The 261,673-nt window shown below is 41.3% G+C and overlaps 1 protein-coding gene across 2 annotated transcripts; it reads right to left on the minus strand.

Annotated features, from left to right (window-relative positions):
* Window positions 1-8,802: 8,802 nt before the first annotated feature.
* Window positions 8,803-220,420, minus strand: LOC140465933 (parathyroid hormone/parathyroid hormone-related peptide receptor-like). 2 transcript variants are annotated; one of them, XM_072561914.1, is made up of 14 exons: window positions 220,160-220,420; window positions 219,427-219,568; window positions 191,067-191,172; window positions 182,404-182,514; window positions 181,275-181,396; window positions 178,494-178,588; window positions 166,922-167,105; window positions 156,412-156,565; window positions 147,189-147,249; window positions 142,798-142,864; window positions 142,331-142,425; window positions 133,680-133,821; window positions 20,874-20,915; window positions 8,803-10,673 (listed from the first exon to the last, which is right to left on the minus strand). In XM_072561914.1, exons 2-14 carry the CDS (start codon window positions 219,499-219,501, stop codon window positions 10,305-10,307), a joined length of 1,623 nt encoding a protein of 540 aa, XP_072418015.1. In that variant the 5' UTR covers window positions 219,502-219,568; window positions 220,160-220,420; the 3' UTR covers window positions 8,803-10,304. The 2 variants fall into 2 exon arrangements, with proteins under 2 accessions (XP_072418015.1, XP_072418016.1); XM_072561915.1 differs by lacking the exon at window positions 220,160-220,420 and adding an exon at window positions 219,791-219,886.
* Between the last annotated feature and the right edge of the window lie 41,253 nt (window positions 220,421-261,673).

The raw sequence follows: 261,673 nt of genomic DNA on the forward strand, positions 1-261,673 counted from the left end.
TAAGTCTGTTTTAGAGTCAGAGTTTTACAGCACAGAAAGAGGCCCTTTGACCCATAATGGCCATCAAGCACCTATCTACCATAGTCCTCCTTTCTAGCACTTGAGAGCTAGCCTTCTTTGCTATGGCATTTCAAGGGCTCATCTAAATAATTCTTTAATGTTGTGATTGTTCCCACGTCTACCATCCTTTTAAAGTTGTGTGCTCCAGTTACCCATCACCCCCTGGATGAATAAATCTTCCCTCTAAACCTCCTGGTTCTGACCTTAAATCTATGGACCTGGTTTTGACGTCTTTAATACAGTATAGGGAAATCTTTCTTCCTAATTACCCTATATGTGCCCTTCATAACTTTGTACCCCTTAATCAGGTTCCCTCCTCAGTCTTCTCTATCTAAGAAAAATAACTCCACCCTTAGTTTCTCTTCATAGCTGAATTGCTGCAGCCTAGGCAACATCCAAGTGAATCTCCTCTATACCAGGATAATGGTGCAATACATTAGATTGGTTGGATTTGGATCAATAATCCTTCTTGAACTTTCTGCATGTTGTCTCAAAACATGTCCTAGATACACATGATGAATTGGCTACGGAAAATAAAGAATTGAATAAGTATTCGTAAGAGGAAATTGTATTGGAGAAATTAATGGGGCTGAAAATTGATAATTCCCCAGGACTTAATGCTGTTCATGCCAGAGTTTTGAAGGAGATAGCTACAGAGATAGTCAATATATTAGCAATTATCTTCCAAAATTCTATTGATCCTAGAAGATTCCAATGGACGGAAATGAAGCAAATGTCACCCTATTATTTAAGAAGGAAATGAAAGAGAAAATAGAGAAATACAGACCTGTTAGCCCTACACCAGTAGTAGGAAATTGCTGGAATCTAATGTAAACATTGAAGTTTTCAAATCCAAAGAACAATACAGTACAGTAACAGGCCCTTTGGCCCTCCAATGTGATTTCTTCACAACAGAATTGCCATGCCATACTCAAAATGTTAAACTCTGTTCTTCTCTCCACGGATGCTGCCAGACATGCAGAGTTTCTCCAGCATTTTGTGTTTGTTTTAAGTTCCATCATCTGCATTATTTTGCTTTTACTTGGATAATATTGATTAGATTTGTGAACAGGAAAACATGTTTGGTGAACTTCTTGGAATGTTTTGAAGATGTTACAAACAGTTGATAAAAGAAATTTAATGCATGTAGTATTTATGTAGCATCTCTGTAGTGTTAGAAGGATTTAGATAAAGCCCTCACCCACTGCCAGAAGAGACTGGTGAGAAAGATTAAAGCCCATGGGATGGGAGCTATGACTGGCATGGCTAACAGACAGTGTTGGAATAAATGAGTCATTCTTGTGTCAGCAAGTTATGACTAGTGGGTGACCAAAAGGATCTGTGTTTGGGCTGTAGCTGATTATAATACATGTCAATAATTTGGAGATTGGGAAAAAATGTAATATCTCCAAACTTGCAAATGATTCAAAGCTAAGAGGGAATGTATGTTGTCAGGAAGATGCTTCAAGAGGATTTGGACAGGTTTCGTGAATGGGCAAGAACTTAACAGATGGAATATAATGTGGAAAAACATGAGGTTATCCACTTTGGTAGGAGGAATGTGCAGTATATTTCTTAGATGGTAACTTTCTTGGAAAGTGCAGATATACCAAGGGACTCTTGTGTCCTTCTCAAGTCACTGAAGACTAACATGCAGGTGCAGTAAACTGTTAGGAAGACAAATGGGATATTAGCATTTATCACATAAAGAGGTGAGTACAGGAACTTTGAAGTCTTGCGTCAATTGTAAAGGAGTTAGGTTAGACTGCACCTGGAAAACTGTGTGAAGTTTTGGTCTCCTTATCTCAGGAAATATATTACTGCTCCAGAGGGAGTGTAACAAAGGTTCACCAGATTTATTCCTGGGTGACAGGATTCTCCAATGAAGAAAGATTGGGCAAACTGCCTGTATTTTCTTGACCTTCAAAGAATGAGTTGTGATCTCACTGAAATGTATATAATATCTAATGGAATAGACAGGGAAGATGTAGGTAAGATGTTTCCTTGGATGAGTATTCTAGAACCAGGGAGCACAATGTTAAAAACAAGGGGATGCCACTTAGGACTGAGATAAGAAGAAACATTTAGCTCAGAGGTTAGTGAGTTCTTTATTACAGAGGACTGTGGAAGCTTTGAGTATTTTTGAGATAGATTGATTTCTGATTATCTGTGATGTACAGGGTTATGGGGGCGGGGTGAGGAAAAGGCACTGAAGTATCTGGTCAGCCAAGATCAAACTGAGTTGTGGGGGTAAGCTCAGTGTGCTGAATGGCCTCGCCTTAATCCTGTGTTCCTAATTCATCCCCCTCTAAACCTTTCACATTTTGTTAATCCTTGTTACTACTGGTGTATTATTGCATTATTACCCTAGTGTTTTTACATTTCTCTGAAATTTGTTTTTCTATCTCTCCCTGACTGTTTGGGGATCTATTGTACACTCCTCCTTTGTATTTTTATGGCCTACCCATATTGAGGAATCTTCTATGATGTCCAGCCTTACTGCAGTAATTAACTGCTTCATCAATACTGCGATATCACTTCCTCTTTTACATCCCCACCTCCCCATCATACATAAAGAATCTATATTTGTGAATATCAAACTATCAGTCCTGTCCATCCGTCAGCCATGTCTCTGTAATAACAATGATATCACATCTCCATGCATCACTCAACAACCTCAACTCATCTGCCTTGTCAAAGACGAGTACAGCACATGACCAGGCCCTTCACTAACACACGGCGACTTTCCAAACTAAAAACCTCATGCCTCTACACAGTCCATATCCTTCTATTCTCTGTCTATTCATGGATTTATCAAGACACCTCTTAACCTTTCCTGTTGTCTCTGCTTCTATTACCTCCTCTGGTAAGTGATAGAAGCAGAGACAATATCGATAATATCTCATACACTGCAGGCTAGGATGCCCTGAGGCCTGACACATTGGTGAGACTAAGCAGATGCTACAATAACGGATGAGTGGACACCGTGCAACAATCACCAGACATGGGTGTTCACTCCCAGTCAGGGAACACTTCAGCGCTCAGGGATATTCAGCCTCGGATCTTCGGGTGACCATCCTCCAAGTGGACATTTGGATAAACAACAATGCTAAGTGGCCAAGCAAGTTTGGTGCCCGTGGGGATGACCTCAACCGAGACTTTGGGTTCGTGTCACAGGACAGGTCCTAACCCACTACACGATACACTCCCTCTCTCTCTCTCTTTCACACATACACACACACTCTTACATACTCTCACACTCACGCAGATCCTCTCTCAGACACACACTCTGTCTCATACACATGCACACACCCTCTCACAGGATTATACCCCATCACACCCACACAGTCACTTCCAAGCTTGCACACATGCAAACACAAACTCTCTCTCATGCACTCACACTCACATGCACATACTCACTCTTTTTCTCTCTCTCTCTTATGCACACGCACACACATACAAGTCTATGAGGTGAATTTGTACTTGCATATACATTTTATTTTGCTCAAAGAATACCCAATCTGCAAGCAGTCAATCCATATAATATTTTGTAAATTCCACTTTGGAAGTAGAGCCAGTCTGACTCCAGACAGGGACACAGACAGACTCTGACCTCACATCTTTAATGCATTGTCTGAGCTGAGATGTCTTCTTTTGTTATAAAATCTATCTCAAGAAGGTGATTAAAAGAAGTTCTGGGATTTACATACTTATGAACCGAAACCTGCAACCCATTCTAAAAGATGAAAGACTTAAAAACAATCCAGATTTGTTCAATATATCATTTCAGTGGCATGACACTGTAATCTTTTGCTGTAAATTCTGTGTCTTATGATCTTATACTCCACAACCATCTGATGAAGGAGCAGTGTCTGAAAGCTAGTGCTTCCAAACAAACCTGTTGGACTATAAACTGGTGTTGTGTGATTTTTATCTTTGTCCACCCCAGTCCAACACCAGCTCCTCCACATCTTGGCACCTCTGGTAGTACATTCCAGGCACTTAGCACCTTCTGTGTAAAAAACCTTGCCTCTCACATCTTTAAACTTACCCCCTTTTACCTTAAATCTATATCCCTAAGTTATTGACATTTCTACCCTAGGAAAAAAACTCTGACTATCCGTTCTATGCATCCCATAATGTTGTAAACCTCTATCAGAAAACAGGCGCAACCAACAGAGTCTTTGCATTAAAATAAACCCATCAAATCTCGCTGTGCTTGCTTTTGCCTTAACTTGACTACATATACTCTGTCTTCCAGACACACTTGATATTTCTCTCATATTTGACTGTGCTGCATCACCGGCCTATTGTACCTCCATTCTGAATCCCATTCCTTGCCAAATTAACTTAAAACTATATCAGCAGCACTTGCAAACACATCCCCCAGCAAGGATGTTGGTCATAGTTCAGTTCAGGAACAACCCGTCAGACTTGGACAGAACTGGGAGAAAGTGAGGATTGCAAATGCTGGAGATCAGAGTCGAGAGTGTGGTGCTGGGAAAGCACAGCAGGTCAGGCAGCATCCGAGGAGCAGGAAAATTGACGTTTCGAGTATAGGCACATTGCTGATGAAGAGTTTATGCTCGAAACATCGGTTCTCCTGCTCCTTGGACAGAACTAGACCCAGTTATCCAGGAATTTCATGGTTTCACTCCTGCACCAACTCTTTATCTTATCTTTCATCTGTTCCACCTGCCTGTTCCTGTACACACTAGCATGTAGAACCGGAGTAGTCCCGAGATTACAACATTTCAGGTTTTACTTTTTAATCTACTACCTAGCTGTCTTAATTGTTGTTGAAAGAACTCATCCCACTTTCTACCAATGTGAAACGTAATATCTGTTTGCACTCCCCTTCAGAATACACTTCAATCGCTCAGTGATACTCTTTACCCTGGCACCAGGGAGGCAACTGGCATCCTGGAGCCGCATATGTGACTGCAGAAGTGCCGTTTGATATGCTTCACTATTGACTCTCCTTTCACTATTGCTCTTTTTCCTGTCCCCATGTGTAGCTCCAACTGCACTTCTCAGAGGAACATCCTGGAAATGGTACTGAAGACTTGTAGTTCAGAACTTGTCACTACCCTAGCCAAGCTCTTCCAGTACAGCTACAACATTAGCACCTACCCAATAATGTGGATATTTGGTATGTCCTGTCCATAAAAAGCAGGACAAATCCACTGCAGCCAATTACCGCCCCATCAGTCTACTCTTGATAATCAGTAAAGTGATGGAAGGTGTCATCAACAGAGCTTTCAAACAGCACCTGCTCAGCAATAACCTGCTCAGTGACCCCAGTTTGGGTTCTGCCAGGGCCACTCAGCTCCTGACCTCATTACAGCCTTGGTTCAAACATGGACAGGAGAGCTGCATTCCAGGGGGGAGGGGAGAGTGACAGCCATTGACACCAAAACCACTTCAATTGAGCCTGAGCAAAACTGGAATCAGTGAGTATTAGGAGCAAACTCTCTGTTGGTTGGGGTCAGACCTGGCACAAAGGAAGATAATTGTGGTTGTTTGAGTCACTCATCTCAGTTCCAAGGCATCTCTGCAGTGACTCCCGTGCCCAACCATCTTCAGCTGTTCCAGCAACGACCTTCCCTGCGTCATAAGATCAGAAGTTCATTGATAATTGCAGTACTCAGGATCTTTCATGACTCCTTACACATTGAATTTGTCTGTGTCCAAATGCAGCAAGAGCTGGACACCATCCTTGAGCTTAGGCTGTTAATTGGCAAGTCATATTCATATCAGGATATAACCATCTTGAGTGGGAGAGAATCATTTCATGGTGTTACCATCAGTGAATCTCCCACTCTCAACACCCTGGAGGTTATCACTGACTAGAAAATGAAGTGGGCTCTCGATAAAACAGCAATGACTACAAGAGCATGTCAGCGGCTAAAAGTCCTGCAGCAAATAACTCACTTCCTGACTCCCCAAAGCCTGTCCACCACCTACAAGGCACAAGTCAGAAATGTGATGGAATACTCTCCCTTGCATGAATGAATGCAGCCTGAACAACACTCAAAACAACATCCGGAAAAAAGCAGCCTGCTTTATTGGCATCACATCCACAAATTCCAATCCCTCCACCACTGACATTCAAAAGCAGCAGTGCGTACTCTCCACAAGATGCACTGCAGAAATTCAGTTAATCTCCTTAGCACCTTCCAAACCCATGACACCACCACCTCCAAGGTCCCCTCCAAGCCATTCCCCTGACTTAAATATAATTGGAGGCAGTTCAATGGGTTTGGTTTATGAGAAAAAATCAGACTCGTCGGTTCATTTCCCCTGGAGTTTAGAAAAGCTATGGGCAATTCGACTGAAGTTTACAGTATCCTGAATAGTCTTGTTAAGGTGAACATGGAAAGGATAGTGGGGCACCCTTTCAAGATAGAAATGAAGGCAATTTATTTTTCTCTCAGAGGCTCTGTATTTGGAACCCTATGCCTCAGAAAGTGGTAGAGGCAGAGCCATTGAATATTTAAAATGTGGGTAGATAGATAGTTTCTTGTTAGGCAGGCAATCAGTTTTTATCAGGGATGTATGGGAATAAGAAATTCTAAACACGCAGATCAGCTGTGATTTTACTGAATGGTGAAGTAGACTTGAAGGGCCGAAGGGGATACTTCTGCTCCTAATTCAAATGCTCATAAACGTTTGTAAATCTATCACATTCCTTCAATGTTTTTGGGTCAAATTCCTGAAGCCCTCTCCTAACGGAATCCGCCCACCACACAGGAACTGCAGCAGTTCAAGAAGGTAGCCAGTTCTGAGCAAGGGTCACCAGATCTGAAATATTAACTCTGATTTCTCCGCACAGATGCTGCCAGACCTGCTGAGCTTTTCCAGCAACTTCTGCTTTGTTCCTGATTGACAGCATCCGCAGTTCTTTCAGTTTTTACTACTTTCTCAAAGGCAACTAGGGACAGGCAATAAGTGCTGACACAGCCATTGCTGCACGGGCTGAATATTTAAAGCAAGCTCCTGCTTTTGCTCTTATATCAGACATATTCCCTTATCCACTGGGGAGGTGTCAGAGACTGAACACAGCTGTACAATAGACAAGCTTCACTCAGGAATAGGCTTCCCAATTTCTATTCAGACTGGTGATAGTGAAACACAACACGCAGAGTAAGAGTCCATCTCCCCTATGGCTTCTCCCCATTCCCCATTCTGCTCTCCCATATGCAGTATAGCCCCCATCTCTCCCACTCCATTGCTTAGTGTTAACATTTCTGAGTTGAGTTCATCTGGGTTCCTGGCCCATGACTGAGGCAGCATCACTATACATTGCTGTAATAATTCATCACCCTTGGGAGTGTGGGGTCACTATTCATAAACATTGGTGCTGTTAATTATCACAGATTCTGCAGGTTCACATGGTTACAGCTAACACTTCACTTCCATTTGCTGAAAACAGAAATTTCATTTTAGGGAAATTAGTTTAATGATTGGGGTCTTCACCTTCCAATCCATCAAGTTGTAATCTATTAGAGTCTGACCCACTCTGTGAATCAGTCCTTTATTGAGGACAGGAATTGTCTTGTGAGAAATATTTTGTTGTCATGACACATCGATGCTTGGGAATCGCGATCCTCTTTCTTACTCCCATGTAGGCATTCTACATCAGTAGACTGGACCTTGAAGTAACAGTCATAGACTTATACAGCTCAGAAACAGACCTGTCAGTCCAATCCATCCATGCCAACAGGATATCCTAAACTAATCTAGTCCCATTTGCCAGCATTTGCTCCATATCCTCTGAACCCTTCTTCTTCATACACCCACCCAGATGCCTTTTAAATGTTGTAATTGTACGAGTCTCCACCACTTCCTCTGGCAGCTCATTCCATACATGTACCACCCTCAGTGGAAAAGTTGAAAAAGTTGCCCCTTAGGTCTCTTTTATATCTTTCCCCTCTCACCTTAAACTTATGACCCCTTGTTCTGGACTCCACTACAGTAGGGAAAAAGATCTTGTCTATTCACCCAACCCATGCCCCTCATGTTTTTATAAACCTCTATGAGGTCACCCCTCAGCCTCCAAGAATCCAGGGAATCAACCCCCAGCCTTCAGCCTCTCCCTATAGCTCAACTCCTCCAGTCTAGACAACATCTTTGTAAATCTTTTCTGAACCCTTTTAAGTTTCACAACATCTTTCCTATAGCAGGGAGACCAGAATTGAACACAGTATTCTAAAAATGGCCTCACCAATGTCGTGTACAGCCACAAGGTGACATTCCAATTCCCATACTCAATGCACGGACCAATGAAGCCAAGTATATCAAACACCTTCTTCACTACCCTGTCCACCTGCGATGCCACTTTCAAGGAACTATGCGCCTGCACCACTACCCCCTTTTTTGGTAACACTTTCCAGGGTTGTATTGTCTAACTCATGCCCTGGTTTGCAATATCTCACATGTATTTAAATTGTTGGATGGTTATCCTGATCAGAGTGGGGAGCTGGCTGTGTTGGAGTATCTGACTGGAGGAGATTTGCACCTCTCCTATCTGATATGAAGTTATTTCAGAGATATGAATCTGCAATACTGAGAGGCTGGAACTGGCAGAAAACTGTACCAATGGGTTAAAATGCAGAGATTTTCCACTGTCACAGTTCTCCTGATCTGTGATCCTTAAAGCAAATGTAGCATCACACATTTATTCCACAAATTAATACAGGCAATAGGCACAATATACATGATTTGCCGAGATACCAACTCTGAATGGGGCACAGGTCCTCATACACTTAGTCTCACAGGGGTATGGGTCCCTCACACACTGACTCTCACTGGAGTACAGCTCCCACACACACTATTTCTCACTAAGGTATTGGTTATTAGGTGTCAGATATACACTAAAGCGACGTAATTAGTGAGTCAATGTTGGTTGGATATTGTGCTTCTGAATCTATTCCAATGTGTCCTTCACCTCATTTCCACACAACCAGATTAGCTGCAGGAACCTTTGGCTCAGTCAGAGATTCAGGTCCAAATCTTAGCTTCACACAGAGGAAACCTACACATTCTGCTCTCTGTGGTCAGACCAAGCTGATACATTCCTGAGATCTTTTATTTGTGTCACTTTATTTGCTCAGGACAAAAATACTGTAAGAAATTCTCATCTTTGAATGGGTGAATTCATTTTAGGAATTTTTTTATTCATGAAGACTCTGAGTAGGATCAAGTCTGTTGCTTGACCACCATCTAACAATATTTGTTTTGTATACTTTCCCGTTGATGTAACTCAGAATCTGCAATTGTCAAAACAAGTTACCCTTAAATTTCAAGTGCAGTGACTGACTGGAAGAGGTTACATTCAGCAATGTCAGGAACTCTGCGGTTACGTTCATTTCTCATCCTGTCTCCTGTAGGTTATAACGAAAGCACTGACTGCCCTCAACAAAGTGACCATTCTTCAAACATAGATCAGATTATGAATGTTGCCAAACAATTGTAAAATGAGTGAGGTTCTAGCTGTGTATTCACTCAATATTGTCTGTGGAAGAAGCAATGAGTGAGGGTTTATCAGTGATCAGCAATGAGCAGTTAAGCACTATTTATAATAACATGCAGTCTTTGCTCAGCTGCAGGAACATTACTTGGCCATGTAACTGCATTCAGCTGATGATTATCTAACAGGGCCGTTACACTGCAGTCTCTCTGTCAAGGGTAACAGTTTGCTTCATCAGCAGAATTGCTGGTGTCAGAATTAGCACCCAATTGTGAGATCAAACTGCAGGAGCTGACATCAAGATGTTTAACAAAATGCAAAACAAAGTCGGGTCTGTCACCTCATTGTGGCTGCAATAGTTGTCAGAATCATGTACAAGTGTTACTCTCTCAAGGTTTCCTGTTACACGCAGTCAACATATGGCAAAGTTTCAAACAGGAAGCTAACTGTGATGACCCCCAATCTCGGGTTAGCATTAGGGCAGTTGACATATTAATGTTGACACTATATTGACAGGAGTGTCGTTTTCCCCTGAATTAATTTCTACAGTCAATTAAATAGTCACCCATTCCCCATGTACATCCAAACTTGTATGGAGCAAAAACCACAAACATTCATGAGATACACTGACTCCAGGCTGTGAATCTTTGTGAGTCCCTCCTTCATACTCACTTCACCTTAAACATTACTCAGTAGCACTGTTTAGCTCAAATGCAACATTATTGTTTAATCAATAAAGGAATGTTTCAAGCTATAGCACCATCTAAGCTTTTCATAACACTGTTTCCCATTGATTGTGGAGAGGGGTCTTCAGTTTCTGCTGTTCCTCATTTGCAAAATGGTCCTTGCTTTCTCCCTTCCTCATGGTGCTATGCAGGGTTGGAGAAGGCAGTGAGCTTTCTGACTGAGATGTACTTGTGATGCAGCCAGGCAGCTTGGAGAGTGAGGGTGGCTGTGGTACAGAGTGCCTGGTGTTTGTGTGCAGGGTAGACACTCCTCTGGTAGCCAGGCTGTTGCTGATACTATTGGTAACGTGAGAGGTCACTGCTCCATAAAGGCAGCTGCTGCCAGTTCTCATCTTCTGATTAAAGTTCAGAGCGAGATTCCTCCTGAACCAGGATTTCTTTATTTCTGCCTGGACCTGGTGAGTACAGAGCACAGAATAAAGCAGCTACAGCGCACAGAATACAACATAGAGTTACAAGGCATGGTGTGAAACATACAGTTACAGAGCTCAGAATAAAACACAGCACATAACCGAATACATGTTGAGGGGAACACGATGTTGCTGCAATGTTGTAGTTAAGATTAAGAGGCCACTGAATTGCAACTCCTTAGAGTGCAATCCGTTTTCTCTGTAGCAAACCCTCTTGACTCCAAAGCAGAACATCATGGGTTCAGGTCCAGTCATGGTCACTGCATTTAGTTAGAAATTGAATTGAGTGCTTCTTGGCTTCAGATGACCAGTGCCATATGAGGGCCTCACTGCAGGAATGCAGCTGGGGAGTTTGAATAAAGACAGAATACAAGCTACAATGTGCACCATGAATGTGTGTAAAATAGTGTCAGCAGTGGAGTTGAGATTGAGAGTTGAAGAGCTGTAATAGGAGGGAAGCTAAGAGTCAGGACAGAAATCACAGGTTCACTGCTGCTCCAGGCCCATGCCCTCAGCCCCAATTGCAGCCCCAACCTGAGCTCAGTGTCCCTGCACCCAGTCCTGAGCACTGTGGGCCCCTAGAATACTGTGACCTGGTTATTGGGCCTTGGTGTGCCCCCTGTTCTGAACTGAGCACAGCAATTAAAAGTGAAATGCAGGACTGTTCAAAACTCTTAAAAGTCACTGCAAGCTACTGACAAGGATAAATGAGTAAGAAGCAAGCTGCAGGTGAATCACTGGGAGACTCCTGTCAAAGTGAGTGACATCATGAAACAGAACTACCTGCAATAGCAAAAATACGAGATTATGACACATTTCCTGAATAAGTCCAAGCAATGTGGAGAGGCAGCTCAGACAACGCAGTGTGTGTGACAGTGAGGACCAAAGTAGCAAATATCCACAGAAAAATGAACAGGAAGATCAAGGCCAAGGAACAAGTTGCTAATATTATGAAGAGAAACACAGAAAAACTAAGACACACATCCATTGCATGAAGCATAGTGTTTTATCTATGAGAAGCTTAACCACTTTTCGAAGTGTTTAGCTCAGAAGAAAATATATACACCTCTAAAATCTATTGAAATTATTGCAATGGAGAGTTGGATGATGGTTCTGACAAATTGAGTGTGGGTACAAGATAGATACTGGACACGGTGGCACAGTGGTTAGCACTGCTGCCTCACAGCACCAGAGACCCAGGTTCAAGTCCTGCCTCAGGCGACTCTGTGTGGAGTTTGCATATTCTCCCCGTGTCTGCGTGGGATTCCTCCAGGTACTCCGGTTTCCTCCCACAATCCAAAAATGTGCAGGTTAGGTGAATTGGCCATGCTAAATTGCGCGTAGTGTTAGGTGAAGGGGTAAAATGTAGGGGAATGGGTCTAGGTAGGTTGTGCTTCGGCTAGTCGGTGTGGACTTGTTTGGCCGAAGGGCCTGTTTCCACACTGTACGTAATCTAATTCAACTGACATCTTAGAGCAGGTTGGTAACGTAAAGTCTCATAATTATTCTGACAAAGACAGTGGAAGGAGAGAATAAAACAATATAAAATGCAAGGTGGACACTGATCCTTCCACCGAGCTTCACAGATCCACGTGCAGTAATACCAGGAGATGATATGAAAGGCTGTGATTTCTGAACAAAAAGATTTTCCCTCACATTTTGCTAACGGTTTTGCGTCCTCCATATTCCAAATAAATATGTCTGTACTTTGGGGGTCTGAACAGTTCTTGGGAAAATCGAAACAAAAACTTAATCTCCATAGGACTGTCTCTCTTTCAAGAGAAATGACTCATGATGGTTTAGGCTGAGGGTCACTTGTGTCAGGTGAAAGGAGAGGTTGAGGGCAGTCCTTCATGGTAACCTTGGCCTGTGCAGGAATCTAACTCATGTTGTTGGCATCACTCTGAATCACAAGGCAACTTAGCTAACCAACCCCCTTGGGAAAATATTTGCACAGAAAGAGGAGGGCATTCAATTTCTTGATCCTGTTCAACAATTCAACTCTATAACAGTTGGCCTGTAGAAATTCAGAGTTATGGAAAGATTACAGCAGAGAAAAATGCTGTACTAGTGAAGAAAAATGTATGAGCCATCCATTCTATTCCCACCTTCCAGTGCCATGGTCCATAGCCTTGGAAGTTAGAATAATTGGATGCAGATCCAGACAGATACCTTTTAAATGACTTGAGCTATGAGGGTAGAAACAAGGATCAGGAAGAGAACATATTGCCCCTTGAGCCTGCTCCACCATCCAATAGGATCATGGCTAATAGAACCACATTCCTGTCTGCCTCTGTTCACAGTTCACCCCTTGCTTACCAAGAATCTTCAAAAAATTCAAAGACTGCTTTCAGCCATGCAGAAGAATTCATACAGTGTATTTGGAACAGTTTCTGAAAATAACGTTGTGGATCCAAACAGGGATCAGACTATTTTGATAATGGATTTGATGATGTGTAATGAAGCAAGTTTGAAAAAAATAATCTGAGTAAAATATCCCCGAAGGCACATTGACTGTTACTTGGGAGAATTTAGCATTCCGTTTGTGGAGGAGGAACTTGGGTTGGAAAAAAAATTGTACTGAACTTATGTAAGGGTAATTATAAAGGAATGAGGGTACAGCTGGCTGGAGTGAACTGGGACAGGGGTTCAGCAGCAAAGACAGTCAAGGCACGATGACAGGCAGGAGGCTGGTTTGCATTCCAGTCTTTTTGTCTCTATCCAGGGAACACTGACAGACATGGCTCAGAGCAAAGATATATCCCAGTGAGAAAGGAGAATTCTAGAAAAGGGATAACCCAACCGTGATTTACCAGGGATATTAAGGACAAGGCAGTCTTGATCAGACAAACCAGGGCAGGGCTTGCACATTTAAAGGTAGGGCCCTGAGGAGTTTTGTCAAACAGAGAGACCTTGGGGCGTAAGTTAATTGTTCCTTGAAAGTGGCATCATAGGTAGAAAGAAGGCATTTGGCATGTTTTCCTTCATTGATCAGAGCATTAAGAACAGGAGTTGAGACATCATGTTCTAGCTGGAGATGACAATGGTAAGGCCACTTTTGGAGTACTCCGTGCAATTCTGATTGCCCTTCAGTTGAAAGGACATTATTAAATTGGAAAGAGTGTAAAAATGAATTATAAGCATGTTACTGAGACTGGAAGGTTTGGATTATAGGGAGGGGCTGGGTAGATTAGGAATTCTTTTCCCCAGGAATGTAGGAGGCTGAGGGGTGACATTTAAAAGACACTTGGACAATGAAAGGAAAGGTTTAGAGGAATATGGGCCAAATGCAAGCAAATGGGACTAGAATAATTTAGGAAACCTGGTTGGCATGGACAAGTTGGGCCTCAGGCCTGTTTCTGTGCTGTACATCCCTATGACTCTAACTCAAAGGTACACTTGAGTCTCTGTGACAGGAGGGTGCTCAGCCTGAGAGAACTCAGGGCCGACTGTAGTGGCAAAGACTGGAGATTGGAATCCCAGAGAATAGGCACCAGGCAAAGCCACACATCTCAGCAGGAGCAAAGTGAGAGCTCAGATGAGTGTCCCAGACACTCCACCAGAGATTAGCAGTGTTCCACATGCCACATGGATTGATAAACAGTCAAACAAACAAGTGCAGGAATGCAAAGGAAACCTGATACCAAAGTCACAAAATGACAAGATTGGCTTGTCAGATACAGTGAACACTAACAGAAAGATGTGTCTAAGGCAACAGAGGGAGCTGGCAGAGGTAGCTGGGAAGATTTTGAAAACAACCCAGAGAGCACATCACTCCAACCAGCAGTCCTTGACATGTTAACAACTGCATGTGCACCATCACACAAAATCCACACATTTTAAAAGTCATGTGTACCATGTGTGTAAAGAGAGTGACAAAAGAGGGACTTATTAGAATAATATAAAACAATGAACTGCAGATGGTGGAAATCTGAAACAAAAACAGAAGTTGCTGGAGAAACTCAACAGGTCTGGCAGCATCTGCGCAGAGAAAGCAAAGTTAAAAATCTTAGTTTTATCCCCCACACACCCACTTCAATGAATTTTGGGCATGACATGAGGTTGAACTCTTCTGTTGCCTTTGTCTCCATGCCCATTTCTTTGGACAAGAGTCCTGTTTCATCTTCACCTGCCACCAACACTCTCCTTCCACCTGGACCCTTCCCTTTGGCCTTTTAGCTGCACTTGACCTGTTCATCAAGAACTGTCGATATGACATCAATTGCCCTAATGTCTCTGACTCCCTTCCCATTCTAATCTATCTCCCTGTGAACTTACTGCACTCCATGCTCTCTGATCCTGACTGTGTAAATAAGCTGACAAAGGTGGTGCTGTTGCTGTTGCTGTTGCTGTCTGGCATCAGGGCGGCACGGTGGCACAGTGGTTAGCACTGCTGGCTCACAGCGCCAGAGACCCAGGTTCAATTCCCGCCTCAGCCGACTGACTGTGTGGAGTTTGCACATTCTCCCTGTGTCTGCGTGCTCCAGTTTCCTCCCACAGTCCAAAGATGTGCAGGTCAGGTGAATTGGCCATGCTAAATTGCCCGTAGTGTTAGGTAAGGGGTAAATGTAGGGGTATGGGTGGGTTGCACTTTGGTGGGTCGGTGTGGACTTGTTGGGCCGAAGGGCCTGTTTCCACACTGTAATGTAATCTAATCTAACGTCGACAATGTGGAAGCTGAGATACATCCTCCTATCTCTCCTTGGACCTTGACCCCATCATTGAACATCAGGCTAATGTGTCCACAATGGTCACTAATTTCATCTTCTCTGGGAAGTTATTAACCTCCCAGCTCATAGCCTCCTAACCCCATACAGCCCCACCCAGCCTGCTTCTACCTCCTCCCTAAAAATCACAAACAGGATTGCCTGGGCAGACCCATTGTTTCTGCCTGATCCTGTTCCACAGAATTCAGCTCATCCTCCATCACCCTACATTGATTTATTCTCCTTTGTCCAGTCTCTTCCCACTTAAACCGTGATTCTTCTGATGCTTTACATCAGTTTCAAGATTTCCTGTCCACAGACACCAGCTGCATCCTCTTCATCATGAACCCACAAATCTTTACACATCCATCCCCATCAGGTTGGTCTCAGGGCTCTCTGTTTCTTCCTGGGAAAGGCCTGAACTGTCCCCATGTGTCACCACCCTGCTCTGCCTGGCTGAGTTTGTCCTTACTTTGAACAACTTTTCTTAACTCCTCCCACTTTCTTCAGATCAAACTGGGAACCCGCTTAGGACCCAGTTTCTCCTGTCTGTTTGTGAGGTACGTGGAACATTCCTTGTTCCAGTCCTATTCCAGTCCCCTCCCACAACTCTTTCCCTGGTACATCAATTATATCATTCATGCTGCTTCCCTCTTTCATCTGGAATTGGACAAATTTCTTAATTTCACTTCCAATTTTCACCCTGCGCTTACCTTCATCTGGTCTATCTGACTCCTCCCTCCCCTTCCTTGACATCTCTGTTTCCATTTCTGGGGATAAAATGACCACTAATATCCATTTAAAACCCACTGACTCCCAAAGTTACCTTGACTATAAATCCTCACACCCTGCTTCATGTAAAGAGTCCATTCTGTTCTCCTAGTTTCTCTGTCTACATCACATTTGTTCTGAAGATGTCAACTTCAAAAAGGGGGTCTTTGAAATGTCCACCTTTTTACTCAATCAAGGATTCCCCATCACCATGATTTTCAGAGGCCCCAGCTATCTCTGACCCAACTCCAGCACTTCAGCTTTCACTCCTTCTCCTCCCTCCCACAAGTACAAGAGGATGTCCCTTATCCTCACCTGACCATCCAACCAGCATCCGCATACAAAGGATCACCAGCTGCCATTTCTGACATTTCCAGTGGGATGGCACCACCAGACACATGTTCTCCCTTGTCAGCCTTCCATTGGGACTGTTTCCTCTGGGACACCTTGGTCCACTCTTCTTCCACTCCCAACATCTCCCCACACCGCATCAGTACCAATTGCAGAAGGTGCAACACCTGCCTACTTACTTCCTCCCTCCTCACTATACAAGGCTCCAGACATACCCTTCCAGGTGAAACACTGATTTACCTGCACTTCACTCATCTAGTCTACAAATCTATTCAATCTAGTCATTACTCACAATGTGGTCTCCTCTACACTGGGGAGATGAAATGCAGACTGGGTGATGTTTTGAGGAAAGTTTATGTTCTGTCAGCAAAAAAGCTTCCTGTTGCCTGCCACTTCAACATATCTCCGTGTTTCCTGGCCAATGTCTCTGTCCCAAGGCTTGCTGTAGTGCTCCAGCAAAGCTCAGTGCAAGCTGGAAGAACAGCATCTCACTTTCCACTTGGGGACCCTGCAGCCATCAGGACTCAGTACGGAGTTCAATAATTTTAGATCCTGAACACGTTCTCCCATGTACTGTACCCACCCCCACAGCCATGACTTTCAGCACAGCCACCCTATTTTCACCTACTTGTTTCTCCTTCCCTGCCTTACTATTTCCCATTCCTTTATCTGCTTACCTTTCTTCCTCCACTCTGGGCTCCATTTCCATCTATCCCCTCACTCGTTTTCACCCTGCACCCTCCTGTCATCAGCATAAATACCACCCCTTCCTAGCTTGTATTAATTCTGAAGAAAGGTCACCACACTCAAAATGTTAACTCTGTTTTCTCTTCCCAGATGCTGCCTGACCTGCAGAGTTTCTCCAGCAATGTTTAGTTATGTTTCTCATTAGAATAACAAGCAGTTCTGCAATGCATGGGAAAGGTTATTTGCAAAGTGAGTAACTCACAGTGTAAGTGCAATATGTGTAAATTCCTTTTTATCTGTGTTTTTTTTAAGATGAAAAGGGGATGTTTGGATGGAAATGTAACATTGTACAAATGTGCTCCATGCATGACATAGTCATGTGGCCAACGCCATGAAGAGCACTCACTACAGGCAATCACCTCACAGGAAGCTCCAGCAGAAGCAGAAAGCACACAGTATAGCTCAGGAACACAGAGATCCATGTCCCAGACAGACTGCCCCAGACTCACTGTCCCATTCTTTGAGTCATGGAGATCTGTAGCACAGAAAAAGGGCAGTTGACCCTTGGCTTCCATATTGGTCCCAAACAATCACCTAATTATTCCAATCTCATTTTCCAGCCCGTGGCCTTGCATGCCTTGGCATTGTATGTTGCATATCTAAATATAAATGTTATGAGGATTTCTGTCGTTGCCACTCTTAAAGGTGATGAGTTCCAGATTCCCATCACATCTTCCTGCCCCTTACCTTAAAACTATGTCCCCAGGCATTGACCCTTCCTCCATCAAGGGGAAAGAACATAAGAACCAGGAGCAGGAGTAGGCCATCCAGCCCTTTGAGCCTGCTGCGCTACTCAATAAGATCATGGCTGATTTTCTTGTAGCGTCAGCTCCACTTACCTGTATTTTCACCTTATCCCTTAATTCCTTTATGTTTCAAAAATTATCTCCCTTAGTCTTAAAAGTGATTACTAAGGTAGCGTCAACTACCTCCCTGGGCAAGGAATTCCATAGATTCACAACCCTCTGGGTGAAGAGGTTCCTACTCAATTCTGTCCTAAACCTGCTTCCTCTAATCTTGAAGCTGTGCCCTCTTGTCCTAGTTTCACCTGCCAGTAGAAATATCCTCTCTAGTTCTATTGTATTGATTCCCTTCATAATTTTATATGTTTCTATAAGATCCTCCCCTCATCAATCTGAAATCCATTGAATATAATTGGAGTCTATTCAGTCCCTCTTCAAAAGCCAATCCCCTCAACTGTGGAATCAACCTAGTGAACCTCTTCTGTACCCCCTGTAGTGCTTCCTCAAGGAAAGAGACCAAATCTGCACACAGTATTCCAGGTGTGGCCTCACCAGCACCTTGTGCAGCTGTAACATAACCTCTCTGCTTTTAAACTCAACTCCTTTAGCAATGAAGGACAAATTTCCATTTGTTTTCCTAATTACTTGTTGTACCTGCAGACCGACCTTCACAAGGACATGCTGCAATCTTTTACTGTTCACGGCATATTCCTTTTTACTGCTGCTCCTACCAAAACGTATGACTTCACATCTATTAACACTGTATTCCATCTGCCAGACCTTTGCCCAGTCACTAAGTGTATCTATGTCCCTTTGCAAAGTTTCACTGTCCTCTGCACACTTTGCTCTGCCACTCATCTTAGTGTCATTGGCAAATTTTGACACTGCACACGTGGTCTCCAACTCCAAATCATCCTTATAAATTGGAAATAATTGTGGTTTGAACACCGATCCCTGAGGCACACCACTAGTCACTGATTGCCAGCCAGAATAGCACTGATTTATCCCCACTCTTTGCTTCCTGTCAGTCAACCAATCCTCTATCCACACTAATACTCTACCCCTAAAACCATGCATCCTTATCTTATGCAGCAGCCTCATGTGTTGCACCCTGTCAAAGGTTTCTTCAGGTCTACCCTACCTATTTCCCTCATAATTTCATACATCTCAATCATGTCCCTACAATGTTTAGAATGAGGTCAGCCAGGTGGATCTCACAGAACATGAGTTCCATGATTGCGCAGTTAATCTGATCCAATCAGGGAGTCCTGGCTGATAGATATAAACAGGAGTGTCAGGGGTTCTGCTCACTCTAAGAGCCGGCTCTGTGCTAGCTGGATCAGTGTCATGTATTATGTAAATAAAGGGTGACTTGGTGATGGGAAACGGGCTTTTGTGGAGTTATTTTAGTCCCCTCTCAATCTCCTCTGCTCCAAGGAAGACAACGCCAGCCTGTCCAATCTCTCAAACTGAAACTCTCCAGTCCAGGCAACATCCTGATAAATCTCCTACGTACCCTCTCTAGTGCTATCACATCCCTTCTATAATGTGGATTATACACTTCCATCATAACCTGCCTGCTCTTAAACTCTATGCATCAGCTAATAATGGCAAACTTCCCTTATGCCTTATTAACCATTTTATCCATCTGCTCTGACACCTTAAGGCGCCAGTGTACATGCACACCATGATCCCTTTGATTCTCAGTGTCCTATTGTTCATCATGTATTCCCTTACTTGTTTATTCAGATTGAATTCCATTTGCTACTAATCAGCTCATTTGACCAGCCATCTTCCTCAATTATTTACCAAAATGTTTTGTATCATCTGTGAAACTACTGATCAACCATCCTCCATTGAAGTCTAAATCATTTATAACAATAACAAACAGCCAGGGTACCAACAGTGACCCCTATGGGACCCCACTGGACGCAGACTTCCAGTCTAAGAAGCTCATCTCAATCATCACTGCCTGCTTGCTGCCATTCAGCCAGTTGTGAATCCAATTTACCAAAAGGTTACCCTTGCTATCAGGCTCCCAGGCAGGACCTTATCAAAAGCCTTGCTGAAACATTGCCTTCATCTACACATACTTTCCCAGACAGCTCTGACCCAGAGACAATGCTTGAATATTCTGAGCAATTGGCCTCTGCAGCCACACTTTCCCTGTAATGGTTGGAATTCTGATTTGTCATTCGGTAATGTTTCATTGATGTGAACCCACTGTTTGCAAGCATTGAAGTTATGAAAGTCTTTCTTGCAGTGGGCTGGTGGAGCTGGGTCATTAAGTATGTTCAACAAGGAGATAGACAAGTTTTTAATCAAGGAATTAAAGGAAATCAAGGGTTATAGGGAAATGGCAGGAAAGTGGAATTGTGGTATACCAGATCAGCCATAATCACATGGACTAGTGGAGCAGACACTGTGGGCTGAAAGGCCTTCCTTTGCTCGTGTGTCCTCTGGTCTTATCGTCTTAACAGGGTTTGTTACAGATTTGTGTTCTGTGTCACAAATCAACAAATGGTCACAACACATTGGTTGAATTATAGAAAATTCTGGAAGTACACAACAAGACATCTAATATTTGCACAGAAAAACAGCAGATTCCTGTTTCAGGAATAGACCAAACATAAGAATATACAGGATAAGGTTAAACTGGAATGTCCTGCACGTTAGTACTGGACAGGACAGGAAAATGTCAGGAATAAAATCAGATAGAATTTGGTATGCAGCTACATAAAGGCAAGTAGATAAAAGTTTTTTTCCTCAAAGGGATGGATTTTTAACCAGTGTCCGAATCAACATCGAAATATTGATGTCACGCTTCTGATTTGCAGTTTTCTTTACCTGAAACTTCAATGACTCACCTCCCCATTGCAGAAACAGTAAATAAAAGCAACAAAAAAGCCCTGTTTGGGGAAAAAAAAACAAAATCATTATCAAAATCATCAAATAACACTGAAGAACATTCAGCCCACTGAATCAATACTAACTCTTTCAAAGAGTAAACCAGTTGCTCCCTCCAACCCCACCCACCCCCACCCCACCCCACTTCCCCACCCCCCCCCCACTTCCCCACCCCCCCCCCACTTCTCCCCCCCGCCCCAACACCGTTCTATTCCAGTGCCCTTGCATGTTGTTCTGCTGTAAGTAAGTTTCCAATTCTGCCTCGGGAGTTAAGATTGAACATATATCCACCATCCTATCTGACAGTGTACTCTACATCTTTACCACTCATTGTACAAAATCATTTCTCTTCAAGCCAGAACAAATACCAACATGGTTCTTCTGCCAATCACCTTGAAAGTGTGCCTTAGTAATTGACCCTTCAAATCATTGGAAGCTGTTTCTCACAATTTACTTTCTCTAAACCCTTCATGATTTGAATCCCTCAATCAGATCTGTTTTTTCATTTTCTTTGTTCTAAAGTAAACAATCCCAATCCTCTACTGTTACTGCACAAACTCCTCATCCCTGGAACCATTTCAGTAAATATCAGCTGCACTTCTCTCCAAAGACATCACATCCTTACTGAAGTGTGGTGCCCAGGCTGGACACCATACTCCAGTTAGAGATGAAACCATTTTTCTATAAAATATAGAAAATAGATGCAAGAGTAGGCCATTTGGCTCTTCAAGTCTGCACCACCATTCAATACGATCATGGCTGACCATGCAATTTCAGTATCCCACTCCCACTTTCTCTCCGTATCCCTTTAGCCAGGAGGCCAGAATGTGGCCCTGCACCAGCAAGTGCCATGTCCAGCTCCCTCTTGATGTATCTAATGAACTGGCCCCAACAGCTTCCTGTGGGAGAGAATTCCACAGGTTCACAAATCTCTGAGTGAAGAAATTCTTCCTCATCTCAGTCCTGAATGGCTTACCCCTTATTCTTAGACTGTGACACCTAGTTCTGGACGTCCCCAACATTGATTAAGTCCAACTTCCTGATTTTGTGTTTGCCTCTATTTTTAAGTCCAGAAACCTGTACAGTTTATTCACTGCTTTGTAACCAATCCTGTCAATTTTAAAGATTTGCTTACAGCTGTCTCCCTATTTATCTTGCTTTGTAATTGCTCATTCTTTCAACTAAAATGTATCACCAAATGTCCCTGTCGTGCATTGAATTCCTTGTACCATGTTTGCACCAATTTCCATTCCCTCAGCCTGTCTCTGTGAAGCCTTTCACTATTTTCTTCCTAGCTTTTATCCAATTGGGGCGGCACGGTGGCACGGTGGTTAGCACTGCTGCCTCACAGCGCCAGAGACCCGGGTTCAATTCCCGACTCAGGCGACTGACTGTGTGGAGTTTGCACATTCTCCCCGTGTCTGCGTGGGTTTCCTCCGGGTGCTCCGGTTTCCTCCCACAGTCCACGTCAGGTGAATTGGCCATGCTAAATTGCCCGTAGTGTTAGGTAAAGGGGTAAAATGTACGGGAATGGGTGGGTTACGCTTCGGCGGGTTGGTGTGGACTTGTTGGGCCGAAGGGCCTGTTTCCACACTGTAAGCAATCTAATCTCGTAATCTAATCTAATCTCAATTCTAAGTTTCACACCACCTGCAAATTTCAGAATTGTGCCTTTTCTGTGCCTTCCCATATGTTTCTGTGTGAGTATCCTTATTCGCTCACCTTCCCCATTTTGCCATGGTGGGGTGGATGGATTTGTCAAATGAATGGCAGATTCCTTTCAGCTGTACAGACTCTCCCTCTATGATATGCCCAAGTACAAAACAGGGGAAAGAAAGTGTGAAATGGAAGTGATGGTCTGGCAGCTTTCAGCTTCTTTTTGTTGCCTTTGTTTGGGCTCCCATTGTTGTTGAAATTTGTAATTCCCACCATGCTCCCTCACACCATACACCCCCACAGCTTCCAACCCAGCCCTACATACAAAAGCACCTTCCCGACCCAATTGACCGGCAATATCCTGGTCTAATCTAATGCGGAGCCTGACTTCACCTTAAGAGAAATGTTGGAATGGTACTAGAAACAAAGGGAATGCTGGAGAAACTCTGCAGGTCTGGAAACATCTGTGGAGAAAGAAACCGAATTAACTGGACGTAGGTTTGTTCTCTGAACTGGAAGGTTTATTTTCAGTCGTTTCATCATCAAACTAGTTACATCTTCAGTCAGCCTCTGGATCAAACACTGCTGGTCTTTCCTGCTTTCTATTTATGTGTTTGGGTTTCCTTGGGTTGGTGACTTCATTTCCTGTAAATGACATGTTGATGGATTTGTGGGCCACCAAAGAAATCCCACCAACACACTAAAACAGCAGCTAATGAACTTGAAAGATCCTATACAGACAACAAGCAAAGCTAATGTTCGGGGCGGCATGGTGACACAATGGCCTCACAGCAACAGAGACCCGGGTTCAATTCCCACCTCAGGCGAGTGACTGTGTGGAGTTTGCACATTCTCCCCGTGTCTGCGTGGGTTTCCTCCGGGTGCTCCGGTTTCCTCCCACAGTCCAAAGATGTGCAGGTCAGGTGAATTGGCCATGCTAAATTGCCCATAGTGTTAGGCGTAGGGGGATGGGTCAGGGTGGATTGCACTTCGGTGGGTCGGTGTGGACTTGTTGGGCCTTAGGGCCTGTTTCCACACTGTAAGCAATCTAATCTAATTTACAAAATACCGTGCAAGAACTGTAACAAACACTATTTTGGACAGACAGGCAGAAAACTAGCCACCAGGATACATGAACATCATCTAGCCACAAAACGACATGACCCTCTCTCATTAGTATCTTTACATACAGATTAGGAAGGACACCACTTTGACTGGGACCACACATCCATCCTAGGACAAGCCAAACACAGACACGCACGAGAATTCCTAGAAGCATGACATTCCAACCGGAACTCTATCAACAAACACATTGACTTGGATCCCATCTACCACCCCCTGAGAAAAAGAACAGAAAACTACATCACCATAGGAAATGACATCACCACAGGAAATGACATCCAAACATATAAATAGAAAGCAGGAAACATCCGGAGGCTCACTGAAGATGTTACCTAGTGTGGTGAGGAAACGTCTGAAAATGAACCTTCCAGATCAGCGAGCAAACCTATCTCCAGAACCTCAACCTGAGCTACAAATCTTCTCAAAATTCGCAAACAGAATTAACGTTTCAAGTCCAGTATGACTACTTCAGAACAACTGTTCTAATATTCCTGAACTAGTAATGCAGAGGGCTGGTCTAATAATCTGAGTTCAAATCCCACCAAGACAATTATGGGATTTAAATTCTGTCAACTAAATAAATCCAGGATAAAAATCTAGTATCAATAATGCTGACCAGGTAACCACCAGATTGTTGTTAAAATCCACCTGGCTTACTCATGCCCTTTAGGGAAGGGACACTGGCTGTCCTTGCTCAGTCTGATCTACTTGTGACTTCAGCAATGACGTTGACTGCTTTTCAAATTGCTGTTCTCAGTTGCTTCAAAATAGCTGTCAAAATCTTTAAGTGTAAAACATAATGGACCACCTGGCACCAGATTAAGCGCTGGATTTGGGAATGACAAAGAGCACGATCTTTCCAGTCAACCCCAGCTGCATTCTCCTTAATAACATTGGGGGGCTAATGCCAAAACCGGAGGAACTGCCGGACAGACTGGTCATGCAATAGTCTGATACAGTCACACACATATTCAGACTCCTTCATCATCACTATCCCTGGGTATGCTCTGTCCCACTGGCAGGACCGGTCCAGTACAGTGGGGTACAGTCAGGTGGTGGTTGCTCTGGGAGTCTTCAACATTGAGACCGTACCCCATGGAGTGTTATGGCAGCAAGTCAGATATGGGCAAGGAAATATCCTGCTGATTTCAACCTAATAGCCCCCTCAGCTGATGAATCAGTACTCCTCCACGTTGAACAACACTTGGAGGAAGCACAGAGGATGGCAAGGGCACAGAATGTACACTTGGTGAGAGACTTCAATGTCCACCACCAAAAGAAGCTCAACAGCAGCACGGTGGCACAGTGGTTAGCACTGCTGCCTTACAGCGCCAGAGACCCGGTTCAATTCCCGCCTCAGGCGACTGACTGTGTGGAGTTTGCACGTTCTCCTCGTGTCTGCGTGGGTTTCCTCCGGTTTCCTCCCACAGTCCAAAGATGTGTAGGCCAGGTGAATTGGCCATACTAAATTTCCCGTAGTGTTAGGTAAAGGGCAAATGTAGGGGTATGGGTGGGTTGCGCTTCGGCGGGTCGGTGTGGACTTGCTGGGCCGAAGGGCCTGTTTCCACACTGAAACGTAATCTCACCTAATATAATCTAATCCAATCTAATGTAAGCAGCACTACTGATCAAGCTGAGCCAGTCCTAAAGGTGCTAGACTGGATCTGCAGGTGGCGGTGAGGGAACCAACAAGAGGGAAAAACATACTTGACTTCATCCTTACTAATCTGCAGGCTGCAGATGTAACTGTCCATGGTAAGAGAGATCACCACTTCTGGAAACAATGTCCTGCTTTCACATTGAGAATACGCTGTATTGTGTTGTGTGGCACTATCACTGCAGTAAATGGGACAGAGTTGGAACAGATCTAGCAACTCAAGATTGGGCACCCATGAGGCACTGTGGACCATTAGCAGTGGCAGAAATGTACTCCAACACAATCTGTAACATTATGGCCCAGCATATCCCCCACTCAACCTTTACCATCAAGGCAGGGGGGGGGGGGGTGTGGATTAGATTAGATTTAGATTCCCTACAGTGTGGAAACAGGCCCTTCAGCCCAATAAGTCCAGACCGACCCTCCGAAGAGCAACCCACTGAGACCTATTTCCCCTACATTTACCCCGACTAATGCATCTAACACTACGGGCAATTGAGCAAGGCCAATTCACCTGACCTGCACGTCTTTGGATTTTTGGATTGCAGGAGGAAACCGGAGCACCCGGAGGAAACCCCACGCAGACACGAGGAAAACGTGCAAACTCCACACAGACAGGCAGGAATCGAACTCAGGACCCTGGTGCTATGAGGCAGCAGTGCTAACCACTGAGCCCATATGCTGGTTCAATGGAGAGTGCAGGAGGGCATGCCAGGAGCAGCACCAGGCATCCCTAAAAATGAAGTGTCAACCTGGTGAAACTATAACACCTTGCAAGTCAAACAACATTCAATAAGCAGGAGTAAGCCAGCTCTCCTACACCCAATGAATCAGATCCAAACAACTGACAGAAGAGGCTTTGTGAATATTTCCAACCCTAATGATACGGGAATCGAAAAAGTGTGGTACTGAAAAAAAGCACAGCAGGTCAGGCAGCATCTGAGGAGCAAGAGAGCTGACATTTTGGGCTTAACGCTTCATCAGAATTCATGAAGGGTCCTGTCCAGCGCCACACTGTATCGACCTTAACCCCTCCAACATCTGCGGTCCTCACTATCTCCTAATGATAGGGGAGTCTAGCACATTATTTGATACAAAAAATTAATACAAGGTTATGTTGTCCTTGTTTTTATTTTCAAAAGGGGTTGTAAATGACAGAGGTTCCAAAATGTCTGGACCTATCTACTTGAGAAAGCTTCTAAGTTTGTTTTTAAAACTTGTACAATGAAACTTGTACATTTGTATACTTGTACATTTAAGAGGCAAGAGTAGAGTAGGGACAGGAATGTCTGTTCCAGGTTACAGAATTTAGATGTCTCAGTAAGAACAGGGAAGGTGATAAAAGAGGGGGAGATGTGGCATTGTTAGTCAAGCACAGTATCACAATAGTAGAAAGGAAGTTTGACAAGGACCCATATAATGAGGCTGTACTGGCTGAGGTTAGAAACAGGAAAGGAGTGTCACCCTGTTGGGAGTTTTCTTTCCTCTGAAAAGTTCCAAAGATGTGGAGGAAAGGATTGCAAAGATGATTCTGGACAGGAATGAAAGTAACAGGATAGTTGTTATGGGGGACTTCAACTTCCCAAATATTGACTGGGAATATTATAGTTCAAGTACTTTAGATGGGTCAGTTTTTGTCCAATGTGTGCAGAAAGGTTTCCTGACACAGTATGTAGACAGGCCAACAAGGGGCAAGGCCACACTGGATTTGGTACTGGGTAATGAAACTGGCCAGGTGTTGGGTTTGGAGGTAGGTGAGCACTTTGGTAATAGTGATCACAATTCGGTTACATTTACTTTAGCGATAAAAAGGGATAAGTATACACCGCAGGCCAAGAGTTATAGATGGAGGAAAGGTAATTACGAGGCAATTAGGCAAGATTTAGGATGCATAGGAAGGGGAAGGAAACTGCAGGGGATGGGCACAATTGAAATGTGGAGCTTGTTCAAGGAACAGCTACTGCATGTCCTTGATAAGTATGTACCTGTCAAGCAGGAAGGAAGTGATTGAGTGAGGGAACTATGGTTTACTAAAGAAGTTAAATCTCTTCTCAAGAGGAAGAAGGTGTCTTATGCAAAGATGGGATGTGAAGGCTCAGTTAGGGTGCTTGAGAGTTACAAGTTAGCCAGGAAAGACCTAAAGAGAGAGCTAAGAAGAGCCAAGGGGGGACAAGAGAATTCGTTGGCAGGTAGGATCAAGGAAAACCCTGAAGCTTTCTACAGGTATATCAGGAATAAAAGGATGACTAGAGTAAAATTAGGGCCAGTCAAGAACAGTAGTGGGAAGTTGTGCTTGGAGTCTGAGGAGATAGGGGAGGTGCTAAGTGAATATTTTTCATCAATCTTTACACAGGAAAAAGACAATGTTGTCAAGGAGAATACTGAGATACAGGGTATTAGACTAGACAGGATTGAGTTTCATAAGGAGAAGGTGTTAGCAATTCTGCAAAGTGTGAAAATAGATAAGTCCCCTGAGCCAGATGGGATTTATCGTAGGAATCTCTGGGAAGCTAGGGAGGAGATTGCAGAACCGTTGTCTTTGATGTTTATATCATCATTATCTACAGGAATACTGCCAGAAGACTGGAAGGTAGCAAATGTTGTCAAGAAGGTAAGTAGAGACAACCCTGGGTAATTATAGAGCAGTGAGCCTTACTTCATTTGTGGAAAGGATTAGAAGAGATAGGATTTATAATCATCTTGAAAGGAAAAATTTGATTAGGGATAGTCAATACGGTTTTGTGAAGGGTAAGTCATGCCTCTCAAGCCTTATTGAGTTCTTCAAGAAGGTGCCCAAACAGGTGGATGAGAGTAAAGAGGTTGATGTGGTGTATATGGATTTCAAAAAGGCAGTTGATCCATTTCCCAACTGTAGGCTATTGCAGATAATACGGAGGCAAAGGATTGAGGGTGATTTAGCGGTTTGAATCAGAAATTGGCTGGCTGGAAGAAGATAGAGGGTGCAGGTTGATGGGAAATATTCATCCTGGAGTTCAGTTACTAGTGATATACTGCAAGGATCTGTTTTGGGGCCACTGTTGTTTGTCATTTTTATACATGACCTAGATGAGGGTGTAGAAGGATGGTTAGTAAATATGCAGATGACACTAAGGTTGGTAGAATTATGGACAGTGCAGAAGGATGTTGTGGATTAGACAGGGACATGGATAAACTGCAGACCTGGGCTGAGAGGTGGCAAATGGAGTTTAATATGGAAAAGTGTGAGATGATTTGGAAGGAGTAACAGGAATACAGAGTACTGGGCTAATGGTAGGTTTCTTGGTAGTGTAGATGAGCAGAGAAATCTCGGTGTCCAGGTACATAGATCCCTCAAAGTAGCCACCAAGGTTGATAGTGTTGTTAAGAAACATATGGGGTATTAGCTTTTATTGGTAGACAGATTGAGTTTTGGAGCCATGAGGCCATGTTGCAGCTGGTGTGGCTGCACTTGGAGTATTGCATACAGTTCTGGTGGCTGCATTATAGGAAGGATGTGGAAACATTGGAAAGGGTGCAAAGGAGATTTACCAGGATGTTGCCGAGAGGGAAGGTCTTATGAAGAAAGGCTAAAGGATGTGAGGCTGCTTTCATTGGAGAGAAGGGTGAGAGGTGACTTAATAAGGACATATAAGATGATTAGAGGATTATATAGGGTGGACAGTCTGAAGCTTTACCTTGGATGGTGATGGCTACCATGAGGGGATATAGCTTTAAGTTGAGGGGTGATAGATATAGGACAGATGTCAGAGGTAGACTCTTTACTCGGAGTAGTAAGGGCATTGAATACACTGCCTGCAACAGTAATAGACTCGCCAATGTTAAGGGCATTTAAATGGTCATTGGATAAGCTTATGGATGATAATGGAATAATGTCGATCTGATGGGCTTTAGATTGGTTCCACAGGTTGGCACAACATTGAGGGCCAAAGGGCCTGTACTGCACTGTAGTGTTCTATGTTTTATGAAAGGGGAGTGGTCAGTTGACTGGGTTTTCCAATAGGTTAAGTTATTGTAAATTTGGTTCTTTTTCACTCGTGTTTCATTCAGTAGTCTGTAAATAAATTCTGGTTAGTTTAAAACTGTGGTTGGGCCAGCTGCATCTCTCCTGGAATATCCACTTTACACCTGCTTAAAACAACTAGAAATGTTAGGGTCTGGGCTACCTTCTTGAAATGCTTTGAGGGGGTCTGGCCCGGTCCATAACAATACAGAGCTGACAACAGGCTTGTGAGCAAAGTTAGAGCTCATGAAATAAAGAGGATACTCACAACATGGATACAAAAGTGACCAAGAGACTGGAAACAGTAATAGTTATTGCAAGTTTCTCAGGCTGGGGGAAGACTTGTTCCCTGGAGTCAGTGGTGAGAAACTGGCTCTTTCTAATAGATGTTGACGACCTTGTTCAGGGAACACAATTTCAGTGAATGCATAGCCTATGAAATTTGGCAGCTTTGTGAACTGTGAGGAGGACAGTGTAGACCTTCAAAAAGACACAGACAGATTGGCAAGATGGGCGACAGATGACATATGAAGCTCAATGCACAGAAGATTCATTTTGACAGGAACAGCATGGACGGCCAAAAGAAAGGGCATACAATTTTAAAGGAGACATAAAGAGGCTAAGAAATAGATGGGTCATTAGCACATTGGCAGGCTGTGGTTAGTCAGGTACCACAAGGAGCAGTACTTGGACTCCAGTTGATCACAATTTCTATCAATGATTTGGAGGTGGCAACCAAATATAATATTTCTAGATTTGCAGATGATACAAAGCTAAGTGGGAGTGTGGGTTGCGAGGAAGATGAAAGCATCTTCAAAAGGACTTGGACAGGTTTACTGACTGGGCAGGAACATGGCAGATAGTATGTGGAAAATTGTGAGGTTATCCACTTTGGTGGGATGAACAGATGTGCAGAGCACTGTAATAAATTGTAAGAGTTTGTAATATCTAGATATACAAATGGACCTGGATGCCTTTGTCAATAAGTCATTGGAGGCTAACATTCAGGTGCAGCAAGCAGTTAGGAAGGTTAATGGAACATTAGCTTTATCACAAGAGGATATGAGTACAGTAGTGAAGTCATGCTTCAATTGTATAGGAGCTTCATTCGACTGCATCTGGAGTACTGTGCGAGTTTTGTCTCCTTATCTCAGGTAAGATATAATTGCCATTGAGGGAGTGTAATAAACGTTCACCAGAGTTGATCCTAGGGTGGCAAGAGTGTCCTATGAAGAGATATTGGGTAAGCTGAACCTGTGTTCTCTACAGCTTCAAAGGATGAGAGATGATCTCATTGAAATTTACAAAATGCTGAAAGGGATAGACAGAGTAGATGCAGGTAAGATGTTTCCTTTGTTCAAATAAGGTGCCACTTATGTCTGAAATGAGAAAAATGAGAAAAAAAAAGCAAAAAAAAAAGCATGGAAACAGTCCCATACGGTCCAACCAGTCCCCACCAACCATGTTCCCCAACTAAACTAGTCCCACCTGCCTGCACTTGGCTCATACCCTTCTAAACATACTCATGAACTTACCCGAATGTCTTTTAGACGTTGTAACTGTACCCATATCCATCACTTTCTCTGGTAGTTTATTCCACACATGAAACACACTCTATGTAAAAAAGTTGCCCCTCATATTCTTTCTAAATCTTTCTCCTCTCACCTTAAAAATATGCCCCCTGGTTTTGAACTCCCCCACCCGAGGGAAAAGATCCCGGTCATTTACCTTATCTGTAGCCCTCATGAATTTATAAACCTTTATAAACCTCAACCTCCTATGCTCCAGTAAAAAATGTCCCAATCTTTCCAGTCTATTTTTATATCTCAAACCCTCCATTCCTGGCAACATCTTGGTAAATCTTTTCTGACCCCTCTCCGGGTTAATAATATCCTTTCAGTAACGGTGACCAGAACTGGATGCAGTACTCCAGAAGAGGCCTTACCAATGTCCTGTACAACCTTAACATCTCATCCCAACTCCTACAACTGAAAGGTCTGAGCAATGAAGAAAAGCATGCTAAGCACCTTCTCAACAACACTGTCTACCTGTAATGGGGTAATGGGATGGATACAAGACAATGAAGTGTTTGATCAGCAGTGATCATATTGACTAGTGAACAGGCTCAACTGTCTGATTAGCCGACTCCTGTTCTGATGTTCTGATGAAATGTAGGAGAGAGGAACTAAGTCATTAAAGGTGATAGGATAGTTTGAGAGGATTGTTAATAAAGTAATCAATATCCTGGGATTTATTAATAGGTGCTTAGACTACAGGAACGAAGTGGTGATGTTGAAATTGAACAAGATACTTGTTAAAACTTCAGCGAGAGTACTATGTCCAATTCTGGGCACCACCCTTTAGGAAGGATGAGAAGGCAATACGAAAGAGTACAGAAGATTCATGAATATGGCTCCAGGGTGAAGAATTTCAGTTTTGATAATCAATTGCGGAAGTTAGAACTGGTTTCATTGGAAAAGACACAGTTCTGTGGAAATTTAACACAGGTGGTCAAAATCTTAACGTCACTGGCAGAAGTAAATAGGGAGATCTAATTCCCATTGGTGAAAGACCTGAGAAGCAGATAAGCAATTATTTAAGGTAATTGGCAAAAGAGACAGCAATGACATGAGGAAGTGGTTAAGATCCAGAATGCCATCCCAGAAAGTGTGGTGGAGGCAGGGTCAATCAAGACATTCAGAAATGGATTAAACTGATAACTGTACAGTGTTACAGAGGGAAGGGAATTAGACTGATATCTGTACAGTGTTACAGAGAGAAGGGAATTAGACTGTTATCTGTACAGTCTTATAGAGAGAAGGGAATTAGATTGTTATCTGTACAGTGTTACAGAGAGAAGGGAATTGGACTGATATATGTACAGTATTAGAGAAGGGAATTGGACTGTTATCTGTACAGTATTAGAGAAAGGAATTAGACTGATATCTGTACAGTGTTACAGAGAGAAGGGAATTAGACTGTTATCTGTACAGTATTAGAGAAGGGAATCAGACTGATATCTGTACAGTGTTACAGAGAGAAGGGAATTAGACTGATATATGTACAGTATTAGAGAAGGGAATTAGACTGATATCTGTACAGTGTTACAGAGAGAAGGGAATTAGACTGATATCTGTACAGTGTTACAGAGAGAAGGGAATTAGACTGTTATCTGTACAGTGTTACAGAGAGAAGGGAATTAGACTGATATATGTACTGTGTTACAGAGAGAAGGGAATTAGACTGTTATCTGTACAGTATGAGAGAAGGGAATTAGATATCTGTACAGTGTTACAGAGAGAAGGGAATTAGACTGATATCTGTACAGTGTTACAGAGAGAAGGGAATTCGACTGATATCTGTACAGTGTTACAGAGAGAAGGGAATTCGACTGATATCAGTACAGTGTTACAGAGACAAAGGAATTAGACTGATATCTGTACAGTGTTACAGAGAGAAGGGAATTAGACTGTATTCAGTACAGTGTTACAGAGAGAAGGGAATTCGACTGATATATGTACAGTGTTACAGAGAGAAGGGAATTCGACTGATATCTGTACAGTGTTACAGAGAGAAGGGAATTAGACTGATATCTGTACAGTGTTACAGAGAGAAGGGAATTAGACTGATATCTGTACAGTGTTACAGAGAGAAGGGAATTAGACTGATACATGTACAGTGTTACAGAGAGAAGGGAATTAGACTGATTATGGTCATTAAAGCGGGCATTGGACAAGCATATGGAGGTTATTGGGCTAGTGTAGGTTAGGTAGGCTTCGGTCGGCGCCACATCGAGGGCCGAAGGGCCTGTACTGCGCTGTATTTTTTCAATATTCTACCTGTACGGCGTTACAGAGAGAAGGGAATTAGACTGATATCTGTACAGCGTTACAGAGAGAAGGGAATTACACTGATATCTGTACAGTGTTACAGAGAGAAGGGAATTAGACTGTTATCTGTGCAGTGTTACAGAGAGAAGGGAATTAGACTGTTATCTGTGCAGTATTAGAGAAGGGAATTAGACTGATATCAGTACAGTGTTACAGAGAGAAGGGAATTAGACTGATATCAGTACAGTGTTACAGAGAGAAGGGAATAAGACTGATATCTGTACAGTGTTACAGAGAGAAGGGAATTAGACTGATATCTGTTCAGTGTTACAGAGAGAAGGGAATGAGACTGTTATCTGTACAGTGTTACAGAGAGAAGGGAATTAGACTGATATCTGTTCAGTGTTACAGAGAGAAGGGAATTAGACTGATATCTGTACAGTGTTACAGAAGGAAGGGAATTCGACTGATGTCTGTACAGTGTTACAGAGAGAAAGGAATTTGACTGATATATGTACAATGTTACAGAGAAAAGGGAATTAGACTGATGTCTGTACAGTGTTACAGAGAGAAGGGAATTAGACTGATGTCTGTACAGTGTTACAGAAGGAAGGGAATTCGACTGATGTCTGTACAGTGTTACAGAGAGAAAGGAATTTGACTGATATATGTACAATGTTACAGAGAAAAGGGAATTAGACTGATGTCTGTACAGTGTTACAGAGAGAAGGGAATTAGACTGATATATGTACAATGTTACAGAGAGAAGGGAATTAGACTGTTATCTGTACAGTATTAGAGAAGGGAATTAGACTGATATCAGTACAGTGTTACAGATAGAAGGGAATTAGACTGATATATGTACAGTATTACAAAGAGAAGGGAATTCGACTGATATATGTACAATGTTACAGAGAGAAGGGAATTAGACTGTTATCTGTACAGTATTAGAGAAGGGAATTAGACTGATATCAGTACAGTGTTACAGATAGAAGGGAATTAGACTGATATCTGTACAGTGTTACAAAGAGAAGGGAATTCGACTGATATATGTACAATGTTACAGAGAGAAGGGAATTAGACTGTTATCTGTACAGTGTTACAGAGGGAAGGGAATTAGACTGATGTCTGTACAGTATTAGAGAAGGGAATTAGACTGATATCTGTACAGTGTTACAGAGAGAAGGGAATTAGACTGATGTCTGTACAGTGTTACAGAAAGAAGGGAATTAGACTGATATATGTACAATGTTACAGAGAGAAGGGAATTAGACTGTTATCTGTACAGTATTAGAGAAGGGACTTAGACTGATATATGTACAATGTTACAGAGAGAAGGGAATTAGACTGTTATCTGTACAGCATTAGAGAAGGGAATTAGACTGATATCTGTACAGTATTAGAGAAGGGAATTAGACGGATATCAGTACAGTGTTACAGAGAGAAGGGAATTAGACTGATATATGGACAGTGTTACAGAGAGAAGGGAATTAGACTGTTATCTGTACAGTATTAGAGAAGGGAATTAGATATCTGTACAGTGTTACAGAGTGAAGGGAATTAGACTGATATCAGTACAGTGTTACAGAGAGAAGGGAATTCGACTGATATCAGTACAGTGTTACAGAGACAAGGGAATTAGACTGATATCTGTACAGTGTTACAGAGAGAAGGGAATTAGACTGATATCTGTACAGCGTTACAGAGAGAAGGGAATTAGGCAGATATCAGTACAGTGTAACAGAGATAAGGGAATTCGACTGATATTTGTACAGTATTAGAGAAGGCAATTAGACTGATATATGTACAGTATTACAGAGAGAAGGGAATTCGACTGATATATGTACAATGTTACAGAGAGAAGGGAATTAGACTGATATCTGTACAGTGTTACAGAGAGAAGGGAATTAGACTGATATATGTACAGTATTACAGAGAGAAGGGAATTAAACAGTTATCTGTACAGTGTTACAGAGAGAAGGGAATTAGACTGATATCTGTACAGTGTTACAGAGAGAAGGGAATTAGACTGATATCAGTACAGTGTTACAGAAAGAAGGGAATTCGACTGATATATGTACAGTGTTACAGAGAGAAGGGAATTAGACTGATATCTATACAGTGTTACAGAGAGAAGGGAATTAGACTGATATATGTACAGTGTTACAGAGAGAAGGGAATTAGAGTGTTATCTGTAAAGTATTAGAGAAGGGAATTAGACTGATATCTGTACAGTGTTACAGAGAGAAGGGAATTAGACTGATGTCTGTACAGCATTAGAGAAGGGAATTAGACTGATATCTGTACAGTATTAGAGAAGGGAATTAGACGGATATCAGTACAGTGTTACAGGAAGAAGGGAATTAGACTGATATATGTACAGTGTTACAGAGAGAAGGGAATTAGACTGTTATCTGTACAGTATTAGAGAAGGGAATTAGATATCTGTACAGTGTTACAGAGTGAAGGGAATTAGACTGATATCAGTACAGTGTTACAAAGAGAAGGGAATTCGACTGACATCAGTACAGTGTTACAGAGACGAGGGAATTAGACTGATATCTGTACAGTGTTACAGAGAGAAGGGAATTCGACTGATATCAGTACAGTGTTACAGAGAGATGGGAATTAGACTGATATATGTACAGTATTACAGAGAGAAGGGAATTTGACTGATATATGTACAATGTTACAGAGAGAAGGGAATTAGACTGATATCTGTACAGTGTTACAGAGAGAAGGGAATTAGACTGATATATGTACAGTATTACAGAGAGAAGGGAATTAAACAGTTATCTGTACAGTGTTACCGAGAGAAGGGAATTAGACTGATATCTGTACAGTGTTACAGAGAGAAGGGAATTCGACTGATGTCTGTACAGTGTTACAGAAAGAAGGGAATTCGACTGATACATGTACAGTGTTACAGAGAGAAGGGAATTAGACTGATGTCTGTACAGTGTTACAGAGAGAAGGGAATTAGACTGATATATGTACAGTGTTACAGAGAGAAGGGAATCAGACTGTTATGTGTACAGTATTAGAGAAGGGAATTAGACTGATATCTGTACAGTGTCACAGAGAGAAGGGAATTAGACTGATGTTTGTACAGTGTTACAGAGAGAAGGGAATTCGACTGATATATGTACAATGTTACAGAGAGAAGGGAATTAGACTGTTATCTGTACAGTATTAGAGAAGGGAATTCGACTGATAAATGTACAATGTTACACAGAGAAGGGAATTAGACTGTTATCTGTACAGCATTAGAGAAGGGAATTAGACTGATATCTGTACAGTATTAGAGAAGGGAATTAGACGGATATCAGTACAGTGTTACAGAGAGAAGGGAATTAGACTGATATATGTACAGTGTTACAGAGAGAAGGGAATTAGACTGTTATCTGTACAGTGTTACAGAGAGAAGGGAATTAGACTGATATTTGTACAGTGTTACAGAGAGAAGGGAATTCGACTGATATTTGTACAGTATTAGAGAAGGGAATTAGACTGATATCTGTACAGTGTTACAGAGAGAAGGGAATTAGACTAATATATGTACAGTGTTACAGAGAGAAGGGAATTAGACTGTTATCTGTACAGTATTAGAGAAGGGACTTAGACTGATATATGTACAATGTTACAGAGAGAAGGGAATTAGACTGTTATCTGTACAGCATTAGAGAAGGGAATTAGACTGATATCTGTACAGTATTAGAGAAGGGAATTAGACGGATATCAGTACAGTGTTACAGAGAGAAGGGAATTAGACTGATATATTTACAGTATTAGAGAGAGAAGGGAATTTGACTGATATATGTACAATGTTACAGAGAGAAGGGAATTAGACTGATATCTGTACAGTGTTACAGAGAGAAGGGAATTAGACTGATATATGTACAGTATTACAGAGAGAAGGGAATTAAACAGTTATCTGTACAGTGTTACAGAGAGAAGGGAATTAGACTGATATCTGTACAGTGTTACAGAGAGAAGGGAATTCGACTGATGTCTGTACAGTGTTACAGAAAGAAGGGAATTCGACTGATATATGTACAGTGTTACAGAGAGAAGGGAATTAGACTGATGTCTGTACAGTGTTACAGAAAGAAGGGAATTAGACTGATATATGTACAGTGTTACAGAGAGAAGGGAATCAGACTGTTATCTGTACAGTATTAGAGAAGGGAATTAGACTGATATCTGTACAGTGTTACAGAGAGAAGGGAATTAGACTGATGTTTGTACAGTGTTACAGAGAGAAGGGAATTCGACTGATATATGTACAATGTTACAGAGAGAAGGGAATTAGACTGTTATCTGTACAGTATTAGAGAAGGGAATTAGACTGATATATGTACAATGTTACACAGAGAAGGGAATTAGACTGTTATCTGTACAGCATTAGAGAAGGGAATTAGACTGATATCTGTACAGTATTAGAGAAGGGAATTAGACGGATATCAGTACAGTGTTACAGAGAGAAGGGAATTAGACTGATATATGGACAGTGTTACAGAGAGAAGGGAATTAGACTGTTATCTGTACAGTATTAGAGAAGGGAATTAGATATCTGTACAGTGTTACAGAGTGAAGGGAATTAGACTGATATCAGTACAGTGTTACAGAGAGAAGGGAATTCGACTGATATCAGTACAGTGTTACAGAGATAAGGGAATTAGACTGATATCTGTACAGTGTTACAGAGAGAAGGGAATTAGACTGATATCTGTACAGCGTTACAGAGAGAAGGGAATTAGGCAGATATCAGTACAGTGTTACAGAGAGAAGGGAATTCGACTGATATTTGTACAGTATTAGAGAAGGGAATTAGACTGATATATGTACAGAATTACAGAGAGAAGGGAATTAGACTGATATATGTACAATGTTACAGAGAGAAGGGAATTAGACTGATATCTGTGCAGTGTTGCTGAGAGAAGGGAATTAGACTGATATATGTACAGTATTACAGACAGAAGGGAATTAAACAGTTATCTGTACAGTGTTACAGAGAGAAGGGAATTAGACTGATATCTGTACAGTGTTACAGAGAGAAGGGAATTAGACTGATGTCTGTACAGTGTTACAGAAAGAAGGGAATTAGACTGATATATGTACAGTGTTACAGAGAGAAGGGAATTAGACTGATGTCTGTACAGTGTTACAGAGAGAAGGGAATTAGACTGATATATGTACAGTGTTACAGAGAGAAGGGAATTAGACTGTTATCTGTACAGTATTAGAGAAGGGAATTAGACTGATATCTGTACAGCGTTACAGAGAGAAGGGAATTAGACTGATGTCTGTACAGCATTAGAGAAGGGAATTAGACTGATATCTGTACAGTATTAGAGAAGTGAATTAGATATCTGTACAGTGTTACAGAGTGAAGGGAATTAGACTGATATCAGTACAGTGTTACAGAGAGAAGGGAATTCGACTGATATCAGTACAGTGTTACAGAGACAAGGGAATTAGACTGATATCTGTACATTGTTACAGAGAGAAGGGAATTCGACTGATATATGTACAGTGTTACAGAGAGAAGGGAATTAGACTGATATATGTACAGTATTAGAGAAGGGAATTAGACTTATATATGTACAATGTTACAGAGAGAAGGGAATTAGACTGTTATCTGTACAGTATTAGAGAAGGGAATTAGACTTATATGTGTACAGTATTAGAGAAGGGAATTAGACGGATATCAGTACAGTGTTACAGAGAGAAGGGAATTAGACTGTTATCTGTACAGTATTAGAGAAGGGAATTAGATATCTGTACAGTGTTACAGAGTGAAGGGAATTAGACTGATATCAGTACAGTGTTACAGAGAGAAGGGAATTCGACTGATATCAGTACAGTGGTACAGAGACAAGGGAATTAGACTGATATCTGTACAGTGTTACAGAGAGAAGGGAATTCGACTGATATATGTACAGTGTTACAGAGAGAAGGGAATTAGACTGTTATCTGTACAGTATTAGAGAAGGGAATTAGACTGATATATGTACAATGTTACAGCGAGAAGGGAATTAGACTGTTATCTGTACAGTATTAGAGAAGGGAATTAAACTGATATCTGTACAGTATTAGAGAAGGGAATTAGATATCTGTTCAGTATTACAGAGTGAAGGGAATTAGACTGATATCAGTACAGTGTTACAGAGAGAAGGGAATTTGACTGAAATATGTACAGTGTTGCAGAGAGAAGGGAATTAGACTGATATCTGTACAGTATTACAGAGAGAAGTGAATTAGACTGATATCTGTACAGTGTTACAGAGAGAAGGGAATTAGACTGATACCTGTACAGTGTTACAGAGGGAAGGGAATTTGACTGATATATGTACAGTGTTACAGAGAGAAGGGAATTAGACTGAGATCTGTACAGTGTTGCAGAGAGAAGGGAATTAGACTGAGATCTGTACATTATTAGAGAAGGGAATTAGACTGATATCTGTACAGTGTTGCAGAGAGAAGGGAATTAGACTGATATCAGTACAGTGTTACAGAGAGAAGGGAATTAGACTGAGATCTGTACAGTGTTACAGAGAGAAGGGAATTAGACTGATATCAGTACAGTGTTACAGAGACAAGGGAATTCGACTGATATATGTACAGTGTTACAGAGAGAAGGGAATTAGACGGATATCTGTACAGCGTTACAGAGAGAAGGGAATTAGGCAGATATCAGTACAGTGTTACAGAGAGAAGGGAATTCGACTGATATTTGTACAGTATTAGAGAAGGGAATTAGACTGATATATGTACAGTATTACAGAGAGAAGGGAATTAAACAGTTATCTGTACCGTGTTACAGAGAGAAGGGAATTAGACTGATATCTGTACAGTGTTACAGAGAGAAGGGAATTCGACTGATATATGTACAGTGTTACAGAGAGAAGGGAATTAGACTGATGTCTGTACAGTGTTACAGAGAGAAGGGAATTAGACTGATGTCTGTACAGTGTTACAGAGAGAAGGGAATTCGACTGATATATGTACAATGTTACAGAGATAAGGGAATTAGACTGTTCCCTGTACAGTATTACAGAAGGGAATTAGACTGATATATGTACAATGTTACAGAGAGAAGGGAATTAGACTGTTATCTGTACAGCATTAGAGAAGGGAATTAGACTGATGTCTGTACAGTATTAGAGAAGGGAATTAGACGGATATCAGTACAGTGTTACAGAGAGAAGGGAATTAGACTGATATATGTACAGTGTTACAGAGAGAAGGGAATTATTATGAGATCTGTACAGTGTTGCAGAGAGAAGGGAATTAGACTGAGATCTGTACAGTATTAGAGAAGGGAATTAGACTGATATCTGTACAGTGTTGCAGAGAGAAGGGAATTAGACTGATATCAGTACAGTGTTACAGAGAGAAGGGAATTAGACTGAGATCTGTACAGTGTTACAGAGAGAAGGGAATTAGACTGATATCAGTACAGTGTTACAGAGACAAGGGAATTCAACTGATATTTGTACAGTATTAGAGAAGGGAATTAGACTGATATCTGTACAGTGTTACAGAGAGAAGGGAATTAGACTGATATCTGTACAGTGTTACAGAGAGAAGGGAATTCGACTGATATTTGTACAGTATTAGAGAAGGGAATTAGACTGATATCTGTACAGTGTTACAGAGAGAAGGGAATTAGACTGATATCAGTCCAGTGTTACAGAGAGAAGGGAATTAGGCAGATATCAGTACAGTGTTACAGAGAGAAGGGAATTAGACTGATATCTGTACACTGTTACAGAGAGAAGGGAATTAGACTGATATATGTACAGTATTAAAGAGAGAAGGGAATTAAACAGTTATCTGTACAGTGTTACAGAGAGAAGGGAATTGGACTGATATCTGTACAGTGTTACAGAGAGAAGGGAATTAGACTGATGTCTGTACAGTGTTACAGAAAGAAGGGAATTCGACTGATATATGTACAGTGTTACAGAGAGAAGGGAATTAGACTGATGTGTGTACAGTGTTACAGAGAGAAGGGAATTCGACTGATATATGTACAATGTTACAGAGAGAAGGGAATTAGACTGTTCTCTGTACAGTATTAGAGAAGGGAATTAGACTGATATATGTACAATGTTACAGAGAGAAGGGAATTAGACTGTTATCTGTACAGCATTAGAGAAGGGAATTAGACTGATATCTGTACAGTATTAGAGAAGGGAATTAGACGGATATCAGTACAGTGTTACAGAGAGAAGGGAATTAGACTGATATATGTACAGTGTTACAGAGAGAAGGGAATTAGACTGAGATCTGCACAGTGTTGCAGAGAGAAGGGAATTAGACTGAGATCTGTACAGTATTAGAGAAGGGAATTAGACTGATATCTGTACAGTGTTGCAGAGAGAAGGGAATTAGACTGATATCAGTACAGTGTTACAGAGAGAAGGGAATTAGACTGATATCTGTACAGTGTTACAGAGAGAAGGGAATTAGACTGTTATCTGTACAGTATTAGAGAAGGGAATTAGATATCTGTACAGTGTTACAGAGAGAAGGGAATTAGACTGATATCTGTACAGTGTTACAGAGAGAAGGGAATTAAACTGATATCTGTACAGCATTAGACAAGGGAATTAGACTGATATCTGTACAGTATTAGAGAAGGGAATTAGACGGATATCAGTACAGTGTTACAGAGAGAAGGGAATTAGACTGATATCTGTACAGTGTTACAGAGAGAAGGGAATTAGACTGTTATCTGTACAGTATTAGAGAAGGGAATTAGATATCTGTACAGTGTTACAGAGTGAAGGGAATTAGACTGATATCAGTACAGTGTTACAGAGAGAAGGGAATTCGACTGATATCAGTACAGTGTTACAGAGACAAGGGAATTAGACTGATATCTGTACAGTGTTACAGAGAGAAGGGAATTAGACTGATATATGTACAGTATTACAGAGAGAAGGGAATTAAACAGTTATCTGTACAGTGTTACAGAGAGAAGGGAATTAGACTGATATCTGTACAGTGTTACAGAGAGAAGGGAATTAGACTGATATCAGTACAGTGTTACAGAAAGAAGGGAATTCGACTGATATATGTACAGTGTTACAGAGAGAAGGGAATTAGACTGATATCTATACAGTGTTACAGAGAGAAGGGAATTAGACTGATATATGTACAGTGTTACAGAGAGAAGGGAATTAGAGTGTTATCTGTAAAGTATTAGAGAAGGGAATTAGACTGATATCTATACAGTGTTACAGAGAGAAGGGAATTAGACTGATGTCTGTACAGCATTAGAGAAGGGAATTAGACTGATATCTGTACAGTATTAGAGAAGGGAATTAGACGGATATCAGTACAGTGTTACAGGAAGAAGGGAATTAGACTGATATATGTACAGTGTTACAGAGAGAAGGGAATTAGACTGTTATCTGTACAGTATTAGAGAAGGGAATTAGATATCTGTACAGTGTTACAGAGTGAAGGGAATTAGACTGATATCAGTACAGTGTTACAAAGAGAAGGGAATTCGACTGACATCAGTACAGTGTTACAGAGACGAGGGAATTAGACTGATATCTGTACAGTGTTACAGGGAGAAGGGAATTCGACTGATATCAGTACAGTGTTACAGAGAGATGGGAATTAGACTGACATATGTACAGTATTACAGAGAGAAGGGAATTTGACTGATATATGTACAATGTTACAGAGAGAAGGGAATTAGACTGATATCTGTACAGTGTTACAGAGAGAAGGGAATTAGACTGATATATGTACAGTATTACAGAGAGAAGGGAATTAAACAGTTATCTGTACAGTGTTACCGAGAGAAGGGAATTAGACTGATATCTGTACAGTGTTACAGAGAGAAGGGAATTCGACTGATGTCTGTACAGTGTTACAGAAAGAAGGGAATTCGACTGATATATGTACAGTGTTACAGAGAGAAGGGAATCAGACTGTTATGTGTACAGTATTAGAGAAGGGAATTAGACTGATATCTGTACAGTGTCACAGAGAGAAGGGAATTAGACTGATGATTGTACAGTGTTACAGAGAGAAGGGAATTCGACTGATATATGTACAATGTTACAGAGAGAAGGGAATTAGACTGTTATCTGTACAGTATTAGAGAAGGGAATTCGACTGATAAATGTACAATGTTACACAGAGAAGGGAATTAGACTGTTATCTGTACAGCATTAGAGAAGGGAATTAGACTGATATCTGTACAGTATTAGAGAAGGGAATTAGACGGATATCAGTACAGTGTTACAGAGAGAAGGGAATTAGACTGATATATGTACAGTGTTACAGAGAGAAGGGAATTAGACTGTTATCTGTACAGTGTTACAGAGAGAAGGGAATTAGACTGATATTTGTACAGTGTTACAGAGAGAAGGGAATTCGACTGATATTTGTACAGTATTAGAGAAGGGAATTAGACTGATATCTGTACAGTGTTACAGAGAGAAGGGAATTAGACTGATATATGTACAGTGTTACAGAGAGAAGGGAATTAGACTGTTATCTGTACAGTATTAGAGAAGGGACTTAGACTGATATATGTACAATGTTACAGAGAGAAGGGAATTAGACTGTTATCTGTACAGCATTAGAGAAGGGAATTAGACTGATATCTGTACAGTATTAGAGAAGGGAATTAGACGGATATCAGTACAGTGTTACAGAGAGAAGGGAATTAGACTGATATATGTACAGTATTAGAGAGAGAAGGGAATTTGACTGATATATGTACAATGTTACAGAGAGAAGGGAATTAGACTGATATCTGTACAGTGTTACAGAGAGAAGGGAATTAGACTGATATATGTACAGTATTACAGAGAGAAGGGAATTAAACAGTTATCTGTACAGTGTTACAGAGAGAAGGGAATTAGACTGATATCTGTACAGTGTTACAGAGAGAAGGGAATTCGACTGATGTCTGTACAGTGTTACAGAAAGAAGGGAATTCGACTGATATATGTACAGTGTTACAGAGAGAAGGGAATTAGACTGATGTCTGTACAGTGTTACAGAAAGAAGGGAATTAGACTGATATATGTACAGTGTTACAGAGAGAAGGGAATCAGACTGTTATCTGTACAGTATTAGAGAAGGGAATTAGACTGATATCTGTACAGTGTTACAGAGAGAAGGGAATTAGACTGATGTTTGTACAGTGTTACAGAGAGAAGGGAATTCGACTGATATATGTACAATGTTACAGAGAGAAGGGAATTAGACTGTTATCTGTACAGTATTAGAGAAGGGAATTAGACTGATATATGTACAATGTTACAGAGAGAAGGGAATTAGATTGTTATCTGTACAGCATTAGAGAAGGGAATTAGACTGATATCTGTACAGTATTAGAGAAGGGAATTAGACGGATATCAGTACAGTGTTACAGAGAGAAGGGAATTAGACTGATATATGGACAGTGTTACAGAGAGAAGGGAATTAGACTGTTATCTGTACAGTATTAGAGAAGGGAATTAGATATCTGTACAGTGTTACAGAGTGAAGGGAATTAGACTGATATCAGTACAGTGTTACAGAGAGAAGGGAATTCGACTGATATCAGTACAGTGTTACAGAGATAAGGGAATTAGACTGATATCTGTACAGTGTTACAGAGAGAAGGGAATTAGACTGATATCTGTACAGCGTTACAGAGAGAAGGGAATTAGGCAGATATCAGTACAGTGTTACAGAGAGAAGGGAATTCGACTGATATTTGTACAGTATTAGAGAAGGGAATTAGACTGATATATGTACAGAATTACAGAGAGAAGGGAATTAGACTGATATATGTACAATGTTACAGAGAGAAGGGAATTAGACTGATATCTGTGCAGTGTTGCTGAGAGAAGGGAATTAGACTGATATATGTACAGTATTACAGACAGAAGGGAATTAAACAGTTATCTGTACAGTGTTACAGAGAGAAGGGAATTAGACTGATATCTGTACAGTGTTACAGAGAGAAGGGAATTAGACTGATGTCTGTACAGTGTTACAGAAAGAAGGGAATTAGACTGATATCAGTACAGTGTTACAGAGAGAAGGGAATTAGACTGATGTCTGTACAGTGTTACAGAGAGAAGGGAATTAGACTGATATATGTACAGTGTTACAGAGAGAAGGGAATTAGACTGTTATCTGTACAGTATTAGAGAAGGGAATTAGACTGATATCTGTACAGTGTTACAGAGAGAAGGGAATTAGACTGATGTCTGTACAGCATTAGAGAAGGGAATTAGACTGATATCTGTACAGTATTAGAGAAGTGAATTAGATATCTGTACAGTGTTACAGAGTGAAGGGAATTAGACTGATATCAGTACAGTGTTACAGAGAGAAGGGAATTCGACTGATATCAGTACAGTGTTACAGAGACAAGGGAATTAGACTGATATCTGTACATTGTTACAGAGAGAAGGGAATTCGACTGATATATGTACAGTGTTACAGAGAGAAGGGAATTAGACTGATATATGTACAGTATTAGAGAAGGGAATTAGACTTATATATGTACAATGTTACAGAGAGAAGGGAATTAGACTGTTATCTGTACAGTATTAGAGAAGGGAATTAGACTTATATGTGTACAGTATTAGAGAAGGGAATTAGACGGATATCAGTACAGTGTTACAGAGAGAAGGGAATTAGACTGTTATCTGTACAGTATTAGAGAAGGGAATTAGATATCTGTACAGTGTTACAGAGTGAAGGGAATTAGACTGATATCAGTACAGTGTTACAGAGAGAAGGGAATTCGACTGATATCAGTACAGTGGTACAGAGACAAGGGAATTAGACTGATATCTGTACAGTGTTACAGAGAGAAGGGAATTCGACTGATATATGTACAGTGTTACAGAGAGAAGGGAATTAGACTGTTATCTGTACAGTATTAGAGAAGGGAATTAGACTGATATATGTACAATGTTACAGCGAGAAGGGAATTAGACTGTTATCTGTACAGTATTAGAGAAGGGAATTAAACTGATATCTGTACAGTATTAGAGAAGGGAATTAGATATCTGTTCAGTATTACAGAGTGAAGGGAATTAGACTGATATCAGTACAGTGTTACAGAGAGAAGGGAATTTGACTGAAATATGTACAGTGTTGCAGAGAGAAGGGAATTAGACTGATATCTGTACAGTATTACAGAGAGAAGTGAATTAGACTGATATCTGTACAGTGTTACAGAGAGAAGGGAATTAGACTGATACCTGTACAGTGTTACAGAGGGAAGGGAATTTGACTGATATATGTACAGTGTTACAGAGAGAAGGGAATTAGACTGAGATCTGTACAGTGTTGCAGAGAGAAGGGAATTAGACTGAGATCTGTACAGTATTAGAGAAGGGAATTAGACTGATATCTGTACAGTGTTGCAGAGAGAAGGGAATTAGACTGATATCAGTACAGTGTTACAGAGAGAAGGGAATTAGACTGAGATCTGTACAGTGTTACAGAGAGAAGGGAATTAGACTGATATCAGTACAGTGTTACAGAGACAAGGGAATTCGACTGATATATGTACAGTGTTACAGAGAGAAGGGAATTAGACGGATATCTGTACAGCGTTACAGAGAGAAGGGAATTAGGCAGATATCAGTACAGTGTTACAGAGAGAAGGGAATTCGACTGATATTTGTACAGTATTAGAGAAGGGAATTAGACTGATATATGTACAGTATTACAGAGAGAAGGGAATTAAACAGTTATCTGTACCGTGTTACAGAGAGAAGGGAATTAGACTGATATCTATACAGTGTTACAGAGAGAAGGGAATTCGACTGATATATGTACAGTGTTACAGAGAGAAGGGAATTAGACTGATGTCTGTACAGTGTTACAGAGAGAAGGGAATTAGACTGATGTCTGTACAGTGTTACAGAGAGAAGGGAATTCGACTGATATATGTACAATGTTACAGAGATAAGGGAATTAGACTGTTCCCTGTACAGTATTACAGAAGGGAATTAGACTGATATATGTACAATGTTACAGAGAGAAGGGAATTAGACTGTTATCTGTACAGCATTAGAGAAGGGAATTAGACTGATGTCTGTACAGTATGAGAGAAGGGAATTAGACGGATATCAGTACAGTGTTACAGAGAGAAGGGAATTAGACTGATACATGTACAGTGTTACAGAGAGAAGGGAATTATTATGAGATCTGTACAGTGTTGCAGAGAGAAGGGAATTAGACTGAGATCTGTACAGTATTAGAGAAGGGAATTAGACTGATATCTGTACAGTGTTGCAGAGAGAAGGGAATTAGACTGATATCAGTACAGTGTTACAGAGAGAAGGGAATTAGACTGAGATCTGTACAGTGTTACAGAGAGAAGGGAATTAGACTGATATCAGTACAGTGTTACAGAGACAAGGGAATTCAACTGATATTTGTACAGTATTAGAGAAGGGAATTAGACTGATATCTGTACAGTGTTACAGAGAGAAGGGAATTAGACTGATATCTGTACAGTGTTACAGAGAGAAGGGAATTCGACTGATATTTGTACAGTATTAGAGAAGGGAATTAGACTGATATCTGTACAGTGTTACAGAGAGAAGGGAATTAGACTGATATCAGTCCAGTGTTACAGAGAGAAGGGAATTAGGCAGATATCAGTACAGTGTTACAGAGAGAAGGGAATTAGACTGATATCTGTACACTGTTACAGAGAGATGGGAATTAGACTGATATATGTACAGTATTAAAGAGAGAAGGGAATTAAACAGTTATCTGTACAGTGTTACAGAGAGAAGGGAATTGGACTGATATCTGTACAGTGTTACTGAGAGAAGGGAATTAGACTGATGTCTGTACAGTGTTACAGAAAGAAGGGAATTCGACTGATATATGTACAGTGTTACAGAGAGAAAGGAATTAGACTGATGTCTGTACAGTGTTACAGAGAGAAGGGAATTCGACTGATATATGTACAATGTTACAGAGAGAAGGGAATTAGACTGTTCTCTGTACAGTATTAGAGAAGGGAATTAGACTGATATATGTACAATGTTACAGAGAGAAGGGAATTAGACTTATCTGTACAGCATTAGAGAAGGGAATTAGACTGATATCTGTACAGTATTAGAGAAGGGAATTAGACGGATATCAGTACAGTGTTACAGAGAGAAGGGAATTAGACTGATATATGTACAGTGTTACAGAGAGAAGGGAATTAGACTGAGATCTGTACAGTGTTGCAGAGAGAAGGGAATTAGACTGAGATCTGTACAGTATTAGAGAAGGGAATTAGACTGATATCTGTACAGTGTTGCAGAGAGAAGGGAATTAGACTGATATCAGTACAGTGTTACAGAGAGAAGGGAATTAGACTGAGATCTGTACAGTGTTACAGAGAGAAGGGAATTAGACTGATATCAGTACAGTGTTACAGAGACAAGGGAATTAGACTGATATCTGTACAGTGTTACAGAGAGAAGGGAATTAGACTGATATCTGTACAGCGTTACAGAGAGAAGGGAATTAGGCAGATATCAGTACAGTGTTACAGAGAGAAGGGAATTCGACTGATATTTGTACAGTATTAGAGAAGGGAATTAGACTGATATCTGTACAGTGTTACAGAGAGAAGGGAATTAGACTGATATCTGTACAGTGTTACAGAGAGAAGGGAATTCGACTGATATTTGTACAGTATTAGAGAAGGGAATTAGACTGATATCTGTACAGTGTTACAGAGAGAAGGGAATTAGACTGATATCAGTCCAGTGTTACAGAGAGAACGGAATTAGGCAGATATCAGTACAGTGTTACAGAGACAAGGGAATTACACTGTTATCTGTACAGAATTAGAGAAGGGAATTAGACTGATATATGTACAATGTTACAGAGAGAAGGGAATTAGACTGTTATCTGTACAGCATTAGAGAAGGGAATTAGACTGATATCTGTACAGTATTAGAGAAGGGAATTAGACGGATATCAGTACAGTGTTACAGAGAGAAGGGAATTAGACTGATATATGTACAGTGTTACAGAGAGAAGGGAATTAGATTGTTATCTGTACAGTATTAGAGAAGAGAATTAGATATCTGTACAGTGTTACTGAGTGAAGGGAATTAGACTGATATCAGTACAGTGTTACAGAGAGAAGGGAATTAGACTGATATCTGTACAGTGTTACAGAGAGAAGGGAATTAGACTGATACCTGTACAGCGTTACAGAGAGAAGGGAATTAGGCAGATATCAGTACAGTGTTATTGAGAGAAGGGAATTCGACTGATATTTGTACAGTATTAGAGAAGGGAATTAGACTGATATATTTACAGAATTACAGAGAGAAGGGAATTCGACTGATATATGTACAATGTTACAGAGAGAAGGGAATTAGACTGATATCTGTACAGTGTTGCAGAGAGAAGGGAATTAGACTGATATATGTACAGTATTACAGAGAGAAGGGAATTAAACAGTTATCTGTACAGTGTTACAGAGAGAAGGGAATTAGACTGATATCTGTACAGTGTTACAGAGAGAAGGGAATTAGACTGATGTCTGTACAGTGTTACAGAAAGAAGGGAATTAGACTGATATATGTACAGTGTTACAGAGAGAAGGGAATTAGACTGATATCTGTACAGTGTTACAGAGAGAAGGGAATTAGACTGATATATGTACAGTGTTACAGAGAGAAGGGAATTAGACTGTTATCTGTACAGTATTAGAGAAGGGAATTAGACTGATATCTGTACAGTGTTACAGAGAGAAGGGAATTAGACTGATGTCTGTACAGCATTAGAGAAGGGAATTAGACTTATATCTGTACAGTATTAGAGAAGGGAATTAGACGGATATCAGTACAGTGTTACAGAGAGAAGGGAATTAGACTGATATCTGTACAGTGTTACAGAGAGAGGGCAATTAGACTGTTATCTGTACAGTATTAGAGAAGGGAATTAGATATCTGTACAGTGTTACAGAGTGAAGGGAATTAGACTGATATCAGTACAGTGTTACAGAGAGAAGGGAATTCGACTGATATCAGTACAGTGGTACAGAGACAAGGGAATTAGACTGATATCTGTACAGTGTTACAGAGAGAAGGGAATTCGACTGATATATGTACAGTGTTACAGAGAGAAGGGAATTAGACTGTTATCTGTACAGTATTAGAGAAGGGAATTAGACTGATATATGTACAATGTTACAGAGAGAAGGGAATTAGACTGTTATCTGTACAGTATTAGAGAAGGGAATTAAACTGATATCTGTACAGTATTAGAGAAGGGAATTAGATATCTGTACAGTATTACAGAGTGAAGGGAATTAGACTGATATCAGTACAGTGTTACAGAGAGAAGGGAATTTGACTGAAATATGTACAGTGTTGCAGAGAGAAGGGAATTAGACTGATATCTGTACAGTATTACAGAGAGAAGTGAATTAGACTGATATCTGTACAGTGTTACAGAGAGAAGGGAATTATACTGATACCTGTACAGTGTTACAGAGGGAAGGGAATTTGACTGATATATGTACAGTGTTACAGAGAGAAGGGAATTAGACTGAGATCTGTACAGTGTTGCAGAGAGAAGGGAATTAGACTGAGATCTGTACAGTATTAGAGAAGGGAATTAGACTGATATCTGTACAGTGTTGCAGAGAGAAGGGAATTAGACTGATATCAGTACAGTGTTACAGAGAGAAGGGAATTAGACTGAGATCTGTACAGTGTTACAGAGAGAAGGGAATTAGACTGATATCAGTACAGTGTTACAGAGACAAGGGAATTCGACTGATATATGTACAGTGTTACAGAGAGAAGGGAATTAGACGGATATCTGTACAGCGTTACAGAGAGAAGGGAATTAGGCAGATATCAGTACAGTGTTACAGAGAGAAGGGAATTCGACTGATATTTGTACAGTATTAGAGAAGGGAATTAGACTGATATATGTACAGTATTACAGAGAGAAGGGAATTAAACAGTTATCTGTACAGTGTTACAGAGAGAAGGGAATTAGACTGATATCTGTACAGTGTTACAGAGAGAAGGGAATTCGACTGATATATGTGCAGTGTTACAGAGAGAAGGGAATTAGACTGATGTCTGTACAGTGTTACAGAGAGAAGGGAATTAGACTGATGTCTGTACAGTGTTACAGAGAGAAGGGAATTCGACTGATATATGTACAATGTTACAGAGATAAGGGAATTAGACTGTTCCCTGTACAGTATTACAGAAGGGAATTAGACTGATATATGTACAATGTTACAGAGAGAAGGGAATTAGACTGTTATCTGTACAGCATTAGAGAAGGGAATTAGACTGATATCTGTACAGTATGAGAGAAGGGAATTAGACGGATATCAGTACAGTGTTACAGAGAGAAGGGAATTAGACTGATATATGTACAGTGTTACAGAGAGAAGGGAATTAGGCAGATATCAGTACAGTGTTATTGAGAGAAGGGAATTCGACTGATATTTGTACAGTATTAGAGAAGGGAATTAGACTGATATATTTACAGAATTACAGAGAGAAGGGAATTCGACTGATATATGTACAATGTTACAGAGAGAAGGGAATTAGACTGATATCTGTACAGTGTTGCAGAGAGAAGGGAATTAGACTGATATATGTACAGTATTACAGAGAGAAGGGAATTAAACAGTTATCTGTACAGTGTTACAGAGAGAAGGGAATTAGACTGATATCTGTACAGTGTTACAGAGAGAAGGGAATTAGACTGATGTCTGTACAGTGTTACAGAAAGAAGGGAATTAGACTGATATATGTACAGTGTTACAGAGAGAAGGGAATTAGACTGATATCTGTACAGTGTTACAGAGAGAAGGGAATTAGACTGATATATGTACAGTGTTACAGAGAGAAGGGAATTAGACTGTTATCTGTACAGTATTAGAGAAGGGAATTAGACTGATATCTGTACAGTGTTACAGAGAGAAGGGAATTAGACTGATGTCTGTACAGCATTGGAGAAGGGAATTAGACTGATATCTGTACAGTATTAGAGAAGGGAATTAGACGGATATCAGTACAGTGTTACAGAGAGAAGGGAATTAGACTGATATCTGTACAGTGCTACAGAGAGAGGGCAATTAGACTGTTATCTGTACAGTATTAGAGAAGGGAATTAGATATCTGTACAGTGTTACAGAGTGAAGGGAATTAGACTGATATCAGTACAGTGTTACAGAGAGAAGGGAATTCGACTGATATCAGTACAGTGGTACAGAGACAAGGGAATTAGACTGATATCTGTACAGTGTTACAGAGAGAAGGGAATTCGACTGATATATGTACAGTGTTACAGAGAGAAGGGAATTAGACTGTTATCTGTACAGTATTAGAGAAGGGAATTAGACTGATATATGTACAATGTTACAGAGAGAAGGGAAATAGACTGTTATCTGTACAGTATTAGAGAAGGGAATTAAACTGATATCTGTACAGTATTAGAGAAGGGAATTAGATATCTGTACAGTATTACAGAGTGAAGGGAATTAGACTGATATCAGTACAGTGTTACAGAGAGAAGGGAATTTGACTGAAATATGTACAGTGTTGCAGAGAGAAGGGAATTAGACTGATATCTGTACAGTATTACAGAGAGAAGTGAATTAGACTGATATCTGTACAGTGTTACAGAGAGAAGGGAATTAGACTGATACCTGTACAGTGTTACAGAGGGAAGGGAATTTGACTGATATATGTACAGTGTTACAGAGAGAAGGGAATTAGACTGAGATCTGTACAGTGTTGCAGAGAGAAGGGAATTAGACTGAGATCTGTACAGTATTAGAGAAGGGAATTAGACTGATATCTGTACAGTGTTGCAGAGAGAAGGGAATTAGACTGATATCAGTACAGTGTTACAGAGAGAAGGGAATTAGACTGAGATCTGTACAGTGTTACAGAGAGAAGGGAATTAGACTGATATCAGTACAGTGTTACAGAGACAAGGGAATTCGACTGATATATGTACAGTGTTACAGAGAGAAGGGAATTAGACGGATATCTGTACAGCGTTACAGAGAGAAGGGAATTAGGCAGATATCAGTACAGTGTTACAGAGAGAAGGGAATTCGACTGATATTTGTACAGTATTAGAGAAGGGAATTAGACTGATATATGTACAGTATTACAGAGAGAAGGGAATTTAACAGTTATCTGTACAGTGTTACAGAGAGAAGGGAATTAGACTGATATCTGTACAGTGTTACAGAGAGAAGGGAATTCGACTGATATATGTACAGTGTTACAGAGAGAAGGGAATTAGACTGATGTCTGTACAGTGTTACAGAGAGAAGGGAATTAGACTGATGTCTGTACAGTGTTACAGAGAGAAGGGAATTCGACTGATATATGTACAATGTTACAGAGATAAGGGAATTAGACTGTTCCCTGTACAGTATTACAGAAGGGAATTAGACTGATATATGTACAATGTTACAGAGAGAAGGGAATTAGACTGTTATCTGTACAGCATTAGAGAAGGGAATTAGACTGATATCTGTACAGTATTAGAGAAGGGAATTAGACGGATATCAGTACAGTGTTACAGAGAGAAGGGAATTAGACTGATATATGTACAGTGTTACAGAGAGAAGGGAATTATTATGAGATCTGTACAGTGTTGCAGAGAGAAGGGAATTAGACTGAGATCTGTACAGTATTAGAGAAGGGAATTAGACTGATATCTGTACAGTGTTGCAGAGAGAAGGGAATTAGACTGATATCAGTACAGTGTTACAGAGAGAAGGGAATTAGACTGAGATCTGTACAGTGTTACAGAGAGAAGGGAATTAGACTGATATCAGTACAGTGTTACAGAGACAAGGGAATTCAACTGATATTTGTACAGTATTAGAGAAGGGAATTAGACTGATATCTGTACAGTGTTACAGAGAGAAGGGAATTAGACTGATATCAGTCCAGTGTTACAGAGAGAAGGGAATTAGGCAGATATCAGTACAGTGTTACAGAGAGAAGGGAATTAGACTGATATCTGTACACTGTTACAGAGAGAAGGGAATTAGAATGATATATGTACAGTATTAAAGAGAGAAGGGAATTAAACAGTTATCTGTACAGTGTTACAGAGAGAAGGGAATTGGACTGATATCTGTACAGTGTTACAGAGAGAAGGGAATTAGACTGATGTCTGTACAGTGTTACAGAAAGAAGGGAATTCGACTGATATATGTACAGTGTTACAGAGAGAAGGGAATTAGACTGATGTCTGTACAGTGTTACAGAGAGAAGGGAATTCGACTGATATATGTACAATGTTACAGAGAGAAGGGAATTAGACTGTTCTCTGTACAGTATTAGAGAAGGGAATTAGACTGATATATGTACAATGTTACAGAGAGAAGGGAATTAGACTGTTATCTGTACAGCATTAGAGAAGGGAATTAGACTGATATCTGTACAGTATTAGAGAAGGGAATTAGACGGATATCAGTACAGTGTTACAGAGAGAAGGGAATTAGACTGATATATGTACAGTGTTACAGAGAGAAGGGAATTAGACTGAGATCTGTACAGTGTTGCAGAGAGAAGGGAATTAGACTGAGATCTGTACAGTATTAGAGAAGTGAATTAGACTGATATCTGTACAGTGTTGCAGAGAGAAGGGAATTAGACTGATATCAGTACAGTGTTACAGAGAGAAGGGAATTAGACTGAGATCTGTACAGTGTTACAGAGAGAAGGGAATTAGACTGATATCAGTACAGTGTTACAGAGACAAGGGAATTAGACTGATATCTGTACAGCGTTACAGAGAGAAGGGAATTAGGCAGATATCAGTACAGTGTTACAGAGAGAAGGGAATTCGACTGATATTTGTACAGTATTAGAGAAGGGAATTAGACTGATATCTGTACAGTGTTACAGAGAGAAGGGAATTAGACTGATATCTGTACAGTGTAACAGAGAGAAGGGAATTCGACTGATATTTGTACAGTATTAGAGAACGGAATTAGGCAGATATCAGTACAGTGTTACAGAGAGAAGGGAATTACACTGTTATCTGTACAGTATTAGAGAAGGGAATTAGACTGATATGTACAATGTTACAGAGAGAAGGGAATTAGACTGTTATCTGTACAGCATTAGAGAAGGGAATTAGACTGATATCTGTACAGTATTAGAGAAGGGAATTAGACGGATATCAGTACAGTGTTACAGAGAGAAGGGAATTAGACTGATATATGTACAGTGTTACAGAGAGAAGGGAATTAGATTGTTATCTGTACAGTATTAGAGAAGAGAATTAGATATCTGTACACTGTTACAGAGTGAAGGGAATTACACTGATATCAGTACAGTGTTACAGAGAGAAGGGAATTAGACTGATATCTGTACAGCGTTACAGAGAGAAGGGAAGTGGGCAGATATCAGTACAGTGTTATTGAGAGAAGGGAATTCGACTGATATTTGTACAGTATTAGAGAAGGGAATTAGACTGATATATTTACAGAATTACAGAGAGAAGGGAATTCGACTGATATATGTACAATGTTACAGAGAGAAGGGAATTAGACTGATATCTGTACAGTGTTGCAGAGAGAAGGGAATTAGACTGATATATGTACAGTATTACAGAGAGAAGGGAATTAAACAGTTATCTGTACAGTGTTACAGAGAGAAGGGAATTAGACTGATATCTGTACAGTGTTACAGAGAGAAGGGAATTAGACTGATGTCTGTACAGTGTTACAGAAAGAAGGGAATTAGACTGATATATGTACAGTGTTACAGAGAGAAGGGAATTAGACTGATATCTGTACAGTGTTACAGAGAGAAGGGAATTAGACTGATATATGTACAGTGTTACAGAGAGAAGGGAATTAGACTGTTATCTGTACAGTATTAGAGAAGGGAATTAGACTGATATCTGTACAGTGTTACAGAGAGAAGGGAATTAGACTGATGTCTGTACAGCATTAGAGAAGGGAATTAGACTGATATCTGTACAGTATTAGAGAAGGGAATTAGACGGATATCAGTACAGTGTTACAGAGAGAAGGGAATTAGACTGATATCTGTACAGTGTTACAGAGAGAGGGCAATTAGACTGTTATCTGTACAGTATTAGAGAAGGGAATTAGATATCTGTACAGTGTTACAGAGTGAAGGGAATTAGACTGATATCAGTACAGTGTTACAGAGAGAAGGGAATTCGACTGATATCAGTACAGTGTTACAGAGACAAGGGAATTAGACTGATATCTGTACAGTGTTACAGAGAGAAGGGAATTAGACTGATATCTGTACTGCGTTACAGAGAGAAGGGAATTAGACTGATATCTGTACAGCATTACAGAGAGAAGGGAATTCGACTGATATTTGTACAGTATTAGAGAAGGGAATTAGACTGATATATTTACAGAATTACAGAGAGAAGGGAATTCGACTGATATATGTACAATGTTACAGAGAGAAGGGAATTAGACTGATATCTGTACAGTGTTGCAGAGAGAAGGGAATTAGACTGATATATGTACAGTATTACAGAGAGAAGGGAATTAAACAGTTATCTGTACAGTGTTACAGAGAGAAGGGAATTAGACTGATATCTGTACAGTGTTACAGAGAGAAGGGAATTAGACTGATGTCTGTACAGTGTTACAGAAAGAAGGGAATTAGACTGATATATGTACAGTGTTACAGAGAGAAGGGAATTAGACTGATATCTGTACAGTGTTACAGAGAGAAGGGAATTAGACTGATATATGTACAGTGTTACAGAGAGAAGGGAATTAGACTGTTATCTGTACAGTATTAGAGAAGGGAATTAGACTGATATCTGTACAGTGTTACAGAGAGAAGGGAATTAGACTGATGTCTGTACAGCATTAGAGAAGGGAATTAGACTGATATCTGTACAGTATTAGAGAAGGGAATTAGACGGATATCAGTACAGTGTTACAGAGAGAAGGGAATTAGACTGATATCTGTACAGTGTTACAGAGAGAGGGCAATTAGACTGTTATCTGTACAGTATTAGAGAAGGGAATTAGATATCTGTACAGTGTTACAGAGTGAAGGGAATTAGACTGATATCAGTACAGTGTTACAGAGAGAAGGGAATTCGACTGATATCAGTACAGTGTTACAGAGACAAGGGAATTAGACTGATATCTGTACAGTGTTACAGAGAGAAGGGAATTAGACTGATATATGTACAGTGTTACAGAGAGAAGGGAATTAGACTGTTATCTGTACAGTATTAGGGAAGGGAATTAGACTGATATATGTACAATGTTACAGAGAGAAGGGAATTAGACTGTTATCTGTACAGTATTAGAGAAGGGAATTAGACTGATATCTGTACAGTTTTAGAGAAGGGAATTAGACGGATATCAGTACAGTGTTACAGAGAGAAGGGAATTAGACTGATATATGTACAGTGTTACAGAGAGAAGGGAATTAGACTGTTATCTGTACAGTATTAGAGAAGGGAATTAGATATCTGTACAGTGTTACAGAGTGAAGGGAATTAGACTGATATCAGTACAGTGTTACAGAGAGAAGGGAATTCGACTGATATCAGTACAGTGTTACAGAGATTTGAAATTAACTGATATCTGTATAGTGTTACAGAGAGAAGGGAATTCGACTGATATATGTACAGTGTTACAGAGAGAAGGGAATTAGACTGTTATCTGTACAGTAGTAGAGAAGGGAATTAAACTGATATCTGTACAGTATTAGAGAAGGGAATTAGATATCTGTACAGTGTGACAGAGTGAAGGGAATGAGACTGATATCAGTACAGTGTTACAGAGAGAAGGGAATTTGACTGAAATATGTACAGTGTTGCAGAGAGAAGGGAATTAGACTGATATCTGTACAGTGTTACAGAGAGAAGGAAATTAGACTGATATCTGTACAGTGTTACAGAGAGAAGGGAATTAGACTGATACCTGTACAGTGTTACAGAGGGAAGGGAATTTGACTGATATATGTACAGTGTTACAGAGAGAAGGGAATTAGACTGAGATCTGTACAGTGTTGCAGAGACAAGGGAATTAGACTGAGATCTGTACAGTATTAGAGAAGGGAATTAGACTGATATATGTGCAGTGTTGCAGAGAGAAGGGAATTAGAGTGATATCAGTACAGTGTTACAGAGAGAAGGGAATTAGACTGAGATCTGAACAGTGTTACAGAGAGAAGGGAATTAGACTGATATCAGTACAGTGTTACAGAGACAAGGGAATTAGACTGATATCTGTACAGTGTTACAGAGAGAAGGGAATTAGACTGATATCTGTACAGCGTTACAGAGAGAAGGGAATTAGGCAGATATCTGTACAGTGTTACAGAGAGAAGGGAATTCGACTGATATTTGTACAGTATTAGAGAAGGGAATTAGACTGATATATGTACAGTGTTACAGAGAGAAGGGAATTTGACTGATATCTTTACAGTGTTACAGAGAGAAGGGAATTAGACTGATACCTGTACAGTGTTACAGAGGGAAGGGAATTTGACTGATATATGTACAGTGTTACAGAGAGAAGGGAATTAGACTGAGATCTGTACAGTGTTGCAGAGAGAAGGGAATTAGACTGAGATCTGTACAGTATAAGAGAAGGGAATTAGACTGATATCTGTACAGTGTTGCAGAGAGAAGGGAATTAGACTGATATCAGTACAGTGTTACAGAGAGAAGGGAATTAGACTGAGATCTGTACAGTGTTACAGAGAGAAGGGAATTAGACTGATATCAGTACAGTGTTACAGAGACAAGGGAATTAGACTGATATCTGCACAGTGTTACAGAGAGAAGGGAATTAGACTGACATCAGTACAGTGTTACACATAGAAGGGAATTAGACTGATGTCTGTACAGTGTTACAGAGAGAAGGGAATTAGACTGATGTCTGTACAGTGTTACAGAGAGAAGGGAATTCGACTGATATATGTACAATGTTACAGAGAAAAGGGAATTAGACTGTTATCTGTACAGTATTGGAGAAGGGAATTAGACTGATATATGTACAATGTTACAGAGAGAAGGGAATTAGACTGTTATCTGTATAGCATTAGAGAAGGGAATTAGACTGATATCTGTACAGTATTAGAGAAGGGAATTAGACGGATATCAGTACAGTGTTACAGAGAGAAGGGAATTAGACTGATATATGTACAGTGTTACAGAGAGAAGGGAATTATTATGAGATCTGTACAGTGTTGCAGATAGAAGGGAATTAGACTGAGATCTGTACAGTGTTGCAGAGAGAAGGGAATTAGACTGAGATCTGTACAGTATTAGAGAAGGGAATTAGACTGATATCTGTACAGTGTTGCAGAGAGAAGGGAATTAGACTGATATCAGTACAGTGTTACAGAGAGAAGGGAATTAGACTGAGATCTGTACAGTGTTACAGAGAGAAGGGAATTAGACTGAGATCTGTACAGTGTTGCAGAGAGAAGGGAATTAGACTGAGATCTGTACAGTATTAGAGAAGGGAATTAGACTGATATCTGTACAGTGTTGCAGAGAGAAGGGAATTAGACTGATATCAGTACAGTGTTACAGAGAGAAGGGAATTAGACTGAGATCTGTACAGTGTTACAGAGAGAAGGGAATTAGACTGATATCAGTACAGTGTTACAGAGAGAAGGGAATTAGACTGAGATCTGTACAGTGTTACAGAGAGAAGGGAATTAGACTGATATCAGTACAGTGTTACAGAGACAAGGGAATTAGACTGATATCTGTACAGTGTTACAGAGAGAAGGGAATTAGACTGATATCTGTACTGCGTTACAGAGAGAAGGGAATTAGGCAGATATCAGTACAGTGTTACAGAGAGAAGGGAATTCGACTGATATTTGTACAGTATTAGAGAAGGGAATTAGACTGATATCTGTACAGTGTTACAGAGAGAAGGGAATTAGACTGATATTTGTACAGTGTTACAGAGAGAAGGGAATTCGACTGATATTTGTACAGTATTAGAGAAGGGAATTAGACTGATATCTGTACAGTGTTACAGAGAGAAGGGAATTAGACTGATATATGTACAGTGTTACAGAGAGAAGGGAATTAGACTGTTATCTGTACAGCATTAGAGAAGGGAATTAGACTGATATCTGTACAGTATTAGAGAAGGGAATTAGACGGATATTAGTACAGTGTTACAGAGAGAAGGGAATTAGACTGATATATGTACAGTGTTACAGAGAGAAGGGAATTAGACTGTTATCTGTACAGTATTAGAGAAGGGAATTAGATATCTGTACAGTGTTACAGAGTGAAGGGAATTAGACTGATATCAGTACAGTGTTACAGAGAGAAGGGAATTCGACTGATATCAGTACAGTGTTACAGAGACAAGGGAATTAGACTGATATCTGTACAGTGTTACAGAGAGAAGGGAATTAGACTGATATCTGTACTGCGTTACAGAGAGAAGGGAATTAGGCAGATATCAGTACAGTGTTACAGAGAGAAGGGAATTCGACTGATATTTGTACAGTATTAGAGAAGGGAATTAGACTGATATATTTACAGAATTACAGAGAGAAGGGAATTCGACTGATATATGTACAATGTTACAGAGAGAAGGGAATTAGACTGATATCTGTACAGTGTTGCAGAGAGAAGGGAATTAGACTGATATATGTACAGTATTACAGAGAGAAGGGAATTAAACAGTTATCTGTACAGTGTTACAGAGAGAAGGGAATTAGACTGATATCTGTACAGTGTTACAGAGAGAAGGGAATTAGACTGATGTCTGTACAGTGTTACAGAAAGAAGGGAATTAGACTGATATATGTACAGTGTTACAGAGAGAAGGGAATTAGACTGATATCTGTACAGTGTTACAGAGAGAAGGGAATTAGACTGATATATGTACAGTGTTACAGAGAGAAGGGAATTAGACTGTTATCTGTACAGTATTAGAGAAGGGAATTAGACTGATATCTGTACAGTGTTACAGAGAGAAGGGAATTAGACTGATGTCTGTACAGCATTAGAGAAGGGAATTAGACTGATATCTGTACAGTATTAGAGAAGGGAATTAGACGGATATCAGTACAGTGTTACAGAGAGAAGGGAATTAGACTGATATCTGTACAGTGTTACAGAGAGAGGGCAATTAGACTGTTATCTGTACAGTATTAGAGAAGGGAATTAGATATCTGTACAGTGTTACAGAGTGAAGGGAATTAGACTGATATCAGTACAGTGTTACAGAGAGAAGGGAATTCGACTGATATCAGTACAGTGTTACAGAGACAAGGGAATTAGACTGATATCTGTACAGTGTTACAGAGAGAAGGGAATTAGACTGATATATGTACAGTGTTACAGAGAGAAGGGAATTAGACTGATGTTTGTACAGTGTTACAGAGAGAAGGGAATTCGACTGATATATGTACAATGTTACAGAGAGAAGGGAATTAGACTGTTATCTGTACAGTATTAGAGAAGGGAATTAGACTGATATATGTACAATGTTACACAGAGAAGGGAATTAGACTGTTATCTGTACAGCATTAGAGAAGGGAATTAGACTGATATCTGTACAGTATTAGAGAAGGGAATTAGACGGATATCAGTACAGTGTTACAGAGAGAAGGGAATTAGACTGATATATGTACAGTGTTACAGAGAGAAGGGAATTAGACTGTTATCTGTACAGTATTAGAGAAGGGAATTAGATATCTGTACAGTGTTACAGAGTGAAGGGAATTAGACTGATATCAGTACAGTGTTACAGAGAGAAGGGAATTCGACTGATATCAGTACAGTGTTACAGAGATAAGGGAATTAGACTGATATCTGTACAGTGTTACAGAGAGAAGGGAATTAGACTGATATCTGTACAGCGTTACAGAGAGAAGGGAATTAGGCAGATATCAGTACAGTGTTACAGAGAGAAGGGAATTCGACTGATATTTGTACAGTATTAGAGAAGGGAATTAGACTGATATATGTACAGAATTACAGAGAGAAGGGAATTAGACTGATATATGTACAATGTTACAGAGAGAAGGGAATTAGACTGATATCTGTGCAGTGTTGCTGAGAGAAGGGAATTAGACTGATATATGTACAGTATTACAGACAGAAGGGAATTAAACAGTTATCTGTACAGTGTTACAGAGAGAAGGGAATTAGACTGATATCTGTACAGTGTTACAGAGAGAAGGGAATTAGACTGATGTCTGTACAGTGTTACAGAAAGAAGGGAATTAGACTGATATCAGTACAGTGTTACAGAGAGAAGGGAATTAGACTGATGTCTGTACAGTGTTACAGAGAGAAGGGAATTAGACTGATATATGTACAGTGTTACAGAGAGAAGGGAATTAGACTGTTATCTGTACAGTATTAGAGAAGGGAATTAGACTGATATCTGTACAGTGTTACAGAGAGAAGGGAATTAGACTGATGTCTGTACAGCATTAGAGAAGGGAATTAGACTGATATCTGTACAGTATTAGAGAAGTGAATTAGATATCTGTACAGTGTTACAGAGTGAAGGGAATTAGACTGATATCAGTACAGTGTTACAGAGAGAAGGGAATTCGACTGATATCAGTACAGTGTTACAGAGACAAGGGAATTAGACTGATATCTGTACATTGTTACAGAGAGAAGGGAATTCGACTGATATATGTACAGTGTTACAGAGAGAAGGGAATTAGACTGATATATGTACAGTATTAGAGAAGGGAATTAGACTTATATATGTACAATGTTACAGAGAGAAGGGAATTAGACTGTTATCTGTACAGTATTAGAGAAGGGAATTAGACTTATATGTGTACAGTATTAGAGAAGGGAATTAGACGGATATCAGTACAGTGTTACAGAGAGAAGGGAATTAGACTGTTATCTGTACAGTATTAGAGAAGGGAATTAGATATCTGTACAGTGTTACAGAGTGAAGGGAATTAGACTGATATCAGTACAGTGTTACAGAGAGAAGGGAATTCGACTGATATCAGTACAGTGGTACAGAGACAAGGGAATTAGACTGATATCTGTACAGTGTTACAGAGAGAAGGGAATTCGACTGATATATGTACAGTGTTACAGAGAGAAGGGAATTAGACTGTTATCTGTACAGTATTAGAGAAGGGAATTAGACTGATATATGTACAATGTTACAGCGAGAAGGGAATTAGACTGTTATCTGTACAGTATTAGAGAAGGGAATTAAACTGATATCTGTACAGTATTAGAGAAGGGAATTAGATATCTGTTCAGTATTACAGAGTGAAGGGAATTAGACTGATATCAGTACAGTGTTACAGAGAGAAGGGAATTTGACTGAAATATGTACAGTGTTGCAGAGAGAAGGGAATTAGACTGATATCTGTACAGTATTACAGAGAGAAGTGAATTAGACTGATATCTGTACAGTGTTACAGAGAGAAGGGAATTAGACTGATACCTGTACAGTGTTACAGAGGGAAGGGAATTTGACTGATATATGTACAGTGTTACAGAGAGAAGGGAATTAGACTGAGATCTGTACAGTGTTGCAGAGAGAAGGGAATTAGACTGAGATCTGTACAGTATTAGAGAAGGGAATTAGACTGATATCTGTACAGTGTTGCAGAGAGAAGGGAATTAGACTGATATCAGTACAGTGTTACAGAGAGAAGGGAATTAGACTGAGATCTGTACAGTGTTACAGAGAGAAGGGAATTAGACTGATATCAGTACAGTGTTACAGAGACAAGGGAATTCGACTGATATATGTACAGTGTTACAGAGAGAAGGGAATTAGACGGATATCTGTACAGCGTTACAGAGAGAAGGGAATTAGGCAGATATCAGTACAGTGTTACAGAGAGAAGGGAATTCGACTGATATTTGTACAGTATTAGAGAAGGGAATTAGACTGATATATGTACAGTATTACAGAGAGAAGGGAATTAAACAGTTATCTGTACCGTGTTACAGAGAGAAGGGAATTAGACTGATATCTATACAGTGTTACAGAGAGAAGGGAATTCGACTGATATATGTACAGTGTTACAGAGAGAAGGGAATTAGACTGATATTTGTACAGTGTTACAGAGAGAAGGGAATTAGACTGATGTCTGTACAGTGTTACAGAGAGAAGGGAATTCGACTGATATATGTACAATGTTACAGAGATAAGGGAATTAGACTGTTCCCTGTACAGTATTACAGAAGGGAATTAGACTGATATATGTACAATGTTACAGAGAGAAGGGAATTAGACTGTTATCTGTACAGCATTAGAGAAGGGAATTAGACTGATGTCTGTACAGTATGAGAGAAGGGAATTAGACGGATATCAGTACAGTGTTACAGAGAGAAGGGAATTAGACTGATACATGTACAGTGTTACAGAGAGAAGGGAATTATTATGAGATCTGTACAGTGTTGCAGAGAGAAGGGAATTAGACTGAGATCTGTACAGTATTAGAGAAGGGAATTAGACTGATATCTGTACAGTGTTGCAGAGAGAAGGGAATTAGACTGATATCAGTACAGTGTTACAGAGAGAAGGGAATTAGACTGAGATCTGTACAGTGTTACAGAGAGAAGGGAATTAGACTGATATCAGTACAGTGTTACAGAGACAAGGGAATTCAACTGATATTTGTACAGTATTAGAGAAGGGAATTAGACTGATATCTGTACAGTGTTACAGAGAGAAGGGAATTAGACTGATATCTGTACAGTGTTACAGAGAGAAGGGAATTCGACTGATATTTGTACAGTATTAGAGAAGGGAATTAGACTGATATCTGTACAGTGTTACAGAGAGAAGGGAATTAGACTGATATCAGTCCAGTGTTACAGAGAGAAGGGAATTAGGCAGATATCAGTACAGTGTTACAGAGAGAAGGGAATTAGACTGATATCTGTACACTGTTACAGAGAGATGGGAATTAGACTGATATATGTACAGTATTAAAGAGAGAAGGGAATTAAACAGTTATCTGTACAGTGTTACAGAGAGAAGGGAATTGGACTGATATCTGTACAGTGTTACTGAGAGAAGGGAATTAGACTGATGTCTGTACAGTGTTACAGAAAGAAGGGAATTCGACTGATATATGTACAGTGTTACAGAGAGAAAGGAATTAGACTGATGTCTGTACAGTGTTACAGAGAGAAGGGAATTCGACTGATATATGTACAATGTTACAGAGAGAAGGGAATTAGACTGTTCTCTGTACAGTATTAGAGAAGGGAATTAGACTGATATATGTACAATGTTACAGAGAGAAGGGAATTAGACTGTTATCTGTACAGCATTAGAGAAGGGAATTAGACTGATATCTGTACAGTATTAGAGAAGGGAATTAGACGGATATCAGTACAGTGTTACAGAGAGAAGGGAATTAGACTGATATATGTACAGTGTTACAGAGAGAAGGGAATTAGACTGAGATCTGTACAGTGTTGCAGAGAGAAGGGAATTAGACTGAGATCTGTACAGTATTAGAGAAGGGAATTAGACTGATATCTGTACAGTGTTGCAGAGAGAAGGGAATTAGACTGATATCAGTACAGTGTTACAGAGAGAAGGGAATTAGACTGAGATCTGTACAGTGTTACAGAGAGAAGGGAATTAGACTGATATCAGTACAGTGTTACAGAGACAAGGGAATTAGACTGATATCTGTACAGTGTTACAGAGAGAAGGGAATTAGACTGATATCTGTACAGCGTTACAGAGAGAAGGGAATTAGGCAGATATCAGTACAGTGTTACAGAGAGAAGGGAATTCGACTGATATTTGTACAGTATTAGAGAAGGGAATTAGACTGATATCTGTACAGTGTTACAGAGAGAAGGGAATTAGACTGATATCTGTACAGTGTTACAGAGAGAAGGGAATTCGACTGATATTTGTACAGTATTAGAGAAGGGAATTAGACTGATATCTGTACAGTGTTACAGAGAGAAGGGAATTAGACTGATATCAGTCCAGTGTTACAGAGAGAACGGAATTAGGCAGATATCAGTACAGTGTTACAGAGACAAGGGAATTACACTGTTATCTGTACAGAATTAGAGAAGGGAATTAGACTGATATATGTACAATGTTACAGAGAGAAGGGAATTAGACTGTTATCTGTACAGCATTAGAGAAGGGAATTAGACTGATATCTGTACAGTATTAGAGAAGGGAATTAGACGGATATCAGTACAGTGTTACAGAGAGAAGGGAATTAGACTGATATATGTACAGTGTTACAGAGAGAAGGGAATTAGATTGTTATCTGTACAGTATTAGAGAAGAGAATTAGATATCTGTACAGTGTTACTGAGTGAAGGGAATTAGACTGATATCAGTACAGTGTTACAGAGAGAAGGGAATTAGACTGATATCTGTACAGTGTTACAGAGAGAAGGGAATTAGACTGATACCTGTACAGCGTTACAGAGAGAAGGGAATTAGGCAGATATCAGTACAGTGTTATTGAGAGAAGGGAATTCGACTGATATTTGTACAGTATTAGAGAAGGGAATTAGACTGATATATTTACAGAATTACAGAGAGAAGGGAATTCGACTGATATATGTACAATGTTACAGAGAGAAGGGAATTAGACTGATATCTGTACAGTGTTGCAGAGAGAAGGGAATTAGACTGATATATGTACAGTATTACAGAGAGAAGGGAATTAAACAGTTATCTGTACAGTGTTACAGAGAGAAGGGAATTAGACTGATATCTGTACAGTGTTACAGAGAGAAGGGAATTAGACTGATGTCTGTACAGTGTTACAGAAAGAAGGGAATTAGACTGATATATGTACAGTGTTACAGAGAGAAGGGAATTAGACTGATATCTGTACAGTGTTACAGAGAGAAGGGAATTAGACTGATATATGTACAGTGTTACAGAGAGAAGGGAATTAGACTGTTATCTGTACAGTATTAGAGAAGGGAATTAGACTGATATCTGTACAGTGTTACAGAGAGAAGGGAATTAGACTGATGTCTGTACAGCATTAGAGAAGGGAATTAGACTTATATCTGTACAGTATTAGAGAAGGGAATTAGACGGATATCAGTACAGTGTTACAGAGAGAAGGGAATTAGACTGATATCTGTACAGTGTTACAGAGAGAGGGCAATTAGACTGTTATCTGTACAGTATTAGAGAAGGGAATTAGATATCTGTACAGTGTTACAGAGTGAAGGGAATTAGACTGATATCAGTACAGTGTTACAGAGAGAAGGGAATTCGACTGATATCAGTACAGTGGTACAGAGACAAGGGAATTAGACTGATATCTGTACAGTGTTACAGAGAGAAGGGAATTCGACTGATATATGTACAGTGTTACAGAGAGAAGGGAATTAGACTGTTATCTGTACAGTATTAGAGAAGGGAATTAGACTGATATATGTACAATGTTACAGAGAGAAGGGAATTAGACTGTTATCTGTACAGTATTAGAGAAGGGAATTAAACGGATATCTGTACAGTATTAGAGAAGGGAATTAGATATCTGTACAGTATTACAGAGTGAAGGGAATTAGACTGATATCAGTACAGTGTTACAGAGAGAAGGGAATTTGACTGAAATATGTACAGTGTTGCAGAGAGAAGGGAATTAGACTGATATCTGTACAGTATTACAGAGAGAAGTGAATTAGACTGATATCTGTACAGTGTTACAGAGAGAAGGGAATTATACTGATACCTGTACAGTGTTACAGAGGGAAGGGAATTTGACTGATATATGTACAGTGTTACAGAGAGAAGGGAATTAGACTGAGATCTGTACAGTGTTGCAGAGAGAAGGGAATTAGACTGAGATCTGTACAGTATTAGAGAAGGGAATTAGACTGATATCTGTACAGTGTTGCAGAGAGAAGGGAATTAGACTGATATCAGTACAGTGTTACAGAGAGAAGGGAATTAGACTGAGATCTGTACAGTGTTACAGAGAGAAGGGAATTAGACTGATATCAGTACAGTGTTACAGAGACAAGGGAATTCGACTGATATATGTACAGTGTTACAGAGAGAAGGGAATTAGACGGATATCTGTACAGCGTTACAGAGAGAAGGGAATTAGGCAGATATCAGTACAGTGTTACAGAGAGAAGGGAATTCGACTGATATTTGTACAGTATTAGAGAAGGGAATTAGACTGATATATGTACAGTATTACAGAGAGAAGGGAATTAAACAGTTATCTGTACAGTGTTACAGAGAGAAGGGAATTAGACTGATATCTGTACAGTGTTACAGAGAGAAGGGAATTCGACTGATATATGTGCAGTGTTACAGAGAGAAGGGAATTAGACTGATGTCTGTACAGTGTTACAGAGAGAAGGGAATTAGACTGATGTCTGTACAGTGTTACAGAGAGAAGGGAATTCGACTGATATATGTACAATGTTACAGAGATAAGGGAATTAGACTGTTCCCTGTACAGTATTACAGAAGGGAATTAGACTGATATATGTACAATGTTACAGAGAGAAGGGAATTAGACTGTTATCTGTACAGCATTAGAGAAGGGAATTAGACTGATATCTGTACAGTATTAGAGAAGGGAATTAGACGGATATCAGTACAGTGTTACAGAGAGAAGGGAATTAGACTGATATATGTACAGTGTTACAGAGAGAAGGGAATTAGGCAGATATCAGTACAGTGTTATTGAGAGAAGGGAATTCGACTGATATTTGTACAGTATTAGAGAAGGGAATTAGACTGATATATTTACAGAATTACAGAGAGAAGGGAATTCGACTGATATATGTACAATGTTACAGAGAGAAGGGAATTAGACTGATATCTGTACAGTGTTGCAGAGAGAAGGGAATTAGACTGATATATGTACAGTATTACAGAGAGAAGGGAATTAAACAGTTATCTGTACAGTGTTACAGAGAGAAGGGAATTAGACTGATATCTGTACAGTGTTACAGAGAGAAGGGAATTAGACTGATGTCTGTACAGTGTTACAGAAAGAAGGGAATTAGACTGATATATGTACAGTGTTACAGAGAGAAGGGAATTAGACTGATATCTGTACAGTGTTACAGAGAGAAGGGAATTAGACTGATATATGTACAGTGTTACAGAGAGAAGGGAATTAGACTGTTATCTGTACAGTATTAGAGAAGGGAATTAGACTGATATCTGTACAGTGTTACAGAGAGAAGGGAATTAGACTGATGTCTGTACAGCATTGGAGAAGGGAATTAGACTGATATCTGTACAGTATTAGAGAAGGGAATTAGACGGATATCAGTACAGTGTTACAGAGAGAAGGGAATTAGACTGATATCTGTACAGTGCTACAGAGAGAGGGCAATTAGACTGTTATCTGTACAGTATTAGAGAAGGGAATTAGATATCTGTACAGTGTTACAGAGTGAAGGGAATTAGACTGATATCAGTACAGTGTTACAGAGAGAAGGGAATTCGACTGATATCAGTACAGTGGTACAGAGACAAGGGAATTAGACTGATATCTGTACAGTGTTACAGAGAGAAGGGAATTCGACTGATATATGTACAGTGTTACAGAGAGAAGGGAATTAGACTGTTATCTGTACAGTATTAGAGAAGGGAATTAGACTGATATATGTACAATGTTACAGAGAGAAGGGAATTAGACTGTTATCTGTACAGTATTAGAGAAGGGAATTAAACTGATATCTGTACAGTATTAGAGAAGGGAATTAGATATCTGTACAGTATTACAGAGTGAAGGGAATTAGACTGATATCAGTACAGTGTTACAGAGAGAAGGGAATTTGACTGAAATATGTACAGTGTTGCAGAGAGAAGGGAATTAGACTGATATCTGTACAGTATTACAGAGAGAAGTGAATTAGACTGATATCTGTACAGTGTTACAGAGAGAAGGGAATTAGACTGATACCTGTACAGTGTTACAGAGGGAAGGGAATTTGACTGATATATGTACAGTGTTACAGAGAGAAGGGAATTAGACTGAGATCTGTACAGTGTTGCAGAGAGAAGGGAATTAGACTGAGATCTGTACAGTATTAGAGAAGGGAATTAGACTGATATCTGTACAGTGTTGCAGAGAGAAGGGAATTAGACTGATATCAGTACAGTGTTACAGAGAGAAGGGAATTAGACTGAGATCTGTACAGTGTTACAGAGAGAAGGGAATTAGACTGATATCAGTACAGTGTTACAGAGACAAGGGAATTCGACTGATATATGTACAGTGTTACAGAGAGAAGGGAATTAGACGGATATCTGTACAGCGTTACAGAGAGAAGGGAATTAGGCAGATATCAGTACAGTGTTACAGAGAGAAGGGAATTCGACTGATATTTGTACAGTATTAGAGAAGGGAATTAGACTGATATATGTACAGTATTACAGAGAGAAGGGAATTTAACAGTTATCTGTACAGTGTTACAGAGAGAAGGGAATTCAACTGATATTTGTACTGTATTAGAGAAGGGAATTAGACTGATATCTGTACAGTGTTACAGAGAGAAGGGAATTAGACTGATATCAGTCCAGTGTTACAGAGAGAAGGGAATTAGGCAGATATCAGTACAGTGTTACAGAGAGAAGGGAATTAGACTGATATCTGTACACTGTTACAGAGAGAAGGGAATTAGACTGATATATGTACAGTATTAAAGAGAGAAGGGAATTAAACAGTTATCTGTACAGTGTTACAGAGAGAAGGGAATTGGACTGATATCTGTACAGTGTTACAGAGAGAAGGGAATTAGACTGATGTCTGTACAGTGTTACAGAAAGAAGGGAATTCGACTGATATATGTACAGTGTTACAGAGAGAAGGGAATTAGACTGATGTCTGTACAGTGTTACAGAGAGAAGGGAATTCGACTGATATATGTACAATGTTACAGAGAGAAGGGAATTAGACTGTTCTCTGTACAGTATTAGAGAAGGGAATTAGACTGATATATGTACAATGTTACAGAGAGAAGGGAATTAGACTGTTATCTGTACAGCATTAGAGAAGGGAATTAGACTGATATCTGTACAGTATTAGAGAAGGGAATTAGACGGATATCAGTACAGTGTTACAGAGAGAAGGGAATTAGACTGATATATGTACAGTGTTACAGAGAGAAGGGAATTAGACTGAGATCTGTACAGTGTTGCAGAGAGAAGGGAATTAGACTGAGATCTGTACAGTATTAGAGAAGTGAATTAGACTGATATCTGTACAGTGTTGCAGAGAGAAGGGAATTAGACTGATATCAGTACAGTGTTACAGAGAGAAGGGAATTAGACTGAGATCTGTACAGTGTTACAGAGAGAAGGGAATTAGACTGATATCAGTACAGTGTTACAGAGACAAGGGAATTAGACTGATATCTGTACAGCGTTACAGAGAGAAGGGAATTAGGCAGATATCAGTACAGTGTTACAGAGAGAAGGGAATTCGACTGATATTTGTACAGTATTAGAGAAGGGAATTAGACTGATATCTGTACAGTGTTACAGAGAGAAGGGAATTAGACTGATATCTGTACAGTGTAACAGAGAGAAGGGAATTCGACTGATATTTGTACAGTATTAGAGAACGGAATTAGGCAGATATCAGTAAAGTGTTACAGAGAGAAGGGAATTACACTGTTATCTGTACAGTATTAGAGAAGGGAATTAGACTGATATGTACAATGTTACAGAGAGAAGGGAATTAGACTGTTATCTGTACAGCATTAGAGAAGGGAATTAGACTGATATCTGTACAGTATTAGAGAAGGGAATTAGACGGATATCAGTACAGTGTTACAGAGAGAAGGGAATTAGACTGATATATGTACAGTGTTACAGAGAGAAGGGAATTAGATTGTTATCTGTACAGTATTAGAGAAGAGAATTAAATATCTGTACAGTGTTACAGAGTGAAGGGAATTACACTGATATCAGTACAGTGTTACAGAGAGAAGGGAATTAGACTGATATCTGTACAGCGTTACAGAGAGAAGGGAAGTGGGCAGATATCAGTACAGTGTTATTGAGAGAAGGGAATTCGACTGATATTTGTACAGTATTAGAGAAGGGAATTAGACTGATATATTTACAGAATTACAGAGAGAAGGGAATTCGACTGATATATGTACAATGTTACAGAGAGAAGGGAATTAGACTGATATCTGTACAGTGTTGCAGAGAGAAGGGAATTAGACTGATATATGTACAGTATTACAGAGAGAAGGGAATTAAACAGTTATCTGTACAGTGTTACAGAGAGAAGGGAATTAGACTGATATCTGTACAGTGTTACAGAGAGAAGGGAATTAGACTGATGTCTGTACAGTGTTACAGAAAGAAGGGAATTAGACTGATATATGTACAGTGTTACAGAGAGAAGGGAATTAGACTGATATCTGTACAGTGTTACAGAGAGAAGGGAATTAGACTGATATATGTACAGTGTTACAGAGAGAAGGGAATTAGACTGTTATCTGTACAGTATTAGAGAAGGGAATTAGACTGATATCTGTACAGTGTTACAGAGAGAAGGGAATTAGACTGATGTCTGTACAGCATTAGAGAAGGGAATTAGACTGATATCTGTACAGTATTAGAGAAGGGAATTAGACGGATATCAGTACAGTGTTACAGAGAGAAGGGAATTAGACTGATATCTGTACAGTGTTACAGAGAGAGGGCAATTAGACTGTTATCTGTACAGTATTAGAGAAGGGAATTAGATATCTGTACTGTGTTACAGAGTGAAGGGAATTAGACTGATATCAGTACAGTGTTACAGAGAGAAGGGAATTCGACTGATATCAGTACAGTGTTACAGAGACAAGGGAATTAGACTGATATCTGTACAGTGTTACAGAGAGAAGGGAATTAGACTGATATCTGTACTGCGTTACAGAGAGAAGGGAATTAGACTGATATCTGTACAGCATTACAGAGAGAAGGGAATTCGACTGATATTTGTACAGTATTAGAGAAGGGAATTAGACTGATATATTTACAGAATTACAGAGAGAAGGGAATTCGACTGATATATGTACAATGTTACAGAGAGAAGGGAATTAGACTGATATCTGTACAGTGTTGCAGAGAGAAGGGAATTAGACTGATATATGTACAGTATTACAGAGAGAAGGGAATTAAACAGTTATCTGTACAGTGTTACAGAGAGAAGGGAATTAGACTGATATCTGTACAGTGTTACAGAGAGAAGGGAATTAGACTGATGTCTGTACAGTGTTACAGAAAGAAGGGAATTAGACTGATATATGTACAGTGTTACAGAGAGAAGGGAATTAGACTGATATCTGTACAGTGTTACAGAGAGAAGGGAATTAGACTGATATATGTACAGTGTTACAGAGAGAAGGGAATTAGACTGTTATCTGTACAGTATTAGAGAAGGGAATTAGACTGATATCTGTACAGTGTTACAGAGAGAAGGGAATTAGACTGATGTCTGTACAGCATTAGAGAAGGGAATTAGACTGATATCTGTACAGTATTAGAGAAGGGAATTAGACGGATATCAGTACAGTGTTACAGAGAGAAGGGAATTAGACTGATATCTGTACAGTGTTACAGAGAGAGGGCAATTAGACTGTTATCTGTACAGTATTAGAGAAGGGAATTAGATATCTGTACAGTGTTACAGAGTGAAGGGAATTAGACTGATATCAGTACAGTGTTACAGAGAGAAGGGAATTCGACTGATATCAGTACAGTGTTACAGAGACAAGGGAATTAGACTGATATCTGTACAGTGTTACAGAGAGAAGGGAATTAGACTGATATATGTACAGTGTTACAGAGAGAAGGGAATTAGACTGTTATCTGTACAGTATTAGGGAAGGGAATTAGACTGATATATGTACAATGTTACAGAGAGAAGGGAATTAGACTGTTATCTGTACAGTATTAGAGAAGGGAATTAGACTGATATCTGTACAGTTTTAGAGAAGGGAATTAGACGGATATCAGTACAGTGTTACAGAGAGAAGGGAATTAGACTGATATATGTACAGTGTTACAGAGAGAAGGGAATTAGACTGTTATCTGTACAGTATTAGAGAAGGGAATTAGATATCTGTACAGTGTTACAGAGTGAAGGGAATTAGACTGATATCAGTACAGTGTTACAGAGAGAAGGGAATTCGACTGATATCAGTACAGTGTTACAGAGATTTGAAATTAACTGATATCTGTATAGTGTTACAGAGAGAAGGGAATTCGACTGATATATGTACAGTGTTACAGAGAGAAGGGAATTAGACTGTTATCTGTACAGTAGTAGAGAAGGGAATTAAACTGATATCTGTACAGTATTAGAGAAGGGAATTAGATATCTGTACAGTGTGACAGAGTGAAGGGAATGAGACTGATATCAGTACAGTGTTACAGAGAGAAGGGAATTTGACTGAAATATGTACAGTGTTGCAGAGAGAAGGGAATTAGACTGATATCTGTACAGTGTTACAGAGAGAAGGAAATTAGACTGATATCTGTACAGTGTTACAGAGAGAAGGGAATTAGACTGATACCTGTACAGTGTTACAGAGGGAAGGGAATTTGACTGATATATGTACAGTGTTACAGAGAGAAGGGAATTAGACTGAGATCTGTACAGTGTTGCAGAGACAAGGGAATTAGACTGAGATCTGTACAGTATTAGAGAAGGGAATTAGACTGATATATGTGCAGTGTTGCAGAGAGAAGGGAATTAGAGTGATATCAGTACAGTGTTACAGAGAGAAGGGAATTAGACTGAGATCTGAACAGTGTTACAGAGAGAAGGGAATTAGACTGATATCAGTACAGTGTTACAGAGACAAGGGAATTAGACTGATATCTGTACAGTGTTACAGAGAGAAGGGAATTAGACTGATATCTGTACAGCGTTACAGAGAGAAGGGAATTAGGCAGATATCTGTACAGTGTTACAGAGAGAAGGGAATTCGACTGATATTTGTACAGTATTAGAGAAGGGAATTAGACTGATATATGTACAGTGTTACAGAGAGAAGGGAATTTGACTGATATCTTTACAGTGTTACAGAGAGAAGGGAATTAGACTGATACCTGTACAGTGTTACAGAGGGAAGGGAATTTGACTGATATATGTACAGTGTTACAGAGAGAAGGGAATTAGACTGAGATCTGTACAGTGTTGCAGAGAGAAGGGAATTAGACTGAGATCTGTACAGTATAAGAGAAGGGAATTAGACTGATATCTGTACAGTGTTGCAGAGAGAAGGGAATTAGACTGATATCAGTACAGTGTTACAGAGAGAAGGGAATTAGACTGAGATCTGTACAGTGTTACAGAGAGAAGGGAATTAGACTGATATCAGTACAGTGTTACAGAGACAAGGGAATTAGACTGATATCTGCACAGTGTTACAGAGAGAAGGGAATTAGACTGACATCAGTACAGTGTTACACATAGAAGGGAATTAGACTGATGTCTGTACAGTGTTACAGAGAGAAGGGAATTAGACTGATGTCTGTACAGTGTTACAGAGAGAAGGGAATTCGACTGATATATGTACAATGTTACAGAGAGAAGGGAATTAGACTGTTATCTGTACAGTATTGGAGAAGGGAATTAGACTGATATATGTACAATGTTACAGAGAGAAGGGAATTAGACTGTTATCTGTATAGCATTAGAGAAGGGAATTAGACTGATATCTGTACAGTATTAGAGAAGGGAATTAGACGGATATCAGTACAGTGTTACAGAGAGAAGGGAATTAGACTGATATATGTACAGTGTTACAGAGAGAAGGGAATTATTATGAGATCTGTACAGTGTTGCAGATAGAAGGGAATTAGACTGAGATCTGTACAGTGTTGCAGAGAGAAGGGAATTAGACTGAGATCTGTACAGTATTAGAGAAGGGAATTAGACTGATATCTGTACAGTGTTGCAGAGAGAAGGGAATTAGACTGATATCAGTACAGTGTTACAGAGAGAAGGGAATTAGACTGAGATCTGTACAGTGTTACAGAGAGAAGGGAATTAGACTGAGATCTGTACAGTGTTGCAGAGAGAAGGGAATTAGACTGAGATCTGTACAGTATTAGAGAAGGGAATTAGACTGATATCTGTACAGTGTTGCAGAGAGAAGGGAATTAGACTGATATCAGTACAGTGTTACAGAGAGAAGGGAATTAGACTGAGATCTGTACAGTGTTACAGAGAGAAGGGAATTAGACTGATATCAGTACAGTGTTACAGAGAGAAGGGAATTAGACTGAGATCTGTACAGTGTTACAGAGAGAAGGGAATTAGACTGATATCAGTACAGTGTTACAGAGACAAGGGAATTAGACTGATATCTGTACAGTGTTACAGAGAGAAGGGAATTAGACTGATATCTGTACTGCGTTACAGAGAGAAGGGAATTAGGCAGATATCAGTACAGTGTTACAGAGAGAAGGGAATTCGACTGATATTTGTACAGTATTAGAGAAGGGAATTAGACTGATATCTGTACAGTGTTACAGAGAGAAGGGAATTAGACTGATATTTGTACAGTGTTACAGAGAGAAGGGAATTCGACTGATATTTGTACAGTATTAGAGAAGGGAATTAGACTGATATCTGTACAGTGTTACAGAGAGAAGGGAATTAGACTGATATATGTACAGTGTTACAGAGAGAAGGGAATTAGACTGTTATCTGTACAGCATTAGAGAAGGGAATTAGACTGATATCTGTACAGTATTAGAGAAGGGAATTAGACGGATATTAGTACAGTGTTACAGAGAGAAGGGAATTAGACTGATATATGTACAGTGTTACAGAGAGAAGGGAATTAGACTGTTATCTGTACAGTATTAGAGAAGGGAATTAGATATCTGTACAGTGTTACAGAGTGAAGGGAATTAGACTGATATCAGTACAGTGTTACAGAGAGAAGGGAATTCGACTGATATCAGTACAGTGTTACAGAGACAAGGGAATTAGACTGATATCTGTACAGTGTTACAGAGAGAAGGGAATTAGACTGATATCTGTACTGCGTTACAGAGAGAAGGGAATTAGGCAGATATCAGTACAGTGTTACAGAGAGAAGGGAATTCGACTGATATTTGTACAGTATTAGAGAAGGGAATTAGACTGATATATTTACAGAATTACAGAGAGAAGGGAATTCGACTGATATATGTACAATGTTACAGAGAGAAGGGAATTAGACTGATATCTGTACAGTGTTGCAGAGAGAAGGGAATTAGACTGATATATGTACAGTATTACAGAGAGAAGGGAATTAAACAGTTATCTGTACAGTGTTACAGAGAGAAGGGAATTAGACTGATATCTGTACAGTGTTACAGAGAGAAGGGAATTAGACTGATGTCTGTACAGTGTTACAGAAAGAAGGGAATTAGACTGATATATGTACAGTGTTACAGAGAGAAGGGAATTAGACTGATATCTGTACAGTGTTACAGAGAGAAGGGAATTAGACTGATATATGTACAGTGTTACAGAGAGAAGGGAATTAGACTGTTATCTGTACAGTATTAGAGAAGGGAATTAGACTGATATCTGTACAGTGTTACAGAGAGAAGGGAATTAGACTGATGTCTGTACAGCATTAGAGAAGGGAATTAGACTGATATCTGTACAGTATTAGAGAAGGGAATTAGACGGATATCAGTACAGTGTTACAGAGAGAAGGGAATTAGACTGATATCTGTACAGTGTTACAGAGAGAGGGCAATTAGACTGTTATCTGTACAGTATTAGAGAAGGGAATTAGATATCTGTACAGTGTTACAGAGTGAAGGGAATTAGACTGATATCAGTACAGTGTTACAGAGAGAAGGGAATTCGACTGATATCAGTACAGTGTTACAGAGACAAGGGAATTAGACTGATATCTGTACAGTGTTACAGAGAGAAGGGAATTAGACTGATATATGTACAGTGTTAAAGAGAGAAGGGAATTAGACTGTTATCTGTACAGTATTAGGGAAGGGAATTAGACTGATATATGTACAATGTTACAGAGAGAAGGGAATTAGACTGTTATCTGTACAGTATTAGAGAAGGGAATTAGACTGATATCTGTACAGTTTTAGAGAAGGGAATTAGACGGATATCAGTACAGTGTTACAGAGAGAAGGGAATTAGACTGATATATGTACAGTGTTACAGAGAGAAGGGAATTAGACTGTTATCTGTACAGTATTAGAGAAGGGAATTAGATATCTGTACAGTGTTACAGAGTGAAGGGAATTAGACTGATATCAGTACAGTGTTACAGAGAGAAGGGAATTCGACTGATATCAGTACAGTGTTACAGAGATTTGAAATTAACTGATATCTGTATAGTGTTACAGAGAGAAGGGAATTCGACTGATATATGTACAGTGTTACAGAGAGAAGGGAATTAGACTGTTATCTGTACAGTAGTAGAGAAGGGAATTAAACTGATATCTGTACAGTATTAGAGAAGGGAATTAGATATCTGTACAGTGTGACAGAGTGAAGGGAATGAGACTGATATCAGTACAGTGTTACAGAGAGAAGGGAATTTGACTGAAATATGTACAGTGTTGCAGAGAGAAGGGAATTAGACTGATATCTGTACAGTGTTACAGAGAGAAGGAAATTAGACTGATATCTGTACAGTGTTACAGAGAGAAGGGAATTAGACTGATACCTGTACAGTGTTACAGAGGGAAGGGAATTTGACTGATATATGTACAGTGTTACAGAGAGAAGGGAATTAGACTGAGATCTGTACAGTGTTGCAGAGACAAGGGAATTAGACTGAGATCTGTACAGTATTAGAGAAGGGAATTAGACTGATATATGTGCAGTGTTGCAGAGAGAAGGGAATTAGAGTGATATCAGTACAGTGTTACAGAGAGAAGGGAATTAGACTGAGATCTGAACAGTGTTACAGAGAGAAGGGAATTAGACTGATATCAGTACAGTGTTACAGAGACAAGGGAATTAGACTGATATCTGTACAGTGTTACAGAGAGAAGGGAATTAGACTGATATCTGTACAGCGTTACAGAGAGAAGGGAATTAGGCAGATATCAGTACAGTGTTACAGAGAGAAGGGAATTCGACTGATATTTGTACAGTATTAGAGAAGGGAATTAGACTGATATAGGTACAGTGTTACAGAGAGAAGGGAATTTGACTGATATCTTTACAGTGTTACAGAGAGAAGGGAATTAGACTGATACCTGTACAGTGTTACAGAGGGAAGGGAATTTGACTGATATATGTACAGTGTTACAGAGAGAAGGGAATTAGACTGAGATCTGTACAGTGTTGCAGAGAGAAGGGAATTAGACTGAGATCTGTACAGTATTAGAGAAGGGAATTAGACTGATATCTGTACAGTGTTGCAGAGAGAAGGGAATTAGACTGATATCAGTACAGTGTTACAGAGAGAAGGGAATTAGACTGAGATCTGTACAGTGTTACAGAGAGAAGGGAATTAGACTGATATCAGTACAGTGTTACAGAGACAAGGGAATTAGACTGATATCTGCACAGTGTTACAGAGAGAAGGGAATTAGACTGATATCAGTACAGTGTTACACATAGAAGGGAATTAGACTGATGTCTGTACAGTGTTACAGAGAGAAGGGAATTAGACTGATGTCTGTACAGTGTTACAGAGAGAAGGGAATTCGACTGATATATGTACAATGTTACAGAGAGAAGGGAATTAGACTGTTATCTGTACAGTATTGGAGAAGGGAATTAGACTGATATATGTACAATGTTACAGAGAGAAGGGAATTAGACTGTTATCTGTATAGCATTAGAGAAGGGAATTAGACTGATATCTGTACAGTATTAGAGAAGGGAATTAGACGGATATCAGTACAGTGTTACAGAGAGAAGGGAATTAGACTGATATATGGACAGTGTTACAGAGAGAAGGGAATTATTATGAGATCTGTACAGTGTTGCAGATAGAAGGGAATTAGACTGAGATCTGTACAGTATTAGAGAAGGGAATTAGACTGATATCTGTACAGTGTTGCAGAGAGAAGGGAATTAGACTGATATCAGTACAGTGTTACAGAGAGAAGGGAATTAGACTGAGATCTGTACAGTGTTACAGAGAGAAGGGAATTAGACTGATATCAGTACAGTGTTACAGAGAGAAGGGAATTAGACTGAGATCTGTACAGTGTTACAGAGAGAAGGGAATTAGACTGATATCAGTACAGTGTTACAGAGACAAGGGAATTAGACTGATATCTGTACAGTGTTACAGAGAGAAGGGAATTAGACTGATATCTGTACTGCGTTACAGAGAGAAGGGAATTAGGCAGATATCAGTACAGTGTTACAGAGAGAAGGGAATTCGACTGATATTTGTACAGTATTAGAGAAGGGAATTAGACTGATATCTGTACAGTGTTACAGAGAGAAGGGAATTAGACTGATATTTGTACAGTGTTACAGAGAGAAGGGAATTCGACTGATATTTGTACAGTATTAGAGAAGGGAATTAGACTGATATCTGTACAGTGTTACAGAGAGAAGGGAATTAGACTGATATATGTACAGTGTTACAGAGAGAAGGGAATTAGACTGTTATCTGTACAGCATTAGAGAAGGGAATTAGACTGATATCTGTACAGTATTAGAGAAGGGAATTAGACGGATATTAGTACAGTGTTACAGAGAGAAGGGAATTAGACTGATATATGTACAGTGTTACAGAGAGAAGGGAATTAGACTGTTATCTGTACAGTATTAGAGAAGGGAATTAGATATCTGTACAGTGTTACAGAGTGAAGGGAATTAGACTGATATCAGTACAGTGTTACAGAGAGAAGGGAATTCGACTGATATCAGTACAGTGTTACAGAGACAAGGGAATTAGACTGATATCTGTACAGTGTTACAGAGAGAAGGGAATTCGACTGATATATGTACAGTGTTACAGAGAGAAGGGAATTAGACTGAGATCTGTACAGTGTTGCAGAGAGAAGGGAATTAGACTGAGATCTGTACAGTATAAGAGAAGGGAATTAGACTGATATCTGTACAGTGTTGCAGAGAGAAGGGAATTAGACTGATATCAGTACAGTGTTACAGAGAGAAGGGAATTAGACTGAGATCTGTACAGTGTTACAGAGAGAAGGGAATTAGACTGATATCAGTACAGTGTTACAGAGACAAGGGAATTAGACTGATATCTGCACAGTGTTACAGAGAGAAGGGAATTAGACTGACATCAGTACAGTGTTACACATAGAAGGGAATTAGACTGATGTCTGTACAGTGTTACAGAGAGAAGGGAATTAGACTGATGTCTGTACAGTGTTACAGAGAGAAGGGAATTCGACTGATATATGTACAATGTTACAGAGAGAAGGGAATTAGACTGTTATCTGTACAGTATTGGAGAAGGGAATTAGACTGATATATGTACAATGTTACAGAGAGAAGGGAATTAGACTGTTATCTGTATAGCATTAGAGAAGGGAATTAGACTGATATCTGTACAGTATTAGAGAAGGGAATTAGACGGATATCAGTACAGTGTTACAGAGAGAAGGGAATTAGACTGATATATGTACAGTGTTACAGAGAGAAGGGAATTATTATGAGATCTGTACAGTGTTGCAGATAGAAGGGAATTAGACTGAGATCTGTACAGTGTTGCAGAGAGAAGGGAATTAGACTGAGATCTGTACAGTATTAGAGAAGGGAATTAGACTGATATCTGTACAGTGTTGCAGAGAGAAGGGAATTAGACTGATATCAGTACAGTGTTACAGAGAGAAGGGAATTAGACTGAGATCTGTACAGTGTTACAGAGAGAAGGGAATTAGACTGAGATCTGTACAGTGTTGCAGAGAGAAGGGAATTAGACTGAGATCTGTACAGTATTAGAGAAGGGAATTAGACTGATATCTGTACAGTGTTGCAGAGAGAAGGGAATTAGACTGATATCAGTACAGTGTTACAGAGAGAAGGGAATTAGACTGAGATCTGTACAGTGTTACAGAGAGAAGGGAATTAGACTGATATCAGTACAGTGTTACAGAGAGAAGGGAATTAGACTGAGATCTGTACAGTGTTACAGAGAGAAGGGAATTAGACTGATATCAGTACAGTGTTACAGAGACAAGGGAATTAGACTGATATCTGTACAGTGTTACAGAGAGAAGGGAATTAGACTGATATCTGTACTGCGTTACAGAGAGAAGGGAATTAGGCAGATATCAGTACAGTGTTACAGAGAGAAGGGAATTCGACTGATATTTGTACAGTATTAGAGAAGGGAATTAGACTGATATCTGTACAGTGTTACAGAGAGAAGGGAATTAGACTGATATTTGTACAGTGTTACAGAGAGAAGGGAATTCGACTGATATTTGTACAGTATTAGAGAAGGGAATTAGACTGATATCTGTACAGTGTTACAGAGAGAAGGGAATTAGACTGATATATGTACAGTGTTACAGAGAGAAGGGAATTAGACTGTTATCTGTACAGCATTAGAGAAGGGAATTAGACTGATATCTGTACAGTATTAGAGAAGGGAATTAGACGGATATTAGTACAGTGTTACAGAGAGAAGGGAATTAGACTGATATATGTACAGTGTTACAGAGAGAAGGGAATTAGACTGTTATCTGTACAGTATTAGAGAAGGGAATTAGATATCTGTACAGTGTTACAGAGTGAAGGGAATTAGACTGATATCAGTACAGTGTTACAGAGAGAAGGGAATTCGACTGATATCAGTACAGTGTTACAGAGACAAGGGAATTAGACTGATATCTGTACAGTGTTACAGAGAGAAGGGAATTAGACTGATATCTGTACTGCGTTACAGAGAGAAGGGAATTAGGCAGATATCAGTACAGTGTTACAGAGAGAAGGGAATTCGACTGATATTTGTACAGTATTAGAGAAGGGAATTAGACTGATATATTTACAGAATTACAGAGAGAAGGGAATTCGACTGATATATGTACAATGTTACAGAGAGAAGGGAATTAGACTGATATCTGTACAGTGTTGCAGAGAGAAGGGAATTAGACTGATATATGTACAGTATTACAGAGAGAAGGGAATTAAACAGTTATCTGTACAGTGTTACAGAGAGAAGGGAATTAGACTGATATCTGTACAGTGTTACAGAGAGAAGGGAATTAGACTGATGTCTGTACAGTGTTACAGAAAGAAGGGAATTAGACTGATATATGTACAGTGTTACAGAGAGAAGGGAATTAGACTGATATCTGTACAGTGTTACAGAGAGAAGGGAATTAGACTGATATATGTACAGTGTTACAGAGAGAAGGGAATTAGACTGTTATCTGTACAGTATTAGAGAAGGGAATTAGACTGATATCTGTACAGTGTTACAGAGAGAAGGGAATTAGACTGATGTCTGTACAGCATTAGAGAAGGGAATTAGACTGATATCTGTACAGTATTAGAGAAGGGAATTAGACGGATATCAGTACAGTGTTACAGAGAGAAGGGAATTAGACTGATATCTGTACAGTGTTACAGAGAGAGGGCAATTAGACTGTTATCTGTACAGTATTAGAGAAGGGAATTAGATATCTGTACAGTGTTACAGAGTGAAGGGAATTAGACTGATATCAGTACAGTGTTACAGAGAGAAGGGAATTCGACTGATATCAGTACAGTGTTACAGAGACAAGGGAATTAGACTGATATCTGTACAGTGTTACAGAGAGAAGGGAATTAGACTGATATATGTACAGTGTTAAAGAGAGAAGGGAATTAGACTGTTATCTGTACAGTATTAGGGAAGGGAATTAGACTGATATATGTACAATGTTACAGAGAGAAGGGAATTAGACTGTTATCTGTACAGTATTAGAGAAGGGAATTAGACTGATATCTGTACAGTTTTAGAGAAGGGAATTAGACGGATATCAGTACAGTGTTACAGAGAGAAGGGAATTAGACTGATATATGTACAGTGTTACAGAGAGAAGGGAATTAGACTGTTATCTGTACAGTATTAGAGAAGGGAATTAGATATCTGTACAGTGTTACAGAGTGAAGGGAATTAGACTGATATCAGTACAGTGTTACAGAGAGAAGGGAATTCGACTGATATCAGTACAGTGTTACAGAGATTTGAAATTAACTGATATCTGTATAGTGTTACAGAGAGAAGGGAATTCGACTGATATATGTACAGTGTTACAGAGAGAAGGGAATTAGACTGTTATCTGTACAGTAGTAGAGAAGGGAATTAAACTGATATCTGTACAGTATTAGAGAAGGGAATTAGATATCTGTACAGTGTGACAGAGTGAAGGGAATGAGACTGATATCAGTACAGTGTTACAGAGAGAAGGGAATTTGACTGAAATATGTACAGTGTTGCAGAGAGAAGGGAATTAGACTGATATCTGTACAGTGTTACAGAGAGAAGGAAATTAGACTGATATCTGTACAGTGTTACAGAGAGAAGGGAATTAGACTGATACCTGTACAGTGTTACAGAGGGAAGGGAATTTGACTGATATATGTACAGTGTTACAGAGAGAAGGGAATTAGACTGAGATCTGTACAGTGTTGCAGAGACAAGGGAATTAGACTGAGATCTGTACAGTATTAGAGAAGGGAATTAGACTGATATATGTGCAGTGTTGCAGAGAGAAGGGAATTAGAGTGATATCAGTACAGTGTTACAGAGAGAAGGGAATTAGACTGAGATCTGAACAGTGTTACAGAGAGAAGGGAATTAGACTGATATCAGTACAGTGTTACAGAGACAAGGGAATTAGACTGATATCTGTACAGTGTTACAGAGAGAAGGGAATTAGACTGATATCTGTACAGCGTTACAGAGAGAAGGGAATTAGGCAGATATCAGTACAGTGTTACAGAGAGAAGGGAATTCGACTGATATTTGTACAGTATTAGAGAAGGGAATTAGACTGATATATGTACAGTGTTACAGAGAGAAGGGAATTTGACTGATATCTTTACAGTGTTACAGAGAGAAGGGAATTAGACTGATACCTGTACAGTGTTACAGAGGGAAGGGAATTTGACTGATATATGTACAGTGTTACAGAGAGAAGGGAATTAGACTGAGATCTGTACAGTGTTGCAGAGAGAAGGGAATTAGACTGAGATCTGTACAGTATTAGAGAAGGGAATTAGACTGATATCTGTACAGTGTTGCAGAGAGAAGGGAATTAGACTGATATCAGTACAGTGTTACAGAGAGAAGGGAATTAGACTGAGATCTGTACAGTGTTACAGAGAGAAGGGAATTAGACTGATATCAGTACAGTGTTACAGAGACAAGGGAATTAGACTGATATCTGCACAGTGTTACAGAGAGAAGGGAATTAGACTGATATCAGTACAGTGTTACACATAGAAGGGAATTAGACTGATGTCTGTACAGTGTTACAGAGAGAAGGGAATTAGACTGATGTCTGTACAGTGTTACAGAGAGAAGGGAATTCGACTGATATATGTACAATGTTACAGAGAGAAGGGAATTAGACTGTTATCTGTACAGTATTGGAGAAGGGAATTAGACTGATATATGTACAATGTTACAGAGAGAAGGGAATTAGACTGTTATCTGTATAGCATTAGAGAAGGGAATTAGACTGATATCTGTACAGTATTAGAGAAGGGAATTAGACGGATATCAGTACAGTGTTACAGAGAGAAGGGAATTAGACTGATATATGGACAGTGTTACAGAGAGAAGGGAATTATTATGAGATCTGTACAGTGTTGCAGATAGAAGGGAATTAGACTGAGATCTGTACAGTATTAGAGAAGGGAATTAGACTGATATCTGTACAGTGTTGCAGAGAGAAGGGAATTAGACTGATATCAGTACAGTGTTACAGAGAGAAGGGAATTAGACTGAGATCTGTACAGTGTTACAGAGAGAAGGGAATTAGACTGATATCAGTACAGTGTTACAGAGAGAAGGGAATTAGACTGAGATCTGTACAGTGTTACAGAGAGAAGGGAATTAGACTGATATCAGTACAGTGTTACAGAGACAAGGGAATTAGACTGATATCTGTACAGTGTTACAGAGAGAAGGGAATTAGACTGATATCTGTACTGCGTTACAGAGAGAAGGGAATTAGGCAGATATCAGTACAGTGTTACAGAGAGAAGGGAATTCGACTGATATTTGTACAGTATTAGAGAAGGGAATTAGACTGATATCTGTACAGTGTTACAGAGAGAAGGGAATTAGACTGATATTTGTACAGTGTTACAGAGAGAAGGGAATTCGACTGATATTTGTACAGTATTAGAGAAGGGAATTAGACTGATATCTGTACAGTGTTACAGAGAGAAGGGAATTAGACTGATATATGCACAGTGTTACAGAGAGAAGGGAATTAGACTGTTATCTGTACAGCATTAGAGAAGGGAATTAGACTGATATCTGTACAGTATTAGAGAAGGGAATTAGACGGATATTAGTACAGTGTTACAGAGAGAAGGGAATTAGACTGATATATGTACAGTGTTACAGAGAGAAGGGAATTAGACTGTTATCTGTACAGTATTAGAGAAGGGAATTAGATATCTGTACAGTGTTACAGAGTGAAGGGAATTAGACTGATATCAGTACAGTGTTACAGAGAGAAGGGAATTCGACTGATATCAGTACAGTGTTACAGAGACAAGGGAATTAGACTGATATCTGTACAGTGTTACAGAGAGAAGGGAATTCGACTGATATTTGTACAGTATTAGAGAAGGGAATTAGACTGATATATGTACAGAATTACAGAGAGAAGGGAATTCGACTGATATATGTACAATGTTACAGAGAGAAGGGAATTAGACTGATATCTGTACAGTGTTGCAGAGAGAAGGGAATTAGACTGATATATGTACAGTATTACAGAGAGAAGGGAATTAAACAGTTATCTGTACAGTGTTACAGAGAGAAGGGAATTAGACTGATATCTGTACAGTGTTACAGAGAGAAGGGAATTAGACTGATGTCTGTACAGTGTTACAGAAAGAAGGGAATTAGACTGATATCAGTACAGTGTTACAGAGACAAGGGAATTAGACTGATATCTGTACAGTGTTACAGAGAGAAGGGAATTCGACTGATATATGTACAGTTTTACAGAGAGAAGGGAATTAGACTGTTATCTGTACAGTATTAGAGAAGGGAATTCGACTGATATTTGTACAGTATTAGAGAAGGGAATTAGACTGATATCTGTACAGTGTTACAGAGAGAAGGGAATTAGACTGATATTTGTACAGTGTTACAGAGAGAAGGGAATTCGACTGATATTTGTACAGTATTAGAGAAGGGAATTAGACTGATATCTGTACAGTGTTACAGAGAGAAGGGAATTAGACTGATATCAGTAAAGTGTTACAGAGAGAAGGGAATTAGACTGATATATGTACAGTGTTACAGAGAGAAGGGAATTAGACTGTAATCTTTACAGTATTAGAGAAGGGAATTAGACTGATATATGTACAATGTTACAGAGAGAAGGGAATGAGACTGTTATCTGTACAGCATTAGAGAAGGGAATTAGACTGATATCTGTACAGTGTTACAGAGAGAAGGGAATTAGACTGATATATGTACAGTGTTACAGAGAGAAGGGAATTAGACTGTTATCTGTACAGTATTAAAGAAGGGAATTAGATATCTGGACAGTGTTACAGAGAGAAGGGAATTAGACTGTAATCTGTACAGTATTAGAGAAGGGAATTAGACTGATATATGTACAATGTTACAGAGAGAAGGAAATTAGACTGTTATCTGTACAGCATTAGAGAAGGGAATTAGACGGATATCAGTACAGTGTTACAGAGAGAAGGGAATTAGAATGATATATGTACAGTGTTACAGAGAGAAGGGAATTAGACTGTTATCTGTACAGTATTAAAGAAGGGAATTAGATATCTGTACAGTGTTACAGAGTGAAGGGAATTAGACTGATATCAGTACAGTGTTACAGAGAGAAGGGAATTCGACTGATATCAGTACAGTGTTACAGAGACAAGGGAATTAGACTGATATCTGTACAGTGTTACAGAGAGAAGGGAATTAGACTGATACCTGTACAGCGTTACAGAGAGAAGGGAATTAGGCAGATATCAGTACAGTGTTACAGAGAGAAGGGAATTCGACTGATATTTGTACAGTATTAGAGAAGGGAATTAGACTGATATATGTACAGAATTACAGAGAGAAGGGAATTCGACTGATATATGTACAATGTTACAGAGAGAAGGGAATTAGACTGATATCTGTACAGTGTTGCAGAGAGAAGGGAATTAGACTGATATATGTACAGTATTACAGAGAGAAGGGAATTAAACAGTTATCTGTACAGTGTTACAGAGAGAAGGGAATTAGACTGATATCTGTACAGTGTTACAGAGAGAAGGGAATTAGACTGATGTCTGTACAGTGTTACAGAAAGAAGGGAATTAGACTGATATATGTACAGTGTTACAGAGAGAAGGGAATTAGACTGATATCTGTACAGTGTTACAGAGAGAAGGGAATTAGACTGATATATGTACAGTGTTACAGAGTGAAGGGAATTAGACTGATATCAGTACAGTGTTACAGAGAGAAGGGAATTCGACTGATATCAGTACAGTGTTACAGAGACAAGGGAATTAGACTGATATCTGTACAGTGTTACAGAGAGAAGGGAATTCGACTGATATATGTACAGTGTTACAGAGAGAAGGGAATTAGACTGTTATCTGTACAGTATTAGAGAAGGGAATTAGACTGATATATGTACAATGTTACAGAGAGAAGGGAATTAGACTGTTATCTGTACAGTATTAGAGAAGGGAATTAGACTGATATCTGTACAGTTTTAGAGAAGGGAATTAGACGGATATCAGTACAGTGTTACAGAGAGAAGGGAATTCGACTGATATCAGTACAGTGTTACAGAGACAAGGGATTTAGACTGTTATCTGTACAGTATTAGAGAAGGGAATTAGATATCTGTACAGTGTTACAGAGTGAAGGGAATTAGACTGATATCAGTACAGTGTTACAGAGAGAAGGGAATTCGACTGATATCAGTACAGTGTTACAGAGACAAGGGAATTAGACTGATATATGTACAGTGTTACAGAGAGAAGGGAATTAGACTGTTATCTGTACAGTAGTAGAGAAGGGAATTAGACTGATATATGTACGGTGTTACAGAGAGAAGGGAATTAGACTGTTATCTGTACAGTATTAGAGAAGGGAATTAAACTGATATCTGTACAGTATTAGAGAAGGGAATTAGATATCTGTACAGTGTGACAGAGTGAAGGGAATGAGACTGATATCAGTACAGTGTTACAGAGAGAAGGGAATTTGACTGAAATATGTACAGTGTTGCAGAGAGAAGGGAATTAGACTGATATCTGTACAGTGTTACAGAGTGAAGGAAATTAGACTGATATCTGTACAGTGTTACAGAGAGAAGGGAATTAGACTGATACCTGTACAGTGTTGCAGAGACAAGGGAATTAGACTGAGATCTGTACAGTATTAGAGAAGGGAATTAGACTGATATATGTGCAGTGTTGCAGAGAGAAGGGAATTAGAGTGATATCAGTACAGTGTTACAGAGAGAAGGGAATTAGACTGAGATCTGAACAGTGTTACAGAGAGAAGGGAATTAGACTGATATCAGTACAGTGTTACAGAGACAAGGGAATTAGACTGATATCTGTACAGTGTTACAGACAGAAGGGAATTAGACTGATATCTGTACAGCGTTACAGAGAGAAGGGAATTAGGCAGATATCAGTACAGTGTTACAGAGAGAAGGGAATTCGACTGATATTTGTACAGTATTAGAGAAGGGAATTAGACTGATATATGTACAGTGTTACAGAGAGAAGGGAATTTGACTGATATCTTTACAGTGTTACAGAGAGAAGGGAATTAGACTGATACCTGTACAGTGTTACAGAGGGAAGGGAATTTGACTGATATATGTACAGTGTTACAGAGAGAAGGGAATTAGAATGAGATCTGTACAGTGTTGCAGAGAGAAGGGAATTAGACTGAGATCTGTACAGTATTAGAGAAGGGAATTAGACTGATATCTGTACAGTGTTGCAGAGAGAAGGGAATTAGACTGATATCAGTACAGTGTTACAGAGAGAAGGGAATTAGACTGAGATCTGTACAGTGTTACAGAGAGAAGGGAATTAGACTGATATCAGTACAGTGTTACAGAGACAAGGGAATTAGACTGATATCTGCACAGTGTTACAGAGAGAAGGGAATTAGACTGATATCAGTACAGTGTTACACATAGAAGGGAATTAGACTGATGTCTGTACAGTGTTACAGAGAGAAGGGAATTAGACTGATGTCTGTACAGTGTTACAGAGAGAAGGGAATTAGACTGATGTCTGTACAGTGTTACAGAGAGAAGGGAATTCGACTGATATATGTACAATGTTACAGAGAGAAGGGTATTAGACTGTTATCTGTACAGTATTGGAGAAGGGAATTAGACTGATATATGTACAATGTTACAGAGAGAAGGGAATTAGACTGTTATCTGTACAGTATTAGAGAAGGGAATTAGACGGATACCAGTACAGTGTTACAGAGAGAAGGGAATTAGACTGATATATGTACAGTGTTACAGAGAGAAGGGAATTATTATGAGATCTGTACAGTGTTGCAGAGAGAAGGGAATTAGACTGAGATCTGTACAGTATTAGAGAAGGGAATTAGACTGATATCTGTACAGTGTTGCAGAGAGAAGGGAATTAGACTGATATCAGTACAGTGTTACAGAGAGAAGGGAATTAGACTGAGATCTGTACAGTGTTACAGAGAGAAGGGAATTAGACTGATATCAGTACAGTGTTACAGAGAGAAGGGAATTAGACTGAGATCTGTACAGTGTTACAGAGAGAAGGGAATTAGACTGATATCAGTACAGTGTTACAGAGACAAGGGAATTAGACTGATATCTGTACAGTGTTACAGAGAGAAGGGAATTAGACTGATATCTGTACTGCGTTACAGAGAGAAGGGAATTAGGCAGATATCAGTACAGTGTTACAGAGAGAAGGGAATTCGACTGATATTTGTACAGTATTAGAGAAGGGAATTATACTGATATCTGTACAGTGTTACAGAGAGAAGGGAATTAGACTGATATCTGTACAGTGTTACAGAGAGAAGGGAATTCGACTGATATTTGTACAGTATTAGAGAAGGGAATTAGACTGATGTCTGTACAGTGTTACAGAGAGAAGGGAATTAGACTGATATATGTACAGTGTTACAGAGAGAAGGGAATTAGACTGTTATCTGTACAGCATTAGAGAAGGGAATTAGACTGATATCTGTACAGTATTAGAGAAGGGAATTAGACGGATATTAGTACAGTGTTACAGAGAGAAGGGAATTAGACTGATATATGTACAGTGTTACAGAGAGAAGGGAATTAGACTGTTATCTGTACAGTCTTAGAGAAGGGAATTAGATATCTGTACAGTGTTACAGAGTGAAGGGAATTAGACTGATATCAGTACAGTGTTACAGAGAGAAGGGAATTCGACTGATATCAGTACAGTGTTACAGAGACAAGGGAATTAGACTGATATCTGTACAGTGTTACAGAGAGAAGGGAATTAGACTGATATCTGTACAGTGTTACAGAGACAAGGGAATTCAACTGATATTTGTACAGTATTAGAGAAGGGTATTAGACTGATATATGTACAGAATTACAGAGAGAAGGGAATTCGACTGATATATGTACAATGTTACAGAGAGAAGGGAATTAGACTGATATCTGTACAGTGTTGCAGAGAGAAGGGAATTAGACTGATATATGTACAGTATTACAGAGAGAAGGGAATTAAACAGTTATCTGTACAGTGTTACAGAGAGAAGGGAATTAGACTGATATCTGTACAGTGTTACAGAGAGAAGGGAATTAGACTGATGTCTGTACAGTGTTACAGAAAGAAGGGAATTAGACTGATATCAGTACAGTGTTACAGAGACAAGGGAATTAGACTGATATCTGTACAGTGTTACAGAGAGAAGGGAATTCGACTGATATATGTACAGTTTAACAGAGAGAAGGGAATTAGACTGTTATCTGTACAGTATTAGAGAAGGGAATTCGACTGATATTTGTACAGTATTAGAGAAGGGAATTAGACTGATATCTGTACAGTGTTACAGAGAGAAGGGAATTAGACTGATATTTGTACAGTGTTACAGAGAGAAGGGAATTCGACTGATATTTGTACAGTATTAGAGAAGGGAATTAGACTGATATCTGTACAGTGTTACAGAGAGAAGGGAATTAGACTGATATCAGTAAAGTGTTACAGAGAGAAGGGAATTAGACTGATATATGTACAGTGTTACAGAGAGAAGGGAATTAGACTGTAATCTGTACAGTATTAGAGAAGGGAATTAGACTGATATATGTACAATGTTACAGAGAGAAGGGAATGAGACTGTTATCTGTACAGCATTAGAGAAGGGAATTAGACTGATATCTGTACAGTGTTACAGAGAGAAGGGAATTAGACTGATATATGTACAGTGTTACAGAGAGAAGGGAATTAGACTGTTATCTGTACAGTATTAAAGAAGGGAATTAGATATCTGGACAGTGTTACAGAGAGAAGGGAATTAGACTGTAATCTGTACAGTATTAGAGAAGGGAATTAGACTGATATATGTACAATGTTACAGAGAGAAGGGAATTAGACTGTTATCTGTACAGCATTAGAGAAGGGAATTAGACGGATATCAGTACAGTGTTACAGAGAGAAGGGAATTAGACTGATATATGTACAGTGTTACAGAGAGAAGGGAATTAGACTGTTATCTGTACAGTATTAAAGAAGGGAATTAGATATCTGTACAGTGTTACAGAGTGAAGGGAATTAGACTGATATCAGTACAGTGTTACAGAGAGAAGGGAATTCGACAGATATCAGTACAGTGTTACAGAGACAAGGGAATTAGACTGATATCTGTACAGTGTTACAGAGAGAAGGGAATTAGACTGATACCTGTACAGCGTTACAGAGAGAAGGGAATTAGGCAGATATCAGTACAGTGTTACAGAGAGAAGGGAATTCGACTGATATTTGTACAGTATTAGAGAAGGGAATTAGACTGATATATGTACAGAATTACAGAGAGAAGGGAATTCGACTGATATATGTACAATGTTACAGAGAGAAGGGAATTAGACTGATATCTGTACAGTGTTGCAGAGAGAAGGGAATTAGACTGATATATGTACAGTATTACAGAGAGAAGGGAATTAAACAGTTATCTGTACAGTGTTACAGAGAGAAGGGAATTCGACTGATATCTGTACAGTGTTACAGAGAGAAGGGAATTAGACTGATGTCTGTACAGTGTTACAGAAAGAAGGGAATTAGACTGATATATGTACAGTGTTACAGAGAGAAGGGAATTAGACTGATATCTGTACAGTGTTACAGAGAGAAGGGAATTAGACTGATATATGTACAGTGTTACAGAGAGAAGGGAATTAGACTGTTATCTGTACAGTATTAGAGAAGGGAATTAGACTGATATATGTACAATGTTACAGAGAGAAGGGAATTAGACTGATATCTGTACAGTGTTGCAGAGAGAAGGGAATTAGACTGATATATGTACAGTATTACAGAGAGAAGGGAATTAAACAGTTATCTGTACAGTGTTACAGAGAGAGGGGAATTAGACTGATATCTGTACAGTGTTACAGAGAGAAGGGAATTAGACTGATGTCTGTACAGTGTTACAGAAAGAAGGGAATTAGACTGATATCAGTACAGTGTTACAGAGACAAGGGAATTAGACTGATATCTGTACAGTGTTACAGAGAGAAGGGAATTCGACTGATATATGTACAGTTTAACAGAGAGAAGGGAATTAGACTGTTATCTGTACAGTATTAGAGAAGGGAATTCGACTGATATTTGTACAGTATTAGAGAAGGGAATTAGACTGATATCTGTACAGTGTTACAGAGAGAAGGGAATTAGACTGATATTTGTACAGTGTTACAGAGAGAAGGGAATTCGACTGATATTTGTACAGTATTAGAGAAGGGAATTAGACTGATATCTGTACAGTGTTACAGAGAGAAGGGAATTAGACTGATATCAGTAAAGTGTTACAGAGAGAAGGGAATTAGACTGATATATGTACAGTGTTACAGAGAGAAGGGAATTAGACTGTAATCTGTACAGTATTAGAGAAGGGAATTAGACTGATATATGTACAATGTTACAGAGAGAAGGGAATGAGACTGTTATCTGTACAGCATTAGAGAAGGGAATTAGACTGATATCTGTACAGTGTTACAGAGAGAAGGGAATTAGACTGATATATGTACAGTGTTACAGAGAGAAGGGAATTAGACTGTTATCTGTACAGTATTAAAAAAGGGAATTAGATATCTGGACAGTGTTACAGAGAGAAGGGAATTAGACTGTAATCTGTACAGTATTAGAGAAGGGAATTAGACTGATATATGTACAATGTTACAGAGAGAAGGGAATTAGACTGTTATCTGTACAGCATTAGAGAAGGGAATTAGACGGATATCAGTACAGTGTTACAGAGAGAAGGGAATTAGACTGATATATGTACAGTGTTACAGAGAGAAGGGAATTAGACTGTTATCTGTACAGTATTAAAGAAGGGAATTAGATATCTGTACAGTGTTACAGAGTGAAGGGAATTAGACTGATATCAGTACAGTGTTACAGAGAGAAGGGAATTCGACTGATATCAGTACAGTGTTACAGAGACAAGGGAATTAGACTGATATCTGTACAGTGTTACAGAGAGAAGGGAATTAGACTGATACCTGTACAGCGTTACAGTGAGAAGGGAATTAGGCAGATATCAGTACAGTGTTACAGAGAGAAGGGAATTCGACTGATATTTGTACAGTATTAGAGAAGGGAATTAGACTGATATATGTACAGAATTACAGAGAGAAGGGAATTCGACTGATATATGTACAATGTTACAGAGAGAAGGGAATTAGACTGATATCTGTACAGTGTTGCAGAGAGAAGGGAATTAGACTGATATATGTACAGTATTACAGAGAGAAGGGAATTAAACAGTTATCTGTACAGTGTTACAGAGAGAAGGGAATTAGACTGATATCTGTACAGTGTTACAGAGAGAAGGGAATTAGACTGATGTCTGTACAGTGTTACAGAAAGAAGGGAATTAGACTGATATATGTACAGTGTTACAGAGAGAAGGGAATTAGACTGATATCTGTACAGTGTTACAGAGAGAAGGGAATTAGACTGATATATGTACAGTGTTACAGAGAGAAGGGAATTAGACTGTTATCTGTACAGTATTAGAGAAGGGAATTAGACTGATATATGTACAATGTTACAGAGAGAAGGGAATTAGACTGTTATCTGTACAGTATTAGAGAAGGGAATTAGACTGATATCTGTACAGTATTAGAGAAGGGAATTAGACGGATATCAGTACAGTGTTACAGAGAGAAGGGAATTAGACTGATATATGTACAGCGTTACAGAGAGAAGGGAATTAGGCAGATATCAGTACAGTGTTACAGAGAGAAGGGAATTCGACTGATATTTGTACAGTATTAGAGAAGGGAAGTAGACTGATATATGTACAGTGTTACAGAGAGAAGGGAATTCGACTGATATCTTTACAGTGTTACAGAGAGAAGGGAATTAGACTGATATCTGTACAGTGTTACAGAGAGAAGGGAATTCGACTGATATCAGTACAGTGTTACAGAGACAAGGGAATTAGACTGATATCTGTACAGTGTTACAGACAGAAGGGAATTAGACTGATATCTGTACAGCGTTACAGAGAGAAGGGAATTAGGCAGATATCAGTACAGTGTTACAGAGAGAAGGGAATTCGACTGATATTTGTACAGTATTAGAGAAGGGAATTAGACTGATATATGTACAGTGTTACAGAGAGAAGGGAATTCGACTGATATCTTTACAGTGTTACAGAGAGAAGGGAATTAGACTGATACCTGTACAGTGTTACAGAGGGAAGGGAATTTGACTGATATATGTACAGTGTTACAGAGAGAAGGGAATTAGACTGAGATCTGTACAGTGTTGCAGAGAGAAGGGAATTAGACTGAGATCTGTACAGTATTAGAGAAGGGAATTAGACTGATATCTGTACAGTGTTGCAGAGAGAAGGGAATTAGACTGATATCAGTACAGTGTTACAGAGAGAAGGGAATTAGACTGAGATCTGTACAGTGTTACAGAGAGAAGGGAATTAGACTGATATCAGTACAGTGTTACAGAGACAAGGGAATTAGACTGATATCTGCACAGTGTTACAGAGAGAAGGGAATTAGACTGATATCAGTACAGTGTTACACATAGAAGGGAATTAGACTGATGTCTGTACAGTGTTACAGAGAGAAGGGAATTAGACTGATGTCTGTACAGTGTTACAGAGAGAAGGGAATTAGACTGATGTCTGTACAGTGTTACAGAGAGAAGGGAATTCGACTGATATATGTACAATGTTACAGAGAGAAGGGAATTAGACTGTTATCTGTACAGTATTAGAGAAGGGAATTAGACTGATATATGTACAATGTTACAGAGAGAAGGGAATTAGACTGTTATCTGTATAGCATTAGAGAAGGGAATTAGACTGATATCTGTACAGTATTAGAGAAGGGAATTAGACGGATACCTGTACAGTGTTACAGAGGGAAGGGAATTAGACTGATATATGTACAGTGTTACAGAGAGAAGGGAATTATTATGAGATCTGTACAGTGTTGCAGAGAGAAGGGAATTAGACTGAGATCTGTACAGTATTAGAGAAGGGAATTAGACTGATATCTGTACAGTGTTGCAGAGAGAAGGGAATTAGACTGATATCAGTACAGTGTTACAGAGAGAAGGGAATTAGACTGAGATCTGTACAGTGTTGCAGAGACAAGGGAATTAGACTGATATCTGTACAGTGTTACAGAGAGAAGGGAATTAGACTGATATCTGTACTGCGTTACAGAGAGAAGGGAATTAGGCAGATATCAGTACAGTGTTACAGAGGGAAGGGAATTCGACTGATATTTGTACAGTATTAGAGAAGGGAATTAGACTGATATCTGTACAGTGTTACAGAGAGAAGGGAATTAGACTGACATATGTACAGTGTTACAGAGAGAAGGGAATTAGACTGTTATCTGTACAGTATTAGAGAAGTGAATTAGACTGATATATGTACAATGTTACAGAGAGAAGGGAATTAGACTGTTATCTGTACAGCATTCGAGAAGGGAATTAGACAGATATCTGTACAGTATTAGAGAAGGGAATTAGACGGATATTAGTACAGTGTTACAGAGAGAAGGGAATTAGACTGATATATGTACAGTGTTACAGAGAGAAGGGAATTAGACTGTTATCTGTACAGTATTAGAGAAGGGAATTAGATATCTGTACCGTGTTACAGAGTGAAGGGAATTAGACTGATATCAGTACAGTGTTACAGAGAGAAGGGAATTCGACTGATATCAGTACAGTGTTACAGAGACAAGGGAATTAGACTGATATCTGTACAGTGTTACAGAGAGAAGGGAATTAGTCTGATATCTGTACAGTGTTACAGAGAGAAGGGAATTCGACTGATATTTGTACAGTATTAGAGAAGGGAATTAGACTGATATATGTACAGAATTACAGAGAGAAGGGAATTCGACTGATATATGTACAATGTTACAGAGAGAAGGGAATTAGACTGATATCTGTACAGTGTTGCAGAGAGAAGGGAATTAGACTGATATATGTACAGTATTACAGAGAGAAGGGAATTAAACAGTTATCTGTACAGTGTTACAGAGAGAAGGGAATTAGACTGATATCTGTACAGTGTTACAGAGAGAAGGTAATTAGACTGATGTCTGTACAGTGTTACTGAAAGAAGGGAATTAGACTGATATATGTACAGTGTTACAGAGAGAAGTGAATTAGACTGATATCTGTACAGTGTTACAGAGAGAAGGGAATTAGACTGATGTCTGTACAGTGTTACAGAGAGAAGGGAATTCGACTGATATATGTACAATGTTACAGAGAGAAGGGAATTAGACTGTTATCTGTACAGGATTAGAGAAGGGAATTAGACTGATATATGTACAATGTTACAGAGAGAAGGGCATTAGACTGTTATCTGTATAGCATTAGAGAAGGGAATTAGACTGATATCTGTACAGTATTAGAGAAGGGAATTAGACGGATATCAGTACAGTGTTACAGAGAGAAGGGAATTAGACTGATATATGTACAGTGTTACAGAGAGAAGGGAATTATTATGAGATCTGTACAGTGTTGCAGAGAGAAGGGAATTAGACTGAGATCTGTACAGTATTAGAGAAGGGAATTAGACTGATATCTGTACAGTGTTGCAGAGAGAAGGGAATTAGACTGATATCAGTACAGTGTTACAGAGAGAAGGGAATTAGACTGAGATCTGTACAGTGTTACAGAGAGAAGGGAATTAGACTGATATCAGTACAGTGTTACAGAGAGAAGGGAATTAGACTGAGATCTGTACAGTGTTACAGAGAGAAGGGAATTAGACTGATATCAGTACAGTGTTACAGAGACAAGGGAATTAGACTGATATCTGTACTGCGTTACAGAGAGAAGGGAATTAGGCAGATATCAGTACAGTGTTACAGAGAGAAGGGAATTCGACTGATATTTGTACAGTATTAGAGAAGGGAATTAGACTGATATCTGTACAGTGTTACAGAGAGAAGGGAATTAGACTGATATTTGTACAGTGTTACAGAGAGAAGGGAATTCGACTGATATTTGTACAGTATTAGAGAAGGGAATGAGACTGATATCTGTACAGTGTTACAGAGAGAAGGGAATTAGACTGATATATGTACAGTGTTACAGAGAGAAGGGAATTAGACTGTTATCTGTACAGTATTAGAGAAGGGAATTAGACTGATATATGTACAATGTTACAGAGAGAAGGGAATTAGACTGTTATCTGTACAGCATTAGAGAAGGGAATTAGACTGATATCTGTACAGTATTAGAGAAGGGAATTAGACGGATATTAGTACAGTATTACAGAGAGAAGGGAATTAGACTGATATATGTACAGTGTTACAGAGAGAAGGGAATTAGATATCTGTACAGTGTTACAGAGTGAAGGGAATTAGACTGATATCAGTACAGTGTTACAGAGAGAAGGGAATTCGACTGATATCAGTGCAGTGTTACAGAGACAAGGGAATTAGACTGATATCTGTACAGTGTTACAGAGAGAAGGGAATTAGACTGATATCTGTACAGTGTTACAGAGAGAAGGGAATTCGACTGATATTTGTACAGTATTAGAGAAGGGAATTAGACTGATATATGTACAGAATTACAGAGAGAAGGGAATTCGACTGATATATGTACAATGTTACAGAGAGATGGGAATTAGACTGATATCTGTACAGTGTTGCAGAGAGAAGGGAATTAGACTGATATATGTACAGTATTACAGAGAGAAGGGAATTAAACAGTTATCTGTACAGTGTTACAGAGAGAAGGGAATTAGACTGATATCTGTACAGTGTTACAGAGAGAAGGGAATTAGACTGATGTCTGTACAGTGTTACAGAAAGAAGGGAATTAGACTGATATATGTACAGTGTTACAGAGAGAAGGGAATTAGACTGATATCTGTACAGTGTTACAGAGAGAAGGGAATTAGACTGATATATGTACAGTGTTACAGAGAGAAGGGAATTAGACTGTTATCTGTACAGTATTAGAGAAGGGAATTAGACTGATATCTGTACAGTGTTACAGAGAGAAGGGAATTAAACTGATATCTGTACAGCATTAGACAAGGGAATTAGACTGATATCTGTACAGTATTAGAGAAGGGAATTAGACGGATATCAGTACAGTGTTACAGAGAGAAGGGAATTAGACTGATATCTGTACAGTGTTACAGAGAGAAGGGAATTAGACTGTTATCTGTACAGTATTAGAGAAGGGAATTAGATATCTGTACAGTGTTACAGAGTGAAGGGAATTAGACTGATATCAGTACAGTGTTACAGAGAGAAGGGAATTCGACTGATATCAGTACAGTGTTACAGAGACAAGGGAATTAGACTGATATCTGTACAGTGTTACAGAGAGAAGGGAATTCGACTGATATATGTACAGTTTTACAGAGAGAAGGGAATTAGACTGTTATCTGTACAGTATTAGAGAAGGGAATTAGACTGATATATGTACAATGTTACAGAGAGAAGGGAATTAGACTGTTATCTGTACAGTATTAGAGAAGGGAATTAGACTGATATCTGTACAGGATTAGAGAAGGGAATTAGACGGATATCAGTACAGTGTTACAGAGAGAAGGGAATTAGACTGATATATGTACAGCGTTACAGAGAGAAGGGAATTAGGCAGATATCAGTACAGTGTTACAGAGAGAAGGGAATTCGACTGATATTTGTACAGTATTAGAGAAGGGAATTAGACTGATATATGTACAGTGTTACAGAGAGAAGGGAATTCGACTGATATCTTTACAGTGTTACAGAGAGAAGGGAATTAGACTGATATCTGAACAGTGTTACAGAGAGAAGGGAATTCGACTGATATCAGTACAGTGTTACAGAGACAAGGGAATTAGACTGATATCTGTACAGTGTTACAGACAGAAGGGAATTAGACTGATATCTGTACAGCGTTACAGAGAGAAGGGAATTAGGCAGATATCAGTACAGTGTTACAGAGAGAAGGGAATTCGACTGATATTTGTACAGTATTAGAGAAGGGAATTAGACTGAAATATGTAGAGTTTTACAGAGAGAAGGGAATTCGACTGATATCTTTACAGTGTTACAGAGAGAAGGGAATTAGACTGATACCTGTACAGTGTTACAGAGGGAAGGGAATTTGACTGATATATGTACAGTGTTACAGAGAGAAGGGAATTAGACTGAGATCTGTACAGTGTTGCAGAGAGAAGGGAATTAGACTGAGATCTGTACAGTATAAGAGAAGGGAATTAGACTGATATCTGTACAGTGTTGCAGAGAGAAGGGAATTAGACTGATATCAGTACAGTGTTACAGAGAGAAGGGAATTAGACTGAGATCTGTACAGTGTTACAGAGAGAAGGGAATTAGACTGATATCAGTACAGTGTTACAGAGAGAAGGGAATTCGACTGATATCAGTACAGTGTTACAGAGACAAGGGAATTAGACTGATATCTGTACAGTGTTACAGAGAGAAGGGAATTAGTCTGATATCTGTACAGTGTTACAGAGAGAAGGGAATTCGACTGATATTTGTACAGTATTAGAGAAGGGAATTAGACTGATATATGTACAGAATTACAGAGAGAAGGGAATTCGACTGATATATGTACAATGTTACAGAGAGAAGGGAATTAGACTGATATCTGTACAGTGTTGCAGAGAGAAGGGAATTGGACTGATATATGTACAGTATTACAGAGAGAAGGGAATTAAACAGTTATCTGTACAGTGTTACAGAGAGAAGGGAATTAGACTGATATCTGTACAGTGTTACAGAGAGAAGGTAATTAGACTGATGTCTGTACAGTGTTACTGAAAGAAGGGAATTTGACTGATATATGTACAGTGTTACAGAGAGAAGTGAATTAGACTGATATCTGTACAGTGTTACAGAGAGAAGGGATTTAGACTGATGTCTGTACAGTGTTACAGAGAGAAGGGAATTCGACTGATATATGTACAATGTTACAGAGAGAAGGGAATTAGACTGTTATCTGTACAGTATTAGAGAAGGGAATTAGACTGATATATGTACAATGTTACAGAGAGAAGGGAATTAGACTGTTATCTGTATAGCATTAGAGAAGGGAATTAGACTGATATCTGTACAGTATTAGAGAAGGGAATTAGACGGATATCAGTACAGTGTTACAGAGAGAAGGGAATTAGACTGATATATGTACAGTGTTACAGAGAGAAGGGAATTATTATGAGATCTGTACAGTGTTGCAGAGAGAAGGGAATTAGACTGAGATCTGTACAGTATTAGAGAAGGGAATTAGACTGATATCTGTACAGTGTTGCAGAGAGAAGGGAATTAGACTGATATCAGTACAGTGTTACAGAGAGAAGGGAATTAGACTGAGATCTGTACAGTGTTACAGAGAGAAGGGAATTAGACTGATATCAGTACAGTGTTACAGAGAGAAGGGAATTAGACTGAGATCTGTACAGTGTTACAGAGAGAAGGGAATTAGACTGATATCAGTACAGTGTTACAGAGACAAGGGAATTAGACTGATATCTGTACAGTGTTACAGAGAGAAGGGAATTAGACTGATATCTGTACTGCGTTACAGAGAGAAGGGAATTAGGCAGATATCAGTACAGTGTTACAGAGAGAAGGGAATTCGACTGATATTTGTACAGTATTAGAGAAGGGAATTAGACTGATATCTGTACAGTGTTACAGAGAGAAGGGAATTAGACTGATATTTGTACAGTGTTACAGAGAGAAGGGAATTCGACTGATATTTGTACAGTATTAGAGAAGGGAATTAGACTGATATCTGTACAGTGTTACAGAGAGAAGGGAATTAGACTGATATATGTACAGTGTTACAGAGAGAAGGGAATTAGACTGTTATCTGTACAGTATTAGAGAAGGGAATTAGACTGATATATGTACAATGTTACAGAGAGAAGGGAATTAGACTGTTATCTGTACAGCATTAGAGAAGGGAATTAGACTGATATCTGTACAGTATTAGAGAAGGGAATTAGACGGATATTAGTACAGTATTACAGAGAGAAGGGAATTAGACTGATATATGTACAGTGTTACAGAGAGAAGGGAATTAGATATCTGTACAGTGTTACAGAGTGAAGGGAATTAGACTGATATCAGTACAGTGTTACAGAGAGAAGGGAATTCGACTGATATCAGTACAGTGTTACAGAGACAAGGGAATTAGACTGATATCTGTACAGTGTTACAGAGAGAAGGGAATTAGACTGATATCTGTACAGTGTTACAGAGAGAAGGGAATTCGACTGATATTTGTACAGTATTAGAGAAGGGAATTAGACTGATATATGTACAGAATTACAGAGAGAAGGGAATTCGACTGATATATGTACAATGTTACAGAGAGAAGGGAATTAGACTGATATCTGTACAGTGTTGCAGAGAGAAGGGAATTAGACTGATATATGTACAGTATTACAGAGAGAAGGGAATTAAACAGTTATCTGTACAGTGTTACAGAGAGAAGGGAATTAGACTGATATCTGTACAGTGTTACAGAGAGAAGGGAATTAGACTGATGTCTGTACAGTGTTACAGAAAGAAGGGAATTAGACTGATATATGTACAGTGTTACAGAGAGAAGGGAATTAGACTGATATCTGTACAGTGTTACAGAGAGAAGGGAATTAGACTGATATATGTACAGTGTTACAGAGAGAAGGGAATTAGACTGTTATCTGTACAGTATTAGAGAAGGGAATTAGACTGATATCTGTACAGTGTTACAGAGAGAAGGGAATTAAACTGATATCTGTACAGCATTAGACAAGGGAATTAGACTGATATCTGTACAGTATTAGAGAAGGGAATTAGACGGATATCAGTACAGTGTTACAGAGAGAAGGGAATTAGACTGATATCTGTACAGTGTTACAGAGAGAAGGGAATTAGACTGTTATCTGTACAGTATTAGAGAAGGGAATTAGATATCTGTACAGTGTTACAGAGTGAAGGGAATTAGACTGATATCAGTACAGTGTTACAGAGAGAAGGGAATTCGACTGATATCAGTACAGTGTTACAGAGACAAGGGAATTAGACTGATATCTGTACAGTGTTACAGAGAGAAGGGAATTCGACTGATATATGTACAGTTTTACAGAGAGAAGGGAATTAGACTGTTATCTGTACAGTATTAGAGAAGGGAATTAGACTGATATATGTACAATGTTACAGAGAGAAGGGAATTAGACTGTTATCTGTACAGTATTAGAGAAGGGAATTAGACTGATATCTGTACAGTATTAGAGAAGGGAATTAGACGGATATCAGTACAGTGTTACAGAGAGAAGGGAATTAGACTGATATATGTACAGCGTTACAGAGAGAAGGGAATTAGGCAGATATCAGTACAGTGTTACAGAGAGAAGGGAATTCGACTGATATTTGTACAGTATTAGAGAAGGGAATTAGACTGATATAAGTACAGTGTTACAGAGAGAAGGGAATTCGACTGATATCTTTACAGTGTTACAGAGAGAAGGGAATTAGACTGATATCTGTACAGTGTTACAGAGAGAAGGGAATTCGACTGATATCAGTACAGTGTTACAGAGACAAGGGAATTAGACTGATATCTGTACAGTGTTACAGACAGAAGGGAATTAGACTGATATCTGTACAGCGTTACAGAGAGAAGGGAATTAGGCAGATATCAGTACAGTGTTACAGAGAGAAGGGAATTAGACTGATATTTGTACAGTATTAGAGAAGGGAATTAGACTGAAATATGTACAGTTTTACAGAGAGAAGGGAATTCGACTGATATCTTTACAGTGTTACAGAGAGAAGGGAATTAGACTGATACCTGTACAGTGTTACAGAGGGAAGGGAATTTGACTGATATATGTACAGTGTTACAGAGAGAAGGGAATTAGACTGAGATCTGTACAGTGTTGCAGAGAGAAGGGAATTAGACTGAGATCTGTACAGTATAAGAGAAGGGAATTAGACTGATATCTGTACAGTGTTGCAGAGAGAAGGGAATTAGACTGATATCAGTACAGTGTTACAGAGAGAAGGGAATTAGACTGAGATCTGTACAGTGTTACAGAGAGAAGGGAATTAGACTGATATCAGTACAGTGTTACAGAGACAAGGGAATTAGACTGATATCTGTACAGTGTTACAGAGAGAAGGGAATTAGACTGATATCAGTACAGTGTTACACATAGAAGGGAATTAGACTGATGTCTGTACAGTGTTACAGAGAGAAGGGAATTAGACTGATGTCTGTACAGTGTTACAGAGAGAAGGGAATTCGACTGATATATGTACAATGTTAAAGAGAGAAGGGAATTAGACTGTTATCTGTACAGGATTAGAGAAGGGAATTAGACTGATATATGTACAATGTTACAGAGAGAAGGGAATTAGACTGTTATCTGTATAGCATTAGAGAAGGGAATTAGACTGATATCTGTACAGTATTAGAGAAGGGAATTAGACGGATATCAGTACAGTGTTACAGAGAGAAGGGAATTAGACTGAGATCTGTACAGTGTTACAGAGAGAAGGGAATTATTATGAGATCTGTACAGTGTTGCAGAGAGAAGGGAATTAGACTGAGATCTGTACAGTATTAGAGAAGGGAATTAGACTGATATCTGTACTGCGTTACAGAGAGAAGGGAATTAGGCAGATATCAGTACAGTGTTACAGAGAGAAGGGAATTCGACTGATATTTGTACAGTATTAGAGAAGGGAATTAGACTGATATCTGTACAGTGTTACAGAGAGAAGGGAATTAGACTGATATTTGTACAGTGTTACAGGGAGAAGGGAATTCGACTGATATTTGTACAGTATTAGAGAAGGGAATTAGACTGATATCTGTACAGTGTTACAGAGAGAAGGGAATTAGACTGATATATGTACAGTGTTACAGAGAGAAGGGAATTAGACTGAGATCTGTACAGTATTAGAGAAGGGAATTAGACTGATATATGTACAATGTTACAGAGAGAAGGGAATTAGACTGTTATCTGTACAGCATTAGAGAAGGGAATTAGACTGATATCTGTACAGTATTAGAGAAGGGAATTAGACGGATATTAGTACAGTGTTACAGAGAGAAGGGAATTAGACTGATATATGTACAGTGTTACAGAGAGAAGGGAATTAGACTGTTATCTTTACAGTATTAGAGAAGGGAATTAGATATCTGTACACTGTTACAGAGTGAAGGGAATTAGACTGATATCAGTACAGTGTTACAGAGAGAAGGGAATTCGACTGATATCAGTACAGTGTTACAGAGACAAGGGAATTAGACTGATATCTGTACAGTGTTACAGAGAGAAGGGAATTAGACTGATATCTGTACAGTGTTACAGAGAGAAGGGAATTCGACTGATATTTGTACAATATTAGAGAAGGGAATTAGACTGATATATGTACAGAATTACAGAGAGAAGGGAATTCGACTGATATATGTACAATGTTACAGAGAGAAGGGAATTAGACTGATATCTGTACAGTGTTGAAGAGAGAAGGGAATTTGACTGATATATGTACAGTATTACAGAGAGAAGGGAATTAAACAGTTATCTGTACAGTGTTACAGAGAGAAGGGAATTAGACTGATATATGTACAGTGTTACAGAGAGAAGGGAATTAGACTGATGTCTGTACAGTGTTACAGAAAGAAGGGAATTAGACTGATATATGTACAGTGTTACAGAGAGAAGGGAATTAGACTGATATCTGTACAGTGTAACAGAGAGAAGGGAATTAGACTGATATATGTACAGTGTTACAGAGAGAAGGGAATTAGACTGTTATCTGTACAGTATTAGAGAAGGGAATTAGACTGATATCTGTACAGTGTTACAGAGAGAAGGGAATTAAACTGATATCTGTACAGCATTAGACAAGGGAATTAGACTGATATCTGTACAGTATTAGAGAAGGGAATTAGACGGATATCAGTACAGTGTTACAGAGAGAAGGGAATTAGACTGATATCTGTACAGTGTTACAGAGAGAAGGGAATTAGACTGTTATCTGTACAGTATTAGAGAAGGGAATTAGATATCTGTACAGTGTTACAGAGTGAAGGGAATTAGACTGATATCAGGACAGTGTTACAGAGAGAAGGGAATTCGACTGATATCAGTACAGTGTTACAGAGACAAGGGAATTAGACTGATATCTGTACAGTGTTACAGAGAGAAGGGAATTCGACTGATATATGTACAGTTTTACAGAGAGAAGGGAATTAGACTGTTATCTGTACAGTATTAGAGAAGGGAATTAGACTGATATATGTACAATGTTACAGAGAGAAGGGAATTAGACTGTTATCTGTACAGTATTAGAGAAGGGAATTAGACTGATATCTGTACAGTATTAGAGAAGGGAATTAGACGGATATCAGTACAGTGTTACAGAGAGAAGGGAATTAGACTGATATATGTACAGCGTTACAGAGAGAAGGGAATTAGGCAGATATCAGTACAGTGTTACAGAGAGAAGGGAATTCGACTGATATTTGTACAGTATTAGAGAAGGGAATTAGACTGATATATGTACAGTGTTACAGAGAGAAGGGAATTCGACTGATATCTTTACAGTGTTACAGAGAGAAGGGAATTAGACTGATATCTGTACAGTGTTACAGAGAGAAGGGAATTCGACTGATATCAGTACAGTGTTACAGAGACAAGGGAATTAGACTGATATCTGTACAGTGTTACAGACAGAAGGGAATTAGACTGATATCTGTACAGCGTTACAGAGAGAAGGGAATTAGGCAGATATCAGTACAGTGTTACAGAGAGAAGGGAATTCGACTGATATTTGTACAGTATTAGAGAAGGGAATTAGACTGATATATGTACAGTGTTACAGAGAGAAGGGAATTCGACTGATATCTTTACAGTGTTACAGAGAGAAGGGAATTAGACTGATACCTGTACAGTGTTACAGAGGGAAGAGAATTTGACTGATATATGTACAGTGTTACAGAGAGAAGGGAATTAGACTGAGATCTGTACAGTGTTGCAGAGAGAAGGGAATTAGACTGAGATCTGTACAGTATTAGAGAAGGGAATTAGACTGATATCTGTACAGTGTTGCAGAGAGAAGGGAATTAGACTGATATCAGTACAGTGTTACAGAGAGAAGGGAATTAGACTGAGATCTGTACAGTGTTACAGAGAGAAGGGAATTAGACTGATATCAGTACAGTGTTACAGAGACAAGGGAATTAGACTGATATCTGTACAGTGTTACAGAGAGAAGGGAATTAGACTGATATCAGTACAGTGTTACACATAGAAGGGAATTAGACTGATGTCTGTACAGTGTTACAGAGAGAAGGGAATTAGACTGATGTCTGTACAGTGTTACAGAGAGAAGGGAATTCGACTGATATATGTACAATGTTAAAGAGAGAAGGGAATTAGACTGTTATCTGTACAGTATTAGAGAAGGGAATTAGACTGATATATGTACAATGTTACAGAGAGAAGGGAATTAGACTGTTATCTGTATAGCATTAGAGAAGGGAATTAGACTGATATCTGTACAGTATTAGAGAAGGGAATTAGACGGATATCAGTACAGTGTTACAGAGAGAAGGGAATTAGACTGAGATCTGTACAGTGTTACAGAGAGAAGGGAATTATTATGAGATCTGTACAGTGTTGCAGAGAGAAGGGAATTAGACTGAGATCTGTACAGTATTAGAGAAGGGAATTAGACTGATATCTGTACAGTGTTGCAGAGAGAAGGGAATTAGACTGATATCAGTACAGTGTTACAGAGAGAAGGGAATTAGACTGAGATCTGTACAGTGTTACAGAGAGAAGGGAATTAGACTGATATCAGTACAGTGTTACAGAGACAAGGGAATTAGACTGATATCAGTACAGTGTTACAGAGAGAAGGGAATTAGACTGAGATCTGTACAGTGTTACAGAGACAAGGGAATTCGACTGATATCAGTACAGTGTTACAGAGACAAGGGAATTAGACTGATATCTGTACAGTGTTACAGAGAGAAGGGAATTAGACTGATATCTGTACAGTGTTACAGAGAGAAGGGAATTAGACTGATATATGTACAGTGTTACAGAGAGAAGGGAATTAGACTGTTATCTGTACAGTATTAGAGAAGGGAATTAGACTGATATATGTACAATGTTACAGAGAGAAGGGAATTAGACTGTTATCTGTACAGCATTAGAGAAGGGAATTAGACTGATATCTGTACAGTATTAGAGAAGGGAATTAGACGGATATTAGTACAGTGTTACAGAGAGAAGGGAATTAGACTGATATATGTACAGTGTTACAGAGAGAAGGGAATTAGACTGTTATCTGTACAGTATTAGAGAAGGGAATTAGATATCTGTACAGTGTTACAGAGTGAAGGGAATTAGACTGATATCAGTACAGTGTTACAGAGAGAAGGGAATTCGACTGATATCAGTACAGTGTTACAGAGACAAGGGAATTAGACTGATATCTGTACAGTGTTACAGAGAGAAGGGAATTAGACTGATATCTGTACAGTGTTACAGAGAGAAGGGAATTCGACTGATATTTGTACAGTATTAGAGAAGGGAATTAGACTGAAATATGTACAGAATTACAGAGAGAAGGGAATTCGACTGATATATGTACAATGTTACAGAGAGAAGGGAATTAGACTGATATCTGTACAGTGTTGCAGAGAGAAGGGAATTAGACTGATATATGTACAGTATTACAGAGAGAAGGGAATTAAACAGTTATCTGTACAGTGTTACAGAGAGAAGGGAATTAGACTGATATCTGTACAGTGTTACAGAGAGAAGGGAATTAGACTGATGTCTGTACAGTGTTACAGAAAGAAGGGAATTAGACTGATATATGTACAGTGTTACAGAGAGAAGGGAATTAGACTGATATCTGTACAGTGTTAGAGAGAGAAGGGAATTAGACTGATATATGTACAGTGTTACAGAGAGAAGGGAATTAGACTGTTATCTGTACAGTATTAGAGAAGGGAATTAGACTGATATCTGTACAGTGTTACAGAGAGAAGGGAATTAGACTGATGTCTGTACAGCATTAGAGAAGGGAATTAGACTGATATCTGTACAGTATTAGAGAAGGGAATTAGACGGATATCAGTACAGTGTTACAGAGAGAAGGGAATTAGACTGATATCTGTACAGTGTTACAGAGAGAAGTGAATTAGACTGTTCTCTGTACAGTATTAGAGAAGGGAATTAGATATCTGTACAGTGTTACAGAGTGAAGGGAATTAGACTGATATCAGTACAGTGTTACAGAGAGAAGGGAATTAGACTGATATCAGTACAGTGTTACAGAGACAAGGGAATTAGACTGATATCTGTACAGTGTTACAGAGAGAAGGGAATTCGACTGATATATGTACAGTTTTACAGAGAGAAGGGAATTAGACTGTTATCTGTACAGTATTAGAGAAGGGAATTCGACTGATATTTGTACAGTATCAGAGAAGGGAATTAGACTGATATCTGTACAGTGTTACAGAGAGAAGGGAATTAGACTGATATTTGTACAGTGTTACAGAGAGAAGGGAATTCGACTGATATTTGTACAGTATTAGAGAAGGGAATTAGACTGATATCTGTACAGTGTTACAGAGAGAAGGGAATTAGACTGATATATGTACAGTGTTACAGAGAGAAGGGAATTAGACTGTAATCTGTACAGTATTAGAGAAGGGAATTAGACTGATATATGTACAATGTTACAGAGAGAAGGGAATTAGACTGTTATCTGTACAGCATTAGAGAAGGGAATTAGACTGATATCTGTACAGTATTAGAGAAGGGAATTAGACGGATATCAGTACAGTGTTACAGAGAGAAGGGAATTAGACTGATATATGTACAGTGTTACAGAGAGAAGGGAATTAGACTGTTATCTGTACAGTATTAAAGAAGGGAATTAGACTGATATCTGTCCAGTATTAGAGAAGGGAATTAGACGGATATCAGTACAGTGTTACAGAGAGAAGGGAATTCGACTGATATCAGTACAGTGTTACAGAGACAAGGGAATTAGACTGATATCTGTACAGTGTTACAGAGAGAAGGGAATTCGACTGATATATGTACAGTTTTACAGAGAGAAGGGAATTAGACTGTTATCTGTACAGTATTAGAGAAGGGAATTAGACTGATATATGTACAATGTTACAGAGAGAAGGGAATTAGACTGTTATCTGTACAGTATTAGAGAAGGGAATTAGACTGATATCTGTACAGTATTAGAGAAGGGAATTAGACGGATATCAGTACAGTGTTACAGAGAGAAGGGAATTAGACTGATATATGTACAGCGTTACAGAGAGAAGGGAATTAGGCAGATATCAGTACAGTGTTACAGAGAGAAGGGAATTCGACTGATATTTGTACAGTATTAGAGAAGGGAATTAGACTGATATATGTACAGTGTTACAGAGAGAAGGGAATTCGACTGATATCTTTACAGTGTTACAGAGAGAAGGGAATTAGACTGATATCTGTACAGTGTTACAGAGAGAAGGGAATTCGACTGATATCAGTACAGTGTTACAGAGACAAGGGAATTAGACTGATATCTGTACAGTATTACAGACAGAAGGGAATTAGACTGATATCTGTACAGCGTTACAGAGTGAAGGGAATTAGGCAGATATCAGTACAGTGTTACAGAGAGAAGGGAATTCGACTGATATTTGTACAGTATTAGAGAAGGGAATTAGACTGATATATGTACAGTGTTACAGAGAGAAGGGAATTCGACTGATATCTTTACAGTGTTACAGAGAGAAGGGAATTAGACTGATACCTGTACAGTGTTACAGAGGGAAGGGAATTTGACTGATATATGTACAGTGTTACAGAGAGAAGGGAATTAGACTGATATCAGTACAGTGTTGCAGAGAGAAGGGAATTAGACTGATATCAGTACAGTGTTACAGAGAGAAGGGAATTAGACTGAGATCTGTACAGTGTTACAGAGAGAAGGGAATTAGACTGATATCAGTACAGTGTTACAGAGACAAGGGAATTAGACTAAAATCTGCACAGTGTTACAGAGAGAAGGGAATTAGACTGATATCAGTACAGTGTTACACATAGAAGGGAATTAGACTGATGTCTGTACAGTGTTACAGAGAGAAGGGAATTAGACTGATGTCTGTACAGTGTTACAGAGAGAAGGGAATTAGACTGATGTCTGTACAGTGTTACAGAGAGAAGGGAATTCGACTGATATATGTACAATGTTAAAGAGAGAAGGGAATTAGACTGTTATCTGTACAGTATTAGAGAAGGGAATTAGACTGATATATGTACAATGTTACAGAGAGTATGAATTAGACTGTTATCTGTATAGCATTAGAGAAGGGAATTAGACTGATATCTGTACAGTATTAGAGAAGGGAATTAGACGGATATCAGTACAGTGTTACAGAGAGAAGGGAATTAGACTGATATATGTACAGTGTTACAGAGAGAAGGGAATTATTATGAGATCTGTACAGTGTTGCAGAGAGAAGGGAATTAGACTGAGATCTGTACAGTATTAGAGAAGGGAATTAGACTGATATCTGTACAGTGTTGCAGAGAGAAGGGAATTAGACTGATATCAGTACAGTGTTACAGAGAGAAGGGAATTAGACTGAGATCTGTACAGTGTTACAGAGAGAAGGGAATTAGACTGATATCAGTACAGTGTTACAGAGACAGGGGAATTAGACTGATATCAGTACAGTGTTACAGAGAGAAGGGAATTAGACTGAGATCTGTACAGTATTAGAGAAGGGAATTAGACTGATATATGTACAATGTTACAGAGAGAAGGGAATTAGACTGTTATCTGTACAGCATTAGAGAAGGGAATTAGACTGATATCTGTACAGTATTAGAGAAGGGAATTAGTACAGTGTTACAGAGAGAAGGGAATTAGACTGATATATGTACAGTGTTACAGAGAGAAGGGAATTAGACTGTTATCTGTACAGTATTAGAGAAGGGAATTAGATATCTGTACAGTGTTACAGAGTGAAGGGAATTAGACTGATATCAGTACAGTGTTACAGAGAGAAGGGAATTCGACTGATATCAGTACAGTGTTACAGAGACAAGGGAATTAGACTGATATCTGTACAGTGTTACAGAGAGAAGGGAATTAGACTGATATCTGTACAGTGTTACAGAGAGAAGGGAATTCGACTGATATTTGTACAGTATTAGAGAAGGGAATTAGACTGATATATGTACAGAATTACAGAGAGAAGGGAATTCGACTGATATATGTACAATGTTACAGAGAGAAGGGAATTAGACTGATATCTGTACAGTGTTGCAGAGAGAAGGGAATTAGACTGATATATGTACAGTATTACAGAGAGAAGGGAATTAAACAGTTATCTGTACAGTGTTACAGAGAGAAGGGAATTAGACTGATATCTGTACAGTGTTACAGAGAGAAGGGAATTAGACTGATGTCTGTACAGTGTTACAGAAAGAAGGGAATTAGACTGATATATGTACAGTGTTACAGAGAGAAGGGAATTAGACTGATATCAGTGCAGTGTTACAGAGAGAAGGGAATTAGACTGATATATGTACAGTGTTACAGAGAGAAGGGAATTAGACTGTTATCTGTACAGTATTAGAGAAGGGAATTAGACTGATATCTGTACAGTGTTACAGAGAGAAGGGAATTAGACTGATGTCTGTACAGCATTAGAGAAGGGAATTAGACTGATATCTGTACAGTATTAGAGAAGGGAATTAGACGGATATCAGTACAGTGTTACAGAGAGAAGGGAATTAGACTGATATCTGTACAGTGTTACAGAGAGAAGTGAATTAGACTGTTCTCTGTACAGTATTAGAGAAGGGAATTAGATATCTGTACAGTGTTACAGAGTGAAGGGAATTAGACTGATATCAGTACAGTGTTACAGAGAGAAGGGAATTAGACTGATATCAGTACAGTGTTACAGAGACAAGGGAATTAGACTGATATCTGTACAGTGTTACAGAGAGAAGGGAATTCGACTGATATATGTACAGTTTTACAGAGAGAAGGGAATTAGACTGTTATCTGTACAGTAGTAGAGAAGGGAATTCGACTGATATTTGTACAGTATTAGAGAAGGGCATTAGACTGATATCTGTACAGTGTTACAGAGAGAAGGGAATTAGACTGATATTTGTACAGTGTTACAGAGAGAAGGGAATTCAACTGATATTTGTACAGTATTAGAGAAGGGAATTAGACTGATATCTGTACAGTGTTACAGAGAGAAGGGAATTAGACTGATATCAGTAAAGTGTTACAGAGAGAAGGGAATTAGACTGATATATGTACAGTGTTACAGAGAGAAGGGAATTAGACTGTAATCTGTACAGTATTAGAGAAGGGAATTAGACTGATATATGTACAATGTTACAGAGAGAAGGGAATTAGACTGTTATCTGTACAGCATTAGAGAAGGGAATTAGACTGATATCTGCACAGTATTAGAGAAGGGAATTAGACGGATATCAGTACAGTGTTACAGAGAGAAGGGAATTAGACTGATATATGTACAGTGTTACAGAGAGAAGGGAATTAGACTGTTATCTGTACAGTATTAAAGAAGGGAATTAGATATCTGTACAGTGTTACAGAGTGAAGGGAATTAGACTGATACGGTACAGTGTTACAGAGAGAAGGGAATTCAACTGATATCAGTACAGTGTTACAGAGACAAGGGAATTAGACTGATATCTGTACAGTGTTACAGAGAGAAGGGAATTAGACTGATACCTGTACAGCGTTACAGAGAGAAGGGAATTAGGCAGATATCAGTACAGTGTTACAAGAGAAGGGAATTCGACTGATATTTGTACAGTATTCGAGAAGGGAATTAGACTGATATATGTACAGAATTACAGAGAGAAGGGAATTCGACTGATATATGTACAATGTTACAGAGTGAAGGGAATTAGACTGATATCTGTACAGTGTTGCAGAGAGAAGGGAATTAGACTGATATGTGTACAGTATTACAGAGAGAAGGGAATTAAACAGTTATCTGTACAGTGTTACAGAGAGAAGGGAATTAGACTGATATCTGTACAGTGTTACAGAGAGAAGGGAATTAGACTGATGTCTGTACAGTGTTACAGAAAGAAGGGAATTAGACTGATATATGTACAGTGTTACAGAGAGAAGGGAATTAGACTGATATCTGTACAGTGTTACAGAGAGAAGGGAATTAGACTGATATATGTACAGTGTTACAGAGAGAAGGGAATTAGACTGTTATCTGTACAGTATTAGAGAAGGGAATTAGACTGATATCTGTACAGTGTTACAGAGAGAAGGGAATTAAACTGATATCTGTACAGCATTAGTCAAGGGAATTAGACTGATATCTGTACAGTATTAGAGAAGGGAATTAGACGGATATCAGTACAGTGTTACAGAGAGAAGGGAATTCGACTGATATCTGTACAGTGTTACAGAGAGAAGGGAATTAGACTGTTAACTGTACAGTATTAGAGAAGGGAATTAGATATCTGTACAGTGTTACAGAGTGAAGGGAATTAGACTGATATCAGTACAGTGTTACAGAGAGAAGGGAATTCGACTGATATCAGTACAGTGTTACAGAGACAAGGGAATTAGACTGATATCTGTACAGTGTTACAGAGAGAAGGGAATTCGACTGATATATGTACAGTTTTACAGAGAGAAGGGAATTAGACTGTTATCTGTACAGTATTAGAGAAGGGAATTAGACTGATATATGTACAATGTTACAGAGAGAAGGGAATTAGACTGTTATCTGTACAGTATTAGAGAAGGGAATTAGACTGATATCTGTACAGTATTAGAGAAGGGAATTAGACGGATATCAGTACAGTGTTACAGAGAGAAGGGAATTAGACTGATATCAGTACAGTGTTACAGAGAGAAGGGAATTCGACTGATATTTGTACAGTATTAGAGAAGGGAATTAGACTGATATATGTACAGTGTTACAGAGAGAAGGGAATTCGACTGATATCTTTACAGTGTTACAGAGAGAAGGGAATTAGACTGATATCTGTACAGTGTTACAGAGAGAAGGGAATTCGACTGATATCAGTACAGTGTTACAGAGACAAGGGAATTAGACTGATATCTGTACAGTGTTACAGACAGAAGGGAATTAGACTGATATCTGTACAGCGTTACAGAGAGAAGGGAATTAGGCAGATATCAGTACAGTGTTACAGAGAGAAGGGAATTCGACTGATATTTGTACAGTATTAGAGAAGGGAATTAGACTGATATCTGTACAGTGTTACAGAGAGAAGGGAATTAGACTGATATCAGTAAAGTGTTACAGAGAGAAGGGAATTAGACTGATATATGTACAGTGTTACAGAGAGAAGGGAATTAGACTGTAATCTGTACAGTATTAGAGAAGGGAATTAGACTGATATATGTACAATGTTACAGAGAGAAGGGAATTAGACTGTTATCTGTACAGCATTAGAGAAGGGAATTAGACTGATATCTGCACAGTATTAGAGAAGGGAATTAGACGGATATCAGTACAGTGTTACAGAGAGAAGGGAATTAGACTGATATATGTACAGTGTTACAGAGAGAAGGGAATTAGACTGTTATCTGTACAGTATTAAAGAAGGGAATTAGATATCTGTACAGTGTTACAGAGTGAAGGGAATTAGACTGATATCAGTACAGTGTTACAGAGAGAAGGGAATTCAACTGATATCAGTACAGTGTTACAGAGACAAGGGAATTAGACTGATATCTGTACAGTGTTACAGAGAGAAGGGAATTAGACTGATACCTGTACAGCGTTACAGAGAGAAGGGAATTAGGCAGATATCAGTACAGTGTTACAAGAGAAGGGAATTCGACTGATATTTGTACAGTATTAGAGAAGGGAATTAGACTGATATATGTACAGAATTACAGAGAGAAGGGAATTCGACTGATATATGTACAATGTTACAGAGTGAAGGGAATTAGACTGATATCTGTACAGTGTTGCAGAGAGAAGGGAATTAGACTGATATGTGTACAGTATTACAGAGAGAAGGGAATTAAACAGTTATCTGTACAGTGTTACAGAGAGAAGGGAATTAGACTGATATCTGTACAGTGTTACAGAGAGAAGGGAATTAGACTGATGTCTGTACAGTGTTACAGAAAGAAGGGAATTAGACTGATATATGTACAGTGTTACAGAGAGAAGGGAATTAGACTGATATCTGTACAGTTTTACAGAGAGAAGGGAATTAGACTGATATATGTACAGTGTTACAGAGAGAAGGGAATTAGACTGTTATCTGTACAGTATTAGAGAAGGGAATTAGACTGATATCTGTACAGTGTTACAGAGAGAAGGGAATTAAACTGATATCTGTACAGCATTAGTCAAGGGAATTAGACTGATATCTGTACAGTATTAGAGAAGGGAATTAGACGGATATCAGTACAGTGTTACAGAGAGAAGGGAATTCGACTGATATCTGTACAGTGTTACAGAGAGAAGGGAATTAGACTGTTAACTGTACAGTATTAGAGAAGGGAATTAGATATCTGTACAGTGTTACAGAGTGAAGGGAATTAGACTGATATCAGTACAGTGTTACAGAGAGAAGGGAATTCGACTGATATCAGTACAGTGTTACAGAGACAAGGGAATTAGACTGATATCTGTACAGTGTTACAGAGAGAAGGGAATTCGACTGATATATGTACAGTTTTACAGAGAGAAGGGAATTAGACTGTTATCTGTACAGTATTAGAGAAGGGAATTAGACTGATATATGTACAATGTTACAGAGAGAAGGGAATTAGACTGTTATCTGTACAGTATTAGAGAAGGGAATTAGACTGATATCTGTACAGTATTAGAGAAGGGAATTAGACGGATATCAGTACAGTGTTACAGAGAGAAGGGAATTAGACTGATATCAGTACAGTGTTACAGAGAGAAGGGAATTCGACTGATATTTGTACAGTATTAGAGAAGGGAATTTGACTGATATATGTACAGTGTTACAGAGAGAAGGGAATTCGACTGATATCTTTACAGTGTTACAGAGAGAAGGGAATTCGACTGATATTTGTACAGTATTAGAGAAGGGAATTAGACTGATATATGTACAGTGTTACAGAGAGAAGGGAATTCGACTGATATCTTTACAGTGTTACAGAGAGAAGGGAATTAGACTGATATCTGTACAGTGTTACAGAGAGAAGGGAATTCGACTGATATCAGTACAGTGTTACAGAGACAAGGGAATTAGACTGATATCTGTACAGTGTTACAGACAGAAGGGAATTAGACTGATATCTGTACAGCGTTACAGAGAGAAGGGAATTAGGCAGATATCAGTACAGTGTTACAGAGAGAAGGGAATTCGACTGATATTTGTACAGTATGAGAGAAGGGAATTAGACTGATATATGTACAGTGTTACAGAGAGAAGGGAATTCGACTGATATCTTTACAGTGTTACAGAGAGAAGGGAATTAGACTGATACCTGTACAGTGTTACAGAGGGAAGGGAATTTGACTGATATATGTACAGTGTTACAGAGAGAAGGGAATTAGACTGAGATCTGTACAGTGTTGCAGAGAGAAGGGAATTAGACTGAGATCTGTACAGTATTAGAGAAGGGAATTAGACTGATATCTGTACAGTGTTGCAGAGAGAAGGGAATTAGACTGATATCAGTACAGTGTTACAGAGAGAAGGGAATTAGACTGAGATCTGTACAGTGTTACAGAGAGAAGGGAATTAGACTGATATCAGTACAGTGTTACAGAGACAAGGGAATTAGACTGATATCTGCACAGTGTTACAGAGAGAAGGGAATTAGACTGATATCAGTACAGTGTTACACATAGAAGGGAATTAGACTGATGTCTGTACAGTGTTACAGAGAGAAGGGAATTAGACTGATGTCTGTACAGTGTTACAGAGAGAAGGGAATTAGACTGATGTCTGTACAGTGTTACAGAGAGAAGGGAATTCGACTGATATATGTACAATGTTAAAGAGAGAAGGCAATTAGACTGTTATCTGTACAGTATTAGAGAAGGGAATTAGACTGATATATGTACAATGTTACAGAGAGAAGGGAATTAGACTGTTATCTGTATAGCATTAGAGAAGGGAATTAGACTGATATCTGTACAGTATTAGAGAAGGGAATTAGACGGATATCAGTACAGTGTTACAGAGAGAAGGGAATTAGACTGAGATCTGTACAGTGTTACAGAGAGAAGGGAATTATTATGAGATCTGTACAGTGTTGCAGAGAGAAGGGAATTAGACTGAGATCTGTACAGTATTAGAGAAGGGAATTAGACTGATATCTGTACAGTGTTGCAGAGAGAAGGGAATTAGACTGATATCAGTACAGTGTTACAGAGAGAAGGGAATTAGACTGAGATCTGTACAGTGTTACAGAGAGAAGGGAATTAGACTGATATCAGTACAGTGTTACAGAGACAAGGGAATTAGACTGATATCAGTACAGTGTTACAGAGAGAAGGGAATTAGACTGAGATCAGTACAGTGTTACAGAGAGAAGGGAATTCGACTGATATCAGTACAGTGTTACAGAGACAAGGGAATTAGACTGATATCTGTACAGTGTTACAGAGAGAAGGGAATTCGACTGATATATGTACAGTTTTACAGAGAGAAGGGAATTAGACTGTTATCTGTACAGTATTAGAGAAGGGAATTAGACTGATATATGTACAATGTTACAGAGAGAAGGGAATTAGACTGTTATCTGTACAGTATTAGAGAAGGGAATTAGACTGATATCTGTACAGTATTAGAGAAGGGAATTAGACGGATATCAGTACAGTGTTACAGAGAGAAGGGAATTAGACTGATATCAGTACAGTGTTACAGAGAGAAGGGAATTCGACTGATATTTGTACAGTATTAGAGAAGGGAATTAGACTGATATATGTACAGTGTTACAGAGAGAAGGAAATTCGACTGATATCTTTACAGTGTTACAGAGAGAAGGGAATTAGACTGATATCTGTACAGTGTTACAGAGAGAAGGGAATTCGACTGATATCAGTACAGTGTTAGAGACAAGGGAATTAGACTGATATCTGTACAGTGTTACAGACAGAAGGGAATTAGACTGATATCTGTACAGCGTTACAGAGAGAAGGGAATTAGGCAGATATCAGTACAGTGTTACAGAGAGAAGGGAATTCGACTGATATTTGTACAGTATTAGAGAAGGGAATTAGACTGATATATGTACAGTGTTACAGAGAGAAGGGAATTCGACTGATATCTTTACAGTGTTACAGAGAGAAGGGAATTAGACTGATACCTGTACAGTGTTACAGAGGGAAGGGAATTTGACTGATATATGTACAGTGTTACAGAGAGAAGGGAATTAGACTGAGATCTGTACAGTGTTGCAGAGAGAAGGGAATTAGACTGAGATCTGTACAGTATTAGAGAAGGGAATTAGACTGATATCTGTACAGTGTTGCAGAGAGAAGGGAATTAGACTGATATCAGTACAGTGTTACAGAGAGAAGGGAATTAGACTGAGATCTGTACAGTGTTACAGAGAGAAGGGAATTAGACTGATATCAGTACAGTGTTACAGACAGAAGGGAATTAGACTGATATCTGTACAGCGTTACAGAGAGAAGGGAATTAGACTGAGATCTGTACAGTATTAGAGAAGGGAATTAGACAGATATCTGTACAGTGTTGCAGAGAGAAGGGAATTAGACTGATATCAGTACAGTGTTACAGAGAGAAGGGAATTAGACTGAGATCTGTACAGTGTTACAGAGAGAAGGGAATTAGACTGATATCAGTACAGTGTTACAGAGACAAGGGAATTAAACTAATATCTGCACAGTGTTACAGAGAGAAGGGAATTAGACTGATGTCTGTACAGTGTTACAGAGAGAAGGGAATTAGACTGATGTCTGTACAGTGTTACAGAGAGAAGGGAATTAGACTGATGTCTGTACAGTGTTACAGAGAGAAGGGAATTCGACTGATATATGTACAATGTTAAAGAGAGAAGGGAATTAGACTGTTATCTGTACAGTATTAGAGAAGGGAATTAGACTGATATATGTACAATGTTACAGAGAGAAGGGAATTAGACTGTTATCTGTATAGCATTAGAGAAGGGAATTAGACTGATATCTGTACAGTATTAGAGAAGGGAATTAGACGGATATCAGTACAGTGTTACAGAGAGAAGGGAATTAGACTGATATATGTACAGTGTTACAGAGAGAAGGGAATTATTATGAGATCTGTACAGTGTTGCAGAGAGAAGGGAATTAGACTGAGATCTGTACAGTTTTAGAGAAGGGAATTAGACTGATATCTGTATAGTGTTGCAGAGAGAAGGGAATTAGACTGATATCAGTACAGTGTTACAGAGAGAAGGGAATTAGACTGAGATCTGTACAGTGTTACAGAGAGAAGGGAATTAGACTGATATCAGTACAGTGTTACAGAGACAAGGGAATTAGACTGATATCAGTACAGTGTTACAGAGAGAAGGGAATTAGACTGAGATCTGTACAGTGTTACAGAGAGAAGGGAATTAGACTGATATCAGTACAGTGTTACAGAGACAAGGGAATTAGACTGATATCTGTACAGTGTTACAGAGAGAAGGGAATTAGACTGATATCTGTACAGTGTTACAGAGAGAAGGGAATTAGACTGATATTTGTACAGTGTTACAGAGAGAAGGGAATTCGACTGATATTTGTACAGTATTAGAGAAGGGAATTAGACTGATATCTGTACAGTGTTACAGAGAGAAGGGAATTAGACTGATATATGTACAGTGTTACAGAGAGAAGGGAATTAGACTGTTACCTGTACAGTATTCGAGAAGGGAATTAGACTGATATATGTACAATGTTACAGAGAGAAGGGAATTAGACTGTTATCTGTACAGCATTAGAGAAGGGAATTAGACTGATATCTGTACAGTATTAGAGAAGGGAATTAGACGGATATTAGTACAGTGTTACAGAGAGAAGGGAATTAGACCGATATATGTACAGTGTTCCAGAGAGAAGGGAATTAGACTGTTATCTGTACAGTATTAGAGAAGGGAATTAGATATCTGTACAGTGTTACAGAGTGAAGGGAATTAGACTGATATCAGTACAGTGTTACAGAGAGAAGGGAATTCGACTGATATCAGTACAGTGTTACAGAGACAAGGGAATTAGACTGATATCTGTACAGTGTTACAGAGAGAAGGGAATTAGACTGATATCTGTACAGTGTTACAGAGAGAAGGGAATTCGACTGATATTTGTACAGTATTAGAGAAGGGAATTAGACTGATATATGTACAGAATTACAGAGAGAAGGGAATTCGACTGATATATGTACAATGTTACAGAGAGAAGGGAATTAGACTGATATCTGTACAGTGTTGCAGAGAGAAGGGAATTAGACTGATATATGTACAGTATTACAGAGAGAAGGGAATTAAACAGTTATCTGTACAGTGTTACAGAGAGAAGGGAATTAGACTGATATCTGTACAGTGTTACAGAGAGAAGGGAATTAGACTGATGTCTGTACAGTGTTACAGAGACGAGGGAATTAGACTGATATATGTACAGTGTTACAGAGAGAAGGGAATTAGACTGATATCTGTACAGTGTTACAGAGAGAAGGGAATTAGACTGTTATCTGTACAGTATTAGAGAAGGGAATTAGACTGATATCTGTACAGTGTTACAGAGAGAAGGGAATTAGACTGATGTCTGTACAGTATTAGAGAAGGGAATTAGACTGATATCTGTACAGTATTAGAGAAGGGAATTAGACGGATATCAGTACAGTGTTACAGAGAGAAGGGAATTAGACTGATATCAGTACAGTGTTACAGAGACAAGGGAATTAGACTGATATCTGTACAGTGTTACAGAGAGAAGGGAATTCGACTGATATATGTACAGTTTTACAGAGAGAAGGGAATTAGACTGTTATCTGTACAGTATTAGAGAAGGGAATTCGACTGATATTTGTACAGTATTAGAGAAGGGAATTAGACTGATATCTGTACAGTGTTACAGAGAGAAGGGAATTAGACTGATATTTGTACAGTGTTACAGAGAGAAGGGAATTCGACTGATATTTGTACAGTATTAGAGAAGGGAATTAGACTGATATCTGTACAGTGTTACAGAGAGAAGGGAATTAGACTGATATCAGTAAAGTGTTACAGAGAGAAGGGAATTAGACTGATATATGTACAGTGTTACAGAGAGAAGGGAATTAGACTGTAATCTGTACAGTATTAGAGAAGGGAATTAGACTGATATATGTACAATGTTACAGAGAGAAGGGAATTAGACTGTTATCTGTACAGCATTAGAGAAGGGAATTAGACTGATATCTGTACAGTATTAGAGAAGTGAATTAGACGGATATCAGTACAGTGTTACAGAGAGAAGGGAATTAGACTGATATATGTACAGTGTTACATAGAGAAGGGAATTAGACTGTTATCTGTACAGTATTAAAGAAGGGAATTAGATATCTGTACAGTGTTACAGAGTGAAGGGAATTAGACTGATATCGGTACAGTGTTACAGAGAGAAGGGAATTCGACTGATATCAGTACAGTGTTACAGAGACAAGGGAATTAGACTGATATCTGTACAGTGTTACAGAGAGAAGGGAATTAGACTGATACCTGTACAGCGTTACAGAGAGAAGGGAATTAGGCAGATATCAGTACAGTGTTACAGAGAGAAGGGAATTCGACTGATATTTGTACAGTATTAGAGAAGGGAATTAGACTGATATATGTACAGAATTACAGAGAGAAGGGAATTCGACTGATATATGTACAATGTTACAGAGAGAAGGGAATTAGACTGATATCTGTACAGTGTTGCAGAGAGAAGGGAATTAGACTGATATATGTACAGTATTACAGAGAGAAGGGAATTAAACAGTTATCTGTACAGTGTTACAGAGAGAAGGGAATTAGACTGATATCTGTACAGTGTTACAGAGAGAAGGGAATTAGACTGATGTCTGTACAGTGTTACAGAAAGAAGGGAATTAGACTGATATATGTACAGTGTTACAGAGAGAAGGGAATTAGACTGATATCTGTACAGTGTTACAGAGAGAAGGGAATTAGACTGATATATGTACAGTGTTACAGAGAGAAGGGAATTAGACTGTTATCTGTACAGTATTAGAGAAGGGAATTAGACTGATATCTGTACAGTGTTACAGAGAGAAGGGAATTAAACTGATGTCTGTACAGCATTAGGCAAGGGAATTAGACTGATATCTGTACAGTATTAGAGAAGGGAATTAGACGGATATCAGTACTGTGTTACAGAGAGAAGGGAATTAGACTGATATCTGTACAGTGTTACAGAGAGAAGGGAATTAGACTGTTATCTGTACAGTATTAGAGAAGGGAATTAGATATCTGTACAGTGTTACAGAGTGAAGGGAATTAGACTGATATCAGTACAGTGTTTCAGAGAGAAGGGAATTCGACTGATATCAGTACAGTGTTACAGAGACAAGGGAATTAGACTGATATCTGTACAGTGTTACAGAGAGAAGGGAATTCGACTGATATATGTACAGTTTTACAGAGAGAAGGGAATTAGACTGTTATCTGTACAGTATTAGAGAAGGGAATTAGACTGATATATGGACAATGTTACAGAGAGAAGGGAATTAGACTGTTATCTGTACAGTATTAGAGAAGGGAATTAGACTGATATCTGTACAGTATTAGAGAAGGGAATTAGACGGATATCAGTACAGTGTTACAGAGAGAAGGGAATTAGACTGATATATGTACAGTGTTACAGAGAGAAGGGAATTAGACTGTTATCTGTACAGTATTAGAGAAGTGAATTAGATATCTGTACAGTGTTACAGAGTGAAGGGAATTAGACTGATATCAGTACAGTGTTACAGAGAGAAGGGAATTCGACTGATATCAGTACAGTGTTACAGATACAAGGGAATTAGACTGATATCTGTACAGTGTTACAGAGAGAAGGGAATTCGACTGATATATGTACAGTGTTACAGAGAGAAGGGAATTAGACTGTTATCTGTACAGTATTAGAGAAGGGAATTAGACTGATATCTGTACAGTATTAGAGAAGGGAATTAGATATCTGTACAGTGTTACAGAGTGAAGGGAATTAGACTGATATCAGTACAGTGTTACAGAGAGAAGGGAATTAGACTGATATCTGTACAGTATTACAGAGAGAAGGGAATTAGACTGATATCTGTACAGTGTTACAGAGAGAAGGGAATTAGACTGATACCTGTACAGTGTTACAGAGGGTAGGGAATTTGACTGATATATGTGCAGTGTTACAGAGAGAAGGGAAATAGACTGAGATCTGTGCAGTGATGCAGAGAGAAGGGAATTAGACTGAGATTTGTACAGTATTAGAGAAGGGAATTAGACTGATATCTGTACAGTGTTGCAGAGAGAAGGGAATTAGACTGATATCAGTACAGTGTTACAGAGAGAAGGGAATTAGAATGAGATCTGCACAGTGTTACAGAGAGAAGGGAATTAGACTGATATCTGCACAGTGTTACAGAGAGAAGGGAATTAGACTGATATCTGTACAGTGTTACAGAGAGAAGGGAATTAGACTGATATCTGTACAGCGTTACAGAGAGAAGGGAATTAGGCAGATATCAGTACAGTGTTACACATAGAAGGGAATTCGACTGATATTTGTACAGTGTTAGAGAAGGGAATTAGACTGATATCTGTACAGTGTTACAGAGAGAAGGGAATTAGACTGATATCTGTACAGTGTTACAGAGAGAAGGGAATTCGACTGATATTAGTACAGTATTAGAGAAGGGAATTAGACTGATATCTGTACAGTGTTACAGACAGAAAGGAATTAGACTGATATCTGTACAGTGTTACAGAGAGAAGGGAATTAGACTGATATCTGTACAGCGTTACAGAGAGAAGGGAATTAGATTGATATCAGTACAGTGCTTCAGAGAGAAGGGAATTAGACTGATATATGTATAGTTTTGCGGAGAGAAGGCAGGGGACTGCTAACTGTGCCTTGGAGCAAACATACCTGCATCCTATTACATATCTATCGTAGATTTACTGTAGTTCTGATGATTCTGACTCAATGAGCTGTCAAACCCCTTGTGTGCTGTATGATTCAAATCTTCTACCTTTTGGCAAAGCATCATTGTTGTTGAGTTTCATGAAGAGTTTCGTTCTGTGAGTCCTATGCCAAACTCACCTCACGAAACTCCGACCTCACCCAGGGTGCCCCTCTTGTCTCAAACCCTCCGATTCTCCCATCTGCTGCAGGAGGAGTTATTCACCAGTGTGCCGAATAGTCAATCATATACCTGTACCAGCATTCCTGGTGCCCTTGCCTTATTTAATATATTATTGTGCACCAGTCAAGCAGGGACTCGTCCAAAGGTGCCCAACAGACTCTGGAGTGCTGTTTTGCTGCATTAGAGAGTGACTGCTGGTTGATGAAACAGGCAGTCTCAGGAGATAAGTTTTAAGTAATAATTTAATTTAAGAGCTAATTTTCAATTCAAAATCTAGCCTCTTATTTAATTTATTAATTAACTGACCAGTCCTTCCTTTTCTTCCATTGGTGAGTAATTTTGGTCTTTAATGTCAAGATTAGAATGGTGCTGGAAAAGTACAGCAGCTCATCAGGAAGGGCTTTTGTCCAAAACGTCAATTTTTCCTGCTCTTCAGATGCTCCTTTTCCAGCACCACTCTAATCTTGACTCTGATCTCCAGCATCTGCAGTCCTCATTTTCGTCTAGTTGATTTTAACGTGACTGCAGATCCCCTTCCAAGGATGCCTACCTTGAAGGAGATCTCCTCCTCTCTTAATAAGGGTCTCAGTGAGTCTCTCTCTCACTGCAACCCCAAGGTCATCTCCTCTGCCCTGAAGCTCTTCAACCACATCCTGAAACAGACTCACTACTACAGCCACATCTCCTTCCTCAGTGCCTTCCTCCGAAACCAACTGATCCCACAAGGACACTGAACCACATTCAGACATTCCTGATGAAGGGCTTTTGCTCGAAACGTCGATTTTTTTCCTGCTCCTTGGATGCTGCCTGACTTGCGTTGTGTAATGGAAAATTATCCATTTACTGTCCAATTAATTATCTGTTTACTGTGAAATTTAAAGAGGATGAGTCAATTTCAAATCATTGCTGTGCTGAGCTTTGTAACTGATGAAGGTCTGCAGTTAGCTTATCTCTGTTTGAATTCTGTAAACATTCGACTCAACCTTGCGATAGACCAAATCAGCAAAAGGTGAAGAACTGTTATGTCTAGGACCAGGGGATGACAGGGATAACAACTTGAGTTTCCCCAGTCTCTGCCCTTGAGAGTGTGATAAGGAACGCTATAAGGCAGGCGTCTGTGTAATTTTTCAGTACTCATTGCATTGAGGCATCTGACTTAGTGTAATGAGTCAACCTTGCAAGATTTTTTAATAAAGACCCTTGCTTTGCTCTTGCTAATTATTGAGTCAAGTCGATTTAATTTCCACGACACTGTGCTTTTCCAGCACCACTCTAACCTTGACTCTGATCTCCAACATCTGCAGTCCTCACTTTCTCCTTCTGCTCTTTAATGCCCTTTAAAGGTCTTAGGAAATTGGGAAGGGGAATGAATGACCCGAAAGTTACAGAGCACTGAAGGTCAGAGACACAGAGTGAATCTAGCAAGGAGTAGCTGAGCAGGGCAGTGGGAAAGCTTTCAATGGAGCAGCTCAACATTACCTTCACTCCAAGAAGAGGCAAAGTTCCTGAGGTGACATCAGAATTCAAAAGTGACATGATGCATGTTGAAGCTGTTGACTGAATAAGTACATTGAGTATTTGTATTTCAATTCTTGCTTACAGTTTATAAAGTCTTTATTTTGTGGTTTATACATTATAAGGACTATGCTCTGCTTTAATGAGCTCCAGGGAAGAAGGGCCCTCAGGTAATTGGTATTATTTGATTTTAGGAACCCTTTAAAAGTTTAATTTAAAGGGATAATTCATGGCCGGAGAGTTTAAACCCGTGACATGCTCCTTCTGCTCCATGTGGGAATCTGGGAATATTTCCTGTCTCTAAGAACAAGATGTGTGCAAGAACTGTCTCCAGCTGCAGCCCCGGGAAGCCTGGGTTTTGGAGGACTGGACGGGGACACTGTGGAGCATCTGTAACGCTGAGGAAATAGCACAGATAGAGAGGTGGTCACACCACAGGCAGAAAGTAAATGGGTGATCAAGATGCAGAGTAAGAGGACTAGGCAGGCAGTACAGGAATCCTCTGTAGCTATTCCTCTAAAAGACAGATAAACCATATTGGATACTGTTGAGGGAAATGGCCTCTAGGGGTAAAAAGCAACAACCAAATTCATGGCACCACAGTTGGCTCAGCTGCATGGCAGAGGAGGCAGGGTTTGGCAATGCAATAATGATAGGGGATTCAATTGTAAGTGGAATATATTGGACATTTCTGTGGCAAAAGCAAGACTCCAAGTGGTATATTGCCTCCCTGGTGCTAGGGTCAATGATGTCTCAGAGCTGCTGTAGGACATTCTAGATGGGGTGGGTGATCCATATCAGTACCAATGACATAAGTTTAAAAAGGAATGACGTTTTAAATGCCAAATATAGGGAGTTAGGAAGGGCATTGAAAAGTAGGACATCAAAAGTAGTGATCTCAGAATTATTTCCAGTGCTACGTGCTATCAGAATAGAAGTATCAAATAAACACGTGGCTGGAAGATGGTGCAAGGGGGAGGCATTCAGATTCCTAGGTATTGGGATTTGTTCTAGGGGAAGTGGAAACAATAAAACCTGCATGGGTTACACCTACAAAGATTAAAGAGCAATACAGCACAGGGACAGTCCCGATTCCCTTTCTATTCATGTATTCATCCAGGTGCTTCTTGAATGCTGCTTTTGTGTCTGCTCCCACCACCTCCTTCGGTACACATCACCCTTTGTGTGAAAAACTTGCCCCACACATCTCTTTTAAACTTGACCCCTCTCGCACTTTAAACCTGTGTCCTCTAGTAATTGACCCCTCCAACCTAGGAAAAAGCCTCATATTTTCCACCCTATCCACGCCATTCACAATCTTATAAACTTCTACTAGGTCACTCCAAAACTTCCTGCGTTCTAGTGAAAACAGACCCTGTGTATCCAACCTTCCTTCATCACTAAAATCCCCCACACCAGGCAACATCCTGGTAAACATTTTCTGTACCCTCTCCAAAGCACCCACATCCTCCTGGAAGTGTGGTGACCAGAACTGTACGCAATATTCCAAGTGAGGCCTAACTAAAGTTCCATAAAGCTGCAGCATAACTTGTCTGTCCTTATACTCAATGCCCCTTCCATTGAAGGCAGGCATGTCGTAGGCCTTTTTTACCACTTTATCTTCCCGCGCTACCACCTTCAGTGATCTGTGGACCTGCACACCCAGATCCCTCTGCATATCAATACTCCATATCAATACTCACTGTACAATTTCCATCTGTACTTGACCTTCCAAAATGCATCACCTCACATTTGTCCGGATTAACCTCCACCTGTATATGCCTCCAACTGATCTGTATCCTGCTGTATCCTCTGACAATTCTCCTCACTATCCGCAACTGTACCAATCTTTCTGTCATCCACAAACTTACTAATCAGACCAGACACATTTTCTTCTAAATCATTCATATAAATCATGAACAGCAGAGGTCCCAGCACTGATCCCAGGGGAAAACCACTAACCACAGCCCTCCATTCCGAAAAGCATCCTTCCACCGCTACCCTCTGTCTCCTATGACTAAGCCAGTTCTGTATCCATTTTGCCATCTCACTCCTGATACCATGAGACTTCACCTTTTGTACCAGTCTGCCATGAGAGGCCTTGTCAAAGGCTTTACTGTAGTCCATGTAGACAACATCAACTGCTTTTCCCTCTATCATCTTCATCACCTCTTAAAAAAAACTTGGTCAAGTTAATGAGGCATGACCTGGGCAGGACCAGGACTGATGTCCTCAGGTAAGTATTTCCTGTGACTGGGGTGGTTTTAAACTAGAATCGCAGGAAGGTAGGAACCTAAGCAGGGTGACAAGGAAAAGAGAAATGAGGACAGCAATAAAAGAGAAAACAGTGAAATGCAAAAACAGTAGACAAGGTTATTAGGGCACAAAACAAAATGGGCAACAGCACAAAGAAAAGTTAGGACGACTAAAAATGCCAAAAAGGTAATGCATAAAGGCTTTGTATCTAAATGCATGAAGTATTTGGTAGAAGGTCTATGAACCCATGGTGCAAACCGAAGAAAATGGAAATGATTTTGTAGCCATTACGGAGACGTGGTTACAAGGAAACCAGAACTGGGAATTTAACATCAGGGATATTTAACCTTTATTGAAAGACAGGAGGGATGGAAAACGTGGTAAGGTAGCAATGTTAGTAAGAGATTAAATGAGGACAGTTGTACGAGATGATCTTGGTTTGGATGATGTACAGTCCATTCAGGTGGAGGTAAATAACAGCAAAGGAAAGCCAACGTTAGGTATAGATCCCACCCCACTACCGCCCCCGCCCCCTCCCCCCACCCCCCCACCCCCCCCCCCCCCCACCAAGATAAAAAGCCACACTGTAGGAAAGGGTATAAATCAGGACATAATAGGAGCATGTAAAATAAACAGAGCAATAATTATGGGTGACTTTAATATTCCTGTTGATTGGATCAATCAGCAATACATTTAGGGATAGTTTCCTGGAGCAATATGTCACAGAGCCAACCAGAGGTATCCCCGATCTGGTAATGAGTATAAGGAGGTATAATAAATGACTTCAAAGTCAAAATCTCCTGGGAAGTAGTGATTACATTTATGAAAGTTTATTTAAAGACTACATGAGTGTAAGGATGTTATACTTCAGTTATAAAAGCCATTGAGTCATATCTTGAATACTATATGTAGTGTTGATGTCCTTATTTAAGGAAAGATGTAAGTGAATTGGAAGTGGCTCAGAGGAGGTTTACTAGATTGATATCTGGAATGTGGAGGGTTGTCTTCGGGGGGTTGGTTGGACAGACTGGGCTTGATTTCACTGGAGTTTGGAAGATTGAGATGTGACTTGATTGAAGTGTACAAAATCCTGATTAGCCCTGCTAGGTGGATGAGGGAAGGATGTTTTCTCTGGTAGGGCAGTTTAGAACTAAGGGGAACTATTCTATAATGAGAGGCATTTTAGGACAGACAATGAAGCAATTTTTTTCTCTGTCTCAGAAAGTTATGTGACTTTGAAACTCTGTGTCTCAGAAGGTACTGGAGATGGGGGTTGTTGGATATTTTTGACAAGAGTTGGAAATATTCTGTAAAGCAGCGAAGTAATGGGTCAACACAGCTAGATAGGAATGTGCAGTTTGGAACTCAAACAGATAAGTCACCACCTTACTGAATAATGGACCACGCTTGAAGAGTCAAATAGTCTCTGTTTGCTTCTATTTTGGATGAATCTGTTCATATGGGAAATGACATTTCTGTGCTAGTAGCCTGACCTTATTGTCAAGAGTATGGTGCTGGAAAAGCACAGCAGGTCAGGCAGCATCCAAGGAGCAGGAGAGTAGGCGTTTTGGGCAAAGACCCTTCATCAGGAATGAGGCTGGGAGCCTAGGGGGTGGAGAGATAAATGGGAGGGGGGTGGGGCTGGGGGGAAGGCAGCTGAGAGTGCGATAGGTGGATGGAGTTGGGGTAAAGGTGATAGGTCAGAGGGGAGACAGGTGGGAAGGAAGATGGACAGATGGGACAGGTCAGGAGGATGGTGCTGAGCTGGAAGGCTGGAACTGGGGTAGGGTGCAGGGAGGGAAAATGAGAAACTGGTGAAATTCACATTAATGCCCTGGGGTAGGGGGGGGTCCCAAGGCAGAAGATGAGGCGTTCTTCCTCCAGGCATCAGGTGGTAAGGGAGTGGCGATGTAGGAGGCCCAGGACCTGCATGTCCTTGGCAGAGTAGGAGGGGGAGTTGACCTTTGTACACTGACCTTAAACTGAATTGAATTAGCTTTATAAATATGGCTTCAGGAGCAGGCCAGGGACTAAGAATTCTGCAGCAAATAATTCACTTCCTGACTCCCCAAAGCCAGTCCAACATCCACAAGGCATAAGTCAGGACTGTGATGTAATAAATAATGCTTGGATGGGTACAACTCCAACAGCACTCAAGAAGCTCAAAACCATCCATGAAGCAAATGGCATGATCAGCATTACATTCACTATTTCTAAGATTCATTCCCTTTGCCCCTGACATTCAGTAGCAGCAGTGCGAACCTTTACAAGTGCATTGCAAAATTCACCAGAACTCCTTACACAGAACCTCTACCATCTCAAAGGACAAGAAGATCAGACGACGGGGAACACCACCATGTGAAGTTCCTCTCTATGCCTCTCATCATCACTCGGAACTATATCGCTGTTACTTCAGTGTCACTGGGTCAAAATCCTGGAAGTCTGACCCCAAATAGCATTGTTGGTGTATGGACACCACAGGTAGCGCAGTGTTTCACAAAGGCAGCTTACTACATATTCTTCAGAGCAATTAGAGATGGACAATAAACATTGGTCTTGCAGGTGCCTCCCACATCCTGTTCATGAATACTTTTAAAAAAAAATACAGACCTCCACAGAGCCCCAATCTCCCACCTTTCTCTCCATAGCTCCATAATTCTTTTCTGTTCAGATAATGATAGAATTCTCTATTTGAAACACCAATTTTATCTGCTTAGATCAGATCCTTCAGAAAGGGAGATTATGGCTGAGGTGGTATGTCAATGGACGAATATTCTAATGGTCTGGTGATATGGGATCAAATGTCCAGTCAGCAACAAGTTACATTTAAATTAATGCATCTGGAATTGGAAACTCATCTTAATCATGAAAATTATGCAACTATTATAAATTATCATCCAGATCCATGTGGTTCACTAATGTTGTTTAGGGAAGGAATCTGCCATCCTTACCTGGTCTGGCCTACATATGACTCCAGACCCACAGCAATATGGTTGACTCTTGATTGTCCTCTGAAATAGCCCAGAAAGCCACTTGGTTGAAGGACAATTGGGTGACAGAGTTCACCTTACCAATGTCATCCACATCACATGAAAGATCCTGATCTTAGCCACTTTTTGTATGAGAGGCTTTTCCATCTTGAATTAATGCCCCCTCTGCTTTTTGGTTCTTCCACTATTGACAACAGTTTAACTCAAACTACTCTGTTCACACACCCTCATGGTTCAAGGTAGAGACAGATTAGAGTGCGAACACAGAATACAGAGCTGAAAGACCAGATGTGCCCAGAGCCTAAAACTCAGGGCTTGAATCTCAGAACTTAGTTCCCATCACCCAAAACCTGAGGCTTCTAGACTGTCCCCAAAGCCACTACTGAAGTACCTATACATTAGAGCCCCAGAACTTGAAGCCCAGAGATAGGAGAAACCAGATTGCAAACCAACATCCAGTGCCAAGGATCCTGCATTCGGCGACCTACCTGTGAGGAGTTGAAGAACATCTCATAATGCATTTGGATCTGCCAAAGGATTCCGGACACCTCAGAGTAGGGCATCGCCATGAAAATCACATAATGGACCCCAAACAACGGCATCAGTACAAGTGTGGACTTCAGCAGTTTCCTTTCAGAGAAACAAAACCAATTGAAAGACAGAGTGAGTAGCAGAATGGCAGAATGAGCTGTAGCTAACTGGAAGCTACAGCTCCAACATCAATGTACAGAGTTCACAATACAGAGTCCAAAGCCAATCACTGAACACTATTCCAACAAGTTTCTGCATGTGTCAGGGTGTGTCTATGTGTGTGTCAGGGTAGTCTCAGCTGCCCTGAAATGCAAATAATGCACTCTGTCAATCAGTACCTGGGTGAAATCTCAAGTTGCCTTCAGTTCTATGTGAACATCCTCCTGCTCTAAAAGGTACTACAACTGGTTCCATGTTTTAGGCTTAGGGCTTGGGAAACATTCAAAGAGCACTCAGGTATCATATAAGACCATCCAAAACAGAATTTCGTTCAGAAGATTTGGTGTATTATTAAAATGGGATGCCATAGAGAATGGAAAGGCTCTGGTAACACTGATTGTAAGAGAGCACATCATAGAGTCAGAGAGATGTGCATCACGGACACAGACCCTTCAGTCCAACTCATTCATGCCATCCAGGTATCCTAAATTAATCTAGTGTCACTTGCCAGCACTTAGCCCATGTCCTTCTAAACCCTTCCTATTCACATACCCATGCAGATTAGATTTGATTACTTACAGTGTGGGAACAGGCCCTTCGGCCCAACAAGTCCACACCAACCCTCCGAAGGGGAACCCACCCAGACCCATTCCCCTACATTTACCCCTTCACCCAACACGACGGGCAATTTAGCATGGCCAATTCACCTAACCTGCACATTTTTTGGGAGGAAACCGGAGCACCTGGAGGATTCCCACGCAGACACGGGGAGAATGTGCAAACTCCACACAGAGAGTTGCTGTGAGGCAGCAGTGCTAACCACTGTGCCATTGTGCCGCCCCTTTTAATGGTGTAATTGTACCAGCCTCCACCAATTCCTCTGGCAGCCTTATTCCATATATACACTACTCTTTCCATGAAAATGTTGCCCCTTAAGTTCTTTTTAAATTTTTTCCCCTCTCACCCTCTAGTTCTGGACTTGCTCCATCCAGGCAAGAGATCTTGTCTATTTACCCTATCCATGCCCCTCATGATGTTATAAACCTCTGTAAGGTCACCCCTCAGTTTCTGACCCTCCAGGGAAAACAGCCCCAGCCTATTCAGCCTCTCCCTGTAGCTCAAATCCTCCAACCCTGGCAACATCCTTGAAAATCTTTTCTGAACCCTTTCAAGTTTCACAACACCATTCCTACAAGAGGGAGACCAGAATTGCACACAATATTTCAACAGTGGCCTAACCAATGTCCTGTACAGACGCAACATGACCTCCCAACTCCTGCACTCAATGCTCTGACCAGTAAAGGAAACCATACCAAACACCTTCTTCACGACCCTGTCTACCTGAGACTCTCCTTTCAAGGAGGTCTGAACCTGCACTCCAAGGTCTCTTTGTTCAGAAGCACTCCCCAGCACCTTACCATTAAATGTATAAGTCCTGCCCTGACTTGCCTTCCCAAGATGCAGTACCTCACATCTATCTAAATTAAACTCCTCTCTGAAAACTGTTTCCTATGGAAATGTGCCTTTATGTTGACTAATCTGGATGCCAATGGACCAGAGATTTTCAAAAATCACCTTTCCAGTCTAACAAATGTATCACTCAGCTGCTCTTCGGCATGCTTCCCGTTAACTGGTGTCTCACCTGTAAGGACATCTTCAGTCCAAAACCCCTGGTGTAATAAAGCTGGTTACCAATTACCTGGTACCTCCAAATGACTCCAAACTCTCCTGACCCAGCCTATTCCTTTCACTTTATTCTCTTTTTTAATTTATCCCCAACTTCATTGACAGCCATCAGAACTTTAGATTCATCAGGACGACTGCTTCTTGTTCTGTTAAGAGGCTACCTTATAATTCTCATGTCATTGTGTAATCCATGGCTTTTGCTTTGTGAGGACTGCAGATGCTGGAGATCAGAGCTGAGAAATGTGTTGCTGGAAAAGCGCAGCAGGTCAGGCAGCATCAAAGGAGAAGGAGAATCGACGTTTTGGGCATAAGCCCTTCTTCAGGAATGAGGAGAGTGTGCCAAGCAGTCTAAGATAAAAGGTAGGGAGGAGGGACTTGGGGGAGGGGCGTTGGGAATGCGATAGGTGGAAGGGGTTAAGGTGAGGGTGATAGGCTAGAGAGGCGGTAGGGGGGGAGAGGCCGGGAAGAAGATTGCTGGTCAAGAAGTCGGTGCTGAGTCTGAGGGTTGGGACTGAGAAAGGGTGGAGGGAGGGGAAATGAGGAAACTGGTGAAGTCTGAGTTCATCCCTTGTGGTTGGAGGGTTCCTAGGCGGAAGATGAGTCGCTCTTCCTCCAGGTGTCGTGTTGCCATGGTCTGGCGATGGAGGAGGCCAAGGACCTGCATGTCCTTGGTGGAGTGGGAGGGGGAGTTGAAGTGTTCAGCCACAGGGCGGTTGGGTTGGTTGGTGCGGGTGTCCCAGAGGTGTTCTCTGAAATGTTCTGCAAGTAGGCGGCCTGTCTCCCCAATGTAGAGGAGGCCACATCAGGTGCAGCGGATGCAGTAAATGATGTGTGTGGAGGTGCAGGTGAATTTCTGATGGATATTGAAGGATCTCTTGGGGCTTTGGAGGGAAGTAAGGGGGGAGGCGTGGGCGCAAGAAAGGTGCTGGGTTCTCTACTTTTTGTCATTTACATAAATGATTTGGATGTGAGCATAAGAGGTACAGTTAGTAAGTTTGCAGATGACACCAAAATTGGAGGTGTAGTGGACAGCGAAGAGGGTTACCTCAAATTACAACAGGATCTTGATCAGATGGGCCAATGGGCTGAGAGGTGGAAGTGGAAGATGGAGTTTAATTCAGATAAACGCGAGGTGCTACATTTTGGGAAAGCAAATCTTAGCAGGACTTATACACTTAATGGTAAGGTTCTCGGGAATGTTGCTGAACAAAGAGACCTTGGAGTGCAGGTTCATAGCTCCTTGAAAGTGGAGTTGCAGGTAGATAGGATAGTGAAGAAGGTGTTTGGCATGCTTTCCTTTATTGGTCAGAGTATTGAGTACAGGAGTTGGGAGGTCATGTTGCGGCTGTACAGGACATTGGTTAGGCCACTGTTGTCTCTTATCTCAAGAGGGTTGGAATATAAAAGCAGAGATGTATGACTAAGACTTTATAAAGCTCTGGTTAGGCCCCATTTGGAGTACTGTGTCCAGTTTTGGTCCCCACACCTCAGGAAGGACATACTGGCACTGGAACATGTCCAGCGGAGATTCACACGGATGATCCCTGGAATGACAGGTCTAGCATATGAGGAACGGCTGAGGATACTGGGATTGTATTCGTTGGAGTTTAGAAGATTAAGGGGAGACTTAATAGAGACGTACAAAATAATACATGGCTTGGAAAAGGTGGATGCTAGGAAATTGTTTCTGTTAGACGAGGAGACTAGGATCCGTGGACACAGCCTTAGAATTAGAGGGGGTCATTTCAGAACAGAAATGCGGAGACATTTCTTCAGCCAGAGAGTGGTGGGCCTGTGGAATTCATTGCCACGGAGTGCAGTGGAAGCCGGGACACTAAATGTCTTCAAGGCCGAGATTGATAGATTCTTGTTGTCTAGAGGAATTAAGGGCTACGGGGAGAACGCTGGTAAGTGGAGCTGAAATGCGCATCAGCCATGATTGAATGGCGGAGTGGACTCGATGGGCCGAATAGCCTTACTTCCACTCCTATGTCTTATGGTCTTATGGTCTTATGGAATATTGTGTGCATTTCTGGTCTCCTTCCAATGGGAAAGATGTTGTGAAACTTGAAAGGGTTCAGAAAAGATTTACAAGGATGTTGCCAGGGTTGGAGGATCTGAGCTACAGGGAGTGGCTGAACAGGCTGGGGCTGTTTTCTCTGGAGTGTTGGAGGCTGAGGGGTGACCTTATTGAGGTTTACAAAATTATGAGGGGCATGGATAGGATAAATAGACAAAGTCTTTTCTCTGGGGTTGGGGAGTCCAGAACTAGAGGGCATAGGTTTAGGGTGAGGGGAAAGATGTAAAAGAGACCTAAGGGGCAATATTTTCACACAGAGGGTGGTATGAGTATGGATTGAGCTGCCAGAAGATATGGTGGAGGCTGGTACAATTGCAACATTTAAGAGGCATTTGGATGGGTATATGAATAGGAAGGGTTTGGAGGGATATGGGCTGGGTGCTGGCAGGTGGGACTAGATTGGGTTGGGATATCTGGTTGGCGTGGAGGGGTTGGACCGTAGGGTCTGTTTCCATGCTGTACATCTCTATGACTCTATGAGTCTGTCTTAGGCACAAAGCATCCTGTTTCCTTCTATCAGCTGCTCAGAGTCTGCGATTTTATAACGATTCACCATTAATCGTGAAAGATAACCTAAACAGTTTGATTTCAATCAGGGAATGACTTGAACATTTAATGGTAAGGTCCTAGGGAGTGTTGCTGAACAAAGAGACCTTGGAGTGCAGGTTCATAGCTCCTTGAAAGTGGAGTCGCAGGTAGATAGGTTAGTGAAGAAGGTGTTTGGTATGCTTTCCTTTATTGGTCAGAGTATTGAGTACAGGAGTTGGGAGGTCATGTTGTGGCTGTACAGGTAATTGGTTAGGCCATTGTTGGAATATTGTGTGTAGTTTTGGTCTCCTTCCTATCAGAAGGATGCTGTGAAACTTGGAAGGGTTCAGAAAAGATTTACAAGGATGTTGCCAGGGTTGGAGGATTTGAGCTATAGGGAAAGGCTAATAGATTGGGGCTGTTTTCTCTGGAGCATCAGAGGCTGAGGGGTGACCTTTAAAAAAAGGTTTATAACATAGACAAGGTCTTTTCCCTGGGGTTGGGGGAGTCCAGAACTGGAGGGCAGAGGTTTAGAGTGAGAGGGGAAAAGTTTAAAAGGGACTTAAGGGGCATTTTTTTCACACCAACAGTGTTGCGTGCATGGAATGAGCTGCCAGAGGAAGTGGTGGAAACTAGTACAATTGCAACATTTAACAGGTATCTGGATGGTATATGAATAGGAAGAGTTTGGAATGACATGGGCCAAGTGCTGGCAAATGGGACTACATTAACTTAGGATATCTTGTCAGCATGGACGAGTTGGACTGAACAGTCTGTTTCTGTGCTGTACATCTCTATGACACTGTGACTGTTTCTGAAACAATCCAAAGGAGCAGCAGTCACAGAACAAAAATGATGAAAGTAAAGCAAAAATACCTCCATAATCTGAACGATGCCTTCAAGGTGCAGTATATTTCAGTGAAATCTGCTTTGCTTGAAGAAGTTTGTATTCAACTAAAAGTAGATGCTACAGTGTTTTACTGATGTCCTGAAGGAACACTTATAGGCAGCACCACAATGCAAGTTGATGATACAGTGGTATTGTGGAGTTTGAAATGTATCATCTTAATAACACTAGCAGTTAGGCTTATGGGATTTTTAAATGTTTGGTTTCAGTATAAAGCAGCATTAGTCTGGAATGGCTTTAAATCAACAATCTGGTTTAGAGAGTATTACTCACATCTAGGCTAATCATTCCAGGGCCTCTCAGAAACATCATATTGTCTCTAAACAAGAAAGAGAGCAATTCTGAAGCAGCTATCATATTGTTTTATAAAAAGAACGGAGGAAGAAATTGCTCAGAGTATCTGGGGAGGAAATCTTATAAGGTAACATTTTGAACATCATATGAGGGGTAAGATTTAATTTATTTTGAAATGTAATTGTATGCATTAACTCTAATTTTCATTTAAGGAGTACTAAGGAAATCTATTAATTGAATATTAATTGCATTCAATTATATACACATGTAGGCATTCAGTTGAGCCCTTGATAATTAGCAAAGAACTAGAAGCAGTACATCTCATGAAGCCCTGGTGACTAAAATGGTGCTTTGTTGTGTTCAGAAGCATATGTTTGCAATGTGTTGGAAATAAATAAAAGTGCAATAATTGAAACGAGTTCAATCCTTCACCAAGTGGATTTCTGGGATAAATCACAAATACACCATACAAGACTTTATTTTGCTTGTCCTCAATTCTCCTGACAAGAAAGGTCTATATGCTTCTGCTTTTCTAAATTCTTGCTGTGCTGTTTGTAAACATGGAGTTTTTTGTTCAAGTACACCCATGTCTCTCTGAACATCAGCATGTCAATCTGTTTCATCTTTGAGCAACCACATTATGCTCTATATACTATATTGCCATATACTATATTCCCTATTCAGCTATCAATACCTCAGCTCAGACTTTGTTTTCTCCTATTCTCAACTTGCTTTGTGCTGTCAGTAAAGTCTGATATACTACTCTTCATCTCCACATCTAAATTATGAATATAGATTGTAAATAATTCAGTTCCCAGCACCAAACTTCTTTACTTCACAAATTACAGCCTTTCAACTAGAAATTTTGTGGGCGGCACGGTGGCACAGTGGTTAGCACTGCTGCCTCACAGCGCCAGAGACCCGGGTTCAATTCCCGCCTCAGGCGACTCTCCGTGTGGAGTTTGCACATTCTCCCTGTGTCTGCATGAGCACCCTCCGGGTGCTCTGGTTTCCTCCCACACTCCAAAGATGTGCCGGTCAGGTGAATTTGCCAAGCTAAATTTCCTGTAGTGTTAGGTAAGGGGTAGATGTAGATGTAGGGGTATGGGTGGGTTGTGCTTCGACGGGGTGGTGTGGACTTGTTGGGCCGAAGGGCCTGTTTCCACACTGTAAGTAATCTAATCTAAAAAAAAATAATCTCAGTCCTCTCTGCTTCCTGTCCATTAACCAAATCTCTAGTCACATGTCCCTAAAGTCCCCTGAGCCCTTGCCTTATACAGTAAACTTTTGTGGTATCTTACTAATGCCATACTAGTTAAGTCTTCAAAAAACTTTAACGAGCTTGTCAAACACTATCTCCCATTCATGAAACCATGCTGACTGATCATGTTATGATTTTTCCAACTCATTGCTAAGACTCCCTTAATAATAGATTCCAGAATGCTGCCAATGATTAGAAAGGCAAATGCAATGTGAGCATTCATTTTCGGAGGGCTAGAATACAAAAGCAAGGATGTACGGCTGAGGCTTTGGTCAAATCACATTTGGAATATTGTGAGCAGTTTTGGGCCCTGTCTCTAAGGAAGGATGTGCTGACATTGGAGAGGGTCTACAGGACATTTACAGGAATGATCCTGGAGATGAAGGGGTTGTCATGTGAAGAGAGGTTGAGGATTCTCAGAATGTACTTAATGCAATTTTGAATGACAGGGGAGTAGGGTTGAGGGAGAGTTCTCATTTTAACTTACAGAATATTGAGAGGCATGGATAGAGTTGACGTGGAGAAGATGTTTCAACTATTAGGAGAGACTAAGCCCCAAGGTCTTAGCCTCAGAGTGAAGGGATGACCCTTTCGAATTGATATAAAGGAGGAATTTCTTCAGCTAAAGGATGGTTAATCTCAAGGTTTATGTAAAGATTTGTAGCTTGGGTGGCAGTTGCAGTTGTTGTGGGTATGTTCACTGAGCTGGGAAGTTGGTTCGCAGATGTTTTGTCCCTTTTCTAGGTGACATCCTCAGTGCTGTGGAGCCTCCTGTACCATGTTGTATGGAATTTATTTGGTTTCATTCATGCTTCCACTTACTGTTTCCAGTTGGTTGTTGCAGGTCCCAGTATATTGGCTCTAGGTCAATGTGTTTATTGATGAAGTCTGTGGATGTATGCCATATTTCTAGGAATTCTCTGGCTGTTCGCTGTTTGACTTGTCCTACTATTGTGGTGTCGTCCCAGTTGAATTTGTGGCCCTCGTTGTCTGTATGTATAGATACTAGGGCTAGCTGGTCATAGTGTTTAGTGGGTAGTTGATGTTCATGAATGTGGATCACTAGTTGTCTGCCTGTTTGTCTGATATAGTGTTTTGTGCAGTCTCTGCATGGAATCTTGTACACCACGTTTGTCCTGCACATGATGGGTATTGGGTCTTTTGTCCTGGTGAGTTGTTGTCTGAGCGTGGTTGTCAGTTTATGTGCCACACATGAGGATGTCACCTAGACACAACAATTAGTGGGGAATCTGTGGAACTCATTGCTGAAGAAGACTTGGAGGCCAAGTAATTGAGTATTTTTAAGACAGAGTTGATTGGTAAGGGGGAATCAAGGGTTACAGGGAGATGGCAGAAAAATGGGGTTGAGAAACATTTAGCCATGATCAAATGGCAGAGCAGTCTCAATTGGCTGAGTGGCCTAATTCTGCTCCTGTATCCTGTATTTTATCACGGTCTTAACTGATGGCAGACTAACTGGCTAATTCTTTGCTTATCTCTCTCTCTCTCTCTCTTTCTCTCTCCTATCTTGAATAGCAGTGTAATGTTTGCTAACTTCCAATATACTAGAACTGTTCTTGGATATAAGGGATTGAGAAAATCATAACCATACATCGGCCATTGATACAGCTACTGCTTTTGAGACCAGAGATTTGTTAGTCTCAGAAGGTTGTTTGGATAAATATCTTCTCACCTGTATTGTTGCCGTGGGTCCAATTTTCCTGCATTTGTCTCCCATAGTTTTGATGCCAAAACTCTGACAATGTTTATGAACAGGAAGAAATTCAGCTGAAAGAAAGAACAGTTTTACTCACTCCACATCTCTGAGTTCCTCTTCCTGCCTTCTGTTGGAGACATTTCTGTACATCTTTCTCTTATTGATGGGCTGGTAGGACTCAATGTCTGTAAAATATTGGCCCATGATTTTGCGGATCCCTAAACCAGTTGGATAGGACAGAAGGCAGATGATAAAACTCTGACAAATACAGGGGCTTGATGTTTACAGAAACTTTTTAAGGAAGTTTTTCTAATTGTTGTTTTCCTGCACTATTTAAGGTGATTGGCGATTGGCTTTGGTCCTTTAATAGCAGTTGATTCACTGCACTTTGTTACCCATTACTGACCATTTGTCAGACCCCACCGACGCAGCCCCTCACTTACCACAATGGCAGTGAGAATGGGAACCTGGTAAATCCACTTCAAATTTCCAGCACTTAGATCCCAGCAGCTGAAAGAGAAAAATCAGAGAACTGTTTTTAAGTTGGTCATGGAGTCAAAACAGTCTCAGCTTCTGTCTTTTTCTTTTATTTATTGACAGGAAATGGGCAGCACTGGCTTGGCTAGCATTTCTTGCCTGTCTCTAACTGCCCAGATGCCCAAGATTTTAGGTGCATAAAGACAAGCCCAGATGAACAATTCATTGGTTGGCTTCATGCAGGTAGACTGCAGTCATTAACTTTCCTGCTTGGTGTGTGGGGGTAGGGGGGGGGTAGGTATGAAGGAAAATCTCAGCAACAGTTGGTAGCTGTGTCCTGCTGATGATGGAGCTCAGAGAAGCCCAGGAGCATGGCAAGCTCAATGAACTGTCTGCTTAGTGCAGGTAGAGAGCTAGGATTATGCTGGTGTTTCGATGCTGTGGTGCAGCCTTGTGAACCCTTTGCATACTTGGGAAAAGATATTGGGCTACTGGAAGTAGAATAGTCATTGAGGAATTCTGAATTCGAGTTTTAAAATTTTCTTTGAATTCCTTCACTCATGGGATGTGGGTGTCACTGGCTAGAACAGCATTTATTGCTCATCCTTTATTGAAAGGTTGATGCTGAGCTGCCTTTTTGAACCACAATAGTCCATTTGGTCTAGGCAGACCCACAATGCCACTAGGGAGAGCGTTCCAGAACTTTGACCAGCAACTCTGAAGGAATGGTGAAATATTTCCAAGTCAGGATGGTAAGTCACTTGGAGGGGAACTTGAAGGTGGTGATGTTCCCATCTGCCGCCCTTGTCCTTCAATATGGTAAGGGTTGTAGGTTTAGGAGATACAGTCTAGAGAGCCTCAGTGAACTTCTGCGGAACACCCTGCTACTATCACCAGGGGCAGTGGTTAGATTGCCTGGCATTGGAGATGGTTATTGCCTGGCATTTGTATGGTTTGAATGTCACTTACCACTTGTCAGCCCAAGCCTGAATATTATCCCAGTGTTGTTGCACTTGGAGTGCTTCAGTATCTGAATGGTGCTGAACATTGCACAATCATTGGTGAATATCCCACTTCTGACGTTATGATGGAGGGAAGGTCATTGATGAAGCAGGTGAAGATGGTTGGGCTGGGGACACTAGGTTGGGACACTTTCTCGCCTCATTCCTGATGAAGGGCTTATTCCCGAAACGTCAATTCTCCTGTTCTTCGGATGCTACCTGACCTGCTGTGCTTTTCCAGCACCAAACTCTTGTATATCATCTCTAGCATCTGCAGTCCCCACTTTCTCCTGGGACACTATCCTGAGGAACTCCTCAGATGTCCTGGAGCAGAGATGACTGACCTCCAACAATCACAACCATCTTCCTTTTGTGGGAGTTATGGTTCCAGCTAGTTGAGAGACATCCTGTCAGAATTTTCCAGTTTTGCTAGGCCTCCTTGATGCCACACTCAGTCAAGTGTGGCCTTCTGTCTCACTGTAGGAACTGTGACACAGCAAGATTCCAGAAACAATAATGTGGTAATGTCCAGATAATTTGTGATGAACGTTGAGGAACAAATATTGTTGAGAACACCAGGGAGACACCAAAGAGAACTCTTTCACTCATTTTGTAAGAAGCAATACTGCTGTTCCCAGCTTTACTTTAAGGACTGATATGTTTTGGGTGCCTGAACCAGTACTGGGCCCCAGTTATGCCTGCCTCTTCGTAGGCTATGTGGAACAGTCCATCTTCCGCAGCTACACTGGTACCATTCCCCACCTTTTCCTCCGCTACATTGATGACTGTATCGGCGCTACCTCGTGCTCCCACGAGGAGGTTGAACAGTTCATCCACTTTACCTTCCACCCCGACCTCAAATTTACCTGGACCGTCTCAGACTCCTCCCTCTCCTTCCTCGACCTCTCCATTTCTATCTCGGGCGACCGAATCAACATGGACATTTCCTATAAACTGACTGACTCCCACAGCTACCTAGACTACACCTCCTCCCACCCTGCCCCCTGTAAAAACGCCATCCCATATTCCCAATTCTTTCGTCTCTGCCGCATCTGCTCCCAGGAGGACCAGTTCCAATACTGAACAACCCAGCTGGCCTCCTTCTTCAAAGACCGCAATTTCCCCCCAGACGTGGTTGACGATGCCCCCCACCACATCTCCTCCACTTCCCGCTCCTCCCCCCTTGAGCCCTGCCCCTCCAATCGACACCAGGACAGAACCCCACAGGTCCTCACCTACCACCCCACCAACCTCCATATACATCATATCATCCATCGTCATTTCTGCCACCTCCAAACGGACCCCACCACCAGGGATATATTTCCCTCCCCTCCCCTATCGGTGTTCCAAAAAGGTCACTCCCTCCGTGACTCCCTCGTCAGGTCCATACCCTCCATCAACCCAACCTCCACTCCTGGCACCTTCCCCTGCAACTACAAGAAATGCAAAACTTGCGCCCACACCTCCCCCCTTACTTCCCTCCAAGGCCCCAAGGGATCCTTCCATATCTGCCACAAATTCATCTGCACCTCCACACACATCATTTACTGTATCCGCTGCACCCGATGTGGCCTCCTCTTTATTGGGGAGACAGGCCGCCTATTTGCAGAACGTTTCAGAGAACACCTCTGGGGGACACCCGGATCAACCAACCCAACCACCCCATGGCTCAACACTTCAACTCCCCCTCCCACTCCCACTCCACCAAAGACATGCAGATCCTTGGACTCCTCCATCGCCAGACCATAGCAACACGACGGCTGGAGGAAGAGCACCTCATCTTTTGCCTAGGAATCCTCCAACTACAAGGGATGAACTCAGATTTCTCCAGTTTCCTCATTTCCCCTTCCCCCACCTTGTCTCAGTCCCAACCCTCGAACTCAGAACCACCTTATTAACCTGCAATCTTCTTCCTGACCTCTCCGCCCCCACCCCCACTCTGGCCTATCACCCTCACCTTATCACCCTCACCTTAACCACCTTCCACCTATCGCATTTCAAATGCCCCTCCCCCAAGTCCCTCCTCCCTACCTTTTATCTTGGCCTGCTTGGCACACTTTCCTCATTCCTGAAGGAGGGCTCATGCCCGAAACAATTCTCCTGCTCCTTGGATGCTGCCTGACCTGCTGCGCTTTTCCAGCAACACATTTTCAGCTCTGATCGCCAGCATCTGCAGTCCTCACTTTCTCCCTGAACCAGTACAAAGTCCATTCCACTTCAACATTTTCCTAATTAGCACTGAACTAATCAGACCACGATTGGAGGTTATTTTAAATAAAGAAAGCTTGTTGTCAAGAAACATTTTAAACAAAACTGGGTTTCACTAAGGAATGGTATTAGCGGAAAGAAAAACAGCAGGTCAGTAGCATATCGGGAAAACTGTCACAAGGCAAGACGACAAATTTGAATTGGACACTAGTAAAGGAAATAGACATGAAATTTAAGGATTAATGTTTGGAAGAGGTGCTGGGTGAGGAGTGGATGAGCTGGTGTTCCTGTCGTCTTGCTTCAGTGACCACATCTCTGATTCTGAAATATCTTAAAGTAATTAAAACTGAATAGAGAATTGCTGATTTTTGATGTTATTAATGACAACCTTACATATGGTCAGGTGCCTCCTATCAATTCATATTACAATGAAAAAATTTGATTCCGAATGTGCCTTTCAAAACTTCAAGAGTTTCCAAAATGCTTTACATTCAATGGAGTCAGAGAATCACAGAATCCCTAAAGTGTGGAAACAGGCCATTTGGCCCAACAAGTCCACACCGACCCTCCAAAGAGTATCCCACCCATTCCCCTATCCTATTACCCTACATTTCCCATGACTAATCCACCTAACCTACATATCCCTGAACAATTTAACATGGTCAATTCACCTAACTTGCACATCTTTGGATTGTGGGAGGAAACTGGAGCACCCGGAGGAAACCCCCACAGTCACAGCTGCCCGAGGCTGGAGTCCTTGGTAAGGCTGAGTCACTGTGGTGCAGGAAAATCGCTGTCAATTTCCATGTGGCAATCTCTGACAAGCAACAATGTGATAACTGACTAGATTGTTTTATTGAAGTTGCCTGAGGGATGAATTTTGAACAAGACTCCAGAGAGAGATCTCTAAATTTTTGACATTGTTCTTGGGGAGCAGACTGCGACTTGGTTCACACCACCTCCTTCCGCAGTACACCCCTCTCAGCACCATTCTCGAATGTTATGTGCTCAAGTCTCTGGCATGTGATACCCCACTCCCATCCGGCTTTGGTCAGCCTCATTCTCAAATTTGCTCAAATGTTTAAACAATTCCAAATATTTCAGGAATCGCACAGAATCTCTGCTGTTGGTACCAACAATGTACATACCGTGTATCAGCTAATGATGCTCTGGTACTCCCCCATACAGTCACCACCATTGCTGGGACTCCTGCAGAAAATGCAGAAACACACACCTGAGATCTCAAATCTAACAGACCATATGTCTTCACTCATTCAATACACATTGCAACTAATAACAAATAATATGCATTTATATAGAACCTTTAAAGGACTAAAATGTCACATGGAACTTACCAAATATAATTTGGACACATAAGGAAAGAATACAGGACGTGAATTTAAACAATTGTCTTAAAAGAGGATAGTGGCATTTACGGAGGGAGTTCCAGAGAGTATGGTCCAAGCAGGTAAAGGCAGAGCCAACAAAAGCAGAATCATGACAATCATGAGGATCAAGAGCTGAAGCTTGATATATATTTTGGAGAAAAATAGGCCTGGAAGAGATTGAGAGATACGAGGCCATGGAGAGATTTGAAAACAAAGATGGGATTTTAAATCGAGACAATGTTAAAACAGGTGTCGGTTATTATAATGCAGAAAGCCAGTCAGTGAAGGTTGTGCTGGAACCAATCTTTACTCAGTCCAACATTTATTTACAGAATAAAACATGGCAAATATTCACCTCTTAACTCATCCATCAGTGAGTGTCTCTTATGCTGAAGTGAAATCCCAGTTAAGGCCCTCAAACCGCATATAATTCACAAAATAAAGGGACAAATAACACCAGTATGCATCAGTAAGCATAGGGTGACTGAGACATGGTGCTAGTCAGAGCTTGGGTATCAAACTCTTGGTTGATATCAAATTTATTGCTTCTACACATTTCATCCAAGCTGACACTAGTCAATGTCATTACAAAGCTGCTTACAAAGATTGCAAAACAGAAATAGACTATTTCCAACCAATCTCTCTCCATGATTGTCCTCTGCATGAGCAAACAGGTTATAATTGGACCATTCCTTCCAGTTCCCATCATTCACCCGTACAATCTCACCTTGGATGTTCACTCACTCACTCACACCCTGGAAATGAATTCTGAGTCCCACAACTCTTTTCACAAGGAGATTTCTTCTGTGTTTACTAAATCTCTTCTATTTAATTGTTTATTCCTGTCTCCTCACCTTGCCTATTTTAGTATCACCTCCATTTTGAACACTATTGCCCTAACTGTTTCTCCAAATCATCGATAAAGCATAGCGAATAGATATGATTCCAGAGTTGGACGCCTTATTTCTAAGTGCATTGAAAGGCTGTCCTTAACCTGCATGGTCATTAAAGCTTCCCACCCGTCTGTTTTATTTCTTGTATCCCATATGGGTTTATTTTTGTCTAATGGGTGGAGTTTGTTCCATGTGATTAAATATTATTGCATCATGTGGTTAAAATGGGCTTTGGTCATTTTTGCATCTATCAATTCACCAGAGGAATGGAACTTGACTGGACTTTAACTCTTGCCCAACATTAAAGCTAGTGTGGTCGCTGTACTTCCCACCTTTATACGTTACCATTGTTCATAGAATCCCTAAAGTGTGGAAACAGGCCCTTCGGCCCAACAAGTCACGCTAACCCTCCAAAGAGTATCCCATCCAGACCCATTCCACTACTCTATTACTCTACATTACCCTTGACTAATGCACCCAACTTACATGTCCCTGAACAATACAGGCAATTTAGTATGGCTAATTCACCTAACCTGCCCATCTTTGGATTGTGGGATGAAACCGAAGCACCTGGAGGAAACCCACACAGGCATGGGGAGAATGTGCAAACTCCACACAGACAGTCACCCAAGGCTGGAATCAAACCCAGGTCCCTGGCACTGTGAAGCTACAGAGCTAACCACTGAGCCACCATGCTACCCAAATTGTATTTAGCATTAAAATTCCACTGACAACACTGAAATAAGCAATGTAACTTTATTGAAGTCAACATGAAGTACTGCAATATGTTGTGTAGTCCGTGCATTTTCTGTCCTATTTCTGGATATTGCCTCCCCCCCCACTCTGCATGGTGATATCTGGACATTGCCTCTCCCCCCTCCCCCCCACTTTGCATGGTGATATCTGGACATTGCCTCTCCCCCCTCCCCCCCCCCCCCCCCCACCCCCACTCTGCATGGTGATATCTGGATATTGCCTGCCTCCCCCCACTCTGCATGGTGATACCTGGACAATCCCTTCCCCCCCCCCCCCCAACTCTGCATGGTGATCATCCTGGTATGTGTCAGGTGGTTAGAAAGTTAATATTATAAGACAAGCAATAATGTGTAGGTTTGTGGGTAATAGCAGAGAAATATCTGAAATGACTGCATGAATAAAGAGTACACCAGAGTATTCAGAGTAGACAAAAGGGAGAAGAAGGCTCTTCATCTGAATGCATGAAGCAGTCATAATTAAATGGATGATTTGGTAGCATGAATAGAAATAAAACGTTATACTGTAATAAAGTGGACAAAACAGAGACACGTTTGCAAAGTGAGCAAAGGCAGGAACTGAATAGTCCAGTGTGCTTGACCTTTCAGTATGATAGGAAGGAAATGGAATGAGGCGAGGCAGCTCTCCAAATGAAGGTTACTATCAGTACACATGTGAGAAATTATTGTAATTCAGAAGGTCAAGGTGTAGAATCCATTTGGGTGGAGATACAAAATAGCAAAGAAAAGAAATCATTACAGGGTGGCTGGAGTAGTTTACAAAGTCCCTAACAATACCTACAAGATAGGACACAGTATAAATCAAGAAATAATGGTGGTTTGTAAGAAACGAATTGCAACAATAATGGGAGACTTTTATTTCCATAGAAATTAGATGAATCAAGTTTCCGAAAATAACCTTAAGGATGAGTGTATTGAGATTATTCAAGACAGTTTTATTTTAGAACAACGCATTCCGCAATCAGCCAAGGAAGATGAAATTGGGTAATGAAACAGGACTAATCAATGATCTCCCAAGTCAAGGATCCCTAAGGCAAAAATGATCATAACATGATATAATTTCAGATTCAGTTTGAAAAGTAAAGCTGAAACAGAATTGCAGAATTATTACAATACAAAACGAGGCATTTTCAGGCCTTCACACACTCAACCTCTCATGCACCAATCTTAATCATGCACACACAAAAACTACATCTCACACAAAAATTGTGACACCGAAATACTCTCTCACACCTCCAAACAGTCAGACACACACATATATTTTTACACAAACACACACAGACCCACACAAATACATGTTCACACTCAAATATTCTTGCCTGAATCCATGTTAGAGAAGAATCCATCTCTCCTCTTACTCAGACACACACACACACACACACTCCTACATTCTCACATGCATTGAGAGCCACACACGCACAAATATTTGGGATGGATTATTCCATCTGGGAAGTTTAAGACCATAAGACCATAAGACATAGGAGTGGAAGTAACGCCATTTGGCCCATCGAGTCCACTCCGCCATTCAATCATGGCTGATGCGCATTTCAGCTCCACTTGCCAGCGTTCTCCCCGTAGCCCTTAATTCCTCTAGACAACAAGAACCTATCAATCTCGGCCTTGAAGACATTTAGCGTCCCGGCTTCCACTGCACTCCGTGGCAATGAATTCCACAGGCCCACCACTCTCTGGCTGAAGAAATGTCTCCGCATTTCCGTTCTGAAATGACCCCCTCTAATTCTAAGGCTGTGTCCACGGGTCCTAGTCTCCTCGCCTAACAGAAACAATTTTCTAGCATCCACCTTTTCAAAGCCATGTATTATTTTGTACGTCTCTATTAGATCTCCCCTTAATCTTCTAAACTCCAACGAATACAACCCCAGTATCCTCAGCCGTTCCTCATATGCTAGACCTGTCATTCCAGGGATCATCCGTGTGAATCTCCGCTGGACATGTTCCAGTGCCAGTATGTCCTTCCTGAGGTGTGGGGACCAAAACTGGACACAGTACTCCAAATGGGGCCTAACCAGAGCTTTATAAAGTCTTAGTAGTACATCTCTGCTTTTATATTCCAACCCTCTTGAGATAAGAGACAACATTGCATTCGCTTTCTTAATCACAGACTCAACCTGCATGTTTACCTTTAGAGAATCCTCGACTAGCACTCCCAGATCCCTTTGTGCTTTGGCTTTATTAAGTTTCTCACCATTTAGAAAGTAGTCCATTCCTATATTCTTTTTGCCAAAGTGCAAGACCTCGCACTTGCTCACGTTAAATTCCATCAGCCATTTCCTGGACCACTCTCCCAACCTGTCTAGATCCTTCTGTAGCCTCCCCACTTCCTCAGTACTACCTGCCTGTCTACCTAACTTTGTATCATCGGCAAACTTCGCTAGAATGCCCCCGGTTCCCTCATCCAAATCATTAATATATAATGCGAACAGCTGTGGCCCCAGCACCGAACCCTGCGGGACACCGCTCGTCACCGGCTGCCATTCTGAAAAAGAACCTTTTATCCCAACTCTCTGCCTTCTGTTAGATAGCCAATCCTCAATCCATCCCAGCAGCTCACCTCGAACACCATGGGCCCTCACCTTGCTCAGCAGTCTCCCGTGTGGCACCTTATCAAAGGCCTTTTGAAAGTCCAGATAGACCACATCCACTGGGTTCCCCTGGTCTAACCTACTTGTTACCTCTTCAAAAAATTCCAACAGGTTTGTCAGGCATGACCTCCCTTTACTAAATCCATGTTGACTTGTTCTAATCAGACTCTGCTCTTCCAAGAATTTAGAAACCTCATCCTTAATGATGGATTCTAGAATTTTACCAACAACCGAGGTTAAGCTGATTGGCCTATAATTTTCCATCTTTTGCCTTGATCCTTTCTTGAACAAGGGGGTTACTACAGCCATCTTCCAATTGTCTGGGACCTTTCCTGACTCCAGTGACTCTTGAAAGATCTCAACCAATGCCTCTGCTATTTCCTCAGCAACCTCTCTCAGAACTCTAGGGTGTATCCCATCGGGGCCAGGAGATTTATCAATTTTAAGACTTTTTAACTTTTCTAGCACTATCTCTTTCGTAATGGCAACCATACTCAACTCAGCCCCGTGACACCCTTTAATTTTTGGGATATTACTCCTGTCTTCCACTGTGAAAACTGACGCAAAGTACTTGTTAAGTTCTCCTGCTATTTCCTTATCTCCCATCACTAGGCTCCCTGCATCAGTTTGAAGTGGCCCAATGTCTACTTTTGCCTGTCGTTTGTTTCTTATGTACTGAAAGAAACTTTTACTATTATTTCTAATATTACTGGCTAGCCTACCTTCATATTTGATCCTCTCATTTCTTATTACACTCTTTGTTATCCTCTGTTTGCTTTTGTATCCTTCCCAATCTTCTGATTTCCCACTGTTCTTAGCCACTTTATAGGATCTCTCTTTTTCTTTAATACATTTCCTGACTTCCTTTGTCAGCCAAGGTTGTCTAATCCCTCCCCGGTTAATCTTTCTTTTCTTGGGAATGAACCTCTGTACAGTGTCCTCAATTATACCTACAAACTCCTGCCATTTTTGCTCTAGTGTCTTCCCGGTTAGCCTCTGCTTCCAGTCTATTTTAGTCAGTTCCTCTCTCATGCCCTCATAATTACCTTTATTCAACTGTAACACCATTACATCAGATTTCGCCTTCTCCCTTTCAAACTCCAGACTGAACTCTACCATATTATGGTCGCTACTTCCTAAGGGTTCCCTTACTTTAAGATCTTTTATAGAGTCTGGTTCATTGCAAAGCACTAGGTCCAGAATAGCCTGCTCTCTTGTGGGCTCCATGACTAGCTGTTCCAAAAAGCCATCCTGTAAGCATTCCATGAATTCCCTTTCTTTAGATCCACTAGCAACATTATTTACCCAGTCCACCTGCATATTGAAGTCACCCATGATCAATGTAACCTTGCCTTTCTGACATGCTGATTGCTGATGTATTTTTGTTCATTTTTAGACAGCACACAACTTGAAGCCGTGGTAGAACAATGTGGTGTTTTCTAAATTCCTGTTTTCGGGATAAAACAAGCCTGTCTTCTGGTTAAAGCTGAGAAAGATTCTGAACAAGGCCTTACATCTCCAGGTCAGGAGCTGACTGACACACCACCTTTCATATATTCCTATCCTTTTGCCTGTTTGAAATTTGGAATGTTAGACACACAGTGCTAGAAGCATTTAATTATCTTGGGGCAGTAGCTTTAAACAGCTTCTGGAATTTGCATCTTATTTAAGTGAAACTTGCACATCCTTTCTGACAGAGTTCTCCATCTCCTGCTTCTGTAAGGCAAGCTGACATTTCTAAAGTGCAGGAATGTACGAATGAAAACAGCTTTTCATTTGCATTTCCCCTATCCCGTGCTGATGGAATTCCAGAGTCTAACTGAATGTCTCTCTGTTCCTGCACTCAGTTTAACATTGTACCGTTGAGTTTATATTGTCTCTTCTCAATCTAACAGCCAAAACGCATCGGTTCACATCTCATTGTATTCTGTCTGCAGGAAGCTGAGAGATGATAGTGTACAAATATGCGATAAGTTTTAATCTGCAAAGCCAGGATGAAAGATTCAGAAGGTGTCAGTCAGCCATTTTGAGTTTGTTCATGTCAGCCATTTCATACTAGAACAGCACTGACATTGACTTTATGAATAGGGAAAGGCAAGAAAGAGTGGGGACTCAGGAGGCTGTGTATATTTGAGTGCAGCATAGATTCGACAGAATGGTAGCTGGGCAGTGAGGATTTCATGGCAAGGGAGTGAAATGACACAATCCAAGGGGTATATTCCTGAAAGTTAGAAGGATCTGAGATGACTGAAGTTATCAAGAGAATATTAGAAATTGTTGGGAGAGAGAGAAAGAGAGAGAGACAAAAGCTTCTTGCTGCATCTGTATCTAAAAATTAGGATCATTGTCTTAAAATCTAACAATAGCCTGAAACCCTTTCAGAGATTTAGTTTTGTATATATACTTAAACATATACATTTATAGTATGCAAGACATATTTATATAGAGACATAAACATGATATAGTTATGCAACAAACACGAAATATCGTTATAAATCTCATGTCTCAAACAGACCCAGGATAGGGACAGCATGGGGAGCTCTTTCAATGATGTCGCGGACAAATATTTGAAGGACAGGCATAATCTGAGCCAAGTTAAACTCCGTCTTAACTGTCTCTGTCACACACCACACCCCCTAACATATAGGTATACACAGCTGCGTCTAGATGGTCGCAAGATCATCTAGAGACACCATCTTGAACCCTCAACTGTGATGCAGCTGACACCAAAATTGGTGGTGCATTGGACAGCGAAGAAGCTTACCTCAAAGTACAATGGGACCTTGACCAGATGGGCCAATGGGCTGAGGAGTGGCAGATGAAGCTTCATTTGGGTAAATGTGAGGTGCTGCATTTTGGAAAGACAAATCAGGGCAGGACTCATACTCTGAGTAGTAAGATCTTGTGGAGTGTTGCTGAACAAAGAGACCTTGGAGTGCAGGTTCATAGTTCTTTGGAAGTGGAGTCGCAGGTACACAGGGTAATGAAAAAGGCATTTAGTACACTTGCCTTTGTTGGTCAGTGCACGGAATATAGGAGTTGGAAGGTCATGCTGCGGCTGTACAGGACATTACTTCAGCCACTTTTAGAATATTGCATTCAATTCTGGTCTCCCTCCTACCAGAAGGATGTTGTGAAACTTGAAAGGGATCAGAAAAGATTTACAAGGATGTGGCCAGGGTTGGAGGGTTTGAGCTATAGGAAAAGGTTGAATAGGCTGGGGCTGTTTTCTGTGGAGCGTCAGAGGCTGAGAGGTGACCTTATAGAGGTTTATAAAATCATGAGGTACATGGACAGGGTAAATAGGCAAGGTATTTTCTCCAGGGTGCAGAGTCCAGAACTAGAGGGTGAGAGGGAAAAGATTTAAAAGGGACCTAAGGGGCAACCTTTTCATGCAGAGGGTGGTACGTGTATGGAATGAGCTGCCAGAGCAAGTAGTGGAGGCTGGTACAATTACAATATTTAAAAGGCATCTGGATGGGTATATGAATAGGGAGGGTTTAGAGGGATATGGGCCAGTGCTGATAAATGGGACTATATTAATTTAGGATATCTGGTCGGCATTGATGAGTGGACCAAAGGGTCTGTTTCCATGCTGTACATCTCTATGACTTGGACAAAAGGACACACCATTTTGTAGCCACATCTGCTGATAGACAAAGATAAATAATGAAAGCAAGTTGTGAGGAGGATGCAAAAAGTCTATAAAGGGATATAGACAATTCAGTAAGTGGGTAAAAATTTGACAAATGGAGCATAATCTGGAAAAATGTGAAGTTATCCACTTTAGAGTGAGGAACAGAAACAATTATTTAGATGGAAAGAGATTGCAGAGTGCTGTGGTACAGAGGGATCTGGATTCGTTGTACATGATAGACAATACGTTAGTATGCAAACACAATAGTTAAAAAGAAGTCAAATAGAATGTTTATTTGAAGGGAAATATCAAAGGAGTGATATATTAGAGGTGGTTAAGTCAAAGATCCCAGGATGAAGGCACTATTCTGTAAGGGAAGGTTGAACAGTTTGGGCTTTTCACTGGAGTTTAGAAGAATGAAATAAGATTTTATTTGAAACATATAAAATTCTCAGGGGTTTAGCTGGGTAGATGCTGAAAGGATTTTCCCTGTTACCGCTCCCAAGCATTGATCCAGAACTAAGGGGTACAGGTTGAAGATGAAATTAAGGTGGAACACAAGAGGAATACCTTCTTTTGGAACTAATTAAGTTTTGGAATTCTCTAGAAAGGAGTGGAGGCTTGATCGATGAATTAATGTAAGTTTTAGGTAGTGAGGTTATCTGTAAGGAAGTGTGGGGTCATGGGATATTAGAGTCATTAGAATAGTTAGATGGTAGATTGTGACCACTGTTTTTGCAATGGGTTGAAGGGCATTTTTCTGTGCTGTAGATCTCTGTGCCTTTATGGGATAAAGGCAGGAAAATAGTGTTAAGGCCAGAATTAGATAAGCCAAGATCCTAATGAATAGTGGAATGAGTTTGATGGGCTCCTGCTCCCATCTCAGTGCTCAGTCTCAAGTGATTCGGGCTGAAGTTATCAGGAGGGGTGGTGGGCCAAAGGGGAGGGGGGTTGTGATTGGTTGAATCTGTGACACTGAAACTGCTTGATGAATTATTGAACTGAGAGATGGGCACACCAATCAACAGCATGCACACAACATCAGGCAAAGAGTACAATGGATTTGAGCATCCTTACCCCAACCGAGCAGAATTAATGCCCAGAGATATTTCTTGTCTGATAGGAAAGCCATGAAGATCAGGCTGTGCAGATAGAGGCCCTCCACCAGGATCCAGTAGTGATTAGTAGCAAGAAAGTATAGGAATATCGTCACTGCCACTTTACAACCAACCTGGAAATGTACAGCTCAGTTATCAGACCGAAACAGCGATGGGTACAATACTATGGCATGTGTGGCCCCTACATTTGTTACACAGTGTGTGCTTTTCAGGCATGGACTGGGCAGCTAACTTCTGAGTCTGGTGCCAGAAGGCAGGTGAGAAAAGTACATCATGTTGGGCCAAATAACCAGCAATCACCCAGTGCCATGCTGGAAAAAGGATCATTCCTATTGAATACAGAGATAAAGAAATTCATTCCATTTCTTTATTGCCCACTGTAAGAGGGCTTGAATCTGAGGCACTCGTCACTATAGCTACAAACATAAAAGCAGCCTTTTGGAAAGCCTGAATCTGGAGCTTTTAGGAGGGAGTTTGGACTGTGAGGAGGGGTGAGCTGGGAGGGGGTGACAGACTGTGAGGAGGGGGTGAGCTGGGAGGGGGTGACAGACTGTGAGGAGGGGGTGAGCTGGGAGGGGGTGACAGACTGTGAGGAGGGGGTGAGCTGGGAGGGGGTGACAGACTGTGAGGAGGGGGTGAGCTGGGAGGGGGTGACAGACTGTGAGGAGGGGATGGGATGTCAGGCTGGACAAGCTGCCAGCCAAAGCTCTCCTGCACCTTCCCATTTTGACAAAACCTGCGAGTCATTGGACGGATGAGATTCGGGCTGTGTTTTGGGCCATTGGCTTTGTTCCAAGGGTGCGACAGAGTGGGGGCAGGAAATTCCATCAGTCACAACAGGACAGAGAAACAGCAAGTTACAATTATTAGTAAATTCATATAATGAGGAAAGTTGGAGTGCACCTGGAGTCACAGGACAATGAGTACTGCTTTCCTTCCCTAAAGGATACCCATGAACCCATTGAGTTTTACAACAATCTGATTGCTTCAGTGTCACTCTTATCCAGATGTTACAAGCTGAATTTGAAACCATTATCTTGACATTTAGAACATAGAGTCAGAAGGAGGCCATTCAACCTGAGTCTGTGTCAACTCTCTGTCAGCACGTACTCATCTCTTCACATTCCCATACCCTGCCTCCCAACTCTGCAAATCTTTGTCCTCAGATAATCCTCTGCCTCCACGGTCTCAGGCTGTGCATTCCAGACTGTGACCCACTCACTGTTTGATGATGTTTCTCCTCAGGTCCCTGAACCTTTTCCCGATCTACTCTGCCCAGACACCTCAAGATTTTGAAAACATCTATCAAATCTCTTCAGTCTGTTCCTCTCCAAGGAAAATACTCCCAACTTCCCTAATCTATCCATCAAGTGAAGTTCCCTCTCCCTGGGAACATTTCTCTGAATATTTTGCACCTTCTTTCTAAGATGTGCTGGCCAGATTCAGATCCGATTTTCCAGGTGAGGCTGAACCATTGATCTATAAAGGTTAGTCACAACTTTATTGCTTTTGTATTCATTGCCCTTGTTAATAACACCTTGGATGTTTCACTAACTGCTCTCCGAACCTGCTCTGAAACCTTCGCTTCTTTGTGGACATAGAGGAGCTCACTTGGAGCAGCAGCAAGAGGGGAGTGGGAGTCAACCTGGAGGTAAATGGTGACAGTGGAACCTCAGGATAAAAACCTGAACAGTGAGGCACAGGTCAAGCTCAGTAAGAACAGCAGCAGGAGAGGAGCAGTGAAACTTTCACTGAATCTAGACACAGAGCTCCTGAGGTAACATTAGGGTGAAAAACATAATGCTTGAAATATTGACTCTCCTGCTCCTCAGATGCTGCCTGACCAGCTGTGCTTTTCCAGCACCACAATTTTTGATTCTAATTTCCAGCATCCGCAGTCCTCCAACTGCAACAAGGACAGAACCCCCTGGTACTCACCTTCCACCCCATGAATCTCTGGATATACTGCATCATCCTCCACCATTTTGTGCCACCTGCAAACAGACCAAACCACCAGAGATATATTTCCCTCCCCACCCCTATCTGTGTTTTGGAGAGACCATTCCCTCTGGTGACTCCCTGGTCAGGTCCACACCCCCCTACCCACCCCCAACTAACAACCCACCCTGCCCTCCCGGCACCTTCCCCTGCCACCGCAAGATGTACGCCCACACCTCCCCCCTCTCCTCCATCCAAGGCCCCAAAAGGTCCTTTCACATCTGACAGGAATTTACCTGTACTTCCGCTCACATCATCTATTGTATTCATTGCACCCGATGTCATGTCCTCTACATTGGGGAGACAGGACTTCAACTTGTGGATTCTTCCACAAAACATCTCTAAGACACCTGCACCAACCAACCCCACTAACCTGAAGATGAACACTTCAACTCCCCCTCCCACTCCACCAAGGACTCTAACCCCCAACGCCTGGAGGAAGAATGCCTCATCTTCAGTTTTGGGAACCACATGGGTTCAATGTGGATTTCACCAATTTCCCCATTTCCCCTTCCCCCACCTTATCCTAGTCCCAACCTCCTATCTCAGCAACGCCCTCTTGAACTGTCCTACCTGTCCACCTTCCTTCCCATCTATTTGCTCCACTCTCCTCTCCATTCTATCACCATCCCCCCACCTTCATTGACCTATCGCATCCCAGCTATCTTCCCACCCAACCCCCGCCCCACCCCCCTTCCATTTATCTCTGCTTAAAACATCAACTGTCCTGTTCCTCAGATGCTGCCTGACTAGCTGTGGTTTTCCAGCAGCACACTCTTCGACTCTGATCTCCAGCACCTGCAGTCCTCACTTTCTCCTAGAAGGAAGCAGCTGTCAGATACAGTCCATTAAAAGCGGGAAAGGTCCTTCAAAAGTGTAGACAGTTTAGGAGGTGACTGAGAAAGGAAATTTGGAAGGGAAACAAGGCCATGAAATATCTTTGGTTTTTAGGTTAAGGTAAAACCTCAAGGTCTTCTTTAAGTATATTAAGAGTAAGAGGATTATTGGAGAAAGAGTGGGGCCTACTAAAGGCCAAAGGGACAAAATTGTGCACGAAGCTCATGGACTGAGCGAGGTCTTAAATGAATACTTTTCACCTAAACTAACAAAGGTGAATAATATTGCATCTGGGGATGTCACTTGGGATGGTGAGTTTCTAGAACAAATTAAGATTAGTAAGGAGGTGGCATAAGATGTCTTAACAAGCATAAAGATGTATAAATCTTTGAGACCTGATGAGATGTGTCCAGGCTACTGTGGGAGGTGAGGGAGGCGATTGCTGGGACATGGGGGGGTGGGGAAGGTGATTATTTCTTCGTGGGTACAGGTGACGTGCCAGACGACTAGAGGATAGCTAATGTAGTTCCTTTGTTCAAGACGGGTGGCAAGGATAGGCCAAGTAATCACAGACCAGTTAATCTGATGTCAGTAGTAGGGAAGTTATTGGAAATAATTCTGAAGGTCAGGATAGTTGAAAGGCATGGATTGATTGGGGTAGTCAGCATGGATTTGTTAGAGGGAGATCCTGTCTGACAAATTAAATTGAAGTGTTGAAAAGGGGACTAAATATATTGAGGGTGGTGCAAGTTGATGTGGTTTACTTGGCCTTCAGTGAGGCCTTTGACAGGATTCCACATGTAAGGCTGAGTGCAAAAGGTAAGAGCCCATGGGATCCAAGGCAACTTGGCGAACTGGGTCCAAACTTGGCTTACAAACAGGAGGCAACAGGTGAAGTAGTGGCATCAGGAGAACAGGGTGTTTTCCTCTCTTTTCTTGCTTTGTGACTCGAAGCTCAACGTTGTCATCTTTTTGAACACTTTGCAGCAAGCTCCTCCCAGTCATTATTATTAATCTCGTGGGCTCTTTAAGAAGACCTTCACAATGCCTTTCAAAGGTTTTCAGGAATGTTGGTCATTTCAGAGTTGAGGAAACTGGACCTGAGCAGTTGGAGGGATATGGGGTCGGGAACAGTAATCCTGTTCTCTCAATTCTGAGTCATTAGCACAGATCTCGAAAAGCAGAAAAATAATGTGCAGGCTTATGGGGAAAAGGCAGAAGAATAGCACTAACTCTGGCCACCATCAGACCAGCCCTTTATTCCAGATATTTTATGTAGATAAATGTCAAACTTCAAAGACTGTCATGGTGAGATTTGAACCTATGTCATTCTGGGTTACTAGTCCAGTGACAATATGATATAACATGAGTAAATAGTGCTGAGCAGTGACATGAACAATTAATGACTAATTAACCGCCACTGAAAATTCCTTTCCCATTGCTTTGGTATTTCCTCAATGTGGGAATGGCCCATGCTATGTGGGAAAAGTGGTAGCTTTAGCTGCACAAGCTGGCGCGAGGCAAGGCAAGGACCTCCTTTGCTGGCTCCTGGGGCCATCAGCACACCTCCACCTTTTGGCCACACCCCACTTCAATCAGAACAACCATCCTCCACACCCAGCTTGGACTCGTCTGCACACTCCCTCCTTAAGACCCCAACTGTGTTTACCTAGGCTTTTCAGCATCAGGACTGCCTGCAGTCCCAGCAGTGGCCACCACTCCCAGTGGCACGGCTGAGTCGACAGACCTTCTGCCCATCTGATTAATGAGCACTCTTGAAGGCAGGACTTCCACCCAAGAAAGTAGCAGAGAAAGCTTCCCACGATCAGGGCTAATTTGATTGGCCTGTTGGTTGCTTGGTCTCTCCTTATATCCTTTTTTGAACAAGGATGTATTGTCTGCAATTCTCCAGTTCACTAGCAGTGTCCCTGAGGGTTGTAGGCTTATGACAAATGCATCTGTCATTTCCAGCCTGACTTGCCTCAGTACTCACTGAGATATCTCATTTGCCAATCTTTGATTCTAATATATTTGGTCTGATCTAGTCTCGCACCATTGAAATTAGCCTCTCCAATTAATTATTTTTCTTCTACATTGCTTCTTGATCTTTTGCATGACCAATCCTAACTGATATGAGACATCATTAGTGTCACCTAAATGTTCTCTTGCTGAGATGAACAATTTGATACATCTCATTCCCCATGGCAGAGCCATGAATGCTTCCTTTGTCATTGGGCCAGAAACATATTTACAGTCATGGAATCATAGAGATATACAGCACAGAAACAGACCCTTCGGTCCAACTTGTCCATGCCAACCAGATACCGAAACTAATCTAGTCCCATTTGCTAGCACTTAACCCATATCCCTCTACACCCATCCAGATACCTTTTAAATGTTATAATTGTTCCAGCCTCCACTGCTTCCTCTGGCAGCTCGTTCCATAAATGCACAACCCTCTGCGTGAAAACGCACAACCCTCTGAGGTGTCTCGTTATATCTTTCCCCTATCATCCTAAACCTATGCCCCCTAGTTCTTGACTCCCCCACTCCAGGGGAAAGACTTTCTCTATTTATCTCATTCATGTCCCTCATGATTTTATAAACCTCTATAAGGTCACCCCTCAACCTCCAATGCTCCAGGGAAAACAGCCCCAGCCTGTTCAACCTCTCCCCATAGCTCAAATCCTCCAACCCTGGCAATATCCTTGTAAATATTTTCTGAACCCTTTCAAGTTTGCTATTCTTCTGATAGGAAGAAATCAGAATTGCATGCAATATTCCGACAGTGGCCTAAACCAATGTCCTGTACATGATCTCCCAACTCCTATACTCAATACTCTGACCAATAAAGGAAAGCATACCAAACACCGCCTTCACTATCACATCTACCTGCGACTCCACTTTCAAGGAGCTATGAACCTGCACTCCAAGGTCTCTTTGTTCAGCAACACTCCCTAGGACCTTACCATTAAGTGTATAAGTTCTGCCCTGATTTGCTTTTCCAAAATGCAGTGCCTCACATTTATCTAAACTCCATCTGCCACTCCTCAGCCCATTGGCCCATCTGATCAAGATCCTGTTGTAATCTGAGATAACCTTCTTCACTGTCCACTACACCTCCAATTTTCGTGTCATCTGCAAACTTACTAACTGTACCTCTTTTGCTCACATCCAGAGCATTTATATAAATGATGAGAAGCAGTGAACCCAGCACCAATCCTTGTGGCACTCCACTGGTCACAGGCCTCCAGTCTGAAAACCAACCCTCCACCACCACCCTCTGTCTTCTACCTTTAAACCAGTTCTCTATCCAAATGGCTAGCTCTCCCTGTATTCCATGAGAACTAACCTTGTTAACCAGACTCCCATGGAGAACCTTGTTGAAGAAAATTCTGCTGATCACACTTCACAAACTCTTTTCCCTCTTTGCACTTCACATTATTACTCTCCTAATCTTTACAGAATACTCAGGGTCCCCCTTATAGTTTATTGCAATTTCCTTGCAAGCTCTTTGCAACTTCCTCTACATCTTTCCCAATAAGAACATTTCTATCCCTCAACCTATCTTATCAAAATCATTTTGCAGATGCTTTGTATCCACGTCATAACTTGGATTCTGATCTATCTTTGTAATGCCAGCAAGTAATTAGTGTTACCTGCATTATACCATGAGTGGGTGATATTAATGTGAAGGATTTAAATTAATATTGCAGGGCCGTGGGAACCAGGTGAGAATATCAGAGAGAACCACCAGAAAGTTTATTCTTTTGAATATGCTTTATAGACCACAGAACATAGAACAATACAGCGCAGAACAGGCCCTTTGGCCCTTGATGTTGTGCCGACATGTGAACTGATCTAAGCCCATCCCCCTACACTATCCCATCATCATCCATGTACCCATCCAAGGATTGTTTAAATCTCCCTAATGTAACTGAGGTAACTATATTAGCAGTTAGAGCATTCCACGCCCTTACCACTCTCTGAGTAAAGAACCTGCCTCTGACATCTGTCTTAAATCTAGCACCCCTCAATTTGCAGCTATGCCCCCTTGTACAAGCTGATGTCATCATTCTAGGAAAAAGTCTTTCACTGTCAGCCCTATCTAATTCTCTGATCATCTCGCATGTCTCTATTAAATCCACTCTTAGCCTTCTTCTTTCTAATGAGAACAGACCCAAGTGCCTCAGCCTTTCCTCATTAGACCTTCCCTCCAGACCAGGCAACATCCTGTAAATCTCCTCTGTACCTTTTCCAATGCTTCCATATCCTTCCCGAAATATGGGGACCAGAACTGTACACAATATTCCAAGTGCGGCTGCACTAGCGTTTTGTATACTTGCAGCATGATATTATGGCTTCGGATCTCAATCCCTCTACCAATAAAACCTAATACACCGTATGCCTTCTTAACAGCACTATCAACTTGGGTGGCAACTTTCAGGGATCTATGTACATGGACTCCAAGATCCCTTTGCACATCCACACCACCAAGAATCTTTCCATTGACCCGGTATTCTGCCTTCCTGTTAATCTTCCCAAAGTGAATCACCTCACATTTAGCTGCATTGAACTCCATTTGCCACCTCTCAGCCCAATTTTGCAGTCCCCCTACAACCTGCAACATTTTTCCACACTGTCCACCACTCCACTGACTTTAGTGTCATCTGCAAACTTACTAATCCATCCACCTATGTTTGCATCCAAATCATTTATAAAAATGACAAACAGTACTGGTCCCAAAACAGACCCTTGTGGCACACCACTAGTAACCGGACTCCAGGCTGAACATTTTCCATCAACCACCACTCGCTGCCTTCTTTCAGAAAGCCAGTTTCTAATCCAAACTGCTAAATCACCCTCAATTCCATGCCTCTGCATTTTCTCCATCAGCCTACCATGTGGAACCTTATCAAAGGCTTTACTGAAGTCCTTGTATACCACGTCAACTGCCCTACCCTCATCCACATGCTTGGTCATCTTCTCAAAAAATTCAATGAGGTTTGTGAGACATGACCTGCCCTTGATGAATCCATGTTGACTATCTGCAATCAAATTGTTGTTTGCTAGATGATTATAAATCTTATCTCTTATAATCCTTTCCAAAACCTTTCCGACAACAAACGTAAAGCCTACTGGTTTATAATTACCCGGGTCATCTCTACTGCCCTTCTTCAACAAGGGCACAACATTTGTAATCCTTCAATCCTCTGGTACTAAACCTGTAGATAATGACGACTCAAAGATCAAAGCCAAAGTCTCTAACACCTCCTCCTTAGCTTCCCAGAGAATTCGCGGATAAATCCCATCCATCCCAGGGGACTTGTCTAACTTCACTCCTTCTCAAATTGATAACACCTCTTCCTTACTCACCTTGATCCTTTCTACTCTAATATCTCATATCTCATACTTCTCCTCTACAATATTCTCCTTTTCCTGAGTGAAAACTGATGAGAAATGTTCATTTAGCACCTCTCTGATCTCCACACGGTCCATACACAACTTCCCACTTATGTTTTTGACTGACGCTATTCCTACCCTAATCATCCTTTTATTCCTCACATACCCATAGAAAGCTTTCCTTGATTCTACTTGCTAATGACTGCCCACATCCTCTCTTCTATCTCTTTAAATCCTTCCTAGTTGATCTGTAACTCTCCATCATCTCATCTGAACCATCTTGTCTCATCAACACATAAGCCTCCTTCTTCCGCTTAACAAGAGATGTAATTTCTGTAATAAACCACGGTTCCCTTGCCTTATCACTTCCTCCCTGCCTGACAGGGACATACCTATCAAGGACATGCAATATCTGTTACTTAAACCAGCTCCACATTTTGATTGTCCCCATCCCCTGCATTTTCTTACCCCATTCTATGCATCCTAAGTCTTGCCTAATCGCATTATAGTTGCACTTCCCCCATCGCTAACTCTTGCCCTGTGACATGTACCTATCCCTTTCCATTGCTAAACTAAACGTAACAGAATTATGGTCACTTTCTCCAAAGTACTCACCTACCACTAAATCAAACACCTGGCCTGGTTCATTACCAAGCACCAGATGCAGTGTGGCCTCCCCTCTTGTCAGCCCTTCGACATGCTAAGTCAGGAAACACAGTATGTTGAAGGGCCTCCTGCACCCATTGAACAAAAACTGGTCTATATGACCTACTAGAGTTATAGCATTTCCAGTCAATATTGGGAAAGTTAAAGACCCCATAATGATCACCCTGCTCCTTTCACTTCTACCCAGAATCGTTTTGCTAATCCTCTCCTCCACCTCTCTGGAACTCTGCGGAGGCCTATAAAAAACTCCCAGCAGTGTGACCTCTCCTCTCAGGTTTCTAACCTCAGCCCATACTACTTATCAAAAGTTTTTTCAGCCACCGTTATACTATCCTTGACTAACAAGGCTACACGTCCCCCTCTCTTACTGCCTTACCTGTTCTTAATGAAAGATCTAAACCCTGGAACTGCAACAACCATGCTTGACCCTGCTCTATCCATGTCTCTGAAATGGCCACAACATCGAAGTCCCAGGTACCTATCCACGCTGCAAGCTCACCTACCATATTTCGGATATTTCTGACATTGAAGTAGACACACTTTAAACCTGATTGCTGTCTGTCAGCATATTCCTTTGACCGTGAAATCCTATCCCTGTCCTCCCTAACTCTCAGAACACCTCAGATTCCCATCCCCTTGCTAAGCTAGTTTAAACCCCTTTATTTCTAACTCATTCTATGATTCACTGCAAGGTAATGCAACTTTTCTTTTATTATTCCCCTATTTGTATCTAGGATTTGTACCGAGGTACTTTGTACCTAAGATGGTGCCATGAGAGGCAACATTGTAAACTTTTAACTGTGCTCCCGTACTTCTCTATGTGAGTACATGTGACAATTCTATGTGCAAAGTATTGGGAGAGACAGATAGCACTAGAATCGGGAATAGCAGGTTAATTAAGGGATCATTAAAACTTTCTAAATCGGGGATACGTAGTTTGGGTCCGCCATACACTGTCTGGAATTGAGGTAGAGGCAAGTTCAGCTGAAGCAGGCAAGAGGACATTAGGGTCTGGGTTAGTGCTTTGGAGAATTATTTAAATGGAGACATGGAAAAGGAACTTTTGGGGCCAAGGCAGGAGAATGGCAGTAATGATACTCAGAGAGCTGGTCTCTTACTGCAAGTAACACTTCTGTGATTGGGTTACTTGCTGCTCCTGGTCAGGTTTTGTCACACGACAATCTTATTCAGAGATTCAGGCTTCAACTGCTGATAGTCGTTTGCATATTAAATCAATGACAGTGTTCCCCAAATTGTTGACAAGGGTCTCCTGGAGTTGGCTGCACCTGGCCACTCAATGCCCACTCCATCCCCCGGAATGACACTGTACACATCCTTTAATCCGAAGCCATTTTCCTCAAGATGAAAGCCTAAACTAACTCCCTGTGTTAATTGCTCCACAGTGGAAGCCCTCAATCATCTTTAGTAACCTAACTGACTGTGACTTCAGTAGAACAGGATGCAAAGGAATGATGTATTAATTTCAATGAATAAGAGATTCATTTGCTATTGACTTATTGCTGGATGTGTGGCAGAGTTCCGACTGTGTGTGTGACCGCACTTACAAACTGACGCTTGTCCTCATGGAGAGTGGCTACATCACCCATTAAATCTTCAACTCTGAACTCCAGCTCATCCGCTGCAGAGTCTGAATAGACCACCACATCCTTGACAAAGATGCTAATAGCTCGGCATACAAACGAAGTGAAGAGGTGCATGTGAATGTAATTTCTGGTACAATGCAGACGCCTGTGTGAAGGACAGAAGTGCCGCATAATTAAACCCAGGCCAAGGGTTTCTTACCCCCCAGAAACCCAATCAGTGAAGATTAGAACTGGATCCAATTGTTGTACACTTCAAACACAGCTACACTTTCGAGGAGTGCAGCGAATCTAGCGTTCATTGAAACTAGGTGCAGGAGTGGGACACAGAGCTCTTCAATCCTACACTGCCATTCCATATGATCACAGCTGATATTCTGTATTGCCATTCCATATGACCACAGCTGATATTCTGTACTGCCATTCCATATGACCATGGATATTCTGCCCTACCATTCCATATGACCACAGCTGATATTCTGTACTGCCATTCCATATGACCATGGATATTCTGCCCTACCATTCCATATGATCACAGCTGATATTCTGTATTGCCATTCCATATGACCACAGCTGATATTCTGTACTGCCATTCCATATGACCATGGATATTCTGCCCTACCATTCCATATGATCACAGCTGATATTCTGTATTGCCATTCCATATGACCACAGCTGATATTCTGTACTGCCATTCCATATGACCATGGATATTCTGCCCTACCATTCCATATGACCACAGCTGATATTCTGTGCTGCCATTCCATATGACCACGGCTGATGTTCTATTTCAATACATTACTCCTGCATTCGACCACCACCTCCTGACACCTTTCATATCTAAAAATGTATCTTTCTTTTTAAAACATTCAGTGACTTGACCTCCAGAGCCTCCTGTGGTTGAGAATTTCATAGGTTCACTACACTTTGAGTGAAGAAAAGTTTCCTCATATTGATCCTAAATGGTTTACCCTCTAACCTGAGACAGTGTTCCCTGTCCAATCTCCCCAATCAGGGAAAACATTCTATCTGCATCAAGTCATCCAGCCCATTTAGAATGTTATATATTTCGATCAGATCCCCTCTCAACTTTCTAAACTCCATTTAAACCAATCTCCCCTCATGGGCCAGTCCTGCCCATCCCCAGTATCATCCCCAGTGAACCTCCACTGCACTCCCTATATCCTTCCTTTGATAGGGTGACTAAAACTACATGCAATACTTCAGTTGTGATCTCACCAGGACCCTGTATAACTGCAGTGAGACATCCCTAGTTTTGAACTGAAATCCTCATGCAATGAAGGCCAACACATCATTTGCTTTCCTAATTGCTTGCTGCACCTGCCTGTCTACAATCACTGACTGGTGTGTACATCCACATTTCTAATAGAATGCCACTCATGATTCCAGGGATGGCAGAACTGGTGTAAGAGGAGAAACAATAACAGTCTAATAAGATGTAGGAGCAGAATTAGGCTATTTGGCCCATCAAGACTGCTCCACCAATGAATCATAGCCAATTATATTTGCAACCCCATTCTCCTGCCTTCTCCCAATAACATTTGATCCCTTTACGAATCAAGAATCTATCTATCTCTTAGTTTTTTATTTGTTTGTGGGATTCAGGTGTCACTGGCTAGCCAGTATTTATTGCCCATATCCAGTTGAAGGTGGTGGTGGTGAGCTTCCTTCTTGAATCACTGCAGTCCACCTCCTCTGGGTTGACCCATGATGCCTTTTAGGAAGGGAATTCCAATTAGGGAGGGAAATGCAGTCAATGATTTGTGCTCCATACTTACTATAGTAATAAATTTCACAAATTAACCACCTCCTGGCTGAGGAAATTCCTCCTCATCTCATTTACAAAGGGTCATCCCTTCATCCTGTGGCTGTGCCCCCTGGTCCTAGCCTCTCCTATTCGTGGAAATACCTTCTCCATGTCTACTCTAGCCAAGCCTCTCAGTGTTCAATTAGTTGCAAACAGATCTCCACCTATTCTTCTAAACTCCATCGAGTATAGACCCAGAGTCCTCATATAAAAAGCCCTTCATCCCTGGAATCATTCTTGTAAATCTCCTCTGGACACTGTCCAAGACCAGGTATCCTTCCTTAGATATGGGCACAAAACTGCTCACAATATTCCAAATGTTTTGATTAGAGCTTATACAGCCTCAGTACTACATATCCTCTCAAAATAAATCCTAACGTTGCATTTAGAGTCATTAGATTAGATTACTTACAGTGTGGAAACAGGCCCTTCAGCCCAACAAGTTCACACCGACCCTCCGAAGAGCAACCCATCCAGACCCATTCCCCTACATTTACCCCTTCACCTAACACTAGAGGCAATTTAGCATGGCCAACTCACCTAACCTGCACATTTTTGGACAGTGGGAGGAAACCCACGCAAACACAGGGAGAATGTCCAAACTCCACACAGACAGTTGCCCAAGGTGGGAATTGAACCCAGGTCTCTGGCGCTGTGAGGCAGCAGTGCTAACCACTGTGCCACCATGCCGCCCACAAAAAAATGTTAGCCTGAGGCTGTGAATTACTAGCCCAGTGACATTACCACTACACCAATGCCTCCCCAAAGAGATGTACAGCATGGAAGCACACCCTTCAGTCCAACTTGTCCATGCTGACCAGATATCCTAAATAAATCTAGTCTCATTTACCAGCACTTGGCCCATATCCCTCTAAACCCTTCCTATTCATATATCCATCCAGATGCCTTTTAAATGTTGTGAATTGTACCAGCCTCCACCACTTCCTCTGGCAGCTCATTCCATACATGCACTGTATGAAAAAGTTGCCCTTAGGTCCATCTTAAATCTTTCCCCTCTCACCCTACACCTATGCCCTCTAGTTCTGGATTTCCCCACCCCAGGGAAAAGACCGTATCTGTTTACCCTATCCATGCCCCTCTTGATTTTATAAACCTCTATGTGGTCATCCCTCAGTCTCTGATCTTCCAGGGAAAATAACCCCAGTATACTCAGCCTCTCCCTGTAGCTCAAACCCTCCAAACTTTTAAATCTTTCCCGAACCCTTTCAAGTTTCACAACACCCTTCCTGTAGCAGGGAAAGCAGAATTGCATGCCGTATTCCAATAATGGCCTTCCTAGCTGCCACGTTAACCTTAAGACAATCCTGAGCTGGAACCTCTAAGTCCCTTTGTGTTTCATATTTCCAAAGTCTTTCTTTACTTAGAAAATTGTCTCTATCTCTAGCCTTCCTGCTCAAATGCATAATCTCACACGTTTCCACCTTTTCTCATTTGCCACTTTACTCACTGTCCAAGCCTGTCCAAGTCCTTCTGCAGCCTCCCCACTTCCTCAACGTTCACCTATCTTTACGTCATCTGCAAACTTCACAACAATGCCCTCCTTTCCTTTGTCCAGATCGTTAATGCATAACTTGAATAGTTGTGGTCGCAACACTGAATCCTGCAGAACTCTACTGATCACTGGATGCCATTCTGAAAAAGACCCCCTTATCTCCATTCTCTGCTTGAATCACAGGATTTAGAAGAACGAGTTGGGATGGGAACTGAAACAACAGGACAGTAAGTGCAGGGACTGAGGACAAAGTGAGACTGAGGTATGCATAGCTCAGAGTACAAGCAAGCAGAGGGAAGTCACAGGGCTCAGAGGGACTGGAAGTTGGGAGTACATTGACTTCAATGCAAGAAACGTAACAGGTAAGACAGATAAACTAAGAGCATGGATAACGGCATGGAATTATGATGTTATTGTCATTACAGAGATGTGGTTAAAGGAGGGACAGGACTGGCTGTTCAACATTCCAGGATGTCACTGTTTTAGATGAAACAGAAAGGGAAACAAAAGGAATGAGGGATCAGCATTGCTGATTAGGGATCACATCACAGCTATGTTGAGGGATCTTGCAGTGAGGTCAGGAATAGAAAGGATCAAACCACTATAGTTTTCTATAGACCTCCCAACAGCCAACAGGAGACAGAGGAGCAAATATGCAGTCAAATCTTAGAAAGGTGTGAAAAAAGCTGGATAGTAGTGGTGAGTGACTTCTGACCTTCTAGAGAGTATCCCACCCAGACCCATTCCCCTACCCTATTATTCTACATTTACCCCTGACTAATGCACCTAACCTACACATCCCTGAACACTATGGACAATTTAGCATGCCCAATTCACCTAACCTGCATAACTTTGGACTGTGGGAGGAAACTGGAGCACCCAGAGGAAACCTACACAAACACAGGGAGAACATGCAAACTCCATATAGACAGTCACCCGAGGCTGGAATCATATCAGAGGTCCCTGGTGCTGTGAGGCAGCAGTGCTAACCACTGAGCCACTGTGCTGTCACATAGTTTTATATGGGAAAGGTCATGTCTCACCAACCTGATTAAATTTTTTGAAAAGGTGACAGAGATAATTGATGAAGGAAGGGCTGTGGATGTAGTTTACATGGACTTTAGTAAGGCATTTGATAAAGTCCCATATGGCAGATTGGTATGAAAACTAAAGTCACATGGGATTCGGGGTGAGCTGGCGAGATGGATACAAAACTGGCTTGGTCATAAAAGTGGCAAGAGGGTGTCATTCAGAATGGAGACCAGTAACAAGAGATGTTCCACAGGGAAGTGTCTTAGGTCCTTTGTTGTTTGTAGTATATATAAATAATCTGGAGTAAAATGTGGGTGGCTGATTAAGTTTGCAGATGACATGAAGATTGGTGGAGTTGCTGCTGGTGCCAACAATTGTGAAAGGTTACAACGGGATATAGATAGATTGGCAACTTGGGCACAGAAATAGCAGTTGGAGTTTAATCCAGACCAATGTGCAGTGATGCATTTTGGAGAATCAAAGTTAGGTGTGAACTATACTGTAAGCTGTTCGAAACCTTAGGAACATTACCATACAGACGGATCTGGGTGGGCAGGTCCACAGGTGGCAGGGTGACTAAGAAAGCATATGACATGCTTGCCTTTATCAGCCAGGTCATGGAGTACAAGAGTTAGCATACCCTATTGTAGCTATATAAAACCCTGATTAGGCAGCATTTGGAGTATTGGGTGCAGTTTTAGTTGCCACACTACCAGAAGGACGTGGAAGCTTTGGAGAGAGTGCAGGGAAGGTTCACCAGGATGTTGCCTGGTCTCGAGGGCATTGACAATGAGGAAAGGTTAAAAGAGATTAAACAGTGATAGTTTTCACTGGAAAGACAGTGACTGAGAGGAGATCTGATAGAGGTCTACACAATTATGAGAGGCATAGATAGGGTGGATAGTCAAAGGATTTTTCCCAGGGTTGAAGTTTCAATTACCAAGGGGTGACAGGTTCAAAGGGAGAGGAGGACAGGTAAAGGGAGATGTTTGAGGGATGTTTTTCACCCAGAGCGTGGTAGGAGCCTGGAACACAGTGCCAGAAGAGGTGGCTGAAGCAGGTATGTTAGTGCCATTCAAGAGGCATCTGGATGGTTATATGAATAAGATGCCCTCCAACGCATCTCGTCCACATCCCGCACCTCCGCCCTCAGACCCCACCCCTCCAACCGTAACAAGGACAGAACGCCCCTAGTGCTCACCTTCCACCCTACAAACCTTCGCATCAACCAAATCATCCACCGACATTTCCGCCACCTCCAAAAAGACCCCACCACCAGGGATATATTTCCCTCCCCACCCCTTTCCGCCTTCCGCAAAGACCGTTCCTTCCGTGACTACCTGGTCAGGTCCACACCCCCCTACGACCCACCCTCCCATTCTGGCACTTTCCCCTGCCACCGCAGGAACTGTAAAACCTATGCCGACACCTCCTCCCTCACCTCTATCCAAGGCCCTAAAGGAGCCTTCCACATCCATCAAAGTTTCACCTGCACATCCACCAACATCATTTATTGTATCCGTTGCTCCCGATGTGGTCTCCTCTACATTGGGGAGACTGGGCGCCTCCTAGCAGAGCACTTTAGGGAACATCTCCGAAACACCCGCACCAATCAACCAAACCGCCCCGTGGCCCAACATTTCAACTCCCCCTCCCACTCTGCCGAGGACATGGAGGTCCTGGGCCTCCTTCACCGCCGCTCCCTCACCACCAGACGCCTGGAGGAAGAACGCCTCATCTTCCGCCTCGGAACACTTCAACCCCAGGGCATCAATGTGGACTTCACCAGTTTCCTCATTTCCCCTTCCCCCACCTCATCCTAGTTTCAAACTTCCAGCTCAGTTACTGTCTCCTTGACTTGTCCGACCTGCCTATCTTCTTTTCCACCTTTCCACTCCACCCTCTCCTCCTTGACCTATCACCTTCATCCCCTCCCCCACTCACCCATTGTACTCTATGCTACTCTCTCCCCACCCCCACCCTCCTCTAGCTTATCTCTCCACACTTCAGGCTCACTGCCTTTATTCCTGATGAAGGGCTTTTGCCCGAAATGTCGATTTCGCTGCTCGTTGGATGCTGCCTGAACTGCTGTGCTCTTCCAGCACCACTAATCCAGTATTTGATTTTCAGCATCTGCAGTCATCGTTTTTACCAGGGAATAAAGGGATACAGACCAAACATGGGCAGAAGGTTTGTTTTTTAGTTTAGTTAGGGCATGATGATTGGTACAGGCTTGGAGGGCCGAATGGCCTGTTTCTGTGCTACACTTCCCTTTTGTTCTTAGTTCTTCTTTGGAACTCTATAAAATTGGACCAGGTCTAGACAGGGTAAGTGCAGGGGGAAGTCCCTGATGACCGGCAAGTCACAGTTTCAGCAAATGAGATAGATAGTGAACATAGAAAGAGATAAATCATATGTATGTAAATGCATGAAGTATCATGAACAAAATTGAGGAACTGGAAGCAGAAATTGATCTCGGAGAATATAACATAATGGCATTGACAGATATGTGGCTCAAGCCAGAACAGCATTGTCTACTTAATATCCCAGGTTACAACGATTTTCGTAGAAACAGGACAGGTATAAAGGGAGGTGTGTAGCAGTCTTGAATAAGATTTGTTACTGAATTCAGTCTATACAGTTAAAGGTGAAAAACAAGAAGGGAGTAGTGATCTTTTTGGATATTTATTAGAGACCTCCAAATAGTGGGAGGATGCAGAAGAGAGCATTTATAGGCAGATTATGAAATTCTGCAGTACAATAGGGGAATTAGTGATTTAAATTACCTTAGAATAGACTGGGAAAAAAGGTACAGGGTATGGCATGGAAGGGAAAAACATTCCCGCTATGTGTGTAGAAAAACTTTCTGGAACAGTGCACTTCCAGTCTGACCTGGGATGGGGAAGGTCTGAGAAATCCGGTAGGCCAAGTGGAAAACATCAGAGTGGGGAAGCCTTTGGGAAATAGCAATCATAACATATTAAATTTCAACTTGCAAAATAATAATAATCAGTTAATGATTAAGATCCCAGACTGGAAAAGAATAGATTTTAGTGGTATAAGAGTTGACTTGGGGTAAGTTGATTAGAAATTCATTTTGGTAAATAAAACATGGATGAAAATTGGTTGAATCAGATGCAAAATAGGTACATTCCTATGGGAAATTAATACAGGATATCCAAAGCTTGATACTCTGGATGACTAAGGGTATTGATGAGAAAATAAGGAGGATAAAGGAGGCATGTGATGCATACCAGAATAATACTGACAATAGAAATCAGGAGACGTGTCTCGGATACAGGAGAGAGACGAAGGCTCATGATGAGGAAAGCTGAAAGGAAGTATGAGGAAAGGATGGCAGGCTGAGCTAAAACAAACAGTAAAATGCTCTTCAAACATATTAATAGCAAAAGGTTCCTGAAGGACAGAGTGGGGTTCATAATGAACAAACAGAGAAGCTGCTCACTGTAGTAAAGGGTATGGCAGAGGTACTAAATGAGTACCTTTACCAAAGTAGAAGATGGTGACGATGGCTCCAGTTGAAAATGTGGGCGTTGAGCAGCTGACCAATACAGTGATAGATAATGAAGGGGTAGTAAAAAGGCTGGCAGCACTCCAGGTAGAGAAGTGGTTTGGCCCAGACAAGATGCAAAATAGACAAGAAAGAGGCTGGAAGAACACAGCAAACCAGGCAGCATCAGGAGATGCAGAAATCAACATTTTGGATGTAATTCTTCTTCAGGATTGGCGGTGCATATGGGGGTTGCTGGAGATAAAGGGGATGGCAGGGGCAGGGTGGTGAAGTGGGGATAGGTGAAGACAGGCAGACGGTTTGACCTGGTTGGTCAATGGGAGGAATGAATCCTGTAGGTGGCTGAGAGGAGCAGAAGGGAGGGAGAGGGGCTGGAAGGGGAGAGAGGGAATGGAAAGGGTGGTTGCTTGATATTGGAGAACTCAGTATGGAACCCTCCAGGCTGCAGGATGGCCAGGCAGAAGATGAGGTGCTGTTCCACCAATTTGCGGTTTGGTTCATTGTGGCAATGGAGGAGGCCAAGGATGGTTATATAGGAAAGGGAGTGGTTGGGGGAATTAAAATGGGCGATCCGGTTGGCCCCTGTTCTCCCCAATGTAGGGAGGGCCACATCAAGAGCACCTGATGCAGTAAATTGGAAGAGATTGGCAGGTTGACAGGTGAACCTCTGTTTCACCTGGAAGGATTGTTTGGCTACTTGGATGGAGGTGAGGGGGTGGTGTACCGGCAGGTTTTGCATCTTCTCCGGTTGCAGGGGAAGGTACCTAAGGGTAACTGAGTGGCGCAAACCAAGGACTGTCGAAGGGAATGGTCCTTGTGGAACGCAGAAAGGGGTGGAGAGAGGAAGAGGTTCTTGGTGGTGGGGTCTAGTTGGAAAAACACTGGCAATTGCAACTAGACCCCACCACCAAGTATTCTTAAATACTTCCGCCAATTCCAACTACTCTCCCATCCAAATCCCCTGAATCCCGAGGTACCTTTCCCTGCAACCAGAGAAGGTGCAAAACCTGCTGGTACACCAGCCCCCTCACCTCCATTGCGGGCCCCAAACAGTCCTTCCAGGTGAGACAGAGGTTCAGTTCCATCTCTTCCAACCTGGTTTACTGCATCAGGTGCTCCCGATGTGATCTTCCTTGCATTGGGGAGACCAAATGTAAACTTGGGGAACGTTTCACTGAGCGTCTAAGCCAGGCCCAATCACCGCCCATTTTAATTCCCCTTCCCACTCCCTTTCCAACATGACTATCCTTGGCCTCCTCCATTGCCACAATGAACCAAACCACAAATTAGAGGAACAACACCTCATCTTCTTCCTGGCAGCCTACAGCCCGGAGGACTCAATATTGAGTTTTCCAATGTCAAATAATCTCCTTTCCCTTCCCCCAACTTCCTTCCCCACCTCTCCCCCTTCTTCCATTCCTCTCAGCCACCAACCAGATTCATTTCTCCCATCGATCAACCAGGTCATGCCCTCTGCCCATCTTCACTTATCCACACTTCGCCACCTGGCCCCTGCCATCCCCTTTCACTGCAGCACCCCCTACACTCACCCCCAGTCCTGAAGAAGGGTTACACCTGAAACGTCGACTTTTGCATCTCCTGATGCTGCCTGGCTTGCTGTCGTTTTCCAGCCTCCTGCCTGTCTACTTTGGATTCCAGCCTCTGCAGTTTTTTTTTGTCTCTAACCAGATAGGATGCATCCTAGATTGCCGACAGAGGTAAAGGAGCAAATTGTGGAGCCATTGGCAGAAATTTTCCAGGCCTCACTGAACACAGGATTAATCCCAGGGGACTGGAGTGAATATAACACTTTTTTTTTAAGAAAGAGGCAAAGGATAACCTAGGAAACAGCAAACCTATCATTTGACAACAACAGTGTGAAAACCAATAGAGGCTAGAATACAGGTAAGGTAAATATACACAGAGAAAAATAAGTTATTAGACAGTCAATATGATTGTCAAGATCAGGTTGTGTCTGACAAATGAAATGAATTCTTTGATGAGGTGACAGAGGTAGTGCAGTGGATGTTGTATATTTGGACCTTCAGAAAGCATTTGATATGGTGTCACATTGGCAGATTAAAATTGTTTGGGATTGATAGGTCCTTGGCAGCACAGATTAGAAGTTGTCTAAAAGACAAGAGACAAAGGGAAGGTATAGATGGGTATTCCTCAGAATAGAGATGATGTAGAAAAGGTGTTCCACAGATCAGTACCGGGACCTTTGCCTTTTCAGATTTATATAAACAGTTGGGTGATGGGTCTTGAAGGCAAAATCTGTAAATTTTCAGATGATACTAAGTTAGAAAGAATAGTGAATTGTGAGGATGACGTTGAGCTGCTTCAGAGGGGCATCTAAAAGTTGGCCAAATGGGTAGACACCAGACAGATGAAATTCAGTGCAGAGAAACCTGAGATAATGTATTTTGTAGAAGAAACAAGGAGGGAAAACACAAGCTCCATGGTCCAACTTTGAGAGGAATACAGGAGCAGAAGGATGTCCATGATTCTCTTAAGGTGGCTAGACAAGTTGATACATGTGTTAAGACTTGAAGGATCTTTGGGTTCTTAATAGGGGCATAGCATAGAAAAGCAATGAAGTGATGCTATATCTCTACAAGCCATTAATCAGACCACATTTGGAGTAATGTGTTCAGTTCTAGGCTTTATTTAAGGAAGGATGATAAAACCCTGGAGAGAGTCCAAAGACAATTTACTAGAGGGATATCAGGAATGAGGGAATTTAGATACAAGGAAGGATTAGAGAAATTCCTTGGAACAGAAGAGATTTAAGAGGCAACTTTAATGAAGCGTTCAATATGATGAACAATTGTGCCAGACTCAAGAAGGATATAGTTTCCACTATTTGGTATGCCAGTAACTTGGGGTCACAATTTTCAAGACTGTCAGCAATAGAGCTATGAGTGTGATGAAGAGAAATATCCTTACTCAGAGTTGTTAGCATTTGGAATGCGCTGCCTGGGAGGCAGATTCCATAGGAGGTTTCAAAAGTGACCCTGATATTTATTTGAAAGTGAAGTTAGATGACCATAGAAATAGGGTTGGAGAATGGGGAGCTCTTTCGAGAGCTCGGACAGACATGGTGGGTCAACTGACCCCCTTTTATACTGTAAATACTACAATGTCTATGATTTAGGACTGAGCTCGAGAGAAAGATCTTCACCCAGAGAGTAGTGAGCCTGTGGACTTCTCTGTCACAGAAAGGGGTGGAGGATGGGGAATATGAGAGGGGTGATTGAGATGGGATTGGGATATTGAACTACATTTAGGCATCTATTTTGCTGCTGTATGGGACTTAAGGCTGGGTTCTGGTGTGGAGCATTGATGCCTCTTTGTTTTATGAGCAGCAGTGTACTTCCCCTCAATGTGAGTGTGACTCCTGATCCTTACTGTCCCCCAATCCCTACCCCCACTCTATCCCCACAACCACACCTCCCCCCCTCCACCTCCACAAATCCCCCGCTCCCTCCATCACATCCAGCCCACCTAGGGACACCCACCCACCAAGATGGCTCTGTCCATATAGCGCCTGAGAAACAGAACATTTCAACAATGAAGAATTCCTGCTAAAATACAGTCTGATGGTGTGAGGTAATGACCATATTCTTACTTGAAGTAACTGAGTATAGAGACAGCAGCCAACAGCGAGACCAATGAGATGGAATATCCCACCGTGTAGATCAGGTGGAGACGCTCAAATACTTCCTGAGGGGATAAATGAGAATCTTGGTGTGAGAGTCTTGCATAAAGTGAACAACTTCAATGCATTTCCAACATTATAGGTCAGCATTCATCACTAGTTCTATGCCAAGGCCCACACTCCCTCCCACCAGACAACCAGGGGCTGCATTTTCAAACTGGCATTAGGATCTCCTCACCTGAATAATTTCCAATTCCTAACTCAGCATGGTGTCAGTATCAATGATGCAACTAGTTTTCAAATGTGAAGGACTTAATCAGCTGGGGTGGGTGCAGGAAAGGCTATGGCCATGGTGTGTCTGTGGATGTGGTGTGTCTGTGGATGTGGTGGGTCTGTGGATGTGGTGGGTCTGTGGATGTGGTGGTTCTATTGGTGTGGTGGGTCTGTGGGTGTGGTGGGTCTGTGGATGTGGTGTCTCTGTGGATGTGGTGGGTCTTTGGGTGTGGTGGGTCTGTGGATGTGGTGGGTCTGTGGATGTGGTGGTTCTATTGGTGTGGTGGGTCTGTGGGTGTGGTGGGTCTGTGGGTGTGGTGGGTCTGTGGGTGTGGTGGTTCTATTGGTGTGGTGGGTCTGTGGGTGTGGTGGGTCTGTGGGTGTGGTGGGTCTGTGGGTGTGGTGTCAGAGTGGCTTGCCTAGATTCAAAGGCCATTCACTGAGAATATGGCACAGTATCGAACAGGTCCAGGCATCAATGGGCCATACCTAGTTGCCCTTGAGAATGGTAGTGAGCAGCCTTCGTGAACTGCTACAGTCTATGTGTTGTATGTAGACCTATAATGGAATTCCAGGATGGAGTGTGGATTGAATGGGAACTTGCAGGTGATGGTGTTCCCATGTATTTATATACCCTGTCTTTCAAGGTGATAGAGGCTTGGAAGGTACTGTCTAAAGAGCCTTGCTGAATTTCTGCAGTGCACCATGTAGATGATACACACTGCAGCCACTGTGTATTGGTGGTGAAGGGAATAAATCGTGAAGGTGGTGGATCTGGTGCCGAACAGGCAAACTGTTTTGTCCTGAATGGTGTTGATTCTTGATTGGTATTAGAGCTGCACTTATCTAGGCAAGTGGGGAGTATTCTAGCACACTCTTGACTTGTGCCTTGTAGATGGTGGATAGGCTTTGGGGAGTCGAGAGGTGAATTACACATTGTAGGATTCATATTCTCTGAGCTGCTTTTATCGCATTATTTGAGGAATTGCAGAAAGAACTCACTATTGTGTAATCATTGGCGATCATTCCCACTTCTGACCATATAATGGACAAAAGGTCATTGATGAAACAGGAGAACTTAGGGCCAGGATCCTGCCCTGAGAAGCTTCTGCAGAGATCAATAATGAAGTTTACCCTCCTTCCCATTTACTTCAACCGTGTTAGGGTTCCTTGAAGTCATTCTTGACCAAATACTGCTTTGATATCAAGGGCTGTCACACTCACTTCACTTCTGGAATCAGCTCTTTTGTCAATGTTTGAACCAAGGCTGTGGTCAGGAGCTGAGTGACCCTGGCAGAACCCAAACTGAGCAGGTTATTGCTGAGCAGGTGCTGCTTGATAGCATTGTTAATGACACTTTCCAACACTTTACTGATGATTGAGAGCAGGTTAATGAGGTGGTAATTATCTGTGCTGTACAGACTCTGCATTTGGAAGGCTGGAAACAGTTGGAAGAGGTTCCATCTTTTCAGGTGTTGTATCTGTGCAAGAACTGCTTGCATATAGTTGCAGCTAATTCTGGAGCAGGTATCTACGATACTTAGATTAGATTACTTACAGTGTGGAAACAGGCCCTTCAGCCAAACAACCCGACCCATCGAAGCACACCTACACAGACCCATTCCCCTACATTTACCCCTGCACCTAACACTACGGGCAATTCACCTAACCTGCCCATTTTTGGACTGTGGGAGGAAACTGGAGCACCTGGAGGAAACCCACACAAACACGGGGAGAATATGCAAACTCCACACAGTCAGTCACCTGAGGTGGGAATTGAACCCAGGTCTCTGGTGCTGTGAGGCAGCAGTGCTAATCACGGTGCCACCCCTTCTAGCTGAATTCAAACTGTCCAGACATTGACTTTGTCCATGCTTCAACAATAACTCTGGATTGATTGGAACATTCATTTATAAATCAATATATCATCTCATTTCTAATCCTTATTAATATGTCTCCCTAAGTGGCACGGTGGCACAGGGGTTAGCACTGCTGCCTCACAGCACTGGAGAGCCGGGTTCAATTCCCGCCTCAGGCGACTGACTGTGTGGAGTTTGCACATTCTCCCCGTGTCTGTGTGGGTTTCCTCTGGTTGCTCCGGTTTCCTCCCACAGTCCAAAAATGTGCAGGTGAATTGGCCATGCTAAAATTGCCCGTAGTGTTAGGTGTAGGGGAATAGTTCTGGGTGGGTTGTGCTTCGGTGGGTCGGTATGGACTTGTTGGGCCGAAGGGCCTGTGTCCACACTGTAAGTAATCTAATCTAATAATAAATATAAATTCCTTTTTTCTGCACATTTCAGATGTCATTCTAGACCCATGTCCATTCATTCGATACCACTTTTACTATAACTGGATGTTGTCAGTATCCATGCTTTTGCTGTATCTGGTACTTATAGCTACTAGTAGAGTTGAAGATTTGGCTAGTAAATAAACAGTAACTCTTGGTTAAATGAGTAATGTTGCTTATTTGTTGTTTACCTTGTGGTGCCAATGGTCAGGCTTCAGGAACTTGGTGCACTCTGTGTAGTTTGCCCAAGTTCTGTTAATGCTGGGGACTAACTCCCAGTCCCCATGTATGTTGCACTTGCGATAGGCATTACCTGTCAGGAGAAAGGCAACATTTAGATTTATGATAAAAGATTCCACCAAACACCTTGCAGCAGCAGTCCTGCAAACACCTCATGGATCCAGTGGATCTCCACAGCTAGATCCAACACTGTTCATAGAAACTTCTAGCTGAATTCAAATGGTCCAGACATTGACTTTGTCTAGGCTTCAATGATAACTCTGGACTGATTGGGACATTCATTTATAAATCAAAATATCAACTCATTTCTAATGCTTATTAATATGTCTCCCTAAGTTCCTTTTTTCTGCACATTTCAGATGTCATTCTAGACCCATGTCCATTCATTCTATACCTCTTTTACTTTCTATTCACTCACCAGGGCCTTTTCTCCTTTTCCCTGCCTTTGATGCTACACCATGTGTGCGTCCTTTCACTTCTCTTTCTCAGTCTCCAAAGCCCTATCAACCATCATTTTCCCTCAGCTTTACTGCTGTCTTGTTGCCTTTGAACAGAGGTTGGGAGGTTGGATATAATAGATCAGAGGCAGAGCAGTCAGAGTGGGAACAGAGTCAAAGGGGGGTTCGCAATCCTCCAACTGTCTTCAATAAAATCTTAGACATAAAAAAGTAGATAGTAAGTGTTTGATCAGTGACTATTCTTCTTCCCTTAACACATATAACAAAAAGTGCACACAAAGGATTAAAAGACCATTTTTAGACCGAATTCTGCACTGAAGTCCCAATCATCCATCATTCTTGCACATGCTGCCCTACTTTGATCCCCAGTACTCAATAATTCAACTCCAAATTTTCATCATCTCTGTAAGCTCCTCCAGCCTTGCAATCCTCAGCAAATACACACTTGTCCAATTCTCTCTATTGTACATTCCCCATTCTTTCACTCACTGTCAGTATTACAGAGAATGTGATTACATTCAGTGTGAGGAGTCAGTGAAAGCAGACAGCATGAACAGTCAGACACACAGTGTAAGTCAGTTGTTAGCAATCAGTGGAAGCAGACTGCAGTCTGTGTAGTTACCTTGGTGGTTAAAATCATAAATATACTCAGGACAGGAGACTGAGACACTCTTGTTGGGGGTCCCCAGGGGCCAGCACACGATACCATCCCACTCAGGCCTGCAACTGACACCTGCATAGACACAAAAAAGAGCAAACATTATCAAACATTTCAGCAAGTCACAGATTAGTAAACAATCAAGGTGCAGTGAAAACCAACAGAGAGGTAGGGGAAGCTCCCACCAATATCCTTAGCTTGTTTTTAGAGAAACACAGCACCAGGAACTGCAGTGAAAACAGAAATCCTGGAGCTGCCTTGAGAGAGAGTGGTCACTGCCACATTCACTAACTCCACAAATGGAAGACTCAAGCAGCCTAAGGCTCCATGCATATCCATGCATGTGGTGTCTTACCACCCAATACATAATCTCTCCCTCCTGAACCATCTTGTTTCAGATAATTCCAGCTGAAACAGCTGCCTAACTCACAAACATTCCCTTCCCTACTCATTTTTCTTTATTTCTCTGAAGCTTGACACTAATCTGAAGGAAGTGGTTTGATCAGAAATCCTCAGGACACATATAAACTTCCAGTCCCTCCACCACCAGTGTATAGAGCCAACAGTCTATGTGGACAAATTTAACAGGTTACAAACAGCATTGAGATGCTACAGATTTAAATAGCTTTACAAAAGGATAAGAATAAATAAATATATTGAAGAAATAGATGGAGAAATAAAGATTGAAAAAGATTCAATGTCAAATAAGACACAGGATTAGACATCTTGGAGAAAACAATTCTTAAGGCACAGAATTGCTTTAAAGTTAAATGTAAAGTCTGAAGCTGAACAAATGAATACATTAGTATTCAATAGATTCTATATTGAATGGTTTTATAAATCACCAACATATGAAAGGAGGCACAGATTTATTTGAAGAAGTTCTAACATCTTTTGGTAATTACTTCTATGTAGGAACAAAAAAATTCTTGGATGATTAAAGTTCAACAGAAATGTTCAATTTTCAGGAGAATCCATGGATACAGTTACAATGATTTCTATAGATAGGTGAAACAGTGACTAAGGAACTTTGAAATCAGAATTCATATGAGACAGAATACTTGTTGGAATTATTGATGAATCATCAGATTTCTTATAGTCCAAGGAAAATTTAAATTTGGAGAACACTACATAAATCATGCTGCATGCAGAAACAGAAGGACTCAGATAGATCCTGAGAGAGGTTTGCAGTCCTTTATCAAACTTGCATCAGGAACAGTATTTAATTTTGTGTCCAAATCTCTTGAAGATTAGCTGCTGTTTATATTCAGTTGACAGAGACTCAAGTAAGTGGTTTACATCTTTTTGAATGGAGATCTTATACTGATGGTTCTCCCATGCAACTTCCGTGTGGTTGAAAGATGATGATCAGCATTGGATCTTGGGCTGTCGCTATATATGATGCAGCTGTCCAAATCCAGGGCCTTTGCCAGTGGATTGCCCCAATAATTTTGGGGGCACGGTGACACGGTGGTTAGCACTGCTGCCTCACAGCGCCAGAGACCCAGGTTCAATTCCCACCTCAGGCGACTCTCTGTGTGGAGTTTGCACATTCTCCCCGTGTCTGCGTGGGTTTCCTCTGGGTGCTCCGGTTTCCTCCCACAATCCAAAAATGTACAGGTTAGGTGAATTGACCATGCTAAATTGTCCATAGTGTTGGGTGAAGGGGTAAATGTGGGAGTATGGGTCTGGGTGGTGTACGCTTCGGTGGGTCAGTGTGGACTTGTTGGGCCGAAGAGCCTGTTTCCACACTGTAAGTAATCTAATCTAAATTCTCACCTCTAATTCTGTTGTCTAATTGTCATTATGATAACTGAAACTGTGTCCTCAATTAATATCATTGCCACTAACCTTGCTCCTTCTTTAATATGGGGCTTGGATTCATTGATTCATAGAGCACAGAAACAGGTGAGAGTAACTACCTCCACCACCCTCTCAGACAAAACCTTCTATATTTCCACCATCCTTTTGGTGAAGTTTATTTTTCTCAGATCTCCTCTAAATCTCCTCATTGGGGTGGCACAGTAGCTCAGTGGTTAGCACTGCTGCCTAACAGCGCCAGGGAACCAGGTTCAATTCCAACCTTGGGCAACTGTCTATGTGGAGTTTGCACATGCTCCCCATGTCTGTGTGGGTTTCCTCCGGGTGCTCTGGTTTCCTCCCACAATCCAAGGATGTGCAGGTTAGCTGAATTGGTCAAGCTAAATTGCCCATAGTGTTCAGGGATGTGTAGGTTAGGTGCATTAGTCAGGTGTAAATATAGGACAATAGAGTAAGGGAATGTGTCTGGGTGGGTTACTCTTCAGAGGGTTGGTGTAGACTTATTGGGCTGAAGGGGCTGTTTCCACACTGTAGGGAATCTAAGTTCTAAGTTAAACCACTTGCTCCTGACCTTAAATTTGTGTCCTCTGGTCTTATTATTCTTATGATTTACCCCTTTATGCCTCTCATAATATTATATTCCTCAACCAGATGCTCCAGGGAAAACAAACCCATCCTATCAAGTCTCTCCTCGTAACTGAGACTGGGGATACCTTTCTGGTGAATCTCCTCTGCACTCTGTTTGGTGCAGTCCTGTCTTTCCGCTAATGTGCCAATCAGAACTGCAACACAGTATTCCATCTGTTTACCTCTATTCTATGTCTCAGCCAATGAGGACAGGCCACTCATAAGCCTTCTTCACTACCTTCAGGGAACTATGGTCTTAAAACCAATGTTCCTTTGTTCTTCAGTACTTCCTAGAGGCTTACCACTTATTGTATATATCCTTCCCTGTTAGACCCTCCAAAACACATCACCTCACACTTATTAGGATTAGAGTTGCTGATTCATAGAGCATAGAAACAGGTGAGAGTAACTGCCATTGCTTGCCTGCCCAATTTACAGACTGATCAGTATCAAATGTAAGCCTCAGACCACCCTCCTCACTGTAACGCCACCACCAATTTTCATGTCATTTGTCATCTTATGAATTAAACATTTTTGATCAACATTTGTTATGGATCAGACCAAACCAGCTCTCTCTCTCTCTCTCTATATATATATATAGAGAATGGTCTAGACCCTAACTTTTTCTTATTTTAGAGGTAAATGTAAAGCATTGCATTCCAGATGCAATTCAATTGGTCAAACTATTGACTTTAAGCAAAACACACTTTATTTTTACACTACAATTAAAATACATAAAAAATAAAAGATAAAATAAAAGAGTTAGCTTAACTGTTACTCTACAAAAATGCTTAACAAAATAATATATATTAACTACTAATAATAAACTGTTTCAATATAGTAATAGCACAGTGACTCAGTGGTGAATTGGCTATGCTAAATTGCCCAAAGTGTCCAGGGATGTGTAAGTTAGGTGCATTAGTTTGGGTAAATATAGGATAATAGGGGTCTGGGTGGGTTACTTTTCAGGGGGTTGGTGTGGACTTGTTGGGTCGAAGGGCCTTTTTCCACACTGGAGGGATTCTATGATAAACACACCCTTGGGAAAGGCAAATTCATTAAAACAAATTGTCTCACATGCAATTCTAGCAGCAGGAAGAGAGTCCCAGCTTTAGCTATAACAGAGAGAGGAACAAGAACTTCCATATCCAGCTTCAAGACCCCAGCAACTGCAGAAAGCGCAAAACTAAAAATCCTGGTTCTGTGGGAGCTCGACCCCACCCATTCAGGTTACTTCTATTGTTCCAATTTAAAATAAAAGAAGGCCTCATAAGCTGTTTACTTTAATAGGTTTGAGCAGACAGCTTATCACCTCTGTCTCAGCCTTTCTTCAATAAAAGAACCAGAATACAATATACCGCTTAAAGTCATAGTATCGTCATATATCCAAGTCATTAATGTACATAACAAACAGCAAGGGTCGCAGCACTGATCCCTGTGATACACTGCTGGTCACAGGTTTCCAATCACAAAACAATCGTCCAACAATACCCTTTGCCTCCTTTTGCAATCCAATTTTGGATCCAGTTTGAAAACCTTCCTTGGCTGCCATTGGTTCTTACCTTTTGCACTCAGCCTTGCATTTAGGACTTTATCAAAGGCCTTTCTGAAGTCCATTTAAACCACATCAACTGCACTATCCTCATCAATATACTTAGTCACCTTTTCATAAATCTCAGCTAAATTAGACAGGATCTCCCTCTAACAAATCCATGCTGACTATCCCTGATTTAATTCCTGCCTTCCCAAACATTGATTAATTCTGTCTCTCAGAATGTTTTCCAACAATTTCCCTCCCACTTATGTCAGACTAATTGGTGGGTGATTATCTGGCCTATCCCTGCTGCCCTTGCGAAACAAAGATACCACATTAGCTTTTCTCTAGTCATCTGGCACTTCACCTGTGGCCAGTGAGGTATTAAATCCACTACGGCTCCAGCAATATCCTCCCTCACCTCCTCATGTATCTCATGATGGTCTAGGGATTTATGCTCCTTTATGCCTGTTAAAACATGCAATACCTACTCTTTGTTAATCTTAACATGTTCTAGAACCTTACCACCCCAACTGAAATCCCCAGCTACAATACCTTTCCCCTTTGTATGAGAAACATTCATTTTAGACCTCACCCAGACCAGATTTATCCCTTTGGTCTCTAATAGGCTCCACTCTTTCTCTGATAATCCTCTTACTCTTAATATATTTATAAAACCCAAGGATATTTAATGGGCCCCTCTTTGTCCTCCGATTTTCTGTTTTAGGTCACCTCCTATACTTCCGAAGGGCCTCCCTGTTTTTAATGCACTTGTACCTGGCATATGCTTCCTTCTCTTTCTTTATCAAACTCTCAATGTCCCTTGACATTTAGGATTCCCTGCACTTGCTGCCCTTGGCCTTCACTCTTAGAGGAACATGCTGGCCCTGAACTACTTTTAAAAAGAATTCTCATTTTCCAAATCTAGACTTACCTGCAGATAGCTGCTCCCAATTATGTTTGCCAGATTCTGTCCAATGATATTAAAACTGGCCTTCTCCCAATGTAGACATTTAAAGTTCTGCACTAACCTTATCTTGTTCCACAATGATTTTGAAAATTACAGAGTTATGGTCAGTATTGCCAAAATGTTGGGTCCATTAACACTTCTACTACTTAAACAGCTTCATTCCCTAGGATTAGGTCTAGCACTGCCCCATCTCTAGTCTACATTCTGGCACAAAAATCTGTCCTGGATGCACTTAAAAAATATAATCTCAACAAAGTGATTGCCTCTTTTTTTTATTTCTAATCAATGTTCTCTCTCCTCACTCCTTATCTTTTGAGTTTAACAAAGATCTTGCTTATTTCTCTGTTGCTCACTTGTTTCTTTCTGAATTGTAATTGCATTGTAGAGGGTGCAAAGGAGATTCACCAGGATGTTGCCCTATGAAGAGAGGCAAGATATGCTGAGGTTGTTTTCTCTGGATCAAAGAAGGCTGAGGGGGGACCTGATAGAGTTGTATAAAATTACAAACACATGGACATGGTGGATAGAAAGCAGCTGTTCCCCCTTGGGGAAAGGTCAATAACAAAGGGGCATAATTTGGTGAAAGACAAGAGCTTGACAGGGAATTTGAGGAAAATTCTTTCCACCCAGAGAGTGGTGGGAGTCTGGAATGCATACCTGGGAAAGTAAGTGAGGTGGGTAGTCTCACAACCTTTAAAAAGTACTTGGATGAGCACTTGAAGTGTTATAATATTCAAGGCTATGGGTCTAGTGCAGGGAAGTGAGACTAGTGTAGATAGTAGTGTAGTTTTGATAGGACAGACTCAATCGCCAAAGGGCCTCTTCTGTAATGTATGATTCTCCTTAGCCATCCTAAAGAGTTTATTTTTCCATTCTGTGTTTCAACTAAGTTTTGCTTTATTTATGATTAGATTCCCTACAGTATGGATACAGGCAATTTGGCCCAACAAGTCCACGCTGACCCTCCGAAGAGTAACCCACTCAGAACCATTTCCCTTCGACTAATGCACCAAGCACAATGGACAATTTTAGCATGGCCAATTAGAGTCATAGAGTTACAGAGATGTACAGCATGTAAACAGACCCTTCAGTCCAACCCATCCATGCCAACCAGATATCCCAACCCAACCTAGTCCCACCTCCCAACCCAGCCCATATCCCTCCAAACCCTTCCTATTCATATACCCATCCAAATGCCTCTTAAATGTTGCAATTGTACCAGCCTCCACCACCTCCTCTGGCAGCTCATTCCATACACATACCACCCTCTGTGTGAAAAGGTTGCTCTCTTTTATATCTTTCCCCTCTCACCCTAAACCTATGCCCTCTCGTTCTGGACTCCCCAACCCCAGGGAAAAGACTTTGCCGATTTATCCTATCCACGCCCCTCATAATTTTGTAAACCTCTATAAGGACACCTCTGAGCTTTTCAGGGAAAACAGCCCCAGCCTGTTCAGCCTCTCCCTGTAGCTCAAACCCTCCAACCCTGGCAACATCCTTCTAAATCTTTTCTGAACCCTTTCAAGTTTCACGACATCTTTCCGATAGGAAGGAGACCAGAATTGCACGCAATATTCCAACAGTGGCCTAACCAATGTCCTGTATAGCTGCAACATAACCTCCCAACTCCTGCACTCAATACTCTGACTAATGAAGGAAAGCATACCAAACACCTTCTTCACTATTCTATCTACCTGCGACTCCACTTTCAAGGAGCTATGAACCTGTACTCCAAGGTCTCTTTGTTCAGCAACACTTCCTAGGACCTTACCATTAAGTGTATAAGTCCTGCTAAGATTTGCTTTCCCAAAATGCAGCACATTGCATTTATCTGAACTAAACTCCATCTGCCACTTCTCAGCCCTTTGGCCCATCTGGTCCAGATCCTGTTGTAATCTGAGGTAACCCTCTTCGCTATCCACTACACCTCCAGTTTTGGTGTCATCTGCAAATTTACTAACTGTACCTCTTATGCTCTCATCCAAATCATTTATGTAAATGACAAAAAGTAGAGGGCCCAGCACCGATCTTTGTGGCACTCCACTGGTCACAGGCCTCCAGTCTGAAAAACAACCCTCCACCACCACCCTCTGTTCTCTACCTTTGAGCCAGTTCTATATCGAAATGTCTAGTTCCCCCTGAATTCCATGAGATCTAACCTTGCTAATGCATATAGATCACATCTACTATTCTGTCCTCATCAATCCTCTTTGTTACTTCTTCAAAAAACTCAATCAAGTTTGTGAGACATGATTTCCCACACTCAAAGCCATGTTGACTATCCTGAATCAGACCTTGCCTTTCCAAATACATGTACATCCTGTCCCTCAGCATTCCCTCCAACAACTTGCCCACAACCGAGGTCAGGCTCACTGGTCTATAGTTCCCTGGTTTGTCTTTACCACCCATCTTAAGCAGTTGAACCACGTTAGCCAACCTCCAGTCTTCCGGCACCTCACCTGTGACTATCGATGATACAAATATCACAGCAAGAGGCCCAGCAATCACTTCTCTAGCTTCCCACAGAGTTCTAGGGTACACCTGATCAGGTCCTGGGGATTTATTCACCTTTACCTTTCAAGACATCCAGCACTTCCTCCTCTGTAATATGGACATTTTGCAAGATGTCACCATCTAATTCCCTACAGTCAATATCTTCCATATCCTTTTTCACAGTAAATACTGATGCAAAATATTCATTTAGTATCTCCCCCATTTTCTGCGGCTCCACACAAAGGCCACCTTGCTGATCTTTGAGGGGCCCTATTCTCTCCCTAGTTACCCTTTTGTCCTTAATATATTTGTAAAAACCCTTTGGATTCTCCTTAATTCCATTTGCCAAAGCTATCTCATGTCCCATTTTATGCCCTCCTGATTCCCCTCTTAAGTATACTCCTACTTCCTTTATACTCTAAGGATTCACTCGATCTATCCTGACGAGACCTGACATTTGTTTCCTTCTTTTTCTTAACCAGACCCTCAATTTCTTTAGTCATCCAGCATTCCCTGTAACTACCAACCTTACCTTTCACCCTGACAGGAATATACTTTCTCTGGATTCTCGTTATCTCATTTCTGAATGCTTTCCATTTTCCAGCCGTCCCTTTACCTGCGAACATCTGCCTCCAATCAGATTTCGAAAGTTCTTGCCTCATACCATCAAAATTGACCTTTCTCCAATTTAGAACTTCAATTTTTAGATCTGGTCTATCATTTTCCATCACTATTTTAATACGAATAGAATTATGGTCGCTGGCCCCAAAGTGCTCCCCCACTGACACCTCAGTCACCTGCTCTGCCTTATTTCCCAAGAGTAGGTCATTCACCCTGCCCTGAACATCTTTGGACAGTGGGAGGAAACTGGAGCACATAGAGGAAACCCACGCAGACATGGGGAGAACGTGCAAACTCCACACAGAGTCACCCCCACCCACCGAGGCCAGAATTGAACCCGGGTCCTTGGCGCTCTGAGGCAGCAGTTAACTTTCACTGCCCTGTCTTTGCCCCACTGAGGGAATGATTTGATTTTGAATCACAATCATCTCCTCAACATTTCTCTGATTTTATTTGCTGATTTTTCTGTCCAGTTAATCTGACCTAGTTCTCTGTTTATCCCAGTTGAGAAGTTTTCGAAGTTCAAATGCAATTTGACGCTGCTCTTTCTGAATACCTTACCTGCTTTCTGAGCTGGTCTTCTTTTCAGATTCCTTTCACAATTTTGCTTTGCCTCAAATAGCCGATAAATTTGCTCCTCTTTGGTGATGACATCATCAGCATCAACCTGTCAGTTTAGAGAAATGAGAAACACTATCAAAAAGCAAATTTGACACTATCCCAGTGACCCCCTGCCCTCTAACCTGACTTTTTAACCTTCTCCCTCTGGCTTGATTCCTTGTCCCACTGTCTCTTACATTGACCCCTGATTGCCAGTCATCAGCCCTGACTTCTTTCTCCTGGAGCTTTCCCCCCAACCCCTTAAATGCTTCTCTGCCCTCAATCTCTCATTCTTCCCCCATCCCTATGTGTAATGGACAGTTCCTGTCAGCGATGCCTAGTTATTAGAACAGATTCCAGTTTTGACAAACCTGCAACCTTTAAGACAGTTTGATATTACATTGTTTGATGTTCTGGTAGAAGGCTACGCACTTTACCTTCAGTCACACTGTCCATGTAATAAAGGCAGTGTGGTGTGCTCAGTCACAAAAATTGCTGGAGAAACTCAGCAGGAGTGGCAGCATCTGTGGAGAGAAAGCAGAGTTAATGTTATGGGTCTAGTGACCCTTCTTCAGAGCCTGGTTGCTGGATCTGAAATGTTAATTCTATTTCTCTCTAGATGGATACTGCCAGACCTGCTGAGTTTCTGCGGCAACTTTTGTTTTTGTTTCAGGTTTCCAGCATCCATAATTCTTTGTTTTATTGTAATGTGCTCAGTCAGTCAGTCATGAGGCAGTCATGAGGCAGCTGTTAACTTTCACTGCCCTGTCTTTGCCCCACCGTGGGAATGATTTGATTTTGAATCACATTCATCTCCTCAATATTTCTCTGGTTTTATTTGCTGATTTTATGTTTACATCAGTAAACATAAACCCCAGATGATGTGTATAAGTCTGTGATATTACAACCAAATAAATAGTGTTATTAATAAACGTGACATCAATTTCTACAAGAACCTGACTATGATATACATCATACAGACTAACATAATGCTAGCCACATATCGCATCACCCACATTCCAAAGAATATTAAAACACAACTTTTCAGGCCTTTGCCTGTGTTACGGATCTCAAACTTTAACCCCTGGTGAGGATTGTGCTGATTAAGTCTAAACCATGTTCAATTGCAAGCAGCCATTATCACCCAACTTTACTTATACCTCCAGAACAGAGAAGACATTGTAACAAAATGCCTAGATCCTGTAATATTCTTCCCCAGTTAAAAATGAACAAACAGCTTATACAAAAATGGTACATATATATAATAGCACAGAATACAACATGGCTAAAACACTAGCAACATTACCTGAATTACCAGATTGGGTTTCATGTTTGTGTTTACTACAATCACAACTAAGTCATATATGAACAGTAGTGCAGGGTAGTTTGCATATAAAATAAAACAATGTTTCCTCAACATCAGGATATTTTGAACAAAAGTAACATTACTTGTATTAGTTTCTCTTCTTTATTTTGATATACTTTCGAGTAACCCACAATCAGATTTTATTTCTGTTTGGCAATTTCCCCAGTAGTCATTGATGCAAAAGGTAACGTTGGCCCACTGAGCTGGAAGCTATTAGTTGCCATTGGGTGAATTCAAGGGGAAGTCTGGCAGTCAGTACACAGTCCTGGGGGCACGCATTTCCAGCTGATGTAGGGCCCTCGAATTAATCAGAAATATTCAGGCCTAAGACAATGATATTCAAACACTGATGCTCACACACTCACATAAAAATGTCACACTTAAATTTAGACTGTCATACCTAATGTACATGTGACTTCTGATCCATGACCACATTATTGACACTTTCCTGTCCTCTGAAATGGCTGAGCATGTCACTCACCTAAAGGCTGTCAGTGGATGGACAACAGAGTCCAATCTTGGCCCTGATGCCCACAAAGTGATGAAATAAAAGAACAACAAAAAGATGTAAATAGTTGTTCGTATTTCCATTGATAGAACAGGTGCCAACTCTAAGCCACAGACATATTCAATTACTTGCTGCACACACTCAGAACGTGGTATACCTCTGCCCTTAATTCTTCTTGGTTAATAACTGAAACTACAGACATAACAAACAAGGCCTCAGCTGCTACTCTCACAGACACACGATCGGTAATGTGTTAAAATCTCACACTGAGGCTCTGAGATGTCCTTCAGGTTTTCCAACAGTAGCTGCATAGATAATACTAAAAGTAACAGGAGTGAGAGAAATCCACAAATGAACATAAAAGACCCCAGACAGCAGATCAGGAGCCTGCGTAACCATGCTACAGTACAGAATGCAAGGTCTCAAACTGACTTACTGCTGCTGCAAGGTTCATCCAGATTCCACTCCATAGTAGTTACTTTATAACCATGTGAAGGAGTCAGCTCTGAACAAGACTACAATGATGAACTATTACCACACTTAAAAGCATTTTACAATATCTGATTTGATGAAAGAGGATTGGGGCCTCAACAAAGGCAATTTTGTTTCCCTCATTCAATTCCTCTCCTCCAAAAGCTCATGTACACTTCAACCTATCATGCAATAAAGTGTGCACTTCTCTCATGCTCTACTTTACCACCTGTTCAACATCCTAGATAAGCTGGTAAACCCTGTCACACATCAGCCTCATGCATGTAATCTATCACTGAAAGGGTGGCATGGTGGTTCAGCGGTTAGCACTGCTGCATTACAGTGCCAGGGACCCAGGTTTGATTCCAGCCTCAGGTGACTGTGTGGAGTTTTGCAAGTTCTCCCAGTGTCTGTGCAGGTTTTGTCCAGGTGCTCCAGTTTCCTCCCACAATCCATAGATGTGCAGGTTAGGTGAATTGGCCTTGCTAAATTGCCCATAGTGTTAGGTGAAGGGGGTAAATGTAGGGGAATGGGTCTGGGTGGGTTGCGCTTCAGCGGGTCGGTGTGGACTTGTTGGGCTGAAGGACCTGTTTCCACACTGTAAGTAATCTAAATCTAAAAAAAAATTCAAACATCTTCAGAAGCCTCCAGCTGCCATCATGTAAAACCAAAGAACTGCAGACACTGGAAATCTCAAACAAAACAGGACTTGCAGAAGAAACTCAGCAGAACTGGCAGCATCTGCAGAGAGAAAGCAGACTTAATGTTTCAGGTCCAGTTCTGATGAAGAATCATGTATCTTGAAACATTAACTGTTTTCTCTCACAATTGTTATCAGACTTCCTGAATTTCCCCAGCAATTTCTGTTTTGGTTCACCTGCCTTAATGTGACATTCTCCTTTTGTATGTAAACATATCAATCACACTGAAGGATTGGTGAAACAGTATTAAAGATAAGAGTATTTATAGCTAATGTTCACTGGGAGCTAAAGATCGTATATCTGACTCCTATCACTGCTGTTTCAGAATGATGAACAAACAGCGGAGTTCATCAATCATATTCCTGCTGAGGTGGATAATGATTGGGATACAATTATTTAAAGCTGCGTACATATCATTTCAGGAATCAGTTGAGTGACCATTCTCTAAGCTGCTTTTACTGCAATTATATAACTTTATATTTGATTTCACTTGTAGTTAACCCCAACATCCCATTTGCTTTCCTAACCACTTGCATAATAACATTTCATGATTCATTTAGCAGGGCTGCCTGCTCATGTAGTGGTCTGCAGTCTCTTTCCACTAGAATAGAATACTAATTTTATACTTATTTTCCTGCCAAAGCAGACACTTTCCTACCACATATTACATCTGCCAATTTTTTGCCCACTTACTTAACCTTATCAGGGTAAAAGTGCATAATATATTATCATTTGTGAATTGGATTTTAATAGTAAATGTGTTTTTGGTTTTAGTTCTAGTGTTTTCTTATGTGATCTAAAGTCATTCTTGAATGGTGCATTTAAATATCATATCCAAGAAAGCATGTGATTTCAGATAACTGACTAAATAAATTAACCTGGTGAGTTAGCTGATGAAACGTTTACAAAGTTGAACTTATGTGAGATAGAAAAAGACATACCAAGGGCTCAAACCAGATTCCAGTCAAGATTAACAGTACGATATCAGCAGAAGAACAGTTTAGTTTGTGGTAGATGTTCAGAACTGCCGAGATGTCTTAACATTTTTTAGCAGTTTAAGTAGAGGGGACTTTTCTTAAAGTTCAGTTGGCAGATTCAGTGAAGTAGCTAGTGTCTGCGCATCTCAGGGAGAGGCAATAAAAGAGAGAATCATATAAGGTGATCTGATTTAACCTTCTGTCTGATCAATTTTGATGCTCTTTCTTTCAAAGTAACATTACAGGCAACATTCCCTGTCATGTTTCTTGTTGATGCATGGATCTCTGAGGTCAGATCGCAGTAGTAATTTCCAGAAGCAGAAGCATTACATCGGCACACCAACCAAGGTGTGTGGACGTTCCCTGTGGTCACAGTTTAAAGGGAACATTGTCAGTAACCTCATGTAAACATGTTCAGTGACTGGCCATCACAGTAACCTAACAGCATAAGACAAATCTCATTGATTATCAGGCTAGATTTCACTCTAGAATCTTACAAATCCAGTATTAGGGTCAGCTGGGAATATAACACTCTTTATATCCCTTTTTCAAATTCTCTTTCTCCTCTTCACAACCTAACTTTTACTTGTCTATATCATCAGCAAATTTAGCAGCTCATAAATTTAGTCCCTTCATGCAGGTTATTGATATAGATTGTAAATGAGGAGAAAGTGAGGACTGCAGATGCTGGAGATCAGAGCTGAAAATGTGTTGCTGGAAAAGCGCAGATTGTAAATGACTCAGTATTATCCAGAGTCACTCTGTATTTGTCAATTTGAATTAGTTTCTGTCCTGGTTAATTTTCTGTGGTTGCGCTGCCAAGTCAAAGAGAGTTTGTGAAATATTGAGAGTGACTTCCATTGTAGCTGTGCCACGTTTGTCTTCAGAGTATATGTGTAACTTGGAGGAGTTTGCTGAATACCCAGTGAGGTTGGTGTGACAATGTTCATTCCAAGAACCTGTTAACGTATCATACAGAGCTTCTAGTGTCAAGAGGTTAAGGCACTTCAAGGCTGCCAAGATAAAGAAACATAAAGAAACACAGTGTGCACACAAAGAGACTACTTCTGTCTCTCGAATATGTGCCCGACCTGTCTTAGAATTGTTAGATCTGTGGTCAGTACACTGTATACACACAATGCCTGCCATAGCTTTCAGCAGCCTGTCTCAGCCAATGAAATATCTTTGCACATAACTGACAAGCTAAACACATCACACAGTGACACTCTCACACATCAGTGAACAAAAATACCAAGGATGTTATTGAAACCAACTGGCGATGAGAAACAGAGACTGCCTCCTGTTGTACTTCACTTACTGAATTGCCAGTCAGCTCAGCAACTGAGATCCCAGAAACGGTGTAGTGATACCACGGGAACAGTGCATTCAGGCGAACTGCAGTCTGTTTTATTGAAAACCTTAAAAAGGCATGATTTTTAATCAACCCATTCAGATGCATTATGACACCTGTAAAGCAAATGGAACCTTGCATTTCAGAGGCAGGGACATTACCATTACACCACAAGAACCCTCCTTTAATGAAGATCATGGCTGTTTTAGCTGATTTACTGGGCATTGGTTTGACCCACATCTGGAGTGCTGCGTTCAAATCTGGGGACTACACCACAGGAAAAATATATTAATTATAGATTCATCTCAGTCTAAAAGGGTTAGTTTATGTTAACAGGTTTCAGGCAAACTGAGGAAGGATTCTTGTGGAGGAGGAGCTAGGCGACATCTGAATTCAACAGGCCAGCTTGTTATAAGAGGACCAGTCTGCCATGTCGTCACTCCAGGCAGGTTGGGGTGCAACAGAACTGGGCAAATACAGGCCATTTGGCCTATCAAGTCTGTACTGACCCTCCAAAGCATATCCTACCCTGTCCCTGTATCCTCACATTTACCTTGGCTAATCCACCTAGTCTGTATATCTATGGACACGACAGGCCACTTTAGCATGGTCAATCCACCTAAGCTTCACATCTTGGGACTGTAGGAGGAAACTTGAGCACTTGGAGACAAGGCGAGAATGTGCAAACTACAAACTGTCACCCAAGGCTGGAATCATACCCAGGCTCCTGGCACTGTGTGAGGCAACAGTGCTAACCACTGTGTCACTGTGCTGCCCTGAAAAATCAAGAGACTTGTAAGAATTATAAGAAAGGACTGCAACAAGATGGAAGACTTTAATCTTCATATCGATTGGATGAATCAAATTTATGACACTGGATAATAAAGAATCATGTTTTTGGAGATACTGTAATATGTTTGTATGACTAGTGGATTCACTATCTAACAGGGAACAGAGAGTAAAGATATTTGAGTTATTTTGTCTTATATAAGACAATTAGCACTTGAAAGGATTAACTGACACCACAAGATAAGTTCCACTAATCAAGATAGAAGGCTTGTTTCTAAGAGGAACTAACCAGAGTTGCAGAACATTCCTAATTGATTGTTATGTGTGCTAACAACTATTGACCAAAGTAGTAATGTATGCATACTTTTACATTGATCCTGTGTCTCACAAGGGGCAATCATATATCTGAATTGAAATATAACTAACTATTAAGTACAATGTACTGGACATCCTTCCTCTCATTGGTATTAATCAATCTACTGATACAATGAGAAGGATCAGGAGCAATGAGTCTGACCCATAAAATGTTGAAACTGCTGACAGCTAATATTCTAAAATCTTCAACTTGGCAATCTGTAACCATTACAGAAACTGGGTTGAGAGAAGGGCTGAACTGGCAGTTCAACATTCCTGATGTTTCAGGCATGATAGAGAGAGATGTAAAAGAGCTGGAGGAGTTGCATTACTGATTAAGGAGAATATCACGGCTGTACATGTTGGAGGGCTCATCCAGTGAGGCCATACTGGCAGAACCCAGGAAGAAGAACAGTGCAGTCGCTATGATGGGGTTACACTATAGGCTTCCCAATAGCCAGTGGGAGATAGAGCAACAGATAGAAAAGCAGATCATGGAAAGATATAAAAACAACACGGTTGACAATATCCACTGCCCTTTCCTCATCAATCACATTTGTCACTTCCTCAAAAAACTTAATCAACTTTGTGAGTGAAGATCTCCCCTGCTGACTAACCCTAATATTTCCATTCTCATGCAAATGCAAGCAAATCCTGTCCCTAGGAATCTTCTTCAATAATTTACCTGCTACTAACGTAAGGCTCAACGGCCAATAATTTCATGGATTTTCCTTGTTGTCCTTCTTAACCAAAGGAACAACATTGGCTATTCGCCAGTCTTCAAGAACCTTCCTGTAGTTAAAGAGGATAAAAAAATCTCTGTCAGGGCCTCAGCAATCTCCTCCTTTCCCTCCTTCAGTACCTTGGGATAGATCCTATCAGATCCTAGGAACTTATCTATCTGAATGTTTTTAAAGACACTCAATACCTCCTTCTCCTTAATATAAACGACTCAGAACATCAACACAGTCTGCTTTAAGCTTTCCACCACCCATCTCCTTCTCCTTGTTGAATACCAATGTGAAGGTCTCATTAAGAATCTCACCCACTTCCTCTGTCTCCACACACAAATTCCCTCCTTTCTCCTTGAGTGGATCGACCCTTTCCCTTGCTCCTAATATAAGAATAAAATACCTTCGGATTCCCTTTAATCCTACTCACTAAGGACATTTCATGGCTCTTTCTAGCCCTCGTAATTTCTTGTTTAAGTTTTTTTTCTGCTTCCTTTATAATCCCCAAAGACCTTGTCTGATTTTCATTTCCTAAAACTTACATATGCTTCCTTTCTCTTTTTGACTAACCATCCGAGACTCCTGGATCTCTCCATCTTTATTTTTCATCCTCATAAACGCATGCCGATCTTGAGCCACTGGCCTCCTACATGTCAGATATGACTCTACCCTCAAACAGCTGCCCCCAGTTGAATTTCTCCTATTCTAGCCTAATACTATTGTAACTAGCCTTCCAAAATTAGCACTTTGACCTAAGGGCCAGTCTTATCCTTATCTATAACTATCTTAAAACTTACAGAAGTTACAAGGATGTCACCAGGACTTAAGGGTCTGAGTTACAGGGAAAGGATGGACAAGTTGGACTTTTTTCTTTGGAGCATAGGATCCCTCCTCAGTCTCCTATAGAGGTGTATAGGATCATGAGAGGCATGGATAGGGTGAATGTAGTCAGTCTTTTTCCCAGGGTTGGGCAATCGCTGACTAGAGTTTAAGATTTTAGGGGAAAGAATAAAAGGGAACCTTAAGGGCAACATTTTTACAAAGAGGGTGGTACGCATATGGAATGAGCTGCAGAGAGTAGTTGTGGAAGGCTGTTTTCTGACTGGAAGTGACCAGAGATGTACAGCATGGAAACAGACCCTTCAATCCAACTCGTCCATGCCGACCAGATATCTTAAATTAATCTAGTCGCATTTGCCAGCACTTGGCCCATGCCATCTAAACCCTTCCTATCCATATACCCATTCAGATGCCTTTTAAATGCTGCAATTGTACCAGCGTCCAACACTTCCTCTGACAGCTCATTCCATACACCCATCACTCTCTGCATGAAAAAGTTGCCCCTTAGGTTCCTTTTAAATTATTCCCCCTCACCCTAAACATATGCCTTCTAGTTCTGGACTCCCCCACCCCAGGGAAAAGACCTTGCCTATTTATCATATCCATGCCCCTCATGATTTTATAAAGCTCTATAAGGTCACCCCTCAGCCTCCTACACTCCAGGGAAAATGCCCTAGCCTATTCAGCCTCTTCCTATAGCTCAAACCCTCCAACACTGGCAACATCCTTGTAAAGCTTTTCTGAATCCTTTCAGGTTTCACAACATCCTTCCTATAGGAAGGAGACTAGGACTGCACACAATATTTCAAAAGTGGCCTAACCAATGCCCTGTACAGCTGCAACATGACCTCCCAATTCCTATACTAAATGCTCTGACCAATAAAGGAAAGCATACCAAACGCCTTCTTCACTATCCTATCTACCTGCGACTCCACTTTCAAGGAGCTGTTGCACAAAGTCAGTACTGGGACCTCTGTTGTTTGCAATGCATATAAATGATTTAGATGAAAATGTAGATTGATTAGTAAGTTTTCAGGTGACAAGAAAATTGGTGGAGTTCTGCATAGTGGGTAAGGTTATCAAAGGATACAGCAGAATATGGAGCAGTTGGAAAGTTAGGCAGGGAAATGGCAGATGGAGTTAATCTAAACAAGCGTGAGGTGATGCATTTTTGGAGGTCAAATGCAAGAGGAAAGTGTACAGTAAATAGCATGACCTTTAAGGAGTATTGATATACAGAGGGATCTTGGAGAACAAGCCCATAACTCCCTGAAAGTGACAAAACAAGTGGATGAAGTGGTAAAGAAGGCATACGTCATGCATCCTTTCATCAGTCAGGATATTGAGTTTATAAGTTTGCAAGTCATGTTGCAGCTGTATAAAACTTTAGTTAGACCATATTTGGAGTATCGTGTGCACTTCTGGTCACCTCACTATAGTGATTGCAACAAGGTCAGCCAGGTCGACTTCCTAGAATAGGAGCTCCCTGATTGAGCTGTTAACCTGGCCCAATCAGGGAGTCCTGGCTGACAGAGAAAAATGGGAGTGTCAGAGGTTCTGTTGACTCTGAGAGCTGACTCTGAGGAAGCTTGATGTGTGTCAAATACCATGCATGTGTAAATAAAGGGGGACTTGATGACGGGATACGGGCCTCTGTGGAGTTATTTCACATACTATTAGAAGGATGTGGAGACTTTGGATTACTGCCTGGATTGGAGTTTATTAGCTCTAAGGAGAGGTTGGATAAATTCAAGAGTCATGAAGTGATGTTGCAGCTGTACAGGACTTTGGTTAGGCCACAGTTGGAGTACTGTGTGCAGTTCTGGTCGCCTCACTTTAGGAAAGATGTGGAAGCTTTGGAGAGGGTGCAGAGAAGATTTACCAGGATGTTGCCTGGAATGGAGAGTAGGTCGTACGAGGATAGGTTGAGAGTTCTCTGCCTTTTCTCGTTGGAACGGCGAAGGATGAGGGGTGACTTGATAGAGGTTTATAAGATGATCAGAGGAATAGATAGAGTAGACAGTCAGAAACTTTTTCCCCGGGTACAACAGAGTGTTACAAGGGGACATAAATTTAAGGTGAAGGGTGGAAGGTATAGGGGAGATGTCAGGGGTGGGTTCTTTACCCAGAGAGTGGTGGGGGCATGGAATGCGCTGCCCGTGGGAGTGGTAGAGTCAGAATCATTGGCGACCTTTAAGCGGCATTTGGATAGGCAATGGATGGGTGCTTAATCTAGGTTAGAAGTTCGGCACAACATCGTGGGCCGAAGGGCCTGTTCTGTGCTGTATTGTTCTATGTTCTATGTTCTAAATTTGGACTATTTTCACTCGAGTATTGGAGGCTGACAGAAGTATATAAGATTATGAGAGACATTGATAGAATGGATAGTCGAAGTCTTTTTCTTAGGGCGGAAGTGTCAAATATTAGGAGGTTTAAGGTGAGAGGAGAAAAGTGGTCGGTGCCTAGAAAGAGTTGTCAGGGGAAGTGGTATAAGCAGAGATGATAGCAACGTTTAAGAGGAACTCAGACAGATGCATAAACAGGCAGTGAATGGAGGGATACAGATCACGTGCAGGCAGATGGCATTAGTTTAGAATGGTGTAATGGTCGGCATAGACACAGTGGGCTGAAAGGCCTGTTCCTGTGTTGTACTGTTCTGTGTTCTATGTTCCATTTAGTGGTGTACCACAGGGATCAGTGCTGGGGCCTGGACAATTTATTATCTATATTCCCTGCTTGGAAGAACGGTTTGGTTGCATTTTAGCCAAACTTGCTGATCATGTAAAGATAGAGAGGAAAAGAAGTTGCAAGGAAGATGCACAGTCTGAATACACAGTCTATATAGATTAGATTCCTTACAGTGTGGAAACAGGCTCTTCGGCCCAACAAGTCCACACCGACCCTCCAAAGAACAACCAACCCAGACCCATTACCCCACCCTCTAATTACTCTTGACTAACGAACCTAACACTATGGGCAATTTAGCATGGCCAATTCACCTGACCTATGGAAAGGATAACTAACTGGGCAAAGATGTGATATATGGAATACAATGTGGGGAACTATGACATGGTTCACTTTGGCAGGAAGAACAGAAAAAATATCTAGAGATTGCAGAATGCTGCAGAACAGAGACATGTGGGTATCCTTGTACGTGAATCACAAAAAGCTAGCATACAGATATAGCAAGTAGTTTAGAATGCAAATAGATTGTTAGTATTTCTTGCAAGGGGGCTGGGATATAAAAGTGGAGATATCATTCCACAACAGTACTGAGCATTAGGGAGGTCACAGTTTCCTCACTTAAGGAAGGAGATGTTTGCATCAGAAACCTTTCCTGAGATGGAAGGGTTGTCTTCTGAGGAAGGGTTGAGCAGATTATACTCATAGCATTTATAAGAATAGGAAGTGATCTTATTTGTGACAAGCTGGAAAGGATGTTTCCCTCATGAGAGAATTTCAATCTGAGGGGTACATGGTGATGGGGAGGAATTTCCTGTCTCAGAGTGCCTTTTACCTTTGGAATTCATAAAGAGCAAGAGAAGCTTGTTTACTCAAGGCTGGATGAGAGAGTGTGTTAATTAGGAAGAGAATCCAGTGTTAAAGGAAAGAGGTGGGAAAGTGAAGTTAAGGTCACAATTAAATCAACCATGACCTGACTGAATGGCAGAGCAGACTCAAGGGGCCAAACTGCCTACTCCAGCTCCAACCTCCACACATTGCACAACTCTCAGACTCTAATATTTCTGCCGTTACACAAAGACTGTGATTCAGAAGTACTTAATTGGCTGTGAAGTATTTTAAGATCATGAAAATTGCTATATATATATAATACAAATATTTCTTTCTCTAATCACCGGCTCTAAAACTTCTATCTAATCTCCTGAAACACGTCAGCCATGGTATGAATTCAAAGTTGACTGTCAGTCCTCATGAAGTGTGGGTATATGGACATGGAAATAGCAGCACGAGCAGGTGAGATGCTTTACTGAACCTGCCATACTGTTCAATAAAGTCACCACACTGCCTTATCACCACATTACTTCATTCCCTTGACATACAAATGGCAGCGTAAGCCCAGGGAGCAGCGAGATCGAGTTAACATTGAAAGGGAGGAATTTGGTGGCAGCAGTATGAGGCAGACATGTCTCCAACCCAGCCCAAGATCTCCCAGCGAGCAACCAGCAGGTCCCAGGCTTAATCCCCTGGTCAGGGGTTGCAAGCTCAGCCAAGGCTGTAGGTCCATGAGTGAGCCCAGGCCCCTTGTGGCAGAGGCAGCGATGGCAGTGAGAGTGGTCCCAGCTCAGGACCTTACAGCACAAGCGGTGACCGCACTAGCAAGATTGGTCCCCCATCAACTCATGGAGGCAGTGGCAGGTGAGATGGCACTGGAGATACCGACTCTTTGTTCCAGTGGCAGCGGTGTGGCTGAGCATGGTTATAGCAGTGTGGTCAGTTCAGCAGCAGGGAGTTGAGACATTGGGGTGGGGGAAGGAAGAGCCCATATTCAGGCCCAGGGCTGAACTAGAAGCATGTGCTGTTCCAGAGACCAGCTAACTTTATTGAGCTAAGTGTATAAGGTGAACTTCATTATTTTATTTTCAGTGTTTACATTTTGTGTTTTGGTTTATTTTCTGCGTTTTAAGGTAGTGCCGGAGTGGTGACACTAAACAACACTTTTCACTGTATTTGTTATAAATACATATGACAATAAATAAATCAAATAGAATCCATGTTGGTCATGGAGCTTGCATAGTGCTCCGAGTGATGAGATTTAACCCCTTCTCAGTCTTAAATGGGCTCCTTATTCTGAGACAGTGTGCCCTGATTCTGGACTCGGAGTTGGGGAAGCATTTGCTGACTGTCAAGCCCATTAAGAAATTCTGCTTTTCAAAGTGTTTGCCTCTCCTTCTTCTGGTTGACAGCACAAATTGGCCCAACATACTCAAGCTCTCCCCATCAAGTTGGACTCTGAGCTCAAAAAGAGATGGCTGCCTTCCACAAGATCCAAGTTCCCGATCCTCCCAATCAATTGCAGCAATGCAGGACCTATTTAACCTCTTCAGCTGGCATTTGCTCATCCTCTTCTGTATCTTTTCCTCACATGGGATTTACCTCCACAATGTGGTTAATCCTACCAGTACTATCATGAACAGATTCTTCTGCAACAGATCGATTGGTGAGGACATGGTCAAGTGGGGTTTTTCCACCTTGTTGGTCTCCGGCTCCATGTCCAATCTGACAGCTATGTCCTTTAGGACTCCATCCATAGTGGTGTTACCATGTCTTGGTGAAGGGTATTGAAGTCTCCCATCAGATTACACCATGTCTTTGCCATTTGCAGTGTTACTTCCAATGGAGGAGCATTGATTCAGCTCAGGAAGTCCAGGAGGTGGTAATCAGTTTGACATGATGCTAGGAAACTTCATGAGGTCTGGTGAAAATGTTGAGGACTTTGTAGGTCACAGCCTCCCAACAGTACACCACAGTGTTACCTACCATCTCTGCTGGGTCTTTCCTGCCAATGGGGTGACGGGTCTGGAACATTGGCTAATGGATGTTAAGCTGGTGCATGACTAGTAATTGGGGCAACTTTGGCTCAGATCCCCAGATCTCAGTGAGGAGGACTTTGTTGATTTAATTGGCCAAGGTGTGAATCTGATCCCTAAGTGAAAGCCCAGAAGTAATTTCAATAAATATCTGCGTTCCTATTCATAATTTGCTCATCTTTAGAAGGAGGAGATGGTTGTCAGATGGTTACCTGAAATTTCACTTCAGAACAAAGAGACATGAACCAGTCTTTTGATTTCACTTTCAATCAAGGAAAGGAATCCTAAGCACACACAGCATCACTACTATGACTACGGGTGACGTATCTTCAACAAATAAGAATTTATTGATTATTCACACAATTTATGATATCAAAGGTAAAGAATCCTTTGAAATTGATATGCAGGAAAAGCTCTATGCATTGGAAAATTAGCACCAGAACATCTAAAAACTCTTGGAAAAACAGGGTTAGAAGTGATAACAGACATTTGTGATGAAATATATACCAAAGCAGACATTTCAAAGGATTTTAGACACTGATAATTCATTAACTTATCAAAGAAACAGAAAACAAATAACTGAAATATTCTTATTAAAGTGTTTTTGAAATTAATGGAAAGAAATACTTACATATTAGCAGCAGGAACTGGTGAATAATCTGCATTTAGACTGCTTATAGAGTAGGAACATGCAAGAAGCCAAGAAGTCTTTAATAGATATTGAAAAGTAATCAAGAACATTTACATATGTTTCATAGTCTACAAAAAAAAATTAACTATTAACCAAATGTTAATAGAAGTGTTACTGAAATGTGACATTGACAGAACAGATATTCAGTTGGATAGAAATTGGACTGAACTAGCCATACAAATACAATGGCTACAAGAGCAGGTCAGTGGCTAGAATCCTGCAGTGAATAATTCACCTCTTAATTTACCAAAGCCTGCCCATCACCTACAAGGCACAAACCAGGAGTATGATGAAATATTCCCTACTTGCCTGGATGATGCACTTTCAATACAACTCAAGCAGCTTGACACCAGCTTGGACAAAGTAGCCCACTTTGTTGGTCCCACATCGAACAACTTTGACATTTACTGCCCCCACCCAAGCCCACATTGCAACATGACCTTTACCATTTAGAAGGACAAGGCCAGCAGATACATGGAAACATCATCACCTATAAGTTCCCCTCCAAGCCATTCACCATCCTGATTTGGAAATATCTTGCCATTCCTTCAGTGATTCTTGGTCAAAATCCTGCAATTCCCTCCCTAAATGCTGTGGGTTGTGGGTCTTGCTACACCAACCAGAACACAGCAGTTCAAGAAAACAGCTTACCACAACCTTTTCCAGGGCATTTAGGGATGGGTAATGAATGTTGGCCAATGTCAATGTTGCTCACATCCCATTGCCGAATTGAAATAATGAGGTTTTTTTAAAATTGGGGCAACACGTTGTCTCAGTGGTTAGCACTTCTGCCGCACAGCACCAGGGTCCCGTGTATGATTCCCGCCTCAGGCGATATCGGCGTGAAGTTTGCACATTCTCCCCGTTTCTGCGAGGGTTTGCTCCGGTTTCCTCCGACAATCCAAAGATGTGCCAGTTAGGTGAACTGGCCATGCTAAATCGCCCTTAGGTGCATTAGTCAGGGGGGAATGTAGAGTAATGGAGAATGGGTGGCACGGTGGCACGGTGGTTAGCACTGCTGCCTCACAGCGCCAGAGACCCAGGTTCAATTCCTGCCTCAGGTGACTCTCTGTGTGGAGTTTGCAAATTCTCCCCGTGTCTGCGTGGGTTTCCTCCCGCAAACACAAAAATGTGTAGGTTAGGTGAATTGGCCTGTTTCCACACAGTAAGTAATCTAATCTAATCTAATCTAAATAGCCTGTAGTGTTAGGTGAAGGGGTAAATGTAGGCGAATGAGTCTGGATGGGTTGCGCTTCGGAGGGTCGGTGTGGATTTGTTGGGCCGAAGGGCTGTTTCCACACTGTAAGTAATCTAATGGGTCAGGGTGGGATACTCTTCGGAGAGTTGGTGTGGACTTACTCCACACTGTAGGGATTCTATGATAGATTTACTCAAAGCCAATATTGGGAGCAAACTGACCCTCTCATCAGACATTATCAGTTTCCTTATCACTTCTCAGTTTTATGACTGTCCCCAAAGTTATTCAGTTTGTCCACAAAATAAATACTCTGAGATTTCAATGCACTTTCAGGATTCACATTGGGGGTAAGTACATAGCAAACTTGAAGTACACTGACTGATGACACAACAATACTTGCAGTATCAGAAGAGCCTGTGAAAATATCATTGATCAAGTGAAATCTATAAGTTTAGAATGTGGATTGAGTCTGAACACCAAAAAGGTAAAAACTGGTAGAAGTTAGAATGAAAACTGAAGAAGAAACAAGAAGCAGGAGTGGAGATTGAAGTGAACAATATCACACTCGATCAACTCAGTACATTTGTCTGCTCAGAATGGATGATAATGAAAGCTGGCCGACATGTTTCAGAAGTTGGAAGAAGGATGTAGATAGCCAGATGTATCTTTGTGAAGATGAAGGATATGCTGATGACAAGAAAACTTGAATTTGTGACTAGGTAAAAAAACCCACATAAGATGCTACATCCTATCCACTTTCCTGCAGCCTTGGAAACCTGGACAATAATGAAAGTATTGGGGAAGGAAAGAGAGACCTTTGAAATATGGATACTGAGATATCTTCTCCGAATTCCTTAGACAGATCATTGATAAATAAGGAGATAGTTGAAATTGCAAGAGTAAACAGAACTCTTATAAAGTGACATCGACAAAAGAAAATGTCAGTTCATTGGTCATTTGATCAGAGCTGAAAAGCTACAAAGACCTCAGCTAGAAGACAAAGTGGAGGGCAGCAGGAAAAGGGTCAATCTGAATGCAGTTGGTGACAGGGGCTTGGCTAGCTCAGTTGGCTGGCTGGCCAGTTTGCCTTTTAGAGGAACACCAGCAGCATGGGTTCAATTCCCATACCTGCTGAGGTTACTTCTTCTCTTGCCGTCCCCTGACCTGAAGCAAAGTAACCCTCAGGTTAAGCCAATACCAGTCATCTTTCTATAATGAGATAGCAGCCCTATAGTCTGGTAGGACTATGGTGACTTGCTTTTACTTTTTTAAATTGGTGACAGATGTCATGGAGTGGTTACAGACAAGCTACAGTCTATATGGGAGGATGTGTGGAGACAGACAGGCACCATGGGAGCAGAGCTCCTGGAGTGAGTCACTACAAACAGCTGCAATGCTATTTACAAGGTAGAGTTTTTATATTTTATTTCATGGAATTTGGGCATCTGAGTGGCTTGCTGGTCAATTCAGAGGGCAATTTGAAGTCAACCACATTGCTGTGGGTCTGGAGTCATATGTAGGCCAGACCAGGTAAGGATGGCAGATTTCCTTCCCTAAAGGATGTAAATGTTTTTACAACAATGCAGTACTTTCAAGGTCACCATTACTGAAGCTTTCAATTCAAATGTATTCATTCAATGTTATTTTTCCTCCAGCTGTGTCTCTGGAATACAAGCCTGGTGACAATACCCACCACCTCTATGTAAATTAGATTAGATTATTTACAGTGTGGAAACAGGCCCTTCGGCCCAACAAGTCCACGTCGACGCACAAGCATTCCCCTATATTTACCCCTTCACCTAACACTAGGTGCAATTTAGCATGACCAATTCACCTAACCTGCACACATTTTTGGACTGTGGGAGGAAACCCAGGCAGACACAGGGAGAACGTGCAGACTCCACGCAGACAGTTGCCCGAGGTGGGAATTGAACCTGGGTCTCTGGCGCTGTGAGTCAGCAGTGCTAACCACTGTGCCGCCCACCATGCTGTGGATGTCATCAGAATCTTTCACAGTTTTCAGCTGTATGTGATCTCACATCATCTGACATTGTTGGTGATGCAGTTTACCAATTAGCCTGAGAGCTATTAATCTCTATTAACCTCTATGGACCAAGTGCTGGAAAATAGGATTAGAATAGATAAGTGGTTGTTTTGACCAGCCAGATGTGATGGGCTGAAAGGCCTCTTTCTTTGCTATAGATCTTTATGATTCTAATGCCAAACCTCTCCCCTAGTCTTTCATTCTACACATAAACTATTTATATTGTTATCCTACTCCTACCTTTCCAGAAGGCATTTGACAAGTTGCCACATAAAAAGGTCCTGAAAGAAGAATTCAGGGAGCTAGGAGAGAAATTAAAGAAGAGGACCTCAAAGGTAGTGATCTCGGGATTACTACCATTGCCACGTGCTAGCCAGCATAGAAATGTAAAAAGAGGCAGGATGAACACGTGGCTTGTGGGCTGGTGTAGGAGGGAGGGGTTCAGATTTGTTGGACATTGGGACCGGTTCTGGGGAACGTGGGACTATCACAAAAGGGACAGTCTACATCTGAACCAGACTGGAACCAATGTCCTTGAGGGAGTTTTTGCTACTGCTATTGGGGAAGTTTTAAACTAGTGTGGCAGGAGACTGGGAACCAGAAGAGAGAACAAGTAGGCAGACAGGTGGAGACTAGAGACTGTAAGAATTATGAAAATAACATTAATAAGGGGAAGAGTAGGCAGAGAGCAGATGAGCACAAAAGAACTGGTGGCCTGAAATGTAGGGAGTATTGTGTGTAAGGCAGATGAACTTAGGGCTTGGATTGGTGCCTGGGAGTATGACGCTATTTCAAATACAGAGACTTGGTTGAAGGAAGGGCACGATTGGCAACTAAATGTTCCAGGATATAGATGCTTCAGACAGGACAGGGAGGGAAGTAAAAGGGGAGGTGGAGTTCCATTGCTGATCAGGGAAGATATCAGGGAAGGAGGACACTATGGAGGTCTTGGGTAGTGAGGCATTATGGGTAGAGCTGAGAAATAAGAAGGGGGCAGTTACATTGTTGGGGCTGTACTACAGGCCTCCCAACAGTGCGCATGAGGTAGAAGAACAAACAGGTAAACAGACTATGGAAAGGTTGAGAGGCAATTGGGTAGTGGTGATGGGAGATTTTAATTTTCCCAACATTGACTGGGATACACTTAGCGTCAGAGGTCTGGATGGGGTAGAATTAGTAAGAAGCATCCAGGAGAGTTTTCTAGAGCAGTATGTCAATAGTCCGAGGAGGGAAGGGGCCATATTGGACCTGGTACTGGGGAATGAATGGTAGAATTTGCGGTGGGGGAATTCTTGGGGAACAGTGACCACAATTCTGTAAGTTTTAGAATTCTTGTAGACAAAGATGAGAGTGGTCCTAAGGAAAGATAATCTGGGCCAAGGCCAATTATATCAAAATTATGATTTGGAGATGCCGGTGTTGGACTGGGGTGTACAAAGTTAAAACTCACACAACACCAGGTTATAGTCCAACAGATTTAATTGGAAGCATACTAGCTTTTTGGAGCGTCGCTCCTTCAACAGGTGATAGTGGAGGGCTCAATCCTAACACACAGAATTTATAGCAAAAAATTTACAGTGTGATGTAACTGAAATTATACATTGAAAAATTGATTGTTAAGTCTTTTCATCTATTTGAATACCATGATTGTTTTACTTCTTTCATGTGTAAATCACAAAACCTTTTTTTAAAAAGTTGCATTCTAGGGTTAGCTGTTAACAATGGTGATAGCTAGACAATATGTTGAAGGTGTTAGCCCCCTGTGTTCTCTGTCGATGCCATGATGTTTAGATTGATTCTAATCTAAAAAGTGAGATAACGGAGTTTTACATAAATTCATGCAGTTTTTGAGCAAAGTACAATGTAACCCTGAAAGTACAAATTCACCCCACAAAATATATGTGTACATGTGGGTCTTTGTCTGTGTGTGTGTGTCTGTCTGGGTTGGGGATTGTGAGTGTGAGAAAGTGTGTGTGTGTATGTGTGTGTGTGTAGTGAGTGCAGAGTGTCTTAAGTCTGTGAGGGAGTGCATGTGTGAGTGTGGGAGTGTGTGTGACTATAAGGGTGTGTGTGGGTGTCTGTGTGCGCATCTGTGTGTATGTGTGTCACAAATGGCAGGTACTCATGTGACTCAGCCAACGTTGTCCATCTTATACGTTGCAGACAAGGATGCCCTGAGTCATGGTACATTGGGGAAACCAAGCAAAGACTACGACAATGGATGAATGGCACCGCACAACAATCAACAGACATGAGGGTTCCCTCCCAGTTGGGGAACACTTCAGTGGTCCAGGACCTCCGGGTGACCATCCTCCAAGGTGGACTTCAGGACAGGCAGCAGAGGAAAGTGGCCGAGCAGAGGCTGATAGCTACGTTCGGTACCCATAGGGAGGGCCTCAACCAGGACCTTGAGTTCATGTCACATTACAGGTAATCACCACTGCACTACACACACACACAGACACTCCTACACACACACACACTTTCTCACACTCACAACCCCCAACCCAGACAGACAGACACACACAGACAGACAAAGACCCACATGTACACATATATTTTGTGGGGTGAATTTGTACTTTCAGGGTTACATTGTACTTTGCTCAAAAACTGCATGAATTTATGTAAAACTCCGTTATATCACTTTTTAGATTAGAATCAATCTAAACATCATGGTATAGACAGAGAACACAGGGGGCTAACACCTTCAACATATTGTCTAGCTATCACCATTGTTAACAGCTAACCCGAGAATGCAACTTTTTTTAAAAAAGTTTTGTGATTTACACATGAAAGAAGTGAAACAATCATGGTATTCAAATAGATGAAAGACTTAACAATCAATTTTTCAATGTATAATTTCAGTTACATCACACTGTATAGTTTTTCTATAAATTCTGTGTGTTAGGATTGAGCCCTCCACTACCACCTGATGAAGGAGCGACGCTCCGAAAGCTAGTGTGCTTCCAATTAAACCTGCTGGACTATAATCTGGTGTTGTGTGATTTTTAACTTTATATCAAAATTAGGCAGAGGCTTGAAAATGTGGATTGGACACAGCTATTTGAAGGGAAGTCCTTAGATATGTGGGAGGCTTTCAAAGATAGGTTAAAGATAGTGCAGGATAAACATGTCCCGTTGAAGGCAAAGGATAGGAAAGGCAAGATTCTTGAACCGTGAATGACAGGAGAAATTGTACGACGAGCCAAGAGGAAAAGTGAAGGGTACATAAGGTCTAGGCAGCTAGGAACAGAATGGGCCCTGGAGGAATATCGGAAGAGTAGGACAAGTGTTAAATGAGGAATCAAGCGGGCTAAAAGGGGTCATGAATAGTTTTAGTGAGCAGAATTAAGGAGAATCCCAAAGCATTTTATTCTTATATAAGAAGTAAGCGGGTAACTAGAGAAAGGATTGGTCCACTACAGGATAATGAAGGAAGGCTGTGTGTTGAACCTGAGAGAATGGGTGAGATTCTGAATGATTACTTTGCATCAGTGTTCACTGAGGAGAGGAACATGATGAATCGTGAGATTAGAGATAGAAGTTGATTAGTCTGGATCACGTTGACATAAGTAGGGAAGATGTGTTGGGTAGGCTAGAGGTTATTAAGGTGAACAAATCCCCAGGACCGGATGAGATCTATCCCAGGTTGCTGAGGGAGACAAGACAGGAAATAGCTTGGGCCCTGACAGATATCTTTGTGGCATCCTTAAATACAGGTGAGGTGCCGGAGGGCTGGAGGGTTGCTCATGTTGTCCCCCTGTACAAGAAGGGAAGTAGGGATATTCCGGATAACTACCGACCAGTGAGCCTGACTTCAGTGGTGGGAAAGTTGCTGAAGAAGGTGCTGAGGGATCGGATCTATTTATATTTAGAAAAGATAGGCAACATGGTTTTGTGTGGGGGAAATCGTGCCTTACCAACTTAATAGAGTTCTTTGAGGAAGTGACCAAGTCGATAGATGAGGGCTGTTGATGTCATATACATGGACTTTAGTAAGGCGTTTGATAAGGTTCCCCATGGTAGACTAATAGAGAAAGTGAAGTCACATGGTGTGCAGGGTGTTCTAGCGAGGTGGATAAAGAACTGGTTGAGCAGCAGGACACAGAAAGTAGTAGTTGAAGGAAGTTTCTCGTAATGGAGAAAGGTGGCCAGTGGTGTTCCACAGGGGTCAGTGTTGGGGCCACTGATGTTTGTGATATACATAAATGATCTGGAAGAGGGCACTGTTGGTATGATCAGCAAGTTTGCAGATGATACGAAGATTGGTGGAGTAGCAGAAAGCATAAGGGACTGTCAAAGAATACAGGAGGATATAGATAGACTGGAGAGTTGGGCAGAAAAGTGGTAGATGGAGTTCAACCTACACAAATGTGAGGTGATGCAGAATGATACAATGAACGGAAGAGCCTTGGGAAAAGTTGATGGGCAGAGAGATCTGGGAGCGCAGGTCCATTGTACCCTGAAGGTTGCTGCACAGGTGGATAGAGTGATCAAGAAGGCAAATGGTATGCTTGCCTTCATTGGACGGGGTATTGAGTATAAGAGCTGGCAAATCATGTTAAAATTGTACAAGACATTGGTTCGGCTGCATTTAGAATACGGTGTACAGTTCTAGTCGCCACATTACCAAAAGGATGTGGATGCTTTGGAGATGGTGCAGAGAAGGTTTACGAGGATGTTGCCTGGTATGGAAGGCGCTAGCTATGAAGAGAGGTTGAGTAGGTTAGGTTTGTGTTCATTAAAAAAAGGAGATCGAGGGGGGAGCTGATTGAGGTTTACAAAATCATGAAGGGTATAGACAGGGTGGATAGAGACAAGCCTTTTCCCAGGGTGAAAGATTCAATAACGAGAGGTCATGCTTTCAAGGTGGGAGGTGGAAAGTTTAAGGGGGATACACGTGGCAAGTACTTCACATAGAGGGTGGTGGGCATCTGGAATGCGTGGTCAACAGAGGTGGTAGAGGGGGGCACAGTAGATTCATTTAAGATGCGCCTGGACAGATGGATGAGTAGGTGGGGAGCAGAGGGATACAGATGTTTAGGAATTGGGCAACAGGTTTAGACAGTAGATTTGGATCGGCTCAGGCTTGGAGGGCTGGAGGGCCTGTTCCTGGGCTGTAAATTGTCTTTGTTCTTTCTTTGTTCTTTACGATCAACTGGATAGCACTTCACTGCAATTTGTGGTCATAAATGGGGGAGGAGGGGTCGGTGTGCAAAGGTGAAGCAGCTAAGGAAAGGTCTTGATGCCTTTTGGGATCTGTCCTCACTCCTGAAGCATGTGGCTGAGGCTATTAGCTTGGTCTCCACAAGCCACTGCTGCCATCTAAAAACTGAGCTCCCAGCAAACTCACCAAATTCTCGTCAATAGATGCCATGGGGTGAAATTCTCTTTTACCACTTTATTCAATTGTGTAAGATGAACAGAGGTTTGTAAATGAGTGTTCAGATTAGGCTTGGGGCTAATACCAAGATGAGAGCTGGGTAATCGATGATATCACCCCCTTGTTGCAGCATGATAATAATCTCACTCCTAAATGTTCATTAGACTGGGTGAGAAATCTCTGTTGGGGTAATGAGTCCATGGTAGTCTTTATGTTCCACACGACTGTCATCCCAACTTTCCTCATCTAAATTTATCATCCCCTTTTCAAAAAAAATCATTCATCGGATGACGGTATCGCTGGCTCAGCAGCGTTTATTGCCACAGGGCAGTGAAAAGTCAACCATATTGCTGTGGGTTTGAGGTCACATGTAGACCAGACCAGGGTAAGGATGGCCATTTCCTTCCCTGAAGGGCATCAGTGAACCAGATGGGTTTTTCTGACAGTTTGACAATGGATTCATGGATCATTAAACTCTTGATTCCAGATTTTTTAAAAATTGAATTCAAATTCCACTATCTACCATGGCAGGATTCAAACCCAGGTCCCCAAAGCATTAGCTGGGTCTCTGGATTAACCATCCACAATAATAACACTAGGCTGTTGCCTACCATCTTCTGCTTGTCCTGTTTTCTGTTCAATACATCAGTACTCTGTGGTCACGTGTTCCACACTCTCATTAATCCCTGAGCAAAGTAGTTTCTTATGAATTCTCTGTGACTATTATACATTCACTGCCTCTGGTTCTGCCCATCCCCATAAAGGGACACTCTTTCTTTGTCCACTCCTTCAGAAACCCTCAATATTTTAAAGACTGTAATGACATCACCGTCTGAGCCACATTTTTTCAAGAGACCAGTCTGCCAATCCTTATGTTGGAACAGGGACAAAGCGTTTGAGGATCTGCAGCCTGTTCAGAACTGTTCAGTTCAGAACTGGGTCTGAGTCATCTAACTAAACTTACAAGTTCTGGTCAAAAATATTGCTGCTAAGCTCGTGTTCAATAATTGACATGGAAACAAAGAAGATAGGAGCAGGAGTAGGTCATTTAGCTCCTTGAACCTCCTCTGCCATTCAATGTAATCATGGCTGATCATTGAGCTCAATACCCTAAGTCCACCATCCCCCCATATCCTTGACCCTTTTGGTCAAAAGAACTATATTTTTCTCCCTTTTGAAAATACATGATGTTTGGCCACACCACTTTCTGTGGTTGTGAGTTCTTCACTGTTGCAATTAACATTCAATGTTGCATACCATACAGATTTCAGGAGTAAATTGTAGAAATAAGTACATTGACGTACCCTCCAACAGTCATGCACTGTGTTGATGCAAAGACATACTGAGTGCACACTAATTCCTCTGGTAATAAACTCCTGCTGGTGTGCTGCAGTTAGCCAATATAATGCTGAAGTAGAGTCAGAACCTAAACTCTAAGTTTAAGGAAATTTATTTTGAATGTCAAAGTTCAGAATTTAAGTTGGTGCAGACATCTATCTAAATGGAGAGTGCTCTCTTTGCTGAAGAATCTCAGATTCAAAGAAGTTCGATGGTTCAAAACTAATTGCAAATGTTCATGTCTCAACCAGGCAGTTAGAACAGTGTTCAACACTTTGCAGAGAACAGCAAGAGGATGTCTTGAAATGTGTAAAAGTGGGTAAATTCCCAGGACCTAATCAGGTGTACCTGGGAAACTAGAGAAGTGATTGCAGGGCCCCTTGCTGAGATGACGATAGTCACAGGTGAAGTGCTGGAAGACTGGAGGTCAGCTAATGTGGTTCTACTGCTTACGAAGTGTGGTAAGGACAAGCCAGGGAACTACAGTCCAGTGAGCCTGACATTGGTGATGGGCAAATTGTTGAAGGGAATCCTGAGGGACAGGACAGATATGTAGAAAGACAAGGACTGATTAGGGATAGTCAGCACAGCTTTCTGCGTGGGAAATCATGTCTCACAAACTTGATTGAGTTTTTTGAAGAAGTAACAAAGAGGATTGATGAGGGAAGAGCAGTAGATGTGATCTATATGGACTTCAGTAAGGCATTCGACAAAGTTCCCCATGGGAGACTGATGAGCAAGGTTAGATCTCATGGAATACAGACAGAACTAGCCATTTGGATACAGAACTGGCTTGAAGGTGGAAGACAGGGAGTGGTTGTGGAGGGTTGCTTTTCAGACTGGAGGCCTGTGACCAGTGGAGTGCCACAAGGATCAGTGCTGGGTCCTCTACTTTTTGTCATTTATATAAATGATTTGTATGTGAGCATAAGAGTTAGTAAGTTTGCAGATGATACCAAAATTGGAGGTGCAGTGGACAGTGACAAAGGTTACCTCAGATTACAACAGGATCTGGACCAGATGGGCCAATGGGCTGAGAAGTGACAGATGGAGTTTAATTCAGATAAATGTTAGGTGCTGCATTTTGTGAAAGCAAATCTTAGCAGGACTTATACACTTAATGGTAAGGTCCTAGGGAGTGTTGCTGAACAAAGAGACCTTGGAGTGCAGGTTCATAGCTTCTTGAAAATTGAGTCGCAGGTAGATAGGATAGTGAAGAAGGAGTTTGATATGCTTTCCTTTATTGGTCAGAGTATTGAGTACAGGAGTTGGGAGGTCATGTTGCGGCTGTACAGGACATTGGTTAGGCCACTGTTGGAATATTGTGCGCAATTCTGGTCTCCTTCCTATCACAAAGATGTTGTGAAACTTGAAAGGGTTCAGAAAAGATTTACAAGGATGTTGCCAGGGTTGGAGGATTTGAGCTATAGGGAGAGGCTAAACAGGCTGGGGCTGTTTTCCCTGGAGTGTCGGAGGTTGAGGTTTTCAAAATTATGAGGGGCATGGATAGGATAAATAGACAAAATCTTTTCCCTGGTGTTGGGGAGTCCAGAACTAGAGGGCATAGGTTTAGGGTGAGAGGGGAAAGATATAAAAGAGACCTGCAGGGCAACCTTTTCACACAGAGGGTGGTACGGGTATAGAATGAGCTGCCAGAGGAAATGGTAGAGGCTGGTATAATTGCAACATTTAAAAGGCATTTGGATGGGTATATGAATAGGAAGGGTTTGGAGGGATATGGGCTAGGTGCTGGCAGGTGGGACTAGATTGGGTTGGGATATCTGGTCGGCATGGACAGGTTGGATCGAAGGGTCTGTTTCCATGCTGTACATCTCTATGACTCTATAAGGTGTCTGAAAAGTGGAGGCATTGTTTAACAGAACACAGATTGGTAGTTGTTGGGTTGAGTGAAATGGTGTAAACCAGGCAAGGGACCGGGTTTCCCCTATGTCCCATACACTGGTACTTTACATTATTATACACTTCTATTTTTCCCAGCACATGGAGTAGTATTAGGTACACAGCATGGGCATATTTAAGGAAAAATGGGGCAAACACATCAAAGGTAATGCTGAATTACTGAGAGTTGGAGCCTGAACTCAAACACAAACCAATATGTCAGAAGGGTCTGTCCCTGTGGTTTAAATTTTATATGATTTTGTGCAAATATTCTTGACATCTTTACGAGTCAGTTATCAAAATGTCAAGGTTTAGTTGTTCATAGGCAGTGATTTAATCCTTTCCAGAGAAATTTCCTAATAACAACCCCATGAGAACTATTGGAAATGCCAAGTGCATGTAATGCTATTCTAATGCAGAACGCTTAAGAAGAGCATTTTCCTACCTTTGTTAGAATTAGCATCATTTTGGGGCAGTATTACTGAGAGTATTCACGTCTGTTTTAAAGGAGAGTTAAGAAGAAGCTTTTTCTGAAAAGGTTTTATACCACAGCCTGAGGACAAACATTAACAAACCTCACAGCTTAACAACAATTTATTTAGTTCTCTTTTCAACCTCCGAGATAGAGAGCTCAAGTAGGAGGAGACATGGCAGTTAATTTGAAACTATGTGCAAATAGTTGTTTCTAATGTAAAAACACAAAGCCTGGGCATCAAAAGCATAATATATTTATGAGTTAATGTTGAACTGCTGGAGGAAAAGTAAACGGTTTAGGGGAAATTAAATTAATATTGAGGCAGGACCTGCACAGCACTCTGTGTAAAGCATAATTGGAAGAGAGCAAGGACAATACCATCAGTCGGAACTGAAATTGGGTAGAGAGAAACTTGTCAATGAGGTTGTGACTCCGCGCAAAGTAGTAACTGGAAAATTGTCCCAGCAAATAACTCGTGGTAAATCCCACGTTGAAGATATAGTGGAACACCAGGTCTCAGTACTCAGCCAACATTAACAACCCACTGTAAGATATAAGCTAATGTGGCTTAGGATGGTGAAAACTCATCCTGAATTAATGCTAATTTAAACCATTTATACCCGTGATTGATGCAGTTTACAGAGACATCTTACATTAATGTCAATAAACTCGTGATTGAGGAGAATCAAATATACTGTTAACAATCAGAATTAATGAAATTGAAACTGAGAAGGACAGAATTGGTAGAGGAACATTCCACGTTTCGGGTTAAACACTGAAATTTAACTTAATATTTCCACAATCACCATTATAAAAATTACTGGAGGATCCTAAGAGATTAGGCAATGGATGCAGTATGAAAACACAAAGTGGGGAAATGGTTTTGATCTTTTCTTGTTTACAATTCAATGTGCGATAATATTTTAGTCATAGTTGGGCAAAATTAATCATCTGGTCCGTGCTCTGACCCAGAAGAAGAAAAACGGCATTAAACCATGAATTCTCGCTGACAGATTTCACCTGATCTGGAGTGTTAATCAGTGTGACAGAAATGAAAGTCACTTAGGAACGACTCTCACTTGAACAGGAATGCAGCATTTCAGGTCTGCAGACGGTTCACCAAGCCTCGATCCGGGATTCAGGTGAGTCTCCCAAATGGACTCACAAAGTTCGGTGAACTTCTTTGAAGTCTACGTTCAGTAATGTGTGACATTTGAAATTTAGAGTTGCTATTAATTAAAGCAGTGAGTTACAAATAACATGATACACCTCTGAGCCCTTCTCTAGCGCTGGACGGTCACTGTCACAAGGTTATCACAACTCTTCCCAGGTTGCAGGTGAAAACAAAACTGAGATAACAGATTGTCACATCTGAGGCATTTCACCCTAACAGAGGTGCAGGGATAGATCCAGACCCATTGGCATTGGAACACAGCAAACTACCGAGAACTGACGGCCAGGGTTATGCATATGGGCACCTCAACCGAGGACACATGCTCCAGGTTAAACTGGGCACAAGGGGGAAAAGCAATGTGAGTGCAGAGACCACCTTCAGGAAGCCATCCGTGCCCACCAAAGCTGCGCGGTGCCACTTTCTGGGGGCTGGGTAATGCGGGAGTACCCAGCCTTTGTGTCTGGGTGATGGTGGGTACTCACCAGTGCACGGGCAGATCCCAGGAGCGAGGAGCACAGCAGGAGGAGCCCGAAGCAGCGTCGGCCGATAGTCCCCATCCCCAGCTGGCGACCCTCTTCTCCTGGGTGGGTTTCTCCCACCCACCTCACAACCGGGCGAGAAACTCTGCAACGGTTTCAGGAGCAGAGTCTCAGTTTAATGGTGAAGCAAAAAAGATCGACGAATTCCACTGAACTAAAGAGAACGGTCACATCCAAGTAACACAATAGCAAATACACTAAAATAAAATCAATTCAGCAAATTCATGATGGATTTTAAAAAAAAAACACACAATCAAAAACAATGGCATTAAACATCAAAACGTGTCTTATTGAAATGCAGCTTCACCCAGCTCCTGAACTCCTTTTCCCGCGATCTGAGTTGCTTGGAGTGTTCGGTCAGGATTTGAACTGACTCTCCCACCGCCTCTCCAGGCTCCTCAATGACCCCACTGCCTGCTCGGAAAATTCCCCCCGTTTCCCCGCTGGGCTGGAACCGCCTCCCGGGTGAATCTCCAGTGCAGCTCCCACAGCCAGCTCATTGTGCGGACAGAGAGGCAGGGGGACAAGGGAAAGGGTATTATTGTTAAAGGCATGGGACACGATTGGGGTCTGGGCTCCTCGGGCTAAGGCAGATGGTTCTGAGGCCAAATCACGGGCAGGTTATTTCCTGATGATCAAATATGAAAACAAAACCAACCTCGACTGCAAAACCTACCAGGTTTGCACACAGTTCCAGTGCCACACTACCCAGCAGGCACGAAATCCGCCTGGCCACATTCCAACAGCTTTCCGTTTGTTGGCTCCGTTAGCGCTGAACCTTCCTCTCCAATGTGGGCTCCCTCCAGCCTGACCTGGCCCTGGGTCCGGAGGACACACCTGTAAGTTTCTGCTTCAGTGTTTGTGAGAGCGGGCACGCACGGAGTTGCATATGAGCCTGAATGATTGTGTCTGCATTTGTGTGTGGACGTTGTGTGTGTGTGTGTGTATATGTAAGGCTGCGTTTGTATGTGACTGTGGGTAAATTTGTATCCGAGTGGATATGTATACCTGAGGTTGAGTGCATTTGTATGGGCGCATCGGAGGTTATATATGAGCGTGTGGCTGTACGCGAGTGTTGTAAAAGACCATACAATTTCTTTTTTTTTAGGTTATAGGATTGTTAAAATTGCAATAAAAGAAGGGGTATTCAACTTGAAAATCAAGTCATGCAGGCAGACGAGCTGCATGGCACTGTTGCTTTTTGAGGCTGTAAGAGGGAGAGTTCGGGAAGGAGAGTCACTGAGAATCCTTGGAGTTAACCAAATTCGGCTTGAGTTTAAAAAGCCATTAAAAACGAAGGCAGTAGCAAACGAGAGAAACTTGCTGAGCCTACAAAATAAAAGCAGCCACCTCTGCATCTCTTTCTGTGTGTGTATAGAGAGAAAAGACAGGTCACCAACAAAGTTTTTAAAAAGAATTCTAAATCAAGGAAGCCCTAAGTCCACCACCTGACCGACCCTAGACATATCTTGTTAAAACCAGTAGGTCTGTCAGAATAACGCTTTCGAATTTGTCATTTGGGCTTCTGCTCTTATAAAAAATGAAAGTTTTAATCTGGGATTGTTAACTGTATCCCATCTCCATGACACTGGACTCCATTGGCTATAAATTCTGTGAGTATGATCTTAACTTCCACAACTACCTGATGAAGGAGCAGCGCTTTGAAAGCTAGTGCTTCCAAATAAACCAAATAAACTTGGTGTTGTGTGATTTTTATCTTTAAACTACATCATTTTCCACCCATTGTATGTAAATATGTTAATCTGTTTTGTGTTTTGTCTGTCCTAAACACGTGGATATTTTTGGGCTTTGAAGTGGTATAGATTCAGTTGATTAGTAGTAGAGTAGAAATTACTTATTTTCACTGCTCTTGAATAGCCAAGTATGTTACAATAAATAGTTATTTGTTGTTACTGATGAAACCTGGTGTGAATTGCTTTTGTTCTGAATAAGTAGTCAGTAGGGCAAATTGGTCAACTTGATGGTCTTGTTGGGATTTTATCCATTTACGTATTTTGTGATGGCTTTTGGAACAGCAAGAAGCAATTTTCAGTGCACTTTTCCCAGATAAGTCATGAGCATGAGAAAGTTTGGGGCTCAGAGTCCAAGCGTTAAGTGACCCATGAGTGTAAGTGACAAAGATTAAAAGGACGAATCCCAGGTTTGTCAGGCTAAAACCTTCCTGGAATTGGAAGAGGTATCCTTGATGGTCTTATAAGATATAACAAAAGATAAATTACTGGAATTGACAAAAGAAAAGGTGGAATTGCCCGGCAGAGCAAAGATGGCAGAGTTGATTGATAGATTTGGAAACCATTGATGAAAGTACTGGAGGGACTAGCCACGCCAGATGGTGAGTCATTAGAGTTACCAAGGATTCCGTTCCAGTTCAAATGGAACTTAACCATAAGATGGAGATAAATTAGCTCAAAATACAAAAGGAAAATGCCTTGGAAAAAAAAGAATAATATTTAAAAGCAGGAAACAGAAATGGGAAAACTTGAACTTTAATTTCTGAGAGAAAAAGAAAATGAAGACTGAGGCAGGGCTTAAAGTAATGCAGTCAAAACAGGGATGTCAGATGCTAACAAAAGCTCTAATGGGAAGAACTGGAGCCATAATGTAAAGTCCAGCCAAGAAATGCTTAAATTTGCAGAGGCCCTATCTAAATTTGAGAAAAAGGTTGTGAAGATATTCTTTAAGATATTAAGATTAAGAAAGCAGTGAGACAAATGAATGGCAGGAAGAAAATTGGATATTGCCCATTCAGAGCAAGTTGACCAGCAGAGCATGTGAAAATTATGTGCCACTGTCAGCTGAGGTTTGTAAGGATTTACAATGCAGGAAAAGAAGGCTATTCTTTCAAATGTATACGAGTTAGTCCTGAATTTAGAAATTTGAGGAGATAGCCTGGGCAAACCTACATTAAATTTTAAAGGTTACTGCAAAGTATTTTTGAAAAATAGATATAGGCATTAGGGGTAAATACTACATATGAAACCCTCAGAGAAATCATTGTCTTGGAAGAATTTAAGAACTCACTATCCTTTGTAACCGGAACCTATGTTGAGGACCGAAGGGTTGCAACTGCAAGACAGGCAGTTATAATGACTGATAGCTATGAATGATTCATAAAGCTAAACCCCTTTTCCATCACCCAATAAACCTGGAGAGATACAGGGTGGGAGAGTGAATGGAGAATAATTTGCCAGAAAGGACAGTTGGCTACGCCCCAAGATTGTCTCCTCAGATCAAGAACAAAGGTGCTGAGGGTGGAAGTGAAATAAAGTGGGAGACCATGGCTCTTACTTGTGATCAGTTGAATGAGTCTGAAAAGGGATCTCTCAAAGAAAATACCATGGATTGAACTGCAGTGTTAAACACAATTGAAGATTAGATTAGATTCCCTACAATGTGGAAACAGGCCCTTCAGCCCATCGAGTCCACATCAACCCTCCAAAGAGTAACCCACCCAGACCCATTTCCCTCTGACTAATGCACCTAACACTATGGGCAACTTAGCCTGGCCAATTCACCTGACCCGCACATCTTTGGACTGTGGGAGGAAACCTACACACTCACAGGGAGAATGTGCAAACTCCACACAGAGATTTGCCTGAGGCTGGAATTGAACCTGGGTCCCTGGCACAGTGAGGCAGCAGTGCAAACCACTGAATCACCGTGAACTTGTTCAAGAAGGGGAGTAGGGATAATCCTAGTAACTATAAGCCAGTGAGTCTCACTTCTGTTGTGGGCAAAGTCTTAGAGAGAATTGTAAGGGATAGGATTTATGCACATCTGGATAAGAGTGATGTGATCAAGGATAGTCAGCATGGTTTTGTGAAGGGCAGGTCGTGCCTCACAAACCTTATTGAATTCTTTGAGAAGGTGACTAAGGAGGTAGATGAGGGGAAAGCGGTAGATGTGGTATATATGGATTTTAGTAAGGCGTTTGATAAGGTCCCTCATGGTGGGCTACTGCAGAAAATACAGAGATATGGCATTGAGGGTGAGTTGGAGGTTTGGATTAGGAATTGGCTGGCTGGAAGAAGACAGAGGGTAGTAGTTGATGGCAAAGGTTCATTTTGGAGTGCCGTCACTAGCGGTGTTCCGCAAGGATCTGTTTTGGGACCATTGCTGTTTGTCATTTTTATAAATGACCTGGAGGAAGGGTTAGAAGGTTGGGTGAGCAAGTTTGCGGATGATACGAAAGTCGGAGGAGTTGTAGACAGTGAGGAAGGATGTGGCAGGTTACAGCGGGATATAGAGAAGCTGCAGAGCTGGGCAGAAAGGTGGCAAATGGAGTTCAATGTAGCTAAGTGTGAGGTGATTCACTTTGGTAAGAGTAACAAAAAGATGGGGTACTGGGCTAATGGTCGGATACTTGGTAGTGTGGAAGAGCAGAGGGATCTTGGTGTCCATGTACACAGATCTCTGAAAGTTGCCACCCAGGTAAATAGTGCAGTGAAGAAGGCATATGGCATACTGGCTTTTATTGGTAGAGGAATTGAGTTCCGGAGTCCTGAGGTCATGCTGCAGTTGTATAAGACTCTGGTGCGGCCGCATCTGGAATATTGTGTGCAGTTTTGGTCACCATACTATAGGAAGGATGTGGAGACACTGGAACGGGTGCAGAGGAAGTTTACCAGGATGTTGCCTGGTATGGTAGGAAGATCCTATGAGGAAAGGCTGAGGCACTTGGGGTTGTTTTCATTGGAGAAAAGAAGGATTAGGGGTGACTTGATAGAGGTGTACAAGATGATTAGGGGGTTAGATAGGGTTGACAGTGAGAACCTTTTTCCACGTATGGAGTCAGCTATTACAAGGGGGCATAGCTTTAAATTAAGGGGGGGTAGATATAGGACTGATGTTAGGGGTAGGTTCTTCACTCAGCGAGTCGTAAGTTCATGGAATGCCCTGCCAGTAGCAGTGGTGGACTCTCCCTCTTTATGGGTATTTAAGCGGGCATTGGATAGGTATATGGAGGATAGTGGGTTAGTGTAGGTTAGGTGGGCTTTGATCGGCGCAACATCAAGGGCCGAAGGGCCTGTACTGCGCTGTATTCTTCTATGTTCTATGTTCTATGTTCTAACTTTGCTGTAAGTGCAGGAGAAGTAAATAAGGAGCTGATTGTTATAAAGGGTTGCTGTCGAAAGTAAAGATAACCTCTTTTTCATTAAGTTATGCAGCTAAACCCATAACTATATTAAGAATCAAACAGTCATAGAGATGTGCAGTATGGAAACAGAACCTTCGGTACAACTACTCCATGCTGATCAGATATCCTAAATCAATCTAATTCCATTTGCCAGCACTTAGCCAATATCCCTCTAAACTTTTCCCATACATACATCCAACCAGATGCCTTTTAAATGTTGTAATTGTCCCAGCCTCCACCACTTCCTCTGGCAGCTTATTCCATACATATATCACCGTCTGCGTGAAAAAGTTGTCCCTTAGGTCTCTTTTAAATCTTTCCTCTCTCACCTGAAACTTGTGCCCTCTAGTTTTGGGCTCATAGAGTCATAGAGTCATAGAGATGTACAGTATGGAAACAGACCCTTCGGTCCAACCCGTGCAAGCCGACCAGATATCCAAACCCCAATCTAATCTCACCTGCCAGCACCCGGCCCATATTCCTCCAAACCCTTCCTATTCATATACTCAGCCAAATGCCTCTTAAATGTTGCAATTGTACGAGCATCCACCACTTCCTCTGGTTACTCATTCCATACACGTACCACCCTCTGTGTGAAAAAGTTGCCCCTTAGGTCTCTTTTATATCTTTCCCCTCTCACCCTAAACCTATGCCCTCTAGTTCTGGACTGCCCCACCCCAGGAAAAAGACTTTGTCTATTTATCCTATCCATGCTCCTCATAATTTTGAAAACCTCTATAAGGTCACCCCTCAGCCTCCAATGCTCTAGAGAAAAAAGGCCCAGCCTGTTCAGCCTCTTCCAATAGCTCAAATCCTCCAACCCTGGCAACATCCTTGTAAATTTTTTCTGAACACTTTCAAGTTTCACAACATCTTTGCGATAGGAAGGAGACCAGAATTGCACGCAATATTCCAACCATGGCCTAACCAATGTCCTGTACAGCCACAAATTGACCTCCCAACTCCTGTACTCAATACTTTGACCAATAAAAGAAAGCAGACCAAACGCCCTCTTCACTATCCTATCTACCTTGGACTCCATTTTCAAGGAGCTATGAACCTGCACTCCAAGGTCTTTTTGTTCAGCAACACTCTCTAGGACTTACTATTAAGTGTGTAAGTCCTGCTAAGATTTGCTTTCACAAAATGCAGCACCTCGCATTTATCTGAATTAAACTCCATCTGCCACTTCTCAGCCCATTAGCCCATCTGCTCAAGATCCTGTTATAATCTAAGGTAAGCATCTTCGCAGTCCACTACACCTCCAATTTTGGTGTCATCTGCAAACTTACTAACTGTACCCCTTATGCTTTCATCCAAATTATTTATGTAAATGACAAAAATAGAGGACCCAGCACTGATCCTTGTGGCACTCTACTGGTCACAGGCCTCCAGTCTTAAAAACAACCCTCCACCACCACCCTCTGTCCTCTACCTTTGAGCCAGTTCTGTATCCAAATGGCTAGTTTCACCTTTATTCCATGACATCTAACCTTGCTAACCAGTCTCCCATGGGGAACTTTGTTGAACGCCTTACTGAAGTCCATATAGGTCACATCTACCGCTCTGCCCTCATCAATCCTCTTTGTTACTTCTTCAAAAAACTCAATCAAGTTTACGAGAAATGATTTCCCACGCACAAAGCCATGTTGACTAATCAGTCCTTGCCTTTCCAAATACATGTACATCCTGTCCCTCAGGATTCACTCCAAAAACTTGCCCACCACCGATGTCAGGCTCACTGGTCTATAGTTCCCTGACTTGTCCTTACCACCCTTCTTAAACAGTGGCACCACATCAGCCAACCTCCAGTCTTCCGTCCCCTCAGCTGTGACTATCGATGATACAAATATCTCAGCAAGGGGCCCAGCAATCACTTCTCTAACTTCCCACAGAGTTCTAGGGTACACCTGATCAGGTCCTGGGGATTTATTCACCTTTACCTTTCAAGACATCCAGCACTTCCTCCTCTGTAATAGGGACATTTTGCAAGATGTCACCATCTATTTCCCTACATTCTATATCTTCCATATCCCTTTCCATAGTAAATACTGATGCAAAATACTCATTTAGTATGTCCCCCATTTTCTGCAGCTCCACACAAAGGTTGCCTCGCTGATATTTGAGGGGCCCTATTATCTCCCTAGTTACCCTTTTATCCTTAATGTATTTGTAAAAACTCTTTGGGTTCTCCTTAACTCTATTTGCCAAAGCTTTCTCATGTCCCCGTTTTGCCCTCCTGATTTCCCTCTTAAGTATACTCCTACTGCCTTTATACTCTTCTAAGGATTCATTCGATCTATCCTGTCTATACCTTACGTATTGTTCCATCTTTTTCTTAACCAAATCATCAATTTCTTTAGTCATCCAGCATTCCCTATACCTACCAGCCTTCCCTTTCGCCCTTACAGGAATATACTTTCTCTGGATTCTCGTTATCTCATTTCTAAAGCTTCCCATTTTCCAACCGTCCCTTTACCTGCGAACATCTGCCTCCAATCAGCTTTTGAAAGTTCTTGCCTAATACTGTCAAAATTGGCCTTTCTCCAATTTAGAACTTCAATTTTAGATCTGGTCTATCCTTTTCCATCACTATTTTAAAATGAATGTAATTGTGATTAGATTAGATTACTTACAGTGTGGAAACAGGCCCTTCAGCCCAACAAGTCCACACTGACCCTCCGAAGAGCAACCCACCCAGACCCATTCTCCTACACCTAACACTACAGGCAATTTAGCATGGCCAATTCACCTAACCTGCATATTTTTGGACTGTGGGAGGAAACCGGAGCACCCAGAGGAAACTCACGCACACATGGGGAGAATGTGCAAACTCCACAAAGACAGTTGCCTGAGGTGGGAATTGAACCCGGGTCTCTGGTGCTGTGAGGCAGCAGTGCTAACTGCTGTGCTACCATGCCGCCCCAAATTATGGTCACTGGCCCCAAAGTGCCCTCCCACTGACAGCTCAGTCACCTGTCCTGCCTTATTTCCCAAGAGTAGGTCAAGTTTTGCACCTTCTCTAGTAGGTACATCCACATACTGAATCAGAAAATTTTCTTGTACGCACTTAACGAATTCCTCTCCATCTAAACACTTAACACTATGGCTATCCCAGTATATGTTTGGAAAGTTAAAATCCCCGACCATAACTACACTATTATTCTTACAGATAGCTGAGATCTCCTTGCAAGTTTGTTTTTCAATTTCCCTCTGACTATTAGGGGGGTCTATAATACAATGCCAATAGGGTAATCATCCCTTTCTTATTTCTCAGTTCCACTCAAATACCTTCTCTGGATGTATTTCCGGGAATATCCTCCCTCAGCACAGCTGTAATGCTATCCCTTATCAAAAACATCACTCCCCTTCCTCTCTTGCCTCCCTTCCTATCCTTCCTGTAGCACTTGTATGCTGGAACATTAAGCTGCCAGTCCTGTCCATCCCTGAGCCATGTTTCTGTAACTGTAGAGTCATAGAGATGTACACCATGGAAACAGACCCTTCGGTCCAACCCGTCCATGCTGACCTGCTATGATGTCCCATGCCCTGAGTTCACTGTTAGGCCCCTTGCATTGAAATAAATGCAGTTTAATTTATTTGTCCCATTTTGTCCCTGCCTGCCCTGACTGTTTGACTCGCTTCTGTTCTCAACTCTAGCAGTCTCAGATTGATCTCTTTCCTCACTGTCTGTCTGGGTCCCACTGCCCCCACCCCCCCAAACCTTACTATATTAAATCCTCCCAAGCAGCTTTAGCAAATCTCCCTGCCAGTATATTAGTCCCCTTCCAATTTAGGTGCAATCTGTCCTTCTTATGCAGGTCATTTCTACCCCAAAAGAGATTCCAATGATCCAAAAATGTGAATCCGTCTCCCATACACCAGCTCCTCAGCCATGCATTCATCTGCTATATCCTCCTATTCCTGCCCTCACTAGCTCGTAACACCGGGAGTAATCCAGATATTACTACTCTCGAGGACCTCCTTTTTAAATTCCTGCCTGACTCTCTGTAATCTCCCTTCAAAATCTCAACCTTTTCCCTTCCTATGTCATTGGTTCCAATATGTACAATGACCTCTTGCTGGCCCCTCTTCCCCTTGGGAACATTCTGCACCCTCTCTGAGACATCCTTGATCCTGGCACCAGGGAAGCAACACACCATTCTGATTTTTTGCTGCTGGCCACAGAAACGTCTGTCTGTACATTGGACTAGACAATCCCCTAACAAAATTGCTCTCTTGGAACCTGACATACCCCTCATTGCATTAGAGCCAGTCTCAATACCAGACACTTGGCTGTTCATGCTATGTTCCCCTGAGAATCCATCACCCCCTACATTTTCAAAATCAGCATACTTCTTTGAAATGGGTACAGCTACAGAAGACTCCTGCATTAGCTGCCTACCTCTCTTACCTTTCCTGGAGTTAACCCATCTATGTGACTGTATCTGAGACTTTCCCCCCTTCCTATAACTGCCATACATCACATACTGTTGCTGTTGCAAATTCCTCATTGCTTCTAACTGTCTGTCCAACCGATCCATTCAATCTGATAAGGTTCGCTAACAACAGCATTTATTGCAGATATAATCCGCAGTAACCCTTTAACTCTCTTTAAACTCCCACATCTGACAAGAAGCGCATATCACTCTACTAAAGGCCATTTTCGCTCCTTCACAATCTACAAATCCAGAAAATAACACCATCTTATTCCTCTACAAAACACTGCCCCAGGTTAAATTAATAGTTACGGCTTATATTTTAAGTTTAATCAAGAGACATATCTCTAAAAACATATATTCAAGAAATAACCCACTTTACTCACTACTGCAGACTTTCTGTAGGTCACACTTAAAACAATACACTTATCTGATTCTGTGCTGTGAACTTCGCCCAAACATTTCCTCCAAGATCAGTTGTGAATTTCACTATTTGTTAATTTTCCCAGACGCACTCCGATGTCCAGTGATACATGAATTCAAACACCTCCCACCATGTACTCGGCAGGAACCCATACAACACAGCCAATGTTGTCTATCTCATACGCTGCAGGCAAGGATGCCCGGACGTATGGTACATTGGTGAAACCAAGCAAAGGCTACGGCAACGGATGAATGAGCACCGCACAACAATCAACACTCAGGAGGGTTCCCTCCCAGTTGGGAAACACTTCAGTGGTCCAGGACATTTGACCTTGGACCTTTGGGTGACCATGCTCCAAGGTGGACTTTGGGACAGGCAGCAGCAAAAAGTGGCCAAGCAGAGGCTGATAGCTAAGTTCGGTACCCATAGGGAGGGCCTCAACCGGGACCTTGGGTTCATGTCACATTACAGGTGACTACCATTGCACTATACACACACACAGATACTCCTACACACACACACCCTCTCACACACATACAGGCACTCCTATATATACACACACTCACACACACAGACAGTCCTTTTCACAGACACGCACAGACAATCACACACACTCCTACAGACACACACACTCCCACACTCATGCATGCACCCTCTCACAGACTTAGACCCCTTTACACTCACGCACACACATATACACTCTCTCACAGACACTCACAACACCCCACCCCAGACGCACGCAAACACAGACACACACACACACATCTACACACACACATTCCCACACTCACACATGCACCCTCTCACAGACTTAGACCCTTTTACACTCACACACATAAACACTCTCTCTCACAGACACTCACAAAGCCCCCCCCCCCCCCCCAGACACACACACAAACCCACATGCACACACACACATATACATTTGTGGGGTGAATTTGTACTTAGAGTTGTATTGTACTTTGCTCAAAGACTGCATGAATCCATGTAAGACTCTATTAGCTCACTTTTTAGATTAGAATCACTCTAAACATTATGGCACAGACAACAGCAAACAGGGGGCTAACATCTTCAACATATTATCTGGCCTGACACCAATTGTTAAAGTTAACCTGAGAATGTCGTGGGCGGCACGGTGGCACAGTGGTTAGCACTGCTGCCTCACAGCGCCAGAGACCCGGGTTCAATTCCTGCCTCAGGCGACTGACTGTGTGGAGTTTGCACGTTCTCCCCGTGTCTGCGTGGGTTTGCTCCAGGTTTCCTCCCACAGTCCAAAGATGTGCAGGTCAGGTGAATTGGCCATGCTAAAATTGCCCGTAGTGTTAGGTAAGGGGTAGATGTAGGGGTATGGGTGGGTTGCGCTTCGGCGGGGCGGTGTGGACTTGTTGGGCCGAAGGGCCTGTTTCCACACTGTAAGTAATCTAATGTAACTTTTAAAGAAAGTTTCGTGATTTGATTATGAAAGAAGTGAAACTATCATGATTATTCTAACAGATGAGAAGACTTTTAAAAAATCAAGGTATTTTTCAATGTATAATTTCAGTTACATCACACTGTAACTTTTTGCTATAAATTCTGTGTCTTACAATTGTGTCCTCCACAACCACCTGATGGAGTGACGCTCCGAAAGCTCGTGCTTCCAATTAAACCTGTTGGACTATAACCTGGTGTTATGTGATTTCTAACACATAATCTTACTGACAACCTTAGCACCCATGCCAGTTTTCAAAAATTGCTCAGTTGATTGTTATTAGATTGTATTGGATCATTACTGAAATTTAAAATTAGACACCAGTAAATCCTTACAGTTACGGATAAGTCATTCTGATTTACAGAACTTGGAGATGCCGGTGTTGAACTGGGGTGAACAAGGTTAAAAACTACACAACACCAGGTTATAGTCCAACAGGTATATTTGGAAACACTAGCTTTCAGAGCATTGCTCCTTCATCAGATGGTTGTAGAGGTTAAGATCATGCTCACAGAATTTATAGCCAAAGGAGTCCAGTGTCATGGAGGTGTGATAGAATAAACAATCTTAGATTAAAACTTTCATCTTTTAGAATAGGATATGCTGGTTTCTGTTCTTTGATGTGTAAATCCCAGAACTTCTTTTAAATTACATTCTCAAGGTAGCTCAGCTTTCCCCTGGGTACTGAACTTTATTATCAGCTTCTGCTCAACCACTCTACGTTGTTTCTTGTCCCGATGTCCAGGGACCTTGGAGTCAGGTCACCTGAAGGTCCGAGGCTGAATGTCCCTGACTGATGAAGTGCTTCCCGATTGGTAGGGAGTTCTCTAGTCTGTTGATTGTTGTGTGGTGTCCATTCATCAGTTGTCATAGCCTCTGCTCAGCCACACCAACGTACCATGCCTCAGGGATTCCTTGCCTGCAGCGTATGAGATGGACCGAGTCACATGAGTACCTGCTGTGTACATGGTGGGAGGTGTCCCCACATGTAACGGTGTTACTCGTGTCAATACTCTGACACGTCTTGCAGCGGCTGCTGTGGCAGGGTTATCCGGTGTTGTTCTGAAGGCTGGGCAGTTTGCTATGAATCATGATCTGTTTGAGGTTTGGTGGTTGCTTAAAGGCGAGAAGTGGAGGCATGGGGAAGGTCTTGGCGAGGTACTCATCCTCATCGATAATGTGCTACAGGTTGCGAAGAACATGGTGTAGATTTTCAGCTCCTGGGAAATACTGAACAACGAAGGGTACCCTGTCTGTTGCAGCCTGTGTCTGTCTCCCGAGGAGGTCATTACGATTTCTCACTGTGGCACATTGGAAGTGATAATCGATGAGTTGAGCATTGTACCCTGTTCTTATGAGTGCATCCTTGAGCACCTTTAGGTGTCCGTCATGTTCCTCCTCATCTGAACAGATCCTGTGCATGCAGAGGGCTTGTCCATAGGGGATGGCTGTTTTAATATGTTTCGGGTGGAAGCTGGAGAAGTGTAGCATCATGAGGTTATCCATGGGTTTGCGGTAGAGTGAAGTGCTGAGGTGCTCAATCTTGATGGAGATGCATGTGTCCAAACATGAGACAGATAGTAGAGAGTAGTCCCTGGTGAGTTTGATGGTGGGATGAAACTCGTTGCTATCACTGTGTAGTTTTATCAGTGACTCCTCGCCATGGGTCCAGAGGAAGAAAATGTTGTCAATATATCTGGTGTATTTGGTCAATATATCTGATTTCCAGAAGCTATCCCTTTAAGCACAATTACAGCGAAGGTATGAGTGAGACAATTACCTCAGTTCATTATGGACTATCAATTAAAATACAATCAGATCATGTCTCTAAAGTTTTTCAGGACATAATAACCAATCTGAATATACAACAGCAAGAGTCATAGAGTGATAAGCTGCTCCGTGCTGACCAAAATGTTCATCCACGCTAACCCCATATCCTTTCCTATCCATGTATTTGTCCAAATGCCTTTTAAATGTTGTTAATGTACCCACCTCACACACTTCCGCTGTCAGCTGATTCCATATGTGTACCGCTCTCTGTGTAAAAAAAGTTGCCCATCAGGTTCCCTTTTATACTTTTCCCTCTAACCTTAAACTGATGCCTTCTAGTCCTTGATTCCCCAACACTGGGAAAAAAGACTGAATGCATTCACCCCATCCATTCCTCTCATGATCTTATACACCTCTATCAGATCCGCCCTCCTCAGAGTCCTACGCTGCAAAGGGAAAAGTCCTAGCTTGTCCAACCTCTCCCTATAACTCAGACCACTAAGTCCTGGCAACATCCTTGTAAATTTCTTCTGCAATCTTTTCAGTTTAATAACATCCTTCCGATAACAAAGTGACCAAAATTGAACACAATACTCCAAGTGTGACCTCACCAACGTCTTCTACAACTGCAACATAACTCGCCAACTTCTATACTCAATGCCCTGACTGATGAAGGTCAGTGTACCAAAAGCCACCTTCATTGCCCTGTCTACCAGAGAACTGTGCACCTGAACTTCAAGGTCGCTCTGTTCCATTATACTCCTTAAGATCCTCACCCTTCTCTATATTAAACACTATTTGCCATTTCTTGGCCCTTTCCCCAGCTGGTCAAGGTCCTGCTGCAAGTTTTGATTACCTTCCTCACTGATTACCTTACCTAAGATCTACAAGCACAGGGAGCTTTGGAAAGCTACCATCAGACTCTCAAAACAACAATTAAAGCTTATTTTCAAAAATACCTACTCTGTTTCCATTGGAACAAAGAATTATTATAGAATCCCTACAGTGTGGAAACAGGCCATTTGGCCCAACAAGTCCACACCGACCCTCTGAAAAGTATCCCACCCAGACCCATTCCCACCCAGACCCCTAGTGCACTACATTTCCCCTGACTAATGCACCTAGCCTACACATCCCTGAACACTATGGGCAATTCAACCTAACCTGCACATCTTTGGATTGTGCGAGGAAATCAGTGCTCCCAGAGGAAACCCACGCAAATACTGGAGAATGTTGGAATCGAACTCAGGTCCCTGGCGCTGTGAGGGAGCTATGCCAACCAATGAACCAATAGGATTATACTTCTTCCTATTTGCTACCAGAGATTCCCTCAGTTAATTTACTGGTTTTCAGCCATTCAAACTAGTCTATGATCAAGAGATATGAGGTCCATTAAATTGATTAAGGAATCATTTTTGAGGCAAAAAAAATGAATCCCCAATCTTGAATTACATGTCTATGTTTCTTCAGAAACTCACAGGAGCATGCAGTGTAGCACAAGAGCATTTAAAAACTTCACAGGCAAAGGTGAAAGGATGGGCAGACAGACATGCTCCAACTAGAACATTTCAGACAAAGGGACAAGCAGTTAGTGTTAATAGTTTTATATGAAGCATTTCTGAAAGTAAGTATCAGTTCGTTCGTTGGGTTAATAAAGTCACTTTGCTGGTAGATTTGCCTAATGGTGGGATGAAGAATTGGTTTACCATGTAAACGTGTTGAACATTATCATTATAGTGGGGAAGATAAGAAAGAGTTGAGAGATTAATACAGAAGACCGGAAAGTGAGGGTAGAAGGAGGTAGAAGCAGTTCACAAAGCAATACTGACATACTGGGACAATTAGACTGTACTTTTGTATTTGAAAGGAAGACAGTGGGAAGATCTTATCAGGTTGCTTAGGAAATTAAAGGAAGTTTGTAGAGATACAGCTAAATGTATTATGTAAGATAGATGTTGGAGAATCGGTACCAATAAAACAAGATCCTGATTGGTCAAGCCTGGAAAACAAGCTTAAGGGAAACTGGAAATGCAAGGCTTTCTACAAAATGACCACATTGAATCTAGTCAAAGCAGCTGGTATTCACCAGTTAGTCTTGCTTCCTAAATTGTCTGGGTTGATGTAACATCACATCAATTATAATTACAATTCTGAAAATTGATTCATGTTCAGTTCCTTAGTTATGAATGATATAGATAGGATTGATGTGGACTGGGGTGGACATAGTTAAAAATCACAGACACCAGGTTACAGTTCAACAGGTTTATTTGGAAGTGCTAGCCTTCAAGTGCTGCTCCTTCATTAGGTAAACTAGTGGGGCAGGATCATAAGACACAGAATTTATAGCAAAAAAGTTACAGTGCCATACAATTAAAATGATACATCGAACAAACCTAGATTGCTGTCGAGATGGAAGGGCACAGCAGGTCAGCCAGCATCCGAGGAGCAGGAAAATTAACGTTTTTTTTCTGAGGTTGATTTATTGAAGGGTTTTGGCAAGTATCATTAACATCAAAAGCTAAAGATGTATTAGCTTGTGTTACACCAAATGGATTATAAAGTATACAGTATGTAATAATATACACAATAATGTGGAGTGTTGCCATTTGGGTTTGAAAACACACCAGCTACATTTTAAAGATTTATGAATCAAGTCATAGCTAAAGTACCTAGTTGTGTAGTTTATTTAGACAATATTGTAATGACCTGGAAAGTGGATGTGAAACTATTAGAGGAACTGTTTAAACAACTACAGTAAGCTGGCTTATTAATAATTCACACCAAATATGAATTTTCAAAACTAAGAGTAACTTAGTTAGGACATATTGCGGGGCAAGGTCAAGTGTTATGTAGAACAGTAAAGATCTGTTCCTACAAAGCTCTGTTCCTACAATAAATGGAAAATCATGAGATATTTGGGAGATTGTAGGCTTTTTTTTCTTTTCTTTTTGCTGTGCCCTTCTCATCAACGGGCTTCTCTTGATTTTATATATATTTTTCTTTTCCTTTTTTTATTTTTTATATTTTCCCCGGCACCCATGTTATGTGTGTGGAGGTGTGAGACACAATGAAAGACAACAGGTGTACAAATCTTTATTAATTTCCGACTACCTAGAAGAAAGGAAACACTAAAGTGGCCAGTGATAAGCAATTTTCATCAAAGGGCAATGCTGCGTGATCAAAAAAGTGAAAGGAAGGGTAGGGATTAAATCAAAATAGAGTTGGAGGGGGAAATAAAGCACTCCACTCCCTGTGGTGTCCACCTCTCCCTGAATAGCTTGAGGGTGTTCCTTCTCCAGGACCACCTGGACATGGATGTAGCCGCGGAAGAGGGGCAGGCAATCAGCCATAACAACCCCTTCCACAGCCCAATGTCCTGGACCACATTGTAGGCTTTATTGGAAATACATGCCTAACTTTGGCACCATTGACATACATTTCACAAAGTTGTTATAAAAACAGACAATAGTGCCATGGCCAAGAGAGTGCTGAGTGCCTTTGAGAAGCTGAAAGTGATTCTAATAAATGAACTGGTATTGGTTGCCCTGACTTTATAAAGTCTCTTGATAAGGAATTGATGTTATATGAAGTAATTGCATATTTACTGCAGGATGATAAATTGTGAATAGAGAAGTCAGTGGGCTACTTTCTAAGAAAATAAACGAATATCAGAAGAAGTATGCTACAGTGCAAGCAGAGACTTTCGGTAGTAGTATATTTTCAACATTAAATTTATGGTTGTCAAGGTTGCAAAGAAACATACTGACAATAATCCACTTGCTCTTGCAGAGAAATAGAAGTCTCAAAGTGCACCATTTAGACCTAATTGATTCAATTATTCAATATAAAAACATTCACATTGTTGGAAAAAGTAATGAAATACCATACACATTACCAAGAATGTGATTGTGCTGAAAAAGTTTGAGAATTTGGGAAGTGACAAAAATGTGTTTAAATCATTTATAAAGAATGAATGAAAGTGAATGAATGAAACATTTGTGTTATATTGTACAGGCATTACCGAGTAATGAAACACATTTAAAAATAGCATGTCAAGGGTGAGGGTATGTAAGAGACCACATGTGTTCTTTATTGGATTATAAATTGAAGTGGAAATTGACCACTATATCTGAAAAAAGCAAGAGGGTTTCAAATCAAATAAATTACATGCAGTTGCACCATGCAATACAATGTTGCTTTATATAACATTGGGATTGCATGGCATCAAGAATATGTTTTTCTTAATTTATTCAGAGTGTGTGAATATCACTGGCTAGGCCAGAATTTATTGTCCATCCCTAATTACCCAGAGGGCTGTTCAGAGTCAACCACATTGCTATGGTCTGGGGTGAAATGTAGGTGCAACCAGGTAAGGACAACAGGACATTGGTGCATCAGATGGGTATTTAAAACAATCGACAATTGACAATTGTCTTAATGGTGGCCATTAGGACAATTCTTTGTTCCAGTTTTTTATTAAATTCATATTTTAACCACTTACCCTGTTTGAACTCATGTCCCCAGACACTGGCTGGAGTTTCTGGGTGCTTGTACAATGGCGTATCACGGTGCCACAATGTTTCAAATTAAGGAAGTTCCACCTGACAACAGCCCTCAGGTTGAGGTGTAAGGTGTTTAAAAAGCTGAACAAAGGAGAGAAATATTCCAGATCTGCCAAATAGAATGAATCCATCTTTCCCTCTCTCTTCCCTCCACATGGAAACAGACAGGAAAGAAAGAAGCTTGTAAGAAGAATTCTAAAAATGAAAGATCTAAATCAACCTGATAAAACATTGAATCAAAGAATAGTTATTGTCCTGCAGACAGCGCATGTTATTATTGTTAAAACCATATGGACTGAGACAGTACAATTTTCCAGCCTGTGGTGTGGACTTTTTAAAAATGTATTTATTCATTCACAGGATTTGGGTGCCTCTGGCTAGGTCAGCATTTAATACTCCAGGACAGTTAGGAGTCGACGACGTTGCTATGGGTCTGGAGTCACTTATAGGCCAGACCAGGTAAGGGTGGCAGTTTCCTTCCCTAAAGGACATTAGCGAACCAGATGGGATTTTCCTGATAGTTGACAATGGATTCATGGTCATCATTAGACTCATAATTACAGAATTTTATTGAATTTTATTCTACTATCTGCTGTGGCAGGATTCGAAACCAGATATCCAGAAAATTACCTGGGTCTCTGGATTAACAGCCCACACTAAGCCATTGCCTGCACAGAATCTTGATTTCCAGAATTTTGTTTATCCTGTGTAGATTCTTTTTAAATTCACGTGTTAAACAATTTGTCTGTCTTCACCATGTATGTGTGTGTGTCTGTGTGTGTGTCTGTGACTGTGTGTGTGTGTGTGTGTGTGTGTGTAAAATACACAGCATGCAGATTGTGTGTGAGTGAGTGCCTGTGCTCGGAGTTTTGAAGGAGTATAGTTTAAGTTACAAAAGCAGAAAATGCTGGAAAAACTCAGCATGTCTGGCAGCACCTGTGGAGAGAAATCAATGTGTTGGGTCCAGTGATCCCTCCTCAAAACTGTAGTTAGATCTGAAGAAGGATCACTGAACCCGAAACATTAAGTCTGGTTTTTCTCCATAAGTGCTGCCAGACCTGCTGAGTTTTTTCAGCAATTTCTGCCTTTCCACAGCATCTACAGTTATTTTAGTTTTTTTATTTACCGTTTAAATTAGATGGAGAGAGATTTCGAAATGCTTTTTCTTCTCTGCTCTTGTGTACGTTGTGCATTCTAATCAATAGTTTTGGAACTGATGAAGCCCAGTGTGAATTGTTTTTATTCACTCAGTAAGGCCAATTAGGACTTTACACATTTAGACATTTTGTGACAGATTGTGGTCACTGTATGGTCACTGACCCTATGTCCAGTTAAATTTTGACAGCGTGTGTATGTGTGTGAGAGAATATATGTACACATTTGGGTTTAATCAAGTCTGAATGAATGTGTGTGTCAGTATGTGAATGAGTGTGTGCAACTGAGTTTATATTACATATCCATGAGTATGTATGTATTTATGTGCATGTGACTGAGTGCATGTGCTTCAGTGTGTGAATGAGTTTGTGAATGTGTGTGTTTGTGACTGTGCATATGTGTGTTTGAATGTGAGCATATGTTTGTATATATGTGTCTGTATGATTATGCGTATGTGCATGCAAATATATATATGTATGTGAGTGTGTGCATATTTGTGTATGTGTGTGTTTGAATAGGAGTATGTATGTATTTATCGCTTTTTGTGAGTGAAATGAGTGTGCGCATTTGTATGTGAGTTTTGGTGAGTGTGTACATGTCAGTGTGTGGAGGACATGAGTGTAAATGTGTGCATGCATTTATGGGCATATGTGTGTGTCAGCGTGTGCATTTGAGTGTATGCAAATGACTGTTTGTGCATATGTGTGTGTGCATGTAAGTGTACACACATACTTTATTTCGAAAAGTAAATCTTCAAAATTGCTGTCGTGATTGTTAGATTTTTTTTCAGAACTTGAACGGAATGTGAAACTGTGTGGTGTTCTTCTGTTGAAACTGTAGTTTTATACTTTTACACAAAAAGCAGGTATCCTAGGAAAAAAAATTGCCCAGCAACAGTATTTGGATTGGTTTAAATGAGCAGCTTGACAATGAATTGAGAGCAGAGAGAGAGAGAACAGATGTGATCTTCTTTTATTTTAGAAAGTGATCCCAGTTAGGTAATTTAACCATCCTATCTTTAAATTAGTCATAATTCATATTTGATATGACTCATGGAGTAGAAGATTTCACTTTCAACCCACTCTTCCCACTTGTCAGCCCCCAGCTCCCATCACCGCTGCCCCCAGGATTGTGGGAATGTCAGGTATGGCCAGTATTTGAATGCCAACAAGGAAAGTAGGAAAACCTCTTGAGATGTAATCTGACACTAATTTGAATTCTTACTTCTAATGTTCACAGATCTGAGAAATACAGAAATGGCGGAGAAAGGTCTGTGATTTGTTCACCTACGCCCATTTCCCTCCCAGAGTTCACTGCTCAGGTTTATGTTGATCAGGTATCATGAGATGACAGCTCTTGAGATTCCAAATCCAAACCCAACAGTTGACTGAGCTCAATCCTGAGCTTTGTCTGGGAATGATGAGTGGAATCAGTCTCAGGAACTGTCCTGGAAAATAGGAGTGTGTTCGGGGCATTGTCAATCCTATTCATACCAATATTTAAACAACCCATTTCCATTTATTTACAAATGGACATTGCTGGCTGGCAAGGTTTATTTCTCAACCCAAAGTGGTCTTTACAAAGTGGTGGTGAGCTGCCTTCTTGAAACGCTGCAGTCCGTGTGCTGTGGGGACACTGACTGCACTGTTAGAGAGGGAGTTCCAGGATTTTGACCCAGCAACAGTGAAGGAATGGTGATATATTTCCAAGTCAGGATGGTGAGGGGCTTGGAGGGGAACTTGCAGCTGGTGGTTTTCCCATGTATCTGCTGCCCATGTCCTTCTAGATGGAAGTGACCGTGGGTTGGGAGATGCTAAGGAACTTTGGTAAGTTGTGACAATACTATGGCTTTTTAAAAAATGTATTCATTTGTGGGATGTGGGTGTTGCTGGCTGGACCAGAATTTATTGCCTGTCCCTACTTGCCCCTTGACAAGGTAATGTGAGCTGCCTTCTTGAACCGCTGCAGTCTACCTGCTGTGCCCTTCAGGAGGGACTTCCAGGATTTTGACCCAGCAACAGTAAAGGAATGGCGATATATTTCCAAGTCAGGATGGTGAGGGGCTTGGAGGGGAACTTGAAGGTAGCGGTGTTAAGAGGTCTATTTTGTCCTGTTTTAATGAAGAGAGGTAGTGAGTGCATTGTTCCAAGCAAATAGAGTAAACAGCTTGTGATGCCTTGGTTTGTTTAAAAAAGTTAGAACAATAGAAACAACATGACTGAGTGGAATTAGGCTCCCACAAACCAGGCTTTTAGTTTAGCTTTCAGCAGTTGCTGGGTTTTTGAAGCTGCCTCATCTTTCTCTGTGTTACATCTCTAAGCTTGGATTCTCTTCCTGCTGCGAGAAACACATGGGAGACAATCTGTTTGCCAAAGGTGTGTTTGTGGAATGTTACTGGATCAGAACAGTTGCTGTTTAGGTCATAGAATCCTCACAGTGTGACAGCAGACCATTCAGCCCATCTACTCCACACCAATCCTCCGAATTCCATCCTATCCAGACTCACAGTCCTCATCCTATCCCTGCATTTCCCATGGCTCACCCAACTAGCCTACATATCCCTGGACACTATGGGCAATTTAGCATGGCCAATCCATCTAAAATGGACAGCTTTGGACTGTGGGAGGAAACTGGAGCATCCGGCAGAAACCCACGCAGACACGGGGAGAACATGCAAACTCCACACAGACAGTTGCCTGAGGCTGGAATGGAACTTGGTGCTGTGAGGCAGCAGTGCTAATCATGGAGCCAATGTGCTGCCCCGAGTAGTTAGTCGTTAAATAATCTATATTTAACTGGGGCTAAGAATAAAATGAGTTTTGCATAAAACTGAGTTGTGTGAACAATCGAATTACATCAGGAATTACACTTGCCTTTAAATAGGATAAACGTTAGGGTCTAGGCTATCTCCTTAATATATTTGTAACAGGTTTAGTTTGATCCATAACAGGACTGTCCATCAAATGAGCTGCTTTATCCTAGATGGAGCTGCCTGAACTAGACAACTGAAAGTATTTCCTCACATTCCTGACTCGTGGACAGGTTTTGGGGAAATGCCTCAACTTTATCTTTTGCACTGATGTACTTGGCTGTTCCTTCAGTGCAGACCAGCTCTCATTAATTGATGTGAGTTTGCTTCCAACAGGACATTTTACACGATGCAGCAATGTTTATGTTCCCTCCTATAGTGAGCACTGATATTGTAGTGTTGAAGACTCCAACAGTCTTTTATCATAATTAAACATTTGCATTTCCTCGGCACTTAGATGTCTGGACTAACATTAAGCAATTTGCTTACATCAAAATAGTATTGTTTCTTGTAGAGTGTTATGCTTCAAGTAATCTGAGGTAAGGTAGAGTATAGCATGAGGTCTAATGCTAAGATACTGTGATGATATCATGAGAGGTCTCTTAGTACTGACATGCTGACTGTGAGACACAAGACTGCAGCCCCCTTTTTTCCAAATGTATCCCAAATCACAGTAAATCCTCTGTATCCGTGAAATCACCAATTCGTCTATCTGCACCAAAAGATAAGTAACAACAAAAACCAACATCTGTGGGGGGAAAAAAATCACATATCCACAATATTTTTAACTATGTTAACCTATTTTTAATGAATTCTGCCCTCAAAAATGTCATCATTCGCGAGGATTCTCAGAAATGGAACCCTCACAGAGACGGAGGAATGACTGTATATACATAGGCACACATCATCAATTCAATAATTATACAAATAGGTCAAAGAGGTTTGAAAATTAACATTTCAAATTTCAATGTAATGCTTTAGAGGAATGACAATTCATCCTGATCTGATGGTTGCATTTCTGTCTGAAAAGGTGTGTGTTCTTCTCTGCCGTACTTGTTTGACAACTTAGCTGTCATTTAACATCACCATTCAATTGTTATCATTAGAGCATTCTTTCTCATTATTATGTGCATGATTGGCATGTGGTTCATAGGTCTGAGCTGGCTTTCAATCCTTTGAAATGTATCACCATGACTGCGAATGAGTTTGTATGATCTGAGCTGGTTACATATTTTAGAAATCTTTGCCAGTGTCCAGCTATTTGTATTTGTGTTTCTGGCTTGCATTCTCTGACTGCACTTGTGTGCAGTTTTGGTAGTTCTCTACTTGCTTGTTCATTGTTGATCTCTGTCATTCTTTCTGTTCTCAAAAGAGAATACCCTGTATATCAGAATGTTTAGACAGGATGCTAGGCAAGGTCACATGCACTTGTCTTTTGAGTGTAATTTATGCTGGGGTAGTCATTTCTTCTCCATTAGTATTGCATGAAATACAGCAATGCAATGTTATGAAACATCTTGCTTGTTTGCTCCATTCTTAATGAAAATATATTTGCAAATATGTACCATATATCTGGAAATGGGAAAGTGTGGAAGTATGATATGGGTCACTCCCCATTTAGTACATGTCATTAAATGATTTCCAGTGTACAGGGGTCCATTGTCAGACTCTATTTGATCCTGAATAATTACGAGCCAGTTGCCCAGTGCATTCAATACTCAGGTGCCCCTGGCAAGTGTTGGGCATGTGTAAGATTGTGTAAGGGTTTTGCAATTAGGATGTGTTTGCCCTTGAAAATGACTTATCGTGACACATCAAGTCTGGCTTTGTCTGGTCACAATGAATGAATGTTCACAGGTATTTCTTTTAATACTGTCAGGCTGTTCCTTAATGATGATGTTGTTTACAACTCTTGTAGTTGCTCATCTTCAGTAGTTGCCAATTGCAATGGTACACTGGTCGAAGTGTCAACCCTGAGAACAGCTTCAAATTCACACTCAACACCATCAATGTGCAGATCAACAGGAATATCTTGCTCTTTGCATGGCTTGAGTAATCTGCTCACTGTGTCAGATGCAACCGCCCTCGTATATTGCTCATAGATACATGCAGATACACAGAGCAATACAGCACAGACACTGGCCCTTTGTCCCACTATTTCTGTTCTGTCCATGATGCCATTCTAAAATAATCACACTTGACATATTCCTCTATTCCCTGCCTGTTCATGTCTCATATCTCACTTCAAATCATAACCTTGTATCTTCTACAATTAGACCCTGCAAATTTGGCAGTGCACTCATTAGCAGTTTGCAGCAGATCATTTCCAATGGCTTATGATCTTTTTCAACAATGAATTTATTGCTAAATATGTAGGAGTGAAGCAGCGTGCGACTAAACACTGGATATAATGTATCGCACTCTATCTTGGAATCACTTGCATAAAACCTTAGGTTTTTTGAATCATAGTTTTTCTCTTCTTGCAAAATACACATGCCTAAGCCTTCCTGCAATGAAACCACTCTACAAAACATGATGTTCCTGGCATACAGAATTGCAGAAAGCAAGGTCTTACAGATGGAGCCTACTTAAAAGAATTAAAGGTGGTCATCAGCTCCAAACATTGGGGCTGTCCATCTTAAGCAAATCACTCTGTGACTTCACCTTGGTTGCTAACTTGGGAATATATGATGAGAGGAAATTTAAGAATAAAGTAAGATTTGCAGTAATGCTGCAGAACACAGCTTTCACAGAAATAGTGTTTATAATTGGTGGTTACATGATGGGCCAATGGGCTGAGGTGTGGCAGATGGAGTTTAATTTGCATCCCCTTTTGACCTGGGGATGTAGGTACATAGTTTCTTGAAAGAGGAGTCGCACATAGAGAGGATGGTGAAGAAAGCATTTGGTATGCTTGCCTTCATTGGTCAGTGCACTGAGTATAGGAGTTGGGGTGTCATATTGTGGCTGTACAGGACGTTGGTAAGGCCAATTTTAGATTGGAAGAGACCAAGTGGAACATATTTTAAGGGGGAAGCATATAGGGAATGCTGATAATAATATAATCGATCCTCAAACAGTTTTGGAAAAGGATAAGGAACATTCAGCCATAAAATACTTAACAGAATCACAGATCTTATGGTGCAGAAAAATCAAATTCAGCACATTGTTCCTGCACTGGCTCTTCCAATGAGCTTCAATAACTAGTCCCAATTTCCAGGCTTTGTCTCATGCCCTTGTGCATAGGTTTTGTCCAAATAATTGTCCAATACCCTCTTGAATGCTGCAATTGAACATGCCTCCAGCACACTTCCTGGCATTCAGACCCTAACTATTCGTTGAGTGAAAATATGTTTTTCTCATATCAGTCATGGGTTTTTTTTTGCAAACACTTTAAACTTTTGCCTTTTTTATTGTTCCTTTTACAAGTCAGAATAGTTTCTCTTTACCTACATCATTCAGCTTGCTAATGACTTTGAAACTTCTATTATGAAAATCTCCTCTTAGACTTCTTTTCCCCAAGGAGAACAGTCCCAACATCTTCAAATAATCCTCATAACTGAAGATTTCCATTTCTGAAACAGTTCTCATAAATCGCTTCTGCACTTTCTCAAATGCATTCACATCTTTCCTATGATGAGATGTACACAATGTGGGTATGGTCTAACAAGTGTCTTATACAAGTTCAACATCATCTCCTCATTCTTTACTTGAATGCCACTATTACTAAAGCCGAGATCACTGTATACCTTATTAACTGCTACCTATATTTGTTCTGCCACTTTTAATGATCTGTGCACATACATCAGTCATTTTCCTCCTCAAACCCTTTAGAATTGTACCCCCGATTTTATATTGTCTTCCAAAGTTCTTCCATCACCTAAAGGTTCTCTGCACTGAACTTCATCTGCCACTAACCCACCCATCCCTCCAACTTGTCAATGTCCACACTGTCTTCCTCTCAGTTTACAAATCTTCCAAGTTCGTGTTGTCCAGCAACTTTGAAATTGTCCCCTGCACACCAAGGTCGAGACCATCGGTATATATCAGAAAAACTGAGGGTTCCAACATCAATCCCTGGGGACTCCAAGTCCAAACCTTCCTTCAACCTAAAAAATACTCGTTGACCATGACCCTCTGTTTCCTATCACTCAGCCAATTTTGACTCCACATTGCTACTGTTTCTTTTATAACATTCCTCACAAGTCTGTTGTGTGGCACTATATCAAATTAGTTCTAGAAAATCCATGTATACCACAATAGTGTTACCCTCATTGAGCCTGTTGTCCCACCACAAAAACTTCAAGTTAGTTGAGCACGATTTCCCCATTTAGATGCCTCATAATCAACCCTCTCTTTTTTTCCCACATCATCACTAATTATGTCCCAGATAATTCTCTCCAGAAGGTTCTCCACCACTGAAGTTAAACTTACTGATCTATAATTGTGGGGATGATCCTCACAACATTTCTTGATCAAGATGTAATGTTTGCAGTTTTCCAATCTTTACGCACCTCCCCTGAGCCGAGAGAGAATTGAGAGATTATGGCCAGGAGGTCAAGGGTCAGAATTTGAATGAACTGAAAAGGATGGATTGGAATCAAAGCATGGTGGGTGAAAGTATAGTTGATGAAGTTCATTCCTGATGAAGGGCTTATCTGCGAAACGTTGACTCTCCTGCTCCTCTAATGCTGCCTGACCGGCTGTGCTTTTCCAGCACTGCACTTTTTAACTAAAACTATAGTTGAGCAATGGGAGGAAGTCCAATGCAGAGGGCTTGATTTAGAAAGTTCTGTTCAAACAACTTCTGACATGTTAGAATGGAAACATCACCATAGGAAGGAAAAAAAAGATAGGCTAGTGTTCCCTAGGTAACTGGAAATATTAACTTTTAACTCAGATAATTGAGGTTGAAAATGTATTATTAGTTTGTTGAGGGGGTCAGTGGGGAGTAGAGTAGACGTAGAGGAGTCTTCTGTTTTGAGGTTGGAAAACCCAAAGGACAGACTATTCTTAATTCATTCATGTGACATGGGTGACACTGGCTAGGCCAGAATCTACTGCCCATCCTTGAATAGATAATGTTGAGCCTCTGTTTTTCACCACTGCTTCCACATGGTGCCATGTTGATAGTGTGAAGGAAGTTCTAGGATCTTGACCCAGCATCACTGAAGGAACATGGATACATTTCTCAAGTCTGGATGGTTAGTGGAATTTGCCGGTGGGTGGTACGCCCAAATAGAGGCACAAGGACAACGAATTCATGGTGAAGGTTGGAAGGTTGGAAAATACTATTGAAGGAGGTTTGTTGAGTTGCTGCAGTGCTCCTTATAGATAGAACACACTGCTTTCACTGCAGCTGATAAGTATGCAGTTTTTGAACAAGAATTACACTTGCAGAATTACATTTTACTTTGCTCAAAAACTGCATAAATCCATGTAAGATTTTGTAAATCCATTTTTTAGATTAGAATCAGTCTGACCATTGTGGCACAGACAGTCTCACAGGGAAGCTCACACCTTCAATACCTTATCTGGGCCAACATGACACCAGTTGTTAAAGTTCACTAAAGAATGTAACTTTTTAAAAAGTTTTGTGATTTACATTTGAAAGAACTGAAACTAACATGGTCATTTGAACAGATGAGAGACTTAACAAACAATCCAGGTCTTTTTCAATGTATAATTTCAGTTAGATCACACTGTAAACGTTTGCTATAAATTCTGTGTCATACAATCTTATACTCCACAACCACCTGATGAAGGAGCAGTGCTCTGAAAGCTAGTGCTTCCAATTAAACCTGTTGGACTATAACTCGGTGTTGTGTGATTTTTGGCTTTTCCTTACCACCTTTCTTAAATAATTGGCACAACATTAGCCACCCTCCAGATTTCCAGCACCTCACTGTGAATGTTGAATATGCAAATATCTCAGCAGGGGGCCTAGCGATCTCTTCCCAAGCTTCACACAAAGTTCTGGGATACACCTGATCAGGCATCAGGGATTTATCTACTTTTCTGCATTTTAAGACCTCTTGCACCTCCTCTTCTGTAATATGGATACTTTTCAAGATGTCACCTTAAGTCCCCTATATTTCCATGCCCTTACTCCATGGTAAATACTGAGGTGAAATATTTATTTAGGATCTTACCTATTTCCTGTAGGTCCCCACATAGACAGTCTCGTTGATCTTTAAGAGGCCCTATTCTCTCTCTTGTTACTCTTTTATCCCTAATGTATTTGTAGAATATCTTTGGATTCTCCTTAATCCTATTTGTCAAAGATATTTCATGTCCCATTTTTGCCCTCCTGCTTTCCCTCTTAAATATATTCCTCCTATCCTTATACTCCTTTAGGTTTTTATTTGATCCCAGCTATCTATACCTGACAAATACCTCCTCCTTTTTCTTGACCAGAACCTCAATTTTCTAGTCACTGAGCATTCCTTACACCTACCAGCCTTTCCCTTCACACTAACAGGAACATACTGTCTCTGAATTTTCATTTTCTTGTTTATGAAAGCCTCCCATTTTCCAGCCATCTCTTTACCTGCGAACAGCCCCTCCACTTCCTCATCATTGGGCTAAACAAACACTGATCAAGCAGTTCAGGAATTGCTTCACTTCTTTACCCTTTAAATTGTTACTATCCCTGTCAAAGTTTACTAATTGAAGATCCCCCCAGATCACTCTACAATTCTTTCATTCTTTCTGTAATCCTTACGAGCCCATCACCTTCTCACAACCTTGTAATTTATGAGAGTTGTGTCAACAATGGCTAAGCCGGGAGCATACACATCTCGGAGTGAGAATGTTGTCGATTTAAGTCCCACTCAAAGAATCTGAGGATAAAGCAGAATTAAAGGAGTGTGGCACTGTTGAAGGTGTTGCTCTTTATAAAGTGGTTTAAGTGGATGTAAAAGATTCCATGGCACAATTTGGAAAAGCAGGGGATTTCCCCCTAGAGTTCTGGCCAATATTTATCTCTCAAACTCCACAAAAACAGATGACCTACTTGTTATCACATTCGGGGGAGGCGATGGTCTAGTGGTATTATTGCTCGACTATTAATCCAGAAACCCAAAATAATGTTCCAGGGACCTGGGTTTGAATCCTGCTACAGCAATTGGTAGAATTTGAGTTCAATAAAAGAAATCTGGAATTAAGAGTCGACCGATGACCAGGAAACCATTGTGAATTGTTGGAAAAACTCACCTAGTTCACTAATGTCCTTTAGGGAAGGACATCTGCCATCCTTACCTGGCCTGTCCTACATGTGACTCCAGACCCACAGCAATGTGGTCGACTTCCAACTGCCTTCTGAAACGGCCTAGCAAGCAACTCAGTTAGATCACTAGAAAGTCACAACAAAGAAAAGAAACCAGACAGACCACCTGGCATCGACTTTGGAACCAGAAAAGACAACGGCAAAAACACAAAAGCCCTGTTGATCACCGCAAAGTCCTCCTTACCAACATCTGGGGGCTAGTGCCAAAATTGGGAGAGCTGTCTCACAGACTAGTCAAGCAACAATCTGACATAGTCATTCTTACGGAATCCTACCTGACAGATAACACCCCAGACACCACTGTTACCATCCCTGGATATGTCCTGTCCCACTGGCAGGACAGACCCAGCAGAGGTGGTGGCGCAGTGGGATACAGTCAGAATGGGGTTGCCCTGGGAGTCCTTGACATCGACTCCAGACCCCATGAAGTCTCATGGCTTCAGGTTAAACATGGGCAAGGAAACCTCTTACTAATTACCACATACCGTCCTCCTTCAGCTGATGAATCAGTGCTCCTCCATGTTCAATAACACTTGGAGGAAACACTGAGAGTGGCAGGGCACAAAATGTCCTCTGGGTGGGGGTTTTCAATGTCCCACCACCAAGGGTGGCTCAGCAGCAGTACTATTGATCAAGCTGGTCGGGTCCTAAAGGACACTGCTGCTAGACTGAGTCTACGGCAGGTGGTGAAAGAACTAACAAGAGGGAAAAACATTCTTGACCTCATCCTTACCAATCTGCCAGCTGCAGAAACATCTGTCCATGACAGTATCAGTAATAGTGACCTTGTGGAGGCAAGTCCCGCCTTCACATTGAGAATAACTTCCTTGTGTTGTGTGGCATTATCACTGTGCTAAATGGGACAGACTTCAAACCGATCTAGCAGTTCAAGACTGGGCATCCATGAGACGCTGTGGACCATCAACCTCATCCCCACTCAACCATTCCCATCAAGCCAAGGGATCAACACTGGTTCAGTGGAGAATGCAGGAGGACATAGAATCATAGAATCTCTACAGTGTGGAAACAGGCCCTTTGGCCCAACAGGTCCACACTGACCCTCTGAAGAGTACCTCACCTAATCATTCCCCATCATTCTACATTTATCCCTGACTAAGGCACCTAGTCTACACATCCCTGAGCACTATGGGCAATTTAGAATGACCAATCCACCTAATTTGCACATCTTTGGACTGTGGGAGGAAATTGGAGCACCCGGAGCAAACCCTCACAGATGCAGGGAGAATGTGCAAACTTCACACAGACAGTTGTCCGAGGCTGGAATCAATCCCTGGTGCTGTGAGGCAGCAGTGCTAACCACTGAGCCACTATGCCACCCCAAATACCAGGAGCAGCATCAGGCATACATAAAAATGAGGTGTCAACCTGGTGAAGCTACAGACAGGACTACTTATGTGCCAAACAGCATAAACAGTAAGTGATAGACAGAGCTCAGTAATCCCACAACCAACGGATCAAATCGAAGCACTGCAGTCCATTCCACATTCAGTCGTTAATGGTGGTGGACAATTAAACAACTCACTGGAGGAGGAGGCTCCACAAATATCCCCATCCTCAATGATGGAGGAGCCCAGCACATCAGTGCAAAAGATAAAGCTGATGAATTCACAACAATCTTCAGCCAGAGTGCCGAATGGATGATCCATCTTGGGTTCCTCCAGTGGTCCCCAGCGTCACAGATACCAGTCTCCAGCCAATTTGATTTACTTCACAGGATATCACGAAAGGGCTGGAGTCACTGGATACTGTAATGGCAATGGGCCCTGATAACATTCCGGCAACACTACAGAAGACGTGTGCTCCAGAACTTGCCCCTCCCCTGGCCAGGCCTTTCCAGTATAGTTACCACACTGGCATCTACCCGACAATGTTGAAAACTGCCCAGATATGCCCTGTACACAAACAACAGGACAAATCTAACCCAGCCAATTACCACCCCATCAGTCTACTCTCTGTCATCAGTAAAGTGATGGGAGGTGCTATTAACAGTGCTCTCGAGCAGCACCTGATTAGATTAGATTACTTACGTGTGGAAACAGGCCCTTCGGCCCAACAAGTCCACACCAACCCGCTGAAGCGCAACCCACCCATACCCCTTACCTAACACTACGGGCAATTTAGCATGGCCAATTCACCTGACCTGCACATCTTTGGACTGTGGGAGGAAACCGGAGCACCCGGAGGAAATCCACACAGACACAGGGAGAATGTGCAAACTCCACACAGTCAGTCGCCTGAGGCGGGAATTGAACCTGGGTCTCTGGCGCTGTGAGGCAGCAGTGCTAACCACTGTGCCACCGTGCCGCCCACATACTCAGCAATAACCTGCTCAGTGACTCCCAGTTTGGGTTCCACCAGGGTCACTCAGTTCCTGACCTCATTACAGCCTTGGTTCAAACATGGACAAAAGAGCTGAGTTCCAGAGGGGAGGTGAGAATGACAGCCCTTGACATCAAGGCTGTATTTGACCAAGTATGGTATCAAGGAACCCTGGCTAAACTGGAATCAATGGGTATCAGGAGGCAAGCAGTTTGCTGGTTAAAGTCATACCTGGCACAAAGGAATATGGCTGTGGTTATGGGGGATCAGTCATCTTAGCTCCAGGACATTTCTGCAGGAGTTCCTCAGGGTAGGCCCAACAATCTTCAGCTGCTTCATCGATGATCTTCCCTCTGTCATAAGGTCAGAAGTGGGGATGTTCGCTGATGATTGCACAGTGTTCAGCACCATTTGCAACTCCTCAGATAATGAAGCAGTCTGTGTTCAAATCCAGCAAGATCTGGACAATATCCAGGCTTGGGCTGACAAGTGGCAAGTAACATTCACGCCACACAAATGGCAGACTATGACCATCTCCAACAAGAAACATCCTAATCTCCGACCCTGGACATTCAACGGTATTACCATCATTGATTTCCCCACTGTCAACATCCTTGGGGTTACCATTGACCAGAAACTCAACTGGACTCGCTTCATAAACACAGTGGCTACAAGAGGAGGTTGGAGAGTAGAGATCTATGGCGAGTAACTCACCTCCTGACACCCCAAAGTCTATCCACCACAGATACAAGGCACAAGTCTGGAGTGTGATGGTACACTCCCCACTTGCCTGGATGGGTGCAGCCCCAACAACACTCAAGAAGCTTGACACCAGCCAGGACAAAGCAACCCACTTGATTGGCACCACATCCACAAACATTCAATCCCTCCGCCACTGGTGCTCAGTCGCAGCAATGTGTACTATCTACAAGTTGCACTGCAGAAATTCACCAAAGATCCTTAGACAGCACCTTCCAAACCCACGATCACTTGCACCTAGAAGGACAAGGGCAACAGGTACCTGGGAACACCACCACCATCAAGTTCCCCTCCAAGCCACTCACCCCCCTAACTTGGAAATATACTACCGTTCCTTCACAGTTGTTGGATCAAAATCTTGGAATTCCCTCCCTACCGGCATTATGGGTCAACCCACACCAAGTGGACTGCAGCAATTCAAGAAGGCAGCTCACCACCACCTTCTCAAGGGCAAATAGGGATGGGCTATCAATGCTGGCCAGCCAGCGATGCCCAAGTCCCACAAATGAATAAAAAAAAACTGCTTATGTGAACTTGCTTTGTGCAGACTGGTTGCTAGTTTTCATACAAGGACAGAAACTACTGTGTAAATGTAATTGGCTGCAAAGCACTTTGGGATGTCCTAAGGTAATGAAAGGTGCTACATAAATGCACCCAGTGGTGTAATACCTCCGTTGACCCGAGTTTTGAATTTTTTTCTTTACCCCTAAACTACTTCATCCATTTCTACTGTTGTAATATCTCCTCTGCCTATGTTCAGCAAGATGAAAGCTGCACTCTAAACACTATCCTGGATTTTCTTCCTGACTCGTTGCCTATATTTGCAGAATATTTTTATTGTTGTTATCTCAGGCACTGCTGGAAAAAAGGTTTGGAATTAGATAATAAATCCTGAAAGAGTAAATGAGTGTTCACAGATAAAATCTCAACAGAACTCTTTTAAATGTGAGATGGAAATGGGAAATGCTCTGATTACCAGCACACTAACGAAAACATGCCATAGTTTTCGGTCCCAGATTTATAATCCTGGGATTTGATGTTGGACAAAGCCACACTGATTTATGGAGGAAGTGCTGAATCTGAAAATCTAATCTCACAAAACCCCAGGCATGTGTCCCCAAGACAACCTGTTATTTGCGATTTTTGAGAAGATTTGTAGCTCAGGTTGAGGTTCAGGTTGTATGTTTGCTTGCTGAGCTGGTAGGTTTGATCTGAGACTTTTCATCACTATGCTAGATAACATCACCAATGAGCCTCCAGCACTGGGGTTCTGTCCCACTTTCTGTTAGTGTGTCTTGGTCTCTTAAGGTGGGTGATATCATTTCCGGCTCTTTATCTCAGCAGATGGTAAATGGGGTCCAAATTGATGGAGTTCGGTTTGAATGCCGGGCCTCTAGGAATTCCCATGCATGTCTCTGTTTACCTGTCCTCGATGGATGTTTTGGCCCAGTTGAAATGGTGTCCTTCTTCATCTGTATGGAAGGATATAGTAATAGTGGATCATGTCTTTTGGTGGCTAGTTGGTGTTTGTGTATCCTGGTGGTAGAGTTCTGCCCGTCTGAGCTATGTAGAGCTTGTTGCAGTTATTGCATGGTATTTTGTAAATGACGTGCGATTTGCTGGTTGTTAGTATAGGGTCCTATACCAATGGGCCACAGCAATAGTTGTATCTCAAGAATGAATGAAAAAAATTGCTAAATGAAAACCAACCATCAGTAATTTCCCGGGATAATTCTGTGCCAGTTATACTATGGCAGGCAGTTGCAGTCTCTCATAAAGGAGACTAAGGCCAATGGGGTTAGACTGCAAGGGGTACTGATCAACAAGGTAAAAACAATGACTGTAGATGCTGAAAACCAAATACTGGATTAGTGGTGCTGGAAGAGCACAGCAGTTCAGGCAGCATCCAAAGAGCAGCGAGTGCAATGTTCCTCCTGCAACATGTATGAGGTGAGGGATGCCATGGACGTCCCTGCTGATTACACTTGCAGGAAGTGCACCCATCTCCAGCTCCTCCAAGACCGTGTTAGGGAACTGGAGCTGGAGTTGGATGAACTTCAGATCATTCGGGAGGCAGAGGGGGTCATAGATCGGAGCTATAGGGAAGTAGTAACTCCAAAGATGGCAGATAGATGGGTGACAGTGAGGGGGACTGGGAGGAAGCAGCCAGTGCAGGGACCCCCTGCGGTCGTTCCCCTCAAGAACAAGTATACTGTTTTGGATACTTGTGGGGGGGACGACTTACCAGGGGTAAGTGACGGGGCTCGGGCCTCTGGCACGGAGCCTGTCCCCGTTACTCAGAAGGGAAGGGTGGAGAAGAGCAGAGCAATAATAATTGGGGACTCGATAGTTCGGGGCACAGATAGGCGGTTTTGTGGGAACAAGAGAGACTCACGTTTGGTATGTTGCCTCCCAGGTGCAAGGGTACGTGATGTCTCTGATCGTGTTTTCCGGGTCCTTAAGGGGGAGGGGGGGCAGCCTGAAGTCGTGGTCCATATTGGCACCAATGACATAGGTAGGAGGAGGGCTGAGGATGTTAGACAGGCTTTTAGGGAGCTAGGTTGGAAGCTCAGAGTTAGAACGAACAGAGTTGTTGTCTCTGGTTTGATACCCATGCCACGTGATAGAGAGTCGAGGAATAGGGAGAGAGAACAGTTAAATACGTGGCTACAGGGATGGTGCAGGAGGGAGGGATTTCGGTACTTGGATAACTGGGGTTCTTTCTGGGGAAGGTGGGACCTCTATAAACAGGATGGTCTGCACCTGAACCTGAGGGGCACCAGTATCCTTGGGGGGAGGTTTGCTAGTGCTCTTGGGGGGGGTTTAAACTAACTCTGCAGGGGCATGGGAACCCAGACTGTAGCTTTAGGGTGCAGGACCTGGAGTGTAGGGAGGTTAGGAATATGGCATCAATCTTAAAGGAGGGTGCCTGTAAACAGAAGAGTGGCTTGAAGTGTGTATACTTTAATGCCAGAAGTATACGAAATAAGGTAGGTGAACTTGCAGCGTGGGTTGGTACCTGGGACTTCGATGTTGTGGCTATTACGGAGACATGGCTAGATCAGGGACAGGGTTGGCTATTGCAGGTTCCAGGGTTTAAATGTTTTAGTAGGGTCAGAGGTGGGGGTAAAAGAGGGGGGGGTGTGGCTTTGCTTGTCAAAGATAGTATTACAGCGGTGGAAAGGAAGATGGACGAAGATTTGCCATCTGAGGTAGTTTGGGTTGAGGTTAGGAATAGGAGAGGTGAGGTCACCCTGTTAGGAGTCTTTTACAGGCCTCCTAATAGTCCTAGAATCATTGAAGAAAGGATTGTGAAGATGGTTCAGGAGAAGAGTGACAGTAATAGGGTGATTGTTATGGGAGACTTTAACTTTCCTGATATTGATTGGGAAAGCTATAGCTCCAGTTCGTTAGATGGGTCAGTGTTTGTGCAATGTGTGCAGGAGAGTTTCCTGACACAATATGTAGATAAGCCAACAAGAGGTGAGGCCATACTGGATTTGGTTCTGGGTAACGAACCAGGCCAGTTATTAGAACTAGAGGTAGGTGAGCACTTTGGGGACAGTGACCACAATTCGGTGATTGTTACTCTCGTGGAGAGGGATAAGTGTGTACTACAGGGCAAGAGTTATAGCTGGGGGCAGGGAAAGTATGATGCATTGAGGCATGACTTAGGATGTGTGGATTGGAAAAGTAGATTCCAAGGCAAGAGCGTAATTGATATGTGGAACTTGTTCAAGGAGCAACTATTGAGTGTCCTTGATAAGTACGTACCTATCAGGCAGGGAGGAAAGGGTCGTGTGAGGGAGCCGTGGTTTAATAAGGAATTGGAATCCCTTGTTAAATGGAAGAGGGCGGCCTTTGTAAAGATGAGGCGTGAAGGTTCAATAGGGGCGATTGAGAGTTATAATGTAGCCCGGAAGGACCTGAAGAGAGAGCTAAGAGCAGCAAGGAGGGGACATGAAAGGTCCTTAGTTGGTAGGATTAGGGAAAACCCTAAGGCTTTCTATAGGTATGTTAGGAATAAAAGAATGACTAGGGTAGGAATAGGTCCAATCAAGGATAGTAATGGGAAGTTGCGTGTGGAGGCTGAAGAGATTGGGGAGGCACTGAATGAATACTTTTCGTCAGTACTCACTCAGGAACAGGACATTGTTGTCGATATGAATACTGAGGCACGAATAAGTAGAATGGATGGCTTTGAGATATGTAGAGAAGAGGTGTTGGAAATTCTGGCAAGGGTGAAAATAGATAAGTCCCCTGGGCCTGATGGCATTTATCCTAGGATTCTCTGGGAAGCAAGGGAGGAGATTGCAGAGCCATTGGCCTTGATTTTTGTGTCCTCTTTGTCTACAGGAGTAGTGCCAGAGGACTGGAGGCTAGCAAATGTGGTTCCCTTGTTCAAGAAGGGGAGTAGGGATAATCCTAGTAACTATAGGCCAGTGAGTCTCACTTCTGTTGTGGGCAAAGTCTTAGAGAGAATTGTAAGGGATAGGATTTATGCACATCTGGATAGGAATAATGTGATCAAGGATAGTCAGCATGGTTTTGTGAAGGGCAGGTCGTGCCTCACAAACCTTATTGAATTCTTTGAGAAGGTGACTAAGGAGGTAGATGAGGGGAAAGCGGTAGATGTGGTATATATGGATTTTAGTAAGGCGTTTGATAAGGTCCCCCATGGTAGGCTACTGCAGAAAATACAGAGATATGGCATTGAGGGTGAGTTGGAGGTTTGGATTAGGAATTGGCTGGCTGGAAGAAGACAGAGGGTAGTAGTTGATGGCAAAGGTTCATCTTGGAGTGCCGTCACTAGCGGTGTTCCGCAAGGATCTGTTTTGGGACCATTGCTGTTTGTCATTTTTATAAATGACCTGGAGGAAGGGTTAGAAGGTTGGGTGAGCAAGTTTGCGGATGATACGAAAGTCGGAGGAGTTGTAGACAGTGAGGAAGGATGTGGCAGGTTACAGCGGGATATAGAGAAGCTGCAGAGCTGGGCAGAAAGGTGGCAAATGGAGTTCATTGTAGCTAAGTGTGAGGTGATTCACTTTGGTAAGAGTAATAAAAAGATGGGGTACTGGGCTAATGGTCGGATACTTGGGAGTGTGGAAGAGCAGAGGGATCTTGGTGTCCATGTACACAGATCTCTGAAAGTTGCCACCCAGGTAAATAGTGCAGTGAAGAAGGCATATGGCGTACTGGCTTTTATTGGTAGAGGAATTGAGTTCCGGTGTCCTGAGGTCATGCTGCAGTTGTATAAGACTCTGGTGCGGCCGCATCTGGAATATTGTGTGCAGTTTTGGTCGCCATACTATAGGAAGGATGTGGAGGCACTGGAACGGGTGCAGAGGAAGTTTACCAGGATGTTGCCTGGTATGGTAGGAAGATCCTATGAGGAAAGGCTGAGGCACTTGGGGTTGTTTTCATTGGAGAAAAGAAGGTTTAGGGGTGACTTGATAGAGGTGTACAAGATGATTAGGGGGTTAGATAGGGTTGACAGTGAGAACCTTTTTCCACGTATGGAGTCAGCTATTACAAGGGGGCATAGCTTTAAATTAAGGGGGGGTAGATATCGGACTGATGTTAGGGGTAGGTTCTTCACTCAGCGAGTCGTAAGTTCATGGAATGCCCTGCCAGTAGCAGTAGTGGACTCTCCCTCTTTATGGGTATTTAAGCGGGCATTGGATAGGTATATGGAGGATAGTGGGTTAGTGTAGGTTAGGTGGGCTTTGATCGGCACAACATCGAGGGCCGAAGGGCCTGTACTGCGCTGTAATGTTCTATGTTCTATGTTCTATGCTGCCTGAACTGCTGTGCTCTTCCAGCACCACTAATCCTGCAAGGGGTACTGATGCTAATGCATTTCAGGCCTTTCATAAAAAAACTCAACTTCCAACAACTTTAAAATTGACATAGGGAGAGACGTTGACCCAGGGCCTACCGTAGGACATTGACTAAGTTGAGATGTCAACCATAATTCAGTGGGTAGAACAGAAGGCCCCCACTCCAGGTATTTGAGAAAAACACACAAGCTGACACTCCCATTGTGGAACTGAGGAGACGCTGAACTGTCAAAGGTGCTGTGTTAGGAATTAGGCAGTCCCTGAACTGAACGTAAAAGAATCTGTAATATTATATTGAAGAGTAGAGTCATCTTTGGCATCAAACTAAACATTGCCAAGCTGTTCAGTCATTTTCCTTTACTATACATTGAAGTCATTTCTCAACAACAGGTAGCAGATTATTTGGTCTCGAATTACTTCATTTTCCACTTACCTTTTTTTTACATTCCAAATCTTGGTTATTCCTATTTGAATCTGGATTCTATCCAGCTGCTTCCAATCAGAATTATTCCAGTGGTTGATTGTAATCACTTACCAACTTGGCGCTAGCTTCTGGTTAAACTCCCCACAGGATGGAAACAGGTCCTTTGGCCCAACAAGTCCACAGCGACCCTCTAAACAGTAATCCACCCAGACCCATTCCCCTACCCTATATTTACCCCTGTCTTGGCAATTTAGCATGGCCAATTCATCTGACCTGCAAATCTTTTGGATTATGTGAGGAAACTGGAGCACCCATGCAGAGATGGGGAGAATATGCAAATTCCACACAGACAGACGCCCAGGGCAGGGATTGAACCTGGGTCCCTGACGCTGTGAGGCAGCAGTGCTAACCACTGAGCCTGTGTTGCCTAAACCTCATTCTTGTCCAGTTGCTTTACATTCTGATTCTGTCAAAATTCCCACAACTTCTTGAAAGACACTTTCCGAGCATAAAATGTACAATTTATTTTGTGCTGTCATCAGAATTCCTGTGCCTTCTGGCTTAGTTGTAGCGAATTTAGAAGCTTCTGTAAACAGCTCTTTCCTCTGCTTTCTTTCTCTGCTATCCCTTAGTCTAGCTTCTGTTTAAATTCTAAATATACTGACTCGCACCCTTTAAGAAAGCTATGTGTAGTTCTGATTTTTCAAAAGATACATCTATCTGTTTGGTGATGTTTATCATTTTTGTACTTGGAAACTATTACTATGAGTCTTAAGCTGAACGGTTTTACTGAACAGAGACCTTGGAGTGCAGGTTCATAGTTCCTTGAAAGTAGAGTAGCAGGTAAATAGGACAGTGAAGGCAGTGTTTGGTATGCTTTCCTTTATTGGTCAGAGTATTGAGTACAGGAGTTGGGAGGTCATGTTGCGGCTGTACAGGACATTGGTTAGGCCACTGTTGGAATATTGCTTGCAATTCTGGTCTCCTTCCTATCGGAAAGATGTTGTGAAATAGAGTCATAGAGATGTACAGCATGGAAACAGATCCTTCAGTCCAACCTGTCCATGCCGACAAGATATCCCAACCCAATCTAATCTCACCTGCCAGCACCAGACCCATATCCCTCCTTACCCTTCCTATTCATATATCCATCCAAATGCCTCTTAAATGTTGCAATTGTACCAGCCTCCACCACTTCCTCTGGCAGCTCATTCCATATCCATACCACCCTCTGTGTGAAAAAGTTGAACCTTAGGTCTCTTTTATATCTTTCCCCTCTCACCCTAAACCTATGCCCTCTAGTTCTGGACTCTCCGATCCCAGGGAAAAGACTTTGTCTATTTATCCTATCTATGCCCCTCATAATTTTGTAAACCTCTATAAGGTCACCCCTCAGCCTCCGAAGCTCCAGGGAAAACAACCCCAGCCTGTTCAGCCTCTCCCTATAGCTCAAATCCTTCAACCCTGGCAACATCCTTGTAAATCTTTTCTGAACCCTTTCAAGTTTCACAACATCTTTCCGATAGGAAGATCAGAATTGCATGCAATATTCCAACAGTGGCCTAACCAATGTCCTGTACAGCCGCAACATATGAACCTGCACTCCAAGGTCTCTTTATTCAGCAACACTCCCTAGGACCTGACTATTAAGTGTATAAGTCCTGCTAAGATTTGCTTTCCCAAAATGCAGCACCTAGCATTTATCTGAATTAAACTCCATCTTCCACTTCCACTTCTCAGCCCATTGGCCCATCTGATCAAGATCTTGTTGTAATCTGAGGTAACCCTCTTCGCTGTCCACTACACCTCCAATTTTGGTGTCATCTGCAAACTTACTAACTGTACCTCTTATGCTCACATCCAAATCATTTATGTAAATGACAAAAAGTAGAGAACCCAGCACTGATCATTGCGGCACTCCACTGGTTACAGGTCTCCAGTCTGAAAAACAACCCTCCACCACCACCCTCTGTCTTCTACCTTTGAGCCTGTTCTACATCCAAATGGCTAGTTCTCCCTGTATTTCATGAGATCTAACTATGCTAATCAGTTTTCCATGGGGAACCTTGTGGAACGCCTTGCTGAAGTCCATATAGATCACATCTACCGATCTGCCCTCTTTGTTACTTCTTCAAAAAACTCAATCAAGTTTGTGAGACATGATTTTGTGAAGGGGTTCAGAAAAGATTTACAAGGATGTTGCCAGGGTTTGAGGGGTTGAGCTATAGCACACGCAGCACCACCACCTCTGTAATATGGGCATTTTTCAAGATGTCACATGTACTTCCCTACAGTCTGTATCTTCCATGTCCTCCTCCACAGTAAACACTGATGCAAAATACTAATTTGGTATCTCCCCCATTTCCTGCGGCTCCACACAAAGGCTGCCTTGCTGATCTTTGAGGGGCCCTATTCTCTCCCTAGTTACCCTTTTGTCCTTAATGTATTTGTAAAAAGTCTTTGGATTCTCCTTAACTCTATTTGCCAAAGCTATCTCATGTCTCCTTCTTACCCTCCTGATTTCCCTCTTAAGTATACTCCTGCCTTTATTCATTTCTCCTGTCTACAACTGACATCTGCTTCCTTCTTTTTCTGAACCAAACCCTCAATTTCTCTAGTTATCCAGCATTCCCTACACCTACTAGCCTTTCTTTTCACCCTCTCAGGAATTTATTGTCATTGAACTCTCATTATCTCATTTCTGAAGGCTTCCCATTTTCCCGCTGTCCTTTTACCTGTGAACATCTGCCCCGCAATCAGCTTTTGGAAGTTCTTGCCTCATACTGTCAAAATTAGCCTTCCTCCCATTTAGAACTTCAACTTTTAGATCTGATCTATCCTTTTCCATCAGTATTTTAAAACTGGTCATTTGCCAGCTCTTGACCCATCTCTCCAGCCAGATGCCTTTTTAAATGTTGTAATTGTACCAGCCTCCACCACTTCCTCTGGCAGTTCACTCCATACACGTGAAAAAGTTCACCCTTAGGTTCCTTTTAAATCTTTCCCCTCTATGCCCTCTAGTCTGGGCTCCCCCACCCCAAGGAAAAGACCTTGTCTATTTACCCTATCGATGCCTATCATGATTTTATAAATCTCTATCTGGTCACCCCTCAGCTTCTGGTGTTCCAGGGAAAACTGCCCTAGCCTGTTCAGCATAAAGATGGATAAATCCCCAGGACCTGATCAGGTGTACCCTAGAACTCTTTGGGAAGCTAAGGAAGTGATTGCTGGGCCCCTTGCTGAGATATTTCTATCATTGATAGTCACAGGTGAGGTGTCAGAAGCCTAGAGGTTGGCTAACGTGGTGCCACTGTTTAAGAAGGGTGGTAAGGACAAGCTGTAGGGAAAGACTGTTTTCCCTGGAGCGTCGGAGGCTGAGGAGTGATTTATAAAATTATGAGGGGCGTGGATAGGGTAAATAGACAAAGTAAATAGACCCTGGGGTGGGGGAAGGACATAGGTTTGGGGTGAGAGTGGAAAAAATTAAAAGGGATATAAAGGGGCAACTTTTTCATGCAAAGGGTGGTGCGTGTATGGAATGAGCTACCAGAGGAAGTGGTGGAGGCTGGTTTAAATGGCATCTGTACCAGTGTATGAAATAAGAAGGGTTTAGACAGATATGGAGCAAATACTGGCAAATGGGACTAGATTCGGTTGGGATATCTGGGTGGCATGGACAAAAGGGTCTGTTTCCATGCTGCACATTGCTATGACTCTCTGACTTGTGCCCTCCCTCTCTCTGAGGCAGGCT

Source organism: Chiloscyllium punctatum, chromosome 42 (genome assembly GCF_047496795.1).
Source record: "Chiloscyllium punctatum isolate Juve2018m chromosome 42, sChiPun1.3, whole genome shotgun sequence".
NCBI lineage: Eukaryota > Metazoa > Chordata > Chondrichthyes > Orectolobiformes > Hemiscylliidae > Chiloscyllium > Chiloscyllium punctatum.

What these genes read in the sequence shown, in the direction of transcription:
- LOC140465933 (XM_072561914.1), bottom strand. Translation starts at nt 219,501, where the DNA reads ATGGGGACTATCGGCCGACGCTGCTTCGGGCTCCTCCTGCTGTGCTCC. An exon ending in CTGACCATTGGCACCACAAG is followed by an intron (nt 178,589 to 181,274) that starts GTAAACAACAAA and finishes TTATCCCCTCAG; the next exon opens with GAAGTATTTGAGCGTCTCCA. An exon ending in GCATCATTAGCTGATACACG is followed by an intron (nt 142,865 to 147,188) that starts GTATGTACATTG and finishes TTTCTCTTTCAG; the next exon opens with CTGCTGGGATCTAAGTGCTG.